The 278,802-nt window shown below is 45.7% G+C and overlaps 7 protein-coding genes and 1 long non-coding RNA gene across 30 annotated transcripts; 4 read left to right on the forward strand and 4 right to left on the reverse strand.

Annotated features, from left to right (window-relative positions):
* The first annotated feature begins 5,829 nt into the window (after positions 1-5,829).
* LOC140914317 (solute carrier family 22 member 6-A-like) lies at positions 5,830-21,973 on the forward strand. 2 transcript variants are annotated; one of them, XM_073351831.1, is made up of 11 exons: positions 5,830-6,666; positions 7,875-7,978; positions 8,478-8,632; positions 9,216-9,384; positions 9,816-9,939; positions 13,152-13,267; positions 15,485-15,699; positions 17,765-17,873; positions 18,666-18,869; positions 19,521-19,596; positions 21,758-21,973. In XM_073351831.1, exons 1-10 carry the CDS (start codon positions 6,265-6,267, stop codon positions 19,576-19,578), a joined length of 1,656 nt encoding a protein of 551 aa, XP_073207932.1. In that variant the 5' UTR covers positions 5,830-6,264; the 3' UTR covers positions 19,579-19,596; positions 21,758-21,973. The 2 variants fall into 2 exon arrangements, with proteins under 2 accessions (XP_073207932.1, XP_073207933.1); XM_073351832.1 differs by lacking the exon at positions 5,830-6,666 and adding an exon at positions 7,168-7,323.
* Positions 21,974-25,612: 3,639 nt separating this feature from the next.
* LOC140914318 (solute carrier family 22 member 6-B-like) lies at positions 25,613-37,913 on the forward strand. 2 transcript variants are annotated; one of them, XM_073351835.1, is made up of 11 exons: positions 25,613-25,673; positions 25,998-26,189; positions 26,524-26,627; positions 27,017-27,171; positions 28,467-28,635; positions 29,778-29,901; positions 31,108-31,223; positions 31,632-31,846; positions 33,444-33,552; positions 33,926-34,129; positions 37,631-37,913. In XM_073351835.1, exons 2-11 carry the CDS (start codon positions 26,118-26,120, stop codon positions 37,719-37,721), a joined length of 1,359 nt encoding a protein of 452 aa, XP_073207936.1. In that variant the 5' UTR covers positions 25,613-25,673; positions 25,998-26,117; the 3' UTR covers positions 37,722-37,913. The 2 variants fall into 2 exon arrangements, with proteins under 2 accessions (XP_073207936.1, XP_073207934.1); XM_073351833.1 differs by lacking the exon at positions 25,613-25,673 and having other exon boundaries at positions 25,683-26,189.
* A 96-nt stretch (positions 37,914-38,009) lies between these two features.
* LOC140914319 (solute carrier family 22 member 6-A-like) lies at positions 38,010-64,802 on the forward strand. 5 transcript variants are annotated; one of them, XM_073351838.1, is made up of 11 exons: positions 38,010-38,351; positions 42,965-43,252; positions 45,978-46,081; positions 46,919-47,073; positions 52,188-52,356; positions 52,883-53,006; positions 57,397-57,512; positions 57,785-57,999; positions 58,902-59,010; positions 62,360-62,563; positions 63,172-64,802. In XM_073351838.1, the coding sequence occupies exons 2-11, from the start codon at positions 43,037-43,039 to the stop codon at positions 63,257-63,259; spliced, it is 1,500 nt and encodes a 499-aa protein (XP_073207939.1). In that variant the 5' UTR covers positions 38,010-38,351; positions 42,965-43,036; the 3' UTR covers positions 63,260-64,802. The 5 variants fall into 5 exon arrangements, with proteins under 5 accessions (XP_073207939.1, XP_073207940.1, XP_073207941.1 ...); XM_073351839.1 differs by having other exon boundaries at positions 42,987-43,252; XM_073351836.1 differs by lacking the exon at positions 38,010-38,351 and having other exon boundaries at positions 42,664-43,252.
* On the reverse strand, positions 54,546-126,603 carry LOC140914324 (uncharacterized). Its single transcript, XR_012159827.1, has 3 exons — positions 125,251-126,603; positions 104,536-104,678; positions 54,546-54,802 (listed from the first exon to the last, which is right to left on the reverse strand). It is a non-coding gene; the product is annotated as an uncharacterized lncRNA (long non-coding RNA).
* Positions 64,802-119,161, forward strand: CHRM1 (cholinergic receptor muscarinic 1). 3 transcript variants are annotated; one of them, XM_073351845.1, is made up of 4 exons: positions 73,359-73,954; positions 112,817-112,926; positions 113,774-115,512; positions 117,172-119,161. In XM_073351845.1, exon 3 carries the CDS (start codon positions 113,855-113,857, stop codon positions 115,484-115,486), a length of 1,632 nt encoding a protein of 543 aa, XP_073207946.1. In that variant the 5' UTR covers positions 73,359-73,954; positions 112,817-112,926; positions 113,774-113,854; the 3' UTR covers positions 115,487-115,512; positions 117,172-119,161. The 3 variants fall into 3 exon arrangements, with proteins under 3 accessions (XP_073207947.1, XP_073207946.1, XP_073207944.1); XM_073351843.1 differs by lacking the exon at positions 73,359-73,954 and adding an exon at positions 110,939-111,017; XM_073351846.1 differs by lacking the exons at positions 73,359-73,954; positions 112,817-112,926 and adding an exon at positions 64,802-67,060.
* Positions 126,604-127,781: 1,178 nt separating the features above from the next.
* DPF2 (double PHD fingers 2) lies at positions 127,782-173,494 on the reverse strand. Of its 6 annotated transcripts, XM_073351852.1 has the most exons (13): positions 173,377-173,466; positions 165,291-165,472; positions 163,732-163,892; positions 160,319-160,426; positions 158,728-158,891; positions 147,141-147,233; positions 144,564-144,642; positions 143,072-143,113; positions 137,962-138,099; positions 136,707-136,835; positions 135,759-135,871; positions 134,162-134,243; positions 127,782-131,547 (listed from the first exon to the last, which is right to left on the reverse strand). In XM_073351852.1, exons 3-13 carry the CDS (start codon positions 163,862-163,864, stop codon positions 131,471-131,473), a joined length of 1,158 nt encoding a protein of 385 aa, XP_073207953.1. In that variant the 5' UTR covers positions 163,865-163,892; positions 165,291-165,472; positions 173,377-173,466; the 3' UTR covers positions 127,782-131,470. The 6 variants fall into 6 exon arrangements, with proteins under 6 accessions (XP_073207953.1, XP_073207948.1, XP_073207950.1 ...); XM_073351847.1 differs by lacking the exon at positions 165,291-165,472 and having other exon boundaries at positions 158,677-158,891; positions 173,377-173,494; XM_073351849.1 differs by lacking the exon at positions 165,291-165,472 and having other exon boundaries at positions 134,162-134,237; positions 173,377-173,490.
* Positions 173,495-182,004: 8,510 nt separating this feature from the next.
* On the reverse strand, positions 182,005-203,583 carry CDC42EP2 (CDC42 effector protein 2). Of its 4 annotated transcripts, none has more exons than XM_073351865.1 (4): positions 203,426-203,583; positions 198,031-198,114; positions 187,738-187,836; positions 182,005-184,676 (listed from the first exon to the last, which is right to left on the reverse strand). In XM_073351865.1, the coding sequence occupies exon 4, from the start codon at positions 184,060-184,062 to the stop codon at positions 183,343-183,345; it is 720 nt and encodes a 239-aa protein (XP_073207966.1). In that variant the 5' UTR covers positions 184,063-184,676; positions 187,738-187,836; positions 198,031-198,114; positions 203,426-203,583; the 3' UTR covers positions 182,005-183,342. The 4 variants fall into 4 exon arrangements, with proteins under 4 accessions (XP_073207966.1, XP_073207965.1, XP_073207968.1 ...); XM_073351864.1 differs by having other exon boundaries at positions 198,031-198,117; XM_073351867.1 differs by lacking the exon at positions 198,031-198,114.
* A 12,624-nt stretch (positions 203,584-216,207) lies between these two features.
* Positions 216,208-262,979, reverse strand: POLA2 (DNA polymerase alpha 2, accessory subunit). 7 transcript variants are annotated; one of them, XM_073351856.1, is made up of 19 exons: positions 262,802-262,978; positions 262,023-262,150; positions 260,949-261,034; positions 259,728-259,785; positions 258,861-258,967; positions 256,623-256,816; positions 254,650-254,738; positions 253,216-253,371; positions 252,513-252,575; positions 250,755-250,797; positions 249,076-249,200; positions 239,745-239,783; positions 239,119-239,192; positions 229,226-229,334; positions 226,624-226,730; positions 222,833-222,892; positions 222,003-222,129; positions 217,960-218,573; positions 216,208-217,105 (listed from the first exon to the last, which is right to left on the reverse strand). In XM_073351856.1, exons 1-18 carry the CDS (start codon positions 262,884-262,886, stop codon positions 218,427-218,429), a joined length of 1,797 nt encoding a protein of 598 aa, XP_073207957.1. In that variant the 5' UTR covers positions 262,887-262,978; the 3' UTR covers positions 216,208-217,105; positions 217,960-218,426. The 7 variants fall into 7 exon arrangements, with proteins under 7 accessions (XP_073207957.1, XP_073207958.1, XP_073207961.1 ...); XM_073351858.1 differs by lacking the exons at positions 216,208-217,105; positions 222,003-222,129 and adding an exon at positions 222,200-222,281 and having other exon boundaries at positions 218,490-218,573; positions 262,802-262,979; XM_073351857.1 differs by lacking the exons at positions 216,208-217,105; positions 222,833-222,892.
* Between the last annotated feature and the right edge of the window lie 15,823 nt (positions 262,980-278,802).

A 278,802-nucleotide genomic window follows, 5' to 3' on the forward strand; every position in this document is an offset into this window, starting at 1 on the left:
TGACGATGACGGCTACCAGTCGTACTGTACCGTCTGCTGCCACAAGGCAAGGGGTTGCTGCTACTGTGTAGCAATGCTGTACCATGTCTGCCAGCACCCAGGAGACATAGGGTGACGGTTACCTGAGCGGGCTCCATGCTTGCCGTGGTATGGCGTCTGCACAGGTAACTCAGGAAAAAAGGCGCGAAACGATTGTCTGCCCTTGCTTTCACGGAGGGAGGGAGGGAACGGGGGCCTGACGATATGTACCCAGAACCACCCGCGACAATGTTTTAGCCCCATCAGGCATTGGGATCTCAACCCAGAATTCCAATGGGCAGCGGAGACTGCGGGAACTGTGGGATAGCTACCCACAGTGCAACGCTCCGGAAGTCGACTCTAGCCTCGGTACTGTGGAAGCGCTTCACCGAGTTAATGCACTTAATGCACTTAGAGCATTTTCTGTGGGGACACACACACTCGAATATATAAAACCGATTTCTAAAAAACCGACTTCTATAAATTCAACCTTATTCCGTAGTGTAGACATACCCTTAGATATTTTTAAGGTCAGGCGTGACAAAGCCCTGGCTGGGATGATTTAGTTGGGGATGGGTCCTGCTTTGAGCAGGGGGTTGGACTAGATGACCTCCTGAGGTCCCTTCCAACCCTGGTATTCCGTGATGCTATGATTCTCACCACTAGATCACACTCCCTTCCCAGAGATGGGAACAGAACCCAAGACTCCCAGCTATCAGTACTCTACTACTCTAACCACAAGATAACACTCCTCCCGGTGTTTGGAACCAAACCCAAGCATCTCCGTTTCCAGTCCCCTGCTCTGATCACTAGACTATACTCCTTCCTCCCCAAATACGCAATAGAATCCAGAAATCCAGACTCTCAGTCCCTCCCATTTCCACTGCTAGATCACAAAGCCCTTGTAGAGATGGGAACAGAACCCAAGAGCCTTGACGCCAAGTCCCCGCTATGCGTCGCTAACCCACCAGATCCCATTTCACTCTATTCCCAGAGCTGGCAATAGAACCAAAGAGTCCTGACTCCCAGTCCCCCGGCTCTACCCATTAGACCCTCCTCCCCAGCCACATCTGGGAATAACACTCAGTAGCCCTGACTCCTAGGCCCCATGCTTTAGCCACTAGATCCCTACTCACCTCCTAGAGCCAGGAATAGAACTCAGGAGTCCAGACTCCCAGCCCTACCTGCTCTCCCCACTAGACCCCACAACCCTCCCAGAGGTAGGAATAGAAGCCAGGAGCCCTGACTCCTTGCCCACTCCCCCCTGCTCTTACCCACTAGACTCCACTCCCCTCCTAGAGCCAGGAATAGAAGCCAGGAATCCCAACTTGCAGTCCCCCTTGCCCCACACAGCCCAGTGGAGCACAGAAAATAACCCCATGTCATTCCACATGAATGGATGACTGCTCTCCCAGAAATGCCCTCTGGGCCCAACAGGGAGTTGTGGGGTGTGTGACTGCTTGTATGAGCCATTGAGTTAACAACACCTTGTGACTAAGGCTGTGAAAGGCCTACAGATCCAGTCATCAGCATCTGACCTTCGTCCAACACAACAAGCAAATGATCAACCACTGCAAGCTTTGGACCATATCTTGCCCTTGAAAACAGCCCAAAACTGGCTCTACATAGCACCCAAGCTGCTTCCATGCCCCCTTGCCCAAAAAAGACTAAGGACAAGCAGCAAGACGGGGAGACCCAAGTAATGGCTCCTCAGACAACAACTCATTTTCATAGTTTCATACCTTTTAAGGCCAGAAGGGACCATAGATCTTCTTGTATCACCTCCTGTCTATTACAGGTCAGAGAATGTCATCCAAATACCCCTGCACTGAGCCCAACAACATGGGTTTGGCTAAAGCTCTTACAGGAAGGCATCCAGCCTTGGTTTGAAGAAGTCAGGAGATGGAAAATCTACCCCTTCCCTTGAGAGTTTGTTCCAATAGTGAATCACCCTCACTGTGAAATAAAGGTGTCTTATTTCTAACTGGAGTTGGTCTGGCTTCAGCTTCCAGCCTTTGGTTCTTGTTCTGCCTTTCTCTGTTAGGTTTAAACTCTACCTGAAACTGGGGTGAAAGCATCCTCAGCATCCCTTTAGTACCTGGTATTTTCCTCACATGAAGGTGCTTTACACTGTAATAGACTCACCTCTTGATCTAAACAGTCTGAGCTTTCAAGTCTCTCACTGTCAGGCATTTTCTTGAGCCCTTGAATAATTTCTCTGGCTCTTTTCTGCACCCTCTCCAATTTTTCAGCATCCTTTTTAAAAAGCACACCCCAGAACTGGACGCAGCATTCCAGTATTGGTCTCACCAATGCTATATCCAGAGGTAACATCATCCCCTTGCTCTTTCTCACTGCTCCCCTGTTTATACAGCCAAGGAACCCAGGAGCCATTTTTGTACCCGCATTGAACTGAGAGCTCATGTTGAGTTGTTTGTCCACCCCTAGCTCCTTTTCAGAGTTGCCACTGCTTTCCCGGACACAGGCCCCACTTCCATGGGGTGGTCTTCCTTCCTTGCTGCTAGATGTGTCACCTTGCATTCCACTGCAGTAAAGTGCAGTTTGTTTGAATGATTACAGGAGCCAGGAGTCCTGCTCTTCCCTTCTCTATTGTTGCTCTTTTGGCCCAAGCATTAGTCCAATATTCAGGGCCTTGCAGGGTTGTTTCCTAGCATGAGGAATGGATGATACGAGTCAGGTCAATTCTTTGGTGAAACCTTGTTTATTTACAAGGTACCGTTTCCCTGAACACTAACAGCAGCAAGCAGTTACCTTGCTCCTGAATCCCCACATCTGCTCCCTCCCTCCCCAAGCTCTGTGCCCAAAAAGCCCTCCCCTGTCTCTCTGCTTCTCCCCTGGGTCACACACAGAACTGCTTCACCTGGCTTCCTGCCTCCAACATACACAGCCTAGCCCCCTCCTTTGCAACCAGGGAGAGTCCTATCCATCTGCCTGGGTTAACACTGGCCTAGTCACATGGCTTAGTGTCTTGGGTGGAAGTCCCATTGCCTGCATATTAAGGGGCTTGATTGTTCCTTGTTTTGAGCCTGAAAGACTGTTAAAATTATCCTCCACTGAGCATCTGAGATAACCCATTGTTGGGATGAATGGGGGCTGTTCAAACCTCTCCAAACTATGGTGCCAGGCTCTCTGCCGACTCATCTCTGCAATGGTTACATATGACTCATATATTTGAGACTTTCTTCAAAACCATGACAGCTGGAGATTAGTGACGATGGAAACATTTCTGACCGAACAGTTTTCCATTGAAAAATGTGGGTTTTGTTGACATTTAATGTTGTGTGGGAACATGTTGATTTTGATGAAAATTTCAAATGGAAAAAGTCAAAATGTTTTGATTCATTTCATTTAAATTTTTAACATTATATTAAAATATTTTATATTAGATTTCTATATTATATTTAATATCAGGCCTATATCAAGTATATTATATTTAATATCTTTATAGAATATACATATCAAAACAACATGAATCAAAATGGTAAAATCAACGTTTCTCTTCAACACTATCAAACAACAATGTTCAAGAAAGATGATTTCAAACTGAAACAGCTGTAGAGAAAGTCTACTAGGCTGATCAGAGGACTGGAGAGTCGATCTTATGAGTAGAGACTAAAGGAGCCATGCTTGTTTAGTCTAGGAAAATGAAAGCTAAGAGGGAATCCAATTGCTCTCTCTCTCTCTCTATACACATTGGGGGTTGGGCGTAAGCACCAAGGAAGGAGAAGCGCTATTGAAGCTAAAGGCCAATGTTGGCACAAGAACAAATAGGGATAAACTGGCCAGGAATAAGCTGAGGCTAGAAACGAGAAGAAGGTTTCTAAACATCACAGGAGGGAGATTCTGGAACAGGAGTGGGGGGCAAACAATCCAACTAGTTTTAATATGGAGCTCGATAAATTTGTGATCGGCACTATATAACCGGGTTGCCTGCAATAGCTAGGGCTGAACTCAGTGACCTAAGAGATCCCTTCCAGTCCTGTATCCAACATTTCTATCGAAACTAACCATTCCAATGGTTCCAAACTGAAATGTTTCTGAATTGTTATTCTGCAGGAAATTTCAAAATTTGGGCTTTTTGTTCCAATTCGGAATGGATTTCTTTGTAAATGTCAGTATTTTCCACGGAATGAAAATTCTGGTTCCCAACCAGCACTACTGGAAATTTACTAATTTTTAAAATCCAAGCTGAGGTTATGGAGAACATGATAGTACCTCCAGAGACGTGTCAGGAGAGAGATGGGTGTGTACTACCTGATTCCAAGCCCTGGCACAATTAGAGTGTAGAACTCACTGGCACAGGAAGTCATTAAGGCCAAGGATTTAGCAACCTGCAAAGAGGGACTGGATATTTATATGGATATTAAGAGTATCTAAAGTTTCCATAATTAATGCTAAGGGAAAGGATATTAAACCTCCTGCTTCAGCTATTTAAACCTCCACCTTTAACTATTCAAAATCACGATGAGATTTTGATGGGGCCAGAAGATTATCCCACATCTGACTACTCTGTCATTCTCACACCTTCCTCTGAATCATCTGGTGCTGGCCACTGTCAGAGACAGGATACTGAATTAAACTTATCCCCAGGTCTGATCCAGTCTGCAATTCCTGGGTTCTCACAATGACAGTTCATTTAGGGAGCCATTTGTCTTGTCTTCCGAGAGAAAGGAACAGCCTATTGTCAATGAATTATGGACCCCAAACACACATGTGGTGTTAACGGAACATGAGATCTCATCTTGGAGGAACACCTAGAACTGCTATACAGGCCAAAAATAGTCTGGAGTTCAGCCTCAGAAGTCAACGCATCTGTTCCATCCACGATGGACTTCAGACTAGAAATAAGGCGCTTTGATTTACATATAAGGCACATATTTTTTAACAGTGAGAGTAGTTACCATTGGAACAATTTACCAAGGGCTGTGATGGATTCTCCATCACTGGCAATTTTAAAATCAAGATGTTTTTCTAAAAGATAAACTTTTGTTCAAGCAGGAATTGATCCAGTCCTGTGGCCTGTTATGCAGGAGGTCAGACTAGGTGATCACAGTGGGCCCTTCCGGCCTTAAAACCTGTGATTGTGAATAACATGAAAGTGTTACAGTGGAAAACAAAGCTAAGGATGATCCGAGGGTGAGTCGGATGCATCTAGGGTGACCAGAGAGCAAATGTGAAAAATTGAGACAGGGGTCGGGGGTAATAGGAGCCTATATAAGAAAAAGACCCAAAAATCGGGACTGTCCCGATAAAATTGGGACATCTGGTCACCCTAGATGCATCAGACCTCCAGCTGGCGTAAACTGGTGTAGCTCCGCCAAAGTCAATTTACACCTGTTGGGGATCTGGCCCATAAACTTGAGGTAGGGTGGAGCTTTCAAATGCCTCTTGTGGCACTGAATTCCACAGACTAATTACCTCTTGCGTGGAAGAGGCATTTCCTCTCCTAAGGACTAAAAGGTAAGAGGAGCCAGGTGCTTCCTTAAAGAGCTTTTGAAAATCTCCCTCTAGCAAATAGTCTAGCTTTACATCAGCAGTAAATGATACAGAATCCAGCCCAGATTTCAGTCCATGCTACACGCTTTCTATAACGCTAATATACTAACCAAAGTCACCATTCTGCTCTGCAGACTTGTTCCTTTGCCAGCACTGCCCTTTGCGCCATATCATGTAAAGCATTTTCCTATCGGACTTAATCCACCAAATAAGCAAAGTAAAACTTTAACTGGCTGAGCATATCAAGCCTTTATATAACAATGAGTCCGTTTGCAAGAGGGTAAAACCTGGGGATCTTCAGGGACTCAATCCAGGCAGAAAATCCATCTAGCATTCCTGGAACTGGTGTCTTTTCACTGATTTGGGACTGAACGGTTTGCCACTGCAAACTGGGACCAATTAACCTGGGATTTCTGCAGCAACAGGAAAAACAACAGACACTTAATGCAGGTGGCAACCTGCAAAGTTATTAAGCCAACTCGTCACCTTCTGCAATTTTAACCTGTGGTATTAAGGGACTATTTGCTGGGAAGCACATGCCTTACAAGAAGTTCAGCATAAGCATCCCAAGTGGCCATATTTCCATTTTATGCTGTGAATCAGCACCACTCAGCAGTTATTTTTTGGCCAAACCACGGAGATATTTTGCTAACACAGGGGAAGCGTGTATTCTTCTCACCCATCACTGGTAATTTTTTTTTTTGATCGACCCAGCGCCACCTGAGAGCCATGAGTTTTCCAGAACTTCTGGACCGCATTGGCGGCATGGGACGCTTCCAAGTCATGCATGTGGCATTCCTGGCCATCCCGCTCTTAATGCTGGCCAGCCATAACCTCCTGCAGAACTTCACTGCTGGGATCCCAGAGCACCACTGTCAAGTGCATGTCATGACCAACTACACCCATCGTGTCAATCTCACAGCCAGCCTACATGCTGAAGATCTGCTCCGGGTCTCCATTCCCATGGACAAGAGCCAGAAGCTGGAGAAGTGCAGGCGGTTTGTCACCCCCCAGTGGCAGCTCCTAAACCCAAATGCCACAAGCACCAACACCATAGAGCTGGATACTGAGCCGTGTGTAGATGGGTGGACCTATGACAAAAGCCTGTTCACCTACACCATTATAACTGAGGTGAGAGAGACCTGACTCTGCTATAGCCTAGGCAGTGCTGTCATAGGGAGGCAGTGTGGATCAGTGCCTAGGGCACTGGGCTGAGAGAGGAGGAGACCCAGATTTTATTCCCAGCTCTGCTACTGATCTACTGTGAGCAAATCGCATCCTCTCTGTTTCCTCTCCCATCCTTTGTCTATTTAGAATGTAAGCCTCTCTAAATATGTGGGTATAGCACACTGGGGCCATGATCTTGGTCAGGGTCTGTGCAGCGCTTGGCACAATGGAGTCCTTATCTCATTTGGGGTCTGGGCAGCACTCGGCACAATTGGGCCCCATTTCTCCTTTGGGATCTATAAGTGCTATGCTAATACAACACAGTAGGACTGTTACGTTGCACTACGCTCTCTATATACACACACAGTGAGAGACAGTCCCTCCACCAAATCTCTTACTGTTGTGATCTGGCAGACTGTTTTTCCCCCTTGACACAGGTATAACTGACCGCACAAGGTAGTAGCATTGCCACCTCTGAGGTACAATAAAATGGGAGGTCCAAGATGATCCTGAGCCCATAAAACCGGCAGGGTGCACTGAATACCCTGACAGATTTCCCAGGGCAGCTATCTCAAAAAAGGGATGACCCGGGAACACCCGGATGGGTGGCACCGCTACAAGGTACAGGGCAAGGGGAACCACACCCACTGTTCGTACTGTAACAGGTTTGCTGACTGACCAGTATGGATTTCCCCATCCCCCCATACACACACTTGACTCTATGGGTTCTCTGTACACCAATTTTACTGGTGGGTGTCCACTTCAGAGCCTGATTTCTAGGGCTCAGATTTTCAGGGTCGGGGTGTGAATAGCCCCTTGATAACCCATCCCTGGCTGCATTGAGCTCTGCTTCCTAAGGGCATCAGGAGGAAGAGTGGAAGTCGGAGCAGCTCCGAGGCCACTCTACACATACCCCAGGGGTTAAGTAGGGTCCAGAAATGGGGAGCACAAGTGTGGGTTAAAGCCACCTCTTCCCATCTCTGTGTCTGCCTGGAGTGAAATATCGAGACCCGGGGATCAAAGTTTCCTCTCTACAGACCAGACTACAGCATGTCCAACCTTCCCTCCCTGCCACCCATAGGCACGTCCAAAAAATTCCAGCTCAGGCAATGTGTGCCCTGAAAACGTCCTGGTCTCACTGGTCTCTGTTTTCTCCCCCCCGCCCCCTGCAGTGGGATTTGGTGTGTGAGTCCAGGACACTCCAGCAAATGGCTCAGTCGCTCTACATGGCTGGCGTGCTGGTTGGGTCAGCTGTGTTTGGAGGCCTTGCGGACAGGTGAGATGGTGAGGCTGTGACTCCTAACTCCACACACTTTCATGTTGCTAATATGAGCTGGAGCCACATCAACCCCAGCTCCAAAAACGTGTCACAATGATTATGTACCTACTGCCTGCAGGTCAGGACTGTGTAGTGGGCCTGGGGAGGGATTGCTGGGACTGCTGCAGGTCACAACTGATACGAATTGGCAGAGAGAATAGGGTTAAGATTGGGGGGCATCACAGAGCTGGGGGAGGGGAGGCCAGGGCTGGAACAGCAGGAGGGTTTGAGGGGCATCGGCAGAAGTGCACTGGGCTAATGTCACACATTCAAATTAATTCCTAACCCTAAATTTTGGTTCAACCACTCTCAATTGCAAACAGTGCTTAGAGGTAGCTGAGATCACCAAAGCAGGACTATGGCATATGGTGCAATCATGCCCGCCTCCAAATTCCCTGCCCCGGACCAGCTTCCTGATCTCCCCTCCCCCGCATTAACTCCGTTCTCCATGCTGCAGGTTTGGCCGGAGAGCCCTCCTGATCTGGTGCTACCTGCAGATGGGGGTCACAGGCATCTGTGCTGCTTTCTCCCCCAACTTCACCATCTACTGCATCTTCCGCTTCCTCACCGGCATGGCCATTTCTGGGATCTCAGTCAACTCTGTCTCGCTGTGTAAGTAGGCACTGCAGGTCTGAATGATCCCAGCAGACTAAGGAGCAGAGGCAAGTTACTCTCCCGGCAATCTTATAACGGTGCCTCTGATAGCACCGGACACCTGGTGTCTGCTCCTGGGAGAACCAGGACAGAACAAAATTCACCCAGGGTAGTGGGCCCAGCACAAGCGTATGCACCATGTCAGCCTGCCCAGAGCTGGGAGTCCTGACACTCAGCCCTCTTCACCTGCTCTAACCCACACAACACACGCCGCTAACAGAACCAGTGATGGAACCCAGGAGTCCTGACTCCCGGCCCTGCTCCTGTTCTAACCCACTAGACCCTATGCCTCCACCCAGAGCTGGGAATGGAACCCAGGAGTCCTGACGCTTAATCCCAGATAACGTACGCGTGTGTGTGTGTGTGAGAGAGAGAGAGAGGACTCTGGAGTCAGAACCAGTCACCTCCAGAGCTAAAACTTACAAACTGCTACAGATTGAGCTAACGCGCTAGACTCATATCCTCTGCAACGCGGGCACAGAGTGGGGAGGGGACCTGCACTGCATACTGACCCAGTGGGTCTCATGTTTTCTCTACTCAGGCATAGAGTGGATCCCTACCAATGTTCGGGCCATTGTGGGTACCATCAATGGATACTCCTACACTACTGGGCAATTCATTCTGGCTGGGGTGGCCTATGCTATCCCAGATTGGCGCTGGCTACAGCTCACCATCTCCTTGCCTTTCTTTGTCTTCTTTCTTTACTCCTGGTACGTATGTTGATCAATAGCTTGAATTATTTCCGCCAGCTCTTTCCCCCATTTCTAGGTGTGTAATGCACCTCCTGGGTAGAAGACCATTTAAGTCCTTCTTTAGCCTTGCTAACTCCCAGACACTTCCCTGCTCTAACCCTAGACACCACTTCCCTCCCAAAGAACCCAGGAGTCCTGAATCCCGTCATTCTAACCAGACAGTCCCCCACTCTCCTCCCAGACCAGGGAATAGAAACCAGGACTCCTGACACCCACTTCCTCTTCTCACTGCTAGACACAACTTCCCTTCAAGAGCCAAAGGTGTTCAGTCTAGTGGCTAGAGCAGGGGTAGGGGCTGGGAGTCAGGACTCCTGGATTCTATTCCCAGCTCTAAGAGAGAAGTGTAACTGAGAATCAAAGCTATTGTCTTGGCTTCGTCTTGTTGGCAGGTTGTTTGTAGAGTCTGCCCGCTGGCTGGTGATATCAGGAAAACCAGAACGGGCAGTGAAAGGGCTGAGAAAGGTTGCCAGGATCAATGGGAAAATGGAAGAAGGAGAAAAACTCAGCACTGAGGTAAAGAATCCATAGAGGCCTTTATGGTCCCATAGACAAATCAAGTGGTCCAAACTGGGGTTAAAATGCAGGTGGGAAGTCCATGCCCTTTCCACAAAATAAGCTCTGCCTATAAGTCCTTAAAATGATTGTTCACATCTCTCCAAGCTATTGTTTCAGGCTCTCTACAAACTCAGGCAGGCATTTGCACCCAGGTCATGCTTTCAAGATCTTCTTTGCAAACACAACAGCTGAAACTTACTTGAAAAGAAAAGAACTAATGCAAAGTTTGTGGAGAACAGGAAAGCAGCGTGGGAGGGGTGTTCCTACGATGTACCACCACAGACTGGACTGATCCAGACCCTGGGTCCAGCGCATGGTGACAGGCTTCTACAAAGTTGTAGCATGAAGTTTGGGGCTAATGTATTCTGTTCTGGTCACCCTCTCATAAAGCGATGTGGCAGTAATCTGTGATATGGCAGTAATTTGAGATGGAATCAGAGCCTGGTCAGACTCATAGCAATCATGGCTGGTGGACAATGTTCCAACAGAACAGTAATCCATCAGACAATGCTGATTTGATTAAATGGAAACATTTCATGGGAACTTATTGATGGCGTCAAAATTTTCATAAAAAATTATCAAAATGTTTTTTGAAGGTCAAAAGTACTACATTTTGTCTAGATCAGTGGTTCCCAAACTTGTTCCGTTGCTTGTGCAGGGAAAGCCCCTGGCGGGCCGGGCCAGTTTGTTTACCTGCCGCGTCCGCAGGTTCGGCCGATTGCGGCTCCCAGTGGTTGCGGTTCACTGCTCCAGGCCAATGGGAGCCGCTGGAAGCGGCGGCCAGCACGTCCCTCGGCCCACGCCACTTCCAGCAGCTCCCATTGGCCTGGAGCAGCGAACCGCGGACACTAGGAGCTGCAATCAGCCGGACCTGCAGACATGGCAGGTAAACAAACCGGCCCGGCCCACCAGGGGCTTTCCCTGCACAAACGGCAGAACGAGTTTGGGAACCACTGGTCTATAATATAAATAAATATAAATAAAATATAATATAGGCAGGCCTGCTAGCACCATTTATTATTAAGGTTGCCTGACACTTCCCATTATAAGACCGTGTTTTCAGTTGCCTATAACTTTCCCAAACAATAACTGTTCAAGCTAAAATTTTCCATGCTGGGTGTCTGCCTCAGGCTGAATATTTTTGGAAAATATTATATATTATTATATTATACATATAAAAGTCAAAATGGTGAAGACAAAATACCTTACCAAAATGTTTTGTTCTGATGAGCTTGTTTTTATATTTCTCAAATTAATTTTTTTTTTAATTCTGTGCCAGTGGCAATTTTGACTTTTTGTTCTAATTTGAGATGAAAGGAAATTTCAAAATGTTGGAACTTCACACAGAATGGACTTTCCGAGTTTCAACCAGCTCTAACTGGGATTATTTAGTGTGGAGAGGAGGAAAATAAGAAGGAACACGATAGACAGTCAGACAGCTGGATGCAGAGCAATGACTGGGATGGAGACTGGGAACATTTGTTCCCAGAATGGAAGACTAAGGCGATGCAATGCCATCAACGCTTGTAATTTTATTGTGAGTCTTGTGATATCTGATGCCCTGGACTCCTGGAGAGAGGTCATTCTGTGACAATCTCTGTTTTCATTTTAAAAAAAAGTAACTTTCTAGTACTCATAGTTGTTGAGAAAAGCTTGAAAACGTGACCGAAGTGTCTTTTAAAGTTCCAAAAACAGAAAGCAAATAAAAATAACCCAACATTTATTATATATTTAAAATCTTGTGGTTTTTAAGACAATCTCAGGATTTTTGAGGAGAGGGTAAACCATGATTTTTGAAGATTTGGGGTTGATGAGACTAATTGCTGAAATGTAAAGACTGCACATTTAAAACTGATAAGAGTAAATACTTTCCCACAAATAACTTCCTTTGGAATTCACTGCTACAAGATATAAACATAGCAGGATTCAGGAAAGGATCAGACATTTATATGGATAAGGAGAAAATCCAAAGGAAGGATTTAATAAAAAATAAGCAAGTGTTTTGGAAGGGATGTAAACTATTCATTTAAACTCCCTATATGGCCCTATCACCTCATGAGCACCTCACACTCTTGAATGTATTTACCCTCACAGCTCGCACATGAAGCAAGGGAGCACTATTATCCCCATTGTAGACATGGGGAACTGAGTCACGGAGAGGCTAAGTGACAAGCCCAGGGTAATACAGGAAATCTGTGGTACAGCAGGAAATTAAACCCGTCATCTAAATTCTAGGTGAGTGCCCAAACCACTAGACCATCCTTCCTATCAATCTGAATGCTGTAGGGCATGCGCTGATCTCGAATTAGTGAGGGTTAGGAGGCCCTTGTCCATGGGGACAGGTTACAACATAACTAAAAGGTTTCTTGTCAGAGGCTGGAAGAACCCACTGGTCTGACCCAGTCAGGGGATACCTGTGTCTCTAAGCCAGGGGTCGGCAACTGTTGGCCCGCGGCCCATCAGGGTAATCTGCTGGTGGGCCGCGAGACATTTGTTTATGTTGACCGTCCACAGGCATGGCCCTCCGCAGCTACCAGTGGCTGCGGTTCACCGTTCCTGGCCAATGAGAGATGCAGGAAGTTGCAGCCAGCACGTCCCTGCGGCCACTGGGAGCTGTGGGGGGCTGTGCCTGCGGACAGTCAATGTAAACAAAATGTCTCGTGGCCCGCCAGCATATTACCCTGATGGGCTGCGGGCCAATAGTTGCTGACCCCTGCCCTAAGCTATCAGTGGACAGCTGAATTGTCAGCTGGGAAGTGTGCCTGAAATTATTAGGCCAGATTCCCAACTGTTGTAAATCTGCCATCACTCCACTGGAGTCAAAGGGGCCAGATCCCCAGCTGATGTAAATTGACCATTGCTCCAAGGGAGTCACTGGGGTCAGATCTCCAGATGGTGTAAACTGACTGTTGCTCCATTAGAGTCAATGGGGCCAGATAGCCAGCTGGTGTAAATGGGCATAGCTCCATCAAGGCAATGATTCTATGCCAATTACACCAGCTGAGGATCTGGCCCTGTAGGTAGAGGAATCCAAACCTTCAGTCTGGGTCAGCCTTATTTGAGCAGTGCTGTGAACTTCATACACAACTGTATTAACTAGCACTTGTCCCTGCTATTCATTGCTTCGTTCTCACGGGTACCATTTGCAGCAAACTCTCTTCTCCATCTAGGTCTTGAAATCCAACATGCAGAAGGAACTGTCCATAGCCAAATCTAGCCATACCATTACGGACCTGGTACGCACAACCACCATGCGCAAAATCTCCTGCGGAGTCTCCTGCATATGGCAAGTGGGCTCTTTCATTTTGCTGAGGCGAAGATACTGAAGCATAAGGAGCCTGCTCTTCTACTGGTGTAAATGAGCACAGCACCCAGCCAACATTGGGAGCCCCCCAAAGTTGGGCGCTACACAGACCCCGACTAACTTCAGGGTCCACAGTGTGCCAGGCGCTGCACAGACTTAGTGAGAGACACTTCCTGCCCTGAAGAGCTGACAGTTTAAATAGACAAAGGGGTGAGAGGAGAATGAAAGTGAGGAAGAGACTTATCGCAGTTAACACAGCTGGTCAGTGGCAGATCTGGGAATGGTACCAAGATGTCCTGACCTCCAGTCTGCTGCTCTAAACCACACTCCTTCTGCATCTTTAGACAAACCACTTCTGAACCCCACCTGGACAATGAAGATAACAAGGTCTATAGATGAAATGCAGTTGTCTAAGTGCTATGTACTACAGCGCAAATACAAGGAGTCAAGGTTTACCTATATGTATAGGGACCTACCAAATTCATGGCCATGAAAAACGCATCATGGACCGTGAAATCTGGTGTGTGTGTCCCCCGCCCCATGAAATCTGGTCTTTTGTGTGCTTTTACCCTATACTATATAGATTTGTTTTTCAAATTGGGGGTCCTGACCCAAAAGGGAGTTTCAGGGGGGTTGCAAGGTTATTTTAGGGGGTATTATGGTATTGCCACTCTTACTTCTACACTGCCTTCAGAGCTGGGTGGCTGGAGAGGGGCGGCTTTTGGCTGGGCGCCCAGCTCTGAAGACAGCGCCCCACCAGCAGCAGTCCAGAAGTAAGGGTGGTGATACCATGCCATGCCACCCTTACTTCTGCGCTGCTGCCTTCAGAGCTGGGTGGCTGGAGAGTGGCAGCTGCTGACTGAGGGCCCAGCTCTGCAGGCAGCAACGCAGAAGTACGGGTGGCAATACCATGCCACGCCATCCTTACTTCTGTGCTGCTGCTGGCGACAGCTCTGTCTTCAGAGCTGGGATCCCAGCCAGCAGCCACCACTCTCCAGCTGCCCAGCTCTGAAGGCAGCGCTGCCGTCAGCAGCAGCACAGAAGTAAAAGTAGCAGTACCACAAAGCCCCCTACAATAACCTTGCGACCTCCCCACAACTCCTTTCTGGGTCAGGAGCCCTACACTTACAACACCATGAAATTTCAGATTTAAATAGCTGAAATCATGAAATTTATGATTTTTAAAATCCTATGATCGTGAAATTGACCAAAATGGACCTTGAATTTGGTGGGGACCTAGATATGTATTAACATTAGGCCTGGTCAGCATTTTTCTGTCAAAACTGTTTTTCAGCAGAAAATTGGAGTTTTGATTAAACAAATGTTTTTTGCAAAAAGTGTCGGCTCCCTGCAAAAAAATTCCATTTTTCATAGGAAAAAACTAAACACTCAAACTGCAAAATATTTCAATATTTAAATTCTGACATGTTACTGCAGTGCCTCATGGGGATTGTAGTTTGGGTGCTTCACGCCTCTGTTGTACTCTATGGCAGTTGTCTCCAAAGTGGGGTGCGTGCACCCCAGGGGGTCCACAAGACCATCCCTGGGGGTGCGTGGCAGGAGGAGAGCCGCCGAAGAAGCACTGCCAGCATGGCGGCAACAGCGCTCTTGGACCTTTGATTCTTCGGCGGCACGCCAGCGGCAGCTCGGCTCTCCCCGCTCCGTCTTCGGCAACATGCCGGTGGCAGCTCGGCTCTCCCCGCTCCGTCTTCGGCAGCACGCCGGCGGCAGCTCTTCTTTTTCTTTTTCTTTTTTTTGCTTCCCCACAGCTGGCCCTGGGGGTGCATGATTCAAAAAGTTTGGAGACCTCTGCTCTATGGGACCGGCTCCCTGGCTGGACTACATCTCCCAAGATACATCTCAGCCAGGGACTTCCATGATGCACTGCCTCCCCTTTTCAAGAGGGAGGATGATGGTGCATCATAGGCGATGTAGTCCAACCTGAGAGTCTAGCCCATAGAAGAGAATGGGAGCAACAGGCACCCAAACTACAGTCCCCATGAGGCATAATAGCAGCATTTCTGAACAGAAATATTTATGTTTTGGCCAAAATATTTTGGTATTCAAATCTTCACCACAAATTTTCAGTGGAAAATATAGATAACATTGTTCTTTTAATCTTCATCAAAAAAATTGTGACTACCCCTCCCAATTTTCTGACCAGCTCTAATCCACGGTCGTATCATCCATCCATCTCAGGTTCTCCACCAGCTTTTCCTATTACGGCTTGGCCATGGACCTGCAGAACTTCAATGTCAATATCTACTTGACCCAGCTGATCTTTGGAGCAGTTGATTTTCCAGCCAAGTTCATCTCAGTCCTCACCATCATTTTCATTGGACGCCGTTTCTCCCAGGCCTTTTCCTTGGTCCTTGCCGGACTGTGCATCCTAGCTAATATTTTTGTGTCACAAGGTGAGAGAGGATTTGCTCATTATGGGATGGCATAAAGGATTTTCAAGGGTTCAGTAGCTCAAGGGACCCTTGTATAAATCTCCCACAGCTAGAGATGGGGGACAGACAAGGTGGACCAGTGCTGTGCGGTAGTATGAAAATTCTGTCTTAGGTGCCCAGTTGGTGTGTCTTGATCACATGCTTGGGGGTCCAATTAAAATCCAGATTTTGGGTCAGGAAAGAATTTCCCCCCAGATCACAATAGCAGGGAGCTTAGGGGTTTTTCCTCTTTCTTTGCAGCGGGCGGGGGGGCGGAGGGGAGGGGCGGTCACCTACCTACTGGGATCATCTGGGCCTTTTTCAGCCTAACCAATTGCCTGCAAAGACATTGGTAGCCCCTCAGTCTCTCATGTCCTTGGCCTGGGGCACACAACAGTTCCATTCTCTCAAAACTAAAATGCTTTGGTTTAACATAGGATGGTAATGGGATGAAATTTAATGGCCTGTGACATGCAGGAGGTCAGACCAAATGATCAAATGGTCCCTTCTGGCTTTAAACTTTATGAAACTATGAAAATGTCCGAGCAGGAGAGCATTTGCTTAACCATGGAACAGTGGGCTAGATCCTTAGCTGATATAAATCGGCATAGTTCAACTGCAGTATATCCCACACTAACACAATGTGGTTCTCTATCCCATTCTAGTTGTCTGAACCATACATAGGAGTTTATGTATCTAGTCATCTTCCCAGCTTATAGCAGCTGAGGATCTGACCCATAGACTGAAGGCCAGAAGGGGAAGGCAGTGTGGTCTGGTGAACAAACCACTAGACTGCGACTCTGAAGACTTAGGTTCTATTCATTGCTCTACCACTGGCCTGCAGGGTGACCTTGAGCAAGTCACTTTGCCTCTATGTGCCTCAGTTTCCCCATAATTAAAATGGGGGTAATGACACTGACCTCCTTTATAAAGAGCTTTGAGATTTACCAATGCAAAGCATTAAATAAGAGTTAAGCATCATCATTTAATCTGACCTCCTGTATAACACGGGCCAGAGAATCTCACTCGTAATTCTTGCATCAAGCCCATATCTGATGGTTGAGCTAGTATTTTTTAGAAATATGTTCATTGAATTTAAAGATTTAAATGTGAGCCTTATTTCTAGTTGAAATCTGTCTAGCATCAATTTTCAGCCACTCGATTTCATTCTGCCTTTGTCTGGTAGATTGAAGAGCCCTCTGCATTAGAAATCACCTTGCTGTGTAGATATTTATAGACTATGATCAAGCCATCCCAGAACCATCCAATGGATAAGCTAAATAGATGGAGCTCCTGAAATCTCTCACTGTAAGACAGGTTTTCCAGACCTCAAATCTCTTCTCTGCACCCTCTCCAATTTTTCAACTTCCTTTTTAAAGTGTGGACTAGAACTGGACACAGTGAAGCAGATTTTCAGCTGGCATCAAGCAGCCTAGCTCCGTGGTCTTTAGCAGCTGAGGATCGGGGCTGGTGGTGTTATTATAATTATTTTTATTGCATTAATACCTAAAGACCTCAAATGAGATCAGGGCCCTATTGTGCTAGGGGCTATACAGACACACTAGGGCATGGACCATCACTTGCAAAGAGCTTACAATCTAAATAGCCAGGTGAGACAAAGTTTGGGAGGGCAAACAGAAACAGAGAGGTGAAGTGACTTGCCTAAGATCACACAGCAGAGCTGAGAACAGAACCCAGGTATCCTGCCTCCACGCCCATTGGATCACCCAACCTTGTTTAGGGTGGCCCCACCAACCCCATACACAGAGGTCATCTCACTTCTTTACTGCTGATCACGAGAATCACTGGTCTATAGTCAGAATTCCTGTAATAACTGAGAGACAAGGTGGGTGAGGTAATATCTTTCACTGGACCAACTTCTGTTGGCAAGAGAGACAAGCAGAAACTGGTCCAATAAAAGCTATTACCTCACCTACCTTGTCTCTCTAATATCCTGGGACTGACACGGCTACACCAACACTGCATGTAATAATTCCTAAGTCACTCCTGACTTAGGCTGAAATGCCCTATTTTTCCCTCTCCCCAGAACTGCAGACCCTGCGCATGGTCTTCGCTGTGATCGGAAAAGGATCCCTGGCTGCATCATTTAACTGTGCCTACATATTTTCTGGAGAGCTGTTCCCAACGGTGATCAGGTATCTAGAAGCCAGCACCAGACCCCACTGCTGCCTAGGAAGCCCTATCAGCAAACTGTGACCTTGGCTGCGCTCTATGGAACTTGTTTGATGACTTGCAAAGTGTTGGGAATTCAGACATCACAGAGCTGACTTGTGCTCTCAGAGTGAAATGTACCCCTGCACAGGGCCCGTACAAGCCCTCCATGCCACTTGAGGCCTCAGAGATAGAGTTCTAGCTATCGGTCCCATAAATACTCTTTTCTCTCTCTCGTTGTCTGTACTCTTATCTAGCTCTATCAGTAGAGTTACACCAGTTTAAGTGAGAGAAGTGAATCACAATTTTCATTGTAGCCTCCATTTCAGTCATCCCTGCGTCCTATGCTCAGACCACATCTTCTTTTTATGGGGGAATCCCCTCTGAAATACACATTTAAAGGGCCAGATCCCCAGCTGGTGTAAATTGGTATCGCTCCATTGGCGTCAATGAAGCCAAATCCCCAGCAGGTGTAGATGAGCATTGCTCCAGTGGAATCGACGAGGCCAGATGCCCAGCTGGTGTAAATTGACCCTAGCTCCACTGGAGTCAATGATTCAAATCCAGAGCTGGTGTAACTCAGCGTTGTTCCATTGGAATCAATGGGATCAGTTGCCCAGCTGGTGTAAATTGGCCATAGTTTCTTTGGAGTCAATGGTTCAAATCCAAAGCTCGTGTGTCACTCCATTGACTTCAGAACTATGGCCCATTTACACCAGCTGGGGCTCTGGCCCAATATCCCAAGCTCAGACGGGTACTCTTTATGGCTGTTGCAGGCAGACTGGGCTGGGACTAGGCAGCACCATGGCTCGTGTTGGCAGCATCATGGCTCCACTTGTTCTGCTGACTGGTGAATTCTTCCCATCCCTGCCCCTGATTATCTATGGATCTGCCCCTATCCTCTCCGGCATCGCAACCGGCCTACTGCCAGAGACACACAACGTGCCATTGCCCGAGACCATAGACGAAGTGGAAAGACAGTAAGTGGCATTTGTGTAATTAACCAGAATAAAAAAGACATTGCTCGGAAACCTGGAAGTTGTTTTCGATCTGTGTGTTCCAAACAGGAACAGATATCTCACTGTTCTCAACATTTTTTCACCATTTGTATAGAAATATTTCATTTTTCTACCTCCAATTTAGTCATTTTGTCTCCCCGTTTCTCTCTTGCCACTGAAAGTGGGAGGAAAGGGGGGGAAATTGGTTTCAGCTTCATCAAAAATCCCAGGAAAATTTTTAAAAATCGTTATTTGGTTTTGTTAAAAAAATAATTAAAATGAATTTCTTTCAGCTTTGGGGTTTATCAAAAATAAAGAGAAATTTTCAGAAAGAAATTAAAATATTTTGATTTTGGTTCCTAAAAGAAAAGTGGAAAATTTCAAGAAAAATGAACATTTTTCATATTCAGGATTTGTCAAAAATAAAACCCTTAAAATTTTTTGGGGGAGGAAATAAACTTTTTCATTTTGGGTTTTGTAAAAATAAATAAAAACATCAAACACCCTGGAACTTTTTAAAAAAAAACAACAACAAAAATTTGCATTAGCTTTGAGCATCTGTTTTAAATTAATCACTTCTCTTGGTGATTCTGCAAACACTGATATTTATTTTCTTCTTTTTTTTTTATTAAGATCAAAACATACAATCAAGGATGAACTACAAATGAATGTCCTCCTACATTCCACATAGCCAGATCCAGCCAAACAAGTGAGCTAAGGAGAGAAAAATGAAGAATGTTTTTTAGCTTTATTATTCTATTCCTGCTGGAAGTATTTATACAGTGTGACTGGCTAGAAAGCAAAAGGGGAACAATGTCCCAACTGCTCTGCACAGCATCTCCCTCTAGTTCAACACCCCACATAGCTCACTGCAAGAATCCAACACACGCTGCCAATATGGGTCATGGTCTATCATTGCCTGTGTAACCACACTGTCCATTGAATTGAGTGTATATGGGAAGGGGCTAGTGATGTGGTCTAATGTTCATAGATAGAGTAGTCTGAGTGCAGTACGTACATTAAGAGGTTTTGTTACACAGCACTGCTTTGAAAAGGCTCCATTAAAGGCCAGGCCCCAGCTGGAGTCAGTGGAGCTCTGCTGATTTACACCAGTTGAAGATCAAGCCCATTATTTCATAAAATAGGGTAGGGATGAAGACTTATAACCTGAAGCACAAACAGGTAAAGGAACCTGCTGAACCTCACACAGTAAAGCTTGTGGCATAGTTAGGAAGAGAACCCAGGAGTCCTAGTGCTACCCCGTACCCCAGCTCCAACCACTAGACCCTATTCCCCTCCCAGAGCCAGCAAAATCCAAGTCCTCCCTCCTTTTGCCATTGGACCCCATTCTCCTTCCAGAGGACAACTCAGGAGTCCTGGCCATCAGCTCTAACTCACTAGACAATGCTCTGCACCTAGGAACAGCAAACTTTTTGCCTCATGATAGGAGGAGAAAACAGAATAGAAGCACATGAGGAAAAAACAGGCACATCTCAAACTTCCCAGGACAGATATTCCCGCATAGTGATTTACTGGTGAGATTCTCATTAAATGGTTGTATCTCACTATATCCTGTTCAGCGTTCATTTCTCCAACTTTGCACAATTGTAACTACCTTCTTCTATTTCATAAGGCACCCTTGCTTTGCTATCACTATTTGTATTTCAGTTGTGTCAAGGGGCCCCCCACTGCGATCAGGGCCCCATTGTGACAGGTGCTGCACAAACAGCTAGCGAGAGACAGTCTGTGCCCCAAAGACCTTGCAATCTAAATAGAAAAAGGAATTATTATTATCTCCATTTTACAGATAGGGAAACTTAGGCACAGAGAAATCAAGTTACTGCCTCTTTCTATGTGTTTGCGTAGCACAAAGAAGTTCCAGTCTCAGTTGTTCAACAGGTGCTACCATAATACAAATAATAATTGGCAAATACACCACACCTTGCACCAGCAGAGAGCTGGGTGAGGTGTGTTCCAGCTCTAACATCTGTGGTCCAGATCTTTAGCTGGTGCCAATCAACATAGCTCTGTTGAAGCCAATGGAGATGCACTGATTTACTCCAGCTGAGGATCTGGCCCATGTAGGATTCCGTGAACATAACTTTGCTTTTCTACAGGACTTTGTGCTGCTTGTTAATAATGAAACTGTTATCCTTTTGTGACCTGAGCAGTTAAGCAATTTTTGGGGTCCTGCAAGTTGTTTCCATTAGGAGGAGCAACTGATGGAGTCAGGTATTTCTTTTATGCAATCCTGCTTATGTATGAAGTATGCAGTAAGTCCTGTTTCCCAGAACACAGTAGGAATCAAACAACAGGAGGCAGTTTCTTGCTCACAGTTCTGTGACTCTCTGTACCTCGGGGGAACGCCCAAGACCCCCATGTTCATCTTTATAAAATGATTGTGTGGTATCCAATGCAACGTTTGTCATGTTGGGTATCTTTGGAAGGCTCATGATGCACTGAGCATGGTCGTTATAGTAATGATTACAGTAACATTACAGTAATGCTATAGGTTACAATTTCATGTATATAGTTATGAGGCTGAAAATGTATCCTCATGGCTTAAAGCAAGCCCAGGCAAAAACTCTCCAAGAACAGAGAGGCAGTTCACACCTCACCAGGTCAGATATGGGACAAACCCAGCCCAGCCTCACAGGAACAAAGGACACTGGCCTAGGCAGCAACAAAAGAATCTGTTAGACTCTTGAGGGAGTCACCCTGTCCTTCCTTTGGTCAGTTTGGAACTGTGATGAGGTAATGCTCATCTGATTCTGAAGGGGGGGGGCAAAGCCAAGAAGGAAGAAAGGACATGATAAAAGGGAGAGACATTTGCCACACTCTCTCTCTCTCTCTTCCATCTACATCTACAGACACCACCACCACCAAGCGACCGAAGCGCTGATCAAAAGGGAGACCCTGGCTGAAGAGCAACCAGCCAGCCTGTGGTGAGAAGCATCTAAGTTTGTAGGGACACTGAAAGTGTTAAGATCAACTTAGAATGCGTTTTGCTTTTATTTCATTTGACCAAATCTGACTTGTTATGCTTTGACTTATAATCACTTAAAATCTATCTTTATAGTTAATAAATTTGTTTGTTTATTCTACCTGAATCAGTGTGTTTTGTTTGAAGTGTCAGAGGCTCCTAGGGTTGTGTCTGGGACTGGAAATATTAGCTAGTGTCATTCAGTTGCAAGTAGCTAAGAGCAGCTTACATGCCAGAGGCTGTGCATGAACATCGTGGGAATAGGGGTTCTCACAGCAGAGCAGGGTAAGGCTAGCTCCCAGAGTCAAGGATTGGAGTGACCTAGCAGATCACTGGTCCGGATAACACCAGAGGGAAATGTCACAAGTTCCAAGCCTCTTTCCGACCAGCACTTAGCCCAAAAGCTCTCACTCTCTTAGCTTTTTCTCAAAGAAATGCTACTAGTTTTTCTGTGGGTGTGTCTTTGGTTTTCTTCTGCTTCTCTCTCCCATGCAGACACAGTTCCCCAAATAATGCCCAAGTCCCTGTGTTTGCTGTATCAATCCCTAGGGAAACTTCTAGGGCCACATGATTCAGCTTCTATTCGAGCCTTACAATATATCTGTGTTTTGGGTGGTGGCTTCTATTGTTTCAGCTGCCTGGTTCCATAAAGGAGCTCCATTGCTTTTTACACTTATCCTGAGTGAAAGACAGTTATTACACTCACCAGCTTCAACTAGGTTTAACCCTACCCATAAATAAATTTATATGCTTAACGAAAAATGGAGGGAAAAGGATTGTATGTGAAAAGTGAAAATTTTTAACAAAAGGTTAAAAATATGGGAAAGGACCTATCTATTGTAACAAAGGAATATTATTGCAAAATCCTGAGCTAAATAAAGGAGTTTATGTTGCAGTTTAATATATTTTCTTGCAGTGAAAAATGCTGTACAATTTCAGAAGCCCAGTCTTGTATTTTGAAAAGAGATCTTGGTTTTGGTCCTTGCAACTTGGACTGCAAGAGACAAGAGTAAAGGAAAAGCTCCTATTAAAATAACAACTTGCAAAGATACAGCTCACCTTACCAAAGGATCACAAAGCACTTCACAAACTGATCTGGATTATCATCCCCCTATTTTCATGGATGAGGCAAAAAGTTATTTACTGAAAGATCTCAGGGTGAATCCTTGACAGAGATGGGAAAATAACCTAAGGGTTCTAGTTGCTTGTCTCTTGCACTAACCACTAGACTCCACTTTCCCATCTAGAGCTGAGAATAGAACTCAGGAGTCCTAAATCCCAGCCCACATCACCACTCTGCTCCAATCGCTAGACTCCACCACTCCAACGAAGGCCTGGAACAGAATTCAGGAGTCCTTCCTCCCAGCCCCCTGCTCTAACCAGTAGAACAGACAATGCATTATCCCCTGCCACATACATTGGATGCAACTTCTGCACTATTAGGAAAGAGACTGTTTTGTAACTTACAGCACCTCTGAATATAGCCCAATGGGAAAAAGAGAAGAGAAAAGGAGAATGAAATGGGACAAAGTAGCTAGGGACATAAAAGCTACAGTTGGCCAGATTCCCAGCTGGTGCAAATCAGTGTAATTCCACTGGAGTCAATGGACCCAGATCCCCAGCTGGTGTAAATTGGCTGAACCTCCAGTGGAGTCAATGGGGCCAGATCCCCAGCTGGTATAAACTGGCATAGTTTCCTCATCTTCAAGGGAGTGATTCCAAATTACAGCAGCTGAGGATCTGGCTCTTCACTGGGATGTTCAGTTTATGCAAGCAACCAGCTTCTACAGCCAGCTGATGCCTCAATGACTAGCATGAGCTGAGCGGATCACTGCAGGACCCCCACATGCTGGCAGTGCTACAAAGACTGCTGGCATGGCCTGTCCCCTCATTATTTTCATGTCAGCAGGCCAGAATTGCCTGCTCCGGTGTGAAAACCTCTTCTGTTTTCTGGCCAGCAACATTTACATTAATTCTTTTCAGTTTGCACTGGGAAAGGGTGAATGTACTAAGCTTGCTTTCAAACCCATTAACACTGCAACATTATTTCATGTACATCTATTTCTCTCTCCATAGCTTTTCCATAGATACATAGATTTTTTTTCCTTTAAAAAATGAAAAAGTTTAGTGAAAAATTCCATTTTGTTAAAAAGCCATTGTGCATGAGGAAGAGAAGTTGCCACATGGAAAATTTTTAAGGTCTAACAGGAAGATCAATATAATTGTGCCCTTTTTGCAAATGGGGAAACTGAGGCACAGCAAGATTAAATGACTTGCCCAAAGCTACCCAATAGGTCAGAGCTGGAAGCAGAACCCAGCTCTCCTGAATCCCTGAGCAGTGCTCTATCCAGCTGAGCACATCCCCAGCATTATTACAGTGTTCTGATAAGACTGTTAGCTTGCAGGAAACCTGTTTTGCCTTGTTAGAAGGTTTCAAATTTCTTCTTGTTCTGAAACAAGCCCCTGGCTCTCAAAGGTTCATCCCACATCTGTTTCTCTGGCATCATTTTTGTTCTACCGGCAAGCATCCTCATACCAGGAACTGCAGGAAAGGCATCATATTTACATTCCCCAGTCATAATGTTCTGCTCCAGGTCCCGGCTGCATGGTGGGATCATGTTAGCTCTTGTCTATTAATTTGCTAAGTGGGGGTTCTCCTAACTGGGTCATTAAAGGGGCACTCAAGCTTTGCCTGCTGGGCTTTTGATGCCGTTATTGGGCCAAGGGCAAAGAGGTTGCAAGTTCTAATGAGAGAAGTTGAGCAAGTCCCACCTCCTTTGTCCTCATGTGTTGCTGTCATAGCCTGATCTCCACTGATCCAGTAAGATTTCTGGACAATTTACTTGGTGAGAGTATGATCCATTGACCCACAGAGAAAAGCAGCTGTAGCCTATTAAAGACATTGCTTGGTAGCAACATAGGAAGCAGGTAAGTCTATTTTACCAAGGTTTATATTTTAATTGTATGGGGCCAGATTCTCAGCTCCATTGTAGATCTGTGCCTGTTTACACCAGCGGAGGATCTGGCTCATTGACTCTCCCTGGTTTTGTTAAATAGGGGCTTGAAGGGGAGTGACTCCAGATTTACGCTTGTGTAGCTAGGCCAGGTGGTGTAAATCAGCATAGCCCTATGTCTTTCATTGACAGCTGAGTTCAATTCTATACCTTGCCCCTCTGCACTATAGATACATGGAAACTCCCGCTGAGCTATGTGAAATTCCAAAATGTTGACCATCTACACAACAAGATTTGCTCCACAGTGCAAAGTACATCAGGGTTGGAAAACTCAGATTTAAGGGCATATTCTACCTGGCTCTCCCTTGACATCCTTTCTCCAAAATTCCTCTTAAAATAGTTTTCTTTTTGCATTAAGCCCTCCAAACCAAGGGGAACTAAACAAATTAAACCCAACAAAAGATTAACTAAAAGTGCAGCAGAACCCTGAACAATCTACTTCTTGACCTGGAGCTCAACTAGGCACAGCATTCCCAACCAAACTGCTCCATCGGGCTTCTGGGATTCACAATCAACTTGGAATTGTCTAGTAGCCAAAAGAGACTGTGGATTAGTTGTGCACGGAATGACCTAGAATTTTTGCATCTGGTTTAATTGCATGGATATTCTGATTAGCTGCTTATTTAATCAGCAGATCCTTAATGCAGCCAAATCGGCCGCTCGGTTGTAGGAATTCACTTTGAGCTATTGCTAGACCCATTGCAACTCTTTCTGTCTTTCCAGAGTAGACTGCAGCGTCTGACAAGACTGGGAGTGGATGTCTAAGCAAACACAAAGCTGTGCGTATCTGTGAGTAAACAGCAGTGGCATTCCTCTATTTACATCTGCACATTGTTTTGGGTGTGCATCTATTTCACAAAACAAGCACATTCAAGGTGTCAGAGTCTTCTGGTCTGGGGCAACATGACTTTTGCAGAACTTTTAGAGCAGGTCGGCAGTATGGGCCGTTTCCAAAGTATCCATGTTACATTATTGGTCCTGCCAATATTACTGATGGCCAGCCACAACATCCTGCAGAACTTTACCGCTGCTACCCCTGGGCACCACTGCCATATTGCCATTGTTGCTAACTACACTTGTGATGACAACTTTACTGACCTCCTGTATTGCCAGGAGCTCCTCAAGATCTCCATCCCTGTGGATGGGAACCAGCAGCCGGAGAAGTGTCTCCGCTTCATCTCCGCCCAGTGGCAGCTCCTAGACCCAAATGCCACAACAACCAATGGGACCGAGATGGACACCGAGCCCTGTATGGATGGATGGATATATGACAAGAGTGTTTTCACCTCCACCATCATCACCGAGGTAAGAAAGAGTCTCCTGGCAATGGCTGGCTAGTGACTATGCTGAATCAGATTGCTATCTGGTGACCACCAGCATAGTTTCATTGAAACCAACAGAGCTACTTTGATGTCTGCCAGATAAGGATCTGGACTAGTATTGTGGTAGTATCTGGACACCTCGGACCCCACCATGTTGGGTGCTGCACAGATCCTGACCAAGATCAGGGCCACATTTTGCTAGGTTCTTCACAAACCTTATCAGAGTTTGGGGCCCCCATTCTCACTATGACCAAGTTTGCTGGACTTGTCTCCCTCATGCTTTCTCACTGGGATGGTGTTTTCTCTCCCACTTGCAGTGGGATCTGGTGTGTGGCTCACGGACATTGAAACAGATGGCTCAGTCGATCTATATGGCGGGAGTCCTGGTGGGAGCGATTGTGTTTGGAAATCTCTCTGACAAGTAAGATGCCTGTCTGTCACTTCACTTAGGTAGGGTGCAGGAGATGAATGCAGGGTGGGGGCGGGTAGTGGCCCAGTTCTAACAGTTTCCAGCTGTCTTTACCAGCACTTATAATCAGAGAGGAAAAATAGCCCAGTGGTTAGGGCACTCACCTAGAACTTGGGAAAACCTGGGTTCAAGCCCCTGTTCTGCCACAGACTTCCTTTGTGACCTTGTGCAAGTCCCTTACTCTCTTTGGGTCTGAGTTCCCCATCTGTACAATGGGGATTGTAGCACTGCCCTACCACAGTGATGGGGGTCATACTGTTTCCCCCAGAGTGATGACTCAGCACTCTAGCCACAAGCCTATCCTGCCTGTTAGCAGCTAGCCTTGGTTTTCTCTGCCACAGGTTTGGACGGAAGTCACTCTTGATCTGGTCCTGTCTGCAAATGGCCATCACCGGCTCTTGTGCTGCTTTCTCATCAAACTTTGCCATGTACTGCGTTTTCCGCTTCCTGACTGGGATGGCTCTGTCGGGGATCAACCTCAACTGCGTGTCCCTCTGTAAGTACCGACCCAAGCAAGCAGCAAGTCCTTTGGGGTCTTACAGGATGTTTCCATTAAGAGGAGAAGTTGATGATGAAGCCAGGTATTTCTTTGGTGCATTCCTGGTTATTTACAATGTCTTGTTTCCCTGTTCACAGCAGGAAACAAACAGCAGGAGGCAGTTTCTTTGCTCACTGTACCAACCCTTTTCCAGCCAACACTCTGCCCAAAAAGTTCTCCTTCCTAGTGTTTTCTCAGGGTCATACTGCCAGGACTTCTCTGGCTGTGTCACAGGCTTCTTTGTACTTGTCCTATTATTGCTGCTTTTCTCACACACAAAGACACACGCAACTGCACCAGTCCATGCTCCAGGCCCTGTGTGCTATATCACTGTCCAAGGAACCCCCATGGGCCACATGACTCAGCATCTGCTCAAGCCTTGCTATGTGCCTATGTTTTGGGTGGTGGATCCTATTGTTTCAGATATCTGGGTCCATAAAGGAGCTTGATTGTTTCTTACTTTTATCCTGAATGAAAAGTGGCAGTTATGCCCACCAGCTCCAACCCCCCAGCATAACAGTATCTTCCTACATTAAGATAAAGAGGATGTTGAGGAGAACGAGCATTACAATATAATGCATGTGACAGAGACGCTAGGTGAGGCGTTATTCACCCTTCAAACAGCTTATAGTCTGACCAGAAAGGTGGCCACACCTCGGAGCCCCAGTCATGGGTCAGGATCCCATTGTGCTAGAGTCCCTTTAAAAACAGAACTAAAAGACAGTCCCCCCCTGCAAAGAGCTGCAGTCTAGAGCTGGGTGATATTTTTGAGCTGAAACTTTTTTCCATAAAACGTTTAGTGAATTCATGTTGGTTCAGCCACATTGTTCACGTCAAAAACAAATCAGAAAAAGTTGAAACGTTTTCATTTTTTTGGTTCAAATGACTTTTCATTTCAAAATTTCCTTGAATTTTATATTTTTTTTAAATTCCAAAACATGACAAAAACCTCTTGACAGGCAAAACAAAACAGCTAATTTAACCCAAAATGAAACCTTTTTCAACTCTCTGATTTGCCCAAAAATTAAAAAAAAAAAAAAAATTCTGGTTGGCCCAAAATGAATTTTTTTCTGTTTTTTTTTCCTTTTTCTTTTTGAAGTTGCCACCAAAATGAAAAATCCATTATTCTCCCTACTCTGCTGAAATTCCACTCACTTGTTTGGGGGTGGATTTAGGTGTGCAGGTGGCTTTGAAAGCTGGGATTGGTGTTCTCTGGACTTTGACGCTCTTCCCCCTTTTATCTCCTCATGCAGCTGTGGAGTGGGCCCCCACTAAACTCCGGGCAGCAATTGGCATGGTGACAGGATATAGTTACAGCATTGGGCAGTTCATTCTGGCTGGGCTAGCCTATGTCATCCCAGATTGGCGCTGGCTGCAGTTGGCTGTTTCGGTGCCCTATTTCATCTTCTTCTTCTATGGCTGGTAGGTGTCATTCCCACTTGTAAACCTTGCCAGCATGGGGACTTCCCTGTTATCCCTTGCGTGGACCAAGGGGTTCTGGAAGATGTTCAGACTGCAAACTCTCAGACACTGGGCGTGTCTCTCACTGTATGTCTGTCCAGCACTTGGCACAGTGGGGGTCCCAATCTGAGGTTGCACTGATTGTGATTTTTCATATTATGGTAGTAGCATCTAGAGGCCTCATCTGAGTTCAGGGTCCCATTGTGCTGGGTGCGACATAGACACACATTGAAAGAGAGGCCCTGTCCTAAAGAGCTCACAGTCTAAATAGAAAAGGGAAGGGTAATTATTCACATTTTACAGACTGCGGAGCTGATGCGCAGAAATATGGAGTGACTTGCCCAAAGTCACATGGGGCATCTGTGGTAGAGCAGGAAAATGAACCTAGGTTTCCAAAGCTAGTGTCCTACTCACAAGACCATTATTATTATGGTAGCCCCTACAGACCAGGGCTAGGAGCTGTACAGACACTGTTCCTGCCCAGACATGCTTACAGATGCAACAGATGATCTTTGGGCAGAGAACCAGCTGGGAAGTGATTTGCCAAAGGTCACAAGACAGGCAGTTCTACAGCCAAGAAGAGAACCCAGCTGCCCTGCCTCCTAATGCTGTACCCTATCCATTAGACCACACTGCTTCTCAACTTGCTCCTTTAGCCTGAACACTGCATCTATTCTAAGCACATAGAGACAGAGGAGTTTTGAAATGTTTCCGAACTTGGGGTGACAAAATAGCAAGTGTGAAAAATTGGGACACTTTTTTTGGGGGGGGGGGGGGGGAGTACTATAGTTGTGTATATAAGACAATATCGGGACATTTGGTCACCCTACCTGAACTGCAACAGACTCTTTCTGTATCATACATAGGTTGGGAGCCCCAGGTGTCCTGAGTCTTGGTGTTTCTCATGGTGAAAAGTATCCTGTTGTAATGAACATACAGGCAATTCTTTATTAAGCTGCTGGACAAACACAGCCCTGGGGTTCCCCTGGGTTTTCAACCCTGCACTTCCTGGTGTCACCACGTGGGGTCATCATCAGCCCTGCCCTGCACCAAGGCCGATGGCAGGGAAGCTGGCTACCATGTGCCCTTTTGGTTCCAAACAGGTGGTTCACAGAGTCGGCCCGCTGGCTTGCAACAGCCGGCAAACTGAACCAGGCATTAAAGGAGCTGCAGAAAGTGGCACAAATAAATGGGCGAAAGGAAGAAGGGGACAAACTCAGCGTAGAGGTGAGGAATTGAATAGGCTAAAAGGGAGGTTGTAATACATGGATCTTATCTGCGTGCCTCTCACCCCGTGATTGTCAGAGAGAGGACTGACACACACGAACACACCATAGAGCAAACTCATACACCCCTTCTCCAGAGGGGGAAAACACACGCACACACACACAAAGAGGGAAAGAGCTGGGCAAATAATGGATTTTTTCGGTTACTGGCAATTCCAAAAACTTGTGGAAAAAAATTATTTCAGGTCAAACTGAAAACAATTTTTTTCAAAGTTTTTGGCAAATCGAAAGGGAAAATATTCAGTTCAGGCCAAATTTTCATTCACCATGAAATGATGCTTTTTTAATTTGAGCATTTTTTAACATTTACAAAAAATATTTATATAAAATTAAAGAAAATTTCAAAACAAAAATTTGCTTCAAATAAAAAAATCAAAACATTTTATTTCAAAAATGTAAAAATAAAACACTTCAATTTGGTGGCTGGTTGTTTGTTTTTAATTTTCCAAAACAATTTGGTGAAATTGACAAAAATTTGCAATTTGTTTTGATGTCACCAAATCTGCATTTTTCACTGAAAAAAGTTTCAGCCAAAACATTTTGTCCAGTTCTAGACAGGGACACATGAACACTTGGTGCCAAGAGGGTAATAAATATACACTCTCCCAAGCCCAGAAATCAAGTCGTAGAGTCCAGCTATAGCTGTTGTGAAACAATAGCAATAAAGAATCCAAAAAAATCATATCCATAGGCCTTAACAACTCCAGTAAAAGAGACAGCCAGGCGTACTGACAGGGTGATCCCCATAGAAATCTAGCACATGAATTGCTGTCTGGAAACGTAGCTTGCTAAGGGGATGTTAGAATGGGAGACCTCATAGGATGCACCCTTCCAATCCGTAGGAGGCGTTCAGTACTTTGCACAGTGCCCTAAACAAGGAGCCCTGTGCTATGAGTTGAAATAGCCCCACTGGAGGTTGCCCGTCCTGCTCTTTGCCGCTTCCCTCGGCTACCTGCATCTCCCAGTGGTAGCCAGGGGTACTGCAGCCTGAAGACTGGCTCGGCCGGTGATGGCACTCACTATTGCAGCAGCTCCAGACCCCGGGTGTTTACACGGATAGCGAGAATACCCCAAGTCATAACGATAAGGATTTAAATAACCAAGGATTTGGGGAAGATATAAACTCTCCGGTGTCTCTTCCCCACAGGACTTGAGAGCCAGCCTGCAAAAAGAAATGTCCGCAGCCAAGTCCACCCACACAGCTGCCGATCTGGTGCGTACACCGTCTGTACGCCGGGTATCCTGGTGCCTGTGCTTCATATGGTAGGTGGGTTCATTCAGCTGCAGAGGGAGGCAAAGAGGGTGGAAGGGCAGAAAATAAACCAGGGGCTTTTGTTATGATGGTACGACCGGCTGAGATCCAAATGCTGTTGTGCTTAGTGCTGTACAGTAGGACGAGACAGGGCCAGGCCCTACTTTCAGGAGTTTACAATCTAAGTAGACCAGAGGTAGGATTATTGCCTCCATTTTTATAGAAGGGGAACTGAAGCACAGAGAAACTAAGTGACTTGCTGAAGGTCAGACAAGGGAGTCTGTGACACAGGGGAATTGAAATGCGGTCCCCCAAGTCCCAGGCCAGAGAGCATTTTACAGCACTCCCAGTGGCAACAGGAGGTACTGCGCTCTGCAGACTTTCCATTGTACCATGCATTTTTGTGCCATCAACGACAGGTTCTCCACCAGTTTTGCCTATTATGGGCTGGCCATGGACCTGCAGAATTTTGGGGTCAGCATTTACCTCATCCAGGTGGTATATGGAGCTGTCGACATCCCTGCAAAGCTGATTGGTTTCTTCATGATCAGTTTCATTGGCCGGAGAGTCACCCAGGCTTCTGCTCTCATCCTAGCAGGGCTTGCAATCCTGGCCAACATATTTGTGCCACAAGGTGAGGTCCTGGTGCACTATCGATCTGCATGCTCTGATTTTAATCAGCATGTATTAGCATGTATATACATTTAGCATACATATAATTTAATTAGCATATACGCAAGATACAGCAAGAGTAATGTTACAAGAATAGTCTATAAAAGCAACGTCTGTATATTAAAGGTGGTTGAAAATGTTTTCATTCAAACTGTTTTTCAACAGAAAATTGGGGGATTGGCTAAATTAAGTTTTATGTGAAAGTCATCAGCTTCACACAGAAAATTTCCATTTTTCAGTAAAAAAATGAACACCCATGGCACTTCTTCCCCCCACCCAAATTTTAATTCTGAAATGCTGGGGTCCCTAGCCAGACTTTGTCTCCCATAATGCCATGCAGCTGCCATGACTCATCACTTCCCATCTCTTTGCTTCCCTTTACTGGTTCCTTCTTATCATATCAAATATAAGCTACTTGTCTTCACTCTCAAGACTCTTCATAACCTATCCCCACCTGCCCTAACAGCTCTCATTCAATATTAAAAGATCGACTCCAATCAGTCTATGATATCAGCTTCTATCACCCACTTGTTACATTTTCAAACAAGCACCTTTGTGCTTTCCCCCATGCTGCCCCTCATGCTTGGGAAAAGTTCCCTGTAAGCATCAGCAAAATTAACATCATATCCTCCTTCAAAACCCTGCTTAAAACTCCCTCTGCTCTGAAGCCTACAAAAAACTTGACAGTGGTTAGGTTGCTGGTGTGCTGAAACCACGCCCTACCGTGCTTGCCAATAGTGTCTCATTGTTTCCTTGTGCTGCCCCATGATGAACCAAGGGTCACCCAATGAAATCAATAGGCAGCAGATTTAAAATAAACACAAGGCAGGACTTCTTCACATAACACACAGTCAACCAGTGGAACTCGTTGCCAGGGGATGTTGTGAAGGCCAAAACTATAACTGAGTTTGAAAAAGAATTGGGTAAGTTCATGGAGGACAGGTCCATCAATGGCTATTAGCCAAGATGCTCAGGGACACAATCCCATGTTCTGGGTGTCCTAAGCCTCTAACTGCCAGAAGTTGGGAGTGGATGACAGGGAAGGGATCACTCAGTAATTGCCCTGTTCATTCCCTCTGAAACATCAGGTGTTGGCCACTGTCGGAAGACAGGATACTGGGCTAGATGGACCATTGGCCTGACCCAGTATGGCCATTCTTATGTATTTATCTGTCTGTATCCATGTCATCATTTGTCTTATACATAGATTGCCAGCTCTTTGGGACAGGGACTCTCTCTTTCCTGGCCCATGACTGGGGCTCCTAGGCACTACGATAATACAAATAATAAATAATATGGGGAGGCCACGGTGCATCCTGGAAATATAATCTGACCATTAAAAAACAAGACAACAATTAATTTGCAGCATAAAGACATTTTTCTTGGAAATTACTTTTTGACCAAAAAAAAATTCAACCTCTTGTAATTACTGACTCTTTTTACAGAGTTGGGGGGGAACTCGAGGACAGGGAGATTAAGGACTGTGTTTGCATGCCCATACTGTGCAAAGAGCTAAGTTCCAGCAGCACCTGCTGATGTCATCCTTTCCCTCTCCCTAGATCTGCAGACCCTGCGCACTCTTTTGGCTGTGTTTGGAAAGGGCTGCCTGGCTGCCTCATTCAACTGTGCCTTCCTCTATACAGGAGAGCTCTACCCCACCGTGATTAGGTATGTAGATGCAAACGCCCATTAAGGAGTCCTACCTGGGCTGCTGGGCTGTGTTGCAGTTTTCACCCTGCATGATTAACCTCAAGGAGATGGCAATGACAGAATGACAGCAAGAGCTCTGGTCAGCTGAGCCACTGGGTTTCCTACAGCTGTTAGGAGATGCAAATCCAAACGAATCTATTGGATAAGGCAGACTGAATGAATCAGCATACCTTGTTCTACTGCTTTCTGACAGGACATTGCAGGCAGGCAGGTTAGAGAGTAGATTAGGTATGCAAGTTGTGAATAAACAACATGGAGATTTGTAGCTCAGAAAAGGCAAACCCAGCTGAGGGCTGGTTCCCAGTCCCTGACTGTTCTCTCTCCATGGCAGACAGACCGGAATGGGGTTTGTGAACACCCTGGCTCGGGTGGGCGGCATAGTGGCCCCGCTTGTGCAAATGACCAGTGAGTACTTACCCTCCCTGCCGCTGATCATCTATGGAGCTGCCCCTGTTGTATCCGGCATCGCCACCTGCTTCCTGCCTGAGACCCGTAACATGCCGTTGCCAGACACCATAGAAGACATCGAGAGGCAGTGAGTAATTTCTGTGACTATTACGGACAGCTAGTGGAGAGGCTAGGGCAATGGGCTGGGGCTCAGAGACCTGGGTTCTATTTCTATCTCCACCAGCCTGAGCTTAGGCAAGCCCCTTCCCCTCTCTATGCCTGTGTTTCCCCTCCCACCCTTTGTCTATTTAGATTTTAAGCTCTTCAGGGTCTGTCTCTTAGTGTGAGTCTGTGCAGCGCCTGGCACAATGGGGCCCTGACCTCACCGGGGTCTGTGCAGCACCCAGCACAATGAGGCCCTGATCTCAGCGAACATGTGTGTAATTAGGTGTTGTCAGCGGTGGGATTCAGTTTTCAATCGGGTCCTTCAAAAAATGTAAACACCAGCTTAAGCCCCAACCCAGAAACCTGGAAAACTGTATACACCACCCTTGGCACCCTTGATAGGTAATACTTTCCCACTTGCAAGCACTGAGTGTAGGGGTTAATAAAAAAAGCTTTATGAGGATGGGGGAAGGGGGCAACAGAACTAACTTGAGAAAGCCAGCAATTAATTAATACAAACTGTTAAGTAAGACTCTCCCCCTCCCCCGGGTATTTTGGCAGTAATCCCAGCCTCAGGCCTCCTTTCACAGTTGTAAAAAGAAAAGGAGGACTTGTGGCACCTTAGAAGCTAACAAATTTATTTGAGCTTAAGCTTTCGTGAGCTACAGCTCACTTCATTGGATGCAAAAGCTTATGCTCAAATAAATTGGTTAGTCTCTAAGGTGCCACAAGTACCCCTTTTCTTTTTGCGAATACAGACTAACACGGCTGTTACTCTGAAACCTTTCACAGTTGTGAGCAGCTCAGACATTCCAGCCACTTCCCTTCTCAGCATCATCACGGTTTGCTGCCCGGGGCTGGTGGAGTCTGGCCATACTGCCTGGGCTGCTCCAGTGGCCTGATTTCAGCTTTGCTTGCTAGGCAGAAAGGTCTGCAGCAGAGTCCCTCCAAGCCCCTCTGACAGGGCAGAGTCCCAAGCCCTGTCAGCACCAACACACTGCCTCAGCTCAGCCCTGGTCTCTGCCTCAAAGGCACCTCAAAGGCTGCCTCAAAGGCACCTCAGCTCTACTCCCCACCACTGCACCGTACACCATCTCAAAGCCAGTTTAGTTCAACCCACAGCTAGCAGGAGCCCTTCTCTTTCTTTTCTCATGAGGCTCCCTTACCCAACGGTGCCCGTTGGTGCCCGTTGGTGCCCCAACGGTGACTGTGGTGTCAGTTAGGGTGACCCCCTCACCCAGCATGTCTGGTGCTGTTCACTTGTCCTTTCATTTCCCAGCAGGGTCAATAGCATTTTATTGCCCCAAAACTCAAAACTTAACTATATTTTAACCAAAATGCCCCAAATTAGCACAAAGAAAAGGAGTACTTGTGGCACCTTAGAGACTAACAAATTTATTTGAGCAGAAGCTTTCGTGAGCTACAGCTCACTTCATCGGATGCATGTAGTGGAAAATACAGTGGGGAGATTTTATATACACAGAGAACATGAAACAATGGGTGTTACCATACACACTGTAACAAGAATGATCAGGTAAGGTGAACTATTACCAGCAGGAGAGCGGGGGAGTGGGGAGGAACCTTTTGTAGTGATAATCAAGGTGGGCCATTTCCAGCAGTTGACAAGAACGTGTGAGGAACAGTGGGGAGGGGTGCAGGGGAGGGGGGAGGAATGAACATGGGGAAATAGTTTTACTTTGTGTAATGACCCATCCACTCCCAGTCTTTATTCAAGCCTAAGTTAATTGTATCCAGTTTGCAAATTAATTCCAATTCAGCAGTCTCTCGGAGTCTGTTTTTGAAGTTTTTTTGTTGAAGAATTGCCACTTTTAGGTCTGGAATCAAGTGACCAAGGAGACTGAAGTGTTCTCTGACTGGTTTTTGAATGTTATAATTCTTGACATCTGATTTATGTCCATTTATTTTTTTACGTAGAGACTGTCAAGTTTGGTCAATGTACATGGCAGAGGGGCATTGCTGGCACATGATGGCATATATCACATTGGTAGATGTGCAGGTGAACGAGCCTCTGATCATGTGGCTGATGTGATTAGGCCCTATGATGGTGTCCCCTGAATAGATATGTGGACACAGTTGGCAACGGGCTTTGTTGCAAGGATAGGTTCCTGGGTTAGCAGTTCTGTTGTGTGGTGTGTGGTTGCTGGTGAGTATTTGCTTCAGGTTGGGCGGCTGTCTGAAATGAAGCCTGCTCCATTTGGACATTTCTCTTTCCTCATCGACAGATGCTGGCAGAGACCTCCCATCCCATGGTGCCCTGTCCATCTGGAGTTCTTAAGCAGCTCTGGACTACTCTTCTTCCTGTTCACAAACTGTTCACAACAGTCAGCTCCCACCTCCCTAGGGCTTCAGGCCACAAGGATTACATGCATAACACCCTGCACAGGGGGCCCCAATCTCAGCCAGGGTCTGTGCAGTGCCTGGCGCAATGGGGCCCTGATCTCAGTCGGGGACTGTGCAGCTCCTGACACAATAGGGCCCTGATCTCAGTCGGGGTCTATGAAGCACTTGGCATAGTGGGGCCCTGATCTCAGTCGGGATCTGTATAGCACTGTGGTGCCCTGGTCTTGGTTGGTGTCTTCAAGGTGCTACCATAATGCAAAGTATGGGCCATAGGGAAGGAAAGTGACGTGCCCAAAGTCACCCAGTGAGTTAGTGGCAGGGCTGGGATTGCCATCAGTTCTCACTCCCTCATCCTGTTCTTTAGATCAGCGCTTCTCAATGGTTTCTATATCAGGACCCTGCAGCTGGCAACTAGCCAGGACTGGAGCTGGTTGTGAATTTTCCAAATTTTTTTGGTTGGAAAATGCCAATTCGTCAAAACCAAAACTGTTTATGGGAAAATGTCAGTGTTGGTGAATTGAAAAACATTCTTTAAAATAAATTTGTCGACATTTTCAAAACAAAAATAAAGTGGTTTTCTGGTTTGAAATGACTTTCCTCTCAGAAATTTAAGCTAACGGTAAGAAAAACAAATTAAATAAGTAATTTGGTCAAAATCAAAACAAAATGTTTCAAAATTATTGAAATGAAACATTTTAATTGATTCAAAATGATTTTTTTTCAGTTTTTTGATTTATGACAATTTTTGAGGTTTTGACTTTTCATCCCAATTGGGGACAGGAACATTTTTCAAAACTCAAAAATATTCATAGGACATGACAATCATTCCCCCTGCTCCTGCCCGAGCCAAGAGCCTGACTCCTACATGGGAAGGAGAAGGTGATCTTGACCCTTTGACGCCTGTTCTTTGCTCTCCTGGGGACCACAACTCCAGGACCTCTAGACTGAGTCCATGCTGCATTATGCGGGTTGGGGGGGATAAAAGAGGGATAGTGTAATTCACAGAGCTATTGGGAGGCTTAGCTAATCCCTATTTACAGAGTCATGACTTGTTGTGATGAAAAGATTAAAAGAAATGCAGAATTGTTATATAATCATGTGGTCTCTTCTTATTCCCTTATAGGAGAAGGTCCAGAGTGATTACAGATGTAGGACGGGAAGACAAGGTTCTGCTGAAAGCTTCCAGATTGGAACCACTCAAGGAAATCATTTGAGAGGAGAAACTAAACAGACTCTAGGTCTTGATACCAATTAGTCAGATTAAAATCAAACACGCCCGCATGTTTTACTGGCTCAGGATCAGAGATTGCTTCTGTGCAAGGGGTATTCATGAGATATTATGTCAGCCTTTTGTATCCACTTTCAGAGAAGCTAATAAAGTCAACTGTGCTTCCAAAGGTACAAGCCATGGTTGTCAACATGAGGCGGAGGTGTGAGACTGGACACAGCGTTGGGCGGGGAGACAGACAACCTGGATTCTGATCCTGGCTCAACCATTGACACTGGACTTATGTCTATTGCTCTTCCCACAGCAAAACCAGCATGAACAAACTGCACTGATCCAGTTGGGTCCCAAATAACTGTGTCTATTTAATAGGGCTAGCCAGAAAACAGGAATTCTGTTTAGCACAATAATTTCAGAGGTTTCATATCAGAACAAAACCAAGACCTTTCAAAACGTTTCATGAAAACAGAGAGCTCCATCCCAGAAGAGCCAATAGCTCAGGCAAAGTAGCAACCTAAACCTTGTTCTTCTGCACCCCAACCAAGTTCCCTAACAACCAGGATAGCAAGTCAGCCCTTCTCACTCTCTGCAGGGACTTGAACCTGATTCTTCATCACAGGTGAGTACTCTGGCCACCAGGCTTTTCAGGGGTGGGCCTCGCTCACGCTATCATTTTGATCAGAAATTCCATCCTGGACCTGAGAAACCCTCCCGACAAAACTTTGGTCGAAACCAGAAAGTTTCGGTTTTGACCAATTGGCAACTTCCCACAGAAAATTCTAACCCAGCTCTTCTATTTAGTACATGTAGCCATTCGAAGCCTAGCTACATAGACACCATTGCTCTGAGTGGCTTTGAAAACACAGAACACAGCAAAAGCCTTTAGAGGGACCACAGACTAGTTAATTCTGCCGTATTCCTGTACTATACTCTGCAAGTCACTTCCCCACTCCATGCCTCAGTTTCCCCTCCCACACCTGGTCTATTTAGATTACAAGATTTTCAGGGCAGGGACAGCACCCTACATAGTGGGATCGTGACTTCTTATTGCTCCTGAAATATGCATAAAAACATACATGTTTAGAGGAGGTTCCGCACAAAGGGGTTCTGAGTATGGTAGAAACATGGTTACAGTCCGGGGCCATGCTGCCATGCAATGAGAGAGTTTATCACTCAGTAGTTCATGTATCTCCCAGACTATAGCTTCCCAGGCTGACAATTTGCATCAGACCCATAGGGGAAGAACAAATGCGGGTCCAAAAAGGAAGTGTTTAACCCAGTCCACAATCAAGCCACACCCACAAATAAGCCCCACCCTCTTGAGATACACATGTCACTCAAAGTCAAGGTGACCATGTTTTCAATACCTCCAGCCAGGGCTTTTGTATGGCGATGTTGTATTAGGGTCATACGTGAGACAAAGTTATTCATGTTACAGGAGAGCTCAAAGGCCCTAACAAGAAGAAGGGCCCCATTGGTTAGGCACTGCACATACACGTAGCTAGGGCCAGCCTTTGCCCCAGAGAGCTCACCATCTGAACAGACAAAGGGTGGGAGAGGAAACAAAGATACAAAAAGAGGAAGTGATTCACCCAAGGTCACTCACCAGGCCAATGGCAGAGCTGGGACTACAACCCAGGTGAGTGTCGTATTCACAAGACCATGTTGCTTCTAAAAAATGCCCAGTGCTGGCATCATTGCTAGAGTGGGTCAGAAATGGGGGTGGTTCCAGAGGGAAATTTTGACATTTGGCGGAAAAGCGGGGATTCGAACCCACAACTCCCAAACCCCTGGTTTATGGCCTGACCAGGGGAACATCACAATCACTTTACTCACATGTCAACTGTATCCCAAACGCTTGTCCCACTGCACTATTAGTATCATAACAACGTGAGGCCCCAGTCAGAGAGCAGGGCCCCACTGCAGTAGAGATGTGGAATAAATGAGGACATTCCTTGCTACAAAGAACTCACAGTCTTAGCATAGGACAAGAAACAACAACTGCTTCCCCCAAGGAACGGGCTACAGGGCAGGAAAAATGGTGGATGTTTCAGTTACAGCTCTGGATTGGGACCTTTTGGGGAGTCAATTCCCGCCTCCCCGGAGACACCGTGTGTGACCTCAGACAAGTCGCAGAGGGTAGCAAAAGCTCGTAAGTTGCATAGGAAGGAAGTCCCGTTTTCAGAAGTGACTCAAAGACTTAGGAACCTGAGTCCCCGTGACTTTCATAGAAACTTGAGCTCTTGAGTGCCTAACTCCCTTTTGAAAATGAGACTAAATGATTTAAGTCACTTGAAATGCTGAGTGGAGCAACTCTGAGATACCTTTAAGACTCTGGGCTTTAGTTCCCCAGTTTCTCCATCTGTAAAAGAGTGCTAATAAACCTTCCTTTGACTATTTGCATCGCGAGCTCTTCAGACCAAGGGCTGTCTCTTACCAAGTGTGCCCGGCACAATGGGACCCTGATCTCAGTCAGGGTTTGTGCAGCACCCAGCATGACAGGGCCTGCATCTCAGATAGTATCAGCTGGTTTCTGGCAGCATCTGGCATAACAAGGCTTTGATCTTGGTCAGGGTCTGTGTAGCACCTGGCACAATGGGGTCTTTAGGCACTGCTGTACTACAAATCATAAGTACACAAGGAGAAGGTAAGAGTAAGACAATCACGCTTAGGAAAAAACACTGCATTCACAGCACACCAATTCCCTAGCAATTGCTCCAATGGCTCAGGGTGAATTTTGTCCCAGATACTAACATCTCTTGTGAATAACTGACTACATCAAAGGACATCTACTTGCTGGACTGCCTTTCACACTCACCTGATGCTGTTACCCAGAACTATTGCTATTGCTGTCAAGTACTGTGTGTATTACGGTAGTACCTAGAAGACACAACCAAGATCAGGATTGCAACATTATTTATTATTTGTATTTATTTCTATTGTGGTAGGACCAAGGAGCACCAGCAAAGGACCAGGAGCCCATTGTGTTATGCATTAGACCAGTGGTTTTCAAACTGCGGGTCGTGACCCAGTACTGGGTCGCGGAACGTAAGGCAGCGGATCACAGCGGCTCTGGTCAGCACCGCCGACTGGGCAATTAAAAGTCCCGTCAGCGGTACTGCCCGGCTATCTGTTCTGACACTGCACTGTGTTCCGGAAGCAGCCAGCAGCAGGTCCGGCTCCTAGGCGGCGGGGCGGCCACAGGACTCCGCGCGCTGCCCCCTCCCCAAGCACGGGCTCCACACTCTCATTGGCCAAAAACCGGCCAATGGGAGCTGGGGGGATGGTGCCTGTGGGCGAGAGCCATGCGGAGCTGCTTGCGCACCTCTGCCTAGAAGCTGGACCTGCTGCTGGCCACTTCCGGGGCGCAGTTCATTCCGCGGTGCCAGGACAGGCAGGAAGCCTGCCTTAGCACCCCCACTGAACCGCTGACCAGGAGCCGCCCAAGGTAACCCTGCGCCCCAATCTCCTGCCCCAGCCCTGAGCCCCCCCAAACCCGGAGCCCCTTCCTGCATCCCAAACCCCTCATCCCTGGCCCCAGCCCAGAACCCTGACCCCCTCCTGCACCCCAACCCCCTACCCCAGCCCAGAGCCCCCTCCCACACCCTGAACCCCTCATTCCCAGCCCCACCCACAGCCCTCACCCCCACACCCCAACCCTCTGCCCCAGCCCTGAGCCCCTCCCATACCCCAAACCCCTGATCCCCAACTCTGTTGGGTCGCGAGCATCAACAATTTTCTTCAACTGGGTCGCCAGAAAAAAAGTTTGAAAACCATTGCATTAGACAAACACAGAACAAAGAGGTGGTTCCTGCTCCAAAGAGCTTCCAATCTAAGAGCAGACAAACAATGAGGGAACCCTGTCCCAGTTTAAATAGACAATGAAAAGAAGTGAATTGCCCAGCAGCAGAACCAGGGATAGAAGCCAGGTCTGCTTTCCCTAAGCCAGTGCTCCAGGCTCTTCCTTAACCTTTCCCCCCAGCCATTCTCTTTGTCCTCTCCTCTCTCCCATGGATTTATGCTCTGTTTCTGCCCTGTCCTTATCCAGCAATTTGCCTCCACATGGACCCCAGCACTCCTCCATCACCAGCCAGCTTTGATGAAGTGCATATGGAGTTAGAGCCTCAGCTGATGTAAACTGGCGTAACTCAATTGTCTTCAGTGGAACCAAGTTGATTTACTGCAGCTCAGGATTTGGTCCCATGAGTCATCTTTTCAGCACCCAGCACAATAGGCCCCTGCACTTATTCGGGATCTGTACAGCATCTAGCACATTGCACCCTGATCTAGATCAGTGTCTTTGCAGCACCCAGCACACGGGGACCTAGATCTAAATTGGGGTCTGTGCAGCCCGCAGCACAATGGGGGCCCTGATCTCAGTCGGGGGCTGTGCAGTGCCTGATATAATGGAACAATAGTCTTAGTTGGAGCCTCTAATAGTAATGCCAATAATAATCAACCAGTGCAAAGCAGGCTCGGTGCCCTTGTGTACTGGAGGCCTAATGCCTTCCTAACACGGCCCTTTGTCCCACATTTACTGGATCAGTAGATTTTGTCTCCCTTTCCCTTCAAGCTAATCCTTCAAACCCAGGGTAGAATTTTAACCCAAGTAAGATGATTACGGTTTACATAACCCACACACGCACCCTTTTAACCCAATCAGTTTCCTAAGGCTAAATATATATATATATTACTCCCCCCATCCCCCTGCCCCCATTACCACCACTACACACGCACAGTTTCCAGCATCCCAGAATCAAACAGTCCAACTGAGGTGATCCAAGTTCACACCACAGGTTGCTCAGATTTTCTTCCAACAGACTGGTATCCCTGCTGAGACCCCCACTCTTTGGGTGGATGCCAGATTGATAGCGGTTTCAAAGTTGTAGGCAAAAATTTAAAGGGAACTTTCTTCTGAGACAATGAGACTAAACTTTCCCATGCAGCCGTCCAAGTTTTGCTTTTCTCCTGTAGGAAGCGCCTGGCTGTAGCTGTTGTGCTTTGACAGATCTCTAAGAGAGCAGGAACTTTTGTAGGAGGTACTCTTTCCAAATGCAGCTCTGTTTGTGAAATTCATTTAAGTCCTCAGGAAGCGAGTTAACGGTGGATCTGTTCGGCATGACTTTTGCCGAACTCCTAGACAGCATTGGCGGCATGGGCCGTTTTCAAATCATCCATGTCGCTTTACTTGTTATCCCTGTTTTAATGACAGCCTCTCATAACCTCCTGCAGAATTTTTCTGCTGCTGTTCCAGGACACCACTGCCAGATTCGTGTAGCTGCCAACAGCACGGGTGGTACAAACATGACTCAAAGACTGAGCACCAAAGATCTCTTGAGGGTCTCCATCCCGATGGATGGGGAATGGGAGCCGGAGAAGTGTCGCCGGTTCGTCACCGCCCAGTGGCAGCTCCTAAATCCCAACGCCACTCTCGCAAATGGGACAGAGATGGAAACAGAGCCATGCACGGATGGGTGGACCTACGACAAGAGCATCTTCACCAACACCATCATTATGGAGGTAAGGAAGGGCCTAAAGCACTCACCGTTGCTCAGAGAAACCTTGCATTGCTTGGGTGTTATTGATCAATATTTACATCTGACTGCACAGGAGCAGGAGGAAGTGTGGTCCAGCCAGTGAACTGTGACTTGGGTTCAGTTCCTGTCTCTGAACCATTCCTACTCTGTGACCTTATGCAAATTATGGTTGCCCAGCTGGATCATTCCCAAGGTCCATTCAGCCCAGTCTCCAGTCTTGGACAATGGCCAGCACCAGATGCTTCAGAGACAGGTTTAAGAACCCTGCAGTAACCCATGTGAGATACCCTGTCCCATACATAGCCCTCATCCTGATCTTTAGTAGTTGGAGATTGGCTCAAGCCTAAAGTACCAGGTTTAATATCCCTCCCAGAAGCCTTGTTGTTGCTGTTATGATTACTCTGGATGGTTTTGATATCCCCCTTTCAATTTTGTTAACTTCTTCCCCTCAATGACTTCATGTGGCAGTGAGTTCCACAAGCTAATCCCACATCATGTGAAAAAGTGTATTTCCTCTCATCGGTTTTGAACTCCCATCTTTTAATTGCATTGAACATCCCCTTGTTATGAGACAGGAAGAACAGATGCTCCTGATCTGTTGCCTCTCTCCCACTTGTTGTTTTATAGACTTTTATCCTGTCCCCTCTAGTTCATCTCCTTTGCAAGGTAAATGATCCCAGTCCTTTCAATCTCTCTCCACAAGAGAGTTTCTCAGGCTCTTGGTCATTCTTGTTGCCCTTTTAGTTCTGCAATATCCTTTGTGAGATGGGGTGACTAGGTCTGCACCCAGCAATCTCGTCATCTCTCTGTCCCTCACATTCCCATATAAGTAAAACATGGATAATTCTTCCTTTCTCCCACCTGTGTCTATTTGGAATGTAAACCCTTAAGGGTGGGGGGTATCTTTTACTGCGTTTGCATGTTGCTGGAGCTTCTACCTGCTGCTAGAACAGAAAATAATAATGTCATATATGATGAGACACTGTAGGTCTCCATGCCGTCTCTGCTCCTATTATTTACTGACAATTTGTCCTGGGAAGGAACATTCAGATTGTAAAAGGGGATTCTGGTAACTGTTTGCCAGATGGTAAGAGATGGCTGTAGCTGGATATAATAAAACTCAGCCCTTCCCATGATTCAAAGAGCTTTACAAACTTGCTATGAGCTAAGTGTGTAGTAGTACCATTATCTCAATTTTACAGATGGGGAAACTGAGGCACAGGGAGGTGAAGTGACTTGCCCAATGTCACAGTTGTGTCAACCATAGAGCTGGCTACAGAACCCAGGAGTCCTAGGCTTACAGTCCTGCTCCTGTAACCCCTAGAATCACACAAGCTGTCATAGAACCCAGGAATCCCAGTCTTAGTGCTCCAAGCACTGGAACACTCTCCTTCCAAGCGCCAGGAGCAGAACCCAGAAAACCTGATGCCCATTCTCTGTTTTAACCACTAGACCCCATTCCCCTCCCACAGCTATGGATAGAACCCAGCAATCCTGACTCCCAGCCCCCTGCTCTATCCTACTAGACCCCACTCCTCCACAAGAGCTGGGACTAAAACCCAGGAGTCCTTATGCCCAGTCCCTGCTTTAACCAATACACATAATTCCACATCTTGGAATTATGACCCTCAGTGCTCTGCACTAACCACTAGGCCACACCATGCAGCTGCAGAATAGTAAATACCCAATACTGAGATGGTGATTTATTCAAATATCCATCAGTAGTTATATCACTCACACATGTGACCTCATACAAGTTGTGAGCCACCCCCTTAAGAAATCCACTGACACAGCAAAGTACTGTTTGCTTGTTTAACCAATGCTGAGCTGCAGGACTGCACACAGAGAAAGTTCCCTGCCCTTGACAATTCTCAGATTGTTGGTTAGTTAAATATTTACTTGCAATTTAAAAAAAAATATAAATACAAAGCAGGGATTAATTTTATTTGAAATGTAACCTTATTTACCAAATGCAAATGGCCAAATCCTGGTGCCAATAAAATCATTATTTTTATTAAAATATCTGTAGTGCCTAGAGACCCCAACTAAGATCAGGGCCCCTATTGTGCCAGGCGCTTCACAGACCATGACTGAGTTCAGGGCCCCCTTGTGCCAGGTACTGCACAGACCCTGACTGAGATGGGAGCCCCCATTGTGCCAGGCAACGCACAGACACACAGAGAGAAACAGTCCCTGCCCTGAAGAGCCAACAATCTAAAAGACAATGGGTGGGAGGGGAAACAACTTACTCAAGACCACACAGCAGGAGAGCCCACACCCGAACCCAGCTCTCCTGAGTCCCAGACCAGCACATTATCACTAGGCCACCTTTCCTCTGCTTCAAGGGTTTCTGGTGCTCAAAGCTATTGGCGGGGCTGCCGGAGCACAGGCAACAGCTCTCATAGCCCCTGGCTCTATACCTCCTCCCTTTGCCACCTGCAGTCCTGCAGCCTGAGACAGTCCACCTCCCACTGGTAGCAAGCAGTACTGCACCCTGAAGTCCATCGACTGCCTAATACAGTCATTACATAACTGCTGGGGATAATTCCCCTGAGCCCCTAGTGATCAGCCACCCCAGCTCTCCATTATACCTTTGTCTGCTAAATTAAATACTCCCCCCATCCATAGCATTGGCTGTTTTCTCCTTGCGTGGGTAGGAGCAGCTTGTTATGACAATGTCTTGACCACCTTTCCTCCTCCGCCTGCAGTGGGATCTGGTGTGTAACCTGCGGACACTCGGACAGATGGCTCAGTCAATCTACATGGCTGGGGTGCTGGTGGGAGCGCTTCTGTTTGGAAGCTTAGCGGACAGGTAGGTCTTTGCAAAGCTCTTCCTTCTCCCCGCTCTGAGAGCAGCTGCAGAGGCACAGAAAGCAGCAGCCATGGGGTGAATGGTATCTGCTGGGGCTAGGGGCAAAAGTTCAGGCAATGAACTGAACGTTTAAATTTTGACTTCAGAGATGAGGGATGTGGAGGTTGGGGTAGAATAATCTACCAGAGTCTAATAGCCTAGTATGTCCAGATGCATAGCTGGTGTAAATCAGCACCACTCATTGGTGCCAATAAGCATTTTTCTGTTGTATTCAACGACCATTGGATGAGGCCCATTTATACCAGCTGAGGATCTGACCCATGGCCTGGCAGTTGCTACATTTTCCTTTGCTTATGTTCATCCTCTTCCTTCCAGCTGCAGTCCCTCTCCTTGCCTGATCATGCGCCCATTGAAGTCAAAGGCACGACTCCCATTGATTTCAATGCTGCAGTAGCCCTTGGAAAGTAACTCCTCTCAGTGCTTGAGGTTTACCCTTTCCCTTACACTTGAGATGCTGATCCACGTCCCCTTGTAGTCATTGCTTAGCTGCATTTAACTCATTTACAGCCTTGCCTTGTGGGTCAGTCCCTCCAGAGCCCTGGTCATTTGTGCTTGCTCTCCCCTGAACACCTTACAGGCTATGTCAAAACACTGAGAGATTAGATTAGATAAAATAGATCATCCACGTCCATGTGCCCAGGACTGAATGCAGATTGCCAGGTGCGGTCACATCAGTGCTGTCCCCACCTATCCTCAGGGCTCTGTGGCTCTGCATATACAGGATTCTATCAGTCACCAGACCTAGCACAGCTATGAACATGCCATCTTCTGCCACAGGTTCGGGCGGAAGGCTCTCCTGAGCTGGTCTTACCTGCAGATGGCTGTCTCGGGCACCTGTACCGCCTTCTCGCCCAATTTCACCGCATACTGCATCTTCCGCTTCCTTGTCGGGATGGCCCTTTCTGGGATCATTCTCAACTGTATGTCACTGGGTAAGGGACCTTCTTCCACTGCTCCTTGATTTTAACCTGGGAAAATTAGCCCTTGTTATAACTACCTGCCTTACAGTTGCTCCTAGGAGACCCCAACACAGCATGCACATTATTTCTGGTATTACAGTAGCACCTAGAAGCCCAGTTCTGGTGTGTGCATAATTAACAGTATTACAGTAGCACCTTGATGACCCAGTATAGTGTGCATATTAGTAATATTACAGTAGCACCTGCAGGCCCTTACGGAGATCAGGGCCACTTTACATTGGACAGGTTATTAGTAGTATTACAGTAGCACCCAGAGGCACTAAGTAAAATCAGGGGTTCATTACAGTGTGTGCAGTATTAATATTACAGAAGCATCTAGAAGCCCTGAGATCTGGTCCCCATTGCGTGAGGCACTGGATGTCTACCTCCCTCTTGGTGTCTGCTGTGCAGAGGATATAACTGCTCCAGCCACAGAGCCCTGCTTAACAAACAGCCACCATCTTAGTGACTTGGGGCTGGGAACTGACCCAGAGAACCTCCAAGCGAATGAGTTGTTTAGCTCAGCCTATAGAGACCCATGCACAGAGCTCTAGGTGACATGCACACAGTGAGACTGTCCTGGCCCCAAAGAGCTTATAATAGACAAAGGAAGAATTATTGTCCCCATTTTATGGACTGGTTTCAGAGTAACAGCCGTGTTAGTCTGTATTCGCAAAAAGAAAAGGAGTACTTGTGGCACCTTAGAGACTAACCAATTTATTTGAGCATGAGCTTTCGTGAGCTACAGCTCACTTCATCGGATGCATACCGTGGAAACTGCAGCAGACTTTATTTATACACAGAGAATATGAAAAAATACCTCCTCCCACCCCACTGTCCTGCTGGTAATAGCTTATCTAAAGTGATCATCAGGTGGGCCATTTCCAGCACAAATCCAGGTTTTCTCACCCTCCACCCCCCCCCACAAATTCACTCTCCTGCTGGTGATAGCCCATCCAAAGTGACAACTCTTTACACAATGTGCATGATAATAAAGTTGGGCCATTTCCTGCACAAATCCAGGTTCTCTCACCCCCCTCCCAAAAACCACACACACAAACTCACTATCCTGCTGATAATAGCTCATCCAAAGTGACCATTCTCCCTACAATGTGCATAGTTAAGGTGGGCCATTTCCAGCACAAATCCAGGTTTTCTCACATCCCCCCCACCCCCATACACACACAAACTCACTCTCCTGCTGGTAATAGCTCATCCAAACTGACCACTCTCCAAGTTTAAATCCAAGTTAAACCAGAACATCTGGGGGTGGGGGTAGGAAAAAACAAAAGGAAATAGGCTACCTTGCATAATGACTTATCATGCACATTGTGTAAAGAGTTGTCACTTTGGATGGGCTATCACCAGCAGGAGAGTGAATTTGTGTGGCGGGGTGGAGGGTGAGAAAACCTGGATTTGTGCTGGAAATGGCCCACCTGATGATCACTTTAGATAAGCTATTACCAGCAGGACAGTGGGGTGGGAGGAGGTATTTTTTCATATTCTCTGTGTATATATAAAGTCTGCTGCAGTTTCCACGGCATGCATCCGATGAAGTGAGCTGTAGCTCACGAAAGCTCATGCTCAAATAAATTGGTTAGTCTCTAAGGTGCCACAAGTACTCCTTTTCATTTTATGGGCTGAGGCTCAGCAGGGTTTGATTTTCCCACCATCACACAGGGAGCATGTGCCAGAGCCAGGAACTGAACCCAGCTCACTTGAGTCCCCCTGAGAGGCCAACCTACCTCTCAAGCCCCGGCAGCCCTCATTAACTGGGAGAGCTGTGAAGCTGCTGTCCCACTTTTCATGGCCCAGCCCAGCCAGAAGACAAGACACAGGTCCCTGGTATGCAGTGTGAATGATCTAACAATCCCCCACTTTTCGTTTAGCGCCCGAGCTATCAGGGCCATGCAGAGTAGGGGCTGCACAAACACAGAACAATAGATGGCTCCTAAGTAACCTACTTTTTTTCATTTGGGATTCTCAGTGTCCTTGTTTTCCAGACAAATGCCCAGATTCCTCTTTTGAACGCTGCTAAGGTCTCAGCCTCAAGGTAGTCTTATGACAGTGAGTTACGCAGGCTAATGGTCCATTGTTAGACAGGACTCCCAGCATTGCTTTGCAGCCATCCCTTCCCTCCAATGTCTGCTTTTCGTTTTTGGATGCTGTTTTCCTGCTCTTGTTAGTTTTGATCTGGCCCCGGTATACAAATATTTATCCCTGTGTTTGCACGCATCACTTCTGCTTATATGCAGCCTGAGTCAGGAGGGTGTCTCAGAGGGAGCCCAGCATGGTAGCATCACTGGATTACAATAATAATACTTTGCAATTAAGGACATGTTAAAAAAAAGTTTGTTTTGGAATTGTGGGTGAGGGTTTGAGACAGTCCTTTCTAATATTAACGGTGCTAAAACAGTAATTGTTACAGTAGCACCTCGAAGTTCTGACTGAAACTGGGGCCCCCATTCTGCCAGGCACTAAACAGACCCCAAGATCAGGGCCCCCATTGTGCTGGGTGCTGACAGATCCTGACTGAGATTGGGGCCTACATTGTGCCTGGTGCTGCACAGACCCCAGTCAAGATCAGGGCATCCATTGTGCTGGGCCCAGTCCATTCACATAGTGAGCAACAGTTCCTGTCTTGAAGAGCTTTAAAATACACAAAGGGTGAGAAGGTGGAGTGGGAGACAAAGGGTGGTGAACTGAGATCACTGCCTACTGTGGTGACCAGTCTCATTGTTTCTTGGTGTTCCCCCCATCTGTTTTTCTGCATCCTTCTGTTGCCTCGTGTCTTATATTTTAAACTCATCTCTTTGTTCTGGACGTATACAGCGCCTAGCACAATGGGGTTCTGGTGCATGATTCCTAAGGCTATGTTTACACTGGCAACTGAACGACAAAACTTTTGTCTTTCAGAGGTGTTACCCCCTCTTCTCCCCGGAAAGACAAGTTTTGCCGCAACAAGCATCAGTGTGAACAGCACATTGTTGGCAGGAACACTCTCCTGACGACAACACAAACGCCACTCTTTGGGGATAGAAGTTTTTTATCGGCAAGAGAGCCGACAAACAGCAGCTACACTGAGCAACTTTTAGCAGCATGGCTGTGGTGACACAGCCATGTCGCTTAAAGCTGTGTAGTGTAGACATAACCTAAGCACTACTAAAATACAAATAAGGAATAGAGGAAACAGAAAGTGTCTTGCCCAAGTTCATGGAGAAATTTTGTGGCAGATCCAATGGATGGAATGGAACACCAGTGCCTTAAATACCCGTCTAGTACCTTAACCACTGGCCACCCCTGCCTCACATTCATAGCTCAGCATCATTTTAACCCTGAAGGACAGCAAAGCCCCTCACCGATTAGGTGGCACCACTGAGATCTTAATCCATGCCCACAGAAACATTCCCACATGCCTCCAAAACCTGTTCACTTGTGCAGCATATTAACTAGAGATGTAGGAATAACTGATTGTTTGGTTCAGTGGCTGAACCAAAAAAATTTGTTTACATTGTTTCAGGGTGATACAAAATAGAAATTTTTCTGTTTTTCTCACCAAAATGAAAAACAAAAATTCATTTTGGATCAAATGAAATGCTGTGTTCAACCGAAAACAAATCTTTTTGGGAGGTGGGAGCTCTTTGGTTTTTCATTTTCTGCATTTCTGGATTTTTATTACACACGTTGTGGCTTTTTAAAAATAAATCTAGCTAAATTTCTAAACAAAACATTGTTTTAAAACAAAGAGTTGAAACAAAACATTTTGAGTATCGGGGGTAGCTGTGTTAGTCTGTATACACAAAAACAACAAGGAGTCTGGTAGCACCTTAAAGACTAACAGATTTATTTGAGCACAAGCTTTCATGGAGTACAATCCCTCAGAGAGAGACAAACACCTACAAGATCTTTATCAAGCATTCTTAAAACTACAGTACCCACCTGGGGAAGTGAGGAAACAGACTGACAGAGTGAGACGGGTACCCAGAAATTACCTACTACAGGACAGGCCCAACAAGGAAAATGACAGAACACCACTGGCCATCACGTACAGCCCCCAGCTAAAACCTCTCCAGCACATTATCAATGATCTGCAACCTATCCTGGAAAATGATCCCTCCCTCTCCCAGACCTTGTGAGGCAGGTCAGTCCTCGCTTACAGACAGCCCCCCAACCTGAATACTCACCCAAATACTCACCAGCAACTACACACCACACCACAGAAACACTAACGCAGGAACCAATCCCTGTAGCAAACCTCGTTGCCTACTCTGTCCCCATATCTACTCTAGCGACACCATCAGAGGACCCAACCACATCAGCCACACCATCAGAGGCTCATTCACCTGCACGTCTACCAATGTGATATATGCCATCATGTGCCAGCAATGCCCCTCTGCCGTGTACATTGGCCAGACTGGACAGTCCCTTCGTAAAAGAATAAATGGACACAAATCAGACATCAGGAATGGTAACATACAAAAGCCAGTGGGAGAACACTTCAATCTTCCTGGACATTCTGTAACAGATTTGAAAGTAGCTATACTTGAACAAAAAAACTTCAGAAACAGACTTCAAAGAGAAACAGCAAAACTACAATTCATTTGCAAATTTAACACCATTAATTTAGGCTTGAATAGGGACTGGGAGTGGCTGGCTTGTATAAAATCAGCTTTGCCTCTCCTGGAATTGACACCTCCTTATCTATTATTGGGAGTGGACTACTTCCATCCTAATCGAATTGGCCCTGTCAACACTGGTTCTCTACTTGTGAGGTAACTCCCTTCCCTTCATGTGTCATTATATAACGCCTGCATCTGTAATTTTCACTCCATGCATCTGAAGAAATGGGGTTTTACCCACGAAAGCTTATGCCCAAATAAATCCGTTAGGCTTTAAAACATTTTGACCTTTTCAGAAAAAAATATATTTGGCAGGGCGGGGTAGGGCGCAAAGCTATTTGCTGAACTCAAACTGAATTTGCAAATAGTCAACCTGAACCTGCATTTTTCAGCAAATAAACTATGTGTCCAAAACATTTCGCCCAGCTCTAGTATTAACCCCTCTGGTGTGGGTGCCTTCCTTTCCAGTTGTTGAGTGGGTGCCAACCAATGTACGGACCATAGCCGGCACAGTGGTGGGATACTGCGCCACCATCGGGCAGATTGTTCTTGCAGGCTTGGCATATGCCCTCCCGGACTGGCGCTGGTTACAATTCACTGCATCAATGCCCTTCTTCATCTTTTTTCTCTATTCCTGGTAAGTGCATCGCTGCTTGTTGATAGGTTCACAGGGCTAGATTCTGATCTCACTCTTAGACACAGGGCTCAAGCATGGGGCTGCAGGAAGCATACACTAACAGTCCGATACTCATTGGGCTGAGCTGAAATAAGCTCCACTTCAGTCTGTATTCCCATCTGATTTAACTGTGATCTGTTACACAGCCTAGTGCCCCCATTACCAAGGTCTGTGACTGTCTTTGGATCCAAGGCAGTCATTTGTACCTGTCAGTGCAGAAAATGCATATGTTCAAGGGCTAGTACTGTAGAGGCTCAAACTCATCTGGGAGCTTTAGGTCCAACTATAATGGAAACAACAACAACTTGGTGGAGTTCCTCTGTGTTTGCAATGTATAACTTCTCCTCAGAATCTGCCCTACAAGCTCTTAGCTCTACCCAGGTTTGAGTGTCCCTAATTCCCATGAGCCACAAATTCCTACAAAGAGAACCCAACTGGAAAGAAGAAAGCACTCCATTGTTTCTTGGCATTGCTGCTCATTTTGCAGGTGGTTTGCAGAGTCCGCTCGCTGGCTGGTTCTATCAGGAAAACCGGACCGAGCCGTGCAGGTGCTTAAGAAAGTTGCTCAGATAAATAGAAAAAAAGAAGAAGGAGACAAGCTCAATACCGAGGTAAAGAGATGAATGGAATTCTTGACCATCAAAGGAAACCACAGATAATCATATCTTATGTGCAATAAGGATGGAACCCCTGAGGACGTGTAGAAGGAACACTTAAGTGATGTGTAGGCTTTCAGCTGGCCCTCTGAACTGCATGATGCACTAGGGTCAGAAGTGCCCAGGATACACCACCTCATCTCTCCAAGATGGTGCATCATGGGATATATAGTCTAACCAGGGATCCTGGCCTGTGGAGGAGAATGGGAGATGAGACACCTGAATTACAACTCCCATGAGGCACCATGGCAGCATTCCCAAACAGAAATATTTCCATTTCTAGTTGGTTTCAGTATTTGAATTTTCACTGAAAATTTGAAATTTTCCATCGGAAAAAACTCCCACATTTTCTGTCCAGATCTATTCATGCATTATTGCATGATACTCGTGCATTTAGCAATAGAACTGGTCAGCAATTTTTCAACTAAACTTATTTTTGTTGGAAAATCAACAAATTTCTCATTTCGAAAAGTTTTTGGAAAAAAGTTTCAAAATTCCCATTTCAAACATTTTTTAAAAGAAAAATTCAATATTTTCAGTTTCAAAATTTTTGCTAATTATAGTTTAAAAATTTAAATAGAAAAAAATGTCAAAATTGAAATAAAACATTTTGAAAATGTCAAAACAATGTTTCAATTGACTCAAACTGAAATTTTTTTCATACTGTTAATTTGTGCAAATTTTCGAGGCTGTCTTCTCATATTGATTTGGGATCAGAAAAATTTGAGATCTCCAAAATTTTCCTGGGATGGGAAAACTGTTTCCAACCCAGCTCTTTGGCAGCTTTCTCATGCACGCCATTGGCTCAGGTGAAATCTTACCTAGTAGAGAGAGAGTGAACAAGACTATCCGTCTTGAAATTTGTTCCAAGAGGAGGTGCATGGGGCTGGGCTCCAGAAGACCATGGGGATAAATGTCACCCTGGCATTTAAATAACATGTATAAAATTTCAGTGTGGAGTTGCACAACATTTGACGGCTATGCACAGATTATATTAAAGTGAAATTCACCCCTGAGTTAGCACAAGATCTGTGCAGCACTTAAATCCCATCTAAACTATGTTTTTAAGGACTTAAATGTAACTACTGGTACATAGGTTTTGTGCTGCCCAGGAACAAATTTCACCTTGGGAGGAGTGTTGGAGATTCTGCAATACACTGTGGCCCATATGATGTTTTTGTTTACCTGCTGTAAATCCAGAGTCAAAGGAGTTATTCCAAATTTACACTGGTGCAACAGAGAGCAGAATACACCCCTCAAACTTTGTCATCCAATCCATTTAGGCTTTGGCAGCCAGATCCTCAGCTAGTGTAAATCAGTATAGTTAATGGATCTATGTCAATTTATATCAGCTGAGGAGCTGGTCCATGGACGCATAGATTTTAAGGTCATTAGACCATTAGTTTGACCTCCTGCATAACACAGGCCATAGAATTTCACCCAGTTATTACTGTATTGAGCCCAGTAACTTGTGTTTGACTAAAGCATCTTCAAGGAAGGCAGCCAATCTGGATTTAATGACATCAAAAAATAGGGAATGCACCACTTCTCTTGAGAGTTTGTTTCAATGATTAGTCACCTTCCCTGTTAAAAATTTGTGCTTTATTTCTAATTTGAATTTGTCTGGCTTCAGCTTCCAGCCATTGGTTCTTGGTCTGCCTTTCACTTTCTTGAGAGTCCTTTAATACTTGATATTTTCTTCCCAGGAAGGTACTTATACACTGTAATCAAGTCACCTCTTGATCTTCCTTCTGATAAAATAAACAGATTGAGCTCCGTCAGTCGTTCACTCTAAGTCATTCTTTCCAGCCCTCAAATCATCATTCATAGATTTTAAGGCCAAAACAAGAGACCACGAGATCATCTAGCTAGACATTGAGCCCCTCTAGCCACATTCAAATACAAGCTCTCAATGTCATCTGAATAACCACACTTACTGATCTGGTATGTTTGCTGACATTAATTTAATATATGGATGATATAAATCTAGCATGCTTCCAATGATGCTTAAATTCTGGCCCTAGTCCAGGGATCAAAATCAGATTACAAATTTGTTCGCCTTTTGTGCCTGAATTCTGATTTCTAATTCATTCCAAAGTACAAGTGGCTGTTGTTTTTCCAACCTGAAAATCATTGTCATTAATACGCCCTGTAAAGTCCCATGATTCTGACCTACAGAAAGAAGCAGTTTCATTTGCAAAAGTAAACCTATTAAGCTGTGCAGAAAGATATGACTGTAAGGTCTTAGCCCTAATAAGAATTCTGATCCTCACGCCAATGGACTGAACTAAGATTAATAATTCCTGCCCTTTCATGATCTCAACTGCTTGTTTCTCAAAGATAAACAGAATCCCTGCATGGTTCTGTGGCATTCTAAGACAATGGTTAACTCAGGGACACAAATGCCTTTGGGTACAAACTATGCTACTTGTTTCAGAGTAACAGCCGTGTTAGTCTGTATTGGCAAAAAGAAAAGGAGTACTTGTGGCACCTTAGAGACTAACCAATTTATTTGAGCATGAGCTTTCGTGAGCTACAGCTCACTTCATCGGATGCATGCCGTGGAAACTGTAGCAGACTTTATATACACACAGAGAATATGAAACAATACCTCCTCCCAGCCCACTGTCCTGCTGGTAATAGCTTATCTAAAGTGATCATCAGGTTGGGCCATTTCCAGTACAAATCCAGGTTTTCTCACCCTCCACCCCCCCACACAAACTCACTCTCCTGCTGGTGATAGCCCATCCAAAGTGACCACTCTTTACACAATGTGCATGACAATCAAGTTGGGCCATTTCCTGCACAACTCCAGGTTCTCTCCCCCCCTCCCCCCCCCCCCCAAGAACCACACACACAAACTCACTCTCCTGCTGGCTACTTGTATGTCACAACAGATTGCAGAGTGTTTTGATACTAACAGTTCTACTACGTTAAGACAATGGCTTACGAGGTTGGGGACTGAGTAGGGGGCACTCTCTCCTTGGAATCCATGCTAGCCCTGATGCCCCAGTGCAATGCTAGGGAACACTGTGTTACAGGGAGTAGGATGGGGGGGCCCAGCAGGAGGTGCTGTCCTCTCACAGTCAGTGCTGACCCCAATGACCCACCACGATTCACTGGAGGTGGAAATATGTGGTCAGTTAAGGTCCCAGGGCCCTTTTCCCAATGGGGTTAGTTACTCCGGGGATAAAGCTGCCCTCACTATTGTGTAAGGGTAAAAAGAGGGACTTCGGTGGTGTCTAGGCTAGAGCACAAGGGAGAATTTCACCTTTAACATTTCGGTCCAAACTATCAGAGGACTAATACCCCAGGAAAACCTACCGAAGTCAAATTATCTTCATCTTCTGTCCTAAGGTTGAGTCGCATTATTATGAGCTGTTAAACAGCTTCTGCTTTCCAACCCAGAGCATTTCAGTGGTGGATGAAGTGATCCGATGTATCTGCATACATACCCCTCTGTCTGTATCTATCTATGTTCATATATAACTGGATGAACATATTTAAAAAAATCTGGAAAGTCTCTGTGTTCTGCATTTCTCTTGAGTCCATCTTCGGATCACTTCAGTGTTGTGCCAGCTCCTGTAGCCGAGCGATAGCCCTCGGATGGTCACTAGAGGGGGATGAAGGATTGGTTGTATGTTTTCTTCTGTGCTGAGCTTACCCACATTCCTGGTCTGCTTTTGTTTCCTCTAAATGGAATGGTGCAAACATTGTAAAACAGCTCCTGGGCCTTGGGGAGTGATGGTCACAGGAATTGCCTGACTGGATTAGACCAGTGATCTGTGTAACCCAGTATCCTGTCTCTGATAGTAGCTAGCATGGAGTCCCATTCCAGGCTCTGGGAGAAGAGCAGGGCCTAGTGGTTAGAGCTGGAGGAGGCTGGGAAGCAGAATTCCTGGGTTCCATTCCCAACTTTGGGAGGGGAGTGATGCCTACTGGTTAGAGCTAGGAACTGGGATTCAGTACTTTTGGGTTCTCATCCTATCTCAAACCTGGCAGACTACTCTTTATCCTATCCATTATTTTGTGGCCCTTTATCAGGTCCCCTCTTGCTGTGCTAAACATTCCCAGTCCTTTCAGTCTCATGGGAGTCTCTCCAGAGCTCTAATCATTCGCATTGCACATCTTTGCCTCCCCTCACCACATATTTCTGCTACATGCTATGGGCCAGATCCTCAGCTTCATTGTCAACTGACTTCAATGGCGCAACAGCTGGTTTATACCAGCTGGGGATCTGGCCCCATTTTCTCCAATGGAGCGTATCAGATGTGCTGAGCACAATGAGGAGGATGCAGCAGGATAATACACCAGAATTATTTTTCCTACTCTCTCTTCTCCCTAGGTCTTGAAATCCAACATGAAGAAGGAAATGGCCTTGGCACAATCTTCCTACACATTGTATAGTTTGGTCCGCACACCCAATGTACGCAGGATATCCTGCTGCATATCTAGTGTCTGGTAGGTGTGCTCTATTCTTTCTTTCTAACTGTGAGGCCCCAGTGCAGCACTAGGGGGTGCTGTGCTACAGGGAGAGGGGTGGGGGGGCTCAATAGAGGGCACCCTCTCCTCAGAGTCAGTGCAGACCCCAATATCGCACCATGATTTATTGAAGGTAAAAACATGTGGCCAGTCAAGATCCCCCTGTCCCTTTTCCCATCAGAGTTAGTTACACCAGGGATAAATCTGGCCCCACTTTATATTGACATCCCCCCTCCAATGACCATTCACAGGTTTGCCACCAGCTTTGCCTTCTATGGCTTGGCCATGGACCTGCAGCACTTCGGCTTCAACATTTATCTCATCCAGGTGGCTTTTGGCTCCATTGACATCCCGGCCAAGCTGAGCGCTGCCATCGGGATGAGTTTCATCGGCCGGCGATTCACCCAGGCAGCTTCCGTCATCCTGGCAGGGCTGGCAATCCTGGCGAACATATTTGTGCCACGAGGTGGGCATTCAGAGTGCAACAGCCAGGGGAGGTACGGGGATGAATTAAGATGACCTGGGACTCTAGTCATACCATGACATGGGACAGCCTACTCCCAAGATGATCTCCCCTGGGCCACAGCCCTCATAGCCCAAGTCTACCCCTATGGCCATACCCCCAGGGACCTCCCCTGACCCAATACCCCGCCCCAGGGGCCTCTCCTGACTCATGACCCCACCCCCACAATCCACCCCATGACCCTGCATCTTTGGCTGAACCCCACCCCCACAGCCAAAGCCCTCTCCATGGCCTTGTCCATTGCCCCCATAGACAAAACTTACCCGATGGCCTTGCCTCCTCCCAGCTATGCCTCCCCTCCACAACTCACCACTGCATGACCCGGCCTCAACCCCCACAGCCCAACCCCGATCTACAGCCCCACATCCACTGGAAATGACAGAGGGAGCGATCTCCTCGGGAGCAGAACAGGAATTTCATGGGAGGTGTTGTCCAGGGAGGGAGCCAGGCCCACAAAGGAGAATGGGGACAAGAGGCAACTGAACTGCAACTCCCACGTGGCACCACCATAGCATCAAAACTATTTCAACTTTCAGGTGTTCATTTTTTGACACACAAAAAATTGACATGGTCTGCGGGAGGCTGACACACTCTGTGAAAACTTCGCTTAGTTGAAAACCCCAATGTTCCATCAAAAAAACAGTTTTGATGGAAAATTTCTGACCATCTCTAATGTAGACATTCCTTTTATAGATCATAGTGTTACTCTGGCTGTATCTCGGATACATATTGTATATAGGCACTGAGTGACCAGCCTTAGTCAGGACTGTTCCAGCAACTGACCCCACTCGGGACTGCTACCAGCACTGACCACTAACTCTCATCCTTTTATGTCCCCCCACAAGAGCTGAAGGCCTTACGTACATCCCTGGCAGTGCTTGGGAAAGGATGCTTAGCCTCTTCCTTTAACTGTTTGTACCTCTACACCGGGGAGCTGTACCCAACAGTCATCAGGTACCTATTGCAGCACTCATCTATTTCTGCATTAGATGAAAATCTACCCAATGCTTTACTCAAGTCAGGGGGTCGGTGCTCGGAACGACAATGCTCCTCAGGCGCAGCTGGAACCAGAGTTCCGAATTTCCATTCCAAAGGAAGTTTCAACATTTCAAAATTTCTTGCAAGATGAAAATCCCAAAAAATTTCATTTCAGAAATAGCTGAACAACCTTATTGAAACCCAGGCTATTGGGTTAAACGCAGGGGTAACTGGGTGAAATTTAACAGCTCATGTTAAACCAGAGGTCAGACTAGAAGATCTACTGGTCCCTTCAGGCCTTAAATTCTATGAAACATTTCAATAAGGACTTATGAAAACAATAACTGATGTATCATTTCAATTATTATATAACATTATATTATATAAACCATCGAATCACAGAAATGTAGAGCTGAAAGGGACCTCAAGAGATCATCTAGTCTATCCCCCCATGCTGAGGCAGGATTAAGTATAACTACACCACCCCTGACAGGTATTCGTCTAACTGTTCTTAAAAAAGCATTAAGAATGGGGATTCCACAACCTCCCTTGGTAACCTGTTCCTATCCTTAGAGTTTGAAAGTTTTCTCCTAAAACCCAACCTGAATCTCCCATGCTGCAAACTAAACTGATTCCTTCTCGTCCTAACCTTGGTGGACATGCAGAACAATTGATCATCCTCTTTATAACAACTATTTACATATTTGAAGACTTATGTGTTTTCCCCTGTCCCCAGCCTCCAGTCTTCTCTAGGCTAAACACGCCCAGTTCTATCCACCTTTCCTCATAGGTCAGGTTTTTTAAACTGCTGATTGTTTTTGTTGCTCTCCTCTGGATTCCCTCCAAGACACAGGATTCCAGCTGAGGCATCACCAGTGCAGAGTAGGGTGGAACGATTGCCTCCTGTTTCTTACATACAACAGTCCTGTTAATACATCCCAGAATTACATTGGCCTTTTTCACAACATCATGTCACTGTTGATGCACATTCAACGTGTGATCCACTATAACCCTCAGATCCTTCTCAGCAGTACGACCACCTAGCCAGCTATTCATCATTTTGTATTTGTGCTTTTGATTTTTTTCCCTTCTTACATGCAGTTGTCACAGATTGCCTGGCCCTTTAAGGGTAATTGAGCTCAGCCACACCTGCGCCAGATTAGCTAACCCCCTGCCTTAGCTGGTCCTGGTCAGATGTTGGAAGGACTCCGTGGAAGGCCCTGAGCAAGAGTCTGAAGGAGATTGTGAAAGGCTCCAGGGAAGCAGTCAGGGCTGTGTCCCTCAGCCAAAGACAGAGACTGAAGGGTAACCCAGAAAGGATTGGGAACTAAGCCTGATGGGTGGGCTGAAGGGGAACTGAAGTGGGGACAAAGAACTTTTGATTGTGTTTGAACTTTTGTTACCCCAAGGGACAATTGAACTCGAAATAAGCCAGCCAGAGGGCTGAGCCATGTGAACCCCCAGGAGAGACAGGAAAGCCAGAGGAGGAGGAAACTGAGGCAGGGAGTGCTTGCAGCACCACACTCAAGCAGCATGGGGTGCTACAAGGCAGGCATGTCCCATGACACTAGTACTTTGTACTTGTCTTTATTGAATTTCATCTTATTGATTAATATAATAGTCCAAATGATAAATCAGTTATCATTTCAGTAGGTCCCTATTGAACCATTTTGATAAAGTCCGTTCAATATTTCCTAGCCCTGCACTTTCCGTATATCTGATTAAGTAAAGAACGCACCTCGGGGGTATGAGGTTTCTTTCCTTCCATTGGCCGGGGGATAGAAATAGGTGAACCATCGACCTTCACCATCCCCCACCCCCAATGTAAGTCTTCTCCTGTTCCCATCCTTGGGCTCCCAAGGCTCCACCAGGACAAAAAGAAAAACAACAAAGCCCTTTGACCTCACTGAAATGAAATGTTTAAATCATTTCTCATTGAAAATGTTGACAAAATCATTATGTTCCCATGAAATATTTCAATTTTGTTGAATCAGCATTTTCCTACAGAAGACTGTTCCAGTGGAAAATTTCCCCTCAGTTCTATTCTTAGGCCTAAAGTAACATTTTCTGAATTACCTAAGTTCCATTTTCAAAACTTTCTCCCTGTTAAAAATGTGCACCTTGTTTCCAGTTTGAATTGGTCTAGCTCCAACTCCTAGCCCTTGCAACTCTCATTTGCCCTTTTTCTGATGCCTCAAAGCAGGGGTGGGCAAACTTTTTGGCCCGAGAGCCACATCGGGGTTGCGGAACGGTATGGAGGGCCGGGTAGGGAAGGCTGTGCCTCCCCAAACAGCCTGGCCCCCTCCCACTTCCCGCCCCCCTCAGAACCCCCGACCCATCTAACCCCCCCTGCTTCTTGTCCCCTGACCGACCCCTCTGTGGACCCCCGGCCCCTAATCACCCCCCGAGACCCCACCCCCATCAAACCCCCCCTGCTCCCTTTCCCCTGACTGCCCCAATCCCTATCCACACCCCGCCCCCTAACAGGCTCCCCGGGACCCCCGACCCATCCAACCGCCCCCTCCCCAGGACCCCCGTCCCTAACTGCCCCCCCCGGACCCCACCCCCTATCCAACCTCCCCTGCTCCCTGTCTCCTGACCGCCTCCACCCCATCCAACTGCCCCCTGTCCCCTGACTGCCCCCCGGAACTCCCTGCCCTTATCCAACCCCCCCCCTTACCACGCTGCTCAGAGTGGCAGGACAAGCTTATTGGCAAGCCTGGGAGGTGGGTGAGCGCAAGCCCATGCAGCGGCATACCTGCGGGGGAGGAGGAGCAGCGGGGGAGGGGCCGGGGGCTAGCCTCCCCGGCCAGGAGCTCAGGAGCCAGGCAGGATGGTCCCGTGGGCTGGATGTGGCCCGCGGGCCGTAGTTTGCCCACCTCTGCCTCAAAGGATGCATCTCTACTAGGAGATAACTTCTGCCCACCTAGGTATTTACAGACTATAATCCTATAGTACAGCACCAGCCTTCCTGTCACAGTGAGTCCTGACCTCAGTTTGGGGAAGCCTCAAAGATTAGAGTCAACCCAAAACATTTAGTTTTGATCCCTCCCGACCCTGAGAGAAATTTAAAAAAAAATTGGCAAAAATGTGACCTTTTTCCCACAGAAAAATTCGTTTTTGCAGAAACTGCATTTCCTGTTGAGGGGAAGTTCCTAACTGGCTGTAGAAATAAGGAAAGACGGTTCTGATCAAAGGCCATTTCTGAGCAGACCAAGGGGAGAAAAAAGTCCATGGGCAGATTGAATCTGGTCTTTTGCAGAATCAGTCCAATATTATCATGATTTTATGATTTTTTTTTAAAGGTTGTTTTCTACACTTGCAGACAGACCGGCATGGGGCTCGGAAGCACCATGGCTCGCGTGGGCGGCATAGTAGCTCCGGTGGTAAGGGTGACGGGGGAATATTTCCCATACCTCCCACCAATTATATATGGGACAGCTCCTATAATCTCAGGCATCGCTGCTATATTCCTGCCAGAGACCCTCAATGTGCCATTGCCCGACACCATAGAAGAAGTGGAGAGAGGGTTAGTCTGCTTTCACTTCATTTTGATTGTGTCTTCTCCTACAGTAGTTCGTCTGAGCCTTCTCTCTCATATAAATGGGAAGAAACTGCCTTGGATTCAATATAACTACACTATAGCAAGAAAAGAACTGACACCTCCCACCGTAGCAGCAGCATGGGCTAGCGCTGGACTGGGAGTCAGGAGACTGGGTTTCACTCCCGTCACTCTGTGCTTCTGTTTCCCCTCCCACTCTTTGTCTATTCTGCCTTTTTAGATCATAAGATCTTTAGGGCAGGGACTGTCTCCTATTGCTTGTCTGTCCAGCACCTGGCCCAATGGAGTCTTGGTCTCAGTTAGGGTGGGTAAATAAGCCAGAGCTCAACTGGAGTCAACACTTCCATATCCCCAGCCAGTGTAAATTGGCTGTAGTGTCACTGAAGTGAACGGGGCCAGATACCCAGGTGGTGTAAATAGGTGTCGCTCAGTTGGACTCAATGGGCCAGATCCCCAGCTGGTGAAAATCGGACATAGCTCCATTGAAGTCAATAGCCCTAGGCCAATCACAACAGCTGAGGATCTGGCTCAATATTTATTTGTCTCTCTCTCTCTCTCTTTTTTTTTTTTTAAAGGACAAGGGCTAGAGACCTAAAGAATGAAGATCAAAAGGAGAAGATTCTTCTGCAGACAATGGGGCCAGCAATGCTGCAGGAATCCTGATGGTGTGATACAAGAGGGGGCCCCTTGAGTTAGGTAGTCCTCTGCTCAAAGTGTCACCTATGTTTCTGTGCACAGCAGTACACTCACAGGGCCTGGGTCCATGCAGTGCTACAGAGCAGAGAGAAATTTCAGGGGAGTCACAACAAATAAATGGCAGATTCCTCAATCTTTGAAGTATCTCTGTCACACACACCCAGCTGCGTACACAGTCAGATACTCGAATTCATATATACACGCACACTGACTCATGCATGTTCACACTCATGCATACACCCAGTCCCATTCAAACCCTCACACACATGCTCACACATACACACTCATTCACTCAGACAGAAGTTCTCACACACTCCCGTTCACACACACTCGCAACAAACACACAGGTCAGCACTGTTAGAAGGCTCCCTCCCTTTCCACCACAGCTGGTTAACACTCGACCTCCTGCCATCAGACAATAAATTGGTTCCCAACCCAAATCTCATAAACAGCTGTATTTTATGGAAAACTCACCCTATAAAATCTAATGGCTGTGGATGGAATGTGTTTCATTCAGCTCCCATTGTAGAGAGGCCCATGGCCGTTTTCCACATACCTGAATACCGGAGCCCTTGGGTCAGAGGAAATGTTTAAAACAACTTCAATTACCATCACGTCTGTTTCCATGGGGCGTAAACAGAACACTCATGCTGCCTAATAAATGCCGACTCCTGTTAAGGAGGTGGTCTGGGATGACCCATTCATCTCCTACCCACTGTATCCCCACCTCTCCAATGGAGGACTCCCATCATGGCTCTGTATCTGCTGCAGGGTTCATTCTTTTAGCCCTAAAATGATCTTCAATACAGATCCCATCCCAGATGGGACAGAAAGTTTGGACCATATCCTTGGCTGGTGTAAATGGGCATAGCTCCACTGACTTCATACCAGGTCCATGACTTCCCTTTATACCAACTGGGCAGCTGGCCCTTTACTCCAAAGAAGCTTTGCCCAATTTACACCAGCTGGGAATCTGGCCCTACTGTTGCCAATGGAGTGACACTGATTTACACCAACTGAGGATATGCTCCACTGATTCCAGTGGAGCTATGGCTGATTTACATCAGCTGGGGATGTGGCCCCATTGACTCCAATGGAGCTACAGGTCTAGTCCTGACTCAGTGAGGTTGAATGATTAGCAGAGTGTGGGAGTGGAAGTCAGGACTTCTAGGACATATTCCCAGCTCTGAGAAGCAAATAGATTAGAGCACAGTTGAGAATGGGAATCAAGACTCCTGGGTACTATTTCTGGTTATGGGAAGGGAGTGGGATCTAATGGATTAGACAGGGGAGTTCTAGGAGTCAGGATTCCTGGATTCTATTGTCAACTCTGGGATACGGGGGTCTAGTGGTTAGAGCAGATGGGGCAAGGAATCAGGACTTCTAGGTCTATTCCTGACTCTAGCTCTGGCCTCTGTGTAGTCTAAGGTTTCAGAGTAGGAGCCGTGTTAGTCTGTATCCGCAAAAAGAAAAGGAGTACTTGTGGCACTTTAGAGACTAACAAATTTATTTGAGCATAAGCTTTCGTGAGCTACAGCTCATTTTGAGCTGTAGCTCACGAAAGCTTATGCTCAAATAAATTTGAGCTGTAGCTCACGAAAGCTTAAATTAATAAATAATTTAATAAATTTGTTAGTCTCTAAGGTGCCACAAGTACTCCTTTTCTTTTGGTGTAGTCTAAGTGGGTAGAACAAAGGCCATTTGCTCCACTCCTTGGGACAGTATCAGTGTATGATATTGAGCCTGGCCTGGCAAAATAACTCTGTTGTTCTGCATTGTATCAAACCTGGATCCATAGCTCTTGGTTTAATGGGAAAAAAGAGAGAGGATGCATTTGGGGCCCAAGTTCAATAAATTATAAAGCACTCAGGGGACAGTTCATCCACTCTGCTATCTGGGCTGGATGACCATGTCTTATCCTATATCATTCTGTATATAGATGGTTCCCTGTGCTGTGGAATGAAATGAGCTGAGATCATTCCATTTTAAGCACCAGGCAGTTCTATATTAAAACAACACTGAGAGGAAGGAGGATTCCTAACCTGGCCAAACTCACCTATCCCCTGTTATTTCATGAAGCATTTTCATTGGAATATTATTTCAAATTTCAGTGCTTCAAATAAACATTCCAAAGGCCTTTCTGTTTGGATTGCAGAGTTATTCAGGGAGGGACTGTCACCTAATGGTTAGAGTAGGCAGAGCTGGGAGTCAGGATTTCTGGGGTCTTCTTCCAACTTTGGAAAGGGAGTAGGATCTAGTAGTTGGACTGGGGGGCTGAAAGTCTGGATTTTGGGGTTCTACCCCAAGCTCTAGGAGGGAGAGTGTGGTCTTCGTGTTTATGGCAGGAAAGCCTGGGCCGGGGAATCAAGACGCCTGGGTTCTGTTCCCTGCTCTGGGAGGGAATGTGGTCTAAATAATCAAGCAGGGGACTGCAACTAGGAATCAGACTCCTGTGTTCTACTGCCAGAGGCCAATGTGGTCTAGTAAAGCCCTGGGAGCTCTGGAGTTCTGTTCCCAGTTTGGTTAGTGTTTCACTTGCCTTCTCTGGGCCTAAAATTCTCCCCCTATAAAATAGAGCTTTGAAAGCCTTACAAAAAAGGGATTATTATAAAAGTGCTACAAATTATTACACTAATGCTATTTTTTTACCTCTAGAACAGACCCCTTGTAAGTATATGAACCAGGTATTTGAAAAAAATAAACACATAATTTACCTGGGCCACAACTAGAGTGCTCTGAGATCTGGTCTATAGGTTATTTGTGTTACAGAAGCGCCTAGATCAGAGCCTCATGATGTGTGCATTATTAACCCTACAGTAGTGGCCAGAAGCCCTAACTGAGATCCGGGGGCTATTATGGTGAATGTGCATTATTATTAGCATTACGGTAGCGTCTATAGGCCTCAGTCAAGATTGGGGTCTGATTATGGTGTGTGCATTATTAGTAGTATTACTGTAGTGCTTAGAGAGCCCAGCCCAGATGAGGCCCTCATTATGGTGTGTGCATTATTATTAGCATTAGGGTAGTATCCAAAAGCCCTAACTGAGATCATGGCCCATTATAGTGTGTGCATTAGTAGTAGTACTACGGTAGGATGTAGAGGGCCGTGCACTAAAGCAGGGCCACATTATGGTGTGTGAATTAGTAGTGGTACTACAGTAGTATTGAGAGGCCCCACACGAGACCATTGTACTGGGTACTGTGCAGCCATTTCCTGCCCCAATCAGTTTACAGTCTGAATAGAGAAGACAAAAGGAGAACCAGAGGCAAATGACTTACACAAGGCCGCACAGCAGATCAGTGTCAGTCAGCAGATGCAGGAACAGAACCCAGGTCCTCCTGACTTGTGCTCTACCCTCCAGCCTACACTGCTGCACAAACAGATAACTGTTCATCACATGGTCCCTTCAACTCACAATCACTTGCAAAGATACTAGTGAGGCTAATGCAGTCTATGCTGTATGACTAATCACACTCATACTGGCAACTACATACATAAACTAACTGTCAACTCTAAACAGCCAGGCACATTCTAAGACAGCCGGCAACTCTGAGCATCATATCCAGCAGAGGGAGTGGTGGAGATGCCTTTATTAAGAGTTCGTGAATTTAACCCTCGCAAACTACGCCATAATCACCAAGCACTGGGAGAGATTTGCCAGTTCAAAGCAAGTGCTCAGGACAAGAGCCCAGAAACACAGAGGTAGATCTAAGTTCCCAGTTCTGGTGCTTCTCAGAAGAGTTGAATCGAGTTAGGACGCAACCCACGTAAGTGAGCCTCTATTGCATTTAAATCATTGGGAAGATGCTACATTTTCATTCCTCTTTTGACTTACTGAGTGCAGGAGGAAAGGGCTGTAAAAGGCAATCTTGCAAATGAAGCCACTCAGAGAGATGGAGGACCAGGGCGTGCTGATGCTTGAGTGCGGGAGAAAAATTAGCTCTTGTGGGAGGTCTTGGAGGCAGAAAAGATGGGGCAATTTTATTTTTGTGGATAACTTTCCAGGACAAGCAATATTTGGAGAAAAGCAGCCTGCCATGGGATGGTTCAGCAGCTGATTCTTGCCCTGTCAGTGCTGTGGTTACGTTCTGACTTTAGGGTCAGATCCTCTGATGGTGGAAATCAGCATTGCTCCATTAATTTTGATGGAGTTAAGCCTATTTGTACCAGAGCTGAGGACCTAGCCCTTGCTTTCTTCAGTGAAAGATGCAGGGAATAAGAACGCAATTCATCAGGCAGCGGTTTGATCGCAAGGCAAAAATGTGCTTAAGACTGGATGAGAAATTTATGCGACATCTCGCATTTAAAGTCTAAGCCTCTTTCTAACACATAGCAGTAAATGAGCAGGGAACGGCATGTGTGAGACAAAATGCATGTTACTAGCACCTGGATCTGTATATGATAACATCATTAATTATTATTGCTGTGCAGAGAAGTGTCATCTGAATAGACAGATAGGTGTTGGAGCTCCTGGTTCTGGGAGTTGAGTCAGATATAATGGTTAGAGGAGGGGGCTGGGAGTCAGGACTCCTGGATTCAATTCCCAACTCTGGGTGGGTAGTGGTCAGAGCTGGGGGAGGGGCGAGCTAGGAGTCAGGCCTCCTTAATTCTGTCCTAGGTTTGGAAGGGAGTATGGTCCAGGTGATCAGAGTGAGGTATCAGGACTTCTGGTTTCAACTCTGGATGGTGTGAGGAAATATATTCTAGTAGTCACAGCAACAGACTGGGAATCAGGACTTCTGGGTTCCTTTCCCAGTTCTGAGAGGGGAGGGGAGTCTAGATTAGAGCGGGGGCTCGGGACTTCTGGGTTCTCCTCCCAGTTACATAGGCATTACATTCATGTACTGTGACAAGGCATTATAAAGCTTGTTAAAAGTTTTACAGTTGAAGAAATAAACCAAAATCTTTAGTCTATTTTAAAGCTCTTCACCTAGGAGTAGATCTAGGTAAATTCATTGCAAGTGGCTTACATCTTTCTTCCAATGTTTGCAGATGACAAATACATAGAACCCAGTGCCCAAGTAGAGTTTAAAGAGCAAACTTTACAGCTAATTGCAAGAGTCTGTTTTCCCCATTTCTCTCAGGCAGTAACATTAACCACCTGTCATCAGTTACACCCAAACTCATTTTTCTCTTTCCCTCTGCTTGTTTTTTAAATATATGAGTGAGTGTAACTTGTGTTTCATAAAATGTTGTTATTTATAATTACTGTAATTTATAGAGTCCTCAGCTGAGATTCCCCACTCTGCCAAATCCTGCATGGACTCCAACCAAGATCGGACTCCAGTTGTGCCAGGCGCTGCACAGACCCTGACTGAAATCAGGGTCCCCAATTGTGCTAGGCACTACACAGACCCCAACCGATATCAGGGGCCCCCTGTGCCAGACACAGGGGATAACATACAGTAAGAGTCCATCTCTGCCCTAAAGATCTTACCATCTCATAAAGAAAGATAGTCAAAGGGTGGAAGGGGAAACGGAGGCAGAGAGAGCAGAAGGGGCTTGCCTAAAGTCATGCAGCAGCTTAGCAACAGAGCTAGGATTAAAACCCAGCTCCTCTGATACCCAGTCCAGTGCCCTATCCACTAGACTACACTGCCTCCATTTCTTGACTGATCTGGCAAAATTTTGCTCAACACCTAGAATAACGTTACTGAAGCCCTGGGAGTTAGTTGGGGTAAGGAAGAGCAAAATTTGGCTCTGGCTCTTTCACATTCTATCAGAAACAACTCCTGAAAAATAGAGCCTATGGCTAGTTACTTAGCACAAGAAAAAAGCAATAGCAAACCAGCCACAAAGGCAGAGAGAGGTAAAATAATTGTAGCATATAATGAACCTAAATCATATGGAAGAAAAAACAAAAGATGATTCTAATAGATCTTACAAGAGCTAATAAATTAACCCCAATGAGACAGGGCGGGGGTGAACGAAGTACGTTAATGCTTTTTAAATGCTAAACATATTTAAAGGCTTTATTCTAAAGTTCAGTTAGGTCAAATCTACAATGCTCGACAGTGAACGTCCGTTATTATTGACATCCTTCCTTTGTCTGTCTTATCTCTTCAGAGTTCACTCTTCAAGTATGACACCATCTTTTATTGTGCTTGTGCAGTGCTCAACACAATGGGCCTCCCCCCCTCCACCTGCTCTCAGTTGGGTGGGGTGGGTCTTTAATATACAGATTAATACATTATATTTAAAAAAACAATACTGTCTACTCAAAAATCTACTCCTAATACTTCCAGGTCAAGAAAGACTATAGAAAATAATTTGCCTGTAAAGGACAAGCAAATAAATCCCAAGAGACTGGGATATATTAAGGTGCTATAAAGTCGTCCCTTTTGATGTATTAACCTGTTGCTTGCAAATCTTTTTCACTTATGGAAATGTTTGCTTTGAAAGCCCTAAAATTGCAAGCTCTTGACGAATAATCTTTTAAGGCACTTAGCCAGACAAATCCAGTGTTACAAATATTACTAATGGAAAACGGTCTGAAAACAGCTGTATATAATCCACTGCTGTGAAACAGCAGGATACGACGGCTGGGGCAGGGGGGTGGAGGGATAGGAGAGAAAGCTGCCACTTTTCATAACAGTTTATGAAAGGATCAAATTCGCAGCATTGGGAGGTGGGAAAAGAAAAAACAAAGGAAGGATTTGGGGCTTGAGGGCACCTATCTAAGAGCATGATAGATAGACAAAGGAGAAATAGGGGGATGGATAGACAGATAAGGGGGTCTATGGGAACAGAAAGACAGACAGAGGGATGTGTATGGAGAAAAAGATAAATGAGTGTGTATGTGGACAGAGAGACAGATGAGCAGGTATGGGGATGGACAGCCAGCCAGATGTAGTGTTGAGACTCTCTTTCCTATTACTGACCCTAGAATCCTCCATTCATTTTTATTGGCTTTTATTGTCCCCAGCACGTACTAATATAGGGCTAAATCATTTCCTGTTCAGGGATTAGGACAATTTGCAGTCTTTCCAGCCAGCTGCCCATTGGGCAAAGGGGATAAAATGGGGTTTTCGCCCCACCCTGCAAAACTGGATGCCCAGAGAAGCCAAAGGCCACATGCACAGCAACCCCTGGGTTAGGTTTCCTGTGCGAGTGTGGGGCCAGCAAAATTTAAACTGGGCCCTGATTGGGCACAACACTTGTTTAACCTTCTCTCTCTTGAGCAAAGCAGTAAAGTCCCAGAGAGTTCAATGGGATATAAGTACTTTTCTGAACAAGGCTGGGATTACTATGTCAGGGTTCCCTCCCCACTCTGAACTCTGGGGTACAGATGTGGGGACCCGCATGAAAGATCCCCCTAAGCTTATTTCTACCAGCTTAGGTTAAAAACTTCCCCAAAGCACAAATTCTTCCTTGTCCTTGGACGGTATTGCTGCCACCACCAAGTGAGTTAGACAAAGATTCAGGAAAAGGACCACTTGGAGTTCCTGTTTCCCCAAAATATCCCCCCAAGTCCCTTCACCCCCTTTCTTGGGGAGGCTTGAGAATAATATACCAACCAAATAGGTAAACAAGGTGAGCACAGACCAGACCCTTGAGTTTTTAGGACACTAAAAACCAATTAGGTTCTTAAAAGCAGAATTTTATTATAAAGAAAAAAGTAAAAGAAGCACCTCTGTAAAGTCAGGATGGAAGGTAATTTTACAGGGTAATAAGATTTAACACAGAGGATTCCCCTCTAGGCAAAACTTCAAAGTTACAAAAAACAGGAATAAGCCTCCCTCTTAGCATAGGGAAAATTCACAAGCTAAAACAAAAGATAATCTAACGCATTTCCTTGCTTTACTTACAAGTTTTATAATCTTAGATGCTTATTTCAGGTAGGGTTTTAGGAGAGGTTTTTTTCCTGCCTGGTCCCTCTCTCTGTCCCAAGCAAGCACAACAAAGAGAGCACAAACAAAACCTTCCCCCACAGATTTGAAAGTATCTTCTTCGCTTATTGGTCCTTTTGGTCAGGTGCCAACCAGGTTATTTGAGCTTCTTAACCCCTTAGAGATAAAGGAGGGATTTTATGCTACCCTTAGCTGTACGGTTATGACATGCCCCCCAAATCACAGATGGTGCTGGACAGCCTGCTCCACACTGGCTGTGATTTCTTCCTGGAGCTCTAGGATAAAACAGCGTTAATAAGACACATGCACCGTTAGAGATACTGCTGATTATATACAAACTAACAATATTTCCCACATTTCAAGGACAATTTTAACCAGTTGATTCTGGGACATTTTCACGGGAGAGTGCATCAGCCACTTTGTTAGAAGCTCCTGAAATGTGTTGTATTTCAAAATCAAAATCTTGTAGAGCTAAACTCCACCAAAGAAGTTTTTTATTATTGTTCTTGACGGTATGAAGCCACTTCAGCGCAGCATGGTCGGTTTGCAGGTGGAAACTCCATCCCCAAACGAATGGGCGTAGCTTTTCCAGAGCATACACAATGGCATAACATTCCTTTTTGGTGATTGACCAGTGGCTTTCCCTCTCAGACAGTTTTTTGCTGAGAAACATGACAGGATGGAATTCTTGATCCAGTCCTTCCTGCAGTAAAACTGCTCCCACACCATGCTCGGACGCATCTGTGGTTACTAGGAAAGGTTTGTCAAAGTCTGGGGCCCTTAGCACAGGGTCAGACATGAGTGTTGCTTTAAGCTGGTTAAAGGCCTTCTGACACTCTTCAGTCCACTGAACTGCAGTTGGCTGTTTCTTTTTGGTTAGGTCTGTCAGTGGGGCGGCGATTTGGCTGTAGTGCAGTACAAATCTCCTGTAATATCCGGCCAAGGCTAAGGATTGGACCTGTTTCTTTGACTTTGGAACAGGCCACTTTTGGAAAGCATTCACTTTGGCCTGTAGGGTGTTGATAGTTCCTTGACCCACCTGATGTCCGAGGTAAGTCACTCTATTTAGGCCTATTTGACACTTTTTAGCCTTAACAGTTAGTCCTGCCTCCCTTATGCGCTCGAAGACTTTTTGTAGATGCTCCAGGTGTTCTGCCCAAGAATCAGAACATATGGCCACATCGTCAAAGTAGGCGACTGCAGATTCTCCCAATCCCACAAGGAGACTATCTACAAGTTTCTGGAAGGTGGTGGGTGCATTTTGCAGCCTGAAAGAGAGCACATTACATTCATACAGCCCGACATAGGTGGTGAAGGCTGACCTTTCCTTGGTGGATTCATCTAGCAGTACTTGCCAGTACCCCTTGGTTAAGTCTAAGGTAGAGATGAACTGGGCACATCCCAGTTTCTCCAATAGTTCATCTGTGCGTGGCATTGGATAGTTGTCTGGGCAAGTTACAGCATCTAGCTTACGGTAGTCCACGCAAAAGCATATTTCGCCATCTGGTTTGGGAAGCAGAACCACTGGAGATGCCCACGCACTGTTAGAGGGGTGGATTACCTCCCTCTGTATCATGCCCTGGATCTCCCATTCTATAGCAGTTTTGGCTTGAGGAGACACCTGGTACGGTTGGGCTCTAATTGGGTGAGCATTATCTGTGTCAATGGATGGTATGCCCATTCGGTCCATCCTCGGGTGGCTGAGAACATCAGCGCAAAGCCAGTGCACAGCTCCTTGATCTGCTGGCGCTGCATACGTCCAAGGATCATTGAGAGGTTCACCTCTTCCACGTCACTGTCACTTTTTCCTTCGTAGTAGACACCTTCAGGGCACTAAGTGTCATCTCCTCCCTGGGCTGTAAACTGACAAATCTTTAATTCTCTGGAATAAAAGGGCTTTAGAGAATTAACATGGTACACTTTAGGCTTTAGGTTTGAGGTGGGGGATGCTATGAGGTAGTTAACAGCTCCCAGGTGCTCTTGAACCGTAAATGGCCCGTCCCATGACGCTTCCATCTTATGGACCTGGAGCGCCTTCAAGACCATGACCTGGTCCCCTACTTTGAAGGAACGCTCTCTGGCATGTTTATCATACCAGGCCTTTTGCTCTTCCTGAGCATCTTTTAGGTTTTCACTAGCTAGGGCTAAAAAGTCTCAGAGGGTGTTTTGCAGGTTGTTTACAAAGTCCAGAATGTTAGTTCCTGGAGAAGGTGTAAGCCCCTCCTATTTCTGCTTCACCAACTGTAATGGCACCTTAACCTCGCAGCCACACACAAGTGCAAATGGTGAAAACCCTAAACTGGGATGTGGTACAGCCCTGTAATCAAAGAGCAACTGCTGTAACACTAGGCCCCAATCATTGGAGTGCTCATTTACAAATTTACATATCATGGCCCCCAAAGTCCCATTAAACTTCTCCACCAGGCCATTTGTTTGATGGTGATAAGGGATTGCACCAAGTGGTTCACCCCATGAGCTTCCCAAAGGCTTTTCATGGTCCCTGCCAAGAAATTAGTTCCCGAATCCGTAAAGATGTCAGAGAGCAAACCTACCCTGGCAAAAATGTCTGTTAATGTCTGGCACACACTTTTAGCCCTGGTGTTGCTTAGAGCTACTGCTTCTGGCCATCGGGTGGCAAAATCCATGAAAGTCAGTATGTACTGCTTTCCTCTGGGTGTCTTTTTCAGGAAAGGACCCAGAATATCCACAGCTACTCGCTGAAATGGAACCCCAATGATGGGAAGGCTGGAGAGGGGCTTTGACCTGGTCTTGGGGTTTTCCCACTGTTTTGCACACCTCACAACACCGGACGTAAGTAGGAATGTCCTTGCCCGTTCCCTCCCAGTGGAAGGACTTCCCCAAATGGTCTTCCCCAGCATGGCCATTAGGATGATCATGGGCTAAGCTCAAGAGCTTTACCGGGTACTTAGTTGGAACTACGAACTGTCTCCGAGGATACCAATCTTCCTGGTGCCCACCAGAAAGAGTTTCCTTGTATAAAAGTCCTCTCTCTACAACAAACCAGGATCGATTAGAATAGCTGAGAGGCGGTGGGTTGCTCCATGCCGCCATCCAAGCTCCCTGGAGGCTTTCATCTGCTTCCTGCTCAGCCTGGAACTGTTCCCTTGATGCTGGAGACATCAGTTCCTCATGGGTTTGTGGACCTGGGCTTGGTCCCTCGGGAAGCGATGCAGGTGATGGGGCTGGTTCTGTTGACTGTGAACCGTTCTTTGCTGGTGCACTATGGGGTATTTCAGGCTTCGGCTGAGCCTCTTGTGTCGGTTTATCTGCTGCTGCCAGGACAGGCTTGGTGGTGCCCTCTGGCATTGGAGTTGTAGACGGGGTTGCAAGCGCTAGACTCAGTGCTGGCTGCTCTGCCCATTCCGGTTCTGGGACTGGTTCTGGTTGGGTCTCTGTGACTGGATCCACTACGGCTGTTGCAGTCGTTGGCAGGGGATCTGGTTCTACCACCTCAGTTTGGGTCTCTGGTAACACAGACGGGGCCCTGGTGGAAGGCCCAGGGACAGGGACAGGTGTGACAGCTCGCTTAGCCTGGTTGCGGGTGACCATTCCCACCCTCTGGGCTAGCTTCACATGGTTGGCCAAGTCTTCCCCCAGCAGCATGGGAATGGGATAATCATCACAGACTGCAAAAGTCCACATTCCTGACCAGCCCTTGTACTGGACAGGCAATTTGGCTGTAGGCAAGTTTAAAGAGTTGGACATGAAGGTTTGAATCGTCACTTGGGCCTCTGGGTTGATGAATTTGGGGTCCACTAAGGATTGGTGGATAGCTGACACCTGTGCTCCAGTGTCCCTCCACGCGATAACCTTCTTCCCGCCTACACTCACCGTTTCCCTTCGCTCTGAGGGTATCTGGAAGGTATCTGGGCCTGGAAACCTTTGGTGTGATTCTGGTATAATGAACTGCAGTCTGTTGGGGTTCTTGGGGCAGTTGGCCTTTACATGCCCCAGCTCATTACATTTAAAACATCACCCAGCTGACTGGTCCCTGGGGCGAGGTGGGTTGCTGGAGAATGGTGTGGTGGGACGATAAGGTGTTTAGGATTTTCCTTGGGGTGTAGGTGGGGCCTTGCTCTGCCCCCATTGGTAGGGTGTTTTCTCGGGTTGCCCCTTCTGATATCCACTCCAACTACTAGTAGCTTTCTTCTTTTCCGTCACCTCCACTCATTTGGTTCCGATCTGCCCCGCCTCGATTACAGTTTTGGGCTTCCCATCTAGGATGTACCTTTCTATTTCCTCAGGAATACCCTCTAAGAATTGCTCCATTTGCATGAGGAGAGACAGATCTTCCAGTGATTTAACGCTTGCTCCTAATATCCAGGCATCCCAATTTTTGACGATGTGGTAGGCGTGTCGGGAAAATGCCACGTCTGGTTTCCATCTGAGGGCTCTGAACTGCCGATGGGCATGCTCGGGCATTAGCCTCATTCTAATTCTGGCCTTTTTTTAAAAAATGTTCGTAGCTGTTCATGTGTTCCTTAGGCATTTCAGCTGCCACCTCTGCTAAGGGTCCACTGAGCTGCGGCCTCAGCTCCACCATATACTGGTCTGTAGCGATGCTGTATCCAAGGCAAGCCCTTTCAAAATTTTCTAAGAAGGCCTCTGTATCGTTGCCTACCTCACAGGTGGGGAATTTTTTGGAATGGGGAGCGGTACCTGGAGAAGGATTGTTAGGGTTATCTGGTAGACCCAGCTTAGCCCTTTCCAGATCTAATCGTTTCAGCTCTAACTCCATATCCAAGCGTTTCGCCTCTGCCTCAAAGCGTTTCGTCTCCACTTCTGTCTCCAAGCGTTTTCCCTGTTTCCTCTCCTCCATTTCCAACTCCAGGCACTTTAAGGCCATCTGTCTTTCATGTTTTTTCTGTCTCTCAAGCTTCCAATCTAGCTAATTCTAGTTTCTTTTGGACCTCACTTTCCATCATCCTAGCCTTCCTGTGCTAAGCCTAGCCTAGCCTAACCCAAGAGTTAGAAAGAAAGAAAGAAAAACCCAGCTTGTGAATTCCCTTGCTGTAACTTAACTCCTCTGCCTCCATGCAAAGAAAAAAAACTCCAGCTGCTCTCAACTTTAAAAAAAAAAAAAAAAGGTGTCCTTTAAAAAAAAACAAACCACCTCCCTGGTTTTCAATCAGCCACAAGAAAAAAATGTTTTTAAAATCCTGAGGTCTGTGTTTCTGGTTCAAAATGATCCCCAGCACCTCCACCATGTCAGGATTCCCTCCCCACTCTGAACTCTGGGGTACAGATGTGGGGACCCGCATGAAAGATCCCCCTAAGCTTATTTCTACCAGCTTAGGTTAAAAACTTCCCCAAAGCACAAATTCTTCCTTGTCCTTGGATGGTATTGCTGCCACCACCAAGTGAGTTAGACAAAGATTCAGGAAAAGGACCACTTGGAGTTCCTGTTTCCCCAAAATAACCCCCCAAGTCCCTTCACCCCCTTTCTTGGGAGGCTTGAGAATAATATACCAACCAAATAGGTAAACAAGGTGAGCACAGACCAGACCCTTGGGTTTTTAGGACACTAAAAACCAATTAGGTTCTTAAAAGCAGAATTTTATTATAAAGAAAAAAGTAAAAGAAGCACCTCTGTAAAGTCAGGATGGAAGGTAATTTTACAGTGTAATAAGATTTAACACAGAGGATTCCCCTCTAGGCAAAACTTCAAAGTTACAAAAAACAGGAATAAGCCTCCCTCTTAGTATAGGGAAAATTCACAAGCTAAAACAAAAGATAATCTAATGCATTTCCTTGCTTTACTTACAAGTTTTATAATCTTAGATGCTTATTTCAGGTAGGGTTTTAGGAGAGGTTTTTTTCCTGCCTGGTCCCTCTCTCTGTCCCGAGTGAGCACAACAAAGAGAACACAAACAAAACCTTCCCCCACAGATCTGAAAGTATCTTCTTCGCTTATTGGTCCTTTTGGTCAGGTGCCAACCAGGTTATTTGAGCTTCTTAACCCCTTAGAGATAAAGGAGGGATTTTATGCTTCCCTTAGCTGTATGGTTATGACAACTCATATGTTTTGGGGTATGCAGGTGACAAGAGATTTTTGAACTGGGGTGCAGGTGCTGAAGGCAAATGCTAATGAGGGTCTCACACCAAAACACCAGACTAAATAGCTTTCCTCTTCATTTTATCATCCTCAAAACCACTATCATTATCCCAGTCTCCACTGTACAAACAGCTGTAAGAAACCACCTTTGTAAGCAAGCAGTCTAACTGGTCAGAGGAGAAGTGATTCACCCAGTACATCAATAGCAGAGGCAGGATTAGAACCCAGTTCTAAGTGTCCATCCTGTCTTAATTTAGATATTAGTCAGTAGCTTCCTAGACAAGGTACAACTGCATAATATCTGAGTGCCTTATAATCTTCAATGTATTTAGACTCACAGCACTTCTGTGCAGTAATATTAGCCCCATTTGATAGATGGGGAAACTGAGGCACAGAAAGGCTAAGGCCCAGATGCTCAAAGGTATTTAGGCACCTAACTCAAAAATTTAAATCTATCACTTTTGATGTTCTGGGTCTAGTAAGTTGTCCAGAATCACTACTATCAGAGTAAGGAATCAAAACCACATCTCTGGCAGCCAACACTAACCCCTGGGGCCATCCTTCCTCTGATCCCTTTGCACCCTTAGTGAGCTCTAAGCCCAGCTGGACATGTTTAGTTTTCTGAACCTTTTTCTGAAAGTCAGTCCCTCCAATGATTTAACACCACCACCTAGCTCTTTTCATCTTCAGGTCTTAATGCACTTTCCGAAGGAGGGCAGTAGCATTTTCCCCATTTTACAGATGGAGAAATTGAGGCAAAGGGAGGGAAGTGACTTGCCGAAAGTCAGACCAGTGATAGAGCCAGGAACTGAATCCAGGTCCCCTAAGACCTACTGTAGTAATGTATGCACAAGGCCACACTGCTCTGTTTCAACACTGTCTATGGCTTTTTCTCTCAGTTCCCTCCAGCATATGACCATCTGTCTGCTACAAAGGTGACTGGAACTCAGTCTTAATGTAAGCAGTATGTGGCTGACATCACTTACATCTCAGTAAAACCTGGACTAATTTAATTGAGTTGAATTGAACCTCTCTCTAGATTTACACCAGTGTAAATAAGATCAGAATCTGACCAAAAGACTCCAGCCAGTTGTGTAGAACATTGGGGGGGGGGGGGTCATTAAAAAACAAAAACAAAAGCGGCAGCTCATTTCCCCATGGAGGGAGAATGGGCTTGTGACTGAGGCACTAGACTATGTCTCAAGAGACAGATTCAATTCCTGGTTCTGCCAGAGACTCCATGTGTGGCACTAGGCAAGTCACTTGATCGCTCCATGCCTTAGTTTCCCTGCTTGTAAAGTGGTTTTGGGTGGAGTGAGGCATTGTGGTCCAGGGTACAGAGCACGGAACTGGGACTGAGGAAACCTGGGTTCTATTCCTTGTTCTGCCATTGGCCTGTTAGGTGACCTTGGGCCCCCTCTGTTCCTCAGTTTCCCCATCTGTAAAATGGGGGTGATGACCATAATGTCCTCCTGCGTAAAGTGCTTTGAGATTCACGGATGACAAGAAGGAGGTATTATTAGGTAATGAAAGTACTTCTACTGAGATTATAAACCCTTTGAGGTGTGAAACCCCCAAGGACCATGTATCTGTGCAGTGCCCAGCACCATGACCCCTAGGGCCATGATCTCAGAGCCCTGTCATGGTATTAACAACAACATCCCTGACTGTAGTATTTATGGCCAAGATCCTCAAAGCAATTTAGGTGCCTAACTCCCATTGAAATCAATGAGTTAGGCACCTAAATACCTTTGAGGCTCGGGACCAAGGTGCCTCAGTGCACAAGGGGGGCAGAAATCACTGGCTATTAGCAGCCGGTGACACTAAACAGGCTGATTTTAAAGAACCACAGCAAATCCTGTGGAAAAGTTTTGACCTTCCCAGCAAGTAAAGGCTTGGCTAATCAGTCAGATTATGTGTCAGCCTAGAACGCTCAGGACTCCTTTGTATTAGGCAAACTCGTCAAGAACAGGGGGCCCTGTCCCCTTTCTGCACTTTAAACCCCTTTTAAAGTGGGCTCTGATGTCCAGCCAAACCCACTGCAACTAACTGGGGTGTGAAGCCCAGTGCACTGGCTGCAAGCACGACCTGAGCAGCGCTCCAGGGAACCTAATCAGCTTGTGCAAAGAGGCTCCTCTTCGTTTGGGAGGAAGTGTGATTCAGGCACTAGCTACACAATCAGAGACCTGGCTTTGCTACTGATCTTGGGCAAATTACCTAGGTGTAGGTTTTCCAGTACAAGGGCCCAGATTTTCAACTTCTATTGTATGACTTGTATGGTTCTCCCAAGAGCTAAGCAACCAGTCTGGTGCCTAAAGGAATCCAATTCTGGCCTTAGTCTCACTGTGCCTCAGTTTACCTCCCTGCAAAATTTGGGCCAGTGACACTGACCCACCTTCCCTGAGATTAAAGGGGCCAGATACTCAGCTGTTATAAATCAGCACTGTTGAAGCCAGGTGAGCTACACCGCTTTACAGCGGCTGTGAGTTCCCAATAAGTGTCACTATTGGTAACAGCCTACAGCTTTGTCTGCACACTAGAGCTGTACCGCTTTCACTCTACCTAGATAGCAAACGTTGTATAAAACTGCAAAGTATGGACAGTTATAGCAAAATAAATATACATCTACAGTAGGAGAGTGTGTGGATAGGACACTAGACTTGAACTGAGGAGACCTGGATTCAGTTCCTGCCTATGCCACTGGCCTGCTAGGGGAACTTAGTTAGGCAAGTCACTTGCCAGGCTCTGTGCCTCAGTTTCCCCATCTGTAAAAAGGAGATAATGATGCTGACCTGCTTTGAGAAGTAGACACCTTTATACCTGTATCATTGTACGCACAGAGGAGGTCTGCTCGGTGGGGCGCCACAGATAGCAGTCAATGAGTGTGCTGCAGCCATAGCGAACGCACCTGGGTCTGTCAGGCAGTGGATGCTCATGCTGTTAAGAACCAGAGAGTGTAGGTTTGATTCCCTCTGACAGTGACCCACGCAGAAGCGCAGTGTTATAGGTACAATCATTATATGGGTAAGAACTCACTCCCCTACCAGATTTAGTTATATCAATACGACATTTGTGTGTTGACAGGGCCTAGGGGAATTCTTGGCCTCATGACTGTTGGCTATCAAGGAGTTAAACATAAAAACAGTGCCAAGTTGTGTTTTTCTAAAGGAACAACCACCTTAAATCTTGACCTAAAAATATACCCATAATGGCCTCTCATGGGGGCATGAATACGCCAAAGCTGAGATGCTTAATAACTAACAGCCCAGACTAGCCAAGGGAGCTAGAGCTAGAATTTAGCACACTGGGAGGTTGCTAAATTTGGACCTTCTGGCTGCAGCTTTCTGCCCACGTTGCAATCGCATCACTGAGATCAGCAGAAATGAGGGGTTGAGGGCATCAGGCACCTTGCAAGATAGAAGCCAAAGCAAACTACCCTCCACTTAAATCCAGATGATGTCAGCATATAGGTGTGCAAGCTATTGGGGCTGGATAAAACTCCAGCACAGGGCAAGATTCAGATCTCAGCTACTCCAAGCTAAATCTGGAGCAACTCCACTGAATTCAGTGCAGCCACTCCACATTTACACCAACATTAGACCAGAATCTGCCCACAACTCCACTGAATTCAGTGCCATCATTCCAGATTTACACAGACATGAGTCTAGAATCTGGCCTTAACTCGACTGAATACAGTGCAGTCACTCCAGATTTACACCAATGTGAGAACAAAATTTGTTCATGTGTAAATGAATCATCACTTGACTTAGAAACATTAGCAACGGCAATCGTATTTACTGAGGTACTTGTAAAAACTGCAATTAAATTGCAGAAGCATTACACTGGATTATATTATAACAGGCCCCATTTCCCAGAGAGATTAAGTGAATTACCCACTGTCACACAGCCAGTCTCAGGCACAGGCAGGAATTGAACAGAGAACGCTCAGGGGCCTGCGGTAGGGCGTTAACCATTGCACCATCCTTCCTCATAGATAAAGCTTATGTTAGGATGAGAGTGGGTGTGGGGGAGAAATCACATCATACTTAGGAAAGATCAGAAATGTTCCATACCCAGTTTGTACTGCTGCAAAAGTTCACTTTAACGGTGAATCAGGCCTCGTATTCTAGTAATGCTCTCACCAACTGTATACCCAGAGGCAGTATTCTTCCCCCACCCCCATCCCTACTTCAGATTCCTCGGTTTATTAGACTTTTTATATATTACAGCCTTCCCTGACATTCAGTTTGTGCTGCTGGCTCCAGGGCAGGCCCTGATAAGAAGCAGGTGCCATGGATTGCCCATTCAGCTGACCGAGGAGGCACTGAAGTGTGAAAAGCAATAGAAAGAGGGACCCAAGGCTAAGCTATTGAGCTAAGGTACTGGCCGTCAAATAGTCATTGAGCCACAAGGTGAGAGAAATTGACTCTAAAGCTAGGGGATTACGGCACTCCACGAAGATGTGGGAGGCCCAAGTTCAAGTCCCTGCGCCATTGACTATTTAACACAAAGTGGAACAGCTTCACCAGGAGAAATGGAGACTCAGCCCAGTGGTCAGGGCACTCGCCTGGGAGATGGGGTTCAAGTTCTTGCTCCACATCAGGCAGAGCAGGGTTTAGAACCCCAGTCCCACATCCTAGCTGAGTGCTCTAAACCCTGGGTTGAAAGGGGAGGGAAGGCTACTGCTGTCCCTTTTCTCTGAGAAAGGGCTTAGGCTCCTCACTCCAGGAGAGCCTTCACGGCTGTGAATCCCAAGCAGAGCTAGGCACCTCACTCCAGCCCAGATTTGGGCACCTAAATCCCTTTAAGGGGTGGAGCTTTGGGCCTAAAAGTTTAAGCGCTGCAACACTCAGCCCAAGTCCCCATTGTGATTGTGAATCCTATCCTAAGTGACTTGCATAAAATGACAGGGAAAGCTGTGCGTAGCAAATCAGGGATGTGAGTGCAGCTCTTCCACGTCCTCGGCTAGCACCCTAACCGCTGGACCGGACCATAATCTCAAGGCACTCTCCAATCTCATGGGGGATGGTATTAACTGGTATTAGTCACAGTAACTCCATTGATTTCAGGTTTCAGAGCAGCAGCCGTGTTAGTCTGTATCCGCAAAAAGAAAAGGAGTATTTGTGGCACCTTAGAGGCTAACAAATTTATTTGAGCATAAGCTTTTGTGAGCTACAGCTCACTTCATCAGATGCATTCCATTGATTTCAGTGGATCAGTCTAATGAGTATGGTTGGGTAATTCAGTCCAAGAGAACATGTGCATGGATCATTTTAATGCTGTCTGGAAGCAAATCTCTTCTTAGAGATTAAGCTACAATTTGAAAGACTGATAATCACATGCACTCCAGTGAGCTACATATTCTGGTTATGAATCATTCGCTGGAGGATCAGCTCTGTAGAAAAGCAGCATGCTTTTCTTCCGAGTCTCATCCTTCCAGCATGAAGGAGGCTCAGAATGTCTTTATTATGCATTTAAATCTCCAGTCCTTTATTTGACTCTTGGCTTAAACAGCATCTTGTGACAATGAGCTCCGCTGGCTAAATGCAGGTCTACACTACCAGTTAAGTCGATCTAACTTATGTCACTCATGCGTGTGAATAAGGACACCCAAACCCCAGTGACACAAGTTTCCTGCTGTTTACACCAGTGCTATGTTAGCGGGAGATGCTTTCCCACCGACATAGCTTACACTTCTCGCCGAGGTGGAACAATTATACTGATGGGAGAGTGCTCTCCTGTCGGCATAGAACGTCTTCGTCAGACATGGGGTAGCACCGTAGTGTAGACTTGCCCTAAGTGTGCATTCTGCAGAACAAGTAACATTAAAAAGAACGTGGGTGAGATATGCAGAGTCATTAATGGGAACTGAATGTCCAAATCTGCTTGGTGGTTTTGAAAATCTCACCTAACGAGTTTTAAATGTTTCCAAGGCATCTAACCCAATGACTGCTTCCATAGCCTCTAATTAATTAGAGCCTCTCTAAATACAGGTTTCGAAGTAGCAGCCGTGTTAGTCTGTATCCACAAAAAGAACAGGAGTACTTGTGGCACCTTAGAGACTAACGAATTTATTAGAGCATAAGCTTTCGTGGGCTACAGCCCACTTCATCGGATGCATAGAATGGAGCATATAGTAAGAAGATATATATATACACACATACAGAGAATGAGGAAGTTGCCATAGAAACTGTGAGAGGCTAATTAGTTAAGATGAGCTATTATCAGCTGGAGAAAAAAAACTTTTGTAGTGATAATCAAGATGGCCCATTAAGACAGTTGACAAGAAGGTGTGAGGATACTTAACATAGGGAAATAGATTCAATATGTGTAATGACCCAGCCACTCCCAGTCTCTATTCAAACCCAAGTTAATGGTATCTAGTATCTAAATACAGCTGGGCAAATAATGGATTATTCTGGTTCAATGGCAATTTTGAAAAAAATGCATTGAGACAACATGAAAAATAACATTTTCAAAATTTTCAGAGAATCAAAAAGTTTTTAAAAAATAGCTTCAAGTCAAATGAAACATTTTGATTTCAAGCATTTTTTAACTTTTGTAAAAAATAAAATGGAAGGAAATTTCAAAAAACACATTTTGAATAAAAAAATCAAAATGTTTCGACTTTTTCGGAATTTTGTGTTTGTTTTTTTCTGACAAACAATTTGGCAAAACCGACACAAATATGTGGAATGTTTCATTGGTGCTGAATCTGCATTTTTACATTGAAAAAGTTTTGGGTGAAAAATGTTGCCCAGCTTTACTTCTAGAGCCATTTTCCCCTATCTGTAAAGTGAGGCTAACACAAAGGAAGGATAATTTTGTGGTTACAGCATCGGATTGGGACTCTGGAGAGCTGGATTCTAATCCCACCTCTATCACTAACTCCTTGGGCAAGGCACTCTAACCACTCTGTGCCTCTGTTTTCTCATGTGTAAAATAGGGATGAAAATCCTGGCTTTCTGTCTATTACAAGCTGGTTGGGGCAAGGACTGCTTCTCACTGAGTGCGTGTAGAGGACTTTGCACAATGCAGCTCCGATCTCAAGGATACTATTGACTTCAGTTGACTCCTTTTTCCACCACAACCAAGGCTAGAAACTAATTTCTTTTTAAATGAAAGCTGAGATTCTCATGTAATCACATGACTCCAGGTGCAGAGGATTTAATAAAAACACCAAATATCACAAGAATCACCCACACTGTCTAAGATAGTTGTATGGACTCTGTCACTGTAGCCTCTGGCACCTCATAACCTTTTTAATGCATTTATCCTCCCAGCACTCCCATGATGCAGAGCAGTGCTATTATTCCCATTGAACAGATGGGAAAGCTGAGGCAGAGAAAGAATAAGTGACTTGGCCAAGGATAGCAGGGAACTGAACTCAGGGTCCCTTCCAGACCCATATCTCTCTGTCACACAGCAGCTCAGTGTCAGGACTAGAACCCAGGTGAGCCAACTCCCAAGTCCAATATCGTGAACTACTAAGTCACATTGCTCCACTGCCACTGAGCACAGAAATAGGCTTCTATTTTTATTCCTCTGTAACTATGGTTCTCCAGCCGGTGTTGCGTTGTCCCTTCTGGTCCTAAAAATCTAGGAATCTATGAACTACCCTGATTCTTGCAGATGCATTAGTCCTCCCAGGCGAGAAACCCAAAAATAGAAAGATCTTCTCTTTGCTGCAGAATGTGCCATGGGGAGAGGCGAGGCAGAGCACAGGCAGGAGAAGAACATGTCACTGGGAGATTTTATTCCATAAACACTCCTTGATAAATAACACGCTCTGACGGATTCCTGGGAGCGATCTGTGTTTCCAACAACAGGCTGCAAATTACCTTCAGTGCCACGCAGAGGCAGAGCCCAGGCTGGTGTGCTGTGCACCCAAATCAAAGCAGACCTCGGAAGAACAATTTGAGACATCACAAGGCGCCAGAGCACAGATTTCACAAAGTGCCTGCAGACTCTGGGTTTGTCTTCAACACAAGCTACAGCTTGAGGGTCTCCATTAACTCCACACTATCCACACACAAAACCCCATTACCATGTGTGGTGGGGGTAATATGGGATGGCTGGGGCTAAAGCGTAGATTCAAGTGTATCTGTAGTGTGGATGCAGTCTAGAGCTGCAGTGCAACAATACACAGTGTCTGGTCCTCCAGTGCCTTCCTACGATCCCCTAAGAAGCCCCACCCCATGACCTATCCTTGTTATCTACCTATTTCCCGATTAGAAGCCACCTACCCCTGCATACAGCCTGTGAAGAGGTCTGTTGCGCCCACTGGCTTACTCCTTTCACTACTAGCAACTGCACTCATCCCGTCTCTGATACATTTTAGAATTTTCATCATCCTAGTGCCCTCTTTGTGTCGTCAGTTGCACAAGTGCAAAGTGCTACCCGCTGTGTTCATTGGTGCAAGTGAGCAGTCAAGGTACCATGCAACAATTAAATGGATGCCTTGTGGTGAACACATTGAACTGGGAATCAGGAGATCCTGCACAGTCCTTGAATAAATCACTTAATTTCTCTCTGCCTCAGTTCCATCTTTGTGACCTCACACAGGTCACTTTTCTGTGCCTCTGTTTCCCCTCTACCACTTGTATGATTGTCAGCTCACTGGGGTCGGGACCGCCTTGCTAACACAGCAGGGCCCTGGTCTCAATTCAGTGCTGCACAGACACATAGCGGCCTTGGAAGAGCTTTAAATGGAAACATCACAAGGGGCAGGAGGGGAAGTGACTTGACCACAGCCAGATGGGGGAATAGAACCCAGGCCCTCCTGATATAATGCAGTGCTTTAGCCATTAGACCAGACAGCCTTCTTTAGCAAAGTCAGTGCTGCAAAAGATTGCTTCAAATCCCTACTGTGGCTGATACTCCCTTGCTTTGATCCCCCACTCAAAACATCTCTGGGTTTCATTACAGAGTCCTTTATCAGCAGGTGCAAGTTCTTACCATTCCTCCCCAACAATAACCAGCCGCTCTAGCTCATCCATTAACTCCCCGCACACAAGGGCTAAAGCATCTACACAGAACTAATGCACAAAAGTTAAACAGAACTTTGATGTTATAACAACACAACCACAAAAAGGGGTGTGGCCAGCCCTGAAAGTCACAGCAGAGGCTGTTTTGATCTCAGGGCATGAAACAGTCTGTGCCTCAAGAAAGGAGAAGCCCTTGCAATATCTCAGAAGTTCCAGGAAAGTGAGAGAATCTGGACTGATTTGTAAAAGTGTGGTTCAATTACTGATTGCTTTTGCATTGGAACTTTTGCATGGACAAAAGTGTGCAGCAGGAGGCAAACAGAGAGAATTTATCTGCAGCACGTCTCATCATATCAGAGAGTTTGCATCATCAGTTTAGCACAGGCTTGCAATGAACTGCACATGCAACGCATTATGAGCCTGATTTTCATCTACACCAGCATCCGTTTACACAAGCATCCAGGGGCCTTACAATGGGCACAGATTACATTTAAAGTCCTTTTATGCTGCCAGAATGGTGTAGAGGGTGGAGCTGGATGAAAATTTTTGGCTAAAAGTTTTTTTCAGGAAAAGAAAATAGTAATTCAGGTTTAGCAACACTGAAGCATTTCATTCATTTATGTCAGTTTCACCGAATTTTTTTGGCTGGAAGAAATGAATGAAAAAAATTCCAAATAAATTGAAACAATTTTTTTTATTCCAAATTACTTTTCATTTTGAAATTTCCTTCAATTTTATCATTACAAAAATTAAAAACTCAAACTCAAAACAAAACATTTCATTTTAAAAATCTTTCCTTTGAGACAAAATGAATTTTTTTTCAAGTTTTAAATTTGCCAAAAATTGTGAAAAACCCCAAATGATTTTTTTTTTCAAAATTGCCAGCAAAGGAGAAAATCCATTATTCACAAACTCTAGTGAAGGGGCCTTGCCAAGAGAATCAGCCAATTCTAGTCCATAGTGGTAGTGTTTCATGCCCCTTTCACACTAGTGCAAATTGGTGCACAGGACTTTGGAGACTCAAGCACTGGGATTTTGACCCCCCATGGTATCAGTACTAGTGCATTAGTATAAATCTAATTTGCACTAGTGCAGTTTTGCCAGTGCAAATCACGTGTACACAAGGGATTCGAAGCAGTGCAACAACAATAGGTCAAACTCCAACGTAGACAGGAGCTGAGCAAATAATGGATTTTTTGCTTTACTGGCAATTCAAAAACATTAAAACAAAAATAGAAAAGAATTGTTTTGGTTGAACCAAAAATGAAATGTTTTGAAAATTTTGGCAAATCAAAACGAAAAAAATTAAATTTCAGGTCAAACAAAATATTTTGTTCAACCCAGAAGGAAATGTTTTATTTTGATTTTGAGCCTATTTTTATATTTACATTTTTAAAAATAAAATTAAATAAAAAATGGAAGTGTTTCAATTCAAAAATGACAAAATGATTTTTTTGATTTTTGTTCTTTTACTCACCAGCACAATTCAGTGAAATCAATACAAATTCGCACAATGTTTCTGAGTCACTGAATCTGCATTTTTTGCCATAAAAGTTTAGGTGAAGAAATCTTGCCCAGCTTAGTCTACCCTGGTGTTAGTGATCTGTGTTAACAGCTTCATTTAAAGAGCTGCACCAAAGGAGCCTTTTGCAGCGTACAACAACCATGTGTTTTACTGATCCCAGGGACTATGCTGAGTATTTTGTTTACGTACATACAGGCGTCTCTCATTGACAGAGCACTCACATAACAACTTGCAGCAGAGAGACGATATGCTGTGTGGTTTGCAACGTTGTTAAACAAAGTCCCCTACCCAGAGAAAGCTGCAGGACTTCTAGCTGTGGAGGGGGCAGCCCCATCCAGCCAGAGAACACAGGGATTTCAGGTTTCAGAGTAACAGCCGTGTTAGTCTGTGTTCGCAAAAAGAAAAGGAGGACTTGTGGCACCTTAGAGACTAACCAATTTATTAGAGCATGAGCTTTCGTGAGCTACAGCTCACTTCCTCAGATGTGTGTTCATGATCATTCCAAATCATTCACTGCTCCGTAGCCATCATGCCATGCGACAGCACAGCTCCACTCTAGGCTAGACACAGACCTCAGCCTAGCAATGCTAGCCCCCTGCCAGACTACACTGGGGGTGGGTTCCTGGGATACAGCCCCACTCCTGAGTGGCACCCGTCACACCAATCTCATTCTGTAGAGGACTAGGGATGGACAGATGGGTGACTGAGCACACCCCCTGCCCGTGTCTGTCTGGGGGAGCTGATGTTGAATGATAGAAGTGGGGGGCACAACTCCAGGCTTCTCTTCTGGACTCACAGGGGCATAGTTAGTGCAGTGTGGGGAAACCTGTAAATCAGGACTGCTGGGTTCTCATCCCAGCAGTAGGAGGGGAGCGAGGTCGAGTGGGTTAGAGCGGTAGGAGCTGGCACTCCTGGGGGTTCTATTGCCAGCTCTAGGAGAGGAGAGAATAATCCAGTAGTCAGAGCAGCAAAGTAAAAGTCAGGATTTGTTTATCCTCTTGGCTAGAGGAGGAAGGAAGAGGGGTGGGAGTCAAGACTCCTGGATTCTAGCCCCTAGCTCTTGCAAGGAAGTGTGGTCTGACATTTTGACCACAGAAGTGGGAATTGGGGGTCTCCTCCCGGTTCTTTCATTGACTGTGTGAATTTGTGGGGCCAGGGCTGCCCCTACCCCCTCTCTGTCTCAGTTTCCCTATTTCATGAAGAGCTTTGAGAGCTACAAACAAAGGGCTGGAGATCATGGAATTTTCCCTCCATTCACACCCGTGCGCTTCAGTGCAAATTCTGGGTGCAATGTATTATCACTCCACCTCATACCTGGAGTAAGGAGTAAAGATTTATCCCAGAGAATAAGATACAGAGGTTACAGGCAAAAGCCCTGACCACAAATAAGCTTAGCTTTCAGCACGTGTAGTCTTCATTGGATTCACAGGCATGCGAGGAAGGAGAGTGCAGAGGCTACGACTCAAGCCTAGGATATGGGAGGCAGTGTTCAATTGCCTGCTCTGCCACAGATTCCACGTGCAACCTTGGGCAGGTCACATTACGAACAGGATTGAAACCAATGGGGCCAAACAACCTTTGAGGATCTGGGCCTTACTTGCTCTGCGCCTTTGTTTACCCACATGTAACATAGGGATAAAAGCACTCCCCTGCCTCCAGGGGGTGTTGTGAGAATAAATATGTTAAAGGTGGTTCTGTGTTTGTCCAGCACCTAGTACTAGGAGGTCCTGACCAGGGTTCCTAGGCAGGAGCACAATACATTGTGAGCAGCTCAGATGCTAAAATGATAGGGTACGTAAGACAGATGTTTGCAGGATCAGGTCCTAAAATAAACCCTGGGGGCAAGATGTGGCCCAATCTCATTTGGTTCTGCCTGTCCCAGCCGCTAGGACAAATGCATGCAACCTTCCCCTGACCCTTTTAGCTGGAGATGCCTTTAATTGTGGGTGTGCTGCACAGAGCCCATTTCAGTCCCAATCAGCCTCACTGATGACAACCAGACTCCAGCACTTCCATTTATCAAAGCTAATATAAATATTTCCTTCCGAAGAACAGAACCCTAATAAGTGAACTCTCCTGGCCAGCGCAAAGACGTAGGAGTTGGCATTAGGTGCTGAGATGTTCAAAATGCACAGGCTCTGCCATGGCCCTATGGCCCCAATCCCCAGTTGAAATAAGGCCCCTTTACGCCACCCTGATAGCTTCAAATCCACCCAAGCAGGGAGACTCCCTGGGGTTAGGGTTCTGGGGCTCCCAGCCCACAGTTTAGGGGGACAGATCAGGGGCATAGCCAGCAAGTCTTGCGTTCTGGCTATTCTCTGCTCCCCCAGAACTGTACTGCCTCATACTCCGGCTGAAATTTTCGCACAGGCACAGCACCCACAATCATTGACAGGTTTTCCAAAGAGCTTAGCCATTTACCCACCTAAATAAGTTTGAGCTCTGAGCTATTTTGAAAATCAGGGCATAGCAAGGGTCACAGTGGGAGCTGCGGGGTGCCGAGCCGTTTGGAAATCCAGCCCTGAGCTGTTTGGGAAACGCCAGCATGCGTCTGTGCAGCACCTACCACAACGAGGCCCCGATCTCAGTCCGGATCTGTGCAACAGCTGCACAATGGTGGCCTCTAATGATAATTAGGTTTCTGGGTGGCCAACATGAGACTCCTTTTGCCTGATTAGCAAAGGTGCGGAGCAGCTACATTCACTGCGCAAGTCACTCAATGGGAAGCACGGGGGGGGGGGGAGAAGAAGGGAGCGGGGGGCCGCATACCACACACTGACCCATGGGTTACATCAGCATCTGTGAAAACTAAAGACCCTCAGCAATATGTCGAGATACAGATATCGGAGGCATTTACATGTAGCCTTTCTGCCAGGTGTTTCTGGAAGCAAAAAGGTCCAAGAAATTCCCGACTAGCTTTAATGTTATGTGGGCTATATCCAGCAGGATGCAGTACCGCCTGCTCCCATTGGGGGAGCTGCTCTTAGGGCTGTCGTATACCTGGCTGGCACCCGTGGTCTGGTCCTGCAGGCATAGAGCAAGAGGTGCAGGCAACAATGGGGCCATTGGAATTAGATTTTAGGGCTGTCTGCAAATGCTCCCTCCAGTCCCGTCCCCCCAACAGTTTGGGTACCAACCACAGCTGGCTTGGGTTATGCAGAGAGTCAGACTAGATCAGTGGTTTTCAAACTTTTTTTTTGGCCACACAGTTGACAAAAATTGTTGGTGCCTGTGACCCAACAGAGCTGGGGATGAGGGGTTCGGGGTGTGGGAGGGGCTCAGGGCATGGGCAGAGGGTTAGGGTGAGGGCTGTGGGTGCAGGCTCTGGGGTGGGGCCGGGGATGAGTGGTTTGGGGTACAGGAAGGGGCTCAGGGTTGGGGCAAGGGATTGGGGTGCAGGCTTCCCTCGGGCGGCTCCCGGTCAACAGCACAGTGGGCGTGCTAAGGCAGGCTTCCTGCCTGTCCTGGCACTGTGGACCGCGCTGCGCCCTGGAAGTGGCCAGCAGCAGCTCTGGCTCCTAGGTGGAGGCACACAAGTGGCTCCACACAGCTCTTGCCTGCAGGCACCGTCCCCCCAGCTGAGTGCAGAGCTGGTACTCAGGGTGGGGACAGCGTGCGGAGCCCCGTGGCCCCCCCGCATAGGAGCCGGACCTGCTGCTGGCCGCTTCTGGGGCACAGTGCAGTGTCAGAACAGGTAGGGACTAGCCTGCCTTAGCCGGGCAGCACTTTTAACGTCCTGGTCGGCAGTGCTGACCAGAGCTACCGCGACCCAGTGCCTTAGGTCGAGGCACTGGTACTGGGTCGAGACCCGCAGTTTGAAAACCACTGCACTAGATGATGAGTGGTCCCTGCCAGTCTATGAAACTGGAAGAACAGGTCTGAAAACAGCCTGGGATTTGGGTTACCTGATCCAATTCCGGTACCAGAGTCAGTCTGTGGGTACAGAACAAAGGAAGTCTGCAAAGTACTTATATGTCCTCCATTATATTAATATCCAAGCACTTCGCAATTTGAACACACTTTGCTTCACAACACCCCCCTTTTTTACCAATGGGAAAACTGAGACATGGGAAGACTAAGGCCCAGATCCTCAAAGGTATTTAGGCACCTACCACCCATTGATTTCAAACAGCAACTTGCCCAAGAGCTCTATGTCCGAGAAAGGAATAGAACTCTGGCCTCCAAAGCCCTGAGTTAGCATCCTAACCATTGATGTTGTGACGGAGGGACCAACAACTTACATGCAGCAATGCAGCAGCCGCAGTTGAACCCTAGACTTTAAAGACTGCCAATACAAACTAATATCATTTGAGCTACAGGAGTAGAGATAAGTAGGGCTGTAAATCTTCCTGCTTCTGATCAGAATGCAACTGGGGTTCAGGAGGAAACTGTCACTGGGGCACTGGCCAGTGTCAGAGAGGGGATATGATGCCAGATGGGCACACTGGTCTGCTCTGGTTTGACAATTCTGATGTACCTATAGCAATAGCCCCAAACCCCACATCACCATTGCTGCAAGCTGCAGCTCTAAGAGCAGCTCCTGCAGCCCCTTTTTCAAATAAGGGCTCACATGCCATCAAGTTAGTGGGAGGGTTTGTTTGACGTGTGACGTGATATTTACACAAGGTTCAACAGACAGACAAGAAATACAGGGACAATAACATAAGTGCCGGAAAACTTCTGCATTTTTACCTGCTTCCCTCCTGCCCGGGCAAAAATTGGATTAAAGACGAGAGAAGCAAAGCCACACAGGGATGGAGCGCAGAAGGGTTGTAAAGTTATGCTAGTCTTTGGAGAAGGCCAATGCAGGTTATTCTCCATATGGAACTCACTCAGGTACAGTCACTGTTGCCCACTTTCCAGGCATGCGTTAGGCGCTGGTGAGGTTTTATTAATGCAGCGCTTTGGAAAGTAGGGTGGGTTTATGGGTAAGGTGCTAGGTTAAGTTGGGCCATTGGAGAGTTATATTTGCTTCGCAGCTCTGTCACCAACTCCCTCTGTGACCTTGGAGATAGTGTTGCCTAGTGGACCATCTCCACGTTACCTTGTAACCTACGTTCATCCGGACATGCTCACTGTATAGTTCTGTAGCTGCTGGAAGTGGGGATTCTATTCCCAGCTCAGCCATTGGCTTGTTGGTGAGTTTGTGCAAGTCACATCACCACCCTGTGCCTCAGTTTCCCTGTCTGTAAAATGTAAAATTGTGGTGTGCTTTGAGACGTGTGGATGAAAAGGGATGTACAAGAGCTACGGGTTATCATCTTAGCTTCTCCACATGTACGGTCCTTTGCATTGTGCAAGTAGCTTGTAATCTCCTCAGGACAAAGACTCTCTCCCAAACTGTGTGTATGAAGAATGGGAGGTGTCTGTACTGGGAGGAAAATGTAGCTGTGCTGGGTTGTTTTCCTTTCCAGACATCCTCCCTGTGCTAAACACCATCAAATGCAGCTTGTAGTGTTTAAAATGTGGCGTGATTTACGAAAGAATGAGTCATTTTGCTCTCCAGATCCATTCACTGCTAAAGGACACAGCACATGCCCTGCAGAATTTGCAAGTGACTTTGTGTTTTCTAAATAAATAAGTTGCATGGTCAAATGGCTCAGGCATGTGAACACAGCACAACTCGGATCAATTTCCAGCTCTGCCACTGACCTGCTGTGTGACCTTGGGCAAGTCCTGTCCTGCTCTGTGCCTGTTTCCACTCCCACCCTTTGTCTATTTCGATTGCGAGCTCTTTGGGGCAGACTGTCTGCCATTCTATATTTGTACAGCACCTGGCACAACACGGTCCCAATGTCAGTTGGGGTCTGTGCCAAGCTTGGCACAATAGGGACCCAGTTGTGGTCGGGGTCTGTGCAGCATGTGGCAGAACAAAGTCTTCACCCTGATGGGGGTCTGTGCAGCACCCAGCCTAGCAGGGTCCCAATCTCAGTTAGGGTCCATGCAGAACTCACACAATGGGGGCCTCTAATGATGGCTAGGTTTCTGGGTGCCCAATGTGAGACTCTTTTGCCTGATTTGGAGAGGTGCTGGGTAGCTACAATTTACTGTGCAAGTCAATGGGAACTGTGGAGGCACCTAACACACACTGACCAGTGAGTTACATCAGCACCTGTGAAAACCAAGACCTTGGAGATGTTATACAGGCAGATATTTGAGGCACTTAAATGCAGCCCTTCTGCCAAGTGTTCTTGGCAGCAAAAAGGTCCAAGTTCCATTTGCTAAGGGTTTCTTCTCAAAACTTCAACGGCACTGCCTCAAGCCTCTCCCCAGAAACCTGGGAAAGCTAAATCTACTCCTCCGAGTGCCCTTGATAGACAATACTTCCTCTGAGCAAGCACTGAGTGCAGGGGTTTAAAACAAAAATGACTTTAATAAGGGACAAAGAATAAACGTGGGAAAGCCAGCAATTAATAAATCAATTATATCTATTAGGTAACTCCATTTTCCCCCATCTCCAGGTGTCTTAGAAATAGTCTGAATCTAAATAGTCTGAACCTCCATCCCCTTCTCACAGTTGTGAATGGCTAATGAGACAACCCATTCTAGCATTAGGCACTTCCCTCCTCCCCACTTACAGTTTGTTGTCTAGAGTTTGTAGAGCCCAATTTCAGGTAGGTTCATCTCCAGCCACCAAGTGAAGGGCTGCCAGGGTTGATCAGGGGGGTTCTACCAACTACCACAGCTGAGGTCATTACAGCTTTGCTGCCAGGTAGGGAGGCCCACACCAGAGATCCTCAGTTAAGGAGCTGCTGCTCCCTGTGGCTTCAGACTAGCTGCCTTAGCAGCATCCCTGACTCTGTTCCATTCTGAGCCTTCAAAAACAACCCAATAGTATAAAAGACCCTTAACACAATTCATTCTACCCAGAAAGCACTTACAGCACAAAGTAAAAAACCTACTTCAGCCAGGGCCTCTCATCCAACTGTCCCAGACTGAGCTTGTGGTCAGGGTGACCCCTCCTCCCAGGCACATTTGGTGCAGTTCTCTTATTCTTTTTCCCCCCAAGAGGGATATGGAAGTTTCATCACCCTCAAACTCAAAACTTACCCAGAATTTTACCAAAATGCCCCAAACTATTACAAAACTGAAATGCAAATGAGGACTGGCCCATTCAGTAGTTTCCCTTTCCTCTCCCATAGATGGCTGCAGAGAGCTCAATCCAGTATGGAGTCCCTGTCCACCTGGCATTCTCAAGCAGCTCTGGGATGCTCTTCTCCCTGTTTGCCAACAGGTGTCAGTAGCGAACTCCTTACTCACTAGGGCTTCTGGCCATGGGGCATACATAAAATTTGTAGTCCCTTCTGAAAGTCCCATGCCCTATTGCTAATTTGAATTGCAGTAATAGCATAGAGGCCACAACCGAGATTAAGACCTCACTGTGCCAGGTGCTGCACAGACCCTGACTGAGATTAGGGCCTCATCTGGACAGGCCCTGCAAAGGCACATAGCGAGAGACGTCCCTATGTCAAAAAGCTCTCAGTCAAACATACAGGTTATTATCACCATTTCACAGATGGGGAAACTGAGGCATAGAGTAATGACGTGACTTGTCCATAGTCACACAGGGAGTTCGTGGCACTGCTAGAAACTGAACCAAGTTATTCCGAGTCCTGGTCCAACAGCTTAACCAAAAACTGTCCTTCTACCTGAAAAGCAATGGCCTCTTCTGCAAAGAGTGCTACAACAGGCAAATTAACAGGTGGTGGAAGGGAAGCCTTCGCCTATTGACTGTACATTTTGACAAAATACTATCTTTGCTGTCAAAGTAAGAGACAAAGGGGCTTGGAACCTCCATGGCATAGCATGTGCTGTGTCCTTACAGCTACAGCAGGAATCGACAGCCCTATTGACTGCTTAAGGGTCTGACTACTTTGGGGTGGCTCCAGATAAGTATGATTACTATGGCATAGTAATAAAAATAATGCTTTTGAATCTAGCAGACTGAGGTGTTGCAAGACCCAACAGCTGGAGGCTGAAGTCAGCAGCATTCCAGCTGTCAATAAGAGGCACATTTTAAACAAGGAAGGTGATTAATGACGGAAGCAGATTCCTAGAGGATGAGATAAATTCTCCATCACTGGAAGGCTTTACATCAAAGGATGTCTTTCTAAAAGATACTCTACTTAAACCACACATTTGGACTGGGAGCATTGAGGGTGATTTTCTGGCCTGGGTAAAGCTGGCTGGATTTTTATTTTTATTTTTATTTTTTTCCAATTTCAAGTCTTTAGAGAAATAAAAAACAAAATAATGCCACCACAGTGCCTTGTGGGAGTTGTAGTTCTGGTGCCACATGCTCCCTTTCTCCTCTGTAGGCCAGGACTCCACTGTGCTGGGCTAAAAGACAGTCCCTGCCCCGAACAGCTTACAGTCTAAATAGACAAGAGACCCATTTGAAAGATGGGGAAACTGAGGTACAGATTGGTGAAGTATCTTGTTTTAGGTTACACAGAAAGCTGGTGACAGAGCAAGGAGCAAAGAACTCAGGAGTCCTAACTCCCACTGTCTAGTTGATTAAACCCACTTCCCTTCCAGAGCTTGCAATTCAACTAGGAGTCCTGAATCCCATTATCCCCATGATTTAACCACTAGACTCCCCTCCCAGGTTTGGCAATAGAACCCAGGAAGCATCGATTTATAGATTTTAAGGACAGAAGGGACCATTAGATCATTTCATCTGACCTCCTGCATAGCACAGGCCAGGGAATTTCACCCAGTTACCCCTGTATTGAGCCCACTCACTTGTGTTTGACTAAATCTTTAAGCATTAACCCAATAATTCCTGACTCTGGGTTCTGACTACCAGCCCCCCCACACCACCACCCCCAGCTCAAACCACTAGACCTCACTCCCCGCTCAGAGCTGGGAATAGAATCTAGGAGTCCTGACTCCCAACCCCAGTGCCATCCTCCTAGATCCTGCTCAGAGCTGGGAACAGAACCCAGGAGTGCTGACTCACAATCCAGTGACATCCCCACTAATCCACAATCATTAGAAAAATCCTGCTCTAGATTTTTTTTTTTTAAATGTGTCCATTGTAAACACGACACTTCCATTTCCTGTTGGGAGCAAAAGGCATTTTCTCCTCCCTTAATTACCCCAGAAAAGGGCCATTTTGCCTTGAGTTAGCCAGCTCATATGTCGAGCACAGAATATCAGCAAAGACTGTGTAAAAGTGCTAGGGAGGCTGTTCTAAAAAACAAGCCATAAAAGCAGATAATGCAGGTTCGTGGAGTCATCTCAAGAGTTAACTGATTTCATATCACCCAGGGTTACAATTAAAAATGCACTCATAAAACACAACCTTGCATTATTTCTAACCCTCCTGCTCAATATAATACTGCTCAAATAAAGATGCTTTTTGCATAGACGACAGAATATGATTTTAATCCTTCCTTTGAATTTCCTCTAGGAGCTTTCAGCTGAGCAGCTCAAAGCCTTTTACATTAAGATTGTAAATTGTATTACATCTAGAAGGCCTTACTAAGATCGAGAGCTCTCTGTCCCGCTACACCGACCGCGACTGGGACCCCCCTTTTGCCACAGGGCATGGCACTGACCCCAACCGGGCCCCCCGTCCTGCTGGACATTGCACCGACCCCAACCATGATTAGATGTTAGATGTTAGCAGGGTTCTCCCTGCTGTGCTGGGAGCTGCACAGACCCTGACAGCGACTGGACCCCATTGTGCTGGGAGCTGCATAGACACATTTTAAAACACAGTCTCTGTCCGACAAGCACTTGAAATCGAAATAAACAGATAGACAAAGGGTGGTAAGGGGACATAGAGGCAAAGTGACTTGTCCAAGATGACACAGGAGATCAGTAGTAGAGCAACCCAGGAATTTTATCTCCCAGTCCCCTGGGTCTAACAACTAAACAACATACCCCGCCCAGATTGGGGGTTAGAACCCAAGAGTCCCAGCCCCCTTCTGTTTTAACCATAATGTTGTTATATCACACCCATTGCAGGCATCAATGTCCAAAACACACAGAGAGCACCCACGAAAGGGTCTGAATGATTCATAGATACTAAGGACAGAAGGGACCATTATGATCATCTAATCCGACCTCCTGCACAACGCAGGCCACAGAATCTCACCCACCCACTCCTGTGAAAAACCTCTCACCTATGTCTGAGCTATTGAAGTCCTCAAATCGTGGTTTAAAGACTTCAAGGAGCAGAGAATCCTCCAGCAAGTGACCTGTGCCCCATGCTACAGAGGAAGGCAAAAATCCTCCAGGGCCTGTTCCAATCTGCCCTGGAGGAAAATTCCTTCCTGACCCCAAATATGGCGATCAGCTAAACCCTGAGCATTTGGGCAAGATTCACCAGCCAGATACCCAGGAAAGAATTTCCTGTAGTAACTCAGATCCCACTCCATCTAACATCCCATCACAGGCCATTGGATCTATTTACTATAAGATCCAGTCTATTCAAAGCAAACCATGCAGCCAATGACAAGCAGCTTCTGTACAGCGTCTCTTACATTCATTCACACTCACTCCCTTTAATCCTCAGATTCTTCTTTAAATCATCTTCTTCAAGGAGTGCAAAGAGTGTGATAGTTATTAGCCATGAAGTTGGTTATGGAAGGAAAGATGAGCCCAGATTCCATACCAGAGAAGAATTCCTCCCATTGTAGGAAACACTGGGACAGGGGGCAGCTGAATTTTAGGGGATTAATGGTAATCAACCCCACCAGTAATGTCACTGCTGTGTCCTGGAGAGGAGGTGGCAAATGGTTTTCTGGTCCTGCTAATATTTTTGAGAGTTCAAATTTTTTTCTCATCTCAAATCAGGACAAAAAGGTCAGAAATCCTGAAAACATTCACAAACCGAACAACCAAACCATTTCTGGGTTTGGGTCTGTGGAAATGTTTTCTTTGGATATCAACCTTTACTCTTTCTTAAAAGGTTTTAGGCCTAATGAGCTTACATTTCTAAACAAAAGGTTTGTTTCTAACTGAACCACCTGACATTTTCATTTAGAAAAATGGGGACAATTTCAAAAAAAATTTCCTCTACATCTTTTTGAGTCAGGAAATGTGTCAAAATAGACCTTCTTTCAGCATCAATGAATGGGCATTTTTGATGAAAAAAATAATTTGTTGAGAAATTCCGACCAACTCGAACGTCATGTGGCTGTGTACAGCAGGGTACAGTATCACCTGTTCCCACTGGAGGAGCTGCTCTTAGGGCTGTAGTACTCCTGGCTGGGACCAAGGGAATTCTGGTCCTTCAGCACATGGGTTGCAGGGAGCAGAGGGGAGAGGCATAGAGTAAGAGGTGCAGGCTTCAATGGGGCCATTGCAACTCAGATTGGAGGGCTGTCTGCACATGCTCCCTGAAGTAGGGTGACTGGATAGCAACTGTGAAAAAATGGGACACGGAGTGGTGGGTAATAGGCAACTATATAAGAAAAAGTCCTGGGACAGGGGGTGGCGGGTAATAGGCAATTATATAAGAAAAAGTCCCAAAAAACGGGACTGTCCCTTTAAAAAAAGGGACATCTGGTCACCCTCCCCTGAAGCCAGTGCTGGCTTGGGTAAGACAGAGAGTCAGACTAGATGATCAGAATGGCTCCTTCCAGTCTATGAAATTGGAAGAGCAGGTCTGAAAACAGGGTGAGATCTAAGTTTCCACATTCAAGCCCTGTATTAGAGTCAGTCAGTGAGTGCAGAAAGAAAAGAGTCAAATTCCATTGTGAGGCCCTGACTCTGTAGGGGACTTATACAGTCCCCAATACATTAACACCCCTCTTTTTACAAATGGGGAAACTGAGGCACAGGAAAACTAAGGCCAAGATCCTCAAAGGTTTTTAGGCATCTACCTCCCATTGATTTCAAACAGCAACTTGCCCAAGTTGTCTATGTCTGAGAAAGGAATAGAACTCTGGTCTTCAAAGTCCTAAGCATTGGTCCCTCAATCACAACAACAAAAAATTACATGCAGCAATAAGGCTCCATACATCAGCAGCCGCAGTTGAACCCTAGACTTTAAAGGCTTCCAATACAAACTAATATCATTTGAGCTACAGGAGTAGAGATAAGTAGGGCTGTAAATCTTCCTGCTTCTGATCAGAATGCAACTGGGGTTCAGGAGGAAACTGTCACTGGGGCACTGGCCAGTGTCAGAGAGGGGATATGATGCCAGATGGGCACACTGGTCTGCTCTGGTTTGACAATTCTGATGTACCTATAGCAATAGCCCCAAACCCCACATCATCATTGCTGCAAGCTGCAGCTCTAAGAGCAGCTCCTGCAGCCCCTTTTTCAAATAAGGGCTCACATGCCATCAAGTTAGTGGGAGGGTTTGTTTGATGTGTGACGTGATATTTACACAAGGTTCAACAGACAGACAAGAAATACAGGGACAATAACATAAGTGCCGGAAAACTTCTGCATTTTTACCTGCTTCCCTCCTGCCCGGGCAAAAATTGGATTAAAGACGAGAGAAGCAAAGCCACACAGGGATGGAGCGCAGAAGGGTTGTAAAGTTACGCTAGTCTTTGGAGAAGGACAATGCAGGTTATTCTCCATATGGAACTCACTCAGGTACAGTCACTGTTGCCCACTTTCCAGGCATGCGTTAGGCGCTGGTGAGGTTTTTATTAATGCAGCGCTTTGGAAAGTAGGGTGGGTTTATGGGTAAGGTGCTAGGTTAAGTTGGGCCACTGGAGAGTTTTATTTGCTTCGCAGCTCTGTCACCAACTCCCTCTGTGACCTTGAAGACAGTATGGCCTAGTGCAGTAGTTCTCAACCTTTCCAAACTACTGTATCCTCTTTCAGGAGTCTGATTTGTGTTGCGTACCCCAAGTTGCACCTCACTTAAAAAAGACTTGTTTACAAAATCAGACCTAAAAATACCAAAGTGTCCCAGCACACTGTTACTAAGAAATTGCTTACTCTCTCATTTTTACCATATAATTATAAAATAAATCCATTGGAATATAAATATTGTACTTACCTTTCAGTGTATAGTATATAGAACAGTATAAACAAGTCATTCTCTGTATGAAATTTTAGTTTGTACTCCCTTCACTAGTGCTTTTTATGCAGACTGTTGTAAAACTAGGCAACTAACTAGAGGAGTTGACATACCCCCTGGAAGACCTCTCGGCACCCCCAGGTTGAGACCCACTGGCCTAGAGGATAGAGTACTGGCCCATCTCCACATTACTTGGTAACCTATGTTCATCTGGAAGGCTGGTGTTCACTGTATAGCTCTGTAGCTGCTGGAAGTGTGGATTCTATTCCTGGCTCAGCCACTGGCCCACTGGTGAGTTTGTGCAAGTCACATCACCACCCTGTGCCTCAGTTTCCCTGTCTGTAAAATGTAAAATTGTGGCTTGCTTTGAGATGTGTGGATGAAAAGGGATGTACAAGACCTACGGGTCATCATCTCAGCTTCTCCACATGTTCGGTCCTGCATTGTGCAAGCAGCTTGTAATCTCCTCGGGACAGAGACTCTCTCCCAAACTGTGTGTATGAAGAAGGGGAGGTGTCTGTATTGGGAGGAAAATGTAGCTGTGCTGGGTTGTTTTCCTCTCCAGATATCCTCCCTGTGCTAAACACCATCAAATGTGGCTTGTAGTGTTTAAAATGTGGTATGATTTACAAAAGAATGAGTCATTTTGCTCCCAGATCCATTCACTGCTAAAGGACACAGCACATGCCCTGCAGAATTTGCAAGTGACTTTGTGTTTTCTAAATAAATAAGTTGCATGGTCAAATGGCTCAGGCACTAATGTGAATGCAGCACAACTCGGTTCAATTCCCAGCTCTGCCACTGACCTGCTGTGTGACCTTGGGCAAGTCCTGTCCTGCTCTGTGTCTGTTTCCACTCCCACCCTTTGTCTATTTCGATTGCGAGCTCTTTGGGGCAGACTGTCTGCCATTATATATTTGTGCAGCACCTGGCACAACAGGGCCCCAGCTGTGAATCACAGAATCATAGAATATCAGGGTTGGAAGGGACCTCAGGAGGTCATCTAGTCCAACCCCCTGCTCAAAGCAGGACCAATCCCCAATTAAATCATCCCAGCCAGGGCTTTGTCAAGCCTGACCTTAAAAACTTCTAAGGAAGGAGATTCTACCACCTCCCTACGTAATGCATTCCAGTGTTTCACCACCCTCCTAGTGAAGAAGTTTTTCCTAATATCCAACCTAAACCTCCCCCACTGCAACTTGAGATCATTACTCCTTGTCCTGTCCTCTTCTACCACTGAGAATAGTCTAGAACCATCCTCTCTGGAACCACCTCTCAGGTAGTTGAAAGCAGCTATCAAATCCCTCTCATTCTTCTCTTCTGCAGACTAAACAATCCCAGTTCCCTCAGCCTCTCCTCATAAGTCATGTATTCCAGACTCCTAATCATTTTTGTTGCTCTTCACGGGACTCTCTCCAATTTATCCACATCCTTCTTGTAGTGTGGGGCCCAAAACTGGACACAGTACTCCAGATGAGGCCTCACCAATGTCGAATAGAGGGGAACGATCACGTCCCTCGATCTGCTCTCTATGCCCCTACTTATACATCCCAAAATGTCATGGGCCTTCTTGGCAACAAGGGCACACTGCTGACTCATATCCAGCTTCTCGTCCACTGTCACCCCTAGGCCCTTTTCTGCAGAACTGCTGCCTAGCCATTCGGTCCCTAGTCTGTAGCTGTGCATTGGGTTCTTCCGTCCTAAGTGCAGGACCCTGCACTTATCCTTATTGAACCTCATCAGATTTCTTTTGGCCCAATCCTCCAATTTGTCTAGGTCCCTCTGTATCCTATCCCTGCCCTCCAGCGTATCAACCACTCCTCCCAGTTTAGTATCATCTGCAAATTTGCTGAGAGTGCAATCCACACCATCCTCCAGATCATTTATGAAGATATTGATCAAAACCGGCCCCAGGACCGACCCTTGGGGCACTCCACTTGACACCGGCTGCCAACTAGACATGGAGCCATTGATCACTACCCGTTGAGCCCGACAATCTAGCCAACTTTCTACCCACCTTATGTGGTTGGGGTCTGTGCAGCATGTGGCAGAACAGGGTCTTCACCCTGATGGGGGTCTGTGCAGCACCCACCCCAGCAGGGTCCCAATCTGAGGTAGGGTCTGTGAAGCACACAGCGCAATACAGGCCTTAATCACGGTCAGCGTTCACGTAGTTCCCAGCTTGTCATAGCCTTAATCTGGGTTAATGTCATAAATGTAACTTTAGTGGAGCTACACTGATTTACCACAGCTAAAAATCCAGCCTATAGCCCAGGCCACCAGCAAGCACAGCATTGAAACCAAAACCTAACTGCACAGTTAAGTAAATAACTGTTGTCAATTAGAGGCATATTTGAGCCAATTAAAAGCAATGGGGCCTTGTGCTGTGATAGCAAAGGAGTTTGTCCATATGGCTGATGCTCTCCAGATGACAGAGCTCCGAGCCCTCATTGTGGGTCATCCTTGTTCACATGATCCTTGTATTACTACCTCCCAGCTGGCTGGCTTGCCAGTTGGTAATTAGAGTGATGCTTGCTGGCCTTGAGGTAATGATGGGAGCAGTCTGTTCCCTGCCATAGCTTGGCCTGGTCATGTAGGGCAGGGCTTCTGCGTTCAGAGAGTATGGGTGTCAAGCAATATTACAAACTAGACAATGAGAAACTAGTTAGGAGCTAAGCCCAGGGAGGGATGGGAGTCAGGACTGCTGGGTTCTACCCGTAGTTCTGGGAGAGGAATGGAGCATACCTATTGCAGGTAGTGGGATGAGCAGGTCTCGGCCCATCCAAATCTAAAGAGTTCACGGACACCACCCGTGGAAACTCTGCCCGGAGAATGATCAGACGAGAGACAGGAAATAGTCCCCAGACTGGCAGAGTGCACACCCCCCCCTGCCCCACACACACAAAAACCCTTCCCTGTCAAGCTTCCTCTTCCTGGTTTGGTGGATGGCCACCAGGAGGAGGTTGACAAGGAGGTCTCATGACTTCATGGGGCCATGGATAGGGTGTGCAAGGTCAATAGGTGAGGGGGCAAGTGCAGCCAGACCCTCAGTAAGAGGTTCTGGAAGAGCCAGAGGTTAAAGCGGGGGGGTGGGGGTGGGTTGGACATCAGGACTCCCAGGGTCTAGTCCCAGCTCTGAGAGGGTCTAAGGGTTAGAACACAGGGGTTGGGAGCCAGGGCTACTGGGTTCTATTCCCTAAAGATTTTAAACACCGGGGAGCGATTCCCTTGCTCACGCACACAGACTTGCGCTAGTGCGAGTATAAATAGCAGCATGGCCAAGGCAGCACGGGCAGCAGCAGTGGAGGCATGGCTTAGCTGTGCCAAGTACAAACCCACCGGTTCCAGGCAGGTGTCTACTCAGCACGGCTAAGCCCTGCAGCTACACTGCTATTTATACTCCTGCTTCCTTGACGAGAGCTAGCACAAGTACATGTACACGAGCAGGGGAAATCACAACCCTAGTTTACAGTGTAGCCAGAGCCATAAAGAAAGCCAGGAATAGAGGAAAGTCACCTCTTCTTGGGCACAGTGCTGGCGGGAGGAGCTCCGGGTGGGATTTCTGAGGAAGGAAATTGCACATGGTGCATATGTTCCATCTGCTGCCAAGGAAATGGACCTTTGTTTAAATTTCTGTAAATAAACAGACTACACTAAGGATTTATTTTCTTCCAAACAGACTCATACCCAATTTCAACCCATGGCGAAGCAATAATAACGGGGTGGCAGATTTTTACTGAGAGGCTTAAAAGCAAAGTGCCTCTAAAACACAGGCAGATTTAACAAGTGGAGCCCATGTGTGGTGCCTACATTCAATTTTCTTACTGTGCCACCACGTGATCCGATTTTAAAGGGACATGACTTGCAGGACATCCTTCGGGAAGAAAGGAGAGAAGTTCTGACATTTTTCCAACGGTCTCCTCTGCACCCTTCCAATCAGAAGTTGTCCTGAGCTGTGAAAAACACACCTGATCAACCCCATCCCTTGAATTACAGGGCAGTAATAGAGCCAGGGAAACAAGGGGCTGAGGGTTACGTTCACAAGGAAAATCAAACACTGATGAACTGGCACTAGCAGGGACCTGTGCAAGGGAGGAATTGGGATCTTCACTCGCAAAGCCTGAGGGGATTAAATTGTTCACATAAAAGCATGTAGCAACTGGATCTGAGGTGTTTATATGGCTCCCACCACAATAGTATCTGAGCCCCTCACTATCTTTAACGTGACAAAACCGCTCAGAGACAGGGCAGTGCTATTATCCCCAATTTACAGAGGTGGAAACTGAGGCACAGAGCAGCTAAATGATTTGCCCAAGGTCTCCCTAGACTCCCCGGGCAGCCAGCTGAGGATCTGCCCCCCAGCCCCACCCCAATCTGTGGATCTCAAGGCAGGTATTTCAGTATCATTAGCCCAAATCTTTCCAACATTTTTACTACTCTAACCAGGGGGGTGTTGTGAGATTTTAAAAAACCCAGTATAATTAAAGGAGCATGCCTGAGTGTGTAAACAAAGCATTCTGAACCCTTTAAAGTTTGCCAAGGAGGAGCAAGGGGAGGGGAAACACAGTTTCTGGTGCATGGGAAAGGAGAGGACTCTGGGGTTTTGCATCTTGCTTTTTACCTCTGCAGCACCATGCAGACTCAACCTCCCCCTTCAATTATTCATGTACCATTCACTTCCTATCACTGTTGCTTGGGTTGCCAGAACCCAGCAGTCACTCGTGAGCTGTAACAGGTAAAGAAAAGAAGCCCACTCTTCCCTTTCAAACTAACCAGAAGCAGGAAGTCTTTGGCAGGTGCAGGGGGATGACGGGGGACAAGATGGAATCAGTGGGACGTTAGTGTGTAGCAAGATTCATGCCCGGAGTCATTGCTCAACCAAGCTGCACCCTGGGGCAGGGACTATGTTTTTGTTCTGTCTTTGTACAGTGCCTAGCACAAAGGGTCCAACTCCAGGCCCATGACTGGGGCTCCTAATTGCTATTACAATTCCACAGAGCAGTGAGGTTTTGAAACGGCCTCCCAGTAAGAGGAGTGGGAGGCAAACCACCTTCTTTCTGGGATTCTGTGACAGGGTTGCCTACAATAGCAGGGACTGGACTCAGTGATCCAGGAGGTGCCCTACAGTCCTATGTTCCTAATACAAATAATAAAAGTTAATAGCAGTAACTGATGGGCTAAATAGAGCTGGTCAAAAAAAATTTCATCAAGACGTTTGTTTGGACAAAAATGGCTCTTTAAACAAAATATACATTTTCATTGTGCTGGAATTTTTCCTTTTTATTTAGACTGAAAACATTGCAAAAAGCAAATGTTTCTAATTTTTGTTTTGTTTCAATGGTGGGGGGCAGCGGAGCCAACCACTCACTTTAAAAATAATTCTCCACTGGAAAGAGAGGAGGAGGGGAACGGTAAGAGAAAATAGGTTTCTCCCCTCCCACACTGAAACCAATTTCTCCAAGTCTCTTCTTGTTACTCATCCCTGAAGCCCTCCCATTATTTCCACTATATCTTTTGGGTGGCCAGAGAGACAGAAATCTTAAGGCCAAAGGAGACCATTTCTGCTGTATCATTTCTGAGATGAGGATGACCAATGAGTTTAGGTCAGAAGGGACCAGTGTGATCATCTAGTATAACACTGCCCTAAGAATTCCATCCAGTGACTTCTACACTGAGGCCTGGCCCAGAAAAACACTCTGATTATTGTGTTACCGCTACCCCCATCCTCTCCTGGAGCCAGGCTGTGCATGAAGCAGAGACTGAAATAGCATGAGACAGCTATGGATTCCCAGTCACCAGTCCAGATTTCATTTAGCTAAAACCTCATCTAATAATACAAAAACCTCCACAAGGTTAGGAAATGAATGATTGATCTGTCATCTGGGGGCTTTGTCTTCCCCCCCGCCCCCGCCCAGCGTCTTGAAACTGCAGTCTAGATTGGTAGGACTGATTGGAGGAGCTGACAGAGACAGCACTAGACAGCTGTCTACTCCTCAGGGGAAAACACACACTTTAACTTTTACCCACCCCTGTGTACAAAATGGGCCAGATCCCCAGCTAGTGTAAATCCTCAGCTGGTGCAAATCACTACATTGGCTTCCATAGTGCGATGCTGATTGAAACAGCTGAGGGTCTAAAAACTTGTTTTATCCCCACTTGGTTCACAGAAGATGTATGTAGTGTATTAATGTGTGAAGCTCACCCCTGTACAAAGACCCAACAAAGACTCTCTGACCTTAAATGGTGCAAAGGCTTTGTGCTCCACGCAGGAGTGAATATCACCTAGAGCTGGCTGGCCCTTAAGATTTACTGGGGCTCAGCCGCACCAACCGCCTTGCTACTAGCAGTATCACCAACCTCAAGAGATCAAAAATAATTATTCAAACCCAGAAAAATCAAGATCAGCCTAGAAAATGAGATATTTTTTTTTTAAAGACTCTATTGTAGGTTTTGGTCTGTCTTTTGATGTTTGAACTCCCCTGCCTATGCTGGCTGGGGGGAGGGAGGAGACCTGACCATAAGAGTTGCCAATTCTGACAAGCTATTCAGTGAGACTTTTCCCCCCCAACATGACGTAATGTCATTTTCTTAAAATATCCTATTAAAATCTCCTGGTTTGCTTTCAATAGTCAGCAGAAGAGCCATGCTGAGTCTGGGAGACTCCAGGCCAATCCTGGAGGCTTGGCAACCCTAATGACAATTAGTGCTGCCAACTCCCCAGAATTTATTGGGTAAGGTCACTTTGGCCCCTGCTGCAGGAGCTCCCTTCCCCCATCCCTTGTCCAGCAATTAATTTTGCTCCCCACAACCCATCCATTGAGCTCCCCAGCCCCTCTCTCAGTTCAGCCCCACTCAGTTCACCTCCCAGCCTCACCTCTGTTCCTCCTGAGGCTCTTCACCCCCCCTCTCCTAGCTGGGGGGGCTGAGTGGGGTCCTCCCTACCCCATCCCAGCTGGGGGCAGCTCCAGGGGCTCTTTAAGCCCCTATGACCCTTCCCAGGCTGGGTGCTGCAGGCCGAGAGGGGAGGGGCAAGGAGCAGAATCACCATCCTGTCTGGATTACTTACAGGAGCAGGGGGAGGCAGAGCTGTCCTGAGCTGCTGGGCTCTTTAGCTCCCTCCTCCTGTCCTGTGCGTATGGCTTTGGATTGCTGGGGGGTCTTGGGGAGGGGGAGGCAGAGGGAGAGGGGAAGAGAATTCTGCCTGCAGCAGCAGCTCTATTTGGTTGGTCTGCCCCAGGAGGCAGACAAATGGGGCACATAGACAATTAGGGGGCTCAAATTCACTAGAAAGCTGGTGCTTCTCACTTCATGGCATGACTGGCTCCAGCCCCAGCCAAAATCCTGCCTCTTGATAAAGAAATCTTGGAAGTGGACAACACTCAAGAAACTTGAGTCATGTGGTTGATGTGCTGCAGGGTGTAGTACTGCCTGCTGCCACTGGGGGAGCTGGAGATGCTGAAAACCTTCACCAGAGCAGCCTCCAAGATTCAAGAAACAGCCTGGAGTAAACAGGTTGCCTGTTTAAACTTGGTTTGAAAAGCAGCATGGACTTCTACATCTTTTCCAAAACTAGAGCCCTTGAGCTAAGACACTCCATAAACCAGCAGCAGTATAGGGTGTAAGACGATGCTAATCATCATAGTAGATTTACTTGGACTGGAAGCTCTTTGAGGCAGGGAGCTTTCATCTCTTTGGTCTGCATGTTCGGCCCACAGGACGGATCTGGCTTGTCAGGACTTTGGATCTGGCCCGCAGCATTGCCACCCCCATAGCACTGCGGGGCTAAGGCAGGCTCCCTGCATGCCCTGGCCCTGTGCTGCTCCTGGAAGCAGCCAGCACCATGTCCCTGCAGACCCTGACGGAGGGAGGGGAAGAGGCTCTGCACGCTCCCTCGCCTGCAGGCACCACCCCCCGCAGCTCCCATTGGCCGGGAATGGGGAACCGCGGCCAATGGGAGTTTGAGGGAGTACCCGCAGGCATAGCGCCAGCTGCTTCTGGGAGCAGCGTGGGGCCAGAGCAGGCAGGGAGCCTGTCTTAGTCCCGCTGTATGCCACTGCCACCCTAGAGCCACTCAAGGCAAAGGCACCGGGCCAGAGCCCACACCCTGAACCCCTCCTGCACCCCAACCCCCTGCCCGGAGCCTCCTCCCACACTCTGCACCCCTCCTGCACTCCAACCCCCTTCCCTAAGCCCCCTGCTGCACCCCTCCTGCACCCCAACCCCTTGCCCTGAGCCCCTTCCTGCACAACGCACCCCATTCCACACCCCGCACTCCCTCCCGCACCCCAACCTCCTGCCCCAGCCCTACATTCATGGCCTCGCCTGCAGTTTCCCCACCCAGATGTGGGCCTTGGGCCAAAAAGTTTGCCCACCCCTGACCTAAAGCAATGGGATCCTGGTCCACGACCAGGGCTCCTGGGTGCTATGACAGTACAGATAACATTACACACACCTGCACAGTTACACTGCTCTGATTCCATCCATTTATACGGCACACATAAGGTAGTTCACTAGAATACTTAGCAATGGCCCAGACATGAGAGGCAGCCTGACCTAGCAGCTACAGCTAGATTTCAGTAGACCTGGGTTCTATGCCCAGCTCTTTCACTCACCAGCTGTATGACCCCCAGCTAGTCCCTTCCCCTCCCTGTACCTCTGTTTTCCCTCCCAAGCTTTATCTGTTTAATTATGAGCCCGTTGGTGCAGGGACCGTCTCTCACTGTGTGCCTGTGCAGCAATTAGCACAACAGGATCCTGATCAGATGGGGCGAGTAGAAGCGGCTGTGATACAGAAAACATTATGTGGAGAGGGATGCCGTCCAATTCTCAAAAATAAGATTAGGTTAAAATACAATTAGGGGTTTTTTGAAATTGAGGATTATAAAATTAGATAAAACAAATAAAACTAGATTAGATAACAATGAGAATTTAGCTAGATTCATTATTATTAAACTTAGACATACTAAATAAGGATAGAAAAATGTTGGAGACACAAGGTGGGTGAAGTAACATCTATTACTGGACCAACTTTTGTTGGTGAAAGAAACAAGCTTCCCCGAGCTCTTCTTCACGTGAAAGCTCAAGAGCTTGTCTCTTTCACCAACAGATGTTGATTCAATAAAAGATATTATCTCACTCATTGCCCACCTTGTCTTTCATATCCTGAGACCAATATGGCTACAACACTGCAAACAAAATAGAAAAATTTGTTTTTTTTTTTTTTATTGGGAGGTCTGTTTCTCTTTCTATTCCTGGAAGTGTGTGCAATAGAGGGAGTCAGCAATCTTTTTTCCCCCAGCCAAAAATTACTTTTCGAATAAAAAACATTTGCTCATTTTTGGTTTGCTCAAAATTATCCTGTCTCCCGCCCCCAACAACAAAACAAAATGAAAACAGAAAAGTTTTCATTAAAATATTAGTTTTCTACAAATGAAAATTTTGTAAGGAAGACCAAAAACATTTGGTTTCCAATATTTAATTGGGAAAAGAAAAAAATAACTTTCCTCTAACTTTTGAAGGGGAAAAGTGATTTTTTTAAAAAAATTTCTGGTGAAAAATTAGTATTTTTCAGCCAGCCCTGGGGCACAAAACATGTTAACAAAAATATCTAGTTCTTCCACAGCACTTTCCAGTCACAGATCTCAAAGCACTTTACAAAGGAGGTTAGTATCATTATCTGCATTTTATAGATTGGGAAACTGAAGCACAGAGTAGGGAAGTGACTTGTCCAAGGTCACCCAGCAACCCAGTGGCAGAGCTGGCAACTGAACCTGGGGCTCCCAAGTCCCAACCCAGTGCCCTATTGGTGTGGCTCTTTGTCTTTCCCAAGTGTTCCATGCCATATATAGCCATTTGTAAACCTATGATTGCCCCCTGACCAAACAGACTTTTCAAGGGTTACATAAGCTTCTCTTTAATTCCTTCCTAGGACTGAGCTGTGGTTTCCTTTGCAAAGCTGAGAACCTTTTCACTGTCGTGCCTCCTTCCATATTCCACAGCTGTCTCTTCTGTTAACTATCACTCAGAATCAGAAACAAGGACAAGAAACAGGTTTCTCTCTTTCTTAGGAATCCCGGTTACTAAACGTGCCAAGAATTCATCAGTTATTTCCAGGCATCTGGTGTTTGGTTGCATGGAGGGGTGTGTCTCCCCATGATATTTGCATTGCCCTCTGTTTGCGCAACTCCACCTCCGTGTGCATATGCACATGCATATATGCATTGGTCCCATTTCCCCAGCCTGAACTGGGCATTACTCACACAGAAGCTGAACAACTTCACAGATCAGCTCTGGTGAGTATATTTTGCTCCTGCTGTTGCTGCTATGCAGTAAACTCTGAGCCACTGGCAGATCTTAGAGAAACAATGGGCACGGAGTGGAGGGATTTGTGGTGTTAATGCCCTGAACTGTGTGATTCAGTAGGTCTGGGTTCAATTGCCAGCTGTGCTTCAGACTCATTGTGTGACCTAGGGCAAGTCAGTGCTGTCTACCTCAGTTTCCCCCTCTGTATAACAGGATTAATAACCCTTGGTCTATCCAGAATGCAAGCACTCTTGCTATGTGGCTGTACTGGGCCCTGATTTTGGTGGGAGCTCCCAGTCGCTACCATAGCACATATCATAACAAGGAGGAGCAGTGGCAAGTATATTTCACTTGTGTCCTTCAAAAGCTGGACCACGTTAAGGCAGATTCTTCCCAAGGATCTTTGTTTTATTCCAGACAGGAATCTTAGTTGGCCAGCCATTAACAGTTCATTTTACTCTCTTCCTTCTGGTGTTTTGGCCAAGATGGTTTTAAAAAAGTGACAGTTGATTTCAGGTGCCGTTTTTTGGGGAGGGAGGCTGTCCAACTTCAGACACCTCAAATGGGCCTGATTTTCAAAGGGCAGGTAGCTGATGCTCTGAAGGTATCTCAAACTGTACCTTGTAAGTGGCTGGCCTGTCTCCCCAGCCCAGGATTAATGCCATGCCTAGGATCTGTTCAGGGCCTTTCATCAAGCCACCATTTATTAATTGCAGTGACCTTTAGCAAACCCCAAAATAAATAGTTCAGCATAGAAACCACCTCTTTCCCCCTGAGCCAGGGTTTTTTGCATGTCACAGGTTCCTACTCTACCGGCCACTTACCTGAGTAACCCTGCTCCCTGTCACTCTTCCCTTCCCCACACCTTAACCCAGCAGTTTCCTGCCAGATCCTCTCTGCTTCTGCCAGCTCTCACCACACCTGAGCCATTTGCTGGCTTTTATAATCACCTGACCCCTTTCCAGCCGGGTCTGATCAACCCAAACACCTGTTCTTAAAGGCACTCTGCCTTAGAACAGAGATGGATGATCCCAATCCCCCTGGCCTATAAAAGGGTAGACCCCCCCCCCCCATTACACACATTGAAAAAACAGTGCATTCAAAATCATTAGTCACTTTCAAAACTTTTGGACTGTGTTTGTCCTGGGCTCTTGACAGTTCTAGACACTAGTGATCAGGGCAACAGGCATTTTCTCCTACCAGTGTAGCAGGAGAGCTTGATTTGCTATTGTTCAAATTCCACTGCTGCCCAGCTTTCTGGGGGCTCCTTCTGTGCCCCTGGGAGAGCACCTAGCTACATCCTTGTCAACTGCAATAAGGCAAAAGTACCTCATAATAACCTAATTAGGTGGAGGCAGCTTGGAATCGTGTGCAACAAGCCAACAGATCACCTAGCTCAGAGGATGTGGAGCTGCAACCACATGGACTGGACCACAAAAGACAAAGGTTGGATGCAACAAGGACAGAGGTTGTTGCATGAGGTTGCAGCACTGGTAGATTAGGGTAGATTCCTCCCCCTACCCTCTGTGGAGCTCCACTACACTAAGCCCCTGTAAACGTTTACTTGGAGCAAAAATTGAACCTGTACCTTTTACTAGAGAGAGAACAGCTGTACACTTGGGTCCTTAACCTATAGGGTTAAGGACCCAAACCTGCATCATTGAAATAAACAGGAATTGTGATAGTGTCTTGAGTGAAAACAAGATCATGGTCTAAATGTAACTATTTGAGGGTTAACCTAGCAGTGTCGGAGAGCTGTGAAAAGGTAATTTACTTTTCATTGATACAGGTGGCCTCCAAAATGTGACGTCTTAGATGTGTCAGTGCCCCACTACCATTGTAACATCATTGGACTGGAGAAGGGACATGAAGTTTCAAAGAAACAATCTTGATAGCAAGGTGAGTATCCTGTGATCTCCTTTGCCACTCCAGGCAATGGGCTCCAGGGTCCCCAAGATCCAACCTTCCCATTGGCTTCCTCTTCTTATCATTTCTATGGTAGCGTGTAGGGCACTACCTAACCCCGACCGAGATCAGGGCCCGCATCATGCCAAGCACTGCACACACACAAAGTAAGAGATGGTCTCCGCACCAAAGAGCTCACTATCTAAAATTCTAAATAGATAAAGGTGAGAACTGAAACAGGCACAGGAAGGGGAAATGACTAGACCAAGATTAATGGCAGAGTCGGGAATTGAACCCAGGTGTCCCGAGCCCCAGCCCAGTGTCCTATCCATTAAACAAAACTGCTTTTCTGCACAAGGTCACAGAACAACCAAGCCAGGAATGAACCCAGATCTCCTACCTCAGTGCTCTCATTACCCAGCACTGGGTGGGAAATTTCATGTCAAGTTGAACTAAAACTGAAATCTTTTCAACATTTCTGGCAAACCAAAAAACTTAAAAAATAAATGTTTTGGGTCAATGTTTTGTTTCAATTTGAATCATTTAACATTTTTGAATTTTTTTAAATAATTGAAGGAAATTTCTGAATTAAAATTGTTTCAAACCAAAAAATTGAAATGCTTCATTTACAAAATCTCAAAATGAAACATTACGATTGGGGGAGGTGGGGGCTGAGGGTTTTATTAAATGAATAATTCATCAAAACCAATATGAATTTGCAAAACATCTCAGTGTTGCCAAATCTGCATTTTTCAAGGAAAGAAATGTTGTCTGAAAAATTTCACCCAGCTCTAAATCTGACCCTTCTCCCAGCTCAGCCAAGTCTCTTTCCTCATTCCAGGAGGCGTCCTCAGACTGAAGACCCCTGCTCATCTTTCCTCTCCTGGCCAAAGGGGCTTTAAATTGGAGCGGTGGGAACCCAATGTCATCCCAATACGCTATTCTGGGAGAGGTGAGACCCCACCCCAGCACCATGAACATTTCTAATGTCCCACCAGCCCTCAATGGCTCCCAGGGTGGCCCCTCGCCTATCCTGTATGGGGGCCATTCTTTGTGGCAGGTGGTGTTGATTGTGCTGATGACTGGGATCCTCTCGCTGGTCACACTGGTGGGCAACCTGCTTGTGATGGTCTCCTTCAAAGTCAACAGCGAATTGAAGACAGTCAACAACTACTTCCTACTCAGCCTGGCCTGTGCTGACCTCATCATTGGAGCAGTGTCTATGAACCTCTACACCACCTACATCATCATGGGGCACTGGGCCCTTGGCAACATGGCCTGCGACCTCTGGCTGGCCCTTGACTATGTAGCCAGCAATGCTTCAGTCATGAACCTCCTGATCATCAGCTTTGACCGCTACTTCTCCATCACACGGCCCTTGACCTACCGGGCCAAGAGGACACCAAAGAGGGCAGCCATCATGATCGGCTTAGCTTGGGCCATCTCCTTCATCCTTTGGGCACCTGCCATCTTGTTCTGGCAGTACTTTGTTGGGGAGCGGACAGTGCCCTCAGGAAACTGCCATCTCCAGTTCCTCTCTCAGCCTATCATTACTTTTGGCACGGCCATTGCAGCCTTCTACCTGCCGGTCACCATCATGATCATTCTCTACTGGAGGATCTACCGGGAGACTGAGAACAGGGCCAGGGAACTGGCTTGCCTGCAAGGCTCAGAGAGCAAAAGCATTGTCAGGCCAATCCCCAACAACAGGCCTAAAGGAGGTGGTGAAGGCAGCAACAGCAACTCAGAGCGGTTGGAACCCATCAAGGTTTCTTCTGCTGTGGCAAAAACCCACACAAAGGCCTACTGCTTTCCCAGTTGGAGGAAGGCCAGGCTATATGTGGAGCAGAGCAGCAACGGGAGCTGGATCAATACAGAGGAGGAGGAAGAGGAGGACGGCTCCCCTGATTCCTTGACATCGTCTGAGGGAGAGGAGCAGCCCTTTGAGGTTCAGAGTGTCTGCTCGGTGGTGATCCGGCTGCCTATGATTGGCAGTGTAACGCAGCCCCCGCTGCCAACAGAGAAGCCAACCCGGGGCCGGGAGAAGTTGGCTGGAGGGCCATGGGCAGGAGGGAATGGCTTGTGCAGGATCCTAGCCCAGTCTCCTGCTGCCACTGAGTCCCCCAACATGGCCAAGAAGCCGTCAAACAAAAAGATATCACCAATTAAGGAGAAGGGGGTGTTGACTGCCAAAAGCCATCTGCGGAAGAGGAGCAAACAGCTCTCCCAGCAGAAGACCCTCTCCCTGATCAAAGAGAAGAAAGCAGCCCGAACACTGAGTGCCATCCTGCTGGCCTTCATCCTCACATGGACACCCTATAACATCATGGTGCTGGTGTCCACCTTCTGCCAGGACTGTGTTCCTAAGAGCCTCTGGAAACTGGGCTACTGGCTTTGCTATGTCAACAGCACTGTCAATCCCATGTGCTATGCCCTGTGCAATAAGTCTTTTCGCAATACATTTAAGATGCTGCTGCTGTGCCGCTGGGACAAGAGGAGGTGGAAGAAGATGCCCAAGCACGTGGTGGCCTTCCACAGGGCTCCAGCACACTGAGCAGGCGTGGGGTGAATTCCAGAATGGTGAGCCAGGCACAGCCAGTGGAGGGAGCCAAATGCGGCAGCGGGGGAGGGGTGGGAATTAGCTTCTAAGGTGGGAAGTGGAGAGTGAATCAGACCATGAATTGTTGAGACTGTATGGCAGAGGTTCTCAAACTGTGGGGTGTGCTCTCCAGGGGGATACGGAGAAATGATTGGGGGGGCAGTCCCCACAGGGGGTGGGGAGGAAGCGCCACCCAGCCTCGCTCTGCTCTGGCCCTGCCCCCAGCCGGAGCCCTGGCTCCCGGCCCCAAGCCACCCCTAGTCGCCCCTGACTGGCCTGGACACGGCTCCATTCCCAGGCCCACTCCCATCCCCGTGCCCAGCTGCAGCCCCAGCCTTAGCTCCCTCACCGTGGTCTGCGTTCCCTCCCCCACACACACACAGCTGCAGCCCCACTCCCAACCCCAGGAGGGAGGATAAGGACAGGAGTAAGGGTGGGGGGGACGTGAACCTGAAAAGTTTGGGGATCACTGCTGTAGGGTACCCCTGTGTCATCAGTTGCAGCTAAGGTCAGCCCTATTAAAGAACATGGAGGGGGACAATTCTGCTCTTGCAACCATGCATGCACCTTGCAGTAAACTTCATCAGTCTAAGTGCCTAAATGGAAAACAGAAATTTGATAATAGAGGGATCTTCAGTCTAGCAGACAATTAGGATCCTAGTAAAAATCATGCCTCATAGTGGAAGATTCAGAGAACTCAGTCTATTTAGTTTATCTAAGAGAAGGTTAAGGGATCTATAAGTATCTGCCTGGGGAAGAAGAGCTCTGTGTAAGCTTGAAAGCTTGTCTCTCTCACCTCCAGAAGTTGGTCCAATAAAAGATTTTACCTCCCCCAACTTGTCTCTCTACATGGGGAAGAGAAATTTGATAATGGAGGGCTCATCAAACTAGCCAAGGTCTAACAAGAACCAATGACTGCAAGCTAAAGCTAGATAAATTCAGACAAGAAATAAAGTGCCTGTTTTTAACAGTGAGGGGAATTAACCATTGGAACAACTTACCAAAGGCTGTGGTGGGTTTTCCATTGCTGGCAATTTTTAAATCAAGACTGGACAGTTTTCTAAAACATCTGTTCTAGTCCAAAGAGGCATTATTATCCAGGGATGTCCTATGGCCTGTATTATACAGCCCGTCAGATTAGATGATCACAGTGGTCCCTTTTGGCCTCATAATCTATGAATATAAGAGTGGGGACTCCACTGCCTCCTGCTGAAGGATGAATGGACTTGGTGGAAGTAGCATGCATGGTGGGTGGGACAATGCAGATCCTGGACACCGCTGAGTGCAATTTGGCCCTGGGAACTCATCATGTGAAAATAATTAATACACTAGACCAAAGCTTTTCCTAAGAGGACTCTATGCCAGCTCTAGGAGTGGGAGCTGGTGGTTAGAACAGGAGGAAATTGGGAGTCAAAGACTTGTGGGTTTTATTCCCAGCTCTGGAATAATAACTCTTCCCAGAGCTGGGATCTAGTGGTTACAACAGTTAGTACTAGGGCCAGGACTCTTGAATTCTATTCCCAGCTCAGGGAGGGCTGTATTGCCGCTGGAAGCCAAGGTGCCAGCAGCTCTTATCAAGATATAACAAGCAAATGTATTACAAGTGTCTCAATTTGCGGTTCCTTGCCTTTTTCCCCTAGATTAAATCCCTGGGCTGGGATGAAGACTGTCAGGCAAACTGCACTGCAGCAGAAGAATGGGACCTGGCTGTGATGCCAGAGGGAGAATTCCTCCGAGACAGTCATGAACCCAGCCTTTGGGGTCTGGGTGAGGATACAGCTGGCAGGTTCCGGAACACCATGCCACCGTTTATTATTGTAATCTTGAACTCATTGTCAGATAGTGGCCTTCCTTAAAACCTTGATGAATGTGGATGTATCAAAAGGAAAACAAATGGACAAAGCTGGCGCATTTAATGCTCTGTGCTTGAGAGAAACTGATTTAAAACCTGGTTTAAAATCTAAGCCACAGGGCCACTGAAACCAGCAATTCATGGTTGTGACATGACCTCTTGGGATTTTCAGCTCTTTCCAGTCTTGATGCTTTGACTAAGAGGACACTTGACCTTCCATCCACTCAGCCACAGAGACAAGCACAGTCTAGCCATCCTACTGCTTAGACCAGGAAAATGGGAGTCAGAACTCCTGACTCTTCATGAGTATGTCTAGTGGTTAGAGTCAGAGACTGGGCTGGGAGGAGAGAGGGTGTCTAGCGCTTAGAGCAAGGACGGGGGAAGACTCCTGCATTCCAGCCCCAGTTCTGGGAGGTCAGTGGCGTTTAGTGATTAGGGCAGAGGAGAATGGTAGACAAGACTCCTGAGTTCTTCTGTTTCCCGGCTCAGAGTCAGAAACTGGGAATCTGATCTGTAGGGTGGGGAGGTCTAATGGGTTACAGCAGGGTGGCAGTGGGAGCCAGGACTCCTGGATTCTATTTCCAGCTCTGGGAGGGGCACGGTGTCTAGTTCTGCAGAAAAGGATCTGGGGATTACAGCGGATGAGAAGCTGGATATGACCAGTGTGCCCTTGTTGCCAAGAAGGCAAATAGCATATTAGGATGTATTAGTAGGAGCACTGCCAACAGATTGAGGGAAGTGATTATTCCCCTCTATTCAGGACTGGTGAGGCCACACATGAAGTATTGTGTCCAGTTTGGGTCCCCACACTACAGAAGGGATGTGGACATATTAGAGAGAGTCCAGTGGAGGGCAACGAAAATGATTAGAGGGCTAGGGCACATGACTTACAAGGAGATGCTGAGGGAACTGGGGTTATTTAGTCTGCAGAAGATAAGACTGAGGGGGGATTTGATAGGAGCCTTCAACTACCTTAAGTGGGGTTCCAAAGAGGATGGAGCTTGGCTGTTCTTGGTGGTGGCAGATGACAGAACAAGAAGCAATGGTCTCAAGTTGCAGTGGGGGAGGTCTAGGTTGGATATTAGGAAACACTATTTCACTAGGAGGGTGGTGAAGCACTAGAAATGGGTTACCTAGGGAAGTGGTAGAATCTCCATCTTTAGAGGTTTTTAAGGCCCGGCTTGACAAAGCCCTGGCTGGGATGATTTAGTTGGGGTTGGTCCTGCTTTGAGCAGGGGATTAGACTAAATGACCTCCTGAGGTCTCTTCCAACCCTAATATTCTATGATTCTAGTGACTAAAGGTGGGGGTGTCTGGGCTCTGGAGTTCCATTCTCAGAGCTTGTGACCTTGGGCAATCATGGGTGGTGAAGCTTCAGTGGTTGAGTTTTAGAAAACACTTTGTAATCTGGTGCTAGTGAGGTGCCGAGTATCACTGCATTGCACTGAGAAAGATGAAAACTGAAGGTGACATGGGGAAAGATGACATCTGGAGTAGGGAAAGACAGTAAGGACAGTTGCACCTCCATCCTTCCCATCAGGGTCTTAAAGTGTCCCATTCAACCACATGGACACAGGATATTATTAATAACCAACTCTGTTACTGTCCTGCTCAAGAGGATTAGTGTAGAGAAATTCTTCCCTAGTCCCTGCTCAAGCATCTCTCTAAGGGGGTTATATAGGCCCCATTATCATAATACCTGGGCACCTCACAATATTTTAATTAGGGTTGTCAAGTGATTTAAAAAATTAATCGTGATTAATCATACGGTTAAATGATAGAACACTATTTATTTAAATATTTTTGGATGTTTCCTACATTTTCAAATATATTGATTTCACTTACAACACAGAATACAAAGTGTACAAAGCTCACTTTATATTTATTTTTATTAAATATTTGCACTATAAAAAACACAAGAAATAGTATTTTGTTCACCTAATACAAGTGAACTATAGTGCAATCTCTTTATCATGAAAGTTGAACTTACAAATGTAGAATTATATAAAAAACTGCATTCAAAAATAAAATATAAAACTGTAGAGCCTACAAGTCCACTCAGTCCTATTTCTTGTTCAGCCAATCGCTCAAACAAGCTTGTTTACGTTTGCAGGAGATAATGCTGCTCGCATCTTGTTCAAAATGTCACCTGAAAGTCAGAACAGGTGTTATCATGGCACTGTTGCAGTTGGCATCACAAGATATTTACATGCCAGATGCACTAAAAATTCGTATGTCCCTTCACATTTCAACCACCATTCCAGACGACACGAGTCCATGCTGATGACAGGTTCTGCTAGATAACAATCCAAAGCAGAGAGGACTGATGCATGTTCATTTTTATCATCTGAGTAAGATGCCACCAGCAGAAGGTTGATTTTCTTTTTTGATGGTTTGGGTTCTATAGTTTTCGCAGCAGAGTGTTGTTATTTTAAGAGTTCTGAAAGCATGCTCCACGCCTCGTCCCTCTCAGATTTTGGAAGGCACTTCAGATTCTTAAACCTTAGGTTGAGTGCTGTCGCTATCTTAAAAATCTCACGTTGGTACTTTCTTTGCACTTCGTGAAATCTGCAGCGAAAGTGTTCTTAAAATGAACATGTGCTGAGTCATCACCCAAGACTATTATAACATGAAATATATAGCAGAATACAGGTAAAACAGAGCCGGAAACATTGAACTCCTTGGGGGAGAATTGTGTCACAAATTTAATTAACGTATTTTTTTTAAACGAGCTTCATCAAAATAGAAGCATGTCCTCTGGAATGGTGGTCAAAACATGAAGGGGCATACAAATGTTTAGCATATCTGGCACGTAAATACCTTACAATGCAGGCTACAAAAGTCCCATATGAACGGCTGTTCTCACTTTCAGGTGACATTGTAAATAAGAAGTGGGCAGCATCATCTCCCATAAATGTAAACAAACTTGTTTGTCTTAGCAATTGGCTGAACGAGAAGTAGGACTGAGTGGACTTGTAGGCTCCAAAGTTTTGTTTTTGAGTGCAGTTATGTAACAAAAAAAATAAAATCTACATTTGTAAGTTGCACTTTCACGATAAAGAGATTGCACTACAGTACTTGTATGAAATGAATTGAAAAATACTATTTCTTATGTTTATCATTTTTACAGTGCAAATATTTGTAATCAAAAATAATAAAGTGGGCACTGTACACTTTGTATTTTGTGTTCTATTTGAAATCAATATATTTGAAAATGTAGAAAAAAGTCCAAAAATATTTAATAAATTTCAATTGGTTTTCTATCATTTAACAATGTGATTAAGCTCCAATTAACCATGATTAATTTTTTTAATTGTAATTAATTTGAGTTAATCACATGAGTTAACTGCAATTAATCAACAGCCCTAATTTTAATATATTTCCCTTCATCCTGTGCAGTAGGGAAGCATTATTCCATTTTACAAAGGGGGAATTGAGGCAGTGGGAGACTAAGGACCAGTCTCAAAGATATTTAGCCACTGAAATCAGTGCAAGCTAAGCACCTAAATACCTTTGAGGATCTGGGCCAGAGTGACTTGCTCCCAGTCATGCAACAAAGTGGGGAATTGAACTTGGGTCTCCCAAGTCCCAGGCCACCATGCAAAGTCCTGAGCTAGCCATCTGCTGCAGAGGCCATTACTCCTTGCTCCATCCTGTACACACATAGCTTTTGCCACAAAGCCTTCAAGCAGCAGCACAGCTCCAACAGTTTTATGCCTCACATGAATAGATATATTTGAGCTACTCAGGCCTGTCCCCCCCCCCCCCCCCCCCGAGAGATCCTCTGATCCGTTCTCCCCTGGGGGAGGACTCAGATGCTCCCCAGGTAGGAAGAATGAATTATTCTGTACCTTGCTCATAAGCGCTCTCCACATTCCGAACTTGCACTAACACTCCTGCGAGCAACAGGCAGGCAGGCAGTGGAGAAAAGATATATCAATCTAAGCGCTATTTCTAGAAGATGTCCCAGCAGCAGAGAAAAGATGACCCAGCAGGAAGTCAGGGGCAGTCCTCCAATTCACTTCGTCTTTGTGCCATGATTCCAACCTATCTTTAGCCTGGTGACTCTTGAATGTTTAATATGAATAAATCATTGACCAAAACATGTTTATGAGAGTTACAAACCCAGCATTACCATCCCCAAGCATGCAAAAATCATGAGTCAGACTCCAAAATCACAAGATTAAAAAAACTCATGATTTTAAGCCAAATAGTAAACTAGTGGGGGAGCGAGGAGGGAAAGATTCATATTTTCCTTCTGGTTTCTGAGCCTTTAGAGGTCACATTTTCAAGCTTTTCACTAGAAACTTTTTTTTAAAATATATGTAAACAGAGTCTCACGTAATCATAACTTCAGGGGCTGTGAGCTGAAAGAAAACTCCATTTAGCATGAGAATTGGCAAAGCAGCAAAACCCTGATCATACAGGACTGTACATACTGACTTTCCTCATGCAGGGTCCAGTGAGGCTGGTGTTTATGTCAATGTTCTTCATATTTATTTGTTTGAAAAAATAAAAAGGAAAACAAAATTGCTTTATAATAGTGGGTTTTGTTTTGTTTTAAGATATGGTTGCATCAAGAGGCCCTGACTGTAATCAAGGTCCCATTGTGCTAGAGCAGGGCCCCTATCACGCCAGGCACTATACAGACCCCCTCTGATATTGGGGCCCACCCCAGTCATGCTGGGTGCTGCAAATACACACAATAACAGTGCCTGCAGTGAAGAGTTTACAGTCTGAACAAACAAAGGAAGGATCATCATCTCCATTTTGCATCTGAGGGAAGTGAGGCACTGAGAGATTAAGTGACTTATTCAAGTCTGTGGCAGAGTTCAGAATTGAACCTATATTGACTGATTCTAGTCCCAGGCAGTAATCTCATTTCAAACAGCACCGAGGCAAAAACGGCAAGGACTCAGAGCTGGAAAAAACCCTTTAGAATCGGGACTGTATTTCATTTCATGTTTGTACAGCACTTAGCACAATAGAGACCAGATCTTGATTGGATGTCTCAGAGCAAGACTGTAATAAAAAATAACTGAGTCCATGTATGAGCCCACCTCAAACAGGATGGTCAAGTGATGCAGTCTGCCAACTCTTATGAGCCAAAACCAGGATATAATCTCACCTGAGACAGAATGGAATCAGATACTAAACTGATGGAATAGGCTCCTCTGAAGTAATAAAAAAAAAGCTTGGCAGAGAAGTTTCTGAATCTCTATAATGATTTTATGTGCAATAATATTTGCAATAGCTTATGTACCAAGGACAATAAAAATCCCATGATTCTTTCAGCATGGGATCTTCTCCTACAACCCTCTCCTGCTCTACACTATTATGGCACTAAGAAAATCTTAGGTCTTTAATAATTTTTTCTTGCTTTTCTTGGAATTCCCTGTAACATCTCCACAGCTCTGGTAGATGACTGGAACTCATCCCAATACAGCATGCTGCCATCATTTGATTTGTGTCCTAATTTAAAGTAGTGAATTGTTATTTAAAATCATCAGGGCTATATTCTGATCTCACTTGGAACTGGGTAAAAGTAGGCTAACTCCCTTGTGTTAAATGAAACCTCGCTCCAGATTTACACCTGCATACGTAGGATAAGGATCTGATCATCTGACTCCAGCCAGTTGTGTATAATGTTATTATAGGGAAAACATCGTTAAAAAAAAAGAGGCAGCATGTTTCCCTGTCATAAAAGAACGGGCTTGTGGCACTACATTAGGTCTGAAATAAAGTGAGGAAGGAAACGGTTTTCCTGGTTCATGAACATTTAAAAAACGTTTTCCATTCCGTACTGGGACAAAACCAAGGCATGTTTGTAAAAACCAGCCCAAGAGAGCAAGAGCACAGATCCCCCATTCCAGAACAGTCAACAGCCCAGTAGTGAGCAGGGATGGGGGACCCAGTTTCAGGTCCCTGCTCTGCCTCACTTAGACAGGGCTATCGATTATTCTGAGCTCTGTCTCACATTTCCACCCTGGACTGGAGAAACCTCTTTCAATGAAAGTTTAATTGAAGCAGATACATTCCCGCAAAAGCTTCTGTTTTGGCTGTTTAGCATTTTCTGGCAAAAAGCTGTTTTAATGCAAAATATCCAACTAGCTCTCATCACAAGAAACCTGGGTTTAATTCCTAGCTCTGCTACAGACTCCATGTGTGACTAATCTCTCTGCACGTGTAAAATGAGAGGATTATTTCCCACCTTCTCCCACTTCGTATCTATCTTTTCTATTTAGGCCCCAACCTTGCAAAGATGTATGCACATTAACTTTACACACTGCAAATAAATCCCACGGATTTGGAATGCTGACTGTGCGTAAAGTTAAGCATCTGCAACAGTCTTGCCTGGATCAGGCCCTGGATTGTAAAATCTTTAAGGCAGGGATTGTCTCTCACCATGTTGTCTATGGCACCCTGCTCAATGGTACCCCCAAGCTAAGTTGGGTCCTCTAGGTGATAGAAGGTTAACACTACTAGAGTAGAGCCTACAGGTCCCCAAACTAGATCAGCACCCATTGTGTTAGGCACTGTATAGACAAAGGAAGAGACAGTCCCTACCCACAAGAGTTTACAGTCTATATAGGGAAGTGAGCACCAACCGATCAATCGCGATCGAATGGTCGATCCTGGAGACTCTCCCAGTCGATTGCAATCTTTGGCTGCAGCAGGGCTGCCGCTAAGGCAGGCCCCCTGTATGCTTCAGCCCTACACCACTCCCAGAAGCAGGCAGCATGCCCTCGCAGTTCTAGGGGAGGGGGACAGCAGGGGTCTCTGCATGCTGCTCCTGCCTGCAAGCACCACGCCCGCAGCTCCCATTGGTCGGGAATGGGGAACTGTGGCCAATGGGAGCTGCGGGAGCAGTGCCGGCAGAGAGGGGCAGCGCACAGAGCCACGTGCCCGCAGGGGCATGTTGGCCCCTTCTGGGAGCGGCGTGGGTCCAGGGGAGGCAGTGATCCTGCATTAGCCCCGCCCAAGGTAAGCATTGCCTGGCAGGAGACCGCTCCTGTAGCTAGCACCCCAGACCACCTCCTGCCCCCCCAATCCTGCTCCTGCCCCCCATTGCCCAGCCCCAGCCCTGACCCCTCTCCCAGAGCCAGCACCCCATGCCCCCTCCTGCACCCCAACACTCTGCCCTAGCCGGATCCCCCTCCTGCATCTAAATTCCCTCCCAGAGCCCACACCCCCTCCTGCACCCCAACACTCTGCCCCAACCCAGAGCCCCCTCCTGCACCCAAACTCCCCCCCAGAGCTTGCACCCCCTCCTGCCCCAGGCTCAGCCCAGAGTTCCGTCCCACACTCTAAACCTCTTGGCCCCAGCCCAGAGCCCTCTCCCAAACCCCAACCCTCTGTCCCAGCCTGGTGAGAGTAAGCAAGGGTGGTGGGGAGCGAGCGAAGGAGGGGGTGCATGGAGTGAGCGAAGCAGGGTAGATCCTGGGGTGCACTTAAATTCTAAAAGTGATCTGTTTATGTAAAAAGGTTGGAGACCACTGATATAGTCAAAGGGTGGGAAGGGAAACAGGAGCACAGAGGGGAAGGGAGTTGCTCAAGGCCACATGCAGCAGAGCCGAGTACAGAACTCATGTATCCTGAGTCCCAGTACAGTGCCACTGGGCCATGCTGCCATACAGACCACAATGGCCAGACAAAATATTTTTAGTGGAAGGTGTTGGGACTATGCAGTGCATGATTTGGTTTCAACTGAATCTGGTCCTAAAAGCATTACAGCAGAAGGAAAGAACAAAGGAGGTGAAGGGGGAGAATGAGTTAATAAAATCCACTTCCCCCACCCTGCACTGAGCCACACTGAAGTCGCAGCTTCTTCTATCCCCCTTAGACTGAATACTTGACCCTGTCTTACCTGCAGCTGCTGTTTTTTGCCATTAAGATACAAGGATGCAAATCTTTGGAGACAGCTAGCATTGCAGGGAAGTCATCCTGTATTAACATACACCCTTCCCCAACAGTGACATGATCCTATTTTTAACAAATAGAAAAAAGAATTATATACATAGACAAGCATCCTCTAACAGTTCTAGGAATTTGAATGTTTACCAATGAGAGCAGGATGGAGAACAGTCAGTGCTAGGAAGTTCAATGTTCTTAGAGCCGTAACACACACTTGGGGAGACAGGACACCTGGGTTCTATTCCTGGTTCTGGGAATGGGGTCTAGTGGTTAGAGCAGGAGGGCTGGGAGCCAGGACTCTGAGGTTCTACGTTTAGCTCTGGGAGAGGAGTGGGGTCTAGTGGTTAGGCAAGGGGTATGGGGTGCACGTGCGCTATCTCTGCAGTAAACACCCAAAGGATTTCCATCAATAAGGTTGCACAAGCACCCTATGATAAAAACTTCTTTCCCCTGATAACACCTTCCTGGGTATCTGAGGCACAACACAGGCAGAATTGCAGCATATTGTACCTAGTGGTTTGGAGCCACCTTAAAGTCTTTCACTGTCCCTTTGTGTCCATATGATATTGTGCTGTAACCAGAGCTTCATGAAGTACAATAGGCACATGTTTAAGGATCTGGCAGCCTAATGACGATTCATCCCAATGATGCATCCGATTTAGTGCTATCAGTGTCTTCAGGGTGTGTTTGATGGATGCGTTGATGTCCCCATATCTCATGTGGGACCAATGAATTATAAAATAGCACTGGATAGCTGAAAGTAGAAAGCTTGCACAGCCTGTACATGCCTCTCCCTTCTGCATCAATTCTGCTCCAGCACTGGAGTTGAATTGAGATACTGGCCTGGCACTCAGAACATTTGGATTCAAGTCCTAGTTCTGCCACTGACTCCTTGTGACACCCTGGGAAAATACTTCTCTCTGGGCTTGAGTTTCCAATGCGTAAAATAGGAAACGATCATCCTTCCTTTGCTTATTTAGAATGCAAACTCTTTGGGGGCAGATACCATCTCTTTGTTCTGCACTTGTATAGCACCTAGCCAGGGCCGGTGCAACCACTAGGCTAACTAGGTAGTCACCTAGGGCACCAAGTGGTCAGGGGCGGCGGTGGAGCGGAGGTAAGTTGGGGCAGGAAGGCGCGGGGAGGGCCGCCTGCAGCAAGTAATGGTGGGGGGGCACACACAGGGGAACGGCTCCCCGCCCCAGCTCACCTCTGCACTGCCGCCTCCCCTGAGCACCGCCCCGTTCTGCTTCTCTCCCTCCCAGGGTTGCGTGCCAAACAGCTGATTGGCGCCGCAAGCCTGGGAGGCGGGAGAAGCGGCGGTGTGCTCAGGGAGGAGGTGGAGCAAAGGTGAACTGGGGCGGGGAACTGCCTGGGTCGAGGGGAGGGAGGCAGGGAGGGAGGGGGTGGCGGGGAGCTGCCGCAGGGGAGGCGCCTCGGGTGTGGGGGAGAGGGGGTGGCACAAGGTGGAATTTTTGCCTAGGGCGTGAAACCTCCTTGCACCTGCCCTGCACCTAGCACAAGCTGCCCCTGGTCTATAACTAGGGCTTCTGTGTGATACTGCAATACAAATAATAGCTTCAGACTCCAATCTAGAGCATTCATTACTTTTAAAGGGGAAGAAAGCTTTTTCTAATACTCTGGATGGCCCAGATTCAGCAAGGTAGATATCTAAGCATGATGGCAAATTGGAGAGGTTGCAGAGAAGAGCCCCAAAACAATTCGAGGGATGGAAAAAATGTCTTATGCTGGGAGAGTTAAAGTGCTCATTCTGGTTAGCTTCTAAAAAAAGGAGACAGAGGTGACTTGATTATGGTGTCTAAGTATTTTCATGTGGAGAAAATACCAGGTACTAAATGGCTCTTTAAACTAGCAGAGCAAGGCACAACATTAAACATTAGAAGTTAAAGCCAGGTTCTAGTTAAGGGAGGAGTTAATGCAGGGCAGTCCTTTGGCCTGTGTTATACAGGAGGTCAGACTAGATAATCACAATGCTCCCTTTTGTCCTTATGTTAAATTGAACTTAGAAATAAAGCACTATTAAGGATGATTATCCACTGGAACAAACTCGCAAAGGAAGTTGTGGATTCTCCGTCTCGACATCTTTAAACCAAGACTGGAGGCCTTTCTGGAAGATGTTTTAGCCAAGCACAAGTCACTGGAATCACCACAAGAGTCACTGAGTGAAGTTCTCTAGCTTGTGCTATGCAGGTTAAAGTAGATGATGTAATAGGACCTTCTGGCCTTAAAATCTATTAAAGTGATCTCCTTTGACCATTCTCCTGCCTAGACGTTAGACCAGTTTAAGAACCTTGCTGAATCAGGACCTAACAAAGGGATGTGGAAAACAGAAAGATGGAATACACAACACTTTTACCTGAACAGCTTTCCCTGGAGAACTGCACAGTAAACTCAGAAGCACCCCCAGCATCTAATCTCACAGCATCTGTATCAGTAACAAATAAGGCAGCTTAAAATGAGAGATCCGTGTAAAAATGTTTATTTACTAATGTTTTTTTAATACAGTACCTTAAAAAAATTACACACCTTGGCTCCAATTAAAGTGGGGAGGAAAGGGGGAAAAAAGGAATCTTAACAGCAGCAAAAAATTCATTTGTTTTTTACTCTGTAAATTAAAAAAACCCAAACCCAAAATATGCTTCTGAGACTTTGCGATTTAATTAGGTTACTGAAATGGAAAAACACAAGTCCACTATTCTCAATACATAATTGGCTGTTAATGCATGTGTGAATGTGCGTGCATGTATGTGGGAGTGAGGGAGGCAGCTTGCTAACTCAGAGGGAAAAGCTGTGAAAGTCAGTCAAAGAAGAAAACTAACTCAGCAGCAGGTGGCTTTCCCTACTCAGAACTGTTTGACATTTCTCCTCCAAGAGGGGGCAGGGGAAGCAGCATCATAAAGAATAGGGGAAATCAAGCTGACACCTCCCCCCCCCCCCACATCACACACCCTGAAAAACATTACAAGGTGAAAGCACAGAAATGAGCTATATAATATTCCCCATCCCAAACCTAAAGAGCCTCCTTATGGGAAACCAATGTATCTGGAACACATCTGACCTGAGCGCTGAATTCCCATTGCAAGGAGAGCTACACACAAATTTAAGAAAAGTAACCCACCCCAAAGTGACAAGAGAGAGGAGTTTAACAAGCCATTTTGGTGTTTTTTTGGGGTGGGCAGGATAAGACACACATGTGATACTTTGCAGGGGATTGTGGTCTGTCCAAGACAAGACACTCAGGACCCTGCAGTGCTGGCGAGAGCTGCTGGGGATGGCCAATTTCAGTTTGGGCAACAGCTCCCCAGTTAGCCAAGCAAGGAAGATTTGCTCAGTGACTGAGCCCCATTTATTAGGAGGCTCTGGATGAAATCAGAGGCAAAAAGGATTTCTGCCTCTGCCTGCATTGAATCCCCACCCACTTCAGCTTCAGTCGTTCATAAGAGTGGATAAGGTAATGAAGTGGCGAAGCTATGCTTCCCTTTTCAGGTGGCTTCCAACCACAGCCACTGCTGAGTGGATACAGGATTTCAAACAAATGCAGACATGTCACTGTTGTGCAAGTGAGAGAGTGGAGAGAGTGGGGTCTTTTATTTAATATTTCCATCTGAAGTAGTGCTCAGAACGGGTCTGGACTGACCATCTACTTTTAGCCACGTAAGGGACAGCATGGCAAACATCCTCATTGTGCCACAATGTCCAGTCTCCATGGCCTCCTTGATTCTGGCATGTGTGTGTTACACTGGATTGAGACCCACAAAACTCATTTCATACAGGCCACCAAATCACCAGTGGCTGGTAATGGCTTCTGATTGCTACCAGCTTGGGCTAGATTTGAACCAGTGACCTAGTGGTGAACAAAAGTCCTCCCATTCACCATCCCCTGAGCCATCCAGCCCCTTTTGTACAGGTGAAGTGTTTTTTTTTTAAAATGCATTTCTAGTGAGCAAGGAAGAACATAAAAAGGGATTTTGGAGGTAGGTTTGAAGTCGATTTAGAAAAAACAGGCACATTATTCAACAGAACCCTTTTGTGTCACCCTTCCAAAGATGCTTCATCCTATACTAGGGCTGTACAACAAAAATCATCCCATGCACCTTGACCCCTGCTACTGAAAACAGCGATGCCTGGAGGGCTTCAAAAGGTCACCAGTGGGTTCCGAGTCACATGATACAATGAGATTCCTGCAGAGCGGAAACAAAAATAGCAAGGAGGGAGGGAGAGGGATCCTTATTTTCCAAGAGAGGGAGAGCCCAGCAGCAAGCTGGGAGAAGAAACTGGCTTCTTTTCCTCCATCGTCGAGCAGAGCAAGGTCCTGAAATGAGCCAGCTCAGCCTTTAACAACACACCATGGCATGGGGCGATGAGTCCCTGCTGGCATGCATTCATACCCATTGACCGGCTGGAACAGGCACTCCCAAGTCTTGGGCATGCAGCTCCCTTGCATAGGCACATTAACTGGAGCGACAAAGGGATCTGCAAATCAAAAGACTAGTCCATCTGCACTTTGTTCCATGGAAACACCAGTGGTCTCTGCTTGTTCTGAACCCACAGTCCCAAACCATCCTCCTCCTATCAGGAGGCATGGTGCTGTCATTGCTACAACACGGGAGGACTCAAGCCTCTTGCAGGGATGGCGACCATACAGCTTCAGTATGGGACTCAAGAGTCCGGGACAAAAGCTCCAACTGTAGTTTCATTATCCTAATGATTTGAAAAGCTAAATCATCACCAAAAGCCAGGACGGCAGGCTTTGTAGGTTAAAAACACAATAGGCAAAACTCCATTAAAATGCTTGAGTGCAGGGGATGTACATGGGAAGGGCCAACTTACGCATTTGGACTATGTTAAGGCAGCAGTGAAGAATCCTAAGGACCATCCCTTTCTCCTCTCAAGGATGGAGTCTGTAAAGGAGGCTGAAGCAGACCTTTTCCAAAATAACCTGGTGAAAGTTTAAACCCTGTGTGACCATTAGAACCTGGAACTATGGGATGCTGAGTGTAGTTTTACAGGACAGGTGTAAAAACACCATCAAGCTGAGGTACTGTAGGGTCTATGGGTTTGACTCTGTTCTCAGTCAGACCAGCATAAACCAAGAGACAATGGAGTCACTTCATATTTAAACTGGTTTGACTCAGGTGGAAATCAAAGGCCTTCTCTACACTGGGATATTGATCCATGGTTGATATTATCTGACAAACAAGAGATACCACACCCTCACCCACACATTGGATCCCTTTCTACCAGTGCTGGAATCAATTCTCTAGCAGGCGGTGTTGAAAACAGTGTGGTCCAGTCACCTATACCAGTCAAACCACTTTCAACTCGTGGAAGGAGGGGGCGATCAGTGATCGATACTCTACTATCAACCAGGGACAACCACTGCTTCCTGTCTATACTAGGAGAAGTGTGTGGACTTTAACCCACTAATTAGAGTAAGCGGAGGAGGAGAAGGAGGATTTGGGACACGAAGAATGTCTGGAGCCATTTCCCTTTACCTGACAGGCTGATTTTGCTCAGACAGACTTGTAACATAAGAGCGTGGATGACGGGAGCCCTGGAGAGGGCTGCTAACTCGGTAGTGCTGAATGGCAAAGCAGACTCAGGAATAGGAGTCATTTAAATGAGGATGTAAGACCCCTTTTCTCCTATGGCGCTTCTTTCTGCAGTTCCTGCACTGGAGAGTCCAAGAGACACCTTTCACCAGGATGAATAAGGCGATTCTCCCTCCTACACAGAGAGGAGATTCCTGTTTGTTGTGTCTCATCTGCGTGCTAGGATTGGTTTTGCCTTCAGTGAGGGTCAAGCATTGGTTCATGCTATGTATGTTTGAAGCAGTGCTTAGAGGCAGAAACGCAACCACCACCAAGGGACAGCCTTGCGTACAAGACTTCACCTGATATGGTGGGGGAAGTGGATCCACTTCTAACCCCAGGCCAGGATGGATCTTCTGGTAACAGGCAGAGTCCAATCTGCTTTGGGAAGGAGAGAAATTCAACAAAAAGGAACCCAAAAAAACACGGGAAAGGTTAAACCATAAAAAAAAAAGGGGTGGGGGCAGGGGGGGGACAGAAAAAGTAACAGAGCCCTGTATGTAATGAGTGACTGGAGGTTACTCTACTGAGCCACGCTTTGCCCTCCAACCCAAAACCGAATCAAGAGGAGTTCTGGTTCTGATAGATTGACGCTTTCTCCTTCAGCAAATCCAGACACAAGTGACAGCTCCAGCTCCCTGCAAGAAGAGGTGAAAACTCAGTAACTAGGCTTTCCCAGAATGCTTAGTGAACTGCATATGTCTGAGGGGGCAATTTGCCTGCTGCTGAAATGTGGCCAGCTCCAGGGTGGAACACAGCAGTTGTTTAACAGGACAATAATCTGTTGTTCTAACATTGCTCTAACAGGCAGTGCTATCTAGGGTGCCAAACTGGGGTCTATTTCCAGCTCTGCCACTGACCTACTGTGTGACCTTGGGCAAGTCACTTCCCCTCTCTGTACAACTATTTCCTCTCCCAGCCATTGTTTATTTAGAATCATAAGTGCTTTGGGTCAGGAACTGCCTCACTATGGGTTTGTCCACACAGTGTTCATACTGCTTTAAACTATACCACTTTGAAAATATTATAGCTAAAGCCGCACAACCCCCTAGTATGGGAACAGTTCTACCGGTGCCTCACGCCAGTAGTTTATTCCAGAATCTTGGTTGGGGCCTCTAGATATTAACAAACTACTAATAATAATGCATATGTGATAACAGGTCCCAATCTCTCGAGCCCTCAACCTCTACCACCGTACTAACAACAATCTTGGCTGAGCCCCCAAGGTGCTACCATAATATTACCAATAGTGCCCATACAGTAACAAGGCCCAGATCTTGGTTGGGGCATCCTAGGGACTACTGGGGATGGGTGGGGGGTGGGAGGGGTTATGATATTGCTACCCTTACTTCTGTTCTGCTGCTGGCGGTGCTGCCTTGAGAACTGGGCAGCTGGAGAGTGGTGGCTGCTGGCTGAGAGCATAACTCTGTAGGCAGAGCCACCACCAGCAACAGCGCAGAAGTAGGGATGTATGGTATGGTATTGCCACCGTACTTTTGCGCTGCTGCCTGCAGAACTAGGCCCTTAGTCAGCAGCCACCACTCTCCGGCTGTCCAGCTCTCAAGGCAATGCAGAAATGAGGGTGGCATGGTATGGTGTTGCCACTCTTACTTCTGTGCTACTGCTGGCAGGGCACTGCCTTCAGAGCTGGGCTCCCGACTAACAGCCGCCACTCTCTGGCCACCCAGCTCTGAAGGCAGCACAGAAATGAGGGTGGCAATACCACGACCCCCCTAAAATAACCTTGTGACCCTCCTGCAACTCCCTCTTGGGTCAGGACCCCCAATTTGAGAAATGCTGGTCTCCCTCGTAAAATAAGTATTGTATAGGGGGAAAGCACACAAAAGACCAGATTTCACAGTATGTGATGCATTTTTCATAGTCGTGAATTTGGTAGGGCCCTAAACATATCCTAGCAGGTGTTAATCCAGGACTATGTGCTCCCAGTATGCTAGGAAACAAAGCCCCCAAGGTCTTCAGATATTCCTCCATCTAGATAACATTAAGTGAGAGAATTAAAAGGCAATTTAAAATTAACATGGGTGAATCTAGACCGGAGATTGCTTCTGGCTGCTCAACTGTAACCAGTTTGCTTTGAAACCATGAATCAGTGCACTGTGCAAGGAAAGGTGGGGCTGGTGGAAAATCTGGACTCTGCCACTGTACTCTTGATTTTGCTACCAATGCAGAAATGTTTCCACACTTGGCAGGATGCTGTCCCCATACTTCCTTCCTCAGGATGCCTAATGACATTCCTACCACATCCCAGTTGGCATAGAGACAGTGATGATTTAGTACCAGGAGAATCTACTGGAGCGGGCACTGCCCGGAGAAGGTGTATCTGACTATTTTGACAGCAGGCTGAGGGAGGGAGGTCCACAGACCTCATCTAATCTGACCTCGTGCATGTGACAGACCAAAAAATTTCAGAGATTCTGATGTAAGCAGAAACATCTCTGATCAATTTCAATGGGAGTTGCACCTGTTTCCTCCAAGGCTGAATTTGTTGGCCCTTGTATACAAATCCCCCCTTTTAAAACTCAATATTGGATGTTTTTCTAGCAGATCTGCTCCAACTCAAACATCAACTAATTCAGGATAGTCCCATGGCCAGTGACATACACAAGGTCAGACTAGTTGGATCACAGTGGTCCCTTCTGGTCTTGGAATCTGACTCTAAGAAAGCCAAGGAAAGTTATGGGGAACTTGGAGTATTTGTGCAGCACCTAGCATAATGGGGTTCTGTCCCATGACTGGGCCTCCTAGGGGATACCCACAATACGAATAAGTAGAGTCCCAACCGAACCCTACACTTAGCGCAGTGTTCCCTTCAGCACAAGATCCTACACACACCACTTAGCACATTTGTCAGTTTAAGAGGCACCCAGGACTGGAATAAGTAAGAGGGGGTGCTGCTGCAAATTAGAACTGTGGGGCACTAGGCGGGGGAAGGAATAACTTAGGCAGCAGAGGGATCCATGGGTTAGGATCATAGGGGATCAGCAGAGCTACCTGCGTCAGGGAGCTCAGAGCTGAAATAGCAAGCGAGGCTGCGCAGCAAGTCTGAGGGACCTTGGCAGAGCTAGCCAGGCCCAGAATAGTAGGGGATGTTATACGGGATTCAGAGATATGTGGGAGAAAGTTGCACACTTCCTGCTCGCATCATGCCCAATGCTATCAATCACTAGTGCTTAGAACCAAAATCAGAATTCTAAAGAGAAACAAGAGTGGGCCAAGGAGCACTACATTTACCTTCGGGTGGCTCTGACATGGGCGGAGTTAGACAGTACATGTGATACCCACGATCACAATCATCACAGAAGAGCAGCTGGTCCTAAGCAGAGGGGGGAGGAAAATAAAGGAAAATTCGGATGATTCAACACAGCTTCACAAAAGGGCTCTATTTACAAATCACAGCATGATTCTGCCATCCCACAAAGAACAGAGGGCGCTTTAGTGACATGCAAGTCTAACCAATCCCTCAGGGTCTTCACCAAAGATTAGACCTGCCACATTTGACACTAAAAGCATAAGCCTGTACCACCTGAGCCACAGAAGTAACTCCATTAGCTGATAGCAGTAGCAGATTCCTATGTGAAACAGCCACTGAAGAGTTCCGTGTAACACCTGCAGGGCTGGATCAAAGCATAGGCGCTGACTCCGCAGATGCACCGGGGCTGGAGCACCCACGGGAAAAATTAGTGGGTGCAGAGCTAAGCTCCCTTCCCTCCGCCCCTCCTCCTTCTCCTCCCCCCCTCCCCCGAGCGTGCCACGTCCCCACTCCTCCACCTACCTCCCAGCATTTCCCACCCAGACGCTTCCAAACAGCTGTTTGGCGGCATTAGCATGCTCCGGGAGGGAGGAGCAAGAACGTGGTGCACTCAGGGGAGGAGGCAGGGAAGAGGCGGGGCAGGGATTTGGGGAAGGAGTTGGAATAGGGGCAGGGAGGGGGCAGAGTTGCAGCGGGGACTTTGGGGAAGGGTTGGCAGAGACATGGCAGGGGCGGGGCTTCATGGAAGGGGTGGAGAGGGGCAGGGAGCGGGTCAAGCACCCAGGGGAAAGAGGGGAAGTCGGTGCCTATGCTCACATGCCTAGGGTCCTGGCTCTTAGATTCATGTTAAAAGGTCTGGATTTTAGGTTTTGATTTTCTACCCTTTGGGACTGCAAAACAAATTCTGATAGTGTGACCTGAATGTGATGCAGAGACGTCTGCCTGAGTCTGCAGAGAGCCTGAGACATTAGCTCTGAAAGGATGGAGCTTCTCCACAGGTGACTAATGTAGCGATGCCTGCCTGAGTCTGTGGGGAGCCGATTAATGGCTCTGAGAGCAGAGCTGCCTCATGTGTAACCAACACAGCCTGCCTGTATCTGCAGAGATCCTTAGGTAATGGGAGAAGCAACCACCAAAACTAGTGAGGAAGCCACATTACCCAATTGGAGTAGAACAGGTCCCCTGACCTGGGGGAGAGGGCAATGTGATGGTACACCTGCGGTCTCAAGCTGCATTACTCCAACCTGGAACACACACTCCCCGAGAGCCTACCTTGGACATTATCCATAATCCCACCTCCCAGGTAGTCTCCATTCAGAATTTAAACTCCCACAGTAAACTTCATTCCAAAGATTATTCTCCTGTCTCTGCCAAAACTGTGCAAGTTGCTGCTCTCGCTGTGCAGCATGGCGAGATATAGGCAGACAATACTTGGGGAGATAATTTCTGGACACAAATGGCATGTACCCCTCGGGGCTTGCTGGTCCCCTCTTTAAGCCCCTGTTTGCAGCTGTGGATGCCCAAAGTGTCAAGCTTGCTCTGCCAGGATCGATCTCGCCAGCACTGAAGGGTACTCACATCGTTCTCCGAGGTGCCACAGATGTTGCAGCATTTACACTCGATGCACTGCCAACGGTACGTCTTCACTGCAGCCATCATAACCGGAGTGAACTGGAGGCAAGAAGGGTGCCCTGCCAAGGGGGATGAAATAAAGCCACACATGGATGTTAGACATGTCAGCCCTGGACAAGTGGCAAGAGTTCAGAGAAGCAAGAGAAATGGAAATGAAGCATGAAACATAAGGAGGCAGGAAGATATATACAGGTTATTTCCAAATAGCAGCAACTGCAATGGTGACAGCTCTTGCCCCCAGAGAGGGGGAAAACAGAGAAGGAGCAGTGCTAGACAAGGAATGAAGTAGAAACAAGAGAGACGCTGCTCCAGACAGCAACAGAGGAGAAGGCTCTCCAGCTAACAGGAGAGCAGGGTAAAGAAACAGACAGATGGGGATGCTGAAGCACGGAGCGGAGCAGTGACATGCTCATGGTCACACAGACAGTCAGTGGCAGAGCCAAGAGTTTAACCCAGGAGTCCTGACTTCCAGTCTCCCACTGCTCTAACCACTAAAGACCATTCTCATTCTACAGCTGGATATGGAATCTAGAGGTCCTGAATCCCAGGCCTCTTCTTGCTCTAACCCTCTCCCCCTCCAAAGCTGGGAACATAACCTAGGAGCACTGACTCATAGTCCCCCGGCTCCTCCTTCAGCTGTCTTAGGTGGGACAAAAGAAACCAGGTAGCTAAAAGATTGCCCTGGCCTTAAATAAAAGAGCAGAAATGCTCCTGGCTCTGGGAAGAGAGACATCAGCTTCCCATCATGCATCACTGCAGCCACCCCATGGGACAAATAAGGGGGCATCCAGCATAAAGAACAACCCCAACTCAGTGAAGTGAAGCAGCAGCAACACCTCATGCTGGACCATGGGCATCCAGCCTCTTGAATGCAGGTATTGCAAATCAAAGTACCTGATCGTCCGCAGTCTGAACATGACACCAGCTCCTCCGGGTGCCCAGTCTTCTTATTGATTTTTGAGTCTCCCAGGCAGAAGTCGCAGTAATTGTTGGGCAAAGCCAAGCCATCAGGACCTTTCTTGGCTGTATGGAGAAGAGCCAACCCCACCCCACCAGAGAAAAGGTTATTTAGAGTGAGCAATGACACCTAGAAGGAGAACATTCAACGAGATTCCTGTAGGGACTTTGGCCCACATAAGCTTTCAGATGCAGCAGAGAGGAGGTCACGGCGTAGCAGATGTACCCACTTCTAGATCCCTGCATGGATACAAATTGTATATCTATGGATATAAAGCAGATACCCATGGAGATGAAGGGCTCTAGTGACAATGAGTGAGACCAGCTGGGCCATGGCTAGCGACCAGGCCAGGAACAGCAACAGCAAAAGCAGCAGCATGACGGGCCGCCACTCACAGGAGCCAGCACCCAGCCTGGCAGCTCCTCTGGTGTGGCTGTACTGCCCCCAGCCCTACCCACTGGGGCAGGCACTAGGATCACCAACAGCTGTCCCTGGTCATGCTACTGTGCGCAAACAGCTCGCACACTCCTGGACAGGAGTCCCTTCCATGCAGCAGTGTGCATCTCCTGTCCAAGAGCGTGCAAGCCACTTTCACATATTAGCTTTCGCCGCTGGTTTCGCTCATTGTTGCTAGAGCCTACAACTCCGCAGATATCCACAGGTAAAAAGCGGATATAAATTTTGTCTCTGCAGTACCTTTCATTTGCAGATCTCAAAGCACTTTAGAAACACAAAGCCTCACAAATCTGCATGTAACAAAGGTAACCGTTCTTTTACCTGTGTTATGCAAAGGTAGACAGACACAGAGAGGGGAAGCGTTTCACCTAACACACAGCTAGTTGGGGCTGAGGTAGAAAAAGAATCCAGGAATCTTGAGTTGTGGTTTGGCTAATCTAACCACTCTGCTAATTCCTCCAACCTAGATTACATTGGTTCCCACGGATCCCAGGTGTCTCAGCTCCCTTCTCTAACACACTATGCTCCTAGAGCCAGGGACAGAACCAAGGAGTCCTGACTGAGCCCCTCTGGTTCTAGCCTTCTAGACCCCCCGCTTCCCTCCTAGAGGTGGAGATAGACCACAGGAGTCCCAGTCATAGTCTTGGTTCCCTCACCACTACCTTCTGGCCCTAAGGCTACAGAAGAGCCAGGACACACAGGAGATGGGGTCAAGTCAGGGGCTAATGGTCTTACACTTCTGCTCCTCAGATCTCTGAGAGACGGGCGTCGGGGGCTGCGAATCTTCCTTATCCTCCCCCTCCTCCTCGGCCAGATGGGAGTGAGCATAGTGGTAACTGAGCCCAGGGCGGTTCTTGTAACGCTTCCCACAGACTGCAAAAGAAAATGGGGATGGGTCTGTGCTCCTGGCAGGCACCCGAGCCACAAACATCCCTGCTCATGTGCAACCCCCCAGATCTCTGAGACAGCCCTTCCCAACCCACCCTTCTCCTGAAGACACAGCAGTTAACAGTGTAGAACAGCCAGCATGGCTTCAGGAGGCTGCTTCATGAGCCAGCAGACTCATAGTTTGGCCAGACCCCGAGAAGCCATGGGCATTTCTACCTTTGCTGACTGTAAGCCATAAATCCTTCTACTTTCCCCCTACCTCTCCTCCTTGCCCAGTAAATCTTCATGGGGATGAGAAAGCTTTGTCCAGAACAATCCAAGCCATGAAACACAGAAGGAAATTCCCCATCTTCTCTTGGGTTTAAACCTGCCTAACTCTGAAATTCAGGCCTGAGCCTCCTAAAGGTGGTGTCTCCTTGGATGCATCGTTTCTCGGATCAAGAGACACTGGAACCAAGCTGAAGGCATCCCACACAGACTCTCGGAAAGCAACCACCACATTATCCCCACACACACTTCTGTTGCCTCTGCCTGCTTTGCTGTCCCTAAAAGGCAGCTGCTTTACAGCCACAGGGCATAGAGAAAAGGCCTGTTTTCTATGCAATAAACCAACCTCCCTTGCAGGGCTGGAAGTAGAGAGCATAATGCCCCTGGAATTGGGAGCCACTTCCCCAGTCTACATTCCTTTCTTACCATTTACCCCTGATATTGTTTGGTACCAGAATGGCAGCCTCAGAGACCAAAGCCCACGGAACAGGTACAGCGCAGGCAGCATCAGCACAAGTTTCTCTCACACCCTCTGGCCACAAGACAGCCAGGACAAGTCCTACTGTGAAGGGACTTCCCCACCACTGTGGGGTGGCAGACTGAGATGTCAGTCTTCATGGCATATCCACTGGCCTCTCAGTGTCAACAGAAGGCTTCTGAGAGCGGCGCCACTGGGAACTGGCCTGAGGCCAACCTGACTCATTTCATGTACTAGCGAACAATCAGCAGTCAGATGGTAGCTGCTTTTGGTCATCACCAACAGCCTAGGCTGTATTCGAACTGGTGAGCTGGAAGTGAGGGGCTTGTATTCTACCCCACATCCTGAGCCACCTGATACCCGTTATAGCAATTACATCTTGCTTAAAACAGAACTGGGGGTGGGGGCTGGGACAGATACGGCAGGTTTTCTGTTGCAATCCACTCCCTTTGTGCCACTGGAGTGGGAACCTCCTACAAGACTACAGCTTGGGAAACCCTCAGTAGCCAGAGCTGGCTCTTATGCCTCCCTCTTTGCAGTTCCCAGCATAGGGGTGGTGTGCGTGTCTCCCTCTCAGGAGTGGCTGGAGCACAATGTGCTGCTGCTATCCCCAGCTGGCACATGGTTCCTCAGTGATCATGCCAAGCATTCCCCCTAGCTTGCTCTCATTTGCTTTGGCGGTGGAAGCTGGGCCACCGTAGAGGATCTACCCTTGCATGCAAAGATCCCTAACTTGGCCGTCTTGTTTTATCCCACTTAACCCAGTGAGACAAAACCCCCAAATCCCACTTATCGATGCCACCAAGCAGCTGAGGCAGAAGGGCAGTAAGCAAAATGTTCAGAAGAGTTCTTAGAAGAGCCTAAACCCCACTGAGCTTCAATGAGACTTGGCTTCCCTAAGTCACTTTTGAACCAGGGCTTGTTTGAACCAGGCACTGTTCCCACTATAAAGGGTTTGTCAGAGCAGCTCTATCAATAGAGCTTCATCAGCAACCCCTCCCTAGGCCATGTCTACACTAGGGATTTTGACCTGCATAATAGCTATGTCAGTCAGCGATACAAAGAGGGGAGATCGCTGACCGATAAAGCCATGCTGGCAGAAGTCCCTAGTATCATCAAACCAGCAAAGCCGTACTTTTACTGATACAGCTTGTTTTGTTCAGGGGGAATCTGGGTGTGCGTGTTGGTTTTACTGTGCTGGGATAGCGCTGTCCATGCTAGGAGTGATTTGTCAGTGTAGTATATAGACTGAAACCCACCCAACTCGTTTCATATGCCGGCCTCCCAACCACAGTCAGATGAGGACTGCTTTCAGTCACAATGACCCAGACTGGATTCGAACTAGTGGTAAGGGGTTTGGTATTCTAGCCCCACTCTGAGACAGCTGGTGTCCATTATATCTATTACATTCTGCTTGAAACAAAACTGGGGAGGGGGGAAGAATAACAGTAAAGCACTCCCAGCGTGGACATGGGCTTTAGTGGAGATGCAACCTATACCATCAAAAAAAAAAAAAAAAAAAGAGTTCTTTTGACAGTATAACTTATACTAAGTCCTCGAACGAAATAAGCTAGGATTTTTTTTGCTGGTATAGTATGTCCACACTAAGGATTTTACCGGCACAGCTTGTCGGTTACGGGTCACTTCTAATTGACATAGGTAGGCCAGAAATACTTTTCAGTGTGGGCCATGCCTTAGGCTCCTAAGTCACTTAGTTGCTTTGGATAACTTTACTTAAAATCCCTATTACCCACGCTTACTAGTGGGTGGGAATGGAGTCCTGGCTGGATAACAAGGAGGAGAGAGGCAGGGAGGACTGAGGGAAAGCGATGAAGCTTAAACTGGGTCTTGGAGAAGGATGGATTAATTGGAGCTTGCCAAGATTTGCCCGGAAAAGCAAAGCTGGGGACAAGAGAAAGACCAAGCCTCTTCGTTATTTAACTGAAGACCTGGATCTAGCAAAGAAAGGGGAAAAAAGGCAAATCCCTCTAAAACCACTTTAAGCCACCGTCAATTTACATAGCGATTAAAATGCCCATTTGCCAAAGGGAATTATTGCTCTCTTAGCTCTGTGTAAACACAAGTACAAACCAGGCCTGGCTAGCTCCTCCAGCAGCACTGTTCTCTGGATACTTCTGCCGTGGCAGGGATCTTGCACACACTGGCTTAGATGGAATGAAATTGGACTCTGAGCAGTCATTGGGAAAGCCAGGGTTATGGTTAGCTTCTTGATGGCTGGCCTCTAGTCTAGGCAATACCACATTATAAGTATTTAATAGTCATGTCAATGAGAATTAAAATGTCTATTCTTTATTCTGCGTATTTCATTCAAAGAACCCAATGCACTTGACAAAGGGGGATATTTATCCACCACTTTATAGATAACAGAAATTAAGACCCTTGCAAAGATCATGCAGAGTCTCCGACGTCAGAGTCTGAAGCAGAACTCAGGAGTTCTTACTTCCACCCCCACTTTGTTCTAACCACTATATCCCACTCCCCTCCTGGAGCTAGGAAGCCTGACTCCTCCTCTCCTCCCCTCCCCACTCCAACCCATTAGACCACCACTCACCCCTCCTGGAGGTAGGACTAGAGCCCTGAGGGTTCTGACTCTCAGGCCCTGGCTGTAACCAGACAATACTGTTGCACCACAGAGAACAGAGGCAGCAGAGTGGCTGGGGGAGGGTAGGAGAGCCCATACGCTGAATTTCTCTTCACTACAGATGCCACGTAACAAATGATGGGTGATCAGGCCCCATGTGAGGAGTTTAATGAGGTCAATGAAGTATGCACTGTTACAGAAAATTGCAGACCCATAACTTTGCTCATCAAATATTTAACAGAGACTGCAAATTCCAGAGCCCCAGCCAACGCACTGGCTTGCCCAGGAGCCTTTTGGACCTGGTGTTGCATTAATATCTAATCCCGGCTGTGGAAGAAAAGGGAAGCATTTGGCAGAGCCATGCAGGTGCAGCTTAAGCGAGATGGGGTAGCATATTAGCTAGGAGGCACAGGAGCCCAGTGAGTCAAAAAAGCCACCATAAGTCTAAGCTAAGAGGCGGAATGGCAGCATAAGGAAAAACCAATTTGACTCTTATTACACCATCATTTACCAGCTGGGCATGTGTCACTGGTGTCCTTGCCAGGCCAGGAGGCATTGCTACAGCAGCCAACAGGGACCAGTTCAAGCCGTCCCACCCCCTTCAGAATTTTGAGGACAATGGTCAACACCCCACATGATGTCATTCATTCAAACATCTTGCAGTTTTAAGGGACCCATAACATCTCCATTTCTCAAAGGCATCCCCTGTGATAACCCAGAACCCCTAGTATAAAGATGGTCCTTATGTTTCAGAGGAGGCCTAGCCAGCACCATCACAGAGGGAGAGAAATCATGCTTTTTTTAAGTACATATATTTGAGACAAAATCTCAATGGCAGTTGATAACCTTTGACCCTCATCCAGAGTCTGACATGGCCGGGTTCTGACAGAGTAAAAGCACAGTGCCTATTCCAGTAGCAATATACTTTGGCATTCCTTGAAGGAAAAGAGTCATGCCTCAGCCATTCCAGAGTGGGTTTGATTTATCACATGAATTTACTGCTGGCGAAAAGGGCCAGATTGACATCCCAAGACAGTGAGGCCTCTTTGCATCCACAGCACCAGGAACAGCTGGGCATATTTCTCCCCGCACTATGGGCAAGAAGGAAGATTTTCAAAAGCAACTAGCAATTTTGAATACCCTGTTTGAGACATCTTTGAGGGGCCTGATTTTAAGCAAGTGCGTGGGCCCAACCTCTGAAAAACAACTAGTCTGACAAGGGAACTTGATAAGTTTATGATCAGGCTAACATGACAGAGCTGCCTGAGATAGCAGAGACTGGACTCAATGAACCAGGAGGTCCTCCTTAGTGTAATGTTCTGAAAATCAGGTCCCTTTAATAAGGACGCTCAGGTTGGGCAACCCAAGATTACCAGTCACGTTTGAAAACCCTGGCCAAAGTGAAAGGGGAAGCTCAGTCTCCATGGCCCATTAATCCATGGCCTCTAAGGCAACAGGAGAGCCAATCTGTGCCAACTGTGGTGGCGGTTTGGTTTGATTTTTCTTGGTGCTCTGGATTGAGACCCCACTCCAAAGAGTTTTAAAACTAACATTCCAGGAGAACAAAGTCAGGAGGAAATAAAAAAAAGCAGACAGAGAGAATGGACTACCTCGGTCGGGAGGTTTCAAGGTATGCTTTTGTTTGTAACTATCTGAAATACAGAAAGAGAATAATGAGAAAAAAGGTGAACACACCATAGGTCACACACATGGCAAGCAACAGAGAGCAGAGTGATTTTAAAAGGAGAAAATAGGAAAAAATACTGCTTAGTTTTCTTAAAAAACTGGTGACAATTCTACCAGGACAGTAGGAAGGAGAGAGAGAAGTAACTGCAAAAACTCAGGATTTTGTACATTCTTTTGCCAATTTAAAGTTCAGAACTGCAGGAATAGCCGCTCCCTTGGGTTGCTTAAGCTTTTCCAGTGACATTCCCACTGACAGCTAGGAAGGAAATAACAGCATAGAACTCTGCAAGGGGCAGCATGGGACGAGTTCTTGGGGGACGTAGTGGCTGCTACCAAATCAGAAACGGAGTCACACACAACAGGGACGTCATAGAAATCCCATTTACTTGCCCTAGACACGCGCTTGATGTATTCATTCCCGGCAGGGCTAGTATGCCTTTCTGTTGCCAATAAAATTACTGAAATTGAATCCCATTAGAGCTAAAATTAGCTCTCCCACACCACAAATGTGGCATGAAAACCATGTTTCGTGGCCAGAGCATGGACCAAAAGGTCTTTAGGACAACAATCAGCAGAGCAGCGACTATATCTCCAGTAGGACAGAATTGATCCCTGCCCTCCAGCTGAACTATGAGGTCTGAGAAGAGGGAGAGGACAAAGTAATTGGATTCCACAAACCCTGCAGCAAACAGATAGCTGAGTCATGTATTGAATAGCATAGGGAAGGGTGGGTAGGGCTTTTCCAGGCCCATAAAACAGACTGAACCTAGAAATCAAAGACAGGAACCCTGGTTAGTGGGAATGAGACCTCCGTGTTCATTCTCCCCACTACCCATACCCATACAATCAAGAGGCAATTCTCACCATTAGATTCAGAGACCCTGGCTGGACACTAATATGGAGCTCTGACAGCTCCTTGCAGCCGAACAAAAAAGTAACATGTTGGCACTGCTGCCAGAAATGCCGCTCACACCTGTGGTGCAGGCTAAAGTGTTGCAAGAATGCAAGCGGAGTGACCAGCCGTTTCATGCAGTCCAGACATCTGCAATGGCCTCCTTGCTTAGTGAACATTCTGCTGGAGTAGGAGAACCTACCCCCAATGCCAGATATTGCATGTGTCCTTCCAGGAAAAAAACAAACAAACTGTGGATTCTCCGCACCCAGCAGAAATGACAGATCTGGATTAGGGCTATGACTTCAGTAAAAACAAAGAAGGGGGAACTTACAAGTCCTCTAAATATTCTCAGATCCACCTTCATTTTGAATGACTATCACACCCCTGCAAAAATCACATCCTGCCCCCAATGGATCCTGGAACACTACTCCCTTCAAAAGCTCACTCCAAAAGCAAATACATTGGAGACAGGTTGGTCCCAGAGTACAGACTACAGGGAGACAAGCGTTTTTCATACTCACTGTCGCAGGCATAAGGTTTATCTCTATCTTCTAATATGGCTGCATCCAGCTTCTTCCGAGCACCACTGACGCCTTTACCCTGGGAACCAGAAAACATATCAGTAAAGTGCCATCGCCAAGACATTTGCTTCTAGAATTTAGTCATTCTTATGCCACCAAACTAGCTGACAGTCCATAAGGGACTAGTCAAAGGGGCTCCTGCATGCCTGTAGTTAAGCTAACAAAATAAGCAATCAAATAGCGCCCCTTAGTGGTCTTTGCCTAAGATAATTTATAGATTTTAAGGCCAGAATGGACCATTAGATCATCTAATTTGACCTGTGTAACTCAGACTGGAGAATTCTGGCCAATTACACAAGTTACTGGGCTCAATTCATGGGTTTCACTAAAGCTTCTTCCAAAAAAGTATCCAGTCTGGATTTGCAGACACCAAGAGATGGAGAATTCCCCACTTCCCCTGAGAGTTTGTTCAACGGCTAACCACTCTCACTGTGAAAAACGTGTGCCTTATTTCTAATATGAATTTGTCTGGCTTTAACATCTAGCCATTGGTTCTTGTTCTGCCTTTCTCCAATAGGTTAAAGACCCCTTTAGTAAACTGGGATTTTCTCCCTGTAAAGGACATATACACCCTAAATCAATTCACTTTTCAAATCTCCTTTTTGATAAGCTACACAGACCTTTTAGGGAATGTCTACACTCAGTATGCCTACCCTCTTAAGAGTATGTCCCAGAGCCAGAGCTCCAGCCCAAGCTTTAATGTCTACACTGGAATTTTACAGCCCCACCACCTGAGCCCCACAAGTCTGAGTCAGCTGACTTGGGCCAGCCACAGGTGTTTAATTGTAGCATAGACATACCCTAAGTCTCTCCATGCATGTTCACCAGCTATCAATCACCTCCCTCCTACTCACTACTCAACTATCTATACATTCAAGTAGATCACATGCCAGGCAAGAACTGGCCTTGGAGACCAACACAAAGTGGGTCACAGATTAAAACAATCAGATTTTCTCAGGAAATTCAAAGAACCACATTAAAGTGAACTAAGACGTGGTTATTTACCCAGTTGATCCAGCCCAGCTACCAGAGTCTGACTATCCCTTGAGAGATTTTCCCATTTTCTGAACATGAGACAGAGACTGTGATAGCATAATAATGACTATTCTCTAAACTCATGCTTCAGGGCTTCAGCCCTGCATGGGTTAGGAAGGAATTTTTTTTCCCTCCGATACTCTATTATCTATTTTGGTTTTCTTCCATCTTTCTCCGAGATCAGCCACTGGAGGACACCCATTGGGGTGGACTGGCACTCTGAGATGGTTCAGAGGATCCTGTGTCTTTCACACCTGGCTGATGTGTCTTTTCCAAATGTTCAGGGTCTAACTGATCACCAGATTTGGGGTTGGGAAAGCATATTCCCCCAGGACAGACTGGAAGGGACTTCAGGAGGTTTTCATCTTCCTCTGCAGCATGAGGTATGGATCATCTACCAGGATCATCTGGACATGTCTCACCTAATTAATTCCCTACCATTAAGCATTGGTGGCACCTCCCTCTCTCCTGGAGCACACAACAGTTTAGTTTCCTGAGGACTAAAATGCTTTGGCTTAACTGAAGTCAATGTGGCCACTGCAGGAGTGATTGGCTGGCTGAAATTAAATAGCCTGTACTATATAGGAGGTCAGACGAGATGATCTAATGGTTGCTTCTAGCCATAAAGTCTATGGAACTGAAAAAGAAGTGAACCAGCAGTAGTAATCACCCAGAACATCTAACCCACAGGTGAGTTCTCATTAAAATTCTTTCCAGACAACATTGCAACAGCATTTGAGCAATTGCTTCAGCGCTCTCCTGACTGGTCTACTGTGAGACTGTAGTATGTATGTCCCACCTTCATCAGTGCAACTCCAATGGACATTTCAACTGCTGCATCATCTAGACCAGGGGTTCTCAAACTGGAGGTCGGGACCCCCCAGGGGGTCACAAGCTGTCAGACTCCACCCCAAACCCTGCTTTGTCTCCAGCATTTATAAGGGTGTTAAATATATTAAAAAGTGTTTTTAATTTATAAGGGGGTCGCACTCAGAGGCTTGCTATGTGAAAGGGGTCACCAGTACAAAAGTTTGAGAACCACTGATCTAGACCCTATCTGATGACATGATGGCAAAAATGCACATGATGTTGTCTAATCCAGGCTCTTGGCATTGCTAGCACCAGTCGTAGTGAGACAGTGGGAGGTTTGGGAAGGGCTGGGCAACCAGCCTAGGGTTTTCAAAGCAGGGAGCCAGGTACCCAAATCCCACTGAAATTCAGCTGAGTTCCCCTAGGCTTCTTTGGAAATCCCAGCCCTATTTCTTAACATTGTGGCAACGTGTTCTGTAACCGTGTTGGGTGTGGATATACATAGTATTGAAAATGGTTTACAACATGATCACAAACATTAATGGTGACAGGCCTTTACAGCGAGCATTGGTATATCAGACTTCAGGAGAAATTCATAGGGCAGACTCAGCACAGTCACTAGGCTGGGCCCATCGAGACCCACAACACCATAACTCATCCAGCTGGCATTACCTTGGCTTTGCCCTTGCCTCGTCGCTTTGGTGTATCCTCTTCATAGTCTTCATCATCCAGATCATCCAGGAAGTCATCAGGTTCAAGGATCCGCTGTAGAGGGGAGAGGGTTTATTGTAGGGGGGAAAAAAAACTTGGCATGGTTTGGGAAAGAAAGAAATGGAGAATGGACAGTGACGTTAGAACCTGGCTGAGGGATGTCCACCAGAAGCTACAAACACACAGGGAGGAGTAAGTGGCATATATGAGGGGGTGGGAATTTTCAGGTACATTTTACTCCCAATCACACCAAAGAGAAGGCTGGTCTTGTGGTTACAGAACCAGGCTGTGATTCAGAAGACCTGGCCCTCAGCTCCTGGATCCATTATGGACCTTGGATGAGTCTCTCAGTCCCCAATTCTGCATGAAACTTTTAAAGTTAGCCACACATTAAGTACCGAGTAGTGATTTTTTTTTTTTAAAAGTGCAGGAATTTAATCCAGGGGCACATAAAACATCATAGCCAAGAACCTTATTGCAGAACAGACTCATTGATGAGAGAACTGCAGTGCCAAGGAACACTGCTCATCCCAAACTGGGAGCTACTGGAAAAGGCCCTACAAAAATGCCCTACTAGGGGAGTAAGAGAGAAAAATTAATTACTATGGAGCAGATTCTCTATTCTCACCATTAGAGGAAGAGACACAAAAGTGATTGCCTTCTCCTTTAATGCATGCTTGGATGGAGGAAGTAGGGATGATACAATGTGTAGCAGATTTTGCTATCCCCAAAGTACTTAATTGTAACAAACAGAGTATAAGTAATGGTGGCTAATTATGGATTACTGTGACCACTGCCCATCATGGTCTCATTGTTTGCTTGTGCTCCCTAGTCCGTTTGTTGTGTCCACTCGTGTTCTCTGGTCTTACACTCAGACGTTAAGTTCATTGGGGCAGGGGACATTTCTTTGCTCTATGTTTGTACAGGGCCCAGGCACAACGGGCTCCTAGGCACTATTTACATGACAAATTAAATGAGACTACTCACGGTTTTAAAGTTAGGCACTGGTTAGATTGGAGCTTTAATCTTTTGGTGCCTCAGTTCCCTACCAGTAAAATGGGGATAATACTTTCTCACTTTCAACCCAACACTTTGCCTGTCTTGTCTATACAGAACTTTTCAAATAGAGATTGTCCCATTAACTAACACAATATGTGCACAACACCTGGGAGAATAGGGCCCTGATGAGGCCTCCAGATGCTGCTGTGATACAAGAAAAAAAAAAAAAAAATCAGTCCCATGCAAAGGATATATAACACAGACACCATCGTAAAGAGTGCTGTATAAAAGCCTAGAAAGAAAAATATTGTTTACACTGAAGTTCCCGTGATAATACATTTCTTTAGCACCTTTTGTCCCTATATGGAGCATGGAGGGGGATTGCTTCACACAACGCTAAGTTGCAGCTGTCTCTGCGATGTAACGCAGATTCTGATTGTGGAGAACTGGGAAACTTCTGATTTATTTTTATCAAAGAATGTATGACTCAATTTCCCTTCTCACATTATATAATTGCCTACTAAGTTTGAAGGGGTTAAACTTTTCTCTTGAAACAAGACAAGCAGTACAGTGACTCAGGGGAAGTCACTTAGCATAAATGAACTATCAGAAACTAACAACATTAAGGGATAATTACTGCAACTCTCTAAAGATCCCCATAGCATGGGGGCAAACTGCAGAGACTGTTTTTGACAGGTTCCTGAGAACCAGCAGACAGAGAACTGAGAAATGTACAGAATGGACGGACAGCATGCTTTTTTTTTTTTTTTTTTGGGGGGGGGGGGGGTTGTCACTCTGATTATAGTTTCATGTCAGCTCCTGGACCCAAGAGGAACAAACCCAGACAAAAGGTTTGAGGGACCCTGAAACCTTACAGGGTCTCAGGTGGAAGATGAACACCACCTGGTAAAACAGCATGGGTGCAAGATATTTATGGTTTTCAAGATATGTTTTCTCTGTAGTGTTTTTGGTTCTGAATAAATACCTTCCTTTATGAAGGATGGCTGGTCACTAAACTCTGTCATTGTCCCTGGGAATGAGCAGGACAGCAAGAGCTGAACTAAACTCCATCTTGCTATGGTGATCACAGTGAGTTTTAGGAGGAAATTGTAGCTTAAATCTCCAGAAAGAAGGGAGAGGAATGCAGGTTCCTGCTCCAAGACCTGAATGGAGATGCCCTAAGCCAGACCACAAAGGAGTCTGGAATGCAGTTGCCTTGGTTTACTGTGACATCAGTTTCACACCAGCCTACCAATTTCATCTGGAGTTACTCCTTATTTACACTAACCAACCCCAACAGTTTAGGACAAGAGTAAGAATGCATCTGCCTGAAAGTGCATTTGGGAATCCAGGAGGGAGAACTGGAATTTGGCCAAAGACCTCAACTCTTATGGAAAGAGCCACAGAATATTTTGTGACCAGAAAATATTTTGGAATTTAAGGTCCTACACACAATGAACTGTATACAACTCAATTTATCTGCCCGAGAAGGACAAAGAACAGAGCCAACCCTCCTGGGATTTTAACATGTACTTCAAGCAAGTCTTCCTCTAAGGCTGTTTAACATAGTTGCTCTGCAGTGCAGCGTAGCAGATAGAGCACTGGAATCAGGAGATCTGTGGTCTTATTTCACTGACCTACTGTGTGACTTTGGCCAAGCCCCATCCCCTTTTGATGCCTCTGTTTAAGCTCTTCAGTGCAAGAACTGTCTCTTTCCGTATGTTTGTTCAGTGCATAGCAATGGGGCCAAGCTTTTAGCTGGCCAACAGCAACCAAAATAATAACTAGTAGTAACCATTACAATTTGTCCTGGTAACCGAGACCCATGAAACTGGAACATTTATGGCAATGCATTGCATCGTTACGGAACCAAGTAAGTTATTGCCAACCTGATATTCAATGCACTAAACCATCCCCTCTCTCACTGGATGACAAAGGAATGACCAAGACAATGATGCAAAAGAAAATACCCAGGCAGAGGTGAAAGCAGTTTTTACACATGTAAATCTGCAAAATTTTCAGCTGGAAAATTCCCACCCCCAACCCTCCTTCCACAAAAATTAGTCTGACAATGGGGTAAAGGATAAGAACAAAATGCACGCTGAAGACATTTTCTCCATTCAGCTCCAATCCTTACTAGGCTTGTAGGGCCCTGGTATGTGAGGCGTTCCTGGAGGTTGGCCAATGCATTTAATATAGATTCAGCAGTTCAATAGGAGATGACGAAGAGCAGAGCCCCCTGTGGCTTTGAGGGCCTCATTTACATTTCACAGCAAATTCTACCCTCCTTATGGGAAAAAAGTTCCTAGAATCCAAAGTTAATTTTCAGTTGGGGTGGGGAAGGGGAGAAATCTTTAACAAAAGATAATATTTGATGTTTTACAGAGGGAGACTCTAGGATTCCCAGGATATTAACTTTCCACAACAGCAGAATTAAACACAGCATTGCAGTGATTGCACAAGCTAAACAGAGGAGCCTTACACATGCTGCTACAGCTCACAAGCAGCCCTGGACTCTGGTCAGAGCCACCTAATGGATAGAGCACTGGACAAGGACTTAGGGTTCTATTCTCAGCTCTGCCCCGACCTGCTGGGTGATCTTGGGCAAGTCCCCTCAACTCTGTGCCCCAGTTTCCCTACCTGTAAAATGGGGATAATAGCACTTGCTTCCTCCGTAAAATACTACTGATGAAACATGCTACAGAAGAACTAGGTATTACTTTTGTTATTTTTAACATGTTATACAGTGAGTGAGAGCATGGGCTAGTACATAGGGCTTAGTAGCCTCATCTCCTGAAGAGGTGAGGGATGATGCAGAGATTAGGAAGAAAGGAACTTTGGTGTAATGTAATTCAAAGCATGGCACCAGCTCATACACCCCACCATCACGCCACAGCTGTGGAATCAATCAACCCAGACTACAATGGAAGGTTTGAACCCAATACTTCCTTTTTGCGGAGGCAAACAGAAGGACCAACCCCAAGGTTCTTGTATGCTGGCCATCTTACGCTGTGAAGGAACGCACATCAGATCACATCAGCAAGGGCAATATCTGAATAGTAGAGCTCCAAAGCAGAGAAACACTATATTTGATACAACAGGGAGGGACACATCAGTGAGCACAAAGTGCTACAATGAGTAGTGAGGGCAACTCAGTAGAGGGCCCTCCTTCAAGTCAGTGCTGACCCCAGTGCCTCAGTAAGATACCAGGGCAGTGCTGTATGAAAGGAACTGTGTGGGCAACTCAGCAGACGGCATTCCTCCACATTAGAGCTACTGATCCCAAGCCCTCCAGAATACTAGAAGGAGGCACAGAGCTACCATTTTTCAGGTGACAAGGAAAATAAAATTCCCATTGCTTATGAGGCATTACAGGTCCCATGGAACTTTTATAACAATAAGGGTTATATCCTGGCTAAATCCCAACTAGGGTAATTCCATTCTGTCTCCCTTAATCCCCTTGCTGTTCCATTTGGATACAGTGCTCTTTGCTCCTGCTCTAAACTTTTGTAAACAGCCACTGCATTCCATAACAGAGATGGCTGCATGTGAGGGGTGGATGAAAGTACCCCATTTTGTGATCTACTGATGGCAGGTGCTTGCAATGAGGCACATAAATCCCACATTGCCAGGAAAAGGTTAATGTGCTGCTACAGGCTCAGTCAGCCCCCTCTGCTATATCTGCAACAGGTGTCAGGCTCAGACGGAGGGGTTAATGGAAAATGGGAAAAGCCCAGCTCTGTTGTGAGTTGGATAGGATGGAAAAAAGACCTCCAAACTCTCACTCTGTAAGAGAAGTCTGGTGAGGAGCTGACTAGAGACGGCTGCCTGCCAGAACCTCCCTGAAGAAAGGTAGGCTTGACACAGAACTACAGTTTTGATTTGCTACCTGTCTTGCCTCTGGGTACTGAGTAAGACTAGTGCAAATAATGCCCTGCCTGAAGGGGGCGATTGTTAAATAAAACCCTTTTGTCTTCTGCACCCGACTGAGGGTACAGCAGTGAGTTGTCATGAGCCCAGGAGTGAACATGGTGCTTTGCAAGAGCTAGATATTATTATTATAACATAGCCACCTCTTACCTATACTTATATGGGTATAGTGAGGGCTTGTTCTCGTAAAGGGCTTCCATAAACTTGGATCAAGACAAAGTATTATCCGCTGAAGAATTCACACAAGGTGCACCAGTTCCAAGCCAAAAAACTCACTTCAAAAGAAACGAACAAGTCTGGCTGCACAAGTATCTACAAATATAAAACCAAGTACACATGGCTCCCCATAAAATAAGGCTGCAAGGATGAAACAACTTAAGCACCAAGTGAACATCCTCATGCTACCACAAAGGTGGGATTAATTACTGTTGCACCACAGCCACATAAGTCAGGATTGCGGCAATCAGTTGCAGATTGAACTTGTGCCCATAGGTGTGAAGTAAAGTAGCGACCACAGTCACAGGGCTTCTGCTTGAGACAACAAACACAAAACAACAAAAATCACCAACCTGGGCTCCAAAAGGAATAAAAGGGAAAACAGGGGTGGAATGGAAAGTGGTTTCCAACTACTTCATCCTGGGCAACACATCACTAAAAGCCCTAATTACTTTTTAACATGCTCTTTATCAGTGATAAAAAATGGTAACATCATGAAGTAGACAGCAGCCCTATTAGCAGTGTCTCCTAATTTTTTATATCCATGTGCAGAATGAATTGTTAGGTGCACCAATATGGAGGTGATGTGTGACACATCAGCTTCATACATGTGCACATAAAAAAATTCATGTGGTGGGGCCAGGGATGAGGGTTTGGGTGCAGACTCTGGGGTGGGGCCCAGGATGAGAGGTTTTGGGTGCAGGCTGCCCAGGGGCTACGGTGGGGAGAGAGTACTCCCCCAGCCCCCTCCCCGCTGCGGCAGCTCCCAGCTGGGGCCGCCTCTCCCCACCACAGCCCTGAGCCCCTGCACAGGGCTTAATAGGCAGCTGCGCAGCCGCACATCTTAGAGGGAATTTAAACCGTCAGCTGGAGTATTTGTATCCAACAAGGAAGGGCAGAGCTGCTGTTTACCTAAGTATGAAGCTCTTTGGGGCAAACCAATACTATGATAATGAAGGCCCTGTAAATACATACAAACACCCAAATCTGTAATGTAAAAAAATAATCACTTTCAGGGCTCCTTTTCCATCATAACACAGGGAAAAACAAAAAACCAAACCACATGAGCACAGTCCTTATTCTCCTTTTGCAGATCTCTTAAAATTACAGCTCCACTCTTGCTGCAGATTACACAAATGCCCTGATTGGAAACAATGGAAATTTTTGAAACAGGTATTTTTTTTTAGAGGGTGCTTTGTTATTTCCTTGCTTGTTCCCATTTCCTGGGAACATTTATTTCTCTGCAGACATCCCAAAGCATAGCAAAAATCACTGCAGGGTTCCCTGTACTGAACCTTTGTTGTTTAGGAGGCAAAAGGCAGTGGGGCCAGGGGGGAAGTCAGAGCATAGTACGGTCCACGATATTGATCATGATCGTGTGCTTAATTGATGTCAGCTCCTTCCTTACCCCACTTTTCTTTTCAGCTGCTAGTGGCTGAGAACCTGCAAGCTAAAACTTTGGGCCAATGCAAAATAACACAGCTAAATTATTACACCACCACCTTGTGCTTCTGTAGTGCTTATCAGCAGATCCCAAGGCTGCCCAGCAGGCCAGTTTCAGAGTCAGGAACAGAACCCAGTCCTCCCGAACCCCAGATCAGTGCTCTACTCACTAGTTCACAATGCTCTTATAATACTTCCCTCCTCCACTGGTAGTCAGGGAAACAGCAGCAATAAATTCATAAAAAGAAAAGGAGGACTTGTGGCACCTTAGAGACTAACCAATTTATTAGAGCATAAGCTTTCGTGAGCTACAGCTCACTTCCTCAGATGCATATCGTGGAAACTGCAGCAGGCTTTATATATACACAGAGAATATGAAACAATACCTATTCCCACCCCACTGTCCTGCTGGTAATAGCTTATCTAAAGTGATTTCCAGCACAAATCCAGGTTTTCTCACCCTCCACCCCCCCACACAAATTCACTCTCCTGCTGGTGATAGCCCATCCAAAGTGACAACTCTTTACACAATGTGCATGACAATCAAGCTGGGCTATTTCCTGCATAAATCCAGGTTCTCACATCCCCCCCACCCCCATACACACACAAACTCACTCTCCTGCTGGTAATAGCTCATCCAAACTGACCACTCTTCAAGTTAAAATCCAAGTTAAACCAGAACATCTGGGGGGGGGGGGTAGGAAAAAACAAGAGGAAACAGGCTACCTTGCATAATGACTTAGCCACTCCAAGTCTCTATTTAAGCCTAAATTAATAGTATCCAATTTGCAAATGAATTCCAATTCAGCAGTTTCTCGCTCGAGTCTGGATTTGAAGTTTTTTTGTTTTAAGATAGCGACCTTCATGTCTGTGATCGCGTGACCAGAGAGATTGAAGTGTTCTCCAACTGGTTTATGAATGTTATAATTCTTGACATCTGATTTGTGTCCATTTATTCTTTTACGTAGAGACTGTCCAGTTTGACCAATGTACATGGCAGAGGGGCATTGCTGGCACATGATGGCATATATCACATTGGTGGATGTGCAGGTGAACGAGCCTCTGATAGTGTGGCTGATGTTATTAGGCCCTGTGATGGTGTCCCCTGAATAGATATGTGGGCACAGTTGGCAACGGGCTTTGTTGCAAGGATAAGTTCCTGGGTTAGTGGTTCTGTTGTGTGGTATGTGGTTGTTGGTGAGTATTTGCTTCAGGTTGCGGGGCTGTCTGTAGGCAAGGACTGGCCTGTCTCCCAAGATTTGTGAGAGTGTTGGGTCATCCTTTAGGATAGGTTGTAGATCCTTAATAATGCGTTGGAGGGGTTTTAGTTGGGGGCTGAAGGTGACGGCTAGTGGCGTTCTGTTATTTTCTTTGTTAGGCCTGTCCTGTAGTAGGTAACTTCTGGGAACTCTTCTGGCTCTATCAATCTGTTTCTTTACTTCTGCAGGTGGGTATTGTAGTTGTAAGAAAGCTTGACAGAGATCTTGTAGGTGTTTGTCTCTGTCTGAGGGGTTGGAGCAAATGCGGTTGTATCGCAGAGCTTGGCTGTAGACGATGGATCGTGTGGTGTGGTCAGGGTGAAAGCTGGAGGCATGCAGGTAGGAATAGCGGTCAGTAGGTTTCCGGTATAGGGTGGTGTTTATGTGACCATTGTTTATTAGCACTGTAGTGTCCAGGAAGTGGATCTCTTGTGTGGACTGGACCAGGCCGAGGTTGGTGGTGGGATGGAAATTGTTGAAATCATGGTGGAATTCCTCAAGGGCTTCTTTTCCATGGGTCCAGATGATGAAGATGTCATCAATATAGCGCAAGTAGAGTAGGGGCTTTAGGGGACGAGAGCTGAGGAAGCGTTGTTCTAAATCAGCCATAAAAATGTTGGCATACTGTGGGGCCATGCGGGTACCCATAGCAGTGCCGCTGATCTGAAGGTATACATTGTCCCCAAATGTGAAGTAGTTATGGGTAAGGACAAAGTCACAAAGTTCAGCCACCAGGTTAGCCGTGACATTATCGGGGATAGTGTTCTTGACGGCCGCCGACGTGCACGGGCTGAAATTGTGGAAAAGCAGCATCACTTGCCCCATAACCTCAGCCATGCGGAACGCAATGCCATCCACAGCCTCAGAAACAACTCTGACATCATAATCAAAAAGGCTGACAAAGGAGGTGCTGTTGTCGTCATGAATAGGTCGGAATATGAACAAGAGGCTGCTCGGCAGCTCTCCAACACGAGTTTCTACAAGCCATTACCCTCTGATCCCACTGAGAGTTACCAAAAGCAACTACAGCATTTGCTCAAGAAACTTCCTGAAAAAGCACAAGATCAAATCCGCACAGACACACCCCTGGAACCCCGACCTGGGATATTCTATCTACTACCCAAGATCCATAAACCTGGAAATCCTGGGCGCCCCATCATCTCAGGCATTGGCACCCTGACAGCAGGATTGTCTGGCTATGTAGACTCCCTCCTCAGGCCCTACGCTACCAGCACTCCCAGCTACCTTCGAGACACCACTGACTTCCTGAGGAAACTACAATCCATCGGTGATCTTCCTGATAACACCATCCTGGCCACTATGGATGTAGAAGCCCTCTACACCAACATTCCACACAAAGATGGACTACAAGCCGTCAAGAACACTATCCCCGATAATGTCACGGCTAACCTGGTGGCTGAACTTTGTGACTTTGTCCTTACCCATAACTACTTCACATTTGGGGACAATGTATACCTTCAGATCAGCGGCACTGCTATGGGTACCCGCATGGCCCCACAGTATGCCAACATTTTTATGGCTGATTTAGAACAACGCTTCCTCAGCTCTCGTCCCCTAAAGCCCCTACTCTACTTGCGCTATATTGATGACATCTTCATCATCTGGACCCATGGAAAAGAAGCCCTTGAGGAATTCCACCATGATTTCAACAATTTCCATCCCACCACCAACCTCGGCCTGGTCCAGTCCACACAAGAGATCCACTTCCTGGACACTACAGTGCTAATAAACAATGGTCACATAAACACCACCCTATACCGGAAACCTACTGACCGCTATTCCTACCTGCATGCCTCCAGCTTTCACCCTGACCACACCACACGATCCATCGTCTACAGCCAAGCTCTGCGATACAACCGCATTTGCTCCAACCCCTCAGACAGAGACAAACACCTACAAGATCTCTGTCAAGCTTTCTTACAACTACAATACCCACCTGCAGAAGTAAAGAAACAGATTGATAGAGCCAGAAGAGTTCCCAGAAGTTACCTACTACAGGACAGGCCTAACAAAGAAAATAACAGAACGCCACTAGCCGTCACCTTCAGCCCCCAACTAAAACCCCTCCAACGCATTATTAAGGATCTACAACCTATCCTAAAGGATGACCCAACACTCTCACAAATCTTGGGAGACAGGCCAGTCCTTGCCTACAGACAGCCCCGCAACCTGAAGCAAATACTCACCAACAACCACATACCACACAACAGAACCACTAACCCAGGAACTTATCCTTGCAACAAAGCCCGTTGCCAACTGTGCCCACATATCTATTCAGGGGACACCATCACAGGGCCTAATAACATCAGCCACACTATCAGAGGCTCGTTCACCTGCACATCCACCAATGTGATATATGCCATCATGTGCCAGCAATGCCCCTCTGCCATGTACATTGGTCAAACTGGACAGTCTCTACGTAAAAGAATAAATGGACACAAATCAGATGTCAAGAATTATAACATTCATAAACCAGTTGGAGAACACTTCAATCTCTCTGGTCACGCGATCACAGACATGAAGGTCGCTATCTTAAAACAAAAAAACTTCAAATCCAGACTCGAGCGAGAAACTGCTGAATTGGAATTCATTTGCAAATTGGATACTATTAATTTAGGCTTAAATAGAGACTTGGAGTGGCTAAGTCATTATGCAAGGTAGCCTGTTTCCTCTTGTTTTTTCCTACCCCCCCCCAGATGTTCTGGTTTAACTTGGATTTTAACTTGAAGAGTGGTCAGTTTGGATGAGCTATTACCAGCAGGAGAGTGAGTTTGTGTGTGTATGGGGGTGGGGGGGATGTGAGAACCTGGATTTATGCAGGAAATAGCCCAGCTTGATTGTCATGCACATTGTGTAAAGAGTTGTCACTTTGGATGGGCTATCACCAGCAGGAGAGTGAATTTGTGTGGGGGGGTGGAGGGTGAGAAAACCTGGATTTGTGCTGGAAATCACTTTAGATAAGCTATTACCAGCAGGACAGTGGGGTGGGAATAGGTATTGTTTCATATTCTCTGTGTATATATAAAGCCTGCTGCAGTTTCCACGATATGCATCTGAGGAAGTGAGCTGTAGCTCACGAAAGCTTATGCTCTAATAAACTGGTTAGTCTCTAAGGTGCCACAAGTCCTCCTTTTCTTTTTGCGAATACAGACTAACACGGCTGTTACTCTGAAACCAATAAATTCATAGTAATACTAGTAGCTAGCTCTAATAGAGCAGAGTCAGTGGCAGACCAAGGAACAGAACCCAGGTCTCCCAAGTCCCGGTCCAGTGCGCTACACATGCATCCTCTCTATTAAGCCAAAATGGGGCCTGGATAAAATGAAAGAGTTTTTCTTTTTCTACCACCAGAAATCAAATCCAATAGTTCACTGCACTCCTGGCTTCCTGCTCTGCCACTGCTACCTCCTGCTCCCCACACCCAATGGCAGGCTCCCACCAGGGGTTCAAAATTTTGAGTGCTCAGTGGTCCCTCCATAGATCCAGGTCTTCATCCCCCGCTGAAAGACAGACAGACATACACCCTAACCACAAAACAGCAGTCAGAGAGGGGCCTAACAAGACAGAAGAAAGAGAAAGAAAAAAAGTGTGCTGTGTTTGTCTTTAACAGTGAGACATTTGTGTTTTACCATGAAGCTCCCTCTTGCAACATAGGGGAGAATGCCCTCTCTCTGCCGTACCTTCCGCGCACGGCTGTTGGTGACAGGGAACTCGCTGAGGCTGTCGTCATCATTGCGCGGGTCTGGCAGGCTGCGTTTCTCCAGGGGGTCAGTCCTCAGGAGAGCCTCCAGACTGCTGCCATCCTGGGAGATCAGCCCCTCTTTCTTTAAGGTCTGATCAGTATCTGTAGAAAGGGGAAAGAAAATTATAGCCAAAAGCTAAAAAAAACAGAAGTAGGTTCTCCATGCTACTAGGTCACAATTATACCACCAAATCAACTAATTGTGTGCAAGGGAGAAAACACATCCAAGGCATTAGCACAATTTGGAGATGTAATTAGGACCTGTCTACACTGTGGGACAGAGTTACAATGTCAGGTATCAGGAATGTTGCAAATGAGTTCTGCAATATACTTGATTCTGTAGCACAGATGGGACCCTGAACTGCACTGGCACTCTGAAAATATCATTACAGTTCTTCTAGTCCAGTGCCACGATCTACCTGCCATGCCCAGAACCACTTACTCTAGGATCTCCACCATCCAACTGCACTGGATCAGAACAATGGGTCAGTCTAGCCTGCTACCCTTCCACTCCCTGTAATGCTGAATCAAACCAATGGACCCATCTAGCCTGGTACCCCACCCCCTATCCCACAATGCTAGATAAGACCAATGAGCCCATCTAGACTAGTATCATCTCTCCAATACTGGCCATCAACAAATGTTCCTAAGGAAGATGTACAGGTTTCAGAGTAGCAGCCATGTAGTCTGTATCCACAAAAAGAAAAGGAGTACTCGTGGCACCTTAGAGACTAACAAATTTATTTGAGCATAAGCTTTCGTGAGCTATCGCTCACTTCATCGGATGCTCAAATAAATTTGTTAGTCTCGAAGGTGCCACAAGTACTCCTTTTAAGGAAGATGTACTCCTTCCAAAATACACAATTATGCAACAACATTTATGAGGGAGGGGTATTTTCCCCAAGACCAGATGCTTAGTAGTTGGCTTAGATCCCAAAGGACAGTGGATCTCTCCTATGTTTATCCTACCTTGGTGCTTCCCACACTGGTCTAGAGACCCACGGGGTAAAAAACTGGGGAAAGCTGCAGAACACTGATCTACTCCAATTCCCCACTGAAAAGGTGTCCATGTGGGGTAAAGCAACAGGCAGCTTCTTCAAACATACATTCCCTCCCTGCTCCTGCAATGGTCCCAAATCAGCAGCCCACAGGAGCAGCTCAGACGAGTAGAGCTAGCAGTTGACTGCTCAAGTTCTCGCTACGCTGAGCTCAGCCATGAATGCCACAACCCATACAATGCCAACAATGGAGGATTTCTACCCTAGCTGGTGTAACTGTGGCATTTATGGAGCTCAGTAATGTCAAGAGGTTATTTCTGACCATGCTCTATGCACAGTATGGACGTGACATGGGTGAGGCTGCATCGTCAACCCGAGAGAAGAATATATAAATTCAGAACTGGAAGGGACCTCCTGGGTCATCGAGACCACTCCCCTAATATCACAGGCAATAACCTGAGGTGAAATAGCTCACGAGAAGAGCCTAATAACTGCATTGCGAACAGAGATCAGAGGGAAGGGAAGGGTCACCTGGTTTGATGGAAGGGAAGGAAAGCCTTGGATCCTCCGGCGGGTGAGCACGGCGTTTTTTCCGCCAACGGCGAGCTGGGTAGGAGTAGAGCTGACCAGAGGCTAAACCTTTAAAACACAAAAGAAAGCCTGAAATCTGATATTCTCTGACAAATTGATGCCACAAAGCGATGAGTACAGGCACTGCCTGTGGAAATCAATGGTGACTGTGGCTAACCCCAGCACCCCTCAGGATAAGACCCTAAGTTATTATTAGTATTACAGTAGCACCAAGAGGCCCCAACCAAGATCAAGGCCCCACTGTGTTTGGCACAATCATATAGCAAGAGAGTTCCTACCACACAGATTTCAGAGTAGCAGCTGTGTTAGTCTGTATCCGCAAAAAGAAAAGGAGTACTTGTGGCACCTTAGAGACTAACAAATTTATTTGAGCATAAGCTTTTGAGAGCTACAGGTCACTTCATCGGATGCATTCAATGGAAAATACAGTGGGAAGATTTATATACACAGAGAACATGAAACAATGGGTGTCACCATACACATTGTAACAAGAGTGATCAGGTAAGGTGAGCTATTACCAGCAGGAGAGGCCTTCTGTAGTGATAATCAAGGTGGGCCATTTCCAGCAGTTGACAAGAACGTGTGAGGAACAGTGGGGGGCGGGGGGGGGGGAGAGGAGGGGAAGAAACATGGGGAAATAGTTTTACTTTGTGTAATGACCCATCCGCTCCCAATCTTTATTAAAGCCTAAGTTAATTGTATCCAGTTTGCAAATTAATTCCAATTCAGCAGTCTCTTGTTGGAGTCTGTTTTTGAAGTTTTTTTGTTGAAGAATTGCCACTTTTAGGTCTCAGAGTAACAGCCGTGTTAGTCTGTATTCGCAAAAAGAAAAGGAGTACTTGTGGCACCTTAGAGACTAACCAATTTATTTGAGCATGAGCTTTCGTGAGCTACAGCTCACTTCATCGGATGTAAGGTCTGTAAGCGAGTGACCAAAGAGATTGAAGTGTTCTCCGACTGGTTTTTGAATGTTATAATTCTTGACATCTGATTTGTGTCCATTTATTCTTCTACGTAGAGACTGTCCAGTTCACATTATTACTGGAATTGCAGTAGCATCTAGGAGCCCCAGTCATGGACCAGGACCCCATGGTGCTAGGTGCTGTACAGGGTAGAACAAAACACTGGTTCCTGCCACAAAAAGCTTCCAATCGAAGTATTATTTTTTCACCCCATTTTGTCGGTTTTGTCCTGTGATACCAAGACTGCATGCTCTCTGGAGCAGGAGCTATCTTTGCAGCTTGTCCACACAGGTACTAGCACAGTGCGGCTCTGATTCTTGATTGTGGTCCACAGGTAGTAGCATCATATAAACGCCATCACACACATTTCTTTTTGCAGGTTAGGGGATGTCAGGGCTTTCTCTGCGTTTCCTAATACAGAGTTAGGTTCTAAGACTAAATGTTCCAACATAATATTCCTCATGACTTAAACAAAGTTTGTATTGTCAAAGAGCTGTATAAAATAACACCACAATTTACAAAGGAGGTCAGTATCACTATACCCATTTTAGAGATGGGAACCCAAGATCACCCAACAAGCCAGCGGCTGAGCCAGGAACAGAACCCACGTCTCCCGAGTTCCAATCCAATGTTCTAGCCACTAGGTCACACTGATCCCACATGTATTGATGAGATCACAAGTTACAGTTCTGATCCCAGGACACCGAGAACCTGAATATTTTCTCAAGTTCATAGCAGGTTAGTACCAGAGTCAGGCACAGAAACCAGCAGCCCCAGTTTTCAGTTGCCATGGTTTATTAAGTCACACTCTCTACTCAGAGACAGGAAGGGAACCCAGATGTCCTAATTCCCACTCACCTTGCTATAGTAACTAGACCCAACTGGCTTCCAGAGTTGTGACTAGAATCCAGGAGTCCTGACTACCAGTTTCCTGGCTCTAACCACTACACTCCATTGAATACAAAAGGTCGCTGAACTTATTCATGCAAGACAATAAACAGGTAGGTCTTCAGCACTGTGCATGATGGAAGATAGGTGCAAAAGCAGCTGAGGAAAGATAAGAGAACTGTAAAAGAAATGTACTCCTGTTACTTTGAGGCAAACAGCTTCTCCATCATTAACCAAAACCAAAGAGCCTCCCCACTCCTTCCTCACCTGAACACTTATAAAGTACAGCAAGCGTTATGCCCATGTACCACAGGGTGAATTGGCCCTTTAAGGGATTTCGTCTTAGCCTCCACCTGTGACTTTTCAGATAGGACACCATCTTAGGCCCTAACCACCATCAGCCACACCATCGGGCTCGTTCACCTGCACATCTACCAATGTGATATATGCCATCATGTGCCAGCAATGCCCCTCTGCCATGCACATTGGCCAAACCGGACAGTCTCTACACAAAAGAATAAATGGACACAAATCAGACATCAAGAATTATAACATTCAAAAACCAGTAGGAGAACACTTCAGCCTCCCTGGACACTCAACAACAGACTTAAAAGTGGCAATTCTTCAACAAAAAAAAACTTCAAAAACAGACTCCAAAGAGGAACTGCAGACCTGGAATTAATTTGCAAACTGGACACCATCAAATTAGGCCTGAATAAAGACTGGGATTGGATGGGTGACAACAAAAACTAATTTCCCTCTGCTGATACTCAAACCTTCTTGTCAACTGTTTGAAATGGGCCACCTTGATTACACTGGCCTCATTAGCACTATAAAAGTGATTTTTCCTCCCTTGATATTCACCCCTTCTTCTCAACTGTTGAGAATACTCCACTTCCACCTTAATTGAATTGGCTCGTTAGCACTGACCCCCAACTTGGTAAGGCAACTCCCATTTTTTTCATGGGCTGTGTATTTATACCTCTCTACTGTATTTTCCACTCCATGCATCTGATAAAGTGTGTTTTAGCCCATGAAAGCTTATGCCCAAATAAACTTGTTAGTCTCTAAGGTGTCACAAGGACTCCTCATTGTTTTTGCTGATGCAAACTAACATGGCTACCACTCTGAAAAAAGAAACAAGCAGTTCTCTTAATGAGGAGAACTGAAAGAGACCACGGGTCAGGGAAAGGACCTGGAAGGCATGTTTGCCACACAAGGTAGAGGAAAGACTTGGCTAGAGATACCTGCTGTGCAGGCAGCAGCAGATGCCCTAGGAGGGGCCAGGCCTGCCTTGACTGATGTTGAAATCTGTTTGAAAAATTAATGCATCCCTGGGAAAAGGAAGTTAAATACTGAGACTTTGGGGAGAGCTTCACTGACACATTGGCTGGTGAGCTGGCCTGCTAGTTTACACAAGAGTGGTTAAGCTGAGGCAGAGGGGAAGTCTGGTGCTGGCTTTGGGGATACGCTATTGTACCATAACAGCAGAAAAGGCCCTACCTGGGCCTCTGTGACGCTTCTCCATCCATATGTAGCAGTTGCTCTGTGCCACTCCGGTCTGTGAGTCTAGGAAAGGCAGCCGGACGCTCCTCTCAGCGCACAGCCTGGCGTTGTAGTTGTGGCACTGCTCCATTGCATCTTTGTAATATTGCTCTCCAAGGCTGTGGGATGAGGAAACAGACACCATGTATTAGTTATTAGGATTCTCTTCCTAGCTGCCGTTGCTGCTTGCCTTTCCTGGCACTTTCTACACACCTGTTTTTAAAACTCTCCTGATGCTCTGGCAGGATAGGATGTACCAACATAAATATCGGAGCTAGACCTTTGTAAAAGATCTGTAGCCAAGTCTGAAGACAATAGAACGGCTGGAGCCAAGCACTCGGGACCACTGACATAAACCATTGTGATATATTTTGCTCTTGGCGATTTATATCCCTACTGCAGGACTTCCCAGATAACTATTTAGGAACACCTACCTCAGGACTTTGCACCATCAGACATTCTATCACCACTATGTAGACAAGCCCAATCAGACTTTTACTAGAATTAACATTAGGGAGCGGACCAATGACCCATACAGATCAGATCCCTACAAGAACCCAGCTTCCTCGGAGGTATCTGGAATTACTCCAAGTGTGATATACAACAATCCTTCCAAAGTAAGGATTTCAGACTGTTCTCCGAAAGCTTTTGGCATATTTTCCTCAAGCTGTTTACACTGAATAATGTTCTGCAGGAACCACAGAGGCTTCCCAGTAATTTGTATCAGAGCAATTTGTAATGGTTTTTTTATTTTATTTAATATTATTGTTATTAGTTGTCAAGTTGCATAGCATTCTAAATCCCAGTAGTGTGGATTTAATGCTGGTGAAAGTTACCAGACTATTTAAATCCCAGGATGGTGGCCAGAGTCAACTGTTGGCTCCAACCCTCTCCTTCCCTGCCCACTCTCTTTGTCTCAGCTTCACTCCACACCTGCCCTGTTCCCCTCAGTCCCTTCTCCCTTCACTTTTCATTTAGATGACCTCCCCAAAATTAAACTCACCTAACAAAAATAGTGGAACATGCTGTTTGCTGACATCCCTTCCCCGCCTATCTGATCTATTTAGATTGTAAGCTCTTCAGGTCAGGAACTGTCTGCTACTCTGTATTGACTCTGGGTGCAGTTCCCCTGGGGACTGTATACTACCTCCTTAGACACCTTTGAGGAGCAGCAGGCACTGTTTGGGCTTCTCTGTTTGCTGTCCCCCTCTGGTTCCCTGATTTTTAACATTTGACCTCACTTCCATTCCTGTTGTCTCCTTCGCAGTCCCATGCACTCACCTGTGGCCTCGGCCTAGTGATTCCTCCCCCTTAGATGGGGGGGAGGGGCTTTTAATTTTGGGCAGGTCTAGACTCATTTGTCCCAGTACCTGCAAAGAGTATTCTATGTTTGTGCAGTGCCTAGCACAACAGGGTTCCATTCTTGGTTGCTCCTTAGACACTACCATAAACAAACATGATTAATTAAGAGGCCCACCCCCTCAGATGAGGGACATGCTGCAGAGCCCAGCACTTACTTGATTACAGGGTACAAAGTATGAAAGGCAGGTCACAGGGTCAAAACGAGGGATCTAGAGGGATGCTGAGAAGAGAACATCAGACCAGCCTATTTGAATCCTCAGGAACAGTGGACAGAACCCACCAAGAACAAAAGACCCATCCTCTAGACGAGGGAAGTACCATGGGACCTAGAAATTGACTGAATACAGGGGACAAGTAAAAAAAAACAGGAATGGAGATAAAGGTCAAAAGGTACATAATGAGGGAACCAGATAGGGACACAGAGCAGAGAACAAGGGACCAGGTTGACACCCCTTGAATCTGAAGCCCTGTTCACCAGGAGTATGAGCAATGGAAGCTGCTCAAAGCCAATCACCGCTGCTCAACTCTGGGGACGGAGATAAGTCTCCATGGCTCTTTCAATCCTTGGCATTTCTGCCAAGAGTACTAGCAAGGGAGCGAATCAGTGACATCTGTCCTGCTGAGAACTGGCTAGGGAATCTACGGGCTTTATTTTTTTTAAGGCATTGCTAACCCTGGCTGCTGTCAAATGGAAGAGTTGAAAGGCTCTATTACCCAACTGCCAACTCCCTGAGCAACCAATCTTTTACCCTAAATATCATTTCATGAAATATCACAGAATGATGCACTATGTACAAAGGTCTTAAAACAGATGGGTTCCAAGCTACAATTCTCCATAAATAATTCACTGTTTCATACGAGACCATCACCTTGATTTATATTTGTGTTTTCAATTAAGTTTTGTACCAAATTTCTGGCTTCTAAGTGTTAAAAAGGTATCCTAACTGGAACTGAGTAAAGGAACCAATCAGCACTTAAGCAAATTATAACTCTGGTATACTGTGCAGTTTAAATTGGATATACGACTCCTTCACTTTCTGCCCTAAGTTGTTGTGCAGTGGGGCTGCCATTATACAACCAAGAAGTAGCTGGATTTTAACTGATGAGTGGAGTAATAATTGCATTTTTGGGATACTCAGGAAGCACTGCATAAACTAATAAAAAATTTGTAATGCATGTGAACCACTGAACAGATTCAGAAGTCCTTAAATATGTGACAGACCCTGCAGTGCTAACACAGATTCTCATTTAGATCAAGTGCTGGAGGCATGCATCTTGGAAGGAGGCTTTGAGTTCTCCCTTCCTGCTCCTGTGAAGACAGGATGATCTCAAGTTTGCCACACACAGACAACAATAAAGGTATCATGGACATAGATTTGTCACAAAATTATGGAGTAGCATTTTGGAGTGATGCCAAGAGCTATATTTCCATCCCCACACTCAAAATTCAGGTGACCTACCTACATGCTATGCTCATGTCCCTACCCTCTGAGTAAATCACTGATTTGATGGTCCCTCTACTTAGAGTCTTTTTATATTGTTACGCTATACTGAAGCACATTTTCAATACATAGATCCAATAGAGGAAAAAAAATCCAATTCTGCTTGGTAATCAAGTTAGCAAAAACAGGGGGAAGTCACGAACCGACAGGAAGAATATAAGACTGATTAAATCTACTTTTTCCCCCTTTCAAGGTTTTGGTTTTTTTTTTTTCCTTTCTTTTCTTTCTTTTTTTTTTGCTACAGCAGCACTAAAGACTCACTTAATTGAATGAGCCATAATTATAGTAATTTCAATGTTAAAATCTTGCCACAAAGTAGCAGGGAGAGGGAAAGCAGAGAATCTGGTGACTTCAGCTTGCTAAAGAAGAGAGAATTTTATGTCTCCAATGCCAGGAGAGGAAAGGAAAGGAAAGAAAAAAATTGATAAATACATAAGCACAACAGCCCTTTGTTTACACACACATATAGATAGATTCTGACACTTCTACACTGGCTGAAATGACCTCATCAAAGCAGAGAACATGAGTCAGAGAGGAAAGGCACTCAGGCTGGCTCCATAACACAACTCAGTAATTACACACATGGCAAGGAAGCTACTAGTTTAACGGGATGAACAAGACATGACACATGGGAGCTTGTCTTTCAGGCAACACATGAGAATTTGCACATAACACTCCATGCAAAATATTTTGCTGGACATAATGCAGAACAAAGGCATACACTTGGGATGGGGAAGCTGAGATTTAAATATATCAATCCTGGTTTTGATCCAACATCAGTGAAGAACAAGATTAAGTCCATTGAAGTCAGTGGAGTTATAAGGAGGAAAACTGATGTAAGCTAAAGGAGAACAACCCCTTTAACTACGGGGAAAAACTTCCCAAAAATAAGAAGATAATATCCATTTCAGATGCACCTGCACATCAAAAATTCTGTTTCATCCACGGTCCTTTCTGCTTATGCACAGGACAGAAAAATTTGACAGCCAAACAAGATTATGTGAGGGATAAAATGGTCCTCAGAACCAACTAAGAGAGCCAGTGTCCCTATGGGTTTCTGACTGTCAGGTTAGCACTAATCTTAGCAAGTTCAACGCCACAAAGTAGTATGTGGCACAAGTCACACTTTTTTTAAAATTCATTGAAGTAGGGAGGTCGTGCTTACAGTACTGTTGTCAACCAACACAGTTAAAGCATAGTTCTGTGTTGCAGCAGACTGCATATCATTATGCTTTAGCCATGTCCCCAACTACGATACAGATTTGGACATATCTCCCTCTACAGCTAAATTTGTAGGGTAGACAGGAGTATAAGCTATATCCATACTACAGATGAAACTCAACTGCTTGCTAAGACAGTTCCCCGATCAGTGCATGAAACTATCTTTTGCTCTGATAACTGATCAGTAAATGATGCTATTGACAAAACAAGTCTCTTCTCCACTTCAGTCTATAGAAGCTGTCCAGACCTCCGGAGAGAGCCCTCCTGGACCCTGAGTTAAAAGACCTGGACTCTATTCCCAGTTCAGCTACTCATACAGAGTGCTCTTAATAGCTCTGTGCTTCATTTTCAAAACAGGGATAATTCTACCAACTACCCTCCCTTGTAGGCTTTTAGGCTATGTCTACACTTGCAGAGGTTTTATGCTGTCAGTTTCACTAGTGATAGTGAACCAGTAAAAGAAAAGCACTAGTTTGTGTACTCACTTATTTCCACAGGCATCAGAGAGTGTTTACATCTGCAGCACTTCCCCCATAAGAACAGCGCACTGAGGACAGCTAATCCACAGTGCAGCTCTCTCCATTTTGACAGCTAGGTCTTGTGGGAAAAGGAGGGTGGGGGGTGATCACGGGACATCCTGGGCCTCTGCACAGCCTCCTCTCCCCAAACACTGATCAGCTCCAGTAGCTCAGCATTGCTCCAAGCTGGGGATCTTTGGCCCCTAGAGCAGCCATTATCACTTGGCCAGATGATAAGTGTGCACTTCCCAAGAAAACAGGAAGGGAAGTTTCAAAGTTCCCGGGGCTTTACAGGGGGAGGGGTGGATGTCTGTTTACCTGGCATCAGAGCAGCAGAGCTGCTGGCCAGAGTGGTCACCTAGGCACTGTGGGATATGCTCCGGAGACTAAAAGTTCTGTAAACAGGAAGAACATGTCTTCACCTGCACATCACCGCAAAAGCATCACCGGTAAGAGCTGTACGCCTCTCATGGAGGTGGTTTACTTTTTGCAGTGAAACTTTTGAGTTTTGCCGCAAAAAAGTCATTGGCAAGTGTAGACGCTCCCACAGTTTTTGAGCAGAAAAGGGACTTTTTCCACTTTAAATGGCAAATGTAGACATGCCCGTAGTCTCTTGGATTAAAGGCACTATGTAAGCATTAAATATTATAGCAGTTCTCAGGATGGAAAATTTTCCTAAAGGTGTTCGGAAACAGAATAGGATTCCCCTTAGCAGCTAACATGGTTTGTACTGTAGAGTGGCCCAAAAATCAGGAAGTGGAGAAATCAAAAGCAGGGGGTAAAAAAAAAAGTGACATCATCAGGAAAGAGATCTTAATGGAAGAGTCAAAACTTTTCCACAAACAAATGGCTGGACTGGATATTCTCTTTTTAAAATACATAACCTAGTTTTTTATTAAAGTCATATCAATACTTTTATACAGTTCAATCTAATAATGCACATTTCTAAGATACAATTAAAAACTAATGTCTGAGCTTAATGCACAAGCTGATTGTATTGATAACGCCATTGCTGTGCATTCAAACACAGCTTAAATAGACTGAAAATGTCAAATAAAGCAAAATATTTTTAAAAATTTAATGCATTTCCGGATACGTCCTGCATATGCAAAAATATCTTGATCCAAGGAGGGAAAAAAGAACAGACTCTGTGTCTTTGCTTCTATACTAAAAAAGCAGACCAGAAATTTGCTCAGCAGCCAATATCCAACCTAAACCCTTCCCAGTGGTTCAGCCCATACTAGAGAAAAAATAAAAGCCTATTGGCTGCATCCACTTTTAACAATGAGCTGACACAGGTTCAACATGATTTCCTTGCTCAATATAGACTCCTTTTCCAAACTGTGAGTTATGACCCCCGAGGGAGGGGAAGAGGTGTCTTGAAACATCAAGCCAGCGGAGAGAAGGGTAAATAGCAGGGTGAGGGAAGGCAGTGGGGATCTGAAGGGAGCTTGGCTGGTCCTGGGTCCTGCACTGCCTGCTGGGCCCTCCTGCTGGACCTCATGGCAGCTCCTCCTAGTGCCATTGGAAGCCTCAAGTTAACAAGGAGGGGTAGACAGGGCTGCCATTTAAGTAGGGCAGGGGGAGACAGGGAGACTGTTCATGGTCCCATTGCAAGGCAGAGAGCATAGGTGCACAGAGCTGGCTATGTAGAGGTTGGTCCCTGCCACTGGCAGCAAAATCCAAGGGCTGGCAGCACTGAAATGAGACAACACCCCCCGCCAGCCTGACAGGGAGCTGTGGTGCAGAGGAGGGATGGGGAGGAGCCTGAGCTGCCACCGTCTCTGGGGCGGGTGTGCCCAATCCATGCACTTTGGTCTGCGATGGTAACTCCCTCCCTGAGACCTAGGGGTGGACCAGGGCTGGATGTAAGAAGGGGAAGCAGGGCTGAAAAATCTGCTCTAGCCCCAAAAAGTAATATCTGAATTGGCACCATTGCCCCTGCGGGCCATGTTAACAGATGTGAGCCAAAAGGTGATCACGGCATGAAAGAATTCAGAAACCACTGAAAAAAGAAAAGGAGTACTTGTGGCACTTTAGAGACTAACAAATTTATTTGAGCATAAGCTTTCGTGAGCTACAGCTCACTTCATCGGATGCATTCAGTGGAAAATACAGTGGGGAGATTTATATACACAGAGAACATGAAACAATGGGTGTTACCAAACACACTGTAACGAGAGGTTTCAGAGTAGCAGCCATGTTAGTCTGTATCCACAAAAAGAAAAGGAACCACTGAGAAAGACCATTTTTCTAAAGGACATAGGAACATATTCTGCTTTCAGTTATACACAAGTAAATACAACACTGCAGACTTTGATAGAGTTACTCAAGATTTACTCTGGCATGACTGACAATGGGATCTGAACTTAAGTCTATAAACCTGTTTTCTAAAATGGTATTAAAATGCTACTGGAGATGCAGTATGGTCCAGTGGATAAGGAACTGGGCTGGGACCCAGGAGACCCAAGTTCTTTTCCTAGCTCTGTGACCTTGAGCAACCTAGTTCCCCCTTCTGTTTCCTGTCCCATCCTTTGTCTCATCTATTTGGATCATAAAGCGTTCAGGGCAGAGCATACACACACTGCCTAGCACACTGGGTCCGCATTCTCAGATTTTACCTAATCTATACCAACCAGGATGAAAAAAAATCTACTTTAAAAACAGTTTTAGCTCACATACACAGTGGTAATTAAACATCCATCATTAGTTTTTAAAAACAGCTGTTCATTTACATCAGGGGTAGGCAACCTATGGCACTTGTGCGAAAGGCAGCACATGAGCTGATTTGCAGTGGCACTCACACTGCCCAGGTCCTGGCCACCGGTCCGGGGGGCTCTGCATTTTAATTTAATTTTAAATGAAGCTTCTTAAACATTTTTAAAACTTTATTTACTTTGCAAACAACAATAGTTTAGTTATATATTATAGACTTATAGAAAGAGACCTTCTAAAAACATTAAAATGTGTTACTGGCATGCGAAACCTTAAATTAGAGTAAATAAAGGAAAACTCGGCACACCACTCCTGAAAGGCTGCCGACCCCGATTTACATTTTATGTTTAAAAAAAATTAAAAACAATTAAATTCCATGCTCATGTGACAAGTGGATAACTTGATACTTATATTTTGTTCCTTTTAGACTGAACTAAGACCAGAAAACGTACAAAAAGTCACACACAGATCAAAAGAATAGGGAGGGTTAGGAGGATGTTTGGCTCAGTCATCCCTTATTTAAAAGCATGTTACTACAGTACTCTACAGTAATAATCCAGTTACACTGTAGTAACATTTTGGTGCAGTGTAGCATTTGGTGCTGGGGATACTGATACTAACCTCCTTTGTAAAGTGCTTTGAGTCTAGTGATGAAAAACACTACATAAAAAAGAGAATCTATATTTTGGGCTACTACTCTACAATACCTGCACACCTGGTAGTGTATCTTTAGAGAGATCTAGGTACCTATACGGCCCCTAATTACCATGTACCTGTGCACCTCACAATTATTAATGGATTTTATCCTCACAACCCCCATAAGAGACAGGGAAATACAATCTGCTTTTTACAGATGGGGAACTGAAGCACAGGGCATATTAAATAACCTACCCAGGGATATGTGAGAAACAAATGGCTAAGGCAGGAATATACCCTCAGGTACCTGAGGTCCATTGCAGTGCCTTGACCCCAAGATCACCCTTCTCTCTCTCTGCCCGAGGCTCAAATAGCGTGATTTGCAGAAAGAGAAAGTGATGTTCTAGTTGCTAAGACTGTCCTTTCCCCAAAGAATTTTTAAGAATACCTGCTGCTTAGTGTGTTCCAGAGAACTTTTTTTTTTGCTCTTCTCAAGTTTCTTTAGAGACAGCAAAGGTTTGACAATGTCCAGAGAGGAAAGGAAAGAGGAACTTAATCAGAAACATGGAAATCATATCACACACCTGGACTTAACCCCAAATACTGCTTCCTGACCAGTCTGCCACATGACAGCCATTATTATGAATTACTGAAGAATCAAAGCAGACTGTAAGCTTATAACCTCAAGAAGTTATAAGCAATGTCATCACAATTACACACAACCACCACTTCTGTCAAGGCCTACCATCCTTATCCTACCTACCACAAAACCCTCTTCAATTTAAACCCTGCATTCTGGCTGGCTGAATCACCATGATTTTTCAAGTCCAGTTTTTAAAACAGCACTTTTGCTCCTTCACACCACTTTTATCAAGACTATGAGGTGAGCTGGCCCTTTTCACACCTTGGTGAGGTTAGGAAGCTGTAGCCCTTACCCTTAGGGCAGTCTTGCAGACACCTCTCTTGTACCTTCTCTTATTCTTTAAGATTTAGGAAAGATGGGGGGCAGGACTGCTGGTTTAGAAGGTCAACGGAACTGTAGCCTTTCCAGCGCTCTGCACCCGTAGGGAGCAGTAGCTTGTGCTCCCATATGGATCCCCTGGAAAGAGAAGCTTCAACCCCTAGTCTAGCCTGAGCCTTGTGGAGGACCCTGTTCCTCATGGCAGCTATATAAATGGATGTCTTCTTCCCCATCCCCCAGTGGAACCGGGCGGGGGAGGGGGGACTGGACAGGAAATGTCTCCCTGCTGTTCTCGGTGGCGGTGTTCTGAGGAGGATAATCCTCCCCCCCCCATACTAGAAGTGGGGGCTTTGCTCCCCCCCTTCACACCCCGCAGGGACCCTACGGAGGCCAACCTGTGAGGGTGGTCTCCTCCCCCCGTTCCCACCCCCAGGGGCCGCAAGGGGCCCATACTCCGCCCCGCTCCCCCCGCGCGCCGGGAGCCCCACTCCGCCTGAGGAGCCGGCTGAGAAACTTTGCGCCTAACAATAAAAGCCCCATTGCAGGAGTCCTCCGCGCCACCGCCGGTCCGGGTCACTGAGATTCTCCCGAGGGGAGGGAGCCCAGCCGGGGCCCGGACTGCTCCGCTGAGCGCTCGGGAGGGGAGGGGAGGGGGGCAGGAAAATGGGGGAGAGGGGGAACCACTCACAGCTTCACCACATTCTGTACCACCGCCGCCATCTTCGCTCCGTCGCCTGGGCCCCTGTGGCCGTTCAGTGCGCAAGCGCCGAACGCAGGAACGCTGCTACCGACTCACCCCGCCTACCCTAGGTTGCGCAAGCGCCACGGGCCACTTGCCCACCTCTCTCCTTCCACCCCTACCCTCCGCCGCTGGACAATAACTGCGCATGCGTTGAGGAAAATACGCGCCATCCCCTGCGCTGTGTCACCAATGCGCATGCGCTATCGCAGAGGCTTACACACGGCGATACCCATATGGCAGAGAGAGAACACCCGACCTTGGCGCGACCACATGACGCATGCGTAACAGAGAACGCTCCTGGGAGAGCTGGTCTGGGGCGCATGCGCGGTAGCAGAAAATAGCGGGAAAGTTGAGAAGGGGGAAAAGTGGGAAGAAATGAAGGAGGGGTGGAGGGAAGAGCGGGACTAGGAGTGAGGGGAAGGAAGGGAGATGGGGAGAGCGGGAAGGGGGAGGGAGATGTTGCTATGCAGTCCCCAAGAGGCCCGCCCGGCTCCTTCACTGCACCAGCTGCTGCTGCCTGTGGCACTGACTGGTGCTGTCGTTGGGCTTTCATGCCTCACCAGAGTGGCTGAAGAGACTGATCTTTTTTTTCTGACCTCTGGACCATGCTGGCATGGGGTGTTTGTTGGGAAGAAAAGTTCTCCAGCTGCTCTGTGTAAACATGGGGGGGGAAATATTGTGAGGTAGGTTGCTAAATTTTGCCTTATAAAAATCAAACACTATATCCATAACTCCCTAATGTAAACCGTGGCCCCAGGGGACTGGGCACTATCAATGCCATGTGCACGCATTCCCCCATCTGTACAGAATAAGTCTGATGGGAACCAGCCTGTTGAGTTTTCAATCAAGGAGAGGCATTGTGAGGAATCTCTGTCAAATAGGGGAGAGACAGGTTGTGCCCGCAACGGACAAGACTCTTGTTCTGCTCATCATTGTCTGCCGGGTAGTGCCCTGCCTCCAGTTGCCCCTCATGCACTGGAGTAAGACTGCAGGACTGCTGCTTCTTGGGATGTTTATGGCTTGGGAGACATCTCATGAATCTATGCTGCACTGAAACAGAAAAAATTATTTGCCAGCTCACCTGCATTTGGAGAGGCTTACACCCTCAGATTTAACCTCATAAAATGCTTATCCCTGTGTTTGGAAGGTAAGCACCCTCAACACAATGCGAAACACAAATGAAAGTGGGGGGAATGGGAGAGAGTACTCACTTGTGTGTATTTTAGAGTAAGACAAATCATCTAATGGATAGGGCATTGGACTAAGATTCAGTAAACCTGGGTTTAGGTCCTACTTCAGCCATAGATTCCCTGGGTAAATCACTTAATCTGCCCTGTGGTTCTGTTCAGCATTTGTTAAAAAAAAGGGAAGGGGGTAATGCTTTTCTACCTCCCGGGGTGTTGTGAAATAAAATCTGTGAGTTGCTCAGATACTGTGGGAACAGAATAAGTATCTACATGAATAGATTTGGGTCTACATTCTCCCTCTCAATGTATGGGATAAAAAAAATTGTGGGTGAAAGTGTATTGCTTTATTTTGAGTCTGTTTGCACAGTGTGTTTTTTGCAGCTCAGCTGCACCCAGCATCTTCAGGACACTTTCTTGGCTTGTTAACTAGGAAAGATGAGCAGCAACATTTTTTCTCTGCCTTTTTTTCTCTTTCATTACAAATTGTAGGTTCCTTCTCCCCTGCAGCCTTTCCAAGACACAATTTAGCTCTTTGTTTAAAGCTTCCCCTTCGCAGCTCCCCAGTAATTAATTTTGCAGTTGGCGTCTAACGGAAGGGTCTGCACAACACACATTTCAACTTTTGTTCAGGAGGTGCCCTTGCCAACCCCAGAAGAATTCCCCTTGCTGAGGTGCCAGTTTGGCTAAGTAGAGTTTCTCAGATTTCCTAGTGCTGGCCAGGAGGGCTAAAATGTTTCCATTGAACTCTGTCTGTTTCCCTAAAACACACTGGCTGTTTGTTATTTTTGCACAACAGGGTTAATCAGGGATCTGAAAGCACCAAACTCTTATCCAGGAGTTGTATAAGCCATTCGGCCCTTTAAAATAAATTGTCTGAATAATTCCTGTTCTCCACACAGATATAAATTCCCTGCAAGTATTTCCTAGGTCCTAGGGTGTTTAAGAATTTTATTAAGATGATGTTAAAATAAAAAAAATACGGTACAGAGTTTAAGTGTAGAGTTTCTGGTTATCAATATGAATAAGGTACAGATTATCAAGGGGTGTGAAGTTCAGTTTTGGATCGGATGGTGTGAGGAATACATAATCTGCAATATCCCCAATTAGGGGTAAAAGGTTAACAGGTCAAAGTACAGACATTGAGATATAAGGGTATGTTGTTCATATAATGACTATGTTCAGGTGTGGAGTATAATGAGTGGATACGATGGTGAGGATAGATTTACCCTCATTTGGTGAGATTTAATGTTCAGTAAGTTTATGGTTCCAGTTCATATGGTCCAAAGGAAAAAGTCAGATCTCCAAGTGAGACAAAAAAGAATGTTTGCTGAAATTCCCACAGTAGACATTGGTGGCAAATGATGTGTGTGGCTGTACCTATGCAAATCCCAGCCCTAATCACTCTAAGGATGATGTGCACCTATGCAGTTAGCTCGTCCCTTGCTGTTTGCTTATTGAAACCAAAGTAAACATCAGTGATGCAAATAGCAGCTTTGCCTGTTAACACTAGCGTTTTGCACTGGTAACCCGGGCAAGTATCCACTGTAGACAAGGCCTATTTTGTAATTCTCTCTGTGGTCTGTAAGGAAATCAACATTGCAGGAACCTGATGTCAGATCTCCCCCCTGTCCAGCCTGAATGGGATGATGTTTCCTGTTGGGACAAAGTAAGAAGAACAAAACATGGTTTCCATATCAACTCTAGGCAATCTTGGATGCCCAGCTAACAAAGTGCATTCCCTAATTTATTTCCTTTTACCATCTGCACAATTCCTGCATTCTTTTTTGCCTCTCTCTTCCTCCTGGCCTCTTCCCAGCTCTCACTTCCCATTGCTAGCAATTTGTCTCATAGGTAGTTTGCATCCTACCTCCAAGATCATATGGAGCGTCAAATGCACTGCTAGGATAGAATGCAGGAGATCCGTATGTGATCTACCCACTAGATCTGGGAACAGAATTCAAGGATCTCAATTTTGTTGCTTGCTCTAACCTTTAAGCCACAATCCTAGAGCTGGAATAGAATCCAGGAGTCTTCACTCAGGTTCCCTCCCTCAAACCTCCAGATTACTCTCCCTCCCAGTGAGGTAGAAAACTCTTCATCCCAGAAAGATAGAAAACCAAAGGGAACTTGATTTAATTCTGCCATCATGGGCTCAGACACAATATTGAATAGGTTGGAACTAGTAACTTTCCTGGCAGACTGACCCACGCTTTTTAAAACTAAGGTAAAAAGGCATATGTTTGGAGCTGTGGAATGATCATGTAGGTTATTCTCTGATTTTAGAAGTAAACAATCAAGAAAAGCTAGTTAAAAATTAAACAAAACCGAACTAAACAGGTTAAAAAGGGTCAGGGAGCAAAAGGAAGTTGTTGTCACCAGCGCTGTGGGAAATCTCTGAGGTGGGCCAGATTTATTCAGTGGTTTTTACTGGCTTTGTAGGAGAAGAATAAGGCAATACTTATTGCAACATTTTAAATGGGCAGGAAGCCAGGGAGAAAACTCAAGAAGAAATGTGTGATAGCTTGGCTAAGTTTACTCTGAATACAGCTTCCATCAAAGACACTGTCAGCTTGACAAGAAGAGGAACTTAAACAATCAGAAGATGAGAAAGCAGGCCAACTCGCTGTGAGAGAGTGGAAAGTAAGCTGTCACCATGATCTAAACTATTCTATTCTATATAATATTATGTTGGAACGTGTTAATGGCTGCCATCAAGTGGGTCTTGTGACTGTAGATAATCAAAGACCTGGTTAGAGCTGATGGATGAACACAGCCCACTTCTTTCACCCTAAATGGAAGGAGCAGTTAAGCCTCTTCAGCTGGAAACAGTAAAAGTCACCCCCCCCAAAAAAAAAAAAAAAAACAATGGGCCATGTGGCAAGGCCTGATCTGAAACTGAGCCAAATGGGCTAAGAGGTTTCCTGATTTCAAATGCAGGGGGTAGAGGATGGTTTGGCAGATGTAGGACAGAAAAAGCCAGCAGATAGCTTAGCAAACAAAACTGTTAGTGAGCGTGGCCATGAGAGGGAGCAGATGGACAGAGCTCCTTAACCACAGGACCTGACTTCATTTGATTTACACCAGGAATGAACTTGTCTTGTTTTAATGTAGGCTTTATGCAAATCATGGCTGACATTTATTGTTTTTAATTGTTATCAAAGTGTGGCTGTGTGGTTAACAAAAATTAGTATTTACAGTGCAAAGTACTAATTATACCTATTTATAATGAGCCAAGTTTTTTTTACCTCAGTTATTAGCAGGATTCCTTTAAGTTGGTCATTATTTTTACAGATGGATAATCTTAAAATGCTTAAACATTTTTTCTATAGCTAAAACATAAATCTCTGAAAATGGAAGTTTCTAATGTAATAATCACAGCAAGAGTCAGAAGGGTTTCCATGCCTTCCAGTCCTCCACACCTAATAGAACATTATATAAGGGGCAGGCTGGGTTTCCCTACTTAACAAGCATCAGCTAATGGGCTCTTTTGGCAGCAGGATACGAAACTAGATGGACCAATGGTCTGGTCCAGGGTAACAAGGAGACCAGACGAGATGGACTCATTGGTCTGACCTGAGATGTGGATACCAGGATACTTTGGCCTCTTGGTCTGATCCAGTGTAGCAGGGAGTGATAGGGCTGTTAAGCTAGATGTTTCATTGATTTGATACAGTATAACAGGAGGTTGAATACCAGACTTCATATATTAATGCTATGAATCCTATATTCCTAACTCATCACTAACAGTGGAAGGATTCATTTTAACAGTGAAGCAAATTTTAAGACTGATTGTAAAAAGTCATATGCTATTTGGAATTTTAAGTTGTATCTGTTCAAGTTTTAACACAGGACAGACAATTCTGACAACTGGGAAGACTGATGCCTAGAGTCTGTTCCTGCGTGCTAGTACGTCCTTCTGGGTAAGGGTTATTCTGTACCAGTCAGTGCAGATTTCTGATGCTTCCAAGGATGGGGTGTGGTGGGGGAGGTGAATTCCAAACACTTTAGTTTCAGGCTGAAACCTATTTGTGCATTCACTCTGATGTGCCAGCTAAGGTGAAATCCATGGAAACAAATGCCACTGTGCTGTCGCCATGGACACAAAGCCCCCACGAGGATTATGGGCAGCAATAGAAAAGCAGAGCTGCCCATTAGCAGATCTGCTCTGCACTCAAAAACATGGTCCGTTCCAGAATTTTTCTTGGAATTGTTTGGCTGAACAACAGCTTTAGTATGTTAGAAAATAAAGTTAACCTTGTGAGAGAGGGAGGAGAGACAGACTGACGGACAGGGATTGATCTTGGATAAAGCAAGCTACTGCAAAGATTAAATTGTAGAAGCCTGCATTCTAAATCTGAATTCATCCCCCCTGCCTCCTCCAAAAATCTCAACAGTGTTAATTGGCATCCGTACCCTCTAGTGCCTGGAAATTCCTGTAGTGATGCCTAATTGAGTCATCTGTATAAGAAGGATAATCTAAACAGAAGAGATGGAGTCCAGATACCATGGTGATAGGCACATTAGGCATACCAAACAGGATTCTGTATTGCCTGCAACTTGTGTAGTCCTTTGCACCAATGCAAAGCAGGTATAAAATACTTACCCAGAGCACTAACAATTTGTACTCACTTTTATATAGGACAATATCAGAAAAAGTGGGGTGGCCCCATACTGAGACAGACAGACCATACCCTAATACACCCAGATGTGGGTTAACATGTGAAGGATGAACTCTGCAAGTGTGTCAGGGGACCTGTTTCTTCTTCTGGGCTGCAGCATTTGTAGTGAGCGCCTACCCTAAAGCCTCAATGTGACCCTGGAAACTGGTGGCAGCCAAAAGAGATCAGAATGTAGTAGGCAGCTTGCTGAGATGTTTTGCCATCTGAAAATAAACAGAAGGATGGTTGTAGGGTAGGAAGGATGGTCTAATCACTTGAATAGGGCCACAGACTGGGATGCAGAAGACCTGGGTTCAATTTTTGGCTCAGCCACAGACATGACCTTGGCCAAGTCACTTAATGTATTCTGTGACTCAGTTCCCCCACTATAAAATGGGGATAATATAAAATGGGGATATCTCACAGGATATGAGGATAAACTTTCATTGATGATTGTGAGGTGCTCAGATACCCTGGAGATGTGGGCCATCTATGTACCAACACAGGATAGGATGAACAGTATGCTGCATGGAGAACAGGGAGCCAAATTCAACAGTGGTATAAATCACACATAGGGCCAGATCCCTGACAGATGTAAGCCATTGTAGTTCCATTGTCTTTAATGGATCCATGCCACTTTATACCAGCTATGGATTTGACGTGGCATATAAGGTATCCTGAAAACAGCAGTGCAATTACACCCCTTTCTGACCCCTGGATGTGTAAGTCATACTTGTTTTCCATCCCATAGAATTCCAACTCTTAAGACTTCTGACAGATTTACACCCCAGTGACCAGCCTCTACATTGCCCTGCACTTTGTGTAATTATTTACACCCACTGAGATTGCAAGCTCTTTTGGGCAGGGACAATCTTTTTGTTAGATGGTGTTACAGCACCTTGGGGCCCAGATCCTTAACTGGTGATCCTTAAGCACAGCCAGGGGGGAAAAAAACAGCTTTTATCCCCATTTAATTAGTCACAGAGGACCTGCTTCTGGTCTCCATTACACCATTGTAAATCAGGAGTAACTCCACTGCAGACAGAGGTCTAGATTCTCCTCTGGTAAATCAGCTCTGTTGACTTCACCAGTTCAGAATCTGGCCTCCTGGACTTAAAACTGGTGTAAAATCAGACCAGAATGAAATCCAGAGACTGCCATGGGAGTGTTCCCACATACTCCAGGCTGAATTTGGTACGGTTTATCTGTTTTGCCGCCTGAAGGCTAGGAAAGTTGTCAAAACACTTATTTAAACCAAAATTGCTGCTTCTCTCAGGCAGCACTGCCTTATAAGGCACCTTAATCACATACACATTTGTCTCCTTTGTAAAGCCTCCCAACAGAAACAGATGGGCAGCATAAACAAGAGCTGAGACAGTTGTGCAGTGACAAGATGAGAGCTTGTTAGTTTAATGAGTCATTATTTATTCCCCTCTAGAAAAGATTAAACAAAATGATACACTCTGTACAAAATGCAAATCAGTGACGTTGAGATGTTGTAGGAAAAACATATTCTGATGTGGAGGGAGGAACAGAAGGTCAGTGCACCTTAATTCTTAAGGGTACACATCTTAAATTGTGAACTGAAGCTGCCAGAAATGTCCATGAATGATGATGCTTTGAATTTAATTACTGCCTTTAAGCCAGTGGGTTCTTATATACTTTACATACATCAAACCTTGATATCTGTGTGACAAAGGGAAGGCATTTTTAATCCCTATTTTATAGATGGGGAAACTGAGGAAGAGAGAGTTGTGACACAGTAAATCAGTGGTAGAGCTAGGAACAGTGCCGAGTCCTGGGTCCTCACTGCTTCTAAGCACAAAACAACATCCTCCTCCCAAAGCTGGGAATAGAACCCAAGAGTCCTGACTCCCAGGTTCCTCCCCTAAGCATTAAACATTCCCCTCCCAGAGATGGAACTAGAACCCTAGAGTCAAAGGGATCTGATAGGTGCTTATACTATTGTCCTCTCTCATACCCCAAGTCTGGGCGTTTGAAAAGATTTTAAGGGAGTCAGGCACCCAATTCCTATTAAATTTCAGATGGATTTGGGTGTCCAACTCCAGCAGGCTCTTTTTACAATCCTAGCCCCAAAAAATAATGCAAGTCTGAATTATTCCATATTGTTCCAACAAGGCATCCCCCACAGATTAGTTGAGCAGTCTTTTAAGTCCCTCCTTATATCCTACCTCTGCCATGACACCTACAAATCATTCTTGTTTAACACTGCTTAGGTTAGTGACAAGTGGAGACTACTATTTCTCTGCTTCATGCTGTTTCTTTTATTATTCCCTCATCCTCTCTACCCACTCAGTTGTGTGTCCTATCCAGTACTTACATAGTAAGATTGTGGAGGCAGAAGTGGTCTTCTATATTAAAATGTCTGTATAATACTTAGTACCATGGGGCCTTGATATTTGACTGGGTGGAAGAATGGCTACTAGACTGGGACTCTGGGGTGTTAGGTTCAATTCTTGGCTTAGCCCTGGACTCCCTGTGTGACCCTGCCCAAGGAATTTAAAAGCCTTTAAAAATCTGCCCATTGATCTATCCTTTGCCTCAGTTCCTCCAGCTATAAAATGGGGACAATGCTCCCCTACATCACAGGAGTGCTACGAGGATAAAGTCCATTAATGATGAGCGACACAGAATTACTGAGATAGACTGGAGTTCCTACCTAGGTACTAAAGTATTATAAATAAATAAATAAATATAAGACCAAGGGCTGACATTTAAAGAACACCTAGGGAATTTTAATGGGAATTGGGAGTCCAAATCTTTTAGGCAACTTTGAAAATATGACCCAATTGAGCAAATGGAACCATCTGTTGTCTTGGTTATTTCGGCAGTTCTAATGCCAACAGAATTTAGATTTCCACCAATTTTAAGGCCAGAAGGGACCATCATCATTCTTCAAAACACAGGCTAAAAAATGTCCCCACAAATTTCTGCATCAAGCTCAACAATTTGTGGTTGAATTAGAGAGAGTGTCTCTCAGTTTGTAGACTCCAAGTGATGGAGAATTTACCACATCCCTTGATAATCTGTTCCAGTGGTTAATTATCCTTGCTGTTGAAAAGTTTCATCTGATTTCCAGCTTGAAGTATGACTTCAACTTCCAACCATTGAATGCCTACGTCTGCTAAAATATACAGTCTGCTAATTTTTACTCCTAGCTTTTTTATAAAGAAGGATCATCATCAAAACCAAATGTTTTTTTTCCTAGTTGCTTTACTAGTAAAGTGGCAGGTTCTTTTAAAAATCCAATAAAGAGGTTAAAAAAAATTGCTTACAGTCCATTTGACAATTCAAGTTATCTGGCAAACAGCAAGTGGTCAGGTTTTCAAACAGTAAATACAGATAGGAAAACAGTTTGATTTAGAATAGCAAGGGTCAACTTGATTGAGTTGTACTACATCTGCGGGCAAGTTACATGACTAATGTGGACAGTGAATCTTGATTACAATGCTAATGAGAAATCCCCTTAATATATGTGGTTATATTCCAGTCTACATCTTTTTTTTCCCTTTAACAAGGACCTCAGCAATATGGCATCTCTCACAGGCTCTACTTTAACGAAGTTCTGTGTAAAATAGTCTCTCAATCTGAACCAGGATCCTTTTGAATTAAACTCTTGATATTCCACAACATCATTCACACCACACCCACTACAAATAGTTTAAAATGACATAGTCCTTTTAAAAAAAGTCATATCCCTTAAAATTTATTCAGATCAGTAAAGTTAGAAGTCTTATTGCTAAGCGGCAATTTATTGCTGCTGCTGAATTTATCTTAGTTTCATACATTTTTCAGTACTGAGCAGCATTCAAAGGCCTGCAGCAAGCAACATAAAAAAAAAAAACATTGGGCAATGCAGAAAGTAAGCAACACGCTCCTAAAAGCTTAATACCCTATTACTATGAGATGCACAATTGGGATTTCACACAGGATAAAATTCACTAATTCAAGCTGGCCCAGTTAACCACATTCCACGTTGGGGGAAAAATTCTTATCTACAAAATACTACATTTTAAAGTCTTTCCCCACGGAAGTCCCTTTAGTTTTTATGTCAGGATTTCTTGCCTGCCAGAATCTTGTATCACTTTCCCAGCTTGGTGTTTATCCATGACCTGAAGGACATCCTCCAAGATAGAAGGTCCCAGATCCACATGGAGGGAGAGCAGGGAACCAGCATGGGACATAAAGGACTCATCCTTATTTTTCTCTTCAACAAATCCATTCTGAGGGATGGCAAACAGATCACTGGGGCTGCAGAGATGAGGGACAGGTTCAGAAGTCCTGCTATCCTTGGATGAAGTCAGTTCTGCCACAGCTTCCTTGCCTTGCAGAGCTGGTTGAACTTTGTCATCAAGGTGTAGCCTTGGTGGCTTTGGTGGGGCCTGGGTAGAGGGCAACATTAGAGCCTGTGGACCTCCAATGACAGGCAGCGAGATGGCATTCTTTAAGAGGGGCGAGGGGGCTTCAGAAAATGGTTGCTCATGACCAGAAATAGTAGCAGTCCTTGAGAACTCAAATGGCACTCCACAGTGGCTGCCCCTGTCAGAATCTAGGCTACCTTCAGTCCTTGGTAGAAGGTGGAATTTCCCTTGCAAGAAAGAAATATCCCCAAACATATCATTCTCCCCACCACTCCCTATGTGAATAGTGTGTCTGAAGTCTCCCAAGGGGGGGCTGATCATATCAGAAGAAAGGATATCTCGGAGTTTTTCCTTCTTGCCCTTCCTACTGCCTCTTTTCAGGTAGATTGGGACCTTAGTGGACATCTTGCCGATTACTAAAGCCTTTACTATTCAGAGCTGGCCTGGCGAAGTCCATCAAAATAATCCCTCAGATGAGGGTATCTTTTTGGATCCTAAAAAAAACAGGTTTAAAAATAATCTAAATGTTTTCTGCCATTTTTTATAAAGAGATGTTTTGAAATGGAGTAGTAACATGTAGGGGGAAAGTTCTCACTGTCAAAATGGTTCAGGGAATTAATTTCAGCCACTCACAGTTTCTCTTTCTAAAGTTTGTTGGATACGTCACAGATAACAAAGTGACCCAAGTAATTCATTCCAGGCACTTGTGATGTCTTTTGAGAGTCCAGCAGTAAATCAGTTGCCTTAGAAAAATCAGCTTAAACTCTTAATGTCAGAATCAACAAAATGTATTAAATCCAGGGTGATTCATATTTGATGAGGCTGAATGCAGACGTGTTAAGAAGTTGGACAAGTGACGTGTTCCCAGTGGAGGCTGAGATTAGGAACACACAGCTTCACAAGTCAATTTGTTCTGTTCTACATTTTCTTGAAGATGAAACTTGTCAACTCAGCAGAGCTTCCATTCCCTGACTCTGCCATTCATAATCCAGGTTTTACAACACTTTCAGTCAAACACGCTATAAAACAAATTAATAAAAAAAAAAAAGTTAGTTTGTTTTTAATCTTAGTCAAGATCAATCATTTTTAATTATGTTGGAGAAGTTCAGTACGTATTTCAAGGAGCACTAGTAACCTTTAAAATTATCATTGCTTTTGAAATTAATTCTGCTTTTCCATGATTGGCACTGAGTTCCACAAGTCAATGTGTAAGCATGAGTCACAGAGATGAGGAGGATACAAAAAAAACAGACATTTATGCAAACAAGAATATAATCCATAGTTATGCTATTGAGGATAAATAATTGTAAATTAGACCAACCGTCATGTCTTAAACCAAGCACTAAGTGCCTGGAGTTGGAAAGAAACATGAAGTGAGACTTTCCTAAGTGATTTAGGAGCTTCCACATAGGTGCTTTTGAAAATTCCGTTCCCCCATAAGTATGTTCCTGCAGAATTGCCTATTATGTGGAATTTACACCTTTGATGCATCTGGTGCTGGATACTGGTCAGTCATTGATCTGAGCTGACATAGCAAAGTGGTGGGAGTACCATGCTAAATGGACTGTTAATTTGATGGAAGGAGGCCAGGATATTGGACTACATAGGCCCACTGGTCTTATAAAGCATGAAGTGTGGGAATACTGAGTTGGATGGATTCACTGGACTGATCTAGTATGACATTTTTATGTTCCTAAGTTTCAAAAAGCTTCCCATCTCCTCATACATCTTTCAGATGGATGAATGACAGCTAACCAGTTACTGATACCACTTGAAAGAAAGATACAATACAACTACAGGACTGGGAGACAGGAATTCCTGGCTCTGCTACTGACTCCCCCTGCATAACCTTGGACGAAACTCTTCACCTCTCTGTGCCTCAACTTCCCTAAACTATAAAATAGGAACCATAACACTGCCCTAAGTCACAGGGGTGTTGGGCAAGTTAAATAGTTCATGCATGTAAAGCTCTTTGAAGACAGATATTATGAGCCCTTCAAGGAAGGGAATGCCTATTGCTGCATGTCCACAGCACATTGCACAATGAGCCTCTGCTCTCAGTTGAGGCCTTTAAGCACTACCATAATGCAAACAACTGAAGAACCATAAAATACTAAAAAGAAAAAGAGTACTTGTGGCACCTTAGAGACTAACCAATTTATTTGAGCATAAGCTTTCGTGAGCTACAGCTCACTTCATCGGATGCATACCGATGAAGTGAGCTGTAGCTCATGAAAGCTTATGTTCAAATAAATTGGTTAGTCTCTAAGGTGCCACAAGTACTCCTTTTCTTTTTGCAAATACAGACTAACACGGCTGTTACTCTGAAACATAAAATACTATTGACCACAGGCCTGTTTACACTCCAGTCAAATACCCAACTATTCAGAGCAAGCAGACCTCTTTGCTCAGTATACTCAGCACTTCTGGAAAGAAAAAAAAAGAGTGTCTGCCAAGCAGCTGAGATACTGCAGGCCAGTTCTTCCTCCTCCAGACAATCCCAAGCCATGATGAATTTTGCAAGAGAGTCACTCAGCATTCCAAAGTGAACCACATTTGCAGTGTTCCATTCGCAGCCACTTAAAAACAAATGCAAGGCAACTGGCTGAAAGCTCTGTTTGGACTCTGGGAAATTGTCTTACCTTATATTTTAAAGCCCCCCCAAAATCTCCGCAAAACCATATTTAGAAAGAAACAACTTTGTTCCAAAGGTAAAGGGGAAGCCATGTGATGTGCACACCCTGCATTAATGAGAGGGTGAGTCACCAGCGCATATCAATTTGTTAAAAACTCAAGAGCCTTGTGCAATTCAGGATGGTTTTTAAATGTCAGTCTGTGCCAAATGAATTAAGCAGGATTCCCTTTGGGACAGCTCTTCTCACAGTAACATTTCAAGTATTAGCATTGTTATGAGCTGGGCGGATCTTTGTTATAGACTGAGTTAATACCACGACCTAAAACAAAAAGTGTATGAACCCACCCCAGGGCTTTTGGCCGATTATTCTTTTTGGGGGTTGGGGGAGGAAGACAGAACAGAAAAACTGAGGAAGTCAGAGAGAGCCTAAAAGGAGCAGCTGAAAGAAACCTGGGGAGAGGTTTTTGGTCAGGGGAGCAGGCTGAAAAGCATGCTCTTAGTGCTGTGAGCAAAGGAAGCTGTTTCCTGCTATTTGATTTCTTCTGGGTTCAGAGTCTCAGGACTTTGTCCATTCTTTATAAATAAACAAAACTGCATTAAAGAAAATACTAGACTCCATCAATTTCTACTTCCAACTGGAACATCCCCAGGGTCCTAAAATTTTGGCTAGCTGCTCAGGTCAAAAAGGGGCAACACTGAGGTCAAGAGTGGGATCCAGTCTTCAAGGAGAAAAATTGTGTGCTGGTATTCCTGTTGAACCAAGATGGAGCAAATGATTGCGATGCTTGCAGAAATCAAAGATGGTCAAAAGGAACTGAAACAGGACTTTGAAGGTTCACAACAGAAAGTAAAACAGCATCTGGAAGATTTCAGAAAGGGCAGAGGGTTGATTTTCAGGCAGGGGTCAAATCAGTGTGGGAGCAACAACCCCTTATGTTCAGACAGGTTCGGAAGTCCAGCTACAAAGCTCTAGGCTGGAATGACAAGACGGGTCAAAGAGGTGACCAGCAACCTGAGTGCCGTAGACCAGAGGTTTTGTCCATTAAATAGTGGAGACCAGGCAAGTTTTAGCCAACTTGAAACTTGCTAACAGAGATAAGCAGCAGCAAGGACTAGGAGCTGAAAATTCAGTTCCAAAAGAAAACCAAAGAATCACAGATCAAAGTGGAAGACAGCTGCCTGGATAAGAAATTGAGCTAGCCAGAGGACTTTGATAAGACCAGACATTTACAACAGTTATCTACCCAGTTTGTAACCCACAAAGTCCCGGAGGGGCCAGCTCCAATGATGCAAAAACCTACTATCTTTGAGGGGGAAACTCCCTGGGAGGCTTATTTGGCTCAATTCAACATTCTAGCTCAAATCAGTGCTGTGAGATGGACAGAAAGGGGGGTTACTAGCATCCAACTTGAGTGACCCGGCTCTGATAGTGCTGCAGAACTTACCCCCAGAAAAGAGATGGAGTTATCCAGACCTGGTACAAGCCCTTGACATGCAGTCTGGAGTCAGCCATCAATCTGAACTAGCCAGGGCACAGCTAAGATCTAGAAAAAAAGGGAAAGAAGAAACCCCACTTGAACTGGCAGAGAACCTCAAAGCTTATGTTCCTGGCATATCCAGATACCACAAAGGCCTTCCAGGATAGATGGGCAATGGATCAATGTGTAGATGCTCTGCTGGACCTGACTTGCAGATCAGTATCAGTGAAAGGGGATCAAAGTCATTCTGAGAGGCTGTGGAATTTGCTACAGAACTTGAACCTTGAAGAGGAAGCAGCTATTAGTGAGAAAGATGGATGCTGATGACCTTGAGCCCTGTAACTACAATTCTGTGTGTAATATATATGATGGAAAGGGGGATTCTAATCTGGATCATGACCACATTAAATGATTGGAACAAATGATAAATATTGTTTATACAAGGGAAATTGGCAATAATTAAAAAAATGAAAAGAAAACCATTCAGTTAAATGCTGTTACTGTGACAAAACTAGCCACAAAAAGGAGTGTTATACATTTAAGGAAGGCCAAGACAGAATGTTACAAGTGTCTAGTGAAAGCCTCTCTCCTAGTTTGAGAAATGGGGGGACATTAAGCTGAAGAGGAAAAGCTTAGGGGTACAAGGATCAGCCCCAGTTTTTGTTTAGCTGCCCAGATCTAATGGGAGTTTGGCTATTGAGTGTGTATAGCAGTGGTTCCCAAACTTGTTCCGCCACTCGTGCAGGGAAAGCCCCTGGCGGGCCGAGGTGGTTGTTTACCTGCTGCATCCGCAGGTTCAGCCGATTGCGGCTCCCAGCAGCCACGGTTCGCTGCTCCAGGCCAATGGGAGCTGCTGGAAGTGGCATGGGCTGAGGGACGTACTGGCCGCCGCTTCCAGCAGCTCCCATTGGCCTGGAGCAGCAAACCGCAGCCACTGGGAGCCGCGATCGGCCGAACCTGCAGACATGGCAGGTAAACAATCCAGCCTGGCCCGCCAGGGGCTTTCCCTGCACAAGCTGCGGAACAAGTTTGGGAACCACTGGTGTATAGGATCTGTGATGTGTATTCTCAGGGGAATCTTAGCTCCTAAAGTTCTGTGGTTCTGAAACAAGAACTGATCCCATTTCCTTTGCTGAATGTCTCTGACAAACAGCAAATAGTGAGAAAAGGCACTGCAGTTGTGAAATGTGAGCTGGGTATCTGGTAAACACTGTTATGGAAGAAAACTACAAGGGGGGGAAGTGAGCTCCCAGAGTTGGACTTGTTCCAGCACAGTGCTGTACACTTACACAGGGAACAGCAGAACAATCTAAGGGCTGGTCTACACTAATGCTGTAAGTCGATATAAGTTATGCTAGTTCAGTTACGTAACTGAAGTCAATATAACTTAGGTCAATTTACAGCGGTGTCTACACTGCGCTATGTCGACAGGTGATGCTCTCCCATCAACATAGCTTCCACCTCTCAGAGAGGTGGAGTACAAATGTAGAGGGGAGAGCGCTCTCCCATTGACTTAGCGTGTCTTCACTAGACCCGCTAAACCGGCACCGCTGCATCGATCACAGCAGTGCCAGTTTAGCCAGTAGCATAGATATGGCTTAAGACTTTCTGGTTAGAAATTAAGAATTGTTCTCCTTATCCAACAAAGATATAGGTTCTACTGGTCCAACACAAGATTAATACTGGGGGAAACCAACCCATTAAACAGCCATCTCACTGGTTACCAGAGGCTAAAAGGGAAGAGGCACTACAGGACATTGAGAAAAGGTATCAGGAATGGAAGGCATATCAAGCCTTCAACCAGTCCCTGGGGCTCACCCATAGTTCTGGTTAAGAAAAGGTTGGCAGCACCAGATTCTGTGTGGACTCTAGAAATTAAATGATAACCTGGATCCTGTAAAAAGTGGGTATGGCAAGTGGAAGTGGATCCAAAAGACAGGGGGGAAACTGTTTTCACTGCAGGACCAGGCTTGTGGCAATTTAAAGTGGTGGCTTTCAGTTTGTGCAATGCGAAGCTAATAGAGAGGGTATTATGTGGGTTGTCCTCTCAGCCTGTCTGTTATACCTAGATGATATTCTGGTGCATGCTTAAATAGTTCAGCAGGAACTAAAATATTGACAAATGGTCTGTGATAAGCTGAAGGTGGCCAATTTGAAACTTAACCCAAAGAAATGTGAGTTGTTCCAAAAAGAGGTAATCTGCAGTGGGCCAGACATGCCAAACCTGCGGAAAAAAACACAGAAACTGGGCTTGTTTTTGGCTTTATTGGCTTGTGAGTTGCTTGTTGGCTAGTTTTTGGCTTGTAGCTTGTTGCTTCTTTTTTTTTTTGATCAGCTCCTAGCAAGCAGAGGCAAGGGGGGAGAGATTCAGGGGTGCACAGTGGGCCTACCACAGTCCCCGACTGCACGCCGGAGGGATCTAGTTACATAGAGTGTTGGGATTGGCTTGTTTTGACCTTGTTTTGAAATGGGATTAGCTTGATTTTGGCTTATTGTGAAAGTTGGGGTGCTTATTTACCACATGAAAGTTGGTGAGTGTGCAGTGGGCACACAATTAGCAAGGGGGAAATTTCCACTCACAAAAAGAAAATTGAGGCTGTACAGAGCTGGCCAATTCCCCAGACACTCTCAGATGTGCAGTGTTTTACAGGGTTCCGCTCCTGTTACCGAAGGTTTATTTGTGGATTTGCCAATATTGCAAAACCCCTGCACAGGTTGGGTGAGAAAGGGAAACCGCTTCACTGGTCAGCAGAGTATGATGTAGCATTTTCAGAGTTGACAAAGGCTCTTGTGACTACTCCTGTCTTGGTGCACCCATGATTCAAAACCCCTTTCATACTGGACACAGACGCTAGTGCTTACAGATTGGGAGCAGTTCTGATAAAAGAACACATGGACTTGAGAGGGTGGTAGCTTAGACTTTTACTATACTAAGTTCTCCTAAGAGAAATAATTGCACCATCCAAAAATAACTCCTAGCTGTGGTTAAATCTATAGAACATTTTTCATCACTATTTGTGTGTGAGGAATATTATGGTCAGGATAGACCTGCAATGGCTCTTTAGATTCAGGAATCTTGAGGGACAGCTTGCCAGGGGTTGGAGAAACTGCCGTGCTACAATTTCACAATCACACAGAGGCCTGGCCATAAGCATGGTAATGCTGATGCCTTGTCCAGACAGGTCTCTTGCGAGGCTAATTGCAAACACTGCCCCAAGCAGAAGAGCAAGGAATTAGCTGCTCAAGAGAATGGGAGTGCCTCCAGACCCTTCCTCTAGTCTAATTCGCAGAAATGCCGGTGCGCCTGGTTCATCCACCAAAAGACTGAGGAAAGGGGTAGCAGAAATGGACTCCGGAGCAACTAAAAACTTTCCCAAGACTATCCTGACACAGGATAGGGCGTATTGGAAAATCAACTGGAAAATGTATCCACCCTGGAATGTAGTGTCTCCTCACAGTAAAAGCTTTCTGGTCACAGTGGGAAAGCTTGGAATTTTAAAAAGAAATATTTTAGAGGTGATGGGAGAAACCAGAAGGTGATGGGTACTGGTATACTGAAAAAGGAGGTCCTAAAGTTATGTCATGATCTTATAACTGTAGGACATTTTGGTGTTGCAAAAAACTTAGACAAATTAAGGGACAAGTTCAACTGGGTAAAAAGCAGCCAAGACAGTTGGTGCAAGAAATGTGCTCTTTGCATTGCGAAGATGGTCCCCCTAAAACAGGGAGAACCCCTTTGCAGTAGTATCTTGAGGGGACACCAATGGAGTGCATTGCCATTGATGTTCTTGGAACCATTGCCTGAGACAGAGGCTGACAATCAATACCTGCTGGTAGCTATTAGCTAATGGACTACTTCACAAAATGGTCTAAGGCTTACCCAGTAAAAAAAATTAACAGGCTGTGACAATAGCAGGGATCCTAATGAATGAATTCTTCATCAGATCTGCAATCTTGAGCGATTACACACAGATCAAGGGAGAGACTCTGAATCCAAAGTGTTTCAACAGGTTTGTGAGATTCTAGACATTCACAAAACTCACACCTACATTCTGATGGGATGGTGGAAAGCTTCAGTAGGTTTTGGCTGACCGGGCTGTTAAAAGTCCTGTCGGAGGTGCTGCCCGGCTAAGGCGGGCTAGTCCCTACCTGTTCCGACACCGTGCTATGCCCCAGAAGCGGCCAGCAGCAGGTCCGGCTCCTTGGTGGAGGGGCCATGGGTCTCCGCGCACTGCCCCTGCCCCAAGCACCAGCTCCGCACTCCCATTGGTCAGGAGCTAGGGAGGCAGTGCCTGTGGACGAGAGCCACGCAGAGCCACTTGCACGCCTCTGCCTAGGAATTGGACTGGCTGCTGGCTGCTTCCGGGGTGCAGCACAGGCCGTGGTGCCAGGACAGGCGGGAAGCCTGCCTCTGCACTCCGGTTGTGCTGCTGACTGGGAGCTGCCAGAGGTAAGCCTGCGCCCCAATCCCCTGCCCCAGCCCTGAGCCCCCCCTCAAACCCAGAGCCTCCTACTGCACCCCAAACTCCTCAGCCCTTGCCCCATCCCAGAGCCTGCACCTCTACCCCAGAGCCCTGACCCCCTCCTGCACCCCAATCCCCTGCCCCATCCCAGAGTCCCCTCCTCTCCCTGAACCCCTCATTTCCAGCCCCACCCCTCAGCCCTCACCCCTGTACCCCAACCCTCTGCCCCAGCCCTGAGCCCCTCCCACACCTCTAACCCCTCATCCCCAGCTCCATTGGGTCGTGGGCATCAACAATTTTCTTCAACTGGGTGACCAGAAAAAAAGTTTGAAAACAATAGACAGCAGTAGGTCAACAGAAAAATTCTTCCATCAACCTAGCTACCACCTACATGAAACACAAGAAACCCTCCCATCAGCATAAGTAATGTCTACACTTGAAATGCTACCCGCTGCAGCTGCGCCACTGTAGCATTTCAAGCCCTTACAGAACAGCAGTCAATGAGAGTACAAAGTGTACCCCGCAGGCCTCATGTTTGGGCAGGAGCTAAAGCAACCTCTTGTATGGAGTGGCTTTCTGAAGTGGAACAAAGGAATTTGAACCATTTGAACTGTGTGGAAACCCTACAACCCAAAATTGAAAAAGTTCACACCTTTCCTAGGGAAAATTTGTGGCCTCTGACAAAATGAAAAGGCTCTATGATAAAAAGGCATATGCAGAAACTTTTAAAAGAAGAGACGTGTGGTCTGGCACCACAATCATTGAAGGAAGAAGGATAGAAGCCCTAAACTGGATGAATTTTGGGAGGGACTATATACAGTCTTAACACAAATAAATGAACTGGTGTTCATGATACAGTTAGATCCCAGGAGTAAGCCCAGAAGTTATCCATCAGGACCATCTGAGAAGATATCGCAGACAGAATTTCAGCTTGGCTACTCCCGGAATCTGAGAATGGAGCTGTGGAAATTGAAGCTGGAAAAGTTGTTACAGAGGTTAATTCCCCATTAGAACAAAATGGCCAGGCTCTGCCTCAGCCATCGAATTCCACAGAAACAACCTCAGAAGAACACTGAAAGGCAGTCCAGGAAGAGAAAAGCCCGACAGGGATTTGGGTGGGAATAAAATTGTTTTGGGCTGGTGATATGAAACCATCTCAACAGAAAGATATGGTATATGTGTAAATAGTTAACCTTGTATCATTTTAAATGTATTTAAAAAAATGTATTTCTATTTGGGATGGGTTCTTAAGTTCCACCATTAAAGGCTTCACTTGGGACAAGGAGCAAACCTAGGAGCAGGTATTGTTATGGACTGGGTGGAACCTTGTTTTGGGTTGAGGTAAAACCCACACCTAAGACAAAAGAAATGCGTGAATTGTGAACCTGCCCAGAGGCTTTTGGCTGAGTATTATTTTGGTATAGGGGGTTGTCGGGGAGGCCAAATACAAAAACTGGGAAAGACAGAGGCCTGGTCTACACCTAAAACTTAGGTCGACCTACCTATGTTGTCCAGGGCTGTGAAAAATTCACACACCCCTGAGAAACATAGTTAAGACGACCGAAGCCCCAGCATAGACACCGCTAGGTCCACGGAAGAATTCTTCTGTCAAAAACCAGTTGGAGAACACTTCAATCTCTCTGGTCACTCGATTACAGACCTAAAAGTGGCAATACTTCAACAAAAAAAACTTCACAAACAGACTCCAACGAGAGACTGCTGAATTGGAATTAATTTGCAAACTGGATACAATTAACTTAGGCTTGAATAGAGACTGGGAGTGGATGAGTCATTACACAAAGTAAAACTATTTCCCCATGTTTATTCCACCCCCCCATTCCTCACACGTTCTTGTCAACTGCTGGAAATGGCCCACATTGATTATCACTACAAAAGGTCCGTCCCCGGTAATAGCTCACCTTAAGTGATCATTCTGGTTAGTGTGTATGGTAACACCCATTATTTCATGTTCTCTATGTATATAAATCTCCCCACTGTATTTTCCACTGAATGCATCCGATGAAGTGAGCTGTAGCTCACGAAAGCTTATGCTCAAATAAATTGGTTAGTCTCTAAGGTGCCATAAGTACTCCTTTTCTTTTTTCAGATAAATTTGTTAGTCTCTAAGGTGCCACAAATACTCCTTTTCTTTTTGCGAATACAGACTAACACGGCTGCTACTCTGAAACCTGTCAACCTTGCTACTGCTTCTCCAGGGGGTGGATTTACTGCTACTGCAGCCATGGAAAAACCCCTTCCATTGCTCTACCAAGTGTCCATCTACATTACATCACCACAGCAGTGTAGCTGGAGCGCTGCAGTTGTGCTACTGTAGCGCTTGCAGTGTAGACATACCCACAGAGAGAGTCTAAAGGAGCAGCTGAAAGCGTGTGTGGTTGTCCCTGGAAGAAACCTGGGGAGAAGTTTTGGAATCAGGGGAGCAGGCTGAAAAGCTTGCTCTTGGTGCTGTGAGCTGTTTCCTGCTATTTGATTCCTTCTGGAGTCACAGACTCAGAACTTTGTCCATTCTTTGTAAATAAACAAAACTGTATCAAAGAAAATACCAGACTCCATCAATTTCTACTGCCAGCTGGAACATCCCCAGGGCCCTAAAACGTGGACTAGCTGTTTGGGTCAAAAAGGACCAACAGTACTATTGGAACAATGTGCATGGCTGTACCAGGAGTTGGGATTTGCACGCAGTTTTTCCCCCAAGACTTCACTTACATACCTTAAAAGCACAGGGGCAGATCCTCAATCCATATAGCTGCATTAACTTTAATGGAGCTATGTCAATTTATGGGGGCTGCAGCTCTCATCCACCCATTAGGCTTAGCTCTTATTCTGAAATAATAGCACTGTCCAAGCACAGCCCTGAGAGCCTGAAGCTGTGAGAAGAATGCCTTCTGAGGAGCAAATTGTTTTTGTGTGCCTCAGTTTCCCCTTCTGTAAAATAAGACCCATTATTGGCCTGCTTTTCACTGGAGTTACATATGGGGCCTGATTCTGATCTCACATAAGTTTTACACCAAAGCAACTTCATTGACTTCAGTGGTGTTATTCCTGATTTACAGCACCACAAGTGAAATCAGTCAGGCCTAGTGAGTGCTAATTTTTAGTATTAGATAAGACTGATCTCTGGAATGATTTACATACGAAGATCCTTCCAAGCTCTAGCTGGCAGAGGTGGGGGTGGATTGGAGGGGAGCTGCTTTTGAAAATCTCATTCCTAAAAAAAAAACAAAAAATCCCCACTCAGTCAAATGACCAGAATAAGCCCCCAACAAATGAACCTGCTGTCACTCAATAATGATCTAATTTCCATTTTCTGCCCCATGCTCTGCACAATACAGTCCATGTAGCTGCATGCTGCCCAGTCGAGCAACACTAGGTGAGAAAGGAACAGCAACAACAGAAACAAACAAGCTTTGCAGAACTCGACTTGCTAAGCAAAAATGCTGATTTCTCACTGAGATTGGACTCCCGGGAGAAGGAACAGAACATGCAACATATTATCACCTCCTGCTGCTACTACGGTTGTCACTGGCAGGACTGTACAGTTAATAGTTATGTTATAGGAAGACTGGGGCTGATGGAACCTGAGTTCAATTCCTGGCTCTGCCACTGGCCTGCTGGGTAACCTTGGGCAAGTGACCTCCCGAGCCTCGGTTTCCCTATCTGTAAAATGAGAATGATACTAATGCACTTTGAGACATCTGGATGAAGAGCTCTGTAAGAGCGAGATATTAATTAATTATTATTATTCTAGGGTCACCAGTCCTAGTCTGTTTTAGTAAGGAGAGGGAAAGGTATATATAAAACTGCAGTGTTTTATTACTGGATAATATCAGAAAGGAAACCTCCAGCCCAACATGGCTGCACACAGGCAATCATTTAGGCTGGGATTTTTAAAGGAGCCTAAGGAACCTAACTTCCTTGAACTCCTTTAAAGATTCCACCCTGAAACATTAACATGATCAGATTAGAACTCTTGTCTTTCAATGGCTATTGTAACAAAACAGAGAGCATCTCTGGAACCCCCCCCCCCCCCAACCCACACAGGGAATGACATCATATTCCTTTCTGTAATGTGCACCACACCCTTTTCTTTATAAAAATAGCAGCCTAGCCCTGTTTGTGCCTGTTACTGGCAAACCATTTCCCTTTTGTGTCTTTCCTTCCTGGGGCAGCCTTAGAGGTTCAGTTTAACGGCTCCTTACAGCACCTGCTCTGACAGGCTAAAAGAAACCCTCCCATCAGAGATTCAGTGGCCTCAATGCCTGCACCCTCCCCCCCCAGCCTCCAAAACAAAGGCATCCTGTGACTGAGGCCCTCCCCTGAGAGAGCTGACGCACATGGCACTTTGGCTATTCAAGGGGCAGTGGTTAGTATTGTGATGCTGTGTCCATTGAAATAGTTGGTAAAGCTCCCAATGATGTAATGATGCAAGATCAAGCCAATTCTCATTTACACTAATAAGGCTCTGGCAGTGTAAAAGAATCCCTTGCATTCACTTTAGGACCCCTTTACTTTATCAGAGTGGTGTAAAGGAATCTTAGTGTAAATGAGAATCAGTCCCTACTAGTCTAGACAAACCAAAAAAAGGTTACATCACAGATGGTTATTAACTATTTTTATGACTATACTGCCACGAGACCCCAACTGGAATTAGGGCCCCATGACTGCAAAGAATATGGCTGCAAAGATCATTTTCCTAGCCTGTCACTTTAACAGTTCACCCCTCCCTTTGAATACCTCCACTGCATAAAGCATAAGCTGCTTCTATTCACTTTCATGGCCCTTCCCAGTCAATCCCTAACCCACCCTATTTATCATGTCCCATCTGCTGTTGAGCTGTCAATGCTCACCTCTGATTGGCCCATGGTGCAAGCCTGCATTACCCACTTGTTACATTTTCAAACAAGCCCCTTTGTACTTTCTCCCATGTTCCCTCTCATGTTTGGGAGGAGCTCCCCATAAACATCCACAAAGCCACCTCACTGTCAACTTCAAACCGCTCCTCAAATCTCTTCTTTGATGTGAGGCCTACAAACAACTTGACAACAGTCAGGCTATTATTATGCTGAGATCACTGCCTGTCTATCATGCTCACCAACATTGTGTCATTTTCTTGTATTCCCCCATCTGCCTGTATCCATCTGTTGTCTCTTGTATTAGATCTAAGCACCTTGGGGTAGAGACCAACTTTCTATTCTGTGTTTGTACAGCACCTAACAATGTGGGTCCTGGTCCATGACAGGGATTCCTGGTCACTCTGGTAATACAAATAATAGACAATAATTGTACTAGGCACTGCACAGATATGAAGGCCTAGTCTACATTTGAAAAGGTTTGCCAGGATAGCGATACAAATACAGTTATGCCAGCAAACCTTCCTAATGTAGATGCAGCTTATACTGGCAAGCGTGCTTTTGCTGGTATAGTTTACACCAATTAATGAAATAAGCTGGGGAGAGGGGAAATCACACCCCTAACTGACATTACTGTACTGGCAAAAGTTTCTAGCGTAAACCTGGCCATAGTAAGAGACAGTCCCTATTCCAAAGAGTTTATAATCTAAACAGGCAAGATAGACAAAGAGTAGGAGGGGAAACTGAGGCATAGCGAGGGGAACGTGCCAAAGCAAGTCAGCACAGAGCTGGGAATAGAACCCACATCTTCTTGATCACACTCCAGGAGTTCCCTCCCCAAACCTATGAAATGAGATTCAGGTGTATATGCCAGGAGAGAGATGGAAAAAATAAAGAGAAAGTACAACCTGGAAAATGTGCCTCACCGTCAGTAAGAGGGTGAGATGGACCATCTGGAATTGGGTGGGGATCCGGTTCTGGTGCAATTCCAGCTATCCAGATACTTGGTTCTACTGGACACAGAAATAAAGAAGAGGCAGGGGTCTTAATACAAGACTTTTATGGCCTACAGGATAGGAAGGATGCTCCTGCAGCAAAAGTACTGGGGGCCCAGTTGTGATCTCACATCAGGATAAATCAAGAGTTAACACCACTGAAGTCAATGTGTAATACTGCCATGTGAGCTGGGACTCAGGACAGCTGGATTCTACTCCCCGCTATGCCACCAACTCAGCAGATGGCCTTGGATAAGGCACTCCCTCTACCTACCTCCCAGGAGTTGTGCCAGGCTAAAATTCATTAACATTTAGTAAGGGAGAGGCAATGTGGTCTAGTGGATAAAGCGTTGGATTAGGACCTAGGAGTCCTAGATTCAACTCCTGGTTCCGCCACTGCTTTGCTGGGTGACATTGAGCATGTCACTTCCCCTCTCTGTGCCTTAGTTCCCCCATCTGTAAAATGGTGATAATGATTCTGCCCTCTTTTCAGAGTAGCAGCCATGTTAGTCTATATTCGCAAAAAGAAAAGGAGTACTTGTGGCACCTTAGAGACTAACCAATTTATTTGAGCATAAGCTTTCATGAGCTACAGCTCACTTCATCGGATGCATTCAGTGGATGTGAATGCATCTGATGAAGTGAGCTGTAGCTCACAAAAGCTTATGCTCAAATAAATGTTAGTCTCTAAGGTGCCACAAGTACTCCTTTTCTTTTTGCCCTCTTTTGTAAAACACTTTGAAATCTACTGTTGAAAAGCACTGTGTATGTGCTAGGGATTATTATTTGTATTGCAGCAGTACCTTGGAGCCCTAGTCATGCAGCAGGACCCCATTGTGCTAAGTGCTGATCAAACAGAACAATGAGACAGTCCTGCCCCAAAGAGCTTACAGTATTGTCCGCAATATTCTTCATCCCATCCTACTGCAGGATCAGGGACTTCAGCAGTAGGGGGATCAGAGTAATAGCGAGAGATTGATTCCTTGATATGTGCTCCAGTGTTGGCATTGTAAACACTGCGAGGGAATGCTTATTTATTAGCATGGGAATTAAACCTCCCAAAAAAATCATGGAAACATTTTTGGTTATTCACGTAGCTTGATTTTGCAAAACCTTAAATAATAAAAGAACGATAATCCCTAGCTCTTATCACCTATAGATCTCAGAGAACTTTACAAAGGAGATCAGGATCATTATCCTCATCTTACAGATGGGGAAACTGAGGCACAGAGAGGGGACGAGACTTCCTCAAGGTCACCCAGCAGGCCAGGGCAAAGCCAGGAATAGAACCCAGTTCTCCTAACTCCCAGTCCAGTGCTCAAGCCACAAGGCCTGACTCTCTTTTACCTCCAGCCCTCTCCCCACCTGGTGGTTTATATAGTCATTTATACTTGTGCAGAGTGGATACAAGCCACTACCCAAATCAGAGATTTCCACTCATTCACACTAAGGCTGATTAGCCACAGCACTACCCCAGATTTATGCCCATATGACTCCATTTTCAGTTAAATTACACTGATATTGAACAGGAGTAACACAGTGGTGAACCATGGCAGCTAGCAGTAGAGTTTTGCACCCACTCTGCAGGGTTGTTATGTTACTCCATGATGTGCATACAAGGGAGAATCAGTGCCCCTCCCCCTGTTTCTCTCTCACACACACACATACACACACACATCCTTCAACTTCTGAGGCTAAGGCCTTGTCTACATACTGAACTTACATACACTGGTGAAAAGCTGCAGTGTTATACCAATTAATTCACTGGAGCTGCTCCTGATTTGCACTAGCATAACCAAGATCAGAATCTGGGATCTTAGCACCAGTCCAAACTCCTAGGGCCAGTCAAACTCCACTGACCTGCAGCTTGGGGAGTCATTTACATCAGTCAAAGTGAAGGCAGCAAAGGTGTATGCAAAATGTTATTAAGTCAGAGCAGTAAATGATTTGCACCACTATAAATGACCACACAAGGTGAAAGGCAACAAGGAGACTGACTCCTTGTGTAGACACTATTTACACCAGTGCAGCTTATCCTCAGGGTAAACTGCACTGGTGGAAATCATGTTACAATCATGTAAAACACATCTACACCAGGGACTTGCATCAATACCTAACATCTCAATGTAAACAAGGCCTTAGATTAAAACATTCCTTTTTTCCTCCTGAAGGAACAGGAAGTCTTGTGCTGGCTGGTTTTCTTATACATGTAAGCAGAGAGAGTTTGGAAGCATGCTAAGGGACATTCCTTAGCAGAGAATCCACCTGGTTCTCCCATACATCCACTAGATGGCTGTATCTGTCAGGGATCATCTTAAAAGAAGTTTCACCTTTCCAGCCCCACAAAGGTCTCTGAGTTACATGGAGGGTCATTTCCCTCACCCCACCCACAAAAAACGATTTGCTTAGTGCTCCAGGGAAAATGTTTGCCCTAAAGAGGAATGTTTTAAAAATACCCAAGATAGATTTATCTGTAGAGTGGATACAGCCCACAACCCCATCCTCCAATAATCCAGTAAACCTCCCCTTCCCTCCCCCCCACCCCCTCCACCAAACCTAAAACCAATCCTTTGAGCCCACCCTACCAAAATGATTCTCCTGTCAATGTAAAACATAAAGCAAAGCTCTGTAGCAAAACACCCTCTACCCTGGAATCCCTCTTCCCTTGTTCTGTGTCTCCTCCCTTCACTGGCTTGCCCTGCTGTTGACTCCAAGCTAGTCTAGCCCACAAAGGAGTTGGACAGCGAAATGTATGTGCAAGTTCCACAAAGGAGATGAAGTACTCAGAACTACCCTTCTCCTGGCAGATCACTAGTCAGAAAGATGCCATGAGACATCATATTAGCCCACCAGGGAGTTGGGGAGGGATTGGTATAGCAAGGCCAATCCTAAAACGTTATTTTTTCCAGGACGCCCAAGACATCAGGTGAGTTGGTAGCCAGTAACATAGTATGCCAGCCTCAGCTATCTTGCAGTCCAGCAATGCAAGCTCAGGACTCTGGGGAGTGGCAGCTATTCCCATTGCAAGCACCTCCTGCTGGCCAAGTTACAGAATGCCAATGGCATTAGAACCTACTTTTTTGCCTTGGCCAGTTGGAGGATGAAGGCAACTGCAATGGTCATCTTCCTTAGAGAGGGGAGAATCATCCAAGGATGTGGGGGAAACTATGAAGAGGGCGAAGTTAGGCCCAAACTTCAGACTGGGTGAGGGAAACCCATAAAACGTGTCTAACTGTAAGATACACTGAACAAAGCAATGCTGTCTAGTGGCTAGGATGCGGGGCTGAGTATCAGGAGAGATGGGTTCTAGGCTCTTCCCCTCTCTTTGCCACTTGGCTGTTTCCACTTCCACCTTTTATCTGTCCTGTCTATTTACATGGTATGCTCTCTGGGGCAGGGGCCATTTCTTAAAATCTGTCAGTACAGTGACAGGCACAATAGGGCCCCAACCTCTTTTGGATCTCAAGTTGCTAATGAAATACAAAGAATAATAAAATAATAATATAACAAATAAATACTTCAAGAAGGACAAGAGACAGTGGGCTTAAATTGCAGGTTGGACATTAGGAAAAACTTCCTGTTGAGGTAATTAAACACTGGAATAAATTGCCGAGGAAGGTTGTGGAATCTCTATCATTGGAGATTTTTAAGAGTAGGTTAGACAAACATCTGTCAGGGATGGTCTAGATACTTAGTCCTGCCATGAGTGCAGCGGACTGGACTAGATCACCTCTTGAGGTCCCTTCCAGTCCTACAATTCTATTACTCTAGAAGAGGGGTCCTCCTAAAACTAGCAATGCCCCGTCTTACTGGGCACCTACTAGTGACAATCATTAATCAGATATAACCAACCTCTAACCATTAGGGTGAGAAGAAAGTTTCCCCTTGGGTCAAATAATCCCATAATTTCCTTCTACAGGTTTCTAGCATCTTCCTGTGAAGCAGCTGGTACTGGGCAATGTTGGAGGCAGGATCCTGGACTGAATGGTCATTTCAATATTCTTGTATTGGGGTGGATTCCACTCTCAGTAACATAAGCCCCATGGAATTACTTCAGATTTACACAGAGGGAACTAAGTGGAACATCTGCGTGGTTCTCCAGCTATCCCCACACTGTGTCACTTATAAAGATCCACCATAAGGCCTGCTTCTCATTTACCCCAAGGCCCTTTACACTGCTCTACCAGTGTCAAAAGGTCTAAAAGTAAGAATCAGTCCTTTATCCCACCATCCGGAACATGACATCTATTTCAAGCATCTCGATTTGCCGGAGTTAATCTAAAGATAGTTATAAACTTCACAGCTGGTTTCTAAAATTACATTAGGCAGGTTGCTGTATGTAGATAGTGCTAGACGGAGACATGTAACATAGGTGTAAAAAAAAAAATCCCCATGGGAGACAACCAGAGCTTTATATAGAAGACGATGGGTAAATGATACCCTGAAGTCCAGCTCTAAATTTAAAAGGCAGTTACTAAGTACCACAACTTGATTTAAAATGTGATAGAATTAATTTCTTCCCCCACCCCTCTTGTTGCAAGCAGTAAGAGCCAATTTAACAAGCTTTACTGATTACAGCTTGCACTCCCTTAAAAACAAATACCATGGAAAGTCACCCCTGGTTGTTAACAGATGGAATAAGACAGAAGGAGAGGGATCCCATTTCAGTGCCAGGCCCACTGCCCTCGACAAGGAAGAAAAGTGGTAGCAGCTACCAACTTGCACTGCAGGAAAACACTGCCCTCCTGGTTGAGAAAGCTACGACTCTGCCCTCTTTCTAGGACCCCAAAGCAACTCTCAAACATTCTTGGCCTCATGCACACATCCTGGCAGCAGAAATTATCCCCATTTTACAAACAGGGAAGAAACCAAGGCAAAGAAAATATTCCACTATCACCCCCCCCCCCGCCCCCAATAACACAGGGAGTCATTGCAGAGCCATGAATAAAACCCAAGAGTCCTGACTCCCAGCCTCCCCTGCTTTCCTCCCACAGCTGGGAAAAGAACTCAGGAGTCCTGACTCCCAGCTCCACTCTTCTCTAACCACTCGACCACACTTCCCTGCCATAAGTGAGATCAGAGCCCAAGTGTCCTGACCCCCGCCTTCCTCTCAGAGCTGGTAACAGAAGCCAAGAGTCCTGATTCCCAGCAAAGCTTCTTGGGCTATTCCAAAACTCCAGTCTCGGGCTCCGTGGCAAGCGATATTGCTGCAGTGTATGAGCTGGCACTGCCAAGTACCCTCAAGCACACATCCTTCAAAGTTTTAGGAGAGCTACCAAAAAAAACAAAAACCGACAGCCACTCACTCCACCTCCCCAGTACTCACCCTCACTGCCGGACGCTGGTGGCGGTGGTAGTGACCGAGTTGCAGTGAGCAGCAGCGGGTTCTTCCTTCCCTTGTTCCCCACCCTGCTGCTTCTTAAGCCAATACACTGCGCGCTGCCGGCAATGTATTCAGCTAGGGCTGCTCCCTCCTCCCTGCTCCCGAGAGAGCCAATGCTAAAGCTACAATGTAGCTAGCCAGAGAAATAGCATGCAAACTCCTCCCCAGGCCAAGTGCACAAGCCAGTCAGTCCCACCCTGCTCTTTCGCTGCGCTCCACGGCTTGCAGTTAGACTGATGTAACATTTTAGGGGAGGCCTTAGGCTACAAACAAGGGCAGACTTTTTTTTATATATGAAACTTGCAATCCTCTTTCCTAAACTTTCAGAGGGAGGTGTCCTCTGCATGCAAAAAATTACCAGATCCCTGGGGCAAAAGAGGACTGATTGTGCATAAAATGCAGGATGCTTGGTACATTAAATGTATGGGTTCCCTGTGATTTAAGCAGAGTTTTCCTTATGCCTAAAATGCATGGCTTATCTGTGCATAATATCCATAGATCTTCTGTGCATAAAATGCATGGACAATGTGTGTGCATAATATCCCCAGATAAAAGATAACATTTTCAAAGGCACCTAAGTGACTTAGGAGCACATATCCTTTTGACGTTCAATAGGACTTTGATGCTAAGTGATTTAGATGCTTTTGAAAATTCTACCCAAAATACATGGATTCTCTGTACATAAAATGCATGATTTATGCATAACATGCAGATTCCCTGGGAATTAAGGGAAAAGATTTTCCTTGTGCCTAAACTGCATAAAATTATGGATTTCCTGTGTATAAAATGCACAGATTGTACATAAAAGATGGAATTTTCAAAAGCCCCTAAGTAATTGAGAAACAGTCCCATTGCCATTCAGTAGAACTTCTGCTCCTAAATCAGTTAGATGTTCAGAAATTATGAGCCAGGACCCTCAAATCATGAGATTGTCTTGAAAATTATGAGATTATTTTTAAAATTAATTAATTGTCATTTCTTTTAATTTGCCTTCTGGGTTCTGAATCTTTAGGATACTCTCATTACATGTTTTTCAACTTCTCTCTGCAGCCATTAGGGCTAGAAATTTACCTTTTTTTTTTTTTAATTGAAGCTGAGATTCTCATCCATTCTCTTGATTCCAGTAGCTGTGGCTTTAGGGAAAACACCAAAATCACAAGACTCATGATCATATCACAAGAGTTTTTCAACAGTGCAAACTGCATGCTCTCTCAGTGAACAGATTGCCTCAGCATAAAGGGCACTGATTCTCAGAGAGCATTGTGTACAGTTTATGCATAAAGTGCCTGACCCAACACGCCTGCTGCGTCTTTCCATTAACTTCAATGGGCTTTGGAGCAGACCCAAAGTGCATGGATTCTTTAGGGATCCAGTGCACAGAGCTAAGCAAATTAGTCATCCATCTAAATAAAAAATATAAATCAGTATGCCTGCAGCGTGACATCTCTGTAACTTCTCAGCCAACTTTCACTGGACAAGCTGCTCACAAGATTGTATTTCAGTTGAGCCTTTGCCAACCCCTGCTGGAAATAGCCTGGGTATTTATTTATATTAAAAACTCTTATTGTATCTCCATCTTCATTAGAATTAAAGGGTTTAATCTACATAAAGAAGATGCACTGATTTAACTAAAGGTGTGGTGGTGTTGCACCCATTTAGTTAAAGTGGTACAGCTTTGTGTGGAGAACTAGGCCTAAAAGGGACTCTTGTGAGATTAAAACTCTCTGGACCAGATCCTTACTTGATGTAAATTATAAATCAGGCCAATGGTGGCTGATCTACAATAGCTGAGGATCTGAATCCATATATTTTAAGATGAATGTTCTTAGCCAACAACACTTTAGGTTATTACAGGAAAGCAGAGGTGCACAAAATGGATAGAATATAAGAACTCAAAGAGAAGGAAAACGTAACATGTATCATCTACACTGGAATTTTCATAGATTTACAGAGTTTAAGTCTGACCTCCTGTACATCACAGGCCATTCAATTTCACTCACCCCTGCATTGAGCCCAGTAATGTTTTTGACGAAAGCACAATTTGTTTTAGGCCTTGGCATCTTCCAGGAAGGCATCCAGTCTGGATTTGCAGACCCAAGAGAGGGAGAATCCCCAACTGCCCCTGGGAGTTTGTTCCAATGGTTAATCACCCACACTGGGAAAAATTTGTGCCTAACTTGAATTTGTTTGGCGTCAGCTTCCAGCCATTTTTTCTTGTTCTGCCTTTCTCCACTAGGCTAAGGAGCCCCTGATATTTTCTCCCTCTAAAACACTGTAATCAAGCCACTTCTCAATTTCTTTTTGATAAACTAAACACATTCAGCTCTTTCAGTCTCTCACTGTCAGGAATTTTCTATAGCCCTCAAATCATTTTTGCGTCTCTTTTCTGGACCTTTTCCAATTTTCCAACTTCCTTTTTAAAATGTGGGCACTAGAACTGGGATAATTGAGAGTTGCCAACTCTTATAATTTTATTGCAAAACTTGCAAAATTGGTTGTTTTTCTTAAAGCCCAGCTTCTCTAGCCATGTGATTGCACAAGAATCTCACATTTCGTTTAAAAAAAGTACATTTCTAGCCTTCCTAGTTCCCTCCCTGAAAACTACCCCTAAAAAAGCCCCAAACCACATTTATTTATACAGGGCCACAAATCACTCCAGGGAGAAGGTGCTGTTTGTTTTCCCCTTGGCAAACATGACACTTTTCAGAAGAGATAAAGGCATCAGAAAGTTGGCAAACAGGCACATCACACAGCCCCAAGGTACCCTGTCTTGCTGGATTTCCTTCAGCTCTGCAGTTTCACACAGGTGCAAACAACACTTTTGAGGTTTCTGCGATGTTGATATCAGCCACTCCACTCAAACATTTGTTACAAATGCTGCCTGTGTGCCAATCAAGTGAGCCAGGTCATCTTAAAAAAGCCTGTAATCGAGATTATTTGTGAATGTGTTTGTGTCTCTATCCAAACCAGGAACATACAGCGCTGCCAAAGAAAGTCACAGGAGTACCTATCCCATTGCAAAGCTTATATTGTTACAAAACATTGACTGTAGGTGCCAACTGCTGCAGCAAAGCCGATGCTTAGTATAGCTGCTGGGATCAGGGACCAGAGTGTCTGCTGCTGCAGAACCTGGTTGCAGATAATGATTTTTTCTCTGCCCGTAGCACTGTCATGCAAGGATCTCAGAGCAATTCACTTGGTGTTTAAGTACTGTCCCCACTGGGAAAATTGAGGTGCTTTGCCATAATTCACCAAATCTGTCAGGCTATGTCTACACTGCAGTTAAACAGCCATAGTTTGGTCCATGTCAGCTGACTCAGGCTCCCAAGGCTGTTTAAATACAATGTAGACATTTGGGCAGAAACCAGGCTCTGGGACTCTCTCCCCTCACAGGTCCCAGAGGACAACCTGAGCCTGAGTCTCTACACTGCAATTAAACAGCCCCATACCACCAAATCAGCTTACATAGGCTAGCTGTGGGGTTTAATTGCAGTGTAGACAGACATACCCTCGCTGACAGAGTTGGGAATAGAACTCAGGAGGCCTGGCTTCTAGTCCCCTGCTCTAACCACTCCCGGCCATGTAGCTTGCTTGTTGTAGGAGCCATGTTGCCAATTAGTCTTATTTATTTTGCCAGCACTTCACATGGTCAGTGATAAATTTGAGAACAAATAAACACCACATAATGGATTTCAAAAGAATTGGAGGCAGGAAGTGAGAATACCATAATATAAACCAAGTCCATCCACTCATCCACTCTCTGCTGCCTCAGCTTTGAAAGCAATCTGGCTGCTTGAAATTCCTCAGGCTTGGGAGAAAATTAGCCTCTTAAACCCGGCACCAAATTTAAGTGCAAAATAAATTGTTCCAGAGTTGAGTCATTTGGTGAAGATTCTTCCTTCAGTACAAGTAAGGGGTAATCTGCCACAGATGTGTGGCTGGGCGTGTCTGATTTTATCAGCCCAGAGACTGGAAAGCTGAGCTCTGTGGAACGGAACAACTGGCAAACAATCCCTTTCTTTAGTAAAAGTAGAGTTTGTGACAGAGGAGAGAAAACTTGTCTGTGTGTATCAGCAAGGCCTGCAGAGCAGTGAATGCAAGCACAGGGAGGAGGAGTAGAATGCACACAAATGCATGCACACACTGCTTTGCCTGTTTTGGAAATGCAGCCACCTCTGGGGAGGAACATGGTACAGCAACACCATACAACAATTTAGGATAGGACGTGAAGGAGAATGCCGTGTATGACTTAGGCTGTCAGGGGAATTTTGGAGAGTGGTAATTACTGGAGTTAGAATTTGGATTGACCCCTGAGTTACCACATATAGGGTGTTTTTAATACAACATGTGGTCAAGGAACATCTGTTTTTCAACAACTCCAGCAGCTAAGGTAGGGGTCAGTACTGACTCCAAATGGCACCTGCTGAGTCGCCTCCCCTGCTCCCTGCAGCACAGAGACCGTTAGCAACTCACTGAGGCACCAGGGTCAGTACTGAATGAGGGGAGAGCATCCCCACACTGCTCCTTGAAGCACAGTTCCCCCTAGCACTGCGGGGGGATCATTGATCTTAGCAGTGATTCAGAAGGGAAAGCACTCCTAATTGAGTCACCCACACCACTGCATGGAAGCACATCAACCCCTAGGACAGCACTGTGTCTTTGGGGTCCCCACTGACTCAGAGGGGAAAGCATTCCCTGGTAGTAACACCCATCACTGCCTGCAGCACCTGGGCTTGCTCACCAAATGTTAAGCAACATGATTCCCTGAGGTTGCTGCTTAGAACTAGCACTTCATTCTCTAGTATATGTAGCAATGTTTTTAAAAGCATAATTATTATAACAGTTATTTACTTGTATGACAGTAGCAGCTAGAGACTCATCAGGGATCAGGGCCCCACTGTGCCAGGTGCTGTACATACACATAATGAAAACACAGTCCCTGCCCTAAAGAATGTACAATCCCACTAGGAATAATACACAAAGCTATAGCAAGGGCGTTCTAAAGACACAAAGCTCTAGCCGGTTAGCTAGGGGGATGGGCAGTTGAAGAGAGGAAAGTAACAGAAGGGAAGAAGATGCACAAAGGTCAGGGATAAGCCAAGTAGTAGAAAGGGACTGGATCCTTTTTTTGAATATTGTCCAAATCCAGGATTTATGGATTCATAAAAAACAATTGGATTAGAGAAAGGCTGCACAGTCAGACAAGGTGCATAGGAAAACCACACTGCTAGGTAATGGGAGATGTAAATTACCTGCACAGGCTGGAGTAGCACTGGAAGAAAAGGGATCAATAACATGTCAGCCTGGCTGTGTATAATAATATTTGACACTCTCTAGTGAGTATTCATTTGATGTTCTCAAACATCACTCAGATACTATGGACATAGGGGCATAAGAACCTACGTAGATCAAAGTGCTTCAGTATTCGTATCCTAATGTCACAACGTAGAAACAGAGTCACAAAAAAAGGAAGTGGCTTGTACACAAGTCAGATGCAGAGCCCAGGTGACCTGACTCCCATCCTGCTGCTCTACCCTCTAGATCATATTCCCCTCTCATAGCCAAAAACAGAACCCAGGCATCCTGATTCCCAGCTTGCTACTCTAACCCCTACACCAACATGCTCTTTTGGAACTAGGAATAGAACCCAAGAATCCTGACCCTCAGCCCCACCACTAGATATCATTCCCTTCCAAAGCTAGAAAGAGAAACTCAGGAGCTTGATCTATAGTCCCCTGCTGTAACCACTGAGAAATATACCCTCTTCCAAAGGCATCAGTGGAACTCAGGAGTCCTGCCCCCTCCCAGCCAGACCTCCAGTAAACCCTGCTCTGCACCCACCCTCCTTCATAACATCTCCATTTTTCTATTGGATTTTATCAGCACTGCCAGATGGATAGGGGTCAAAGTCTGACTCTTTCAGTTCTGAAATGCATTCCAGATGGAATCTAAACAAACACAAAGAACATGCTGCCCCAGATTGCTGGGGGGGGGGGGGGAAGAGTTAAATAAACCACTGGCAGAGCAAACCTCAAACGTTTCCTCCCATCACTGACTTCTGACCCTGTGCCCGCAGTGGGTGGAGCAGGTTTTTATTTTGGGCTCCAGGTGGGAAATATTAAATCAGATCTGATCTTCAGGCTGGGCTGGATCAAGGCACAGAGCTACAGGCCCAGGCCATCCCTCCCTCCCTGGCTAGGACCTGGGGAGAGGGACACCTGTTGCAGCTCCTGCTACTCCTAAGAGTTTCTACTGTTGCCCCCTCCCTCTCTAGGGGCAGAACCGTGGGGGCCACATGTGGTGATATGCCCGGGACCACACATAGCTTTAACCTAGTCCTGGTGCTGGGAGCTGTAAGCAGCAAAATCTATTGCCGCTGTGTTCCGCTGGGAGTCCTGTGAGGTCACCTCACCCGTGCCCTACCAGGCCAGGTGTGTGATCATTACCAACCACTTGAAGGAGCAGGATACACTGGGCAAGGTTTTATACTAAAATCCTACATTACCAAGTGTCGTCTCACAGCTGATTCCCTTGTGCGTGGCTGGCTGGCACTTTTTGCATCACTTCATTGTTATTCATGAAGCACAGCCCCATAAAACATACAACACTGTACACAAGACAGCAAAACACAGAAGGGGAGATGGCCCTGAAGTGGGTCTTGGAAGATGTGGGTTCAATTCCCAGCTCTGCCAGAGACTCCTCGGGTGACTTTGATTAAGTAATTTAACCTCAGTGTTCCACCTAAAAATGGGATAACAATCCTTCCTTTGTCTATTTGGATTGCAAGCTCTTTAAGTCAGCAACTGTCTCTTACTATGTCTATACAGTGCCTAGCCCCAGAGAAGCCTTGATCTTGGTTGGAGCCTCTGAGTCCCAGACTAGTGCCTTACCCACAAGACTGTCATTCCTCCCAGCTGATATACTATTGGATTAACCCTTCTTACTTTTGAGCAGGGTCAAACCTCCTGGTGGTTGAAATGCCACCCCCTCGCCTACACTAGTGCTCCAAAAATTGCAGTTGATGGGAGATTTCCTGGGCCAGACCCAGCCGCCAAAGCAATCATGCACCCTCACAGTCCATGTAGAGAGATAGGGAAATGAAGTAATCCCATGCAGGCACAGAGTGAGCTTAAAGGGAAGGATGACTGGGATGGAAAGGAAACTGGAGCCATCCTTTTCTGACGGGGCAGAAGGGAGAATCCCTGTAAGGGAGGGGAATCAGATTTCCACTCTGAGACTTAGTGATTAGAGACAACGCTTGGGCTCATTATAAATGCAGAAAAATGAAGAATCAGCAGAAGAGGAAGCAGCGCTGGGTTCACTCCTGGGAGTAGGAGAGAAGTCAAACGCTTGCTTCTTACTAATGAGCTGGATAGGGCTGTTCTAGCAAAAATATGACAACTTGCTAGGTAGTGGATAGTTTATTGTATGCTGCAGGTGGGACTTGATGACTCTTACAAGCTGCTGCATTACTTTGACAATGCTTGGTGTGTGCAGCAGAAGCAGTGTTATGACAGCCCCAATTGAGATCAGGGCTCCGTTCTGCAAGATGCTGTACAGAAACATAGGGAGAGACACTCCCGGAGCCAAAGAGCTCACAATCTAAATAGAGACGGCAGAATTATTATCCCCATTTCACAGATTGGGAGGTGAGGCCCAGAGAGAAAATAGGTATTGGGTTTTAAAAGGCCCATTTGGGAGTCAGCCACACAACTGCCACTGAATTAAGTGACTTGGCCAAGGTCACACATAGAGGCTGTGGCAGAGTGGGAAATTAACACAGATCTCCTGAAGCCCAGCCAAGTGCCTTGACCACAAGACCCCCTCCTTCTTCCCAGAAGTTCTGAGAGAGGAGTTCTGACTCAGTGATGATGAAAGGGAGGCTGCTTCCAGCAAGTTTTACATTTAGCGGTTCCCTCCCAGACCAAGCCATGGACTTCTATCCCTGCTAGCAAAAGCTCTGTGAGTACCCAACCCACTTCAAAGGCAGACGAGCTTCAATCACTGCTGGCACCAACCACAGGCACCAACCATGGCAGCAAATAGCTCTAGAATCCTCTCCAAGGCTGCTTTCAGAAAACCATGTTTACTAATTAAACTAATCGGACATAGCCACAGCAAATCTGCCGGCTCCATTGATAATTTTCCATCCTCTCCTTCCCTGGTGCCCTTATTACTATTCATCACGTTTATTATGATGGTCCCTATGGACCGACTGAGAATGGGGCCCCATTGTGCTAGGCACTGCAATTGACAGCCCCTGCCTGGAAAAGCTCATGGTCTAATAGACCATGCTTTTGCTTTTTGCCCTTGCTTTCCATGAGCTGCTGGTAGTCCTAATCTGGACCCTTTTTAAAGCTCTCTCATTTCCCTCTTTGTGATTTGTATCCTCCAACAGAGATCAGGGTCCTATCATAAGAGACAGTCCCCTAGAGAGCATCTAGTCTAAACAGACAAGACAAAGAGTAGGAGGGGAAACCGAGGCAGAGAAGTGACTTGTCTAAGGTCACAGAGCAGACTCAGAAATAGAACCCAGGTCTCCTGAGTCATTGCCTTAGCCACTCAGCTTCCTATCATAGAATATCAGGGTTGGAAGGGACCTCAGGAGGTCATCTAGTCCAACCCCCCTGCTCAAAGCAGGGCCAATCCCCATATTGCTCCCTCAAGGATTGAACTCACAACTCTGGGTTTAGCAGGCCAATGCTCAGACCACTGAGCTATCTCTCCCCACATCACTTTGCCTAAATTGTATTGTCTTTTGGGGCACCAGTTATTGTTTAAAGAAAATTAGTTGGTGAATTTTTCTGCGTTGTTGAACTGTGTATTTATTTAAAAGGCCACCTCAGCAGTAAGAGCTGTCCATTCTAATATCAACCTCACAAGGAAGCTGTGAAGGGCTTCATTCATTCATTCATATTTACCTAGGTAATTCAGGTTTTAATAACTCTCATTGTTTTATCATGCATCTCATGGTATTCAACTTAAGGAGGAGGCAGTGTGCCTAGAGGATAAAGCACTTGATTTGATTCAGGAAACTTGTTTTCTGTTCCCAGCCCTGCTAGTAGCCAAATAGTGACCTTAAGCAAGTTATTCCACCTTTCTCTGCCTTAGTTTCCCTGTCTGTAAAAATGGGAATAAGGATACTGACCTCCTTTGTAAAGCACTTTGCAATCTACTGAGAAGAGCTACATATTTTTATATTACTTATAGCCCCAGCTTGTGGAGATGAGATCTTATGTGGGAATCTCAGTTTTAATTTACAAAAAAAGTATGTTTCTTGCCTTCATGGCTGTGGAGAAAAGCCTGGAAATGTGACCTGACTGCACATTAATGGCTCAAATAAAAATAACCAATTATGTAAAAAATAAAATCTCATCATTTTTGAGCCAGTCTCATACTTTTGGGTGCCTGAATTATGAATATGCAGATTGGTAATTCAGGCATTTACCTGTTCCCACACTACTATAGCATCGGAGACATGGAGTCATCCTCACAACTCCTCCTGAGGTAGGGAAGCAGCATAGACCTCCATACATATAGATGAGGCAACTGAGGCACACAGAGATGAAGTGATTTGCCTGAGGTCACACAGGGTCGCTGTGGCAGAGCCAGATCTCCAGAGGCCCAGTGCACTCCCTTAAGCATGTGATCATCCTTCTGCTAGCATGAAGTGTTTTGAGATCCTAGGATGGAATGTGCTACAGAAGTGTAGTATATTGTTGACAGCCTAATATTATGCTCATAACATCAATCTAAATAGCATTGGTGTTGGTCCAAACTTTCTGCTACCATCCTCTGTGATAAGTGAATGGAATACAGAGTAACACAGACAGGGACAGACATTAGAGCAGCCATGGGTGCTAAATGACAGCCACTGGTCAAAGCAGCAGCTGGTGGCAGATCCATTTCCTCCCTTAAAAACACCAATTCCAGTTACATGAAGGCAGCCTGCTCAAAGGACAGCAGATGTTAAGGAGTCACGAGTAGAACTTGAAATCAGGGAGGAGAAGCACAATGAAACCATTCCTCCAGGGAAGCCAGCCAGTCCTCCCCACCACTGTCCGTTAGCAAACCCACCAGACATTCCAAACAAATTGTAAGTCAGAACCACGGTGCTTTGTTATTTGGGACAGACAATGTTCAGTGTGAGGTGGTTTGCTAAGTAAAGGTTACAAGCTGACATGACAGGCTAGGGGTTTCTGTCTATGCAGCATATCTACCAATTTAGGACTCCTATGCTAACAATCCAGAAGAATCAAAGTCACCAAATCCCTACACAATTTTACGACAAACCCCTCGTGTTGCTTTGACCAGGGTCAGGCAATACAATACACATAAATAATTCTTTCCCTGCGTATGAACGGCCACCTCAACTCAGCCCCCTTTCCCAGCTTTGCTATTCAAATCCTACCACACAGGAACCCCAGCCCTTGATTGGATTTTGGACTATTGGAATTCTCCCCACGTAGCAGCTAACAGCCTGGGAACAAAAGCAACACTCAGTTCTAAGTGTGTGGGACCAGCACAGGCTACTGAGCACTACATTTAAACTCTGCTTGATCTGGAGGGTGGAGGCAGGGGCGATAGGGTGGAGGGGGTGGCCCATTCTTCCTCTCTAATTGCTGTCTCTCTCATTCAAGAATTCTGAACAGCAATTTTATAGAAACTTCTTGATTGTTTTGCTTCTCTTCTAGGACATTGAAGCAGCTAAACAACTCTCAGCTCTGCAAACTAGGCTTGATCGACCCATCCTTGAATCTACAGTGACAGTCTGTTTTAGTTATAATCATATTCATATGTTACATGTTTAATGGGGGTGAGGGTTCAAAGCACTTTAGAAACATGTTGTTGTTTGTATTGCAATAGGATTTAAAGAGGCCCTAAATGAGGTCAGAACCCCAAAGATTCATAGATTTAAGGCCAGAAGGGACCATAATACAGGCCAGAAGATTTCATTCCAGTTACAACTGCATTGAGCCCAATAACTTGTGTTTGGCTAAGCCATACTTTGTTGGTTCCCACACCACCTTCTTAAAAACCAGCTGTGAAGTAAAGGGATGGAACATCAAGCTCCTGTACTACAGTATGGAAAGCTTTGTACTAAAGCATATTGTCCAGGAAGGCATCCAAGGCTTGGTTTGGAGACCTCAAAGGTTGGAGAATCTACCACTTCCCTCAGTAGACTGTCCCAATGGTTAATCATCCTCACTGTTAAAAATGAGTACCTTATTTCCATTTGTGCTAGGCACTGCACATACTCATAGAAAGAGATGGTCCCTGTCCCAAAGATCCTACAATCTAAAGAAAGGAAGGATTATTATGCCCATTTTACAGATGGGGGCTGAAACCCAGAGAGTTTTAGTCCCTGTCTACACCAAAAAGTTGGACCACTTTAGTTATATCACTATATTTAAAATGTTACAACCCGCCCCCACCCTCCCAATGTAGACAGTCATATCAGTATAAAGATGCTTATAGCAGTACAGCTTATTCCCATATAGAAAGGAGAATAAGCTATACCAGCACAAGGCACCTTTATACTAATATATCTATATCCATACTAGGGTTTGTAGCAGTAATAACTACTGCACATAAAATAAATCACCCCCCTAACCACCATAGTTATACAGGAACAAAATTTGTGAACAGATCAGGCCCAAGTAACTTGACTCTTTAAGCATTTTCCATCTTCTTTATAGCCCCTTTGTGAGGAAGCATGTACAATTTATAAAGTAAAGTAGAGTAGATGAAAGAGGAAGTCACTTCATGTCTCTATGGTTCAGTGTCCCTCTCTATGCCATAGGGATAATAGCTTTACCCTGCCTCACAAGGGGGTTGTAAGAATAAATGCACTGAAGATTGTGAGGTGCTCAGCTACTATGGTAAAGGAGGCCATAAGCACCTCAGATAGATAGAATAGCACTTAGTGTTTTTCCTAGAGTACGTGGCCAGAAGGGACCATGGTGATCATGTATTACTGCAGGAGGTCAGACCTTCCTCACAATCATTCCTAGAGCAGATCTTTTAGAAAAACATCCATACTTGATTTAAAAATTGTCAGTGATGGAAAATCCCCCGCTGGGAAGCTGTTTAATGGTTAATTGCACCCACTGTTAAAAAATTACACCTTATTTCTAGTCTGAATTAGTGTTGCTTCAACCTCCAGCTATTGGATTTGGTTATATCTGTGTCCGCTAGATTGAGGAGTCCATTATTAAATATTTGTTCCCCAGGTCCATACTTAGAGCCTGTAATCAAGTCACCCTTTAACCTTCTCTTCGTTGAGAATTATAATTAAGGCCCGCGATGGGGACTCAGGAGCTGCTATCATCACTGTGTGACTTTGTGGAAGGCACTTCATCTATTTGTGACGCAGTTCTCCACCTGCAAATTAGGGATAACCCGATTCCTTTGTCTACTTAGACTGAATATCTCCAGGGTAGAGACTGTTTCTCCCTCTGTGTTGGTGCATCGTATACTACAGGGCCCTGACCTCAGCTGAAGACTCCAAGCACTACTATGATACAAACAATAAAAAGTTGTAAGGGGGCCTTCCAAAAACAGGAACATGTGCCTTGAATTCACATTAGAGTTAGAAATCAGCACTCTGGCTGCAGGTAAAATCTCCCAACAACTCTAGGTAAAAGCAGTTAATCATTTCAGCTTAGAGACAAGATGGATGAAGTAACTTTTTTAATGTTGATGGAGACAACCTTTTGAGTTACAGAGCTCTGCTGCAGCTTAGGGACATTCTAATGCATTGACCCTGCTTGCCCACTCTGCAGGACCCCAAATGCCCTTACTTAAGTAACTTCCACTTTGCAGCATCTGCGCTTGGCCAGCCCAACATTTGCCACTAGCATCAGTGCCGCCAAAAACAAAGAATAAGGCTGCGGAGGAGAGGGTGAGCAGATTACCAACCTCATCAAGAAAACCATGCTGCTCTGTGCATTTGGGAGTTGTACTTGTGTTGGGGGAGGGGATCTAGTCTAGAGTAAGTGGGGGAAGAATAGGGAGACAATTTACACAGAACCCAAGCATTGGGAAAGATTAGAGGCTGCCTATAAGTCACTCTGAGCTGCTAGTTGTTTCCTAATAGTGGAGGTAAAATAGGTGCTTGGCATGTGTGTTGGAGCTCTCTCTCTATGTACATACACACACTGATCAACAGAATTTTTAAAGTTACACATAGACCATATGGCCCACTATTACTATTCAAGTCCTGTTTTTTCATACGAAAAAGGCCCAAATCAGGCCAGATTTAGGAGCGGTGACTGCATAGTGTTCAACACTTGGAAGCTCAGACAGCTAGACATGTATTTGTGCCAGTACCTTGGCATTAAGGAAAAAAAATTTCAGCAAGAGAAAGGAATAGCATGTGGTTAAAGCATTCGGTTGGAACTCAGGAAAATCTGGGTCCTTATTCTGCCAGAAAATTCCTGTGTAACCTTAGCCAAGTCCCCTCTGATCTGTGCCTCAGATTCTCCTTTTATACATTGAGAATAGTAACCCTTCCTTTGTTTGTCTGGTCTGTTTAGATGGCAAGCTCTTTGCGGCAGGGATTCTCTCTCACTATGGGTCCGCACACGAGTTTCCCATTTTGGCTAGGGCTTCTAGCAGCTTCTGTAACATAATAAAAAGAAATGGGAGGCAGGATTGAAATGATCCACATATAGTAGATTATATAGTACCAGCTCAGAGGCCTCCTAGTGAAGATCCAAGTGCCTCAGTCCAATGGCATATCAGTATTTTGATTAACATATAATAGAAATGCAGATCATATGGCACTTAATCACCCACACAAGCCACTTTACAGCAATCCAAGTCCAAACAAAGACCTTTGGAATTAACCAGTGCAAGGATCAGAGTTTAAATTCCTCCAGTTGATAGTTGCGTGGAAGAACTGCAAAAAATGTTTTTAAAAAAATCCATACGCTTTGCTTTAAACTGAGAATTGTCCGCAGGTTTGGACAAGTAACACCTGCCTGTCCAAGTCAGACAGGCCTAGCAATGCTGCTGCAATGCATACATTACATAAAGTATGACGGACCCCACAGGGCTACCCGAGTAGAGAGAACCTGTGTGTAATATAGAAAAAGCAAGATTACTTTCCCAGCTCAGTTGGGATCAATTTAATTTTTGTTTGCTGTAATTTTATGGTGCCAGAGATTGAAACAGATCATCCTCCTTGGTTCCAGGCAGAGGTCCAGGAAGTGTGGATATTACTCAAGAGAGGCAGAGTGATATAATAGATAAGGGAATGGAATGAGATTCAGGAGAACTGGGTTCTCTTCCTGGCTCTGCTACGTGCTGTGTGAACTTGAGTAAATCACAGTCTACCCTGTGTTTCAATTCCCTATCTATGAACAGGGAGATGACTGACACACACTGGTGCTGAGGGCCAGATTATCTAAATAAAACAGACAAAAACCCAGCATGACCTACAGCAGGATCTGAAAATAGAACATCCAGCTCACCTTGAGCAGAAGCCTCTGCTGATACTGATGAAACTAAAGGGATAGCCTGGACACAGAGCTGAAAGCATGAACTTGTAGAAAACTCAGGGTGTATTTTATTTGCAGTTCACTTTGATGAGCTGACAACTTCCCCCTTGGCAAATTACAATGAAGACAAGCTGATCCAAGTCAGGGCTCCCGGTACACATTTGCAGTGACAAGGTTTGCATTCCTAATTGCAACAGGCCAAAGAGCCTTAAAAAACTCTAATACAATGTCTGATTTGCTACAAAAATCTATGCACAAGATTCTCCAAAGCATTAGTCCTGAGAGAAGGAAAGGTATTACACGGCTCTCAGAGCCCCTTCGCCAGATCATCCTTGCATCTTTTGACCAAATCTAACAGATGTCCAACCAGGCTGGATTTGAACTTGTACTGAACTCAAGGCCAGCATCTCTGTTTTAAGGGTAGGGTGCAGAGAGTCTGTTTAGATTTTGACAACTTGGGCAGCAATGCAGGGACTCTTTCGCTCTTCCTCTATATCCTGCCTCTGTATGTACAGACGGCTGTAGGTCCCCCCCACCTGGCCTTTGGTGAGTCGTCCTGGGTTCACACACACACAGCCTAAGACATCCTGTGGAGAGACAGGGAGCACATATTAAAATGACTATAGAGCAGGTAAGAATTCAGGCACAAGCAATCACAGCAAGTTGCAAAGTTATTGGTTTGTTTGAAATGGTTTCCACTAGGGCTGTCAAGCGAATAAAAAAATCGTGTTAATCGCATGATTAATTGCGCTGTTAAACAATAATAGAATACCATTTATTTAAATAATTTGGGATATTTTCTACATTTTCAAATATATTGATTTCAATGACAAAGTGTACAGTGCTCACTTTATTTTTTATTACAAATATTTGCACTGTAAAAAAACAAAAGTAATAGTATTTTTCAATTCAGTGAAGTACTGTAATCTCTTTATCATGAAAGTTGAATTTACAAATGTAGTTACCTAAAAAAAAACAAACAACCTTCAAAAATAAAACAATGTAAAACTTTAGAGCCCACAAAGTCCACTCAGTTCTACTTCTTGTTCAGCCAATTGCTCAGACAAACAAGTTTGTTTACATTTGCAGGAGATAATGCTGCCTGTTTGTTTACAATATAACCTGAAAGTAAGAACAGGCATTCGCATGGCACTGTTGTAGCTGGCATTGCAAGATATTTATGTGCCAGATGCACTAAAGATTCATATGTTCCTTCATGCGTCAACCACCATTCCAGAGGAGATGCGTCCACGCTGATGATGGGTTCTGCTCAATAACCATCCAAAGTAGTGCGGACCGATGCAAGTTCATTTTCATCATCTGAGTCAAATGCCACCAGCAGAAGGTTGATTTTCTTTTTTGGTGGTTCACGTTCTGTAGTTCTGCATCAGAGTGTTGCTCTTTTAAGACTTCTGAAAGCATGCTCCACACCTCGTCCCTCTCAGATTTTGGACTGCACTTCAGATTCTTAAACCTTGGGTGGACTGCTGTAGCTATTTTTAGAAATCTCACATTGGTACCTTTTTTGTGTTTTCTCAGATCTGCAGTGAAAGTGTTCTTAAAATGAACAACATGTACTGGGTCATCATCTGAGACTGCTATAACATGAAATATATGGCAGAATCGGGTAAAACAGAGTAGGAGACATACAACTCTCCCCCAAGGAGTTCAGCCACAAATTTAATTAATGCATTATTTTTTTAATGAGCGTCAGCAGCATGGAAGCATGTCCTCTGGAATGGTGGCCAAAGCATAAAAGGGCATATGAATGTTTAGCATATCTGGCACGTAAATACCTTGCAATGCTGGCTACAACAGTGCTATGCAACAGCTCGTTCTCACTTTCAGGTAACATTGTAAATAAAAAGTGGGCAGCATTATTTCCCATAAATGTAAACAAACTTGTCTGTCGTAGCGACTGGCTCAACAAGAAGTAGGACTGAGTGAACTTGTAGGCTCTAAAGTTTTACATTGCTTTGTTTTTGAGTGCAGTTATGTAACAAAAAAATACATATATACATTTGTAATTTGCACTTTCACCATAAAGAGATTGCACTACAGTACTCGTATGAGGTGAATTGAAAAATACTATTTCTTATGTTTATCATTTTTACAGTGCAAATATTTGTAAAAAAAACTAATATAAAGTGAGCAGTCTACTTTGTACACTGCATTGTAACTGAAATCAATATATTTGAAAATGTAGAAAAACATCCAAAAATATTTAATAAAATTAAATTGGTATTTATTGTTTAACAGTGCGATTAAAACAGTGATTTTTTTTAAATCGCCATTTACTTTTGAGTTAATCACATGAGTTAACTGCAATTAATCAACAGCCCTAGTTTCCAACTCTTCAGGTACTACTGTAATATAAATAAATTATAATAGTAAAATCCCAACTGAGAGTGGGACCCCATTGTGCCTAGTGCTGCAGAGACATATAGTGTGAAACAGTCCCTGCCCCAAAGAGCTGACAGTCTAAACAAAAGATGGGAGATGAAACAGAGGCAGAGGGGGGGAAATGACTTGCCTGGGGTGACTGAGTCAGTAGCAGAGCCAGGAATAGAACCCAGGGCTCCTGATTCAAAGTCCTATCCACTGAACTATATTGCCTCACAATACAGCAGGTTCCCAGTTGGGCTGCTGCATTCCAATAATATTTTGACAATTTTAGCCCTACAGCAGCTGCAAACCACAAGGCTGAGTTTGTGCTTTTACAGCTCCTCTAGAATCACAGACATTGTCAGACTGGATCAAGATCTAGCCCATCTAGCCCAGTATCCAATCTCTGACGGTGCCAATACCAAATGCTTCAGAGAAAGGCGAAAGAAACCCTGCAGTTTAAATATAAACTGCCCATAAGGGGAGTTAGAGATAGTTTTATGTCCTGCTTCAGGAGGTTTACTATCACTTCCAAAACTCTTGGTTATGATTTGATCCGTACTAGTGTAACTCTAGAGATTCTTGTTATCCACATAAATGCCCTAATCCTTTTGAAATCCTGCTAAGCTCTTTAACCTCTCTACAGGTTAATTTCAGTGGCAAGGAGGCAACAAGGCTCTCATTGCTCCCACTGTAATTCCTTAAAAGTTTCTCCACATCCTCAAAAACATTTTCACTGAAGACTAGGGATTCTGCTGTGACATCTAACCCCTTGCCTACAATGAGAGAGTTGCAATGTAAAGTCCCTTGAGAAGGTCTGTGCTGACTTGATCAGAGGTGCCAAGGAAAAGAATCTAAAAGTGAAGGGACCTGTTCGCATGCCTGTTAAGATTCTGCAAATCACTACTAGGAAAACACCTTGTGGTGAAGGTTCTAAGACCTGGGATTGTTTCCAGATGCGTATCCACAAGAGTTTCATGGACTTACACAGTCCCTCAGATTGTTAAGCAGACCACTTCTATCAGTATTGAACCAGGTGTAGAAGTTGAAGTTACTATTGCTGATGCCTAAAAGCCCGTCATCTACTTTAATAAAAGTTGATTTTTTTTTTAAATTACAAGGGCGAGGGAGTTACAGTAATAAATAGTTTCTCTCAGCTAGGGATGGGAAAAAAACTAGCTCACCAAATGAAAGAGGAAGATCAGTGTGGGCGCAGCCTTCACTATCTGAAACATGGGGAAGTCTAGTTATGCAGATTAGCTGACTAAAATTTTCAAAAGCAATTAAGGAGCTTAAAACCCATTTTTCAAGTGACTTAGACACTTCAGTGTCCTGGATACTTCTGAAAACCAAGGCAATTTCAGCACCTATGGCACTTCTAAAAATGGATCTTAGGCACTGTTGAAAATTGTATCGAACATTTGTGGTATTGAGAGCAGAGAAATGGCATTAACAGAGCTGAGCCCCATTCCTACCACTCATCTTGCTCTTCCTGTAGGCTGAATTCTATACTGAGGCTGGGGTTCTCAAAGGCAGCCACTTCCCAATGAATTCCAGCAAGCAATGTGTGCCTAACTCCTTAGGCACCATTGAAAATCCCAGACAAAAATGTTTACATGCCCCCAGCTTACCTTAACAAAATATCTCAGCTCAGATGGAGCAACGAGGACATCCGGGGTGACTGGCAAAGGTACGTAATTATAGAAGTTCTCATAATCGACATTCATCTCCTCCGAGGGAGGGTAGAGTGGGTAATAACTGCATGGATCAATATTAAATTACTGATTACATTTAAATACACCACCTTTGCGCCGTTCTCCCCACACACCTTGCTGTCAGCCAGGTGACCAAGTATCAGTCCCACTCCTCCAGCAGCTTAAGGCTTGTGCATTGTGCTGTTAGCAGTGTCTCTGTTTACAGAAGCAGAAAGTTGTTCAAAAATGAAACTGAAGGCCTGATTCTCTGTTACCATGCTCCAGGCAGAACAAAATCCAGTGGCTGGAAACTGAAGCTAGACAAATTCAGACTACAAATATGGTACACATTTTCAACAGTGACAGAAATTAACCACTGACATAACTTAGCATTCTCCATCACTTGGAAGAGTCTTTCAATCAAGACTAGATGTCTTTCTAAAAAGATATGCTTTAGCTCAAAACGTACAGGATCAAGACAGAAATTATTGGATGAGATTCTTTGGCTTGTGTTAAGCAGGAGGTCAAACTAGATGATCATAACGGTCCCTTCTGGCCGTAATGTCTATGAATCTCGTGGGATCATCTACACCAGCGCAGGGCAGGTGTAAAACACTACCAAGTCAGGATGGTGGCACTTTTATACCACTCTCCACTCGTATAAGTGATTACACAAAGTGCTGGCAACAGAGTATAAGGCCCAATACCTGTCACTTTAGACAAGGAAATGTCTTGGGATAAACTCTAAATCCAGAAATTGATCTCACCTCCTCTGTGTCAGAACATGCTTAAGGATTCGGGTGAACCGGTCGGAGACACCGGAGGAGCTGTTTTAAGAGAAACATCCAAAATTTAGCTACAAAAACCAGGGGGGAAAAGTGTCTCTTAAGAATAAGGTAATTTCTTTACTTTCTAATGAGCGGATGGTCTTGTGGTTAAGGCACTGGACTAGAACTTAGGACATTTGGGTTCAGTTCCCAGCTCTGCCACAAACTCCTGGTGTGACCTTGGGTAAGTCACATGGCCTTTCTATGCTTCAGATCACCATCTTTAAAATGGGGATAATAAATTTTCCCTTCTGTCAGTCTTATCTTCTTAGACTGTAAAATTCTTCAGGGCCAGGATTGTATAGTAGGATTTGCACAACACCCAAAAAAACCAGGGCCCTGATCTTTGCTAGGGCCTCTAGGTGTTACTCTAGTACAAAATAATAGTAGTCCTTCAACCAGCTAACACAACAAGTTTAACTTTGTTTTTACATTCTGTTAAGAACCACAGACTCTTATTAACATAAAATTCTCTAATTTAAAACAGACACTTGACTTGTGAACACATCTTAACATGCTGCAGCTAGGAGAAAAACGCCTTGAGAGAAAATGCCATCCAAGTTTTATTTGGCAGGCAGGATGCCAATGAAACCGAGTCTGCAAGGAAACAAGGAGTGCATGCTTAATTAAAATAACCCCGAGGACACTGCAGGAGTTTTACAGTAGCTTATTCTAGCCCCAAATTTCTAAAGTTCTGCTAAGATTTGTATTATGGTAGTTCCTAGAAGCCCCAATGGTGAGTGGAGTTCCAGTGTATGAGGCACTGTATCCTGTAAGCATAAAAGACAGCCTCTGTCCCAAAGAGTTTACAGTCTAAATAGACAAAGAGTTGGAGTTGAAAATGGAGGCATAGAGAGGGAAAGGGATTTGCTCAAGAACATTGGTAGAGCCACGATTAATACACAGGTCTCTTGACCTCCTCCTGTGCAGTGCCCTATCCACTATGCCTCACTAGCTCTGATCAAGTCTTCTTTATGCTACAGAGTTTTTCAAAAATCCTATCCCCAAAACAAAGAGACTCCGCCACTTTGTAAGCGGGAGCGATAGGATAATGGAGATGGGTGATCTATTCAGGGTTATATTTGATAAACATGCTTTGGGGCTGCATTTGATACTACACAAACCCAGAGTCCTGTATTGGGTTTCCAAGCCAACGAGACAACAGTTAACTGGCAGGCATTTGGAGAGAAACAACCAAAGGGCTGAAAGGGCTGGAGGGAATGATTTATGAGGGATGATTCACATGAAGAAAAATATGCAGGTCTTGACTAGACAATGGCTATAGGGGAGATAAGGATAAATGCTGACAAGTATTTGTAAACACCAAGGTGGGCGTGGAGTTGTTTAAGATGGTCAGTCAGGTATGTGCATGTGGTGCACACACAGAGGATGCACTCAGTACCTCAGAGCTTGTCTGTGTGCTCAGTCATACTAGTTTAACTTAAGGAATTATTTTAAACTCATTTAGCCAAACTGATACGGATTTAAAAGACTGTTTGAACACACTTCTCTTAAGTTTAAGTCAGACTTAATTTGTTTTAGCTATGTCTTCACTGACAAAAAGAGGTATGTTTTTACAATGGGATAAATAATGTGTGTTAGCTAATCTGCTGTAAAAACATAGTAGAGACAAAGCACTTAGTTTAGGGAGGCACTGTGGCCTAATGGGCAGAGGGCTGGACTGGGGCTTAGAAGACCTCAGTTTTATTCCTAGCTTGACCACGAGCCTGCTGGGTGACCATGAGTAAATCACTTCTCTCTGCCTCAGTTTCCCCATCTGTAAAATGGGGATAATAATACTTTTTAATGTGCTTTGAGATCTGCTAATGCAAAGCACCGTATAAGAGCTAGGAATTACTGTAGCAAAATGAGCTACTCTTAAAATAAGTATTCAAACAGTGGTTTGCACTAGCTTAACTAAACTGGTACAAGGCAGTGCATACATAAGGCCTCTGAGGAAGGTCCACACTGCAGCTAGGAGAGAGCCTCCCTGGTTAGGCAGACTCGTGCTAGCAAGGCTCGAGCTACCAGTAGCAGAGCTCAAGCTAGAGTGCTAAAAACAGCAACATGGACACACTGGCTCAGGCTGGAGCTCAGGCTCTGAAGTTAGGGGGCCAGGTGGACTTGAGAGCCCAAGTCAAAAAGATCCACATTGCTATTTTTGGTGCACTAGCTCTAGGTCTACAAGCATGAATCTTTCTACCTGGGTTGGGAGTCCCAGCTGCAGTGTAGGAATACCTTACAGCTGCTACAGCCATTGTCCTATTTAAAAGTGCGGCAGCATGGAATGCCTAATGTCATCCTAGAAGGCACCAACTCCCAGCTTCCTTGTGTACCTGGATGGGGAAGTAAACATTGGCCCCCTACACACACACATTCCTTCTGGCTGTCTCTTTTCAACACACCCCTATAAGCAATATTGTGGGAGATTAACAGGGGAGAAAGAAAAACCACTGAATTGTGCAAGAGAACTGGAACTCCACATAGGACTGGGAGTCAAGCATTTCGCTCCTATGACCTGAGCACGTGACTGGCCCTGGCCAGCAAGCATACACATACAATTTAACATGTGAATCCCTTCAAATGTTCCTTCCCCTCCATTGTGTGTCACAGGAGTTCAACCACCAAGTTCAAACAAAAATGCCTTGCTACAGCCAATAACATTTCCCCCCCCAGAACAACTGTACTGCACCAAAATACCATGAGAGGTCTGGAATCTTGCTCTCTGGTCAGTCGTGACTACCCAGATGGGACTGCATGCAACGACATGGACACAGAATAAAAAGGACGCAAGTAAGTTTAGGCTTTGTTCACCCTGGGATTTTAATCACAGATATATTATGAGTCGTTGCAGTACAGTAGAGCCAAGAGGCCCGGGCCTCGTTGTGCTGGGCACTGCACAGACACAGAAGCCCAAAAGAGCTTAGAATTGAAAACTATAGGGTGGGAAGGGAAACAGAAGCACAGAAAGGGGAAGTGACCTGCCTGAGGTCAGAGCAGGTCAGGGGCAGAGCTAGGAACAGAAGCCAGGTCTCCCAAGTCTCAGTGCCCTAAGCACAGGTGCAGCTGCACCAGTTCAAACCCAGTGCAGACACAATCTTCCACTGAAGACCAAAGGGCTTTGCAAACAGGAATTAAGCTTCTCTGCAAGGTATCATCCTTATTTCACAGACCGGCAAAGCAGCTGTTCCGCATCGCTAGCACATCAATGAATGTTACTCAGATCTTGATTCCCTTGCATGCAATTACTGCATTACTATGCAGGAGAACCCAGAAGCGTAACAAACAACGATGGGACTACACAATAAAATGCAGCCCTATTTTGACTGGCTGCTGAGTAAGGTGCTAGATATTAAACAAAATGTATAAGTGTTAATAAACAAACTAGTAGTTTTTTAAAAGACTCTTTTGGCTCAAATGTGAATCATCATCTTTCAGATATAGGCCCTGACCCACAGGTAGTGTAAATCTGCATTGATTTCAACAGGGCTACACAACAGTCACCAGCTGCTGATGACCCATGACTTTTTCAACTCAATATCCCTTTAACCCAGTGTACTTCATTTTCTCTGCAAGCTTCTGCTGTGTTTTGGCCTGGTAGAGGTGACCAAATGTTTTCAATCAAATTACATGAGCGTTGGGCCCCACAGCTGGTCTCTGTTAAACTAGGAAAGACTTTTCCAAGGAATTGTTTACCCTAAAGTTTCACAGCTTGTTCTAAGCTCACATACCTGCTAATCTCTTCAGCACTCATATGGAAGAGCAGGTCTGTGGAAGTCAGGCCAAAAATGACTCCATTTATTGCCAGAGTGCAGGGGTCGGACACAAAGTGTACTCGCTGAAATGAGAAAAGAAAGGGCAAAGTGCACTTTGGATTCAGCTGTTACCAACATCCCCCAGCTTGATGAATGGGTTTATGAACAGGGTGAGCTGGCCCTTTCAGGGGAGTTGGGCTCCATCTGTCATCCAGTTGATCATCCAGGTGATGATTTTGGCTTTGGGCCCATGGTTAGGTCAGGTGACCAGAAACCACATGATGGTAGCTGGGGAGGGGGGATGTTCCGTCAGAAAGTGGGAGATCAAGGGCTAGGAAGGGCCTATGGGAGGTCTTTCCAGAGTCTGGAATGGGCCTGGCAGAACTCCTTTTCTCAAAGAGTAAAGAGACCCAAAGGGGAGCCAGGGTCAGGGAGGACTGAGGAAGAGGCTTTCCATAGCAGCCAGAGGGAAAGACCTGGCTGGAGCTACCTGCAGTGATGGGCCAGAGAAAACTTCTTAAGAGGAGATTAGGAGTAGAGAAGGGGCACACTGGAGCCCCACGGGACAATGCTGGGAGATTCTGGCTTAGAGTTGAACAGTTATTTTATGTTAATAAACCAGAATCCAGAAGGGTAAGAGTACTCCAAAAGCACCAGTTGTGGCAATTTGTTTGACTGGGGAAGGAGGAAAACTGAGGCAGTGGCAGGTGTCTGACACCATGAGGCAAGACCATGTTAAACCTACAAAAGAAGTTTAGTGAAGACGAGTTGTGAAAGGCACTATTCCAGATACTGTGTAGCTTAGCAGACTGCTTCTTTCTATGGACTGAATAGAGGGAGGTGTTTGGGGAATTCAAAGGGGAAGAATAGTAGTTTAATTTTAATGAAAGCAACAACCTCTTCCACAGAGAAACTTTTCTAAATCTTTAGTGATTGTCATGGGGCTTAATCAAGCGATAACTGTGCCTACGGATACGCCACAGTGGGTCTTACCTCTGTAATGTCTCATCTACACAGGAAAAATGACCAGAATAGCCATTGTAGAAAAGCTCCCTGTATGGGCACTCCTATTCCGAGACAAGAGTGCCTTTTTCCAATTTAGCTTAATCCAATTTTAAAAGTGGATTGCACTAAATCAGAAAAAGGCACTCGTATCCCAGAATAGGAGTGCCCATACAGGGAACTGTGCTACAATAGCTATTGTGGTTTAAATTCACACCCTATGTTATTCTGCAATAATTTTCCCATATAGACAAACTTTAAGGGGAAACGTTGTCGGTAAAGCTGTATGACTAACATACAGCTCATTGCAGCTTCACAGCTGTATGCTTGATGTCACAATTCCCCACCTCCCCAGTCATGCAGAGTTAAGTGATGTGGATTTCCTGGCAACAGGCACAGAGATAGTTTGTCACCTTGTATTTCATTTCCCACCCATTTCCTCATGGGGTATCTGAGTGTTTTAAAAAACCACATGGTGTAGGGTCCTAGATACAGGACAAGGAGCCAGCACAGCCCGAGTTCTGTTTTCAGCTTGGTCTCTGACTAAAGTTTCAGCTCTGTCTTTACAAGAGGACAAATGATCTGACAAAGCTTTTCCCATTTCTAACTTATATGAATTTCTGTTCTGGGCTTTCAATTGTTCTGTGCACCTTCCCCCAACAGGCTTAAATCTTTCATTTTTGCTGCACATTGATTGTACCAGACCATGGAATGAGTGAAATGACCAGCTCTTTAGCACCCAGGCCAGGGTGAGTATCCCACCAAGGCTCAGCACTGTGAGTGATCACACTCTATTGAAAGAAACAATAAAACTGAGCAAGATTTTTCCCAAAAGTGACTAGATTTTCAGAGAGTGTGCGAGCACTGTACTTCCAGGTGGTGCTGTTGCATAGTCTTCCAAGTGAAGAAGTTTTGATACTTGGAGAGAAGCATTATGTTTTGGGTTATACAAGTGGGGTTTTTTTTTGTTTTTTTTGAGAGCATCAGCTTCAGGTGAAAGGGAGCTTCAAGAGAGTTTGCTCTCTGCCTTGGACTCTGCTTAAGAGTCAATTAGTTGCCCCCTGGGAACCAAGGATTGGTAGTGGGCTGAGTTTCCTGAAAAAAGGAATTGCCATGCATGCCATTTAACCATCTCATGTCAGGACTGGTGTACATGTGTAAATAAATATACCTGGACTAGAAGTCACTGATTTCTCTTCCACTGGGAAGCAGACTTCCAAGGCCCGACATCTTCTATTGCTCAGCAGAGGGACAATGTATCAGAAGTGGGGAAAATGTTTCAGGTTGGGCACCCAAAAAACGCAGTTCCTTTTGGAAGTCTTGGAAGCCAAAGGTTACATTATATAAGGAATCCAAAGGATTTCTAGTTTTAAACTTTGATTAAGCAGGCTGTGTAGCAACTGATCAAATTCACTTTGCTCTTAGCCATTTTCCTGTTTGGGTTGAAATGAGAGACTTTTCTTTCAGGCTCCTGACCTGGCGGTCCAGCAAACAACCCATCAGTCACTTTCTCTCTCTTAAGTGAGCTAGTCAAAGGAAAAGTAAACAAACTAGGTGGTTAGCTATTGGAAGTTACCTGTTTGTCATCTTTAGACAGCTCATAGCAGCTGAAAGGCGGCTGAGGATATATGTAGTCATGGTGCACGTCTCTCAGCGATGGTACAAACACGAGCTGTGAACCAGCACTGTTGGCAGAGGAAAGAGAAGCATTCTAAGAGAGAGACCAGGAACCTAAGAACCCAATACTTGACAAACTAAGCACATCAATACAACAAGTTTAGAGTCCTCCACCTCTTAGTGTGGAAAGCCTTTGAAATTCATTACACAGGAAATTGCAATAATAGATCAGATCTTCCAGAAAGTTGATCTAGACAAGAACCCAAGGTTCTGGAGCACAATACCTAAGTCTGTTACAGGCTCCCTGTGAGAGCTTGGGACAAGTCACTGAGGCCAAGACTTTCAGAAGTGACTAATGATTTTTGGCTGCCACAATCTGAAACACCTTAAAGGGGCTCGATTTTTTCAGTAAGAGGATGCTCAGCGCTTTCTGAAAGCCAGGCCACTTAAGGAGTCCAGCTGCGCACTCCAAAAAAAAGTCACTAGTTGCTTGTAAGCCTTCAATTTAAATTGGTGACTCAGTTACCCATCTATAAAATGGGTCTTTCCCTTTTCCCCTTTCGTCTGTATAGACTGTAAGCTCTTTGGATCAGGGACTGTATTACCATATGTCTTCACTACAGTTAGCCCAGATGATCGGAACCTGGTTAGCCTAGCTTGGGGGTATCTGCCGAGCCTGATGTGAACAGTCAAACTGCAAGCCATACCCAAGTCATTCTCTCCTCACTGGTCCTGCACTACCTTGTGTGAGTGTTGATAGGATTTCTGGGGGCATGTCCCATGGTTCTTTGTACTGCCATAAGATGAGCTGCTCTATGATTCTTTCCCAATGAACTGTGAGAGAACTTGTCTGTCCTTCTGGCAGACAGGGAGAATTGTGGGAGGACCATCACCACATCAGTGATTTAGCTTGCGTCCTCACTGCAAAGTGGGCAGTTTACTAGTTCAAGTGCGAGTGGAACCTGAGCTTTAACCAAATCCCCAGCTGGGCTAGCTAGTTACATTTTTTACACTGAAAATATCTCTTATGTTTAAGTACAGCTCATCAGTTGGGGGCTCAGTCTTGACTGGGGCCCATAATACAAACAATCAGCAAACTAGTTTAAATAGTCTATCCCTGCTGAAATTGCAGCCTGAGGTACAAGGGAACCCTTCAAGTCCCAGCAGTTCTGATCACACCAAGAAAAGGGATTGCTGTGCATTCATTAGGAGATAAGATAAGTAAACTAAGGAGAAACTCCTGTTCACTAGTGAAGAGTTAAGATTGCCTTAGGATTCCTGGAAACAGCTATGCTGCCACAAACCTGATTTTGGAACCAGATCTATAGTTATTTCTTTAACCATCAGATGACGCATCCATTCAAAGCAATCTGTTGTAATAATGAGACCACGAGAGAGTTACGTGATGGATACAAGAAAGCTCAATAGAAGCAAATGGAAATGGGTGACAGGATGGATCACTTGATGATTACCTGTTCTGTTTATTCTCTCTGGGGCATGTGGCATTGGCCACTGTCGGAAGACAGGCTCCTGGGCTAGACGGACCTTTGGTCTGACCCAGTATGGCTGTTCTTATGTTCTTAATGGCCCGTTATAAACCTGAAGGTTAAAAATCAAGGTGTTTGGGTTCCCGTTGCACAGGCAGCTACAATTCTGTTGGTGGCACTGGCTTAATTGTCATTGCTACTGCTACAGAAGAGGAAAAATAATGTCTTTACGAAGTGATGAACAACAACACTTCTAGGAGGCTACTAATTGGTTTCAGGGCCTTACTGGCAGATACTTACCCATCTCTTCCTTCCCAACCACAGGAATACATGAATTGTCAAACTGGATCAAGTCAGTGATCCAGGCAGCCCTGTATTCAGAACCTTCTACTTCTAGGGTAGAGCTCATCTGCACAGAAGACAGAGCTTTCTCAGAGGCCAGTCTGAGACTGGGAACAGATTCACCCCAGGAATTAAGGACCATCCAGAACTTCCATCTTTGGCTCCAAGTGCAAGGCGTGCTGCTCTGACATGCTTTCTTTAACACACCCAGGCCAGTGCATACATTTAAAAAAAAACAAAAAACAACAAAAAAGGAAACTAACCGCACCCAGACAAAATAATGTCCTGCACACAATACTCCTCTTAGGGAAAGGATGGGAGAGACAACCACATATGATAGATTTAGACATGTCACTTAATGCCTGTATTCAGATACTATAGTGATGAGGGTGGAAGACCATCTAGTTCAGGGGTTCTCAAACTGGGGGTTGGGATCCCTCAGGGGGTCATGAAGTTATTACATGGGGAGTCATGAGCTGTCAGCCTCCACCCCAAACCCTCTTTTGCCTCCAGCATTTATAATGGTGCTAAATATATTTTAAAATGTTTTTAATTTATTAGGGGGGTTGCACTCAGAGGCTTGCTATGTGAAAGGGGTCACCAGTAAAAAAAAAAAAAGTTTGAGAACCACTGATCTAATTCTTATTTAGCACTTTTCATTAGTAGATCTCAAAGTGCTTCAGTCTTGAATGTATTTATCCACACAACACGCCTGTGAGATAGGGAAATAAGATAAGAATTTATATAGAATAGAATCCCATCTCCAATAGTGCCCAGCTGTTTCAGAGAAAGGTGCAAAAACACTGCAGTAGATAGATGTGAGATAATCTGCCCCCAGGGAAAGTTTCTTCCTAACCCCATCAGAGGTTGGGCCATGCCCTGAACCATCTGTTGCTATTGTAGTACCCCCTATACAAATTCCACTCTCCGTGTTACTCTCAAAAAAAACCATTCGGAACAAGAGCAAACTCTTCATGTTTCAGTGTATTAGCTGATCACCAGCGGAGGGTGAAACACTTCCCCTGTTCCATAGTACATGTAGATGCATTCTGGGAGTGGAATTACCCCTTCCTCTGAAGCAACCTGCAACAGCTGCCATCAGAGGACAATGGACTAGATTGGCCACTGGTACTCTCTTGTATGGCATTTCTATGCTCAGTCGGAAGATATGCACATGTGCAAAGAGCTGAGCAATTTTTTTTTTTTTTAATTAATCCCAATATACCACGCAGCTTTGGTAGTAAATGCTGACACAGACAGAGTCAGGTCACTAGCTGCTTAAATATTCCTCTCTCAAAACCCACATTCAAATACAATTTGTATTGTGCTTTTTAAAAAGGGGAGGTATTGACCCAATACCAGTGTATGACAGACCCTGGCAGCAGATGAAAGAACCTGGTGGTGCGCAGCGCTCACCCCAAGGAAAGAATGTCTTGTTTGTTCTTTGTTTTCTCCCTTCCTCCTTCCCCCACCCTCACCCAGGACCACACGAGAGGGAGATCAGAGAGGATGAAAGCCAACAGCAGATACTGTGAGGCCCCCAGCCCAACTCATCTGGGTTTAATGCAGGGGCTGGGGTGGAGGAAGCTGGGGAAGGGACAGGAAAGGCAGTACCATCACTAGAGGTAAACTGGCCAAGCAACAAGCCATCTTTAACCATACAGCTACACTGCTATAGAAAGCCTTAAGTGAGTCTACACAGCCTTTTGCAGTTACAATGATGTCAGTTAAGGGTGTAATTTGTAATAACTCTTCATACTGAAAAAAAAGTATTTTTGCCAATATAGCTTATTTTTTTCAGGGAACTGGTATAAGTTATACTAGTAAAAGCACTCTTTGGCCCGCATAAGCTGTGTATACTCTAGTAGGGTTTACCAGCATAGCTATCAGCAAACCTTTTCTAGCTTAGACTAGGCCTCGGGATTCCAGTTTACAGCCTCTTACAGTATACCTCTGCTTATGTGAAAGACTCTGGGTTGGGAAGTAGGAGAGAAAAAGAGGTCAAGAGAAGGCAGCACTATAATTTATTTCAGCAGCATCTAAGGGCCCCAACTATGATCAGGGCCCCACTGTGCTAGGCATTGGGCAGACAAACAGCAAGATCGTCTCTGTCCCAAAGAGCTTACAGTCTAAATGGACAAGACAGAGGCCTTCTCTACACCCAGAATTCATATAGCTATACCTTTTTAATTAGGGGTATGATTTAAAAAACAACCAACCAACCAACCAACCAGATATTAACCCCCACTTCCCCCCAATGTGAGTACTGGAATAGCTTTTTCCCCTTCCTGTACAGGAGTAAGATATAAATAGACAAGCACATTTATACTGGTGTAACTGCATCCACACTAGGGGAGTTGTACCACTTTAACTATACCGATACAGTTAAGCAGTAAAACATGTGTTAAGACAAGCCCAAAGAGTGGGTGGGGAAACAGAAGCAGAGAGGTGAAGTGACTTGCCCATGGTCACACAGCGAGTGAGTGGCAGAGCTGGGAAAAGGATCTTACTCCCCATTCACCACCCTCTCCTGGCGACAAACTGGAACTGCAGGTCAAGTTACAGCACAACTGAGTCAAGGGACCCTAGTTACATAGGCTGACTCTGAAACACGATTAAAGGGCAGCCCACCCTATGAAATGGGGGAACAGTATTAGAATCAGGACAGAGGACAGCTGTATCCCTATTCCCTCTTGTGTACAATGGCACTTGGAAGACCAGCTAGCTGGTTCTTCAATTTGTTTGGTGTTAAGATCAGTTATGTTTCCAGACAAGATAGGAACAGCCAGATGTGTATTGAACTACCCAGTAATTTAGCCGCTGGTCTGAATTCAAGAAAACAGTTTACTTTACATTATGCTTCCTCTCTATTCAAATTTGAGGAGATATCAACAGGCCGAGCTCATCTCCTCCAAGCAAAAGGTATAACTTTATTGGTGTCAGTCTGGAGTACAGTTGCTTAATGAAATGAGTAAGACAGGGGTTTTCAAACTGGGTGTCAGGACCCCTCAGGGGGTCCCGAGGTTATTATATAGGGGGTCACAAGCTGTGAGCCTCCACCCCAAACCCCACTTTGCATCCAGCATTTATAATGGTATTAAATATATAAAAAAGTGTTTTTAATTTACAAGGGGCGGGGGTCGCACTCAGAAGCTTGCTATGTGAAAGGGGTCCACAGTACAAAAGTTTGAGAACTGCTGGACTAACATCTCACTGCTGAAGATGTACTAATGAGATACAAATGTTGATTCAAAGTCAGGCTGCTGGCAGGAAGTGGCTGTTGTCAAGGGATGATCAAAGGGAGGGGCTTGCCATGCTGACTCACTGAGAAACCAGCCTCCTTTTCCATTTATCAGATGGTTAACCAGGAGTAAATTAAAGTTGTAGGGGACAACTTCTCCCCTATTGTTCAGGGAAGGCAAATGCCTCCAAAATTCCCTCTACAAGACAGGCTGGAAGCATGCATTTCATCCAGAAGTTTCAGTGTGTGTATTTCTTTGTAAGTCTACCATGAAGGAGACTACGACAAAAAAAATTAGGCCTAATAGTCTACACTGGGGGTGCCTCTGCATGCAATGGGGCCTGTCGTCTAGGCTATGAACCACAATCTACATTGTATCTGTGCCAATCACAGCTTTCCCCTGGTCTACACTAGAAACACGTCGATATAACGACATTGCTCAGGGGTGTGGAAAATCGTAGTTATACCAACCTTTAGACAGTGCAGTGTTGATGGAAGAGCTTCTTCTGTTGACATAGCTATAGCTCTCGGGGAGATGGAGTACCTATGCTGATTGGAGAAGCTCTCCAACCCAGTGGATAGCGTCTTCACTTGGGCTGTCGATTAATTGCAGTTAACTCATGTGATTAACTCAAAAAAATTAACTGTGGTTAAAAAAAATAAATCGTGATTAATCGCACTGTTAAACAATAGAATACCAATTGAAATGTATTATATATTTTTGAATGTTTTTCTACTTTTTCAAATATATTGATATCTATTACATCACAGAATATAGAAGTGTACAGTGCTCACTTTATATTATTTTTATTACAAATATTTGCACTGTAAAAATGATAAAAAAATATTTTTTTTCAATTCACCTCATACAAGTACAGTAGGGCAATCTCGATCGTGAAAGTGTAACTTACAAACGTAGATTTTTTGTTTTTTTGTAACTGCACTCAAAAGAAAGAAAAAATGTAAAACTTTAGAGACTACAGTCCACTTGGTTCTACTTCTTGTTCAGCCAATTGATGAAAACAAACCAGTTTGTTTTAATTTATGGGAGATACTGCTGCCTGCTTATTTACAATGTCACCTGAAAGTGAGAACAAGGGTTTGCATGGCACTTTTGTAGCTGGCGTTGCAAGGTATTTACGTGCCAGATATGCTCAACATTCATATACCCCTTCATGATTCAACCACCATTCTGGAGGATATGCTTCCATGCTGATGATGCTCGTTAAAAAAACGGTGCGTTAATGAAATTTGTGGCTGAACTCCTTGGTGGACAATTGTATGTCTCCTGTTCTGTTTTACCCTCATTCTACCATATATTTCGTGTTACAGCAGTCTCGGGTGATGACCCAGCATGCTTGTTTTAAGAACACTTTCACAGCAGATTTGACAAAACGCAAAGAAGGTACCAATGTGAGATTTCTAAAAATAGCTACAGCACTCAACTCAAGGTTTAAGAATCTGAAGTGTCTTCCAAAATCTGAGAGGGATGAGGTGTGGAGCATGGTTTTAGAAGTCTTAAAAGAGCAACACTCCAATGCAGAAACTACAGAACCTGAACCATCAAAATGAAAATCAACCTTCTGCTGGGGGCATCTGACTCAGATGATGAAAATGAACATGCGTCGGTCCGCTCTACTTTGGATGGTTATCAAGCAGAACCTGTTATCAGCATGCACGCATATCCTCTGGAATGGTGACTGAAGCATGAAGGGACATATGAAACTTTAGCGCATCTGGCACATAAATATCTTGCAACGCCGGTTACAACAGTGCCACTCGAATGCCTGTTCTCACTTTCAGGTGACATTGTAAACAAAAGCGGGCAGCATTATCTCCTGCAAATGTAACCTAACTTGTTTGTCTGAGCAATTAGCTGAAGTAAGACTGGGTGGACTTGTAGGCTCTAAAGTTTTACATTGTTTTATTTTTGAATGCAGTTATTTTTTGTACATAATTCTACATTTGTAAGTTCAACTTTCATGATAAATATATTGCACTACAGTACTTGTATTAGGTGAATTGAAATATACAATTTCTTGTGTTTTTTACAGTGCAACTATTTGTAATAAAAATAAAGATAAAGTGAGCACTGTACACTTTCTATTCTGTGTTGTAATTGAAATCAATATATTTGAAAATGTAGAAAACATCCAAAAATATTTAAATAAATGGTATTCTATTATTATTTAACAGTGCCATTAATCACAATTAATTTTTTTAATTGCTTGACAGCCCTAGTCTTCACTAAGCTCTACAGTAGCGCAGTTGCTGCAGAGCTGTAAGTGTAGACAAGTGGTTTGCTTGTGTAACACTTGGGATTTATATACTAGGTTATACCCATAGGTAGCTAAAACCAAGACACGGCCTTAATCCCAAAATCTACATGAGCCAGCAAGTCAATCAAGATAGTCCCTCTCCAGCACCTCTGCCATGTGTAACTTCTATGCTCTCCCAGAGTAATCAAGGATGTTTGCTGCTGGCTACACAGAAACCCCATCTATTTTTGGCTTTCTACTCTTCCTGAAATAAAAAGGCTCCCTTTTCTCATTAGTACCTGCCCTTCCTTTAGGCACATAGCTGACATGCTGTGTTCACAGCCCTGTCTGTTTGGAAGAGAGTCAGAAACTCCACCCATACGTTACACTTCCACCAACACTATTTCTGGGTTTTAATCTTTGTACTTGTGGTCTGCAGCTATCTGACTGTTGGCAGCTTTAAGGAATGGGGAAGAACTGTTTTTGGGGTGGGGGGAAAATAGGATAAACTTTAGGAAAGGAAAACTCAGGTATGACATCAGGCAAGAGTTATGAATAGTCTTCCACTTCCCTTTGGAAGACTAATTGTAAGCACATAAAGAAAACTATCATGTCATTTTATTCAGTATTTCTCAACCTCTTCTGGTTCACAAAAGTAAAAATTGTTTAAATGATAAACTACTACTACTACGACTACATTTAACCTCACAAGCTTTAAAGGTTTTGAATGCCCTGAAGTTATTCTGAAAAGTTTCTTCTCTTGGCTTTGGATTGTAATAAAATGTTCAATGCCTCGTGACCCTGCCCCAGCAGTTGCAACCCACCAGTTAAGAAATACAGATCTAGTTCACCTCCCTGGCAATGCAGGGATGTTTGTCCATTTATCAGTTTTGTAGTCTAGTTTTAAATGTTCCAAGTGATAGGCTACTCAGACTTACGAGAGAGAGAGACAGACAGATAGACATACAGCAGATGGGAACAGTCACACACGAGCAGTAAAGGGACTATTATTAAAATTATCTGTATCACAGTAGAAACTAGAAGCCCCAAGATGAACCCCACCCCCCTGATGTTGGATGTTGCACAATCACAAAGTAGGTCTTCACGGCAGAGTTTGCTCAGGTGATTGGCACCCAGGTCTGAGCAGCCACATTGCAAGCCATACCTGAGTTATTCTCTTCTCACCCGTGTTGCTTTCTCCCATGTGGCTCACTGGATTTCTAGGGGAGTATCTTGTCATCCTTTGTGCTGCAGTCAGGTGAGCTGCTCTATGGATTCTTTCCCAGTGACTTGGGGGAAAACTCGTATGTTCTTCTGGGAAAATGGGGGGAATTGCGGGAAGGCACTGGAAGACTATCAGCACTACTTCCTCAGTGCACAGTGGATGGGTTACCAGCCCCGAGTGGAACCTGGGCTCTAACTTACCCCACACCAGTCAAGCCAGCTAGCCTGAGCTGGAAGCACCACTCAGCTCAGGTGAGGTGTCTACATGTGTGGATTGGAGGGCATTGGGGCAACACCCAGGTAAAAACCTCAGCTAATTCTGCAGTGAAGTTATACTCACAGGGAGAGAGTCTCTGCCCTAAAGAGTTTATCTTAACTAATGGTGAAATTTTCAAAAGCACTTAGTGACTTAGAAACCTAAGTCACATTTAAAAAAAAATAAAAAAATCAATGGCACTTAGGCTCTTAAGTCACTTAGGAGTTTTTGAAAATTTTACTGTACATTTGTACAATGGGGCATAACCTGGCTGACTGTAGTAGGACCTACCTGCATCAAAGTGATAAATCTAAATGAACACGAGAAAGGAAGGATAGTTACACTTATTTCACATGAGGAATTGAGGAACAGAGAGACTGAGGGCTTGTCTACACTTGAAACTCTATAGCAGCACAGGTACACCACTGCAACGCTGACACTACCTACGCTGACAGGAAGCGTCATCCCATTGTTTTAGGTAATCCACCTCCCCGAGAGGCACCAACTAGGTTGACAGAAGAATTCTTCCATCGACTTAGCGCTGTTAACACTAGAGGTCAAGTTGGCTTAACTATGCTGCTCAAGGCTGTGCATTTTTCACAGCCCTGAGTGACGTAGATAAGTTGACCTAACTTTTTAGAGTGGAACAGGCCACAGTGACTTGCTCGAGATCACACAGCAAGTCTCTGGCAGACAATAAAATTGACCCCCTTATCTCCACAATCCCAGTCTAATGCCCTAACTACAAGGCCATTCTTCCTCTCAAAGGCAGACTAGAGAATCAGACTGGTTTAGGCTCTGTATTGTGAAACAAACCATTTTCTAGTAACCTAAGGAAGGGAGAGGGAATCGGGTTTCATGTGTTCTAGTCCCAGTATTGTCACACACTCATCTGCGAATGTGGATGAACATATCTCTCAGCACCTCCCTGAGATACAGCTCGCACAAGGGATAGAAAATTTTTTAATTCAGTCACGTTTCCCAATGCTTTCAAATCCTTGGATGGAACCTGACAAAAGAGCACAAAGGCTATTTAATACTTACCTTCTTGTCCCTTCAATTATCATCTTCAGACAATGTTTAAAGAGATCCTCAAATGATCCAATAAGTTGACCATTCTACAGACAAAGAAAGAACAACTTGATTTGTTACAAGTTTTCTCTGAGGAAAGTCACATAGACCATGCCAAGAGCAGAGTTCAGCCAAACAGACTGGGAAAGACTCTGGTAGCCTCCCCACTCCCTCAAGGAACAACGGGGAGATGCCAACCAAAGTTGAAGGTCATCCTTTAAAAGGCTGCCCATAAAGTTAATAAATCCTGGTTTCATTTGGTAACATGGTGATAGCCTCCTAGAGAGGCTGGGATTCATCCACATAAAGAAGCCATGGATATTTGGGTTGCCTGGCAATTCAAAGATTCTAATGGGCAGTAAATACTTCGGACAAAACTCATCTAAATTCTTGGGCAAACTCAAGGAATATCCCTCCATTACTGTTGTACCGGCATTGCCTTTGATGTGCCATCACTCTGAAGGGACATGCAACGAGGGGTAGGAGAGCCTTCCAAGGACCTGCTCCATAGCAGCCCCAAAGATGTTAGCTCATGGTATTTACTAGACCGCAGAGAGGAAATGCATGTGGATCCTCAACTCCCTTGGGGAGCAACTTACCTCAACTTGCTCGTGTTTAGCATCGAGAAAAGGACCAAACTAGAAGAAAACAAGAAGTCAAGAAAGAAATTCAAAGAGAGAAAAATCTATCCCTTGCATCCTGCCTGCTCACTGACTTGTGCTCCAGCCCTGAATTGTGACCAAGGCTGCATTAAACATAGGTAATATACAAGACGCAGCTGGCAAGAAAGTTTTCTAGAGACTGGGAGCCAAGACTCTTGGGTTCCATCTCCTGGCTCAGGGAAGGTGTGTGGTCAAATGAACAACAACGGAGGAAGGAGAGCCAGGATTCCTGAGTTAAGGAGAGAGCATAACTTAGTTGATGATAGCAGTGGACTGGGAGTCAGGTCTACTGTGCAGAAATGGGCATAGAAAAACTACGTCACTTTGCCCTCTGTGCCTCAGTTTCCCCACCCAGGGGCTAACATCTAACTGGAACCCTGGATACCTGGGTTCTAGTCCCAGCTCTGCTACTGGCCTCTGAGTGATGTTAGGCAAGTCACTTTCCTCTCTCTGTGCCTCAGTTTCTCCATCTATAAAATGGGGATTATGTTACTTGTCTCCTTTGTAAAGCACTCAAGAAGCTACAGATTAAAAGTGTTATCAGAGCAAGGGAAGCTGTGTGATTGATCATATACTAGGAAAGTGCTTTGTGATCGCTGAACAATGGTTTTGCAACATTGGATACGAATGGTCCATTTACTCAGTCTATTGGCCATTACCAGCTGCTTTAGAAAGAGGAGCCCCTTTCAAGACAACTATGGGGAAGTTTTCTTCTTAACTACAGACAGTTAGTGTATGGCTTCTAATCTAAAGGAGGAGGGTTCGTCTCTTAAAAAAAGTGACCCCATCTAATAAATTGTCTGAAGGTATTTTTTTATTTGTTTGCTCTGTCTGAAAAGTTCAAGTCAAGTCCATTGGTACTATCCCGTAATCTTTACTAACAAGACCAAAAACCCATGTCAATCTGAACACGTGTTTCCCCACTCCTGAGACAGAAGGTTCTATAGAGTCCTAATAGCCCATGGTGTCCAGATAAAAATCAGCTTAGGCCGCGGATCGCCTTGTTCTTCTTCGAGTGCTTGTTCATGTTCCCATCAGGTGTGTGCGTGCACACTAGCCGGAAGATTTTCCCCTAGCAGCAACTGTAGGATTGGCCTGTGTGACCCCTGGAGTTGCGCCTTTATGGCGCCCAATATAGAGCCCTGCCTACTCTACACCCCCTCAGTTCCTTCTTACAGCCAGTGACGGTAGCTGGAACTTCCCCTTGCTCTTCTCGTGCTTTGGCAAGTGGATTATCAGTGCTTTATATGCTGTACATAGTTAGTTTCCAGTAGTTACTATAGTTTAATAAAAAGAACAGGAGGACTTGTGGCACCTTAGAGACTAACAAATTTATTTGAGCATAAGGTTTCGTGAGCTAGTCTTCATAAGTTTCAGTTACGGATGGTCCCCTATGTTTTCCCCCTGCATTTGTTATCGGGGCATGCTGTGATTCCCAGGCTTTAAGACTTGCCAGATTTGTGTGAAGCGCATGCCAAAAAGGGACCCCCAAAACTCCTGCTTAGGGTGCCTGGCTGAGGGTCATCAGAAAGACCACTGCAAGATCTGTTGGGAATTCCAACCAAGAACCATTAAGGAGAGGGAGCAGCGTCTCAAAATTTTCCTTATGGAGGCAGCTCTCCGACCTCAGTTGGACCTAGGTGCTGGTGATCCTGCTTCCAGCACATCGGCTTCGGGGAGAAGTGATCCGGCGCCATCTTTGAAGGATCCGGCGTCAAAGAAAGATGCTGGCAAGGAAGCTCAGCACGGTCATGGAGTCTCTTGGGGACATTCCAGCCTTCGGCACCGGTCCCAATCACCAGCGCAGAAGAAAACGAGGTCAGAGAGAGGCCAATCTCCCTCAGCAAGACCCAGGGACCAGCCACCAGCGGCACCTCAGTCGGGCCACGGCTCGGGGACTCAGAGTGGGGCCATGCTGACTTCTGCCCAGGTGAGGCAGTTGAGTCCGGGCCCATCTCGCTCACCACACCCATTGGAGCATCTACAGCTCTTGTATACCCCAGAGGCTTTCGAGGCAGCGCAGGACCTATTGAGGCTCACAGCGCTGTTCTCTCTGCCAAGACAGGAGAGTGTCTCGGCACCGCAGGTTCCATCCTGGCACCCCGTGCAGCCTAAGAGAAAGCCAGCGATGATGGCACGCTGATCCCCATCACCTCGGCACCCTTCTACTCCAGCATCCCCATCCTGTGAGCACAGTCGGTCCCTTGCTTCTCGACACTCTACCTCGAGAGGAGTAGCACCACCCTGGTCCTCCTACTCAGAGTTGGACTCATACCGCTCCAACTATAGCGGGAGCAGAAGATCCTCCTCACAGCATCATAGGCAGTCCTGACCAACACAGTGGATCCCTCAATGACAAAATCAACCACAGTGGCGCTGTTGGACTCTGTGGGCTTTCCATCAAGCCCAGGGTCAGAGCCAGGGGTCCCACTTGGGTGCAGCATCAGTGGTGTCTGCAACATTCGTTCTGCCATGATTGGCACCGGAGCCAGTGTCTCGGTCATTAACACTGTTATCTTTAGCAACGGAGGCATCAGTGGCCCCGATTGCGGCTATGGCACACCCTCGGCACTGACGCTACAGGAACCCTGGCACATGTTGCACCAGGTGCCGGCACCAGCATGGGGCCTGACACCTGTGCCTTTCACAGCACCATGACCAGGCCAACCTACTGCAGTTTCCACGGGGTCAAGAGATCCCTCAGGTGGGGACAGTAGGGAGCAACCACCTCTCCTGGTGCTCTCCTTCTCCCCCCAAGATGAGGCCCTAGCGCAGGGGTGGGCAAACTTTTTGGCCTGAGGGCCACATCAGGGAACAAAAATTGTATGGCGGGCCATGAATGCTCACAAAATTGGGGTTGGGGTGCGGAGGGGGGTGAGGGCTCTGGTTGGGAGTGTGGGGTCCAGGGTGGGGCTGGGAATGAGGTGTTTGGGCTGTAGGAGGGTGCTCTGGGCTGGGATCGAGGGGTTTGGAGAGCAGGAGGGGGATCAGGGCTGGCGCATGCGGTTGGGGCATGGGGAGAGGCTCAGGGGTGCAGGCTCCAAGTGGTGCTTACCTCAAGCATCTCGCGGAAACAGTGGCATGTCCCTTCTCTGGTTCCTACATGGAGGCATGGCCAGGCGGCTCTGCACGCTGCCCCATCTGCAGGCACCATCCCTGCAGCTCCCATTGGAGGGGGCTATTGGAGGATGGAGGAGCTGGAGCAGGGCCGTGGTGTGGCCCCCAACCCTTCACCCCAGCAAGAGCACCAGAACAGGGCCATGCTGTGTGGTGCGGCCCCCGACCCAGCGCCCTGACTGGAGCCTTAAAGATTCTAGAGCCACCTTCAGGTCCCTGGGCCTCTAAACTTCAACACAGCAGAGACACTTCTGTCTGCAGCCCCAGCAGCGGTTCAGTCAGCAGAACCCACAAAGATGGATCCAGAAGGAGGAATCAGAATGGCAGGAGAAGACCATGCCAACCCTCTGGCTAGGGCTCAGGACAACCCAACCCATCTTCAGGCACCAAGCCGGCCCATTGAAGGCACAGTCGAGGACGGTGTACCACACCTGACAATGGATCCACCCTGCCTTACTTTCTCGTCCCGACTATCCCCTTTCTACCGTGCATGGTTCTGTGTCACCTCAGACTGGTGGGTGCTCTGCATGGTAGAGAGGGGATACTCCATCCAATTCTGTGCCCTCCCACCCTTCCAACTCTCTTCAGGGACCCTTCTCATGAGCAGCTCCTTATCCAGGAGATGCAGTCACTCCTGTCTTTAGGGACAGTGGAGGAGGTTCCTCAGGAGCACAGGGGGCGAAGGCTTTTATTCCCGGTATTTCCTATACCGAAAGCCAAAAGGTGGCCTCAGGCCCATCCTGGACCTACGAGAACTCAACAAGTTTGTGAAGAAACTCAAGTTCCGCATGGTCTCTCTGGCCTCCATCATTCCCTCATTGGATCCAGAAGATTGGTATGTTGCCCTCGACCTGAAGGACGCATACTTTCATATCGATCATCCAGCTCCACAGGAAGTACCCCAGGTTTGTGGTGAACAACACCCACTACCAATTTACAGTCCTCCCGTTTGGCTCATCAGCAGCACCTCATGTTTTCATCAAGTGCATGGCAGTCGCTGCGTTTCGGTACAGGTGTTTCCTTAACTCGACAACTGGCTGATCAAGAGCTGCTCCAAGACCCAAGTAGAAGCTCAGGTCAGATTCATCAGAGCCACCTTTGACAACCTGGGTCTCCTTCTAAAGGAAGCGAAATTGACTGTCCTCCATCCAGAGAATAGAATTTATAGGGGCAACATTGGACTCGACCCAGGCCAGGACATGCCTGCTGCAAGCGAGGTTTCAGGCCCTGACCGATATGATTCGAGGCTCAGTTTCCCACCACCACAGCAAGGAACTGCCTGAAGCTTCTCGGACACATGGCTGCCTGTACCTACATGGTGCAGCATGCCAGACTCAGGCTTCAACCTCTTCATGGCTTGCGATAGTGTACCGCCTGGCCAGGGACAGCTTGGACAGGATCATGACCCTGCCTCGCCTGGTCCTTGACTCCCTCCTATAGTGGCTCAACCCTCAGGAAGTATGCTCAGGGATCCCCTTCGCCAGTCTGCAGCCGTCTCTGTTGCTAGTGATGGACGCATCAGACTTAGGCTAGGGAGCACATCTGGGAGACCGCAGGACTCAGGGTCTCTGATATCAGGCAGATCTGGCTCTTCACATCAACGCCAGAGAACGGAAAGCAGTGCGCCTGGTGTTCCAGACCTTCCGGGCATACACATTGTCCCGTTAAGTATTAGTCATGAGAGGCAACACCACGGCAATGTTTTATATCAACAAACAGGGGGGGTGAATGCTCCTCTCCCCGGTGCCAGAAAGCCCTCATGCTGTGGGACTTCTGTGTAGAACATTCAATACACCTGCAAGCGTTGTACCTCCCTGGGGTACAGAATGAGCTGGCGGACCACCTCAGCAGGTCGTTTCAGGGCCACAAGTGGCCCCTTCATCCGGACGTCATGATTTCAATCTTCCAGAGGTGGGGCTTTCCCAGATAGACCTATTCGCCACGCGATACATCGGGAAGTGCCAGCAATTCTACTCCTTCCAAAAAAATCACAGCTAGGGCTCCAGCGTGGACACATTTCTCCTCCATTGGGGAGGTTATCTCCTATATGCCTTTCCACCCATACCATTAGTTCACAAGGGACTCCTCAAGATCCGGAGAGAACAAGCTCAGGTCATATTAATAGCACCAGCCTGGCCCCGTCAGCACTGGTACATATCTCTCCTACCCTGCTGCTCTTTCTGGACCTTCTGAAACAAGATCATGGTTGTCTTCAACATCTGAACCTCGAGTTGCTTCACTTCACGGCATAGAAGCTCCATGGTTGAACCAGATTACGCTTTCCTGTTCAGGCCAGGTTAGACAGGTCTTTCTTGGCAGCAGAAAACCCTCTACGAGAGCCAAATACCTTGCCAAGTGGAAGAGATTTTTAACCTGGTCGGTGCAGCGCTATTCATCCCCAACACTAGCATCAGTGCTGCTTATTCTGGACTACCTCCTCCATCTGAAGCAGCAGGGGCTTTCGTTACTGCCAATAAGAGTGCACTTGGCTGCCATCTCGGCCTTTCACCCAGGTGAGGAGGGCCGCTCTGTGTTTGCTAACCCGATAGTCAGCCAGTTCTTAAAAGGGCTTGACTGGCTATACCCTAACGTCCGTCAGCCTGTCCTGATCTGGGACCTCAACCTGGTCCTTTCTAGACTCATGGGACCACCTTTTGAGCCCTTGGTGATGTGCTCCCTGCTCTACCTCTCTTACAAGATGGCGTTCCTGGTGGCAATAACTTCGGCTAGGAGGGTGTCTGAACTCAAGGCCCTAGCCTCAGAGTCCCCTTATACTGTGTTCTATAAGGACAAGGTGCAGCTCAGGCCTCACCCTGCTTTCCTCCTGAAAGTTGTGTCGCAGTTTCACATTAACCAGGACATCTTTGTCCTGGTGTTCTACCCTAAGCCACATTCCAGCGGCAGGGAGCAGACTCCGCTCACTAGATGTCCGCAGAGCACTAGCCTTTTACATCGAGAGAACAAAGTCGTTCAGAAAAATCGGTCCAGTTATTCATGGCGGTGGCAGACAGAATGGAAGGCCTACCCATGCCATCACAATGCATTTAGTTGTGGATCACTTCCTGTATCTGTGAGTGCTACAATCTGGCGGGAGTTCCTGCACCCCCGATCGCTGCGCACTCCACCAGGGTGCAGGCTTCATCAACAATGTTCCTGGCACAGTTCCCTACTCAGGAAATCTGCAGAGCAGCGACATGGTCCTCCATCCACCCTTTCACCAACTGTTATGTGATTACGCAGCAGGCCTGAGATGACACGGTCTTTGGTAGAGCAGTGCTCCAATCAGTGGATGACTCTGACCCCACCTCCTGAACTCGGGCTTGGGAGTCACCTGATTGGAATTGACATGAACAAGCACTCGAAGAAGAAAAAATGGTTCCTCACCTTCTCGTAACTGTTGTTTGTCGAGATGTGTTGTTCTTGTCCATTCCAATACCCACCCTCCTACCTCTCTGTCGGAGTAGCTGGCAAGAAGGAACATGGGGTGGGTGGGGGGGAAGGGTCAGCACAGCTCTATATTGGGTGCCATGAAGACGCGACTCCAGGGGACACCCAGGCTGACCCTACAGTTGCTGCTAGGGGAAAAATCTTCCGGCCACCGTGCACGTGTGTGCACACACAAACTGATTGGAATGGACATGAACAACACATCTCGAAGAACAGTTACAAGAAGATGAGTAACTGTTTTTTTCAAGGTGCCTTTCACCTTTTCTGAATAGAAGGGTAAATCACTGACTCCCAAGGGAATTTAATAACTGCCTGTATTTGCTGTACACTCTCACAGAGATTGTGAGGCTATGGGTAACTTTACGTAGTTACATACAGAAACTGGGCTTCATTTTTGGTTTAAATTCATTATGCATTTTTTAAAAAAATATATATAAAATGAGATTACCTAACATAAAAATGTTACTGCAACCAGCCTCTTCTGGGCAAACACAGGTTGGTTTTGAAGTCACACTAGGACCTCTAGTGGGCTATCCGATAAACCCTATCCCTTGTGTGGTACATAATCTAAAAGCTCTTCGGTTCACAGCTAGTCTTGTTTAGAATTCAATTTAAAGAAAATCAAAGAAGAGGCAACATGGGCTAATGGATAGAGCACTGGCCTAGCAGTCAGGAGACCCAAGTTCTATTCCCAGCTCTCCTACTGTGTGAACATGGGCAAGTCACTTCCCCTCTCTCTGCCTGTTTCACCTCCCTTTATTTGTCTTGCCTATTCGGAGCAGGGACTGTCTCACTGTATCTGTGCAACACCTTGGACAAGAAGGCCTCAAACTCAGTTGGGGCTCTAGGATATACTACAATACAAAAGCTTCCTCTTAATACTACTGTGCACTTAACTCAGTAACTTACAGGAGTGAGTGTATTTCTCTCTCAGATGGAGAAGCCTGAGACACTCAGACTTTCCCAAGGCCACAGAACAAGACAGTGGCAGAAACAGAGTCTCTGGACAGATCAGCTTGAGAGGTCCTAGAATCTGAACTGTTATAGACCTCACACACTTTGGAATGAGCTTCCTCTGCCCCAAGGAAGTATGTAAACCATTAATCAGTGTCTCTGCCTCCATGCCCAATCCAGAGAGGATGCCAACATATTACAGCTCAGTTAGAGACAGATTCACATCCTTTATGGATTGGGCACACAGAAAGGCATGTACTAACTCTAGGTGGCACTCACTCTAGGGCTATTCCTGTCAACCAAGAAGATGTGCACATTACAGCAAGGTAGGCATTTGCATCAGGGAATTCAAAACTTCACATGGAGATAAAAAAGCATTCATATATTATGGGCCTTGTAAGAGGACTTGCAGCAATAAGCTTTGACCAAGAATGGTCATCTTGCTTTTGGATTGTAGCCTAATTGATCACAGCTGAATTTTCACATCATTTTTTAAGCCTAGTATTTTTGAATGGAAACAGTTTTCAGCTACATGTTATAGCATTTAGTTACAAAGCAACGGCACAAAAAAGGGAAATAAAACCAAGGTCCTGAAAGCCCATGTTCATTAAATATCCCATGGCACTTTTCATAAGAGCATTAACCCCAGTGTCCTGGCCAAACTCCAGCTTTGAGTAATTCCATTCTGCCTCCTTCAATTCCCCACCTGCAATTTTAATTAAATATGGGAATCTTCCTCTTTTCTAGTCCTTAACAGTTATGTTGTGTTGCTATGCAGTCAAACAGCTGCAATGATTCTCAGAGGATTTGTGCTTTAGAATCCTATTATTATGGACCAAGGCCACAACTGGAATCAGGACCTCATTGTGCTAAGAACTGTACAAACATACAGGAAGACACAGACACTGCTCTGCAATGCTTACATTCTAAAGCCCCAATCCTGCAAAAAAAGTTATGCACACGCTTAACTTAAAGCATATGAACAATTCCCTTGATTTCACTGGCACTACTCACATGCCTAGAGCTAAGCACCTTCGTGCTTTATCTCATCCTGCCCCTCACACTGAGAGGAACTCCCGCAAAACATCTACAAAACTACCTCATTATCCTCCTTCAAAACCCTCCTCAAGATCTCTGTTCTGTGATGCCTATAAAAAAAAAAAAGTGACAATAGTTAGGCTGCTGGCGTGCTGAGATCACAGCCTAGTATGCTGGCCAATATTGTCTCATTGTTTCCTTGTACTCCCCTGTCTGTCTGTATCCATCTGTTGCGTGTGGTCTTATACTTGCAGTTTAAGCTCCTTAGTGCAGGGACCATCTTTTTGTTCTGTTTGTACAGCACTTAGTGCAGTTGGGGGCCTTGGTCCATGACTAGAGCGCCTAGGTGCTATAGTAATACAAATAATAATAAAATATGCTTAAGTTTTTGAGAGATCAGAATGTAATTGACGACCAGATGTAGTAAGTGTAACGGTTGGAGGTAGAGGAGAACAGGCCCTACATAAACAGAAGAAATATTTCAGAATAATTACTAGAGCAAAAGCCATTTCTCAGGAGACCCCTAGTTGGGACCGCAGCCCTTGTTCTGCCAGGAACTCCATGTGGGAAGGCCCCTGCATGGAACCCCATTGAAGTCAATGGGCTCCATGCTGGGCAGGTGTCCATCTGCATAGAACTCATTGCAGGATCCGAATCCAAACATGCAACTCTTCTCCTGAATAACCCAAAAGGAATAAATCTTCTCTCTTACCAGGATGCAGACATCTGGCTTGTCTTTGTTGATAATATCAATCAGATCCAACATAGGGTCATAGGTGATGCTGTCGGAAGTTGTGTAGGGCCCACAAGCAAACAAGACCATTTGCAGCTCCAAATCTAAAATGTATTACAACAGTTTTAACACAAGTTTCTAAGCTCCCCCTTTGCCCATAGGGCATCCTCTATCCTGCCATCATACACGTGGGGGATTTCCATTTACCTTTGCTTGGCGCTGTTTGCTCTCTCTAAGATCTTGCTCTCAGATGTTGCACACAGAAGCATCCATCAAATGGAAAGAGAGGCACTGTGATGTGATGTTTAAGATCTGATACACACACACAAGCCCAGTGCTATTTCTTAGCTGTTCAATTTTTCTGGCTGGGGTGTGCAATATAAAAGAGCATCTCCCCACCCTGCCACTTAAAATATTTCTGTTTAGGGTTCTATTCACAGTGATTCTGGATGATTTTAGACCAAAAAACAAACACGAAAAAAAACACTTCTCTTCTTATGCGTCAGATGGTCTTACAAGGGATGCTATCAAGGCAATCATGTTGTGCCACATCACTGATTGAGGGAAGGAGGATAAAATCCAAGACATTGCTTGTGTTAAGTATTTGCATGGGGAGGATGAGAAGTAGAAGGAAGAGAGACAATTCAGCATCATGAGTGATTCATACTGCCCTGTTTAACTCACCCCCAAGTTTAGCCAGATGATTTATTGTGCAATAAAGATATCAGTACAAGCCAGAGGTTCTCAATGAAGGGGGTACATCAGACTTTGAGGGGGCCCAATGAGCCTTCTTATGGTTCAGTGGTTATGGTAGAAGTGAGGGGCTGGCAAGTTCCAGGTCACAGCACCACTTGGGTGTGGCCTGTCCACCCCTCTGTCATGACCAGGGGGTGGGGGAATGGGCCAAATTTAAGTGGGTGGTGTTGCCTTCTGGTGCGCAGGAGGGGAGATGTGGCATCACCTCTCAGGTTTGGCTCGGCCGCGCCTCCATCTGAGAGAGGAGAGACTGGGCCAAATTTGAGTGGGTGCTGTTGTGACTTAGTGTGCTTAAGGGTGGGGGGTATTTTTGTAGTTGGGGGGAGCCTCCAAGTGCTAAACTGGGCAGTGCTAAAGTGGGGCGTGGTTCAAGGCAGGTTGAGACTCTGATACAGAAATACTGGAGAGGTCAAGAGTGACTCCTTAGCATGTTATGATCTGATCATTTTTCCTCTGATTCCCTCCCCAATTGCCCTTCCAACAGATGGAAAGCTGCTGAAATATCTATATATATATCTGGGCGCATCTTAAAAAATTCTAACTAAAGGCCTTTGGTTGGGTTTAAGCCAGCCCCTGAAATTAATTCAATTTTTCATGACATTCTCAGTGCAGAGTCAGAACACAGGAGATTATTTTAACAGATCACTGGGATTGGATCCAAGAACAATCCCACAATGGACCTATTAAAAAAAATAGGAAGCTATGCCCAGTAAAGAGTATGTAATGATGCTTTTAAAGTTTAACGTGTACCAGATCTGAGAAACTGCACTAGCTGCAGTTTGTGCTGTTGAGTGTGTATCTGTCTAATTCTCTAAAGAACCAGTATGCAAAGCTAACCTTGATTTTCTAAGCTGGGGGGGATGGTGGGGGAGGGAGAAATCTTTAAAAATAATTGAACTCACCTTCAACTTGCTCTGTAGATTGGTAGAAAGGAAGAGGCACCCCCTGAAGAGAAAGGATACTTGAAAATCATTGCAAGCAAAGGGAATAATTGCACATGGCCAAATTCTATTCTCAGCAACACCAATATAAACCCACAGCAGGATTTGGTCCATAGGCTCTACATAAAAGACATTTATTCCATCCCTGCAGGAGTGAGGAGAAAGTTTGATTTGATTAACTAATAGGGACAAATACATTCTTGGGTGATTATCACATGCCTCTGTGGTACCGTGAAACACAAGACCATAGGGCAAGTGACCTCAACCACCTGTGATGTGCATTAAGCTCTATAAATCTACTACCCACAGGGGCTTAGTGAGATTAAAAAATGGGGGGGGGGGGTCAGCCTCATGCATTACTGATAGATATCACATTGCTGCAGCAGCCATCCAAAAACTATACATCCCCAAAGGAGCACTTAGATAGCCTCAGACAAACCCTGTGATACTTAGTGAGATGCATTTACTTAAGAGGTCTTTGCAAGATGTCTAAGTCATGGAATAAAGATAAAGTCTAACCACCCCTGCTGCATGTGCACAAACAGGTGGATGGATGCTTGCTAAGGAAGTAAAGTTAGATTGCTGTTTTTTGGTATGTAGATTTCAAGGAACATCAGCACTACAGGAGGTGTTTGGGAATCAGAATGTGGAGCTTGGGGAATATCATTGGCCTATTAGAATCAGCATTGAAACTGAACAGAAAGTATTCCCTTCTGCGCTCTTTAGTTTAAAAGAGCCCTGTTTTATTGACTTTGCAAGACCTATTTACTCAAGCACTATCAAAGGTGATGGGACTCCTAGTGAGTTGTGGATAATCTTTCTAGCAGTTTGATTTCTGGATGCCACATTAGTAAGTGTTGTATTTTCTGATGTTCTAGGGTGTCACCATATCTAACACCTAGCGATACACAGATGCAACAAACCTGACACAAAAGATGTACACTGAAAAACAAATCTTGGCCTAAATTTTTCAAAAGTCCCTCACAATGTGGGGGGATCCAACCTAAGGCACAATAAAGGGGCCCAGTTTTCAGGAAGTGGGTGCTAAGCACCTTTTGAAAGCCAGGCTTCTTTAAACGTATCATGTTGGGGACTCAAAAATAGAGGCCCCAAAGTCATTACCTACTTTTGACAGTTTAGACCCATGTTTTAACAGATGTGCCTCACAAATGGTAAGATTAACTTGAACGCAGTACAAGTTACTTAGATAGACAAGACTAACTCCTTTTCCAGAAGGGTTAATTATTTAATCATTCAGAATTATTTCACAATTAAATTGTTTGATCATCCAACTATAAAAATCGCTTGTAAGCATATGCACCAAGTTTCTAATCTGCCCGGGGGTGCTCCCCCTGGCTCTGTCCCAGGCCCCACCCCCACTTCACCCCTTCCCCTGAGCACATCCAGCTCTCGTTCCTCTCCTCTCCCCCCATAGTACCTCCTGCACATTGCGGAACAGCTGATCGTGGCAGGTGGGAGGCGCTGGGGGGGAGCAGGAGGCGTTGATGGGGGGCTGCCAGTGGGTGCTAAGAACCTACCCTTTTTTTTTTTCCTGTGGTGCTCTAGCCTTGGAGCATCCATGGAGTCGGCGCCTATGTTTGTAAGAACAGAGAAGCCAGTTTCTGGGAAAAAGTTCTAGACCTGCTCCTGATGTTTCATTGACAGCACAAAGACATGGGAAGAGTAGAAAAGGATTTGTGCTTAGTTGGATTTACTCACCTCGTACAGCTTAGATGCAACCAGTTTTCCACCTGTACTGTTAATACTCTCCATCACCACAACCTGGAAAACAGTTAAATAGAAGAAATCCATGACACCAGGGTGATTGCTTGTTCAGACTCAGGAAAGGGCTAGGCTATCAGTAATACCTAGCTTTTATTTAGTATTTTCTTCAGTAGATTGCAAAGCATTTTACAAAAGAGATCAATATCATTAGCCCCATTTTACAGAGGGAAAACTGAGGCACTGAGAGGGGTCATGACTTGCCCAAGGTCACCTGATAGGCCAGTGGCAGAGCCAGGCATAGTATCCAAGTCCCCAATCCAGTGTTGTATCTATTATGCCAAAATGGTTTTATTAGAAGGTAATATATTTCTGCCTATCCCCCAAGTAGTAATAATAAGACCTTGGCTATTATTTTTTCATATTCAGATCTCAAAGTGCTTTACAAAACAAAGTAAGCATCATCCCCATTTTAAAGATGGATAAACTGAGTCACAGAGACTAAATAATTTTCAAAGTTATCCAGATTCCACGGAAACTCATTAGGCTCCTTTGACAATTCAAACCATCCGCACCCAGCATTCTAGAAATCAAGACTCAAACCTTGAAAACTCTCCTATATAATTCCTGCATCTCAAAGTAATGGACAGATTTGCTAGCCCCTTCTGCCCCCAGCAATATGCCCTGTCCAACACCTCACCTGTCCTGGAAAGAGGGAGTATTCTTTCAGTTCTGATAAATCCACAGGAACTTGCCCTCCTGAAGAGTGTTCTCGATCCCCTTCTAGAATGACTGACTTGGCATTCAGTTTTCCATTGCTGTCACAGGCAATCTGTCCCAGCACAGTGACCGGTTCCTACAGAACAAAAAGCGTAGAATGATCTTAGCCAAAGGGACCTTACTGCACAAATTCATCTCCCATGCAAGACAGCAGTCTCAGAAGCTCCACAAATTTCCAGTGCCTTAAAAACTAAGCTGAATCCCAGGACAAGGAAGAGACCCCTCAGCCCTAATTTTCAGGCCCAATTTTTGACCTGCAATAAACTATCCTAACAATGGACTTCTGGGGAAGAGAAATAAAGTTCTCTCTCAATGAATCAGTTGTGGATGCAACTCACTGCAGACACAAATTTTTACCGTAGTTTGCAAATCAGGCCCGTTTTTGCTGGGCCAATTTGGCTTAAGGAGGCGGCAGTGCAAACCAAGCAAATTGATGCATGGTCACAGTTGTATCTAAAGTACTTACATGTATCTCAATACTGTAGCATCTGAGAAGCTCACAATATTTAAGGCATTTATCCTCATTACACCCTGGTATGGTATACAAATCACTATTATTCCACTGTACAGATGGGGAACTAAGGCATGCAAAGATTAAGTGACTTCCCAAGGTCATACAGGGAGTCTGTTGGGCAAGCAGGGAATTGAACCCAGGTCTCTAAGTCTCAGGCCAGTGCCCTAAACACTAGACCATCTGTCCTCTCAGCTGGAACTCTTTTGGACTGTTCAGGTTGTGCAAGTCTGCTATGCTGCTCTCCACATCCTACAGACATCCTCACATGCTCCAGCTGGTCTTCTGGCTCTGTCCCCTCAGACGGTTCCAACATACAGCTGACTTTCTGGCTATTGGTTCTCCTTGTATGTAAAAGATGGAGTCTACTTAAGCCTAATTTGTATGGATAACTAACATCCATTGTTACATAAGACAGGAAGTTTAGAAGGAATTTAAGCCCTCCTGCCTAAAGGCATATGCCAGTGCATAAATAACAGGCACGTGGAAGGTCCCCGATAGGAGTAATTCCATTGTTGTCTTCTTTGATGTTTCTTATACCTTCCTCTAAAGCATCTGGTATTGGCCACTGTCAGAGACAGGATATCGGGCTACGCAGACCCCGATCTGATCCAGTCTGGCAAGACTTCTATTCTTATAAGTTTCCTTGAGAATAAGGAAGGAGAAAGTAACTACACAACATGCTATTGACCAACAGTCTCAAAGGTGCAACTTCTATATATCCTGCAATATTTAATGGAAAAATCACTGCCAATGCAATGTAGTGACAGACAAAGAAACAACAACAGAAGAGACTTGCAAACACACCCACTTATGAAAAAGCTCCTGAGATGCAGTGCTTACCTGTGCAGGGACTAACACAGAAGTGAACTCCTCGATCTTGTAATGTTTCTTCAGTGCATCCCCGAGTTCTTCTATCTTCCAGGACAGTACTAAAATCATAAAACAGTGTAAGAACATTTAAGATTTCTGCAGAAACAAGCAGACAGAACATGAAGTCAGGAGCCAATTTAAAATAGAGTTTCTCTTTCAGGATCCAAGGTACTTATCTGCCCCCCACCACCACGAGGGAACCCAAGTGTCTCACAAATTTTTAACATATTCATACTCACATTACCCCATGTAAGGTAGGGAAGTGCTGTTATCCCCATTTTATAGATGGGGAACCGAGGCACAGAGAGACTAAATGATTTACCTAAGATCACACAGGAAGTCCATGGTGGAGCAGGGAATTGCACCCAGGTCTCCAAAGTCCGAGGATCGCACCTTATCCTACTGCCTTAACAAAATTCCATAACTCCCCTATCTCCATATACCCCAGTAGTCACCAATGTCTGATACTACTCTAAAGCAGAAGAAAGTACTCTGCCTAACCAGCAAGGGAACAGCTGGACTCATGGATAGTGATTTCTTGAGATCAGGAAAGGCAAACTTAATTGCCTACTTTAACTGGAGGTCAAATGCCATCTTTGAATAGTATGAAGTACCTGGATCATTCCATATGAACATGTTGAACAGTACAGAAAATGTTAATCGGGGGGCTCCTAATTACCCTCTCTCATAACAAAAGCAAAGAGGCAGTCAATGAAATTGGAAGGCAGCAAATTTAAAACACACATAAAATAAATAGGTTTCAGAGTAGCAGCCATGTTAGTCTGTATCCGCAAAAAGAAAAGGAGTACTTGTGGCACCTTAGAGACAACCAAATTTATTTGAGCATAAGCTTTCGTGAGCTACAGTTAATCAGTCTGTGGAAATACAGCTACAAGAATTTAGTAGGATTCAGCATTTATATGGACAAGACTATCCACAGTTCCATTAAAGAGGGTTGGGGCAGAGTGGGGGCGGGGGAGAGAAGAAGGAAAATAAGCCCACTTGCTTCAAAGCTTGAGCCAACTTCCAACCTGCCCTATGGGCAGGTTATTCCATAACTGACCACCTCAAGTTTCTTGCAGCTTCCACAGAAGCACCTAGCACTGTTCAATATCTTGTGTCCTAAACAAAATGCTGCCCTGAACCAGTTTTGGAATTCCTATTTATAGGGGCAAACCAAATCTCTTGTGTCTCACTAAATTATTGGCTTGATTTTCAGTGACGCTGAGTTCCCACATCCTGAATTCAGTGGAAGCTGTAGATGGCCAGCACCTCCAAATACAAGACCTGATTTTCAGTCAGTCAATCACAGTAGTATCAGAGCTCCTTCCACACAAAAATTAAACGCAAAAGTGAAGTTTATAGCAGACTTCATGGCACTGCTCCCTTTTCAAGGTCTCATTTGTGTGTGGGGGGTGGTTTTTTTTTTGGTGGTCTGTTGGTTGGGGTTTGGGTACAAAGGGGTGTCAGTTTTTTGCATGCTATTCTTATGGCGGAAAGGGTTTTGCAGCATTTTCTAAATGTAGTCAGGGCCCAGACTCGCCTGATCCCCTCGAGAAGTTTGCTCCATAGCTGGATCTCCTTATCCAAAAATGCACTGCCCCAGTTCTCACATTCTTCATCTTGTGCTTTGTAGTCTGTATTGTCCCAGAGGAGGGCAGCTGTCATGGCGGTTCATAGAGCAAAATTTGCTATTTGATCTCACTGGGGGTTGACCCATTAATTGCTTTGCTCAGACTGGCATCGGAAGCTAACTGGGAGCCAGTGGAGGGACTAGGACACAGGCCTGATGTGCTCACAGCAGCCTTCACAATGTTCACCAGAACAGAGTTTTCATTGGGAAGAAGCTTCTGGCTTCTCTAGTTAGTAAAGATGTTAAGAGCCGAAGCGTAAGGTACCATAAGTCTTTAGGGGTTCTTACATACAAAAAATCTTTAAGGTACCTTCCCGGATGTCATGAAACTTTTGGAACATGAATTTGTAACTCTTGGTTAGCGACTGTTCTGGTGGACCAAAGAGCTTCACACTTGATCCGTGGCCTCCTTTTCCACTCCAGGATGTGCCCTGCACAGAGCCAAATGAGGTTACCACCTCACCTCGGTTGCTCCGGGAGCCATACTTCTGAGAGGGAGTAGCACTGCATGGAGGGAAGAAAAGGAATTGTGAAAAGTGACTTGATCTCATTTGACTTTAAAAGCAACAAATCTAGTACAAGTTAGACCAAGCCTTCTGTAACATGGGTTTATTCAGATATCTAATGGCTTAGATATAGAGATGACTTCTTCTGCCACAGAAATTTAGCCACCTTTTGGGTGGGATGTGGCAGCTGTTTAACACAGCATAACAATACAATACAATGGTTTAGAACAAGAATAATCTTGTATCCACATGAAACTGCAGGGGGAGTTTTAAGCAGGCAAGAATATAGGTACCCAAATTGGAATTTAACCAGATGATGGGATTATTGTCATTAACGCTTACAAAGAAAAAAGCTTCAACACAAACAAACCATAACTCAGCGGGCTCTTCAATTGCTAAGTGGTTGAGGCACTGGTAGCAAGTTTCTCTTTTCACCTGTGCCTTTCCTACTATCCATAGGCATGTGCAAGTATCAGGATTCCCAGAAACTGTCCTGGGCCAGCAGCTTGTTGAAGTCTTTCCTGCTATACTCTGGGTGTCTCTTAGATAGCAGTAGTCTAACCTGTCAGTAGTTTCTGCCCACCCAAACCCAGTAGTGGTAGATCTTTGTCTCTACTCTGTTGGCTGTCTTTGGGAGGGGAAAGCAAAGACATCTCTGATCAGATAGCGTCCCACAGTGGTCAGTCATTTCAGAAGAAGGATTGTCCAGTGGGTAGGGAACCAGTTTAGGACTTGGGAAGACATGGATTTAATTCCTGCCCCACCACAGAGTCCCTGTGTGACCTTGAGAGAGAGAGAAAAAAAAAAAGTCACTTAGCCTAAGCTCCCCATCATTAAATAGGGGATAATAGCACTGCCTCACCTCACAGGGGAGTTGTGAGGTGATTTCATACTAGTGATAGGGACCATATACGTGGTTAAAACAGACAGACAGATCTGCTCCCTGACTTACTCTAGCTTTGCCCCCATGTCATCAGATTAGCATACACCGTGAGACTGGGAAGGCAGTGTGGATTAGGGCACCAAACCAGGACTCAGGAGACCTGGGTTTTACCCCCAAATTCTGCCACTGACCGCCTTTGTGAGCTTGGGCAAGTCACTTTGCCCGTTTCTCTCTCTCTCACCCTTCATCTGTCATGTCTAAGTAGCTCTCTGGGGCAGGGATTCTCTCACTATGTTTGTAGAGTGCCTATCACAATAGGGTCCCCAACCTTAGGTGCAGCCTCTAAGTACTACCGCATAGTTATTAATAATCTGTGTCCATCACCAATAGGGTTGTGAAGACAGGAAAGATTCATAGATTTTAAGGCCTGAAGGGACCATTATGATCATCTAGTCTGACCTCCTGTGTAGTACAAGCCAGAGAACCTCATCCAATAATTTTTGCATCAAACCCATAAATTCTGCTTGAGCTACAGCATATTTGTTAGAAAAAATATCTAGTTTTGATTTGAGGATTTCAAGGGATGGAGAATCCACCACATCCACAGCTAAATTGTTGCAACAATGAATTACACTCATTGTTGCAAATTTGCACCTGTTTCTAGCCTGAATTTGTCTAGCTTCAGTTTTCAGTAAGTGGATCTCATTCTGCTAAATTAAAGAGCTGCCTACTATCCAAAAATCTCTTCCCCATGTACATACTTGAGGACTGTGACCAAGAGTTTTGCGTAAAATAAAAAGATTGAACTTAAGTTTCTCACTTTAAGGTATGTTTTCTAGACAGCAAATAATTATTGTGGCTCTTTTTTTTAAACTCTTCCCAATTTTTCAAAATCTTTTTTGAATGTGAACACCAGAACTGGATGTTATGATCCAATAATGGTCTCACTAATGCCACACACAGAGGTAATACCACTTCCCTACTCCTGCTTGGTATTCCCCTGCTTATACAAGAGGAAATTCAGTTTCTAGTTTCAAATGTCTTGAGGCTTTAGCTTCAAAATTCAGCCACAATTTAAACCACATTCAAAGACAGTGTGAGGAGGAGACAGGGAGCTGCTAAAAGAGCCAACTCAAGTGGGAGACCAATAATACCATACCTTGGTGAGAAGCTGTTCGGAGAGAAAAGCAGGTGGGGGCTACGGGTGGATAAAGTCCTTTTAGACCGTGGATTTTCTGGTGTCGTTATGTTCCGTTTCTGAGAGCCCTACAATACAGGAAGAACAGATGCGTCAGTCTTTCCCAGACTATTTTGAAATTCAATTGAGGGTTTTACACATATGCCATTTTCTCTCAGCTACTACTCCTCAGGAGACGCATGAGAGGGCCTTATTCTCCACTGCAATGCACCTTGTGTAGTCATTTAGATCAATACCATGTAAAATGGGTGTAAAATGCTGCCAAAACAGATTAGTAGGGCAACAAAGAATTAAGCCTATGACTTTTAAAGTGACACAGGCCCCGATCCTGCAATAACATTTGCACAGATGGACCCCTGCACCCATACCAAATTCAAAGCGGTACACAGAAGTCATTGCTGGACTGGGGCTTTATTCCTTAAAAATAACCCTGCAACAATCATGAAAACTGTCCAGCCCAGCCACAAGATCTATCTTCCCTCCCTTACCCTGATGAAAGGGAAACAATATTTAAATCACACATCCAAAGAAAGAAAATTGTGCTCATCCCAGATAAGAAAGTAAATCTTTGCTTGCATTAAGACAGATGAAATAGCAAACAAACAGTTTTCAGAGGAACAGCCGTGTTAGTCTGTATTCGCAAAAAGAAAAGGAGTACTTGTGGCACCTTAGAGACTAACCAATTTATTTGAGCATGAGCTTTCGTGAGTAACACTTTCACATATGCCCCAAAGCCTTAAAATTCCACCCAGCTTCCAACATCTCAGAGGAGAATGGAGCTGGGTAGCTCTGTTTGGAACAGAAACGTACAGAACACTATATACTTACCTTTGACGGTGTTGTGTAGGCATCTAAGAGGTTCTCCTCTTCCTCCTCTACATCAATGCTAACAAATATTAGTCACGGAAGAGAACAGAGTAGCGTCTACTGAAATTTAGGGTTTGACCATTTGTTGCCCTGCATCTTTACTCAGTCGTTTGCAAAATCCTATGGTTCTGTCTTGGAAGCATGTTGCCCTACACACGTGCATCCATTTACACTAGTGCAATGGAGAATCTGGTCCATAAATTTCAATTAAAGTGCTTAAAAACAAACAAAGATATTATAGAGGTAAAACTATCTTTAGAGGGCTATTGCCCTTCTTGTAAAACAGAGATCACAAGATTTTTGCCAAGCACTAAAAAATCATTCTTGATGGATTCCATTCCATTGATGGATAGGAAGTATCCTAGGATGCCTAAGGTATCTGAAAAGTTTGCAGTTCTGGGAGCAATTTAAGATATTGACAAGAAACATTACACTAAAGGAATGCATTTTCCAACCCTAAAGTTAACAGCTTTCTCCCATCCTGCTCTTTTATGCATGGAGAAGCCTCTTCAAAATCTAATTCTGCCATAACCACAGGAGACTGCCAGCTGATCTTGTCTACATAGTTTTTGTCCCAGCAGAACTATATCAGTTATCTTAAATTACACTGTAGGCTCTTTGGGGTATCTTCCTAAATTTTGTACAGCGTCAAGCACAGAGGAGCCCAGTACAAGCACTGACTCTTTAGCAGTTTCTCCTGGTGTTGCAGAGTAAGTTGTTACTTATCTTTCACCTAATGCTAGGAGAACATTAATATTAAAAATCTTTACTAGAGAAAGTTGACTATCTTAGGTATTTATATGATTCCTATCATCATAGCATCGGAGACTCTCACAATCTTTAATGCAACATACACCTGCAAGGTAGGGCAGTGCTATTGTCCTTAATTTCCAGATAGGGAAATGAGGCTCACAGAAACTAAGTGACTTGCCTATGGTCACAAAGAAAGTCTGCAGCATAGCAGGTAATTGAACCGGTCTCCAGAGTTCCAGGCTAGCACCCTAATCACTGAATGAACCACCCTTCCTCTCTTGAGTAACAGATTACGTGTAATTAATTCCTTGTAAGCTATGCTATATAACAATACCAAAGTACAGGCTGAATCAAGAAAGTCAGCTAAAAAAGGACTTATTTTGCCTTTTTATTTAGAAGTCCTGATATTAAACAAATAGAGAAGGATACAGTCCCTGAATGGTGTTGATATCCTTGATTCCGGAGTATCTGTTGTCCTTTTTCTGATGAGCTTTAGTAACTCTTTTGTTGAGTACCTGAGGAACAATGAAAGTCCAAGACTACTTCAAGCTGTACACATAACTTGATTATATAGCACTTCGCATCTCTAAAGATCTTTAGAGATGTTAACCAATTAATCCAACCCGGGGTATTAATCTTCACCACCATTTCACAGATGGAGAAACTGAGGCACAGAGAGATGAAATATCAACCTAGGCCACAGAGAGAAACACTATCAGAGTTGGATTAGAATTTGGGAGTTCTCAGCCATGAGCTTAAGCCCTCAGACTTCTATTGAAAAATAAATTTATTTTTTTTTCCCAAAAGCAATTTGTGATTTTAGAACGTGCTAAAGTGTCTACTGTCTGCTAAAAATATTGCATAGATAGGGACCTGTATATTGGATCCCCCAATCTTATCAACCTAGAAAGCAGTTTCTTTTCCTGCTTTAAAAGTGACGGAGTGTCTCAAAATATTAAGCTTTCCTTTCTCCCACTCTCTGAATATTTTTGTCTGTTTAGATTGTTTGCTTTTCAGAGCGGGAACTTGCTAACTGTGCATATATAGGCCACATCATCATAGGACTGTGGTTCTCAGTTGGGACCTCTAGGTGTTCCTATAATACAGGAAATAATCTTCAAAGCAGCAAGAAGCCAAATCACCATACTCTATTATACCTATATTTAGGGCAAGGGCTGGTTTGAATTTGTTTCACTCTTGGTAGATTTGTTTTAATTATGATAAAATTATATTAAAGAAAGTGTTTCTAGACAACACGTTCTAAAACTGCACCATGTACAAGGCAAGTTGTACGTTAGCTGTGCCTGCAGGCACAGGTCTCATAATGCCCAGCTACGTTTCAAGTTGATCTGCTGGTATATACATGCCTCATCTACACCAGAGTGTAGGAATTTAGTGCTAGCTATACGTTCTTCAAAACATGACCTTTCCCCCCAGTCTACACAAAGCAAACTATGCCTCCTCCCAACCCTCTATTAGCTGTTTACTAAACATCATTCTTACTTCATGTTCAAAGACATTCAGAATCTCTACAGTGAGACGAGACGCATCATCTTTAGTTGTAGTGAAGGCAACTAATTCATTAGCCAAGTCACTCTGTGCCAGTCTGTGTGTCATGCATAGTTCAACCACTGTAAGAAGACAGATATTTTATACAGAGTTGAATCACTGATGAATTTACAGATGTCATCTCTCTTACTTTAATAGGCAGACATCACAACTACAGTTGTTTAGCACTGCAGAGGATAGATTACAGTCAAACCACAGTTGTTTCTCGCCATTTTCAGACCAAACAAAAGGGGCACTTCGTCCCACCTCACAGCCTCTGGGGCAGAGCACTTTATCAGCTGGCATCCTTGATACAAACAGCAGCTAGTCCCAAACACTAGTTTCCCCAACGTTAAACACAGGAAGTGGAGCAAAAAGGGACATAAGCGCAGAAGGAAGCAGCGTCCAAAGAGCAAATTATGCCGCTCATCGCTTTTCTGCCTCATACCCCCAAAACCCCTCCTCCAGACCGCCCGCAAGCCCCCTCCCCGCCAGACTTTCAATTTACCCCATCACCTGACTCCCACCACCCCACAGCCCTGTTACCCACCCCCTCCTCACAACCCGCAGGACACAGCCCCACTGGTCCGCTCCCTGAGCCCCCACAACCCCCCTGCACCTGCCCCAGAAGCCCCTCCGCCCTAATTCCTCCCTCAAGCCCCATTCCGGCTCCTGCTACCTCGCCGCACCCCCCCACCCCCAGTGCCCCCCTCCTCCTCCTCCTCCAGCCTCACGTTTGTCGGGCACCGCCTCCTCTTCGTAGCCCACCCCGAAGACCCTGAGATCCTCCAGCAGCTCCTCGACACAGACCGACCCCATTGCCCACCCCCGCCAGCCGGCTGCTGGGACAGAAAGCAAGCGAAAAACCCGCCACCCTCACGACACTTCAGTACTTTACGGCCGCCGTCACCTTGCCGGCTCCAGCCTCCGGCAGCCAAGGGGGCGGGGTCTATTCCGACTGGGCGTGGCTATCTACCCCTGAGCTGCTCATCGGGAGAAGGCGGGGTAGCTGCCTCGGAGATGCCGCGTCGGTTGCGGCGGACCATGGCTGGGGGGCGTGGCTACACACCCGAGCAGCCTATGCGAAGCCCTAGGCGTGGCTGGAGCCCAGTAGGGGCGGGGCTGTTTTCCCATTTTCGGCTCGCGGGGGAAGGTGGGAGCGGCGAGTGCCAGGGGGAGGCTGGCTCGCGGAGCTCCCCGGAGGGAGGGGCTGGCCTCGCGCTGCCGTTGGTGCTCGGGGAGCGGGCGGGGACCCGGGAGAGTTAGGGTCGAGGATGAGGAGCCTTAGTGAGGGGAGAGTGAGCGAGCTGGGCAGGAGCTTCCTGAGCGGGATGAGATATATTGAGGCTTCCCCATTTCTCCCCCAAAGGTGGAGTTTATATAACCTCTCCCTGAGGGAGAGCGGTCATGAGCCCCCAGGGGGAGCGCTGAAGGGGAAATATATTAAGGGGGGGGAAGGGTCCTTTGATTAGCAGAGAAGAGAGTAGGGAGAAACAACCCCCTTAAAGGCCTAGTGTACCCTCAATGTTGTGTTGCATGGTGTTAAGCCCAACTATACACATTAAATGATGGGTTCTAAATTAGTTGTTACAACTCAAGAAAGAGATCTTGGAGTCCTTGTGGAGAGTTCTCTGAAAATATCCGCTCAGTGTGTAGCGGCTGTCAAAAAAGCAAACAGAATGCTGGGCATCATTAAGAAAGGGAGAGATAGCAGGAAAAAAAGATCATGTTGCCTCTATATAAATCCATGGTATGCCCACTTTTTGAATACTGTGTTCAGATGTGGTTGCCCCATCACAAAAAAGATATATTGGAAAAAGTTCAGAAAAGGGCAACAAAAATTATCAGGGGTAAGGAATGGCTTCCATATGAGGAGAGATTAATAAGACTTTTTAGCTTGGAAAAGAGATGGCTAAGAGGAGATATGATTGAGGTCTATAAAATCATGACTGATGTAGAGAAAGTAGATAAGGAAGTGTTGTTTACTACTCATAACACCAGAACAAGGGGTCACCAAATGAAATTAATAAGCAGCAGGTTTAAAACAAACAAAAAAGGAAGTATTTCTTCACACAATGCACAATCAACCTGTGGAACTCCTTGCAAGAGGATGTTGTGTGAAGGCCAAGACCATAACAGGGTTCAAAAAAGAACTAGATAAATTCATGGAGGATAGGTCCATCAATAGCAATTAGTCAGGATGGGCAGGAGTGCTGTGTCTAGCCCCTCTTTGCCAGAAACTGGGATTGAGCGGTGGGATGGATCACTTGATGATTACCTGTTCTGTTCATTCCCTCTGCGACACCTGGCACTGGCCACTGTCGGAAGACAGGATACTGGGCTAGATGGACCTTTGGTCTGACCCAGTAGGGCATTCTTATGTTAAACACAGTGAGGTAAACTGCTGTAACTTTTCACGTGGTTGCTCTTAAACAGATTTAAACTTCACTAGTAGCAGTTTAGCTTGCACCTCACAAGCTAATCCAGTATCACTAGTTTTAAACTAATGTAAATGTGCCCACACATCGGTTTGTGCTGATTTGACTGACTTGGCTTTTAAACCAATTTATGTGAAACTGTTACAACTTGTGTGTGTAGCTATGTCATTAGAGAGCCAGGGCTGCATTTAGGGAATAAGAGAAAACTTGTTTTTTTTTTCAAAGAAAGAACTACAAAGGATAGAAACAAGATCACACCTGATTAACACAGGGAACAGGAGGATGAGAATGGAAGCTGTAGGTGGAAAAAGAAAAACAGAAGAAAAAGCAAGTTTCTTTTAAAGTTAGTGAATTTTATTTTATTCCTTCATGTCCCTACATTTTACTGTATTTCCCTGACTCATGCCCCACAGCTCCACACAGAAGGGAACAGCAGAGTGTTGTTAGTATGTGGAATTACCAGGCCCAATCTTAGGCGTTGCTTTGCACTTTTAATTCCCATTGGCTTCAACAGCTAAGGCCCTGTTCTTGCAAAGATGGAACTGCTAGTGCATAAGTCAAGCTTTCCTCATAGTCTCTTAGGATCATACTCCTAAAGATAAACTGTGAATTATATTTATCTTTGGGCCAATGACTGTCTGTTTTTGTTGTGTAGACTTGCTTGCACAATGCGGGTGGGGTGTCTAGGGCAATGGTTTACAAACTTTTTTTCTGGTGACCCAGTTAAAGAAAATTGATGCCCGCGACCCAGCTGAGCTGGGGATGAGAGGTTTGGGGTGTTGGAGGGGCTCAGGGCTGTGGCACAGGGTTGGGGTGAGGGCTGTGGAGTGGGGCCAGGAATGAGGGGTTCAGGGTGTGGGAGAGGTTCTGGACAGGGGTTTGGGGTGTGGGCAGGGGTTTGAAGTCAGAACTCTGGGGTGGGGCTGAGGATGAGGGGTTTGGGGTGCAGGAGGAGGCTCTGGGTTTGGGAGTAGCTCAGGGCTGGGGCAGGGGATTGGGGCACGGGGTTGGGATGTGGGAGGGGGTCAAGGCTCTGGGCTGGGGGTACAGGCTCTGGGCTGGGGATGAGAGGTTTGGGGTGCAGGCGGAGGCTCTGGGTTTGGAGGGGCATGGGCTTACCTTGGGCGGCTCCTGGTCAGCAGCACAGTGGGGGTGCTAAGACAGGCTTCCTAGCTGTCCTGGCACCGGAGACCACGCTGTGCCCCAGAAGTGGCTGGCAGCAGGTCCGGCTCCTAGGCGGAGGCGCGCAAGCAGCTCCATGTGGCTCTTGCCTGCAGGCACCACTCCCATTGGTCGGTTCTTGGCCAATGGGAGTGCGGAGGCTGTGCTTGGGGCAGGGCCAGCACACGGAGCCCCATGGCCTTCCCGCCTACAAGCTGGACGTGTTGCTGGCCACTTCTGGGGCGCAACGCAGTGTCAGAACAGGTAGGGACTAGCCTGCCTTAACTGGGCAGCACTGCCAATGGGACTTTTAATGGCCCAGTTGGCAGTGCTGACCAGAGCCGCCATGACCCAGTGCCTTACAGTACTGAGTCGCAACCCGCAGCTTGAAAACCGCTGGTCTAGGGTAGACACCATTGCAATACAGCTAATGTAAGAATTGCTTTTCTGGGCTAATAATATTAGCAATTTTGTAGAATTCAATAGTGAATACAATAAACTACCAGGATAAGAACTGACCACTCATCACATCTATAATGTAAAGTTTAGAGGTGACTTGCAAAGACTTTTTCCATTTGATTTCTCAGTAGGTACTGAATATCTTTAATAACTTCCCTAAGAGGGCCGTCATTATGTATAAAAGAATTAAAACTTTAAAAAAAAGTCTTAGATCCCTCAGGTCACACAAAGGGATCCTGGTGGCTCTGGTCAGGCCATTGAATGTCTGGTGTGCATGGCGCCACAGTGGGGCTGGCAGGCTCCCTGCTGGCTGCCGCACCGTGGACCATGCGGCTCCCAGGTCGGGAAGCAGCTGGCATGTCCAGATCCTAACCATAGGTGCTGCCCCGCTCTCAGACATAGCTCCCATTGGATGGGTCAGGGCAGGGGAGGAATTAGCACCACTTGTGAGTGCTCACCACACGGCTGTTGAGGGGTTGCATGGTGCACGCCTTTCCCACTGCTGCATAGCCCTCTTCTCCTTGCACTCCTGCGTGTGGCTGGCTTGAGTTGCGGCGAACTGTGGTCTGTTGCCCCATCAGTGGCACCTAGGAGTTGGAGGTATGTGTATCCCCGTCTCCAAGTGCTGGGAATGGGGCTGCATCCCCATCCTCCTCACTGCATCCCTCCCTGTCCCAACCGTCCCTGCACCCCTATCCCCCTGTCATTGCATCCCTCCCTGTCCCACCATCCCCCGTCATTGTATCCCTCTCCCATCCAATCCCATCCTGCCCCCCACACCTACCCATCCAGCTCTGTACTCCTTACAGTGCTCTCCCACTCATCCTCTCCACCTCCTAGAGCCACCACCCCCATGCCTGTCACCCCCTGTACCCCATTCACCTCCATACACTGCTGCACTCCCATTATATCCCTATACACCCTGTGTCCCCCACATCCTCACGCACCTGTAGCCTTCTGCCTCCCCCTGCATCCCCATACACCCCAATATCCTCCCACATCCCCTTCTCTCCTTCACTGCCCCCTCTCACCCCCACTCTGCTCTCATCCTTGGCCTCTTTCCCTCCCCATCCTCTCTCCTCCAGCCTCCACCCCCGTCCAGCCCACCTCCTTCCTTCCTGGCTGGGTGACTTAGGCAGCCCCTGGAAAAGTGTATGGAAAATGGTCTCCATAGGCAAGTGTGTGTAAAAGACTGTGTCTTTGTGTAGGGAGGTGCTTGTATTGCTGCATGTGTGTATACCTGTGTGAATAAAATTTGCAGCCTTACTCTTTGATTTTTATTCCTTTTGCTGGCTTGCGCACAAAAAAATTGATGACATAAAATGTGCGTGTATTCATTTCGTAACAAGTTTTTGGAAGAGAAGGGAACTCTATGTAACCCTTCTGCCCGTCAGAGTTGGCAGCAACAAGGGCCGGGTTCAATATCTAGGGGATCCATTCCAATAACACAATGCAAACCAGCTCAAGCCCCCACCCAGTGACCTGGGACAAAAATATACCACCCCCACTGGGCGCCTCCAAGAGGCAATACTTCCCCTCTCGCAAGCACATAGTCTGAGTGTAGCAAAAAGCCTTTTAATAACAGAGAGAAACAATGTGGCATTATGTTGGGGAAACACCACCAACAGGATTCATAACACAACCCATGAGCAAAAAACCCACCCCAAGCAAATTGTGGCATGCCCTTTTCCCTTTGGTTCTTGAGTCCAGCAACCCCAAATCACCCAAAGTCCCAAAAGTCCAATGACCCAAAAGTCTCTGTCCCTGGTCAGGGCAGCCCCAGAATTCGAAAGTTTATCTGCGGAGCTTTACCTCCCAACCTGGGTGGAGATGGGACGGGGGTAAGAGGCACCTTACGTGATCTGAAGCTGACCACCCCACAGCTCCATAGGCCTTCGCTTTGCTCCGCCAGCCGCCCCACGAACTCCTTCGCTCAGCTCAGCTCCACTCCGTGGCCCACAAGCAGCTCCCACCGTCCCACAAACTGCTCCACCAGCCAGTCCACAAACTGCTCCACGTCCCACCAGCAGCTCCCACCGTCCTATAAACTGCTCCACCAGCCTGTCCACAAGGCACTCCAGCCCTCCCTGCAGACTGCTCCACAATATATCTTCAGGCTCCCCACTACTTAACACAATGCTCAGTGATTTCAGCTCTTAGTCAGTTCAGTTCTTTGGTGAATTCAGCTTGTAGTAGGGGAGCCTCAGTGCTGGTGCACCATTAGCCCAAAGTGAGCTCAGCAGCCTGTAACTAGACTCCTCATGGAATCAAAATTAGCTCTGATATTCTACAGTGAAAAGAGGAGGAAATGCAATTAGCATGGAATGCCCTCACCAAGGGGCCCATGCCACCAAGTACTAATACTTGTCCCCAGCCTCTCTCTATTCACAGAGTTTTGGAACCCATGACCCTTGCCTAGCGAGTGCCACTTAGTTGATGGTGAGTCCCTCCATCATAACAAAAGGCCAAGTACAGTTCCAAGCACAGTTCCCATAATCAGGGTAATAACAATTTATTCTTCCTGCCCCAATAACAGAGACACTGGGGATCCCACAGCAGCCAAAGTGACCATTTGGGCAGCTATGGCCTCATTCTAGGCGGGGTGGGTGTGCCTATGCAAATGAGATCAGCCCCTGAAGTTCTTTTCCACAACTTGCCACACCTCACCACCAGATGTCAGGGTGGAGCTCATCCTGACACTGCTTACATCTAAAAGAAATGTATTATTTCTTAAAAAGTGAATGTTGTTGACCAGTAATTGCAGAAGAGCCAATGTGTCATACATTTCTCCCCATCTTTGTCTAGCTACATTATAAACTCTTTGTTGCAGACTCTCTCTTTTTATGGGTATGTCCAGCACCTTCCACCCTGGAGCCCTGATCTTAGTTGGGGTCTCTAGGCACTATACAACAATTGTAATAATAAATAACTTGGAAATATATGTGTTAGTGCATGCTAATTGTGTACACATGAATACACGTGTGTGTCTGCATGTAGGTGTGGGAGTCAGTTTCTACAGATTTATTTTTATAGGTATCTGTACAGGTGTGCATTTCTGTGGTTGTGCTCTACGGATTTGTATTTGGGCTTCAGGAGTGGGCCTTTAATGGACCCATTGCAGCGGTGATAATGTGTGGTCCTAACTCCACACACAAAATTACAATATAGGCACTTATGAAATAAAAATATATTTATTGGTTTATCATTTCCACAAGTTACCACCACTAACAAATGTGAACTGTAGTCCATTTTCTCATAGATGGAACAGAATTGCTGCACCAAAATGTTGCATTATATAAAACATTTATACGGATGATGTGACATGAACAAATCAGGTTTTGTACTTGTCAAGAGAAATATCTGACAAGTTATGAAGAAAATAGAGCTAAGGGTGGAGCAGATTCTTAGTTTCCCTTTTGGATTACCCATTATCCCCCAAGAAAGTAAAATTGATCCCCAATTTCTGTTTTACAAGTTGTATTCTTATTAGCTGTCTTAATCACCTACATTTGAAGCTTAAAGTCACTTTGACCTATTCACCCTTTTATCATTCACCATTTTGGAGAGCAACACTAGCGTGTTGGAGAATATATGGCACAGGTGAAACAAATAGTGGACTACTGTATCTGTTTCTGGTGTCTACATTTTAAATGGAATGTTGAAAAATTGGAGAGGGTGTAGAAGAAAGCCACAAAGATAATTTGAGGACTACAGAAAATGCTTTACTGTGAGAGGCTTAAAGAGTTCAATATGTTTAGTTTATCAAAAAGACAACGGAGAGGTGACTTGATTACGGTGTAGAAGTATCTTCATGGGGAAATAATATCAGATACTACAGGACTCCTTAATTTAGCAGAGAAAGGCATAAAAAAAGTCTGGAAGATGAAGCCAGAAAAATTCAAATTAGAGATAAGGCATACATTTTTATCAGTGAGCGTGATTAACAATTGGAACAAATTACAATGGGAAGTGGTGGGTTCTCAATCTCATAAGGTCTTTAAATCAAGACTAGATGCACTTCTGGAAGATATGCTTTAGCCAAACATAAGCTATTTAACAAGTTATTGGACTCAATACATGCATGATGGGGGAAAAAAACCCAGAAGAATAAATTTAAGTAGTTTCAATTGGCACTCTCATTAAAACTGTTTTTGGTCTATAGTTTGTGTCTTCTTTACACTTCAGAAGAAGTTTTAAAAGTTTCATTTTCCAGTAGTGTTTAAAATATCTCCCTGGTGAGGTGAAGGGTATCTGAATCACACATTCTATCTCCCACATTCAAACTGTTGCATCTCCTGGTCTTCTCCTGGTGCCTATTGGGCTTTGCAGTGAAAATGAGCATGTGAGCGAGGGTGCAGGAGAGCAAGCAAGTAAGGAGGGATGGAGTAAGTGGGGGTGGAGCCTCGGGAAGGGGTGGGGCAGGGCAGGGGTGTTTGGTTTTCTGGAATTATAAAGTTGGCAACCCTAGCTGTGAGGTATCACTTTAAAATGTCCATGTCTGTCAGTGACAGGGCTGGGGCAGGGTTCTCTCATCTTGGATTCCTTTCTGCACACAATCTTCATACACACCACTGGCAAGTTCAACACTATGTGCTTTACTTACAATGTTCCTTGGAGCATAAGGCTTTTCCCCAAGCCTTTATCTACGACCAAGGCACAGGGCAGGAGGGAAAGAGACATCACACCTCTCTGAGCCCTGGTCTACACTACGAATTTGGGTCGAATTTAGCAGCATTAGATCGATTTAACCCTGCACCCGTCCACACAATGAAGCCATTTTTGTCGACGTAATGGGCTCTTAAAATGGATTTCTGTACTCCTCCCCGATGAGGGGATTAGTGCTGAAATCGACATCGCCGGGTTAGTGTGGATGGGAATTCGTGTGGATGCAATTCGACAGTATTGGACTCTGGGAGCGATCCCACAGTGCTCCATTGTGACTGCTCTGGACAGCACTCTGAACTCGGATGCACTGGCCAGGTAGACAGGAAAAGCCCTGCGAACTTTTGAATTTCATTTCTTTTTTGGCCAGCGTAGTGAGCTCATCAGCAGAGGTGACCATGCAGAGCTCATCAGCAGAGGTAACCATGGAGTCCCAGAATCGCAAAAGAGCTCCAGCACGGGAGGTACTGGGTCTGATCGCTGTATGGGGAGACGAATCCGTGCTATCAGAACTCTGTTCCAAAAGACGAAATGCCAAAATATTTGAAAAAATCTCCAAGGGCATGAAGGACAGAGGCTATCACAGGGACCCGCAACTGTGCCGTGTGAAACTTAAGGAGCTTAGGCAAGCCTACCAAAAAACCCAAGAGGCAGATGCCCGCTCAGGGTCAGATCCCCAGACATGCCGCTTCTATAATTAGCTGCATGCAATTTTAGGGGGTGCCCCTACCACTGCCCCACCCCTGTACGTGGACTCCTGCAAGGGGGGAGTCTCACGCAACAAGGATGAGGATTTTGGGGACGAGGAAGATGATGAGGAAGGGGAGGTTGAAGATAGTGCACACCAAGCAAGTGGAGAAACTGTTCTCCCCGACAGCCAGGAACTGTTTATCACCCTGGAGCGAATACCCTCCCAACCAGGGCTCCCGGACCTTGAAGGCGGAGAAGGCAGCTCTGGGTACCCCTGGCGCCGGCTTGGTGCTCCAGTGCCAAGATAGGGATACAGGTTCTCGCCGGCTTGGTGCTCCAGTGCCAAGATAGGGATACAGGTTCCGTCTATGGCCCCACCAGAGTTAGGGAATCCCATTGCAGCAAAGCCATCCACTATGACCTGCACATTTCCCAGAGTCACTACCCTTGATATCAGCAGATCTTTGATTGCTTTGGCTACTTGCATCACAGCAGCCCACACAGTAGATTTGCCCACTCCAAATTGATTCCCGACAGACAGGTAGCTGTTTTGCGTTGCAAGCTTCCACAGAGCTATTGCCACTCACTTCTCAACTGTGAGGGCTGCTCTCATCTTGGTATTCTTGCACCTCAGGGCAGGGGAAAGCAAGTCACAAAGTTCCATGAAAGTGCCCTTATGCATGCAAAGGGGTTCTCCACATCAGATAGAGAAAATGCAAATGTTCTTCTTTTACAAAATGTCCAGTTAATTTCAGAGACATTAAATCTAGTAATTTATTTTGTAAAATAGGTAAAGATCCAAATAATGGTGGTCCATTCTGACCATATTGCTTTATTTAATTCTGTTATAAAGGTACTAGCCTCCTGGGCAGAACAGTTAATTTTAGTCATACCCACTAACTAGTTTGGTTTTGTACCAGAAACATCTACAGCATATACTCAAGCACTTAGCAGAATATTAAATATCTAAAGCATTGGTCACATAATGAAGGATTATTGACCGAAAAAAGCTTTCAACTTAGTTGAATATAAATATTTTTATTTGCTCTTCTACAGAAGATAGGATGTGGGCCAAGGAATACCCAGTACATCTGTTGAAACTGTTAAGATCTGTTGTACCTCCAACAGCTCCTTTCTCCTTTCCTAGTGCATCTAAATGAATTGTGCCTCCACTATGCATAGGATTTTCAGAAACCCCATAGCTAGTGAGCCATGGGTTAATTGAGGATAGGTATTCAGACTGGTAACATGCAGATCTCACTTTATATACCAATAGCCAACAGTATGGATTTCTGATATCCTTAATCAATTTGGAATCTGCTCAGGCAATAGATTGAGTACAAAAGAATTTTGCTTCATTCTTATACCTAGAACTTTTTACCTAAATATCTCAAAGCACTTTACAAACATTCTCTCACTCTCACACTTGTACAGTTTTGCAGCTAAAGAGTCAAGTTAGCTGAATGATTGTTTCATTGACCAATGCCAAGGATAGTTATGCTTCTAACATATAAAACAAATTATTTAAACTGAATTAACAGTCTGATTAAAACATTCAAAACCCCTAAACCCTTCAAACATGGATTCATCTATGATGCTTAGAATCATAGAATCATGAATCATAGAATATAAGGGTTGGACGGGACCTCAGGAGGTCATCTAGTCTAACCCCCTGCTCAAAGCAGGACCAATCCCCAACTAAATCATCCCAGCCAGGACTTTGTCAAGCCTGACCTTAAAAACCTCAAAGGAAGGAGATTCCACCAACTCCCTAGGTAATGCATTCCAGTGCTTCACCACCCTCCTAGTGAAAATTTTTTTCCTAATATACAACCTAAACCTCCCCCACTGCAACTAAAGACCATTACTCCTTGTTCTGTCATCATCTACCACTGAGAACAGTCTAGATCCATCATCTTTGGAAAATCATGAAAAATCATAAAATCATCTTTGGAACCCCCTTTCAGGTAGTTGAAAGCAGCTATTAAATCCCCCCTCATTCTTCTCTTCTGCAGACTAAACAATCCCAGTTCCCTCAGCCTCTCCTCATAAGTCACGTGTTCCAGTCCCCTAATCATTTTTGTTGCCTTCCGCTGGACGCTTTCCAATTTTTCCACATCCTTCTTGTAGTGTGGGGCCCAAAACTGGACACAGTACTCCAGATGAGGCCTCACCAACGTCAAATAGAGGGGAACGATCACGTCCCTCGATCTGCTGGCAATGCCCCTACTTATACAGCCCAAAATGCCATTAGCCTTCTTGGCAAAAAGGGCACACTGTTGACTCATATCCAGCTTCTCGTCCACTGTAACCCCTAGGTCCTTTTCTGCAGAACTGCTGCCTAGCCATTTGGTCCCTAGTCTGTAGCGATGTATGGGATTCTTCCGTCCTAAGTGCAGGACTCTGCACTTGCCCTTGTTGAACCTCATCAGATTTCTTTTGGCCCAATCCTCTAATTTGTCTGTGCCCTGGTTTACATTACGAGTTTAGGTCAAATTTAGCAGCGTTATCTTGATTTAACACTGCACCCGTCCACATGACAAAGCCCTTTTTTTCGACTTAAAGGGCTCTTAAAATCAATTTCTTTACTGCACCCGCGATGAGGGGATTAGCACTGAAATCGGCCTTGCCAGGTCGAATTTAGGGTACTGTGGACGCAATTCAACGGTATTGGCCTCCAGGAGCTATCCCAGAGTGCTCAGTTGTGACTGCTCTGGACAGCGCTCTCAACTCAGATGCACTGGCCAGGTATACAGGAAAAGGCCCGCGAACTTTTGAATCTCATTTCCTGTTTGGCCAGCGTGGTGAACTCATCATCACAGGAGACCATGCAGTTCCAGAATCGCCGAAGAGCTCCAGTATGGACCGAACGGGAGGTATGGGATTCAATCGTTGTATGGGGAGACGAATCCGTGCTGGCAGAACTCCATTCGAAAAGACGAAATGCCAAAATATTTGAAAAAATCTCAAATGGCATGAAGGACAGAGGCTATATATAACAGGGACCCGCAGAAGTGCCGCATGAAAATTAAGGAGCTCAGGCAAGCCTACCAAAAAAACAGAGAGACAAACGGCCACTCCGGTTCAGAGCCCCAGACATGCCGCTTCTATGATGAGCTGCATGCCATTCTAGGGGGTGCAGCCACCACTACCCCAACTCTGTGCTTTGACTCAGTCCAGGGAGTGGGAGGCAACACAAAAGTGGGTTTGGGGGGCGAGGAAGATGATGATGAGGAAGAGGTTGTAGATAGCTCACAGCAAGGAAGCGGAGAAACTGGTTTCCCCAACAGCCAGGATCTGGTTATCACCCTGGACCTGGACCCAGTACCCCCCGAACCCACCCAAGGCGGGCTCCCGGACCCTGAAGGCGGAGAAGGGACCTCTCGTGAGAATACCTTTGTAAATATTATACATGGTTTAAAAGCAAGCGTGTTTAATGATTAATTTTCCCTGGCATTCACGGCCAGTACAGCTACTGGAAAAGTCTGTTAATGTGTCTGGGGATGGAGTGGAAATCCTCCAGGGACATCTCCATAAAGCTCTCCTGGATGTACTCCCAAAGCCTTTGCAAAAGGTTTCTGGAGAGGGCAGCCTTATTCCGTCCTCTATGGTAGGACACTTTACCATGCCAGGCCAGTAGCACGTAGTCGGGAATCATTGCAGAACAAAGCATTGCAGTGTATGGTCCCGGTGTTTGCTGGCATTCAAACAACATCCGTTCTTTATCTCTCTGTGTTATCCTGAGGAGAGTGATGATATTCATGGTCACCTGGTTGAAATAGGGTGGTTTTAGTAACCGGACATTCAGAGGTGCCTGTTGCTGCTGGGCTGTTTGCCTGTGGCTGAACAGAAATGTTCCCCACTGTTAGCCACCGAGTGCGGGGAGGGGTGAAGCCATCATCCCAGAGAACTGGGTGGGTGTGGGTGGGGGCGGAATTAGTTGAGTTTCTGCTGCACATGAACCCGGAAACCGCAGCCCCTCCTTTTAAACTGACAACCCATTTTTAATGGCCAACCCAACGGCTACTTTGTATGGGAAGTGAGGGCTCTGCTGTTCGAAACCATTCCCACATATTATGAAGGTTAAAGAAGCCAAAGGACTGTGGCTTACCATGGCTGCCTGCAAGCCGACTTCTGCTGCCTGGCCCTGCGTGAGTGACCTCTCACACCAAACCGGCATACCCTCAATAAGAGGCAAAATGCGACCTTGTAATGAAAGCACATGTTCTATATAATGTTAACAGCAAGGTTTACTGTGAAAGAGCATACCCATTGTTCTGTAAAATGTGTCTTTTTAAATACCACTGTCCCTTTTTTTTCCCTCCACCAGCTGCATATGTTTCTCTTTCCCAGAGGCTACCAAAGATTAGAAGGTGAAAAAAAAGCACTCGTGATGAAATGTTCTCTTACCTCATGCTGTCCTCCCACACTGACAGAGCACAGCAAAATACATGGAGGCAGACAATCTCAGAGTGCAGGAAAACACAATATGACCACGAGGAGAGGTGGTGGGCTGAAGACGGTAGGTGACGTCAGCTTGCTGAAAGAAGGGAGGAGTCAATGCTCAGGCTGCTGGAGGATCAAACTCATATGCTCCAGTATATGGCTGAGCTGCAGGAAAGGCAGCAGGAGCACAGACCGCTGCTACAGCCCCTGTGTAACCAACCGCCGTCCTCCCCAAGTTCCATAGCCTCCTCATCCAAACACCTAAGAACGCGGTGGGGGGGCCTCCGGCCACCCAGCCACTCCACCCCAGAGGATTGCCCAAACAACAGAAGGCTGACATTCAGTAAGTTTTAAAGTGCTGTGTGGCCTTGTCCTTCCCTCCTCCACCACCCCACCCGGTGCTTCCCTCCTCCACCACCCCTCCCAGGCTACCTTGGCAGTCATCCCCCTGTTTGTGTGATGAATAAATAAAGAATGCATGAATGTGAAGCAACAATGACTTTATTGCCTCTGCAAGCAGTGATCGAAGGGGAAAGGGGAGGGTGCTTAGCTTACAGGAAAGTAGAGTGAAACCCGGGGGAGGGGGAGGGTTCCATCATGAAGAAACAAACAGAACTTTCACACCATAGCCTGGCCATTCCTGAAACTGGTTTTCAAAGCTTCTCTGATTCGCACCGCTCCCTCCTGTACTCTTCTAACCGCCCTGGTGTCTGCCTGTGCTTAATCAGCGGCCAGACGATTTGCCTCAACCTCCAACCCCGCTATAAATTTCTCCCCCTTACTCTCACAGATATTGTGGAGCGCACAGCAAGCAGTAATAACAGTGGGAATATTGGTTTCGCTGAGGTCTAAGCGAGTCAGTAAACTGCGCCAGCGTGCTTTTAAACGTCCAAATGCACATTCTACCACCATTCTGCACTTGCTCAGCCTGTAGTTGAACAGCTCCTGACTACTGTCCAGGCTGCCTGTGTATGGCTTCATGAGCCAGGGCATTAACGGGTAGGCTGGGTCCCCAAGGATAACTATAGGCATTTCAACATACCCAATGGTTATTTTCTGGTCTGGAAAGTAAGTCCGTTGCTGCAGCTGTTCATACAGACCAGAGTTCCTGAAGATGCGAGCGTCGTGTACCTTTCCCTGCCATCCCACGTTGATGTTGGTGAAACATCCCTTGTGATCCACCAATGCTTGCTGCACCATTGAAAAGTACCCCTTTTGGTTTATGTACTCGCTGCCTTGGTGGTCCAGTCCCAAGATAGGGATATGAGTTCCGTCTATCGCCCCACCACAGTTAGGGAATCCCATTGCAGCAAAGCCATCCACTATGACCTGCACATTTCCCAGAGTCACTACCCTTGATAGCAGCAGCTCAGTGATTGCATTGGCTACTTGGATCACAGCAGCCCCCACAGTAGATTTGCCCACTCCAAATTGATTCCTGACTGACCAGTAGCTGTCTGGCGCTGCAAGCTTCCACAGGGCTATTGCCACTCGCTTCTCAACTGTGAGGGCTGCTCTCATCTTGGTATTCTTGCGCTTCAGGGCAGGGGAAAGCAAGTCACAAAGTTCCATGAAAGTGCCCTTATGCATGCGAAAGTTTCGCAGCCACTGAGAATCGTCCCAGACCTGCAACACTATGCGGTCCCACCACTTTGTGCTTGTTTCCTGGGCCCAGAATCGGCATTCCACGACATGAACTTGCCCAATTGACACCATGATGTGCACATTGCAGGGGCCCGTACTTTGTAAGAAGTCTATGTCCATGTCCTCATCACTCTCGTCACCATGCTGCAGTCGCCTCCTCCTTGCCTGGTTTTGCTTTTCTTGCAGGTTATGGTTCTGCATATCCTGTTGGATAGCGCGCGTGGTGTTTATAGTGCTCATAATTGCCGCGGTGATCTGAGCGGGCTCCACGTTCCCAGTGCTATGGTGTGTGCGTTGAAAAAAGGCACAAAACGATTGTCTGCTATTGCTCTGACAACATGGCTTACAGGGAATTAAAATCAACAAAGGGGGTGGCTTTGCATCAAGGAGAAACAGAATGGCCCCCTCAAGGATGGAACTCAAAACTCTGGGTTTAGCAGGCCGTTGATTTCATAGAGGGAGGGAGGAAGGGAGGAGAAAATGAATACAAAACAAATCTGGTCTATTTCTTGTTTTGATCCACTTCATCTATCTTTATACATCTTGCTGGCAGGAGACAGTGCAGTATGACTGCTGGCCATCGTCGTCTCCTGGCTGCTCATTAGAAGACAGTACAGTAGGACTGCCGGCAGGACTGAATCGCCATGAGACAAAACTTAAAAGTGAAATGACCTGGCTGAGTCACTCCCATGTTTGCCCAGGCACCCCGACTGCCCCAAGGTTGACCAAAAGAGCACCCTGGAGTACAGCAACGATGGCTACCAGTCATAGTGCACTGTCTGCTGCCAAAAGGCAATGAGCTGCTGCTGTGTAGCAATGCAGTAGCACATCTGCCAGCACCCAGGAGACATACAGTGACGCTGAGCTGAGTGGGCTCCATGCTTGCCATGGTATGGCATCTGCACGGGTAACCCAGGAAAAAAGGCATGAAACAATTGTCTGCCATTGCTTTCATGGAGGGAAGGAGGTGCCTGACAATATGTACCCAGAACCACCCGCAACAATGTTTTTGCCCCATCAGACATTGGGGTTTCTACCCAGAATTCAAATGGGCAGTGGAGACTGCGGGAACTGTGGGATAGTTACCCACAGTGCAATGCTCTGGAAGTTGACGGTTGCCTCGGTACTGTGGATGCACTCTGCCGACTAAATGCCGACTAAATGCAGTTAGAGCATTTGTGTGGGGACACACACAATCGACTGTATAAAAATGCTTTCTACAAAACCGACTTCTA

This window comes from Lepidochelys kempii, chromosome 7, assembly GCF_965140265.1.
Source record: "Lepidochelys kempii isolate rLepKem1 chromosome 7, rLepKem1.hap2, whole genome shotgun sequence".
Lineage (NCBI taxonomy): Eukaryota > Metazoa > Chordata > Testudines > Cheloniidae > Lepidochelys > Lepidochelys kempii.

Excerpts from the sequence above, each read along its gene's own strand:
- LOC140914319 (XM_073351836.1), top strand. The coding sequence starts at position 42,851 with ATGACTTTTGCCGAACTCCTAGACAGCATTGGCGGCATGGGCCGTTTT. Across the intron at positions 57,513-57,784 it reads TGCTGCATATCTAGTGTCTG|GTTTGCCACCAGCTTTGCCT; the intron begins GTAGGTGTGCTC and ends GACCATTCACAG. Across the intron at positions 62,564-63,171 it reads ATAGAAGAAGTGGAGAGAGG|GACAAGGGCTAGAGACCTAA; the intron begins GTTAGTCTGCTT and ends TTTTTTTTAAAG.
- LOC140914318 (XM_073351833.1), top strand. The coding sequence starts at position 25,788 with ATGACTTTTGCAGAACTTTTAGAGCAGGTCGGCAGTATGGGCCGTTTC. Across the intron at positions 26,190-26,523 it reads CCTCCACCATCATCACCGAG|TGGGATCTGGTGTGTGGCTC; the intron begins GTAAGAAAGAGT and ends TCCCACTTGCAG. Across the intron at positions 28,636-29,777 it reads ATCTTCTTCTTCTATGGCTG|GTGGTTCACAGAGTCGGCCC; the intron begins GTAGGTGTCATT and ends GGTTCCAAACAG.
- LOC140914317 (XM_073351831.1), top strand. The coding sequence starts at position 6,265 with ATGAGTTTTCCAGAACTTCTGGACCGCATTGGCGGCATGGGACGCTTC. Across the intron at positions 8,633-9,215 it reads AGTCAACTCTGTCTCGCTGT|GCATAGAGTGGATCCCTACC; the intron begins GTAAGTAGGCAC and ends TTCTCTACTCAG. Across the intron at positions 13,268-15,484 it reads TGCGGAGTCTCCTGCATATG|GTTCTCCACCAGCTTTTCCT; the intron begins GCAAGTGGGCTC and ends CATCCATCTCAG.
- POLA2 (XM_073351856.1), bottom strand. The coding sequence starts at position 262,886 with ATGGGGTCGGTCTGTGTCGAGGAGCTGCTGGAGGATCTCAGGGTCTTC. Across the intron at positions 261,035-262,022 it reads TGAATGTCTTTGAACATGAA|GTACTCAACAAAAGAGTTAC; the intron begins GTAAGAATGATG and ends ATTGTTCCTCAG. Across the intron at positions 258,968-259,727 it reads CCTACACAACACCGTCAAAG|GGCTCTCAGAAACGGAACAT; the intron begins GTAAGTATATAG and ends CCTGTATTGTAG.
- CHRM1 (XM_073351846.1), top strand. The coding sequence starts at position 113,855 with ATGTCATCCCAATACGCTATTCTGGGAGAGGTGAGACCCCACCCCAGC.
- DPF2 (XM_073351847.1), bottom strand. The coding sequence starts at position 173,408 with ATGGCGGCGGTGGTACAGAATGTGGTGAAGCT. Across the intron at positions 147,234-158,676 it reads TTGCAAGAGGGAGCTTCATG|CGGATCCTTGAACCTGATGA; the intron begins GTAAAACACAAA and ends TCCCCTCTACAG. Across the intron at positions 131,548-134,161 it reads CATGTCAGAGCCACCCGAAG|GGAGCTGGAGCTGTCACTTG; the intron begins GTAAATGTAGTG and ends CTCTTCTTGCAG.
- CDC42EP2 (XM_073351863.1), bottom strand. The coding sequence starts at position 184,062 with ATGTCCACTAAGGTCCCAATCTACCTGAAAAGAGGCAGTAGGAAGGGC.